This window comes from Hoplias malabaricus, chromosome 17 (assembly GCF_029633855.1).
Source record: "Hoplias malabaricus isolate fHopMal1 chromosome 17, fHopMal1.hap1, whole genome shotgun sequence".
Lineage (NCBI taxonomy): Eukaryota > Metazoa > Chordata > Actinopteri > Characiformes > Erythrinidae > Hoplias > Hoplias malabaricus.
Genome location: NC_089816.1, coordinates 26,837,145 through 27,125,502, shown reverse-complemented (window position 1 = coordinate 27,125,502; position 288,358 = coordinate 26,837,145). Strand labels below are relative to the sequence as shown.

The 288,358-nt window shown below is 40.9% G+C and overlaps 2 protein-coding genes across 4 annotated transcripts; one reads left to right on the top strand and one right to left on the bottom strand.

Moving 5' to 3' along the window:
- The first annotated feature begins 69,683 nt into the window (after window positions 1-69,683).
- On the top strand, window positions 69,684-259,046 carry nlgn3a (neuroligin 3a). Of its 3 annotated transcripts, XM_066648815.1 has the most exons (8): window positions 69,684-69,876; window positions 108,238-108,925; window positions 110,215-110,274; window positions 127,099-127,158; window positions 136,383-136,532; window positions 191,348-191,533; window positions 244,013-244,802; window positions 256,529-259,046. In XM_066648815.1, exons 2-8 carry the CDS (start codon window positions 108,445-108,447, stop codon window positions 257,385-257,387), a joined length of 2,586 nt encoding a protein of 861 aa, XP_066504912.1. In that variant the 5' UTR covers window positions 69,684-69,876; window positions 108,238-108,444; the 3' UTR covers window positions 257,388-259,046. The 3 variants fall into 3 exon arrangements, with proteins under 3 accessions (XP_066504912.1, XP_066504911.1, XP_066504910.1); XM_066648814.1 differs by lacking the exons at window positions 110,215-110,274; window positions 127,099-127,158 and adding an exon at window positions 70,397-70,506; XM_066648813.1 differs by lacking the exons at window positions 110,215-110,274; window positions 127,099-127,158.
- A 22,330-nt stretch (window positions 259,047-281,376) lies between these two features.
- Window positions 281,377-285,867, bottom strand: si:dkey-27i16.2 (regulator of cell cycle RGCC-like). Its single transcript, XM_066649574.1, has 5 exons — window positions 285,730-285,867; window positions 284,765-284,926; window positions 284,095-284,175; window positions 283,349-283,411; window positions 281,377-282,466 (listed from the first exon to the last, which is right to left on the bottom strand). Exons 1-5 carry the CDS (start codon window positions 285,749-285,751, stop codon window positions 282,459-282,461), a joined length of 336 nt encoding a protein of 111 aa, XP_066505671.1. The 5' UTR covers window positions 285,752-285,867; the 3' UTR covers window positions 281,377-282,458.
- Window positions 285,868-288,358: the final 2,491 nt, after the last annotated feature.

Here is a 288,358-nt window from a genome sequence, read left to right as displayed (position 1 = left end):
GTGATTGGTTAAACAAACCTCGCGATCTGATTGGTCCAGCTAAAACTTTCCTATTGGTCCATCAATTGGCTGTCATGACTTGGTAGAACAATGCATTAATGGTTTTGCTCAATGTGGACTTAATTATTACACATAAATATTGAATTACAGCAGCTACCCACAGTCCATCCCAGAGTCCACTGAGGGAGGTATGGCAGCAGCAGAGAGATAGTCTCCTATGACATCATCACAATGGGAAAAAAAAAAACCTCCCTATAATTGGATTTTTTAAAATATATTACAAGATGTCGTAACAGTGTTTATAATTATATTATAATTTATTAATTACATAATGTCAACTCTCTTACACAAATATATTTATTTAAATGTTTATTTATTTTTATTTATTAATTCATTTATTCATATTTTTTTTTGTTCTGTTTCCAGATTCAATTCGTGTAATGTACAAACACATCCTGAATGGGGCCCCAGCACATCAGAGGACATCACACACTCATCCAGTCAATCACTCACTCACTCACACTTCACATGGACAATTTTACACAGTTAAATTACCTACTAATATATATATATATAAATCTGTCTTTATGTCTGTCTGTCTGTCTGTCTGTCTGTCTATCTATCTATAGATAGATAGATAGATAGACAGATAGACAGATAGATAGATAGATAGATAGACAGACAGACAGACAGACAGACAGACAGATATTGTTTGTTCTTTTTTGCCTGTGGGATAGTGACCCAAAGCAGAGGTTGAAATCCCTTCTACCAGCAGTGCCACTGTGCCGCTCTGACATGGTGATGCTCTGAACAGATTTGGTTATGAGATCATATCTGACACATTTATGAGAAAAATGACCAGCAAATGACTTTTCCAATCCACCTCCCCACCCACCCCCACCCTCACAGACTTCAGTATGTAAACATGACTCTCCGGTTCTTTAGCAAACAACCCTTTCTTTTTTTTTTTGCACTGAAACGTGAAAGGACTCCTCATTTATTTCAATTCCAGGCTGAGATGTGAGCACTGCCAGGGTGGCATTGTTTTGATGTGCTCGCTGTCAGACGGATGAATGGAGTGCTTTTGGCATTTTTCCCAGATGTGCCCGGCCACCTGAGGATGACTGAGGTGAGCAATGAAGGGTGATTTATGGGCGCGATCTGTGCATGTATAACTCCAAACAGAGCCGGAGCCGAAGCAGCAACAGTGCAGGGTTCGCTCCGTGAGGTCATTTTCCAGCAATTAAGCACAGTCACATCCCGCTATTCAGCACTCCTCAAACCAGAGCTGAGCCTTGCCTTGACATGCACGCCCTCAGTGCTGAGAACCGACCCACTGGCTGCACCGATGCCTAATTTCAGGAGGACGGCTGCTCACCCGTTACGTGTCACTGACATCCAGGTAAACCCGACATGTGTCTTCAGGAAGGTGGCTCACAGGACAAGGTGAAGGTAAAAGCCCAGGTGAATATTAATAGATTGTATTATTCCAAGATGCTTTGGAGTGTTTGTATGGGTCTGTCTTTTGTGGGTTATTGTTCATTCATTCATAAATTCATTGTCAGCAACCGTTTATCCAGTTCAGGGTGGGTCCAGAGTATTAAGGTCCTAATTCTATAGTTGCTATGTAAAATGTGGCCTTTAGTTCAAATCCTGAGCGATGTAAGTCCATGTCTGTATCTCTCCATGTCTGTGAAAGTCTGCCCTGCTTCATCTCTGATGCATTCAACACCCAGTAACCATAAACACACTCAGAGCATCACTTACGGAACCCGTGGCTGGTTATGTTTTAATGAACGTGTTCATATTGATTTGCAGCGCTGCGTCTGTGACCGCTCTTCATACAGGAGTCCAGATGTTTCACACTAATGGAAATCAACAGAAAAACGTATCTGACCCCTCAACCCACCGCAAGCTGCTAATAACACACTTCCACGTTGCCTTGCCAACCCTCCCCGGCCCTTTTTTTTTTCTTTTTTTTTTTCTTTTACGCTGGGGTGGAGCTGCTTCTGATGGCTTTGGAAAAAGAAGGAGGGAGAGTTCAGCTCTTGTCTGTGTTCATCATTAGCAAGTGTAAGGCAGATAATTACACCCTGTCCTCCATTAACTCAAGTACAACAAGAGTTCTAGCATGGTCCGCCAACACCTTCCACACACACAGCTCCTGCTGTGGTCTCCACACATCTTCCCTGTAAGAAATGTCTGTAAATTTCATGGTGGGAAACTTTAAAACCATGACAGTAAATGACTGTAAACTTTAAAAAGGTTGAAGCAGTTTCTGTAACAGTGAAATACTGTAAATACTTTTATCAGCCAAAACACTAGTTTATACACCTTTTTACTGTAAAAAGTGCATTATTTCACTGTTAAACACACAAACCATTAGGGACAGTACAAGTGTAGGGACTGGGAGGAGCTGAGACTCATTAGGGAGCTCCCAGCATGCCTTGCAGCTCCATATCTTTTGTGATTTTTGGGAGTTTCCTTGTCTTTCTCTGTCTTTGTAACTTTTTAATTTTGGGTTGCATTGGGGTGGTTATTTTGTGTATTTCTCACTGTATTCCTCTCTCCTCAGAGTGTGGCACCCATATATCACACATTTCTTTGCTCCTTTCTGCAATACCTTCTTTTAAGGGCTGAATATAGGATGCAGTTTGGCTAAATCTCAGTCCCCATTCTCGCATTTGTCAATTTTATGGCAAAACAATGTTTCTTTGTGTTTTTATGTAAATACTATTGGGTTTTTTTACAATGTTTGTCTGTATTTTAACAGAAAGGTACTGTGAACAAAACAGTTCTTGAATGTAAAATCTACAAATGCCAAAAATAATACTTTAATGTCATATATTCTTTGGCGACATATTTTACTGTGAAATTTTGGCAACCACAGCTGCTGTTTTTATACAGTATGGATCTATCTTATGTGAGTTAGTTAAAGGTAAAAATATATAGACTTCTACACATTACAATGGCAACCAGTCTTATAAACATCAGTGAAGACTAGCCCTGGCGCTGGATCATTAGGATCCCAAACACCACTTATGCCACTGATCCCGAGCAACCTATAGTGCAGATGATTTCTCTGCCAGTCTACCCCACATTTATCACTGAGAGCCGAGAACTATAAGCTCATGTGTAGTTGCTCCAGAGCACCTGGTTCATATAATCTCTCGTGTCCATTGAGGACACATCACAGCTGAATTCACTAATTATAAGGTGTGTGGACAGCGCTAGGACATTAAGTGCATTTCAGAATAATACCCTTTAATGGAACTGGTAAAAGCAGACTGACTATGTTCAAAGGCAATTAATCAAAACTATTGAATACAATCTCCCTTCCCATCTCTCCACTGAAATGAGTTCATGCATCTTTTTTTCTGGGATCAATAATGTTTTTCTGAGGACTAAACAGGCAAATCGATACCGCGGACACGCTTCCATTTTGGTTCTGAAATGAAAGTATTTAAAACACAGCGGAGCACTTTTTTTTCCTAGAGGAGAAATAGCAGTGTTTTATTGAATATGTGAAGTCTACATTGGGAGACATTAGGAGTGTGAGTGCTGTTTCGCCCAGTCTGTTCTGAGGAGTCCAGCAACAACACAAAACATAAACGAAGTACCAGACTATGCTAATATATTAGGTGTAGAAATATGTCTTAAAGCATTTTGTGTTCATCTGTTTTAACATATAATTGTAATTCAAGATTCAAACATTCTCCTGTTTTTGTTGCATATATATATATATATATATATATATATATATATATATATATATATATATATATATACTCAGCATATAAATTCTCATAAAATGGGAATGGCTGGTGATATTAACTTCCTGTTTGTGGCACATTAGTATATGGGAGTGGGGACAATTTTCAAGATGGGTGATGACCATGGCGGCCATTTTGAAGTCTGTCATTTTGGATCCAACTTTTGTTTTTTCAATGGGTAGAGGGTCATGTGACACATCAAAGAGGGTCATGTGACAAAATGAGTTATTTACAAGTTTCTGACCTCTTATAAAATGTGTTCGAAGTGCTGCCCATTGTGTTGGCCACCATGGTCACCTGAAACTACGGATACTGGAAGCCTGTGCTAGCATTTCTCCTGCAGTGTTGCTATCAGTGGGTGAAGAGTGGGAGAAGAGGGTTGCATTGGCAATCCAACACAATGGGCAGCACTTTGAAGACATTTTATAAGTGGTCGGAAACTTGTAAATAACTCATGAAGGAATAAAGTTACATTAAAACCAAGCACCATTGTTTTTCTTGTGAAATTCCCAATAAGTTTGATGTGTCACATGACCCACTTCCCATTGAAAAAAATAAAAGTTGGATCCAAAATGGCCGACTTCAATTTGGCCACCATGGTCACCACCCATCTTCCCCCCCTCTTCCAAGGAAGAGCACTCCAAACACATGTGCATTTATTTGTTCTGTTTTTGGGAGTAATTTTGTATCCAAAAGGTTGGTTTAGACAATTAAATAATCACTCAAAGGAGGCGTTGCTTTATACATGTTTTCTGCTTTGAAGAACTGTCATAAAAGAGGTTTGTGTTTCTTAGCAGTCTGGCCCCTACATTACTTATACATATTTAAAGATTGTATAAAACATAAATGTTGCACTTCAGAGATGTAGCTGTTCATTTCTGGCATGTACCCAGCCTGTTAAAAACCATTGGATTTGTCCTTAACAATATTTCTAATGCTAAACCTGCCTTAACACTGGCCCTACTCCAAACCATAGCACGGTCACTAACCATGCGCTTAACTTTAACCGTAACATGAATAACACATTCTATATTGTACCTGCATTGACCTGAAACGTATATTTGATATTTAACCCTGTGAAGTTGATATGGTGTTTGTTACCAAAGGATGGTAGGATAAAATGCAAAGGCATATTTTCAGAGTCAACATAACACTCAGAGGCCAAACTTAGAACTTGGTAGAACTACAGAATTATGTGTGGGGTAGGATAGAGTCAGGAAGGAGCTGGAGCACCATTCTCTATGTGGAAGAGTCCAAGTTTAGGCTGCCAAGAATGTGTGATGACTTGTGGACTTAAAAATCATTTACTACCAAGGTCAACAGACATGCGCTTCAGCATCTTCCCATTCAACTCTACTATGAACGTACAGGCGTATCTACTCTAAGGAAAAGAACATCAAGTGTTTCAAACACTTTATACTTCAAACAGCTGTCACTATTAAAGCTTTATCATGATTGTTAAAAGCAGCAATGTGCTGGAGATTAACTCAACTACTGGGTACACTGCTTCCATTCAAATCACAAATATGATCAAGCCTTCTGTGCGCTCAGTGCACTTATTGTTCAGGTAATGCTGAGAAATTCAGAGGTTTAAATACCCACCATTGCATAGAAGGAATAATAAGCACAACACTGAACCTTATCCATAGCAACTGTAGAGTCTGAACTATGAATAGATCAGAGAAGGCTTCTTCAGCACTATGTTTCATGTTGGCCATCTGCTGCCTGAAAGCTACTGCTGCACAATGACCCAGGTCAAGCACTTACTGGAAAGAAATGAACAGGGCAATCTGCTAATGACTGATGGGCTCTAACCTGTGACTTTACATTCACATTCATACTCTCTCTCTCTCTCTCTCTCTCTCTCTCTCTCTCTCTCTCTCTCTCTCTCTCTTCTCTCTCTCTCTCTCTCTCTCTCTCTCTCTCTCTCTCTCTCTCTCTCTCTCTCTCTCTCTCTCTCTCTCTCTCTCTCTCTCTCTCCCCAAGTCTGAGAGAATTAAACAAAAGAAACAGAGACTTGCTCCCAAGCCTGATCTTTGCATCAGAATAAAAAAAAAAAAATAAATATCCATAAATACTCAAAATGTAACTGGTGAATTCACTGGAACTGTATTTTATAGATGGGCAGGGGAGTAGTTTGGTGTGGTCAATGTGCAGTTTCTGAGAGTCACACCCGGAAACTCATGTCCTCTGTAAAGGGAAAGAAGTTAGTTGAGTTAGTAGGTCTTCTCTCAGGTTGATCTTTCCCCAACTGGAGCTCTTCAGTCTTGGCCAGTCATCTGTGCTGTGTTGTGATGTGTATGTGATGTGCTGTATTATCGTATACAGTATTGTGTTGTGTTTCAGTTCCTGTTGGTAAAGAACCATGGAGAGCGTCACTGTTGGTACAGAACCATGGACAGTGTCTCTGTCTGTACAGAACCATGGACAGTGTCTCTGTCTGTACAGAACCATGGACAGCATCTCTGTCTGTACAGAACCATGGACAGTGTCTCTGTCTGTACAGAACCATGGACAGTGTCTCTGTCAGGTCAGTGCTACACTTTTAAATATAAAGATGCTGCAACAGGTTCTTTGAGCGATGCCTTTAATAAAGAACCATTTTTGCTAATACATTTAAACTGTACCCAAACACTGACTGATGGATTTTTGAATCTTTAAAAGTTTATTCACACTCACACATTTCTTAAACAAACATTGTTCTTCAATGGCATCGCCCAGAGAACACTTTGTAGCACCTTTACTTTTAAGAGTGTATGGACTATGTTAAAAACTACATACACACTATACCTTGAAATGTTTGTAGACTGAATTCAGCTTATTCTACATGTCCTCACTTTGGTCCCATACATTCATTTGTTCATGCCCAGTTTGTTTACTGTGCATAGAAATGCCCTGTGAATAGAATGGGATGCCAGAGCAGTTGAACATGCGTCAATACTCAGCTTGTCTGATTACTAACATCAGTTAGAAGGGTATTAATCTCCCTAAATGGTCTGTGGAGCAGTGGAACGGAGTTCAATTGAGTGACAGAGCTCCATGCAATATATCTGAGTTGGGTTATCATGCTAAGCTGAGATGAAATGATTATTCAAAGTCACTATGTGGCCTAAGTGATTTGTGGCTGTATGCAAACAAATCCTCACATTTCCAGTATCTGATATAAAGCCTTTTGAGAGGAGTAGAGGATGCAGCAAGAGGAGACACCACAAAATGGGTGATAAATGTATTATTATTTTCCTATAATGTAAAAGAAATAAGCAGGAGTCGCATGGTTGTTGATTTCAGATTTACATTCAAAACATAATAGCTCATACACTGCAAAGTGAACAAAGGTCTGACCTTTTCTAATAGTCTGGACTTGGCCACATATCATTGTTGCCTAATGGCTCAGTGACAGCACTTCAGATTCTTGAGAAAGGATGAACTTCTCAGGTGGAAAAAAAAGCCAAGAGCTGGGTTTTTCCATTAAGCACAAGCCTGCTGTAATGATTTATTAAGCAAACTTCAAACGTGTATTATTTTGATGGACTACATCTAAAAAGTACAAGCCACATACACAGCTCTGCTTTTATCTATTAATAATAGAAAGTCAATGGCAGCACTCAACACCTAGCAATTCCTGGGCTCAAAGGGTTGGTACAGATGGCTGATGAATGATGTTTCGCAGAGGCATCTTCCCTTTGAAAACTACTTTTATGGCCATTTTTAAAAATAGACTTCAGTGTTAATACAACGCCTGGTGCCCAGCACTGTGTTTGGTTTATTTTGATGCTGTTACATAGCTACAAGCTTCCACAGTGCACATTCTGTGAAGTCCTTTTATATCGTTATTTGTGTACTGAAGATATTATGGAATTTCCAGAATGGCAAATTTGAATGGTTGGTTTTCTTCAGTGGCAGTCTTCTACCATTCCCTGATAAAACACACAAGCAGAATCCACAGCACCAGACATACATAACATTTTTAAAGCATGCTGGTTTATCACAAACCATGATTTTGACACAACCCTTGTGTTTATTTGGCTCAGTTTTTGCAGCAATCCAGTAAAAGCTACCAGAATTATGTTGAGTTAGTGATATAACTGTGTAATAACACATTAACAACAAATGTAATAACATTGGATCAGACACAGCAATGCTGCTGAAGATTTTAAACCCTTCAATGTCAATACTGGACTAAGAACTGTCCATCAGACCACAATATCCAGCCATTAGCATCCTGTGGGCAGCGTCCAATGACCACTGATGAAGCACTTGAGGAAGACCAACACAAACTGTAGCAACAGATGAACTAATATCTCGTAGTTTGTATCTGCAAGGTGGACCAATACAGTGGGTGTGTCTATCAGAGTGGACAGTGAGTGGACATTGAGTGTTTATAAACTCCAACTTCACTTCTGTGTCTCATCCACTCATACTTGTATTATCTATCTTTTACTTTCACATTTACATGTATGTATTCCTTGAACAAAGCCCTTTCTCAAGGGAACAACTTTGGCGTAATGCTCCTGTGAAGGCCAGCGGAGCATACAATCTCTCCCTGAGGTGAATCTTCTATTAATAGGTTTATGGGACAACAGGCACCCTTCCCCCAACTCCCCCAGTGCTCTTCCACCAACTCTCCCCTCGTTGCTCTGCCTGGAAGGGTGCTGGAGCAATAAGGAATGCATGACAGCCTTCGCACAGGCCGTGTGGATCTCCTGTTTTATCACATGCTTCAGTTCACTGCATTATGGGCTGATTCCCCCTTCTCTTTTTTTCCACTTCTTCAGCCACTCTCGCTGGAGGAGCTCCACTCAGGACTTATTGTTCCTCCCAGTCGTCTTTGAATGTCCACTGGGTTTATTTTACCATTTTCCTAGACCATCTTTTTAATGTAAAGCCATGAGGAACACAGGAAAAGGACACTAGTGCTTTTGGAATCAAATTTACAGATTTTATACAGCAATAACCTAGCATCACCTTAGCAACCAGCTGGGATACCATACCAGCAACATAGCAATAAATAGCGACCACTTAGGATACAGCAACATTAGCCTTGCAGATCCAAAACAAGCATTCATTGCACTGTGTCTATGGCCAAGAAACACCCTAACAAACACCTGAGACGACATAAGAATCACATTGCAACTACTTAGCAATCACATGATATATAACAGCAAAAGGTTAGCAATATTTTTGCAACCACATACAAGCACAGTATAAAATAGCTTTGATCTTACACTTTAGTATCCACCTGGATATCATAGCAAACTTAGCATGGATATCAAGCTTAGCAATACCTTAGCAACCACTTAGTATACAAGTTCAAGACCAACCAACACCTCAGCAGAGTTCTAGGATATAATTGCCAAGACACACCTTAAGTAGCACTTGGGATGAATTAGCAATAACCTAGTAACTGCTTAGTAACCAGTTGAGATACTATATGAACAAACTAGAATTACCTTAGCAACCACGTAACACATCACAGCAAGTCCAAGCAATAACTTAGTAACTACTTAGGATACAATACCAACGACCAATAGCAATACTTTAGCAACCACTTGGGATATCATATGAACAGCTTAGCAGTCTTAGATACTATAGGAACAGCCTAGTAATACTTAAGCAACATCAATGGCCAAGCAATAACTTGCAATGTGGCATATTAGAAACCAACTGGGATACTATAGCTTACAATGGCTTATTAATATCTTAGAAACCACTTACATTACAGTAGCAACAATATCATAACAGCCTTTTCCTTGGTGAAGTCAACCTCAATTTTTTTTTGGGGGGGCCTCATTGGGAAATCCTGTGTGGACAGTAATGCAAGAGCAATACTGTATCATTTCCTGGCACGAAGGACTCATCTCAACCCAAAAATAATATCCCTTCTGTTCATCTCCCGTAGAATCTAATATCTTTTTATTAGACACAATAACAGCTTATTTGTAGAAGCCAAGGATCACAGCTTTATTTAGCAATGCTTCATATTAACTACTGCAGCTCCTTTCATTGCTCCCTAAACTGTAAGCAGGCACTGACACTGACGTCCTGTACTCCATGACGTTTGCTAATCACTTCAAAACACCCACTCTCTCTTCAATCGGCCTCAGTTTATGAGTCATGAACTGAGGCTGCCTGTTACAAAGAAGCCCTTATCTGACTTTTACTGTGGAGTTTATTTCAAATCCTGTCCCGTTTGTCCTCTGCCATAAACAAACAGCTGGGACAAACCGACCAGCTGAGCTGAGCATTCATCTATCAATATTGTTATAGCCAAAACTTTCTCAATGGCCATACCACCAAAAGATACAGTGTACGTAGTAAAAATTCTATTGCTTAACCTACCAACAATCCAGACCCCATGCTAACCCCAACTATATTTATAATTATAGAATAAATTTTGTAAAGTTTACAAATAAGTTATTTTAGAAAATAACTCACAAAAATACTTACAAATGTGATTGAAAATTCAAATATACTCACACACTTTTGTAAATCCTACACACATGGTAACTGTTGTGTAGAAATAAAAATGGAAACTAAAATTAAGTATTAATACATTAAAGTTCACAATCGCTAACATCTAAATCAACATAGTTTTATTATCTAAACAAAAAATAAATAAATAAATAAAATAAAATAAAATAAATTACTTTTGGAAAAAAACATTATCCCTAGTAACAGAACAAATGGAACTCATAAATGCAGTGATGAATAAATTAATAAATTCTTCTCACTTGCTATATTCACTTATATTTATTTATTATGTTATTTTTTTGCTGGAATAATAGAAAAAGACAATTGTAATGTTAATTTTAGCATCAGTCAAAGCAAAATGACAAAAAATCAGATTTTGGTATATTATTATATATTGCAAGAAAAAGAAATATATATATATAGTGGCGTTGAAGTGATTATTGAATTGTATATATATATATATATATATATATATATATATATATATATATATATATATATATATATCAGAGGCGATTGCTCTAAGACTGCAAGGGAAGTTCAGCTTCCCCTAAAATGTAAAAAAAATAAGTGATCAAATATATACTTTTGTGTGTACATGTCATTGAATAAATATGCACTACAGCGCGATTAACTTTTGTTTAAAATCAGCTTCTTATCACTGGTAAAGATGCGGGTTTCCTCTCAATCATTCCCGCAGCTTCACAGTGCTTTAAACAGTTTAGACGCTGAGCGTCCGCAGAGTTCAATAGCGAAGCAGCGAAGTGCAGTGAAACGACACGAGTCATTGGATAAATGCTGGGCTTTGTCCTGTCCATCGGACGCTCAGCGTCTCTGGGGGTCTATGGGGCAGTGGGCTGGCCTCGGCTGGCCCGGACGCTCAGCTTCTGCATGATGATTGGATGATCTGTCTGAGGCTGAATCCCTTTTTGATTGACAATGAAATTAGCAAATCAGTGATCCTCTGGTGTAAAGATCCGTGGGAGCACAGACGGACACACTTCACATGGGCCAAGGCCGTTTAAGCAGCCTAGCACTGCTGGCCACTGAGAGGACACTAGTCAAGTCCCTGGAAAAGACGCCTTGTTGGTACGACAGGGTCACAGATCATTTTCTTCAAAAGGAACGGAGGGTAGGATTTACGTATAAATAAACCGACACATTTTATGATGTAGAACGAAATTGAGCTTCCCCTCCTTGAACTGCCAACTGTCCGTTCTCATTAACACTGTATAATTCATGTATTAAATTATGAATTGTTATTCGGAATCGTTTAAAAGCACATAGAATAGCATATGTAACATATCAGTCCTTTATCATATTTGTATAGACATAATCAAAATTAAATCCCATGTAAAAGAACAGTGACGGCTGAAGGGCGATGGGCCCAGAGTGGGGTGCCTGAGACGGCAGGTCAGCTACAAGCAAAAGAACAAACAAATAGAGCATTTAATCACCCTCCTCAGGACTCCACTTCCCAGCTCCCACGTTTAGCTCAGCCATTCTTTTCTTGGCCGTCAGCCAATCCCCCAACAGAGCTCGCAGATAGCTGGCTCTCCCGAACTGGCATCAAGGTCAGGGTATGCAAACCAGCGCCAGGGTCTCAGCTGCGGAGGAGACTTATTAATATATTCATGGAGATATTTGTTTTACTTGACTTGGTGTGACACTGAGGGTTTATAAACCAAGTTAATTAAAGCAAAAGCATCAGAGACAGCCCTTTATCCAGTGAGAGACTACAGTGAGTGTCCATTAGGGCCCTGTGAGAGTCCGCCATGTCCAAAAATCTCATCCAGCATTTCTTCTGAAATCAAGGCTATCAAGTGTTGGACACTGGTCACATTAAGTGGTGTTAATAAGTGTGTAATTACATATAAATAAGAAAGTGGGGACCATTTTTGTTGTGGTTCCGTGTTCAACCAAAATCCAGATCCAAAGCTTTCTCAGGAGATGAGAGACAGCTGTGGATTTCCCTCCACAAGCGCCACAAACAATGTCACATGTGGTCTTGTAGCAAGGGCCATTTATCGAAGAAGCCATTCTTCTCACGGAAGTGTCTGCTGTGTTTTGTAGCTGAATGCTTTCATTAGGAGAATTGATCGCGTCTCGCCTGCACTTTCCCTAGACGTCCAGTTCGCCCTGGATGGCCAGGGATAGCAATTTATAGCCATTCCCCGTATGCCATGATCTTCATCTAGTCCATCTGTCAAAACCCAGATCAGACAATCTCATCAGTGTCCACCGCCTGCTGTCCACATACAACTGAACACCTGTTGCAATGGGAGCTAGAGTTTGTTGTAGAGAGTATAAAAGAATATAAACCATGTTAGACTGTAATTGGCCTGTCACTTGTTACACTTTGTTGTTTCTATCTACAAGATGTTTATTTAATATCATAATGTGTGTGTATGTGTTTGCCTTATTCTTCTTATTAATATTGAAGGATATGGATAATAGTTGAAAAAATAATAGCTGGAGTTCAGCTTATGGGAGCAACGAGGCATGAAAAGCAGAGGGGTATGCTTCCCGACGATGATATTTCACACCTTACAGGTGATGTTAAAGGCTCTCGGTCTGATATGCTCAGGTGTTTAGATGGTGGACAGATTTCCAAACTTCAAAAAACATGAAAAGATATGAGGATATGGTAAAACTGACTGACTTTACGTGGAAACTGCATGAAGCTAACTGCATGAAAGTAAACACAAACCTAATGCGCTACAAAACTAAACAACTCAAGTTACAAATGAGCTTCTTTCACTCCACAAACAGTGAATAAAAAATACAACTTTCCACCATCAAATATACCATTCCACCTTGTGAACATGAACAAATGAGAACAGCAGTTCTCCAGAATCATTATTGTTGCCTTTAAATATGGCAGTGGACAGTTTTCTCATATCATTTAAAACTGCAGGTCCCCCCCTTTATTTTAGAGTTCATGTATTTCAGAAATGTAGCGTACTGTGCATTATCATGTTCATCAGGCTACCATAACAAGACAAACGATTTTCAATCACGAATAGCAGATATCATTGTCATTAACCAAACCTAATCAGAGAGGCTGAGACTCAGGAACAGAGATTAAAGCTGGAAGGTCCATCGGTGCTTTTTAAAGATCACAGTGCTGAATGTTGTGGACTCCACAAGGAAATAAGCCAATCTGCATCACCCCTAACATCATCCCCAACTCACTCCGCTTTCCTTTATTTATCTGTGCCATTACCTTCATCCATCAGAACATATCAGAAACCATGTGATAACTAAAGGATGAACACCTGTTGCAAGGACGTTTCCTGCAATGAGTGTAAATAGGTTCTATTTATATGAGAAATAATACAAGGTTGTGATGAGAGCAGAAACACCAGCAGGATGTTTAGTGTACCTTGTTGCTATATACTACATATGTCACAAAGAGTATTAATATTATTAGCAGTAGCATCAACTCAAAGAGCATCACTGATATTTAAGTGTCAGTCAACAGCTATGCATTTATAGTAATATGTCGCATAAGCCACTTTTGCCCCCCCCCCCCCCAAAAAATCATGTCAATGTTCTAGAAGATTTGAAGGATTTTAATTGGTCATTTTAGTGAAATATTTACTATTATATTTATTTATAATACTTATATTATTATTACTTCATTCATTCTTTCATCGTCTGTAACCAATTCATTCTGATCAGAGTTGCAAGTGCTGTGAATCTGGACTTAGTACGTACAAAGCAAGAACACACCTAGGACCAGTACTCACTCACACCTGTGGACAGTTTCACAGACTCACTCAGAGTGGCTTGGATTGTGAAATAATTCCATTTAATGTCTCACTATCAAAAGAGGCCTGCTATTAAAAAATAAAGTAGATAATTAATATAAATAAAAAATAAAGTTAGTACAAAGACTAAAGAAAGTTTTTGGGGGATTTTAAAAGTTGTCATTGACCACTGCTTTAAAGCAAAGTGCTACTGTCAGGGATCACGGGACGGACTGACTGAGGCGGACGCACATGCTAAAGCACAGATAAACTATATTACAAAAAAGGAATAACGAAACAGACTGGGACTGGGAAACACACACAACAACACGACTAGACTTGGGGATCAAAACGAGTAAGAGAAAGAGTAAGAGAACGAGTACGAGAACAAGTACGAGAACAAATAACCGACAAAAGGAAGTGAAGGAAGGGGACTTAAATACAAAACACAGACGAGATGCACCTGAGACAGATAACGAGGGGGCAGGGTAACAAATGAGACAAACGAGGAGGCGGAACAAAAGCGGGACTAGAACAACAACAAAACAGAGCCATGTGCTCTCTCCAAGAAAACAGACATGACAAGACGAGGGCGTGACAGCTACTGCATTTTCTCAGACTGATATCAAGGTGAAAACTTACAAATTTTAATAATAATAGTAACATGTAATTCTCATAAATTGTGCAAAAATTAAATGTAATTATCTGGCAACTCAATGTGAAAAAACAAGCTTAAAACTTTCCCCAAGCCTAACCCTAACCCTAAAACCTTACCCAAAACCTAACCCTAAACCTAACCCTAAACCTAACAGCAGAGAAAGTGAGAAAGGTAATGGTTTGTCTTTGTGTAATGCTATCGCTAACAGAGTACTCTGCTGTTTTCTTAGCTTTATAACTCATAACAGAGTGTATGTAGTGGTAAAGCACCAGCAGCAGATGGGAGCTCACTACAAATTCTGATAAACCAGTGTCCTCAAGTTACAAATGACAATGTTTTAGTAGGTATGGCCTTTTCTTTACATAACCTGTGTACTTTTTAGAGGTGAGGCTACTTAGGCTTTTTCTAAGAAAAGTACATCCTAGCCAAGAAATGTTTAAACTTTTAAAACATGTATCTGTAGTGTTTAAAGTGTTTTAAAAGGGTAGTTTGTTGTGTATGCTGTAATGGCTCATGTCAGCTTTGTGTGACAGGAAAACAGGCTTTCCCCTGAAGAACGGCATAAATCGTTATCGTTAGCCAAACTTAACAAGAGCGACAGAGCCCCACGACGTGTGATTAAAGCCTCAAGGTCCACTCCCCCCTCTCTCGAAGGATCACAGAGCTGAACAGAGTGGACTCCACGAGCAATTAGGTCCCGTCCCCATTCGCCTCCACGTCCCCCTCAAGTCAGCGGTCCCTCTCCATCCATCTATTAAATCCTCTCGCCCTTGCTTCCGTCCTCTCCCAATTAAAGATGAGGGGAAAAGGCTTTGGAGCAACTGGCGTGGAAGCGGGCGAGGGCTCGGCTGCCTCGCTGACTGGCACTACTGACAGCTGTGTTGGGATAATGAGGAACACTCGGTTGCATGGCTCCAGCGCCAGGAGGGCCAGCTCCCTGCAGAGCACTAGCCCACTAGACCGTGTCATCATCGTTATCAATCACGTCCAATCTCTCTCAGGGCACATAGCCTCCATCATCCTGTTACTCTGATAACAGCATCCGTTGTCTACGTTTACCTGCGTCTGTCCACAGTGAACTCCCTCCTGAAGGCACAGCTGAAAGGGAGCTTTTATTACAGCCCTTGTGGCAAACCTAATATTGCAAACAATCAGCACTGCTGAGACACAAGCACAAACAAGCAAGACAGCCACTATGGTTAGTTTTAACTCAATGCATTCATTCGTCTTCTGTAACTGCTTCATCATGTTCAGGGTCTCAGCTTGTCTGGAACCTGGAACACACCGTGGATGGGGGACCGGTCATTCACACACTCATAACTGTGGACGATTTCACACGTTCACCCAGTCACTCACACTGTTGTCACTCATGGCGTTGTAGCCCAAGTTCAGTGAATTAAACAATCATTTTTGTTACAGATTTCTTTTTTATAGTGACAAATATACCCACGCTACTTACGACATTTCTAGTGTCGTCTTTCCTTTTAACACCAGCTTCACTGTGCTAAGCCCTTCGGATTGAAGTGTTTCTGCAATGAATCTTGGCCTTAGTTATTGTAACCATGCCCATAATGAGAGCAGTAGTGTCAATCGATTGTGATTAATCATGATTAATCACAAGTTAACATGCTAGTACTTCATAAATGTTAGGGAGAGAGAAGAAAAAAACATGTGGTATGTATGACAAACTGGCCAGAGGAAAACATTGTTGTTTTCTTTATTATAATATAGTTTTGAAGAAGTTTTGAATTAAAATCTCTTAATTTGCTGGGGATCTTTAGCATCCAACTCAATAAAGTTCAGACAAAAGTTATTACACAGAAAATTAGCACAACTCCAGTGCAACCCACAGCTCAAACAGTAAACACAACAGTAGCAGCGTTGTGTTTACATTGATATATGTCTCTAGTTTTGGTCAAATAAGTAAATTCCCAGAGAAAGCAGTGGTAAAGGTTAATTGCGTATTTTAACATGTTAAAGTTGACAGCTAAATGTGACTAATCTAAGACTTGAGACATGACATAAAGCCTCTTGTGTCTAGTCTGTGAGTGTTCACATGAAGAGACGTGAATGCCTCTTGTGTCAGATGACAGATTTGTCAGATGACCACTAGGCTACTGGACATCCCATTTTTACATTATTAGACCTGACCTCCAGCATTTCTAATACATTCATTTCAAACATATTAGACAGTACTGGAAGGCTGCTGATGCAATTCCTCTCAATCATTTTCCAGAGAAGAGAGAGGAGGCACCATAGTGATCCACAAGAGGCTGCCTTTACACCCAGGGCCCTGGAGAGGGCCTTGCATGTTCCAAGCCTGTGTGGATCTTGGCTTTCTTTATTTAGTGGCAGCATCATGATGCTCCCCGAACACCACAATAAAGATGTCGAACCTATTTACGAGTAAGAGAGAGAGAGAGAGAGAGAGAGAGAGAGAGAGAGAGAGAGAGAGACTGAGACTCCTGCAAGATCAATTAAAGCATCGGAAGGGGAGAGGCTCTCACTCTTTATAAGAGCTTCAATAGATTCTGTGTCAGCTCGGCCCATTCCATTGAGGCTTTAATGAGAACTCGCATGAGAATGTGAATTATTTACTTAAGGGGACTGTAGCTCTCCTCATCACAACACAATTAGCAGCACAAAAAAAAACTATCAAGTGCCATCAGACATAGGGTGGAAACAAAAAAAACAACAACAATAAAGAACAACAACAAATAAAGAAACAAGACCAGGCAAACAATTCTAGTTTTGCAGGAACACAATTGGCTGCATAGCCTTTGTCATTCTGGCATTTTAACAATGGGAAGGTGGGGTCACAATTGCATACCCTCCTTATAAGAGTTATGTAGAAATAGGGGAAAAAAATAAAGTATTGCAGTGTTATAGTTACAATGGTTTTGGATTTGGATGTGTTTGTTAGACCTGCATTATTTGTAGTATAAGTTTGTTCTTTGTCCCTTTAATGTAAAATAAATTATTCTAGAGGTTTTAAGACAGAGAAAAACAAGGTTCCATTGATTTAAATGATCACAATTATTTATTCAGTTAATCCTCTAAAGCCAAACATATCAAATACATGGTCTTTAGAGGTGGCTCTTTCATAATCTAATAAAGAGAAATACCGAAATAAACTTCCATTGTTTTGGGGAAAGTGTTCTGAGTTCTCTACTGAACTGTGAATGAAGTGGATGCATTTCCATGTATTTTCCAAACCATTGCCAAATTGTTGCTATCATCATGAAAACACAGGACCACATTTTGATTCTTAGTTAAAAGGACACATAATGTGTGATTTTAATAAAACACCTGTGTTATTGTATTATATTTCATGTATCAGGCTTTAAAGTTTGATTGAGGTGTGAATCAAAGCCATGTTTTTTAAAGGAACACTAGGTAGGATTTGGTTTTCTTGCGTCTGGGGCTAATAAATTCAAATTTACAGCACTGTATTGAAATTGGAGGAAGGAAGAGTGGTTTCCTACCCTCCTTCAGAAGTTACATAGTGCAGTTCCTGTGGTGCTGAGCCCAGATTACCAAGACAGTGACTCTATGCTCTGTATTACAGCACAGTGGAGCAACACAATTATTTTAAAGCTGTAATTTAGAGGTAAAAATATTACCTACTGTTCATTTAAGGTAGCTCCAGGCTAAAGGAACTATAAATAAATGATTAACTGTGGTGAACATTGGCTCAGTTCAACCAGATTCCCAATGTAAAGCAGTGCTATCGGCAAAACTACACCTCTAGACTTGCACAGCTGGTAATCCCATGAGGTTAGCCCACCCTTATGATTTAGATGCCCCTTCTCTTTTTATAACCCCGCTGTTTGAATCGCGGACCTAAGTCTGGATTACAGTCCTCCTTTTTTGTTCCTACAACTCGATCCCATAAAGGTCAACTCTTCTGGGCTGATCCAGCTGTCAGCATCGCACATTTAAAAGGGCAAGCCTCCTCTGAAGAGCCAGGCCCCACTATCTCATTCTCTCATCTCCACACTCCATTTCATTCACAGTGGGCTCGTGTCTTGCTCATGTACTCTGCTCCGCACTCGCAGCTCTCCTAGTGACAGCTGGCTCATCGCCAGAACACTCAACCGCGAATGTGGCTGCGAAATGATAGCCTCCACCATTCCAGCCACTTCGATCTGATCTATCTACTCTTTCTCTGGAAGATTATGCGCTACGCCTACCTTCCACCTTTAATAATAGCTCCTTTTATCTGCTGGCATAGCATGCGTTTTACCACTGATATGTCAATTGCATGGGGTTTCCATTATTCTGTCCACAGCATATACCATAATGTACAGACATTGTCCGGTTTTATCAGATCTGGTTTCTGATTCCACTCACATACTGCATTATGAGCTGCATCCACAGTACGCCATCCACTATTCATTGTATTATTTATTATGGGACTTATTAGTCTCATCATCCTCTAGATCTTCAGCAGTGGTCATTCTCAGACCACAGGGCTAGTATCAGCTGGATATATTTGATTGGCTGATCCAACAGTGACATGGAGGTGTTATAATCCCAGCTGTGAACTAGTCTTGACAATAGGATGAGAAAAGAATCTCAGGTGTCTCTGTCCCCCACACTTTAGCTCCTTCTAGTGGATCCCCAGTCATTCCAAGGTCAGCTGGGGGATATCTACCTCTAGGCCTCCTCCCAGCTGGGTGTGCCTAGTATATTTCTAGTGGGAGACATCCAGGGCACAACATTATAAGTTACCTGAACCACCAACTGGTCACATGCGTTGGCATTTTCTGTAATATTCATATGTAATTCATAAACAAGCATGAAAACCCAGCTAAAGAAGTCATTTGAGGATCTGAAGCTGTTGACAAGGACCCAAGTGTTGCTTCTGTGCGCTCTGCCTTCCACAGCTTGGAATTGGTTTCAAAGCATCACCCACCCAGTTTGATTCAATTCCGCAACGTTTCCCCCAGACAATGCCAGTTATGAGATCTCATCTGGCTTCACATTACTATAGCTCCTGAGTTCAATTCCTAGCGGTGCCACAGCCATCCACAACCAGAAGTTCAAGAGAGCTATAGTCAGTCAGAGCTCTCCTCCAAGCATGTTGAGCCTTCCATAATGTTGTTGCTATGGTGGCAGTCTAAAAATGTGCAGTAGTGAGCTTCATACTCAATACTTTGTCATTATACCTTTTGTACAATGTTATTTCATTTATTTATTATTAAAAATAAAGTCTGCATTTGTGAGTGGTGCGTCTTGAAGGGGACTTTTATTTTTTAGAGGTGTTATGTGAAGGTGAGCCCCTTTTTCTGCGCAAGCTCCCTAGTTGACTCTCTACCTTTGTTTCTAATTGGATATATCTGGGGTGTTGTTGTTTTTTTCTTCCTTTTTTAACCCTGATGAAGGCCTATGTGTCGAAACCCATTGGTAAATAATACATCTTCAATCTTTATTCAACAAGAGTTGCTGGTTCTCATTTCACCTTCCTGTAATGTTGCAGCCACAGCCACTACTGCTCTGAGGATGGCCCACCTCCTTAATAATAATAGTGGCATGTTTCCACTCTTTCTACTGGAATAGACAGCAACTGAACTGAACCAACATCACAGAACCATTCCAGAAAGTAACTGTACCCTCAAAGTCCAGCTATAGGGTGGTTGTATCTGATCAAATGACCAGTGCAGGAATATATTGCATATGGTATGTGTTAGTGACGACTCATCTCTGAAAGCTTACCATTCACAAATTCAAGGATGAAAAGCTTGGGTTTCATCACAGATTGGCTGCCGGCTCCCAGCGGACACCATGAAATGTGTTTTGTAGACAGTCTCTCTCTCTCTCTCTCTCTCTCACTGTGCCACTGTCAGCCTCTGAGCTACACATGCATTCCAGCATTGTCATTCAAGTGTGGCCGCAGCATCAAGGACATGGGCATTGTCGCGGGAATGAATTGCCTGCCAGCCTTTTGGCATCAGTGCCGCACAATCATACACTTCCCCAGCGCTATCTCCAGCTACTGCCCCTCCATCAGATCCCATGAGTTTTGGCATGTCACTGTTTATTCGGTGTCAGGCTAGCGTAAGTTCATCGCCTCAAATGACGTTTCATAATCATTATTAATATTTACTTTTTACATAATCAGGAAGGCAGCACTCACTATAGTGTATAGTATATGATGACATAGGTTTTACAAAATGGCTCAGCCAAGAAGTAGATACACACTTTAAGTTGTTGTTTACCACCAATAAAGTGCTCATGTTTGGATTTATTTGTTTATTTTGAATACAAGATGTTGCAAGATCACATTGTTTTGTTTAGTTTAGTCTACACAGAGTGGGTCCCTCACAGAGGTCAGCAATGGTTAAAATAGGTTTATGACAGAAGCTTTGATACATCCAGGCCTCTAGGTGTCAGCATAATGAAGAGAAATTATCAATTGTTCCTTATTGCTTAATAGATATAAAAAACACATAGCATCAATACATTTATTTATTTATTTATTTATTTATGATTGTATTCTGTTTTTATTTATGTTTTATACAACATTCTAACTTCATTGGAATTGGTGTTACTTTAACTGCATTTATACAGCAATATAAACACCACATACATGGACAGTGTACGCTCATTTTCTTTAAAGTCACATTATTTGATGATCCTGCTGTTTATAATAAACATATTTTTAAAATAAATATTCATTGGACAATAACACTATGATCCAGCGCTATATTTTCTGGCTATTTTGAACAGGAAAATATGACATGGCATGGGAGTGTGTTAAAGCTGTGTGTTCTTTGCAAGAGGAGGCATGACATAGCTTCCATTTTAGACAGGGTGAGGTGAGATTCAAGAAAAAACAGTGCCATCCAGTGGTGAGAGGCAGGCGCCTGATCGTCTGAAGCAGTGGAAGGAATGAATCTGAACTCGGTGTTACCTCTCATGATGACGTCAACCAATGAAGGCCATTCCGTGTCCAATAATGGTCATGAAAGCATGAGGCAGTGAGGGATTAAAACTGATGTCTTAACCATTTTTCCACACCTTCCAACAATGTACAGATCTGCTTTGTCTGCCTGTAGCAGTAGAAATAAGTTCAAAAGGTAAGGACAGACCTACCCCATCAGCAGCAGAGGTGGATAGTAAGGTAAAAAGTAAAAAGATGGTTCTTCAAGGGTGCTTAATTAAAGGCATCGGTTCTATACGGAACCAACAATACACCTAAAAGGGATTTTACAGGGAAATATGTTGTATATTGCTCTGAGCAGCACCCAAAAAAGTATTGTACTGTTAAAGCAATGCTAGATAGAATTTTTACCTTAACATTACAGTTTTAAAGTCTTTGTAATGCTTCACTGAGCTGTAATAGGGAGAATAGGGCCTCTGTCATTGCTATTGCGGGATCAGCACTAGAGAAAATGCACTATGTAACTTTTGGAGGAAATCCCTGGATTTCAGGACAGTGCTGTAAAAGTCAATTACATCCTGCAAAATTACACCCTGCATACCCAGTAGCAAAACTACAAATTTAACACAGTGTTCCTTTAAAACCTGGGCATTTTAACATATTTACACACACACACACACACACACACACCAATCAAACATAACATTATGACCACCTCCTTTCTTCTGCACTCACTGTCCATTCTGCCAGCTCCACTGACCAGGAGCATGTGGTTATATAACTGCAGATTGTAGTCCAGCTGTTGCTCTGCATACTTTTTTCCCATTTTCGCCCTGCATTCAGCGATGGGGTGGACAGTGAGTGGCTCATTCTCATTTAAAGGAACAGCCACTAAAACCGGACATTCTGAACAAGACTGTTTAAACAGGGGAGAACTCTGCGGTTGTGTTTAATCCTTGTGGTATTTTAACAAATTGACATCATTAGCGTTTCTTTAAAACCCCATAACTGTGTTCATTTGCAGAAAAAGGGATCAAATGCGGCCCCTTTAAGGAGTCATACATGCAGTTGCTCACATATTTGGGCTTGAAACTTCTTATTCCAAGGGAAAATACGTTGTGTGGAGTCAGCCTTCTCCGAAGGAACTCAGTAGAAACAAAACAAATAAAGCAGCGCCACTGTTTCCTCAGCTCCACCACAGGTGCTTGTGTATTTACTCATGGCATAATGCAGGCTCTGAATGACTGTAATGATCCCGGAGTAGTTGGTTTTGTGGAGGAAGCAAACACCTAATGTAAATGAGGCTGATCCCTTCCCCAATATTTGTGAAGTTGAAAAATAAATTTGTTTACATCAGTCACAGCTCTTTGCACACCTCTAACATATGATAATTAGGTCGCTGCCTAATGGATCGCTACCATCTGAGCTGTGCTAATTACCGTTACCTGTTATTCTTTCTGAGTGCAGGATTTATCGGAGTAATTAACAAACGAGTGTCTGATAAAGTGTGAAATGAATACCGCTGGCATGTTAGACGAAGGCCCTGGTCCCAAACTATCTGATAGAACTTTGTCTTCCCTCAACACTCCAACAGGCTTTGTATCAATACAATAGAACGGGCCAGGCGTAATTTCCTTGTGCACTGGAAAGAAACCTTAAAGCCACACTTCGGTCATTGATTAACCCCCTGTGTTCATGGGAATTACGTATTTAGTAGATATCCAGGGAACTCCAGCATATTAACAACACCACACTCACTCGAAGGCGTCTAAAAACAATGAGTGTAAGCAGTATAATGAATGTCGTTGTGCTTAATTTAATTGGAAACCTCTGCCAAATCAGAGACGACTACAAAGAATCGGTTTTGTGATTAAAAGCCATATTTGTGCATATAATTAAGTCACAACTACTAATTACAACATCAGGCTCTTTGATGTTCCGCCTGGCCACCACCTGCCCTTATCACTCCCCAAAGCTAGCCGTTTATTGTTCTTTGTGAAACTGTCAGACACGGGTGAGTGAGTGTGTGAGTGACTGGGAGAGTGTGTGTTGCCCTGTGATGGCCTGCTGCCCATCCAATATGTATTTTTCCCTTGGGCACTGTGTGACCTGGTATGGTGTCCTCAGACTAAAGGGTAAGGCCACGCCACCTAGGTTTGTGACTATAGCTGGGCCAATTATAGATAAATCACAAAAAAAATAGGGGGATTTATCAGTCTCGTGGTAGGAAGAAAGCCCATCACATTTTGGGAGATTCTACTCATCCTCTGTTCAATTTTACCTGCTCCAATCAGGAAGGTATTATATGTACTTTGTGTAATAAAAAACATTTTAAGAATGAATTCATTACTTAAAGTATATATTCCTTAAAGTATATGTGGAATTGAATGGAATGGTGGTCTACTTTCATGGTGCTGTGATCCCTCCAATGACTGATGTATTCAAAGCATGTGTGTGGTTTTGAATGTTTCTGCGTATGTTGTGTTTATCTTTTGTTATTTATTAATGCAACCTGCTGAAACAAATCAAACACAAATTTCCAGAAATTGACATAAATTATTATTATTATTATTAATTATCCTTTCATTCATTATCTGTAACCCTTATCCAGTTCAGGGTCGCGGTGGGTCCAGAGCCTACCTGGAATCATTGGGTGCAAGGCGGGAATACACCCTGGAGGGGGCGCCAGTCCTTCACAGGGCGACACACACACACACATTCACTCACCTACCAACATGTTTTTGGACTGTGGGAGGAGACCGGAGCACCCGGAGGAAACCCACGCAGACACAGGGAGAACACACCAACTCCTCACAGACAGTCACCCGGAGCGGGAATCGAACCCACAACCTCAAGGCCCCTGGAGCTGTGTGACTGTGACACTACCTGCTGCACCACCGTGCCACCCTTATTATTATTATTATTATTATTATTATTATTATTATTATTATTATTATTATAATATTCTGGACCCACCATTAAGCTAAACAGAAAGAATTGGTTACAGAAAATTACAGAAGGAAGAAAGGAACAAATGAACGATTGCGCAAACAAACAAATGAATTATTTTCTGGGCACTACACATAAACCCAGTATGCTGAGTTGTCCTCTCACATTAGAAGCATGACATTTTTCACAATACTGCTTGTGAAGTGTCCGTAGGTGAGAGTGTGTGTGTGTGTGTGTGTGTGTGTGTGTCACCCTACGAAGGAGCATCCTCTCCAGGGTGTGTTCTCGCCTTGTGCCCAGTGATTCCGGGTAGGCTCTGGACCCACTGAACTGGATAAGCGCTTACAGACAATGAATGAATGAATGAATGAATGAATGAATGAATGAATGAATGAATGAATATGTGAATAACAGCAATCCTGCGGTCTAATATCGAGCAGTTAGTAGTAACTGAATTTTGCATGACCACAGACACTTATAAGGTCTATAAGGTAGCTGGAGCTCAGAAAGTGGACAGTGGGAAGTGTATGTAATAAATGGAACTGTTAGTGTATTTGGCTTGAGGCTGCATCATAAATGATTCAGGTCAAGCTTACACCAAGGTCACTGTAAGATTTGGCTTTACATGCTGGAATATGGGAATCAAAGAAGGACAAAAAGGCATTATATTAAATATTAAAGTATTTTGATTAAATGATCAGCAAAGATTACTTAATACTCTTTTGTGGTAAACACAATCCTCTATGACTCTATTATAGAAAATAGATCATATATCACTATGAGCCTTGAAGTCATTTCACTGTGTACACCTTATTGGAGGCGGACCTGGCCTTAAAGCAACACTAGGTAGTGTTTTCACCTTCGAATTACAGCTTCAAAATCATTGCCTTTGCTACTCTGGACTCAGCACTGCAGACAATGCAAGAGCTTTTGAAGGAGGGCAGGGAAGGGTTGGTTGGTTCTGGATCACTCCACTCCAACTCAAACCAGATACGGTATACTCCTCTGTGCTCCATGACTGCCGGAAAACACAGTCTCACTGCTACAGGGCTACAGGGCTGGAGGGCTTTGTGCCCCTCTAGCCGACACATGTATTCAGGCAGGATGACCTTAGGCTTGTATGCTGCTGCTCCTGAGTGTCTCATTTTATTAGCAATGCTCCTAAGTGGAGATTACACTGTGTGTCAGCATTAAGCACATTTTGAAGCAGTTGAATTTCCTAAATAAAAGGGATTTTTGATATAAAGTGTATAAGGGTATATTTCAAGAAACTGCTGTCAGAAAGCAGCTTGGTCTCAGCGTGGATTTGTACATATTTATATATAATTAGGCTATTTAGGCAATTCCAAAGATTTATACAATGTGCACTAATATAGTTCGCCCTTTGTGGATATACATATTATATACGGTGACTCTAAGACTAATCCTAAAAGTATACAGCACACTTTCTGTATGTCCTTTTCAGGTACACGAGAAACAGTTGCATGGATTAGTGTTTTATTCTTAAAACGAATGTGCTATAAAGGATTCGTTGAGTGAGGCGTAATAAGACCTTTTTTTCCATTCCATTTCTGTTAAAGAGAATGTGCTATAAATTGTTAGCACATATAGATAGCACTTTTGTGAAAGCATTCTGGCACCAAAAACTCTTCCTCAATTTTAACAATTGTCTAAGAAATGAAGGCTTTCAGAGTGCAAAAAAAGATCTTTAATACGGCAAATGGATTTTTATTAGTGTTATAAAACCATTTCCTTTGTCAAAGAACCCTTGAAGGACCATCATTTTTAATAGAGTAGCACCTTTATTTTAAGAGTGACAAAACTACACCTTTCTACTTTTTCAGGACCTGGTCCCTGGTATCTTTTCTACTACCGCAGCCTCCCGAGATGTAGCCAGTGAAGTCACAAAACATTGACTCAAATGGGAACCGTGGGCTTTGGAAACCACAGCCACAGCAGCAGTCAAATGAACTGTTGTTTACTCCTTATGCATTTGCATGGTAGTGGTGTTGCGAACAGAACACAGCTCTGCACATAAGCTCAGTTCAGTTCAGACAAATTGGTGTAGTTTGTTTCATTCCTTGTTGCACCATCCAGCTCTCAATGGAATCTTTCATCATCTGTCCATCAATCCAAAAAGCGTTTGAAACTTTTCAGAAGACAACAGTGTAATTTAATGAGCTGCTATTGTGAATCATTCATTCATTCATTCATTGTCTGTAACCCTTATCCAGTCGCGGTGGGTCCAGAGCCAACCTGGAATCATTGGGCGCAAGGCAGGAATACACCCTGGAGGGGGCGCCATTCCTTCACAGAGCGACACTTTTGAGTCGCCAATCCACCTACCAACGTGTGTTTTTGGACTGTGGGAGGAAACCAGAGCACCCAGAGGAAACCCACACAGACACGGGGAGAACACACCAACTCCTCACAGACAGTCACCCGGAGCGGGAATCGAACCCACAACCTGCAGGTCCCTGGAGCTGTGTGACTGCCCACTTACCTGCTGCACCACCGTGCAGTTAACAGTAATATTGTTATTTATGTTCTCCAGAGGATGAGGGAGTAAACTGATGGGTTTTGACTTCCATATTCATACTTATACATAAAACTTAGTCCATATTAATATTGAGATGTAATGTAATGACCCTGGAATGATCTGTGAGGTGTATCGTTCACATATGTCCAACTTGGAGGAACTATTACAAAACAAACAGGAAATCCTAATAATGATAGAAAGCAGCATAAACAGTCTTTGATGAATGTTCTGTTTTCTGTGCCCCCCCCCCTTTTGCTCAGTCATTTTCGGGCCTAAATGAAGCAATTTGTTTCTCTGTGTGCAATCTGCTGGAGCTGATTACCCAAGATGGCGGCGTTGGCCGGCACTAAATATAGAAAACACATGAAGATTCTCCAGTCGTCTGCCACAAAGACTTTTTTGTTTCCCAGAATGTCTTGAAATGACACAAAAGTGAGACTTTGGCCAAAGGAAATGAGACAGCAGAGTTCTAATTACCATAATGCATCTCCTCGCAGAGACGCTGAGCATCTGGCATTTATCTGTTTCCAAATGGAAAGACTGTGGTCTCCATCACTGCAGTGGCCATCCATCATCTCAGAACAATTCACTGCATTCTGGGACAGAGCATGAGGGATGGTGACAGATGATGATGATGGTGATGATGATGATGGTGATGATGATGATGATGATGATGATGATAGCAATAATATCAGCCTGGAGTAAAATAGTAGCTGCTTGAAAAGGATCATAATGTTGCATTATTCCGTTGCATGTGAAATCCTCACTATTCTTATTGTGACGGATGTTAATGAAGTGATTCTGGATGACCCCCTTTAAGGGCCTTGGGTTAAATGCAGCCAAACTCATCTCTGTCCCTCTCCCTGCCTCTGAAGCAGCCCAGAAAAGGAAAATACTGAGAAGGAGAGAAACACTCAGAGGATGCAAACAGCTCCCCGGGCCAGCTTCCCATGTTTAGCATGAAGCTAATAAGTGTGATGGCTAATATTAACAGTACTACGTTCACTTTGCTGTGTCACTGTCATGGCCCCACCCTCATATTGTGGGTTTACAGGGTTGACCAAGGGTGGAATAACATGAAATCCAAACTTTGTATCTCCATTTCCAATGTATAGCCATTGGTGCAGTAGCCTCTATTGTGTTGGGTGAGGAACTCCTCAGTGTGCCCTCTAGCAGTGGCCTCTTGCCTTTCAGTGGTGCAGAGGTATAGTGCAGGTCTGCCATTACTTACCTCACAGGTTCAAGTCCCACTTTGGGTGATTACTTAACACCAGAAGTTAGGAGTATTTGATAGTATTTAGCCACAAAAGCATTAGTAAAATCAGGAATTGATGTTTTGGATGGTGCACCATCACTATAGAGAACATAGCTATATTGCCCCGACTCAATTCTTACCCCATCTCTGGTTAACAAAACATTGGTCATGGTGACCAAGGGTGTAGTGTCACCAAGAGGTGCACTTTAAACAAGTAATATCCACAAGTTGACATATTTATGGAAAGAGGTGTCCATAAATAATACAACTTATGATGCATGTCTTTATCCAAAATGCTGATTCACAGCTTGGGAAAGAAACTAAGTGAGGAAGAAAGTGCTAGAGAGCATCCAGGCAAAATATCAATAGATTCACCGAGGTTAAGACGAGGTTAGCCTTTAAAGGCATCGCTAAATATTTGATTTGGAGTCAGCTGGACAACCTTCAAAGCTCAGAGCGCCCTCATTGAAATTCAGCTTGACTTTATGCACAGATGCAGGGGAACAAAAAAGCTGCGGTCAGCAAGACAAAGGGGAAAAGGGAGGATTAGTTTAGTTTAGGACAAGGCATTGAAAAATACATTGCGGAGGCTCTTGCACTAGGCCAGAATGTGGATGAAAATACTATGTGAGAGCTTTCATGATGAGCTAGTATGTCTTTTGACAGCAGAAGCCAAATAAAAATACAATTTGCTTTCATAATTACACTGAGGCCTGGCAAAATTGGAAGCCCATTTCTTAAGTTATGACAGCCTGACTGCATGCCCCTCCCTCAAGGGGGACCACTGGTCCCAGATCTAGAACCCTGACAAGGGGAATCTCCAATCTGAAGCAACAGGTTGGTCTTGCCCTTAAGCGAGGGGATGCCTTGCACCCCGCAGTGTCGAAATGTATAACTGATGTCAAGTACAGATAGTGGATGACTAGTGCTGGATCACAAATGCCACTACATCTCATCCGAACAATGTTGGATGGTGCTCTATCTTTGCAGGGCAAGTGCCCACACTTGGCATTGAGCATAGTAACCTTAGGCTTGTGTGCATCTGCTACAGAGTTTAGGTCAGCAAGATGAAAGTATTGGGGTTTCTGCATGGTGCAGTGGTCTAAGCTTTGGCATCAGGAGATCAACGGGTTCAGTCCTGTTCAGATATTTACATTTAATTCCCAGGTGGGTGGAATGCCCCCCTTTCCCTTCCCATTCATAGCATTGTGACAGCCAGCATAGGCACCTGTCTGGTGTGTCAAACTTGTCCACTCCACGCTCTCCTCCGGCACTTTTGCTGTCCAGGGCCATTGCATTAACACTACGGTGAAAAGGAGATGGTTGCCATCACATATCTAGAGGAGCCATATGCTTGTCCCCCTCCCTTTCCCAGTGTTGTGACAGTGTGAAGAATGGCTTATTTTAAGACACGGCACTGCTGAAGTGAAAACAAACCGCGAGAGCCTACGTGACCAGCGAGCATGTCTTGTGATTATATAGAATCCCAAAATACACTTTTTTTTTTTTCATAATAACACGGTACGCTTCGGAGCGCTCGCTGAGGTCTGGGAAACATTTCGCATCATTAACCTCAAATCAAATCTCTTACACTGCATAACACAGTCTGGCTGCCTCGCAATCTGCCTCGGAAACACAGGATAACTGCAGGGCTGAGTTAAGTGGGATGCTCAGCTACATTTAGCTAGCTGGCGTTTGGGAATGGGGGAGGATTGGGGGTTTTATGGTTGTAGGTTTCACTGAAAGCACTTAACACACTCAGCGGTGGTGCTGATCTGTAGCAGCTGTGGCCCAGAGCAGTGACTGGGGCTTTCCCCGCACTCACCTGGGAGTTGAGACATGCCTTCAGTCAGCATTTCACTGTCAGCCCTGAGGCCCCTCTTTGCTGCAGTAAGAGCCTCTACTCTTCTGGGAAGGTTTGCCTTGAACATTGGAATACAGAGGTAAAGATTTGATTGCATTCAGCCACATAAATACTAGTAAGATCGTCATCCCATATACATACTGAGATTGTCTTATGTTGGATTAATAGGTCTGGATCACTTTTTTAAAAATGGGTTGGGGCTCCACAAATTCAGGGATCAGTTTTATGGCCAGTGGATTTCATAACCCACTACCCGCCACTTGCCAGTGGGCACAGTGACCTTAGGCTCATTTTTGGCTGCTAGTGTCCCATTGCATTGCCAGTGTTTTTTTCTGTGGAGAATATAAGTAACTGAAAAATCAGTCACCTTGTGTCTTTAAAGCAGTAGTAAATTAAGGCCCCTGCAGATGGTGTTGCACAAGAATGATTGGGCTATAAATACATACAGCATTCATATTAGGATTCATAGATTGGAAGAGGTGGTAGAGTACAGTGAATGTTTCATTTGAAGTGTGTAAAATGGGTCACAAAGGATATGTTAATGATTGTCAATAAGGAGTGATTGCTTTTACACATGCCAAAGGCCATAGTTTGAAGGAAGTAGCTGGATTTGCAGGAGTATCAAAGCATATGTTCGTACTGGTTTGACGCAGTATACAGGATGGAATTGTAGCTTAAACCAGACAGACAGGGGCTGCTGGTGTGTTTCATGGATTGTGAATAAAAGTGACTTCACTTCCAGGCAATAATTGCTTCTAGAAGTCAACACAGGTCCTTCATAACCAATTTCTGAAAGAACACTGAACCGTAAACACTGAACCGTAAACAGCATACCATAAACATATGAAGTTTGCATGAAAGATGCCTTTGCTCGCTTCTGCTCACAGTGCTGCCCAGTTACAGTGAAGCAAACAGACACAAAAACTGAAATGTTTATAACTGGTCTGGTCAGATGAATATGTTTCTGCCTGTATGCGAATGATGGTAGGCATGGTTTTCATCGTAGGCCTCAGAAAGCTGTGAGTAAGCTGTGGTTCAAGCTGAAGGAGGCTCTGTGATTTTGGGGGTGTATTAATTACTTGGAATTAGTTGCTTTGGTGGAGGTGAGAATTGAACCACAGTGACGCTGAGCTGCTTGAAAACCAGGTTTTGCCTTTTGCTCATGATGAACACATGTGGACAGGTCTGCAAAATCCCTGACATATAGAATGCTAAGGTAGACTTCCTTGAAATGTGGCCATACTGTGCTATTTTTTGATGCAAAAGTGGATTAACATTGATGTCGCTTATATCCAGAATAGTGTCCAGTCTATGCCAAATCAAATCACAGCTTATTCATGCTTATGAAGTTTAGGTCACACTTTTAGGTCTGTTTCAGTCACACGTGACTAATGTTTTGTCCAGTGAGCTTATAGCCACTTGCTTCATAGCCACAAGTTTATGGACAGTGAATTCAGTGAACTTTAAGGTGCATCCTTTGCTGGGACTGGTGTACAGGACATATACATGTTGTTGACTTTAATGAAAAATATTTACAATCTCCATAAATCGTCTGTGTAAATGATGTTTGGAAGACACTGGTGTTCATATATGCAGAAAAACTGACAACTGCCTGGGCTCCTGCGGAGGTCCTAACAGTGAACCATGACCACTGCAATCACTTTCCCATTATCCCCCTGGTCCACCATTAAGTGTCAGCTATAGCACACACACACACACATCTAAGGTAACCGTAACCATTTGTGTCATCCATTTCAAATCTGAGATGATGGTTTAATCAGGGACTGGGTTTGGCCCGCTGCTCAGCCTCCGTCTCTTTGGTGTGATCTTCACGCCACGCTGATTTTCCAATTTAACACAATAAGCCTGGAGGGGGGTTAGGTTGGTGGGGGAGTTTGGGGGAGGATGAGGAGTGTAATAAGACATTAAGTCTCCCTCTGTCCTTTGAATTCCAGGTTTAATGCTAAACCAAAGAGCAGCACTCAGGTGAGAGAGGGAGCCATTGATGTTCCACTGTGATTCTGATGAGCACTGCTGGAGGACGGCATTATTGATTTGATGAATTGGAGCTTTTGTGAAGCATCCAGGGACCAGGCTTAAATATATATATATATATATATAAGGAAAAGATTTCAAGGTCAAGCGGTATCCGTGGAGAGAGAGCTACAGGACAGCAGGCTTTGGCAGTGAAGCAAAGAAGACTGCCAAAATACACGATAAGCCTTAAATACCGCAACCAAATGGCAACGCACAAGAAGATGGATAAATGCTCTCAGAGGGAAACCCAGGCAAACTGGCAGCCACACTGTTTCACACTCATACAGCCTTATTTCCAATAGCAGAAACACACCCATCAGCCATAATGTTTAAATAAACGGATTGTCTCTACACTCACTGTCTGTGTTTCAGCTCCAACAACTATACAGGAGCAAGTTGTAGGTCTACAATTCCAGAATGTAGTACATATCATGCTCTGCATGCTTTGTTAGCCCCCTTTCACTCTTAGACACACCTACATTGGTCCACCTTGCAGATGCAGTAGCTCTTCTGTAGCTGCACAGATAACAGTTAATCCGGTCAGTTAATGTTCTCCTACAAGCATGCTGAGATGTCCAATGGCGTTATGTGAGCTGCTGATTGATTGAGTAAAATCAACAAATATCATGAAAAATGCACATATGTGGTTTATGTTTATATTACTTACACAATTTACACAATTTACAGGGTGTGTTCCTGGGTAGGCTCCGGACCCACCAGGACCCTGAATTGGAAAAGCGGTTATAGATAATGAATGAATGAATGAATTTACCACACTTTTTATGAACCTTACATGTAAATCCACTGTTATTATAATGAATTACCATAGCTATGGTCTTGGTACAAGTTTATGAGGCCCTGTTGTTTTGGATTTGTACACGTCATTGTCAGTGCTAGTTAAAGGGTAGTTCACCAGTCAATAGTATCCATGCATATACAACTCTGTGGTCATATATTGACCAATCATGAAAAGCTGGGGGTAACTAAGTCAAAGTGTGCATTAACAGCTGTGCATATGTAGTCTGGTCAAACACCTGCTCTGAGGGAAGTGGATTTTTAATTTAACCAGGACTTGATTTGTGATAAACCAATGTACTGTATGTAATGAATGAAGTGTCAAGAGCACAGGACACATGCTCTGTTATCGTTCCCTGTGGCACCACCCACTCACCTCCTACCACTTATTACCTGCATGCGTTCTGTATCATCCTAAGCTCTGAGACTAAAAAGGACTGACAGTAAATGGCCAAAACACTGGTGGATATTTTCCTCCACAACATTTCTTCAGTAATGCAAGTTATTGTTCTAAACTTTGCTGCAGTGGAATGATTAGCAATGTGTCATTAATGCCACTTCATTTTTTCACAATCTTTATTACGTTCAAAAGTGTTTTTTATTTATTTATTTATTTTTTGGTAATGTATTATTTACATCTATGTAAACATTTATTCTCCAGCACTTTTGACATTTTATGGTAACTGTTGTATATTATTTAAATAACAATTGTCCAAAAAAGATAAGTTTGAATTAATACGACTTAATAAATAAATTAAGTATTAATTTGCACTATGCACTATGTTCACAATCGCTAATACTGAAATCATCATTCTTAGATTATATAAACCAAAACTCACACAAACAGTACCTTTTGGAGGCACTATTTTCCAATATTATAGAATGAGGTCCCACTGTCCCCACAGGCCAACATTAAGGGGCTTTATGTCCTTTTTACTAACATTTTATCCTCATATGCACCTAGTCTAGAGAACCCCATGTCATGCTTTGCTTTTCTTTGGCGATTATACAGTTTTTGTATCCACAACTGATTATCTGTGTCCACTGTGGGTACACGTTAAAGTATTAGGTCATTTTTCAGGTATGTAAACGTTGGGGAATACAGTGTAATCAGCCAAACACACTCTGATTTCCAAATCTTTTGGGCAATTTGGAATTGCTGGGCATCTTGGGAAGGTATTTCTACCTTATACTTCCACTCACTGACCTTTCAACTTAAATAATAGCTCCATTAATACCAAGTTCTTATATGAAACTGAGGTGAGGGCAGATGTTGGATGTTTAATTCTAAACCCCAATTTGGAATTCTGCGATCCATCCCTCCAGAGATCACTGTCCCATGGCTCCACAGCCCAATGCATGACGAACGCAAGCTCATGTGCAACTATTGGTAATGCTTTTGTAAAGAGATTTTTAAAAACGGATTATGTCTTATTTAACGATCATTACGTATGTATTTATATCAGTGCTTAATTACATGATTGCTTTCTCTGGTACTTTTGTAGCTAAAAATCATTTCATTATTGGTTGATTTTTGATTACAGTTCTGCACTGCTTTAAGTTTTTGTTACTATTCTTTAACAGATTAAAGAATAACAGATTGGAGCCAACTCTGAGACCAACCTCTGCCTTTAAAAGCTGCTTTTAAAGCTTTGGCATTTGATAAAATCTAAAATGGTGCTGGTAACAGCAGCTAATTAGTCTGTTATGCAATAGGCTTTAAATAATCTAATACGCTTGTTAAAAACGAGCTTGGTCACTATTGCCGAACAGCTTTTGGTGGAGTAATAGAACATATATCAACAGAATTTCTCCAATAGCCCACTGGATCCTAGACCATTTTCAATAAACCTTAATAAAGGAGAGTAAGAGCAATTTTCAATTAGGCATAACTGTACCTTTGGGTGGGGGTTATTATGCAGAAATGAAAAATAGAGACGCAGAGGAAATAAGCAGACTACTTCATCTACTCTATGTGTGGCAAATAGGTCATGAATATGAATTTTAATACTTCGACTACCGTGTGAAGTCAATGGCCCATGCAGCCTTTAAGTGCCCACGACGTCGCTGTGTCCTCTGGTCACTGTTTTTTGAGATTGTGTGTAATCCCTGTGTCTGGGTGGGTGTGATGCTATCAGCCAACAATGTTTGATACTGGTAGATGGACGCTCTGTGTAAAAATGTGTAAAAGTGTGGGAGTAACTTTTTGAAGGTGCGATATCTTGTAATGGACTATCCTTAAAATCCACGCCAATATATAGAGATAAGTTAACACAGCTGTAATGAATAGTAACAAATAATTATTGCATTATAACACCTAAAAACATTTATCCCAACACTACAACTAGTTACAAAAAAAATAATTTAGGCTGTTGTTTACCTTAAATCATTCCATCAAATAAATGCAGACTAATGGCAACACAAAATATCTGAACACATGCTTCTATTGTACACTTCAAAAGAAATACTGCACTGGGTTATGGATTTTATACCAAATACTACATAATATTTTTATTAAAAGTAAACATAACTATATTAGTGTTGCATTATTACACAATTCTTACAAAAAAGAGCATCCTGTATAACAATTCACTGAATAGATTTGAGATAGAAACAGGAAAATTGAAATGAAATTGAAAAGGATTCATTTTCCATTGACCTATTTATGAAAAGTAAGCTTTAAATTTGAAAACAAGTTACAATAAGAACACAGTGATTATAGGGAAGCACTGGATGGTTTTATAAAACTTCTCTCTGGCAGCTTTCAGGTGAGCTTCCCTAGGTCTTAATGCAGAAAGAAAGCTCCATTTGGCAGAAACATCAAACACGAGGCTGCATTTGGAGGCTACAACTCAATGCTTGAGAGATTCCTTCAGTGCTCTTTCATTTCTCTTGAAAGAGGGGCACATTGACTTCACTTGGCTTCTCTTCCAAACCTGATAGTTGGACAAGACTCAGTTTTTTATAAGGCTTTCGGATTCGATGGATTAGGACACTGGGCTTTGTTAGGCGTGGAATACTAATCTCCTCATCATAACTGGAGCCTTCGCTTAGTCTCAGTTGCTTCACATCTCGTAATTCAACAGTTCTCCAGTCTCATGACACCTTTTCTTTATTAAGAATATTTTGCTTTTGGGTCGGGGGCTTTGGAGCAGATTGAGGTGACAGCTGAGTTGTATTCTTTATAGCAGGAAAACACCGTGGCTGCTCTTCCTTTTGTACAAGTATATGAGTGTACATTGTAGAAACAGGCTTTCAGTTGTGCACACTGTGTTTGCAATATGTCTGTGGAAATTCATTGCACAAAATGGGACACTCTGGAGCAGCTGCATATGAATCAGTGGTTACCAAGTGTCAGCTAGAGGGATTTGGCTGGAGGTACCCAATTTCACTTTATATTCACTTAAGATTGAATGAGGGCAGTCAGAAAATTGTGCAATGTTTGGTCAACCATACAACAACAGCTATGAAACAATGCATCAGTGGGTGGAGGATGGATGAGTCGATTTGACCTAAAAACTCCAAGATAGTTGGGACTTGTGTGGGGGTCTGCAAAGGTTCTTAGTGAATTACAAAAGTCATCAGAAATACAAAGTCATTCCAAAGCCATTTTTCCAATCAAAGCTTCCTCAAAATCCCTTTCCTTGAGGAAAGTTATTGCATTCATGGTTCTGACAGTGAAGCAGAAACCCATCTCACCTGAGAGAGTTGTCATCTGGAGAGAGAGCGATCGCTCCACCTGACTGAGTGACAAGTTGCCGTGACAACAGCCTGTTTGGATCAAGCGGCTCCTGAGGCCGGGTCGGATTTTCAATCAATTCCTCCTTCACTGATGCCTGGATCGCTGGGAGATTCAAAACTGCTAGCACCAAACAAGAATCAACAAAAGAGCAATGACTTCTTTATGAATGACACAGTGCATGTACATGGTCAGTTTTGGGCTGAAAGCTTTTTTTTTTTTAACTGCTTCAGTGAAAAAGCTTCCTTCTCAACAACAAGAGCTTCAAACATAAGTGGGAATATGACTGAAAACAGCATTCCAGACTCCCAAATATTTCTACATTTGGATTCATTATAATTCAGTATTTATTAGTAGTAATTTTACATTCACTACTTGATACCTCATCCTGTGGTGGCACTGTTTCACTGAATACACTCAAGCTATTTGTTATACACCTGAAATAAAGAGCTACAGAAATAGTGCTGTAATCTATTAGAGAATGTGTTACACAAACACAAAGCACTGCCATTCATAATGTTTTGGAGTTTAGGGTAAGGTTTATGTATTAGTGATGGTATTAAATAAGCACAAATATTGTTGTTTTTAAACCATTTGAAGATTACAATTACATTAAAAGTATACTTTAGCATTTTGTTTAGTGTTAGCAATAGCATTCAAATTAGTGTTAGGTTTAAAGTGTAGTGTTAGAATTAGGGCTAGGTTTAGAGGTTAGGGTTAGGTTTAGGTTTGCATTCAGGGGACGTTATAAGATTGTGTTTTTAATGCTGAATTGCCAGATATTTACAAATAATTTGTAAAAAAAAAAAATGTAATCCCAAGACAAACATAATATAGTCTAATATTTTCCCCTAATCCCTGAAATTAAACCTAACTTTAAACTTAACCCTAGCCCTAAATGTGACACTATTTCTCCAGAAGACTGGGAATGGCAGCTTTTGTGCTGTTTAATGCTATCGTTAATGTTTAACTCTAATCCTATCTACCTGTAAACTCCAAAAGGTTAGAAATGTATTTTTTTTATACTGGTGTAACACTGTCACTAATAGAAAACTGGCCTGTGAAACAGCACCACCAGTGGACTGGAGCTTGCATAGCCAACCCAGTGGCCATGTTGGGACCAGTTTACCATTTTTGGCAAAGTCACATTATGTAGAAGCATTATCTTAAACAAATGATGTCAAATGAACATCAGGCATCTAACTCCCAACAGCTCCCTGGGACACATTTGTTTGTACATTGTACAATGACAAATAAATGCAGGTTAAACATATTCCAAAATAAATAAATAAATGCCATTCCTCTTACTTACATCATCTTGTAGCGAGGTGCTACTATAACATCCCAACTTTAAATTGCTTTTTCAGAAACTTCTCTCTTTTCAGGGCTCTTGATGGACTTGCTGTTTGATTCTTTGAGGGCATAGCACTACATAACCTGACCCTTCATTTCACAGAAGGATGTGAAGCCCCTTTGGTCTTTAATAAGCTTTAATATTTCAGTATGAGACGTTGAAAAGGGCGTCTCTCTGAAACAACCTCTGAAACAAAAAGCAAAGAAGAAAACGAAAAGACAAGACAAGACTTTAAAGAGGACACAGGAAGCAATACAAGGGCATGTAAAGAGGTAAAGACAGGACATAGATGTTCAAATAAAGGCAATGCGGAACGAAATCGCACACACAAGAAGGAAACTAAATGAAGGAAATTGAAAGAAGGAAATCAATTTAGAGCATGCCCCCCTTTGCTGCAATAACTGCCTCAAATTATCTGTTAAACCTTTGCTAAATGTTGGGACATTCATTCAATCATTCAGTCATTCATTGATGTCTTGGAAACTGGAATCACTGGGCACAAGGGGTCACATCAGGGTATCACACCCTCACCCAGTCATTCATACACTTACAACTCTGGTCACTTACACACACACCTCTAAATCTGTCACATTTACATTATGTAATAAAGATGTGAATTAATATGTGTTGTCCCTGTTAATTTGATCAAATCTGAGTCAATATTTTTAACGGGCATGTGTGCTCACTGCCCCCTAGTGTTCACTAGTGTGTGTAAATGTATGACTCACTGCAGGGATTGGGTTAAATGCGGAGAACTATTTCCTCTGTTCAATAAAGCTACCTCTGTGTTGTGCAACAATTTGTTTCACCATTGTTTCAGCAGCGTTTTCTTTTTGATTCCTCAAAAATTAAAGTGTATCTTTATACCAGATATGTTTTATTATATCAGATAAGTTCACTGCAATTAGGACGTCAAAAACCAGTGTTTGCCTGCTTCTTCTGAAGAGCCTCTCAGGTTTATTGTAGAACCACTGGTGATGGGCTGTTTGTAACATCAGTGCCGTCGAGGTGCTTGATCTGCCTCATACTGGCGTCGACGAGCAAAGTAAACAAATAGGTTGGGAGACTCATTAGAGTGATTTCCGCAGGAGCAGAGCTGGATGAAGTAGCTTGGTTAATGATGTGTGGTTCATGGGCTAATTAATCAGATAAGGAGCAGATTCAACAAGCCCGAGGATAACAAATGAATAATATGAGCCACTGGCTGAGGAGCCAGAGATCCCTCCTTGTTCCGTGGGGTGAACACTGGCAGGTCGATAGATGAACAAGTGGGTCACAGTTCACTGGGGAGCGAGTCTTTCCGGCTTTGGCTGATGAAAGTTGAGCGGAGATCTCAAAGATCTTCAATCACAGATACGGCAAAGACTTGACTAACATTCAGATCCTGGCTGGAGGGGGTTTTATCAATTAAGTTCGCAGCAGTGCAGGGATCATCCTCGTAATAGGAAGACGCTAATCCATATAATGCAGATAAGTCGAATTAGGGGATTATAACCTGAAACCTCTGTAATTGGCTCCTTTGGGCCAACGATGGGCAAACCATAAGGAAAATAAGGAAGAGGACCAAGAGGAGGGGACACAATCCGCCGGCTTTGAGTGATGACTACGACAAGGACGGTTTCATTTTGCCGCACGTCTTGAGCTAATGAACAAGAGCAAATTTCGCTTTCCCTACCATCAATCTGCTAACTCCGCTCCTGCTTGTCATATTTCATCTGACGAGGCCTTCTGATCATAAATCATGAATTACAGCTTCTGTGGAATTGGTTCTTACTTGAACCTGTGCGCCTCGTCCAAGATAGCGCTCCTTGTGCCAGGGTTTGGCCTGAACTTCTTCATCCTGGTCTCACTGGCATCCAGCCTCTGCAGCCGCTTGAGCCAGATCAAGAGGAACGTGGCCGCCTTCATCCTGGGCAGCACCTTATGTAACCTGGTCAACTTGGCCCTATGGCCACTCACTATCCACTGGAAGACTCATGGAAGGTGGCTTCTTGGTGAGGAGCTTTGCGAGGCCATGGTCAAGACAAAGCATTTCACAGGATCTGCCTCTTTCCACTATGTGTCCTTCATCTCCTTCTCTGTTTACTTGACGGTAGTCTGGGGACGGGGCAAGCTAGTGGATAGTGGGGCTTTCTTGGCCTCGCAGCTTCTCCTGCCCTTTGTACCTGTTGTGATCAAGGAGATCTGCCAGTGGGTCATAGAAGGTCGTGTTGAGCACCTAGACCATGTGGAACTCACCTGTTTCTCCTACATCAACGACCAGGCCATTCGGATCCTCCTGCTCTTGAAACTGGCCGTCTTCATTCCCCTCAACCTTTACTTCTACGCCCACATTTTGTTCACCATCTTCAAGAGCGCAAAGCAGATGCAGAGAAGCCAGGCTGTCAACAAGAGGTTGGCCAAGATCTTCAGTGTCATATCGCTAATAACTCTCATGGCACATCTTCCAGGTGGGTAGAGGTAGGATGGCATTGGGTGTACTGTGGGTAAATCAGTACTTGACAAGTCAGGGGGCAACTTTGGTTTATTTGACTTCCAAACAAAATGGACATGCAGGACAAATAGCTTTATGCAGTCCTTCATATAAATCTGAAGTTCAACTGAGAGTATCAGATAACCAGTACTTTCATCTGTACTTACTTTATCTGTGCCATAAAACTTTGAGAGACAACATTAATACATATACTTATATATTTGATTAAAATATCAATCCAAGGATTCATACAATGTGTGCAAGATATAGTTCCAGCTTTGTGGATGTACGCATGATTTTCTAATGCATACCTAGTGTAAAACTTCGGCCTTAGCCCTGCTCCAACCCTAAAATTAACCTAAACCTATCCATAACCATAAAATGAACAATAACCTTGAACCTAACCTCAGCTACAAAATCACAAAAGGTTAGAAGTGACAGGATGTTATAATTATAAGTAGTAGTAGTAGCCATCAGTGGACAGGCCATAATATATCTTAAAGAAATGTTACATATCTAGAATTATCTACCTGTTAAAATATCTATTTTACTAATTTTCATTGTATTCATACTACTTTCTGGAGATCTACTGGAAAGATATTTCAATTGTATGTCTAAAAAAATGTAGGTCTGTTACCTGGGATCATGAGAAGCAGTCTATATATATATATATATATATATATATATATATATATATATATATATATATATATATTAAAAAAAACACAAGCAATGCCCACTATAATAACGGCAAATGGCAGAAACACTAACTACTGTGAGGAAAATAAAAAATCATATTGTATTTACTTGGTGAGCCTCACTGGACTCTTTGGTGATCAAACGCATGAAGGATACATTACAGATATGGTTAGTTGCTTTTAGCTTCCTCTGAACAGTTATAAGGAGGTGTTCTTGTAACTAACCCTAGAAGTGCTGGAGTGGGTTCAAGTGTTCCTTTAAAAGAGTGTCACTTCTGACTCATCTGATCAAGCAAAGTGTGCCATGTACCAAAATCTGACAACATCACACTTGCTTTCACCAGTGAAGATTGCCAACTACCCACAAATAGGTTTCACATCATAATTGGCTGCTTGTCCATCCTTTTTCTGACCAGGTTCACCAAAATGAAGCTGTAATTAGTGACAGCAGTGTCATTTCAATCCAAATGAATGCAAAGATTTAACAATGCTTTTAAGACTCACAAAGTAATGAAAAGGAACTTGGAAAGGCACATGGGAGACAATGTTTACAAGATGTCATCCGTCAGAGTGTTGTCTGAAACAAGATCTCAAGGTGAATACATATATTACCTAAAAGAGTACTCGAGATATTTGTAAATTATGATTTATTAGAATTAATATCTGCCCATCCACTGGTGGCACTGTTTTACTAAATCCACTCAAACTCCAAGTTGTATACTTATTTATTTTCATTCTTTCACGGTCTCTAACTGCTTTTCCAGTTTAACGAGCCTACCTGGAATCACTGGGCGCAAGGCAGGAATACGCCCTGGAGGGGGTGGCAATCCTTCAGAGGGTGACACACACACACACATACAAACACTTTGGAGTCACCAATCCACCAATGTGTGTTTTTAGAGAGGAAACCAGAGCACCCGGAGGAAACCCACAGGAACACGGGGAGAACACACCAAACTAGAACCCACAACTTCCAGGTTCCTGGAGCTGTGTGACTGTGACACTACCTGCTGCACCACCGGGCAGTTTTCTGTTAGGGTTAGGTTTAGGGCTAAGTTTAGGGTTAGGTGTTAGCAATAGCATTAAACAAGCACAAATCCTTTTGGAAATTAGTGTTAGGTATATGGTTAAGTTAAGGGTAAATTTAGGATTAGGTATTTCAATGCTGCTGTTTCATTCTGGATTACCAGAAATTCATGTGAAACTCCACAAACAAATTTAGTAAATTTTTTTTGCAAAGGCCAGTCATATTTATCACACATTGTGGAAATCCTGGGAATTAATTTTAAGTAAAATATTTACAAATTCACTTTGAGATCAGCCTAGTTTTTTGATCTATGTAATCTATGTTTGTTATGTTTTGTTGTCAGGTGAGGGGTGCAATCAGGGGAGGGGTGCAACCTTTTTCCATAAATTGAAATGTAGAGATGGTGGTAATGTTTACTGTCAGTCTTTCTCAGTCCTGATCTTCTGGGGTAGATCAGATATGCTGGAATACCTAGATTTTATTCCACCTCATCACAAACTTTTCAGTGTCTGTTTATTTTGTGAGTATCATTCTATTTCATATGATACAAACATGAAAATCATTACAAGCACTACAAACTAGAACTCAATTTCCTCTGTGAGCAAATTTAATCTGGAGCAGGTTTATCTGTAAGCATCCTGTATGATAACAATCAACACACTGTAGTTTTGTGGTTTGGGGGGTGGGAAATATAACTTTATTACTACTCCAAATATATGTATTGCCTGTCCGTTCTCATACTGAAAAGGGGGGATTATGTGTGGTAGCCACTTTAATCAGCGACAATGTTTTCCAGTCCACAAGGACCCTCCTGATTATTGGGAATATTTTGGGATATTTTGGTAATACTTCACACCTGTTCAAATGTACGGTGGCGCGGTGGCAGGTGGTGTCGCTGTCACAAAGCTCCAGGCTCCTAGGGCTGGGGTTGTGGGTTCGAGTCCCACACCGGGTGACTGTCTGTGATGAGATTGATGTGTTCTCACTGTGTCTGCCTGGATTTCCATCGGGTGCTCCAGCTTCCTCCCACGGTGCAAAAACACAGATTGGTAGGTGGACTGGCGATTCAAAGGTGTGAGTGTGTTTCGCCCTGTGAAGGACTGGCGCCCCCTCCAGGGTGTGTCCCCACCTTGCGCCCAATGATTCCAGGTAGGCTCTGGACTCACTGAAACCCTGGAATGGATAAGAGCTTACAGACAATGAATGAATGTTCAAATGTATGATGTATTTCAATAAAATTGTACATCATTGCCATTTTGATAAATGTAAACATGACATTGTTGACATGACAACAATGTTATGATGGATATATGTTATGATTCAATAATATAATGTATTTTTATGATCACTATGTCCACTGTTACCCTGTGGAGAACTGGCGCCCCCTCCAGGGTGTATTCCCGCCTTGCGCCCAATGATTCCAGGTAGGCTCTGGACCCACCGCGACCCTGAACTGGATAAGGGTTACAGATAATGAATGAATGAATGAATGTCCACTGTTTCACAAAATTCTGTGCTGTAAACTGTTGTGTGAGAATGTTAAACTGGAGGCAATCCTAACCTCTTTTGAACTAGCATTTTGGCTTATGGTTAGGGTAAGAGGCAGGGTTAAGGCTGATTTTTCATACTGGCTAGCTTTGGGAAACTGACATGTACATCCACAAAGGGGAAGCTGTAGTTTGTACACATTGTAGGAATTCTGGGAATGACCATTTTTATCAAATATGTATGAATTCACATTGAGACCAGGCTGAGCCCTGTCTTCGTTAGCAGAACCAGAGAATGACTGGCAGGGACAAAAATAAAGGAATATATTAATTAATAAATAAATATATAAATAAAAGTAACTTTCCTTTTGGCAGCAGGTAGCATCGCAGTCACACAGCTCCAGGAACCTGGAGGTTGTGGGTTTGATTCCCGCTCCGGGTGACTGTCTGTGAGGAGTTGGTGTGTTCTCCCTGTGTCTGCGTGGGTTTCCTCCGGGTGCTCCGGTTTCCTCCCACAGTCCAAAAACACACGTTGGTGGATTGGCGACTCAAAAGTGTCCGTAGGTGTGAGTGTGTGAGTGAATGTGTGTGTGTCTGTGTTGCCCTGTGAAGGACTGGCGCCCCCTCCAGGGTGTATTCCCGCCTTGCGCCCAATGATTCCAGGTAGGCTCTGGACCCACCGCGACCCTGAACTATATAAGCGCTTACAGATAATGAATGAATGAACTAACTGTCCTTTTGTTATTCTGTGAAGGTGGGGTTCTTTCTCTTGTGGAGGAGCACAGCGTTTGTCAAGAGACAGCCAAAGAGTTCCTGATGGACCTGCCTGTTCTGTCCAGCCCCATTGTGCTGCTGTGCACCAATAAGGAACTTCGCACCCTCTGCCTGACTCTTCTGAAGCACAAGACATCCATCTACTACAAGTCCAGATGTTCCACGAGTAGGACCCAGAGTGGGAAATCCCTGGACAGTGACCAAGAGGACACCTACCAGTCCCAAACTTCACCAACAGTGGTTAAACCTCCACAAGTCCACATACTTGAGAGTGTCGAGAAGCATCCCACAGTTCAGAAGCATTTGACAGGAAGACTGCCACATTGTAATGTACATCATCCCTCTGTTGCCATGGAGATGAGACATGTTAATGGTCATCTGCCAGCAGAGCTCCATTTAATTCCTTCTAGAGTGAGCTCAATGTACAAAACAGCAGATAGGTAACTTGGCACAGCATTAGACCAGTTATTTATGTGTAATTACATGGTTATTAGTGTATAATTAATATGCCATTTGTGCATTTATATTGTACAGAATCTAAATTCATGTTGGTGAAATATGGTATTATTTTTTAGCAGCTTTTAGATGGTATTTCCATATTAATGTTGAAAAAGAAATTGATTTTACATCTTCTTAATGTTCAATCCTGTATTTACAGTATGTTGTGGATGATGCCATAAATTCTAACACAATTTGAAAAAAATAACTGAAATAACCTTATGATTAAATATGTATATTTATTTTTACGCCACATATTAGAGCATTGCTGTAAGGAATTGATGGCATAACTGAAGAGCACAACTGAACACTGAAGTTTGTCGACAATAGATGGTGACACTGAATTCACTTATTAGGAGTTTCTGAATACTTTTAACATGATGTGTCTTGGCAAGATACGCATTAATTTTGCTAGAAGTTTCTCCAGACTCTTTTGACTAAGTCCTCCATGAACTCATTATTGTGGAGAAATTGGAATTAATAAAATATCATGTTATTGTTATTATATGTATTAATAATATATTAGCAAACATTTTCCAAAACAACATCAAAAGAACTGCAGCCTGGCACTCAGGTACACTTGGCAAGCTACTGCTTTTGAGTGTACCGAGTCCAGTGAAAATTACAGCATCTGAAAAGTAGTTCTGGTCTGACATCTAGTGGTTCTAATTTCTTACAACCTCTACTCTATACGGCCAAAGGTTTATGGATAAATATATGTGAGCAAACATGCTTCTAGGAAAACTGTACATTAGAGTTTGGTACATTAGTAGTACATCAGTACCCTGCTATGAAGATGTGATTTTAAAATCACTTTTTAAAGTCAGATACTGATGACTTTGGATCATTATCCACACTCCCATGTATTCGGTGGGTATTAAATGGAGCTTTGACACTGCAAAGGATGCTAGTCCACTGTTCCACAGCTCTCCTGCCTTCACTTGATGTTGAGCTTGGTGATCGTATGCTCATGTGCAGCTGCTTCAAAATTTCCATTTGCACTTTGCTTATTTTAAATCGACTATACTCAGAACAGTTGATAGGTACATTTATGTTTAGATTAATATTTAAAGCATAAAGCCAATGCTGTTATCCAGAGGGTTAAACAATTGTTACCAAGCTACAGATGTAAGCATCTATAGTGTTTGGAGGCTTGCCCATGGACTATTATTGGAGTAGTTTAAGGGTTATCAACCTAATTGGACATGGGACCCCCACAGTGTGCCTGCTCAGCGCCCCCCTCCCCAGACAGTATCAATAGGTTTTTAGTTTGTATTTAAAATTAAAATACTGTAGACAGTTGTATACTTTGTTTGTATTTTAAACTAAATTTTAAAATATTAAATGTTAAGTAAATGCCATTGTTTTTATGTCCTCTTCCATGTTTACACAATAAAATAAATTAAAAAACGGAAAAATCTACTGGAGTTTCTATCCCATTTACAAATCTCTGGGCATCAAAGTCCAGCTCGTGTGGTTAGCCAGCCACTGATACTGCTGTCAAAGTACAAGTGTCATGCGGGACTATGAAGCTGTCTCAAGCCACAGGCACGGTGGCACAGCAGGTGTCGCAGCCACACAGCATCAGGGTCCTGGAGAAGTCCTGCTCTGGGTGACTGTCTGTGAGGAGTTTGGTGTGTTCTCTCCGGATGCTCCAGTTTCCTCCCGCGGCCCAAAAACCAACCTAATGTTGGTAGGTAGCTTGTCAACTCAAGAATGTCCATAGGTGTGAGTGAATGTGTGTGTGTTGCCCTGTGAAGGACTGGCGCCCCCTCCAGGGTGTATTCCCGCTTTGCGCCCAATGATTCCAGGTAGGCTCCGGACCCTGGATAAGCGGTTACAGATAATGAATGAATGAATGATATTTATGCCTCATAAATATCTTTTCTAAATCCATTTCTTTGAACATTCTGATGGTAATCCAGACCTTGAACTCAATTTGCAAAACTTATTTTTTAAGCTTAACACCCTGTGGAGAATTTTTTTCATCCATTCTTACAATCATCCATCTTCTGTAAATGCTTAATAATGATAATAGTCACAGTGGGTGTGAGGCAGGAACACACCCTGAACAGGCAACAGTCCATCACAGGGTTTCACACACTCACCCTGTCACACACACACTCCAAGTTGTGGACTAAATTACATCCTCATCCAGTCATGTGCACACTTACAGATGTGGGCAATTTCATGACTATTTTGGATATGTGGTACGCTGTGGTACAAATAACAAACATGTTTGCTGTGAGGTGAAGTATAGATAAACCTGTATGAGTTTTCATGTAAATAAATTAGACATTTCTATCGTCCTGGCTCTATCAGGCGGGCAACAGTGCATAAGCATGTTGCTTAATTAGCCTGGCAATTTCCCACAGACGATACGTGCACAGCAGGTGAACTCAGTGCTGAAAGTACCCAGCTGTGCTAATTTAGCTTAAGAAGCATGAGAGGTGACTTCAGCAGAGACAGTAGTTACCGTCTGATCACAGTTCCCAGACCTGTAATAACTACCTATACACTTAGTATTATTATTATTATTAATATTATTATTTATATTTATATATTAGATTAATGTTAATTAATATGAGAAATGTGGACTTCTGTGGCCTCCCAATATATGCCTCAAAACTGTTGCCAATTTAGCTTTACCAGTGTTGCTGGATTGTTATTTAATTCAGTACAGTGCTGTGTGCATAAAAAAAGAGAGAGAAATTTATCAGCAGGCCATTCTCCATATTGCCACACAGTGGAATAAGGGATATTTCAGTACTGCTTCTTTATCACACTTCCCCAGCCTTGACAGTTCCTTTGGTGTTATTGTTTATCCACCCTTCATGATAACACAGTTTAGTATAATTCTTTAAGCCTTTAGGAAGAGCTTGCTCTGTCTAGATTTGAAAAGACCTAAAAGCACAATGATTGCAAAACAATTTCCCCTGTTCTTTAAATTAGCCTAAACTATGTAGATTAGCATAGCTTAGAATAATCAGTGGTGGTCTTTAGGAACAGCTACCTCAGTTTTAAGTAGAAACCCACACCCAAAAAAAAAAGCCTTCTGACAGCTTATGATTTTGAATTTGAGTACTCAGTTATCTATAGTAAGCTCAGAATATGTTGGTGACATTAGCTTTGTGTAGTCAGTATGTTAGCATGTGAAATCAGTGTTTTGTAGCTAAGCGTAGCATAATCCATAGATATTTCTAGGAAAATCTAGTTCTGTCCAGAGTAGAAAAACACCAAAACAGAGATTAGCACAAACTAAAGAATTAGAAGAAAATATCGTGTTTGCTCAATATAAGCCTAAACCATGTAGATAAACCTAGCTTAGCACAATCAGTAGACAATTTTAGAAATAGCTACCTTAGTTCAGAATAGAAACATTCTCAGAACCAAAGGGTTAACAAAACTGAACACTTTTACTTAAATTATGTCAAAACACTGTTGCTTAGTTAATTTAGCATAATTAGCAAAAGTGGTTAAGACAACTAGCCACAACAACAGATATTTCAAGAACTCAATAACTGGAAAAGATATTCCCTATTATATACAATAAACCTAAATTATGTGACTATGCTATTTAGCCTAGCTTAGGAACAGCAAACTTAGCTCACAGTTGTAAGTATTGCTCAAAACAATTCAAAACTATGTTTATAACTATGTTTTAACTAACATTATCAGTAATTGAAAACAATGTTTAGCTTAGCATAGTCTTTGAACATCTTTAGTAACCCATAGACAAGCCACGAGTAGAAAACCACCACAGTAGACCTTCTTACTGTCCAAGCTATAGAAAACAAGTTCTCTTTTTCCTGAAAATAGACACAACAGTAAAGTTTTTCTTTCAGTATCAATTTCCAATGCTGCTAGTACTGATTTCAAATTCTCTTTGTTGATTTAGCTCATCATGTTAGTAAGCCAACATCTCTCTACCATGTGTAGTGTCTTCTATTGAGCCAAACGCTGGCCTGCAACATTTTGCAATGTTTTGCAACAGATACTCAGACATGTTTGCCCCCATATGTTGGACATCTGTGATGTCACTAAAGGCAGGTTATATTTAGTCAGGCCCAGAATAATCAGAGCCCTTGAAAATAAAATGAAAAATAAAATCTAACATCACTGTATACATGAAACATACAGCATTTTATCCAAACTATAATAATTCTTCAGTGCATTATTGCTATGTTTGGAGAAAACAACAGAATTTACTTTCATATTTTATGTAGAGTATGCTTATATATTTTGGTATCAGTTTACATTTAACCCTTTAAATGCCCAGGACTCATAAGAAATAAATTAACTATTTTACATGTATTTAATAAATAAACCTTAGTGAGTAGTAAATCTAGAATTCAAGGGGTTAACACAAGGAACCTTCCATTTAAATCAAAAGCCAATAGAGAGACTAGAGTGGTAGGAGCTTAACTTATATTTTGCTAAATCCAAGAAGGCTTGATTGACAAATCAACATCAGATATCAGATAGTTATACCCCCTCAACTATGTTACTGAAGCAAAATATTCTCCAGCTCAGGCCTAGTAAACTGTCCTCGGTTCAAGCCAAATTAGTTCCACTACCACATCTTTAGCTCAAGCCTAGGCAACTCCACTACTGCAGTGAACAGCTCCCCAGGTCAATCCAAGTCTCCAGACCAGTTTTCAGTGAGCAATGGAAGAAGTCAGTAGGTGAGCAAGTCATAATTTAGTTGATTTTGAGAAGCATTTGGCTTCATATTCATGTTAATACTAGAAGCACCACGCCTGTTGACCTACTTATACATAGAAGTGCCGGATACACATTTAAAAAGTTAATTCACTGCACTGAATGCAACTCCAGAGCTCTCCTTTCATGACATTTCCTAGAAATTTCCTTTCCATTTCTTTCCTTTAATAACATAGGATCTTTACATTTTTTATAGAAGTTATGTGGCTGATTCAGACCAAGTCTGCTCTAACCTGTGGAGAAATGACGTTAGCCACCCTCTCCACAGATATTTCAAGGCTGCAACTTCTCTTTTCTATCAGCAGTCATCACCAAGTTGCACTTGTGAAGTTATTCAGACACAGAAATAAGATTCATATTTATTGCAGGAAAACGTGTATATTAATATAAATACATATACATGCATATATCACACATACATAGCCTCTATACGTAGCATATATTTGTAACCTGACAACCTGCCCAGGTGTGTTAAACTGGTGTATAAAGCATATTTGTCTTATTAACACTTGTTGTTATTGCTTTTAAGACTAGTTTATTCAAATTAAATATTTAAAATACACGATTTACACTTACAATCTATTTATTGTCCTTAATAATCAACTATCTCTTAAAGTATGACTCCATCCCGAATGTGCATTAAACATATGTTAATATTCAACACACTCTTATTAACAGGATGTGATTAACTGTTGCTATGACAATGCACATCATATCAAGCTGTAGCTGCAAAGCTGTCTGCTATTTTTGTTCCAAGGCTGAAACTCAAATATCTCCCTCCACACCGCGTAATGCTTGGTGTAGACCACATAATAGTGTATTTTATTGTGTATAATAAATATATTCATGTTCAATATAAGCTTCATGTGTCTCTGTGTAACATTTAGTGCAGTCTGTGTAGTGGTATTAGTTTTATAATCTGTGAGGTGCACTACATAGGGAGTAGGACACTGTTTGGAACAGAGACAAAATTTTCCAGATATGAAAAGCTCCTCCCTTTCCATTTCCCATTGAATTGTGGTGCAGTATCCATCATTACCACCATCAAAAATCAACTGGTTCTGAGCCTGTGGATGTTTTAGTACTAAATCTTCACACTTTTAATGATACTACACACTACATTCTCAAACACTGGTTAGAGTTAGCTTTGAGTATGTAATTAAGACGCAGCTTAACTTTACACTTCCCACACCCACGCCAGAATGCCACGGATTTGTGTCACATTCCCATGCCTTTCAGTTTGAATCAAGTTTACATTCACTTACAATCTACAAACATCCACCTTAAACTAGAATACCTCAGATTTCTGATGATACGCCGAGTGTGTTCTATTTCTCTGCAAAATCCTGTACACATCTGTACTGTATCTGCAGAGAGTGGATTGTCTGTCCAATATATCACAGCAGATAGGTCGACAGTCAGTGACCATATTTTAGTTGCAAAGGTATGACAGGCAATCCATCTTAAAATATTTATAACAGTCTTAGAACCAGAGGCATCACATAAGCTCCAACGCACTTCACCACCACACTTCACAGTGGATGTATTGGCCATAAAATTTCATTCTTTACTCTGCAAAATTGACTTTAGCCATCCAGTCAGAGCCATTTAACAAATTTCAGTTCTTTCAAATCACATGTTCAAGCCTGAAGAGTAGCTCTGTTGAGCTCATGTCTGTGATTAAAGTGTGGACACACAGTGTATTTCTTTTAAAACCATGGCAGGCTTATAATCCTGAAGTCTAAAATGGTTTATCTGAGACCTATTCTAGATTTCACCCCTAAAAACAACCTATAGGGAATTCTGAGGAATACCTAAAAAGAAGCAATAATACAATGCCAAGGTGTGTCAAAATGAAACACATAAACATGAATTTAGTTTTTATTTTTACCCATGATAAAGCTTCTATAATTACTGTTCACTAAAGCCTTTGCAGGCTGGTAATGTGGGTTTCACCGGGGATTGAGGAGGACAGTGTCAAAATTATAAAAACCAAGGACTATCTTGAGGTTTTTCATTTGAACACACGAATAAATAACAATTACTTTAGCTTCCAATGAGACACATTTATGAATGGAAATATATGTATATATATCCTGTGAAAAAGTTTTAGGCACCAGAGATTATGAGATTTAAAAAGCAATTTATCTTAAACAAACGAACAAACTACAAATAACACCAACATTAGAATAACACCAAATTACATTATTCCAGTGTGAAACTGTGTGTTGGTTTAACTTTTTCCAAATCTCTCCTCGTGGAGTTCGTATTATTTGAGGTTATCATCCAACACCTAGTTTTAGTGGTTAATAAATAATGATTTTAAATAATGTGTGCTGTTGATTTAGCAAATCAATCAAGGAGAATCTGAACAAAAAAGTTCTTCAAACTCACTCACACACACATATATATAACACTTTGATTATATATAACTTTATACAAGCACCACGCTTAGTGAGAAGGCATATATATATATATATATATATATATATATACTAACTATCTTCAGTGCCTAAGAGCTCTGCACAGCACTGTATATAAACACAGAGATGGTTGAATACTGTGAATACTTCTTGAATTAGTTTTAGTTCATTGTTACTCTGGGTGTAAAAGGGTCTCTCACTGTAAACCCAGTGCTTGCCCAGGGGTGTTCAGTATTCATTAGATAGAACACTGGGACAAGGGACTGTACATTTGAGCATAGAGAGAAAGTGAGGATATCCGTGAGTATGAACTACGCAAATGTATACAGAATGTGTATTTAAGAAACAGCACCCTGACCCTGCACCTTGAGTGTCAACTGCTTGGGTGTTGTACTCATTTGTATTGAACCACACATTAAAGGGAATGTCTAAGATTGAGGGGAACGGCAGTTCTCTCTGGTTTGTTTACATTCAGAAGCTCTGTATGTTTTGTATTCACTATTTGAATTACCACAGAAACTCATTTATAATGTGAGTTGTTTAGTTCTTTGGAACATCAGCAGCATCGAATGCAAAACCAGATCTCCAGCCTGGTCGTGTTTTGGGTTTGATTAAAGCTAAATCGCATTAAAGTACCCCTATCCCTGCTGGTGCATTGCCATAATCAGATCAAAGTTGGCGAATTCCTTTTGTTGTGGAATAATTAACACAATCTACATGACAAAGGGAAAAGGAGATCATTCGCATGCTCGGGGCCCGGCGGATGAAAAGCCGAAGAAGAGGATCAATACTCATCTCCAGGCCTCAAACTCAAAGGCGCATTGCCTGCGAGTGATAAGTCACCGCGCATCTCTTTCAGAAATATCAAAGACAGCAGGCGGCAGCAAAGGCTGCATCTTTTCAAAGGCTTTCTCTACGCCTCTTCCTTTATGTCAGGTTATGTTCATATCAGCCGAGATCCTCTTATCTCTCTCACAGACGAGCAAGGCCCACCTTTTTTTTAAAATTTATTTACCTTTTACAGCTGGGGCGACTGTGTTAAAAGGGTTGACGGAGTGAGACAGAATCCAGAGATGAAAAGTGTCTGGGAAGAGACTCGGCTTCAGAATTCGATATGAGACCATCGCTCCACCAAGCCATTAGCTTCCAGCAGACACCAGAGGGTGGTGTTGACTTATTTATGCCTGCACTTTGATTCCAGACATCATCTTTAATTCACAATGCAAAAGAGAAAAAGGAAAAAAAGAAAGCCCTGGAATTGAGATTAAAACCAGAAATAAGACTATGCTTTTCAAGATTATGCAAATTGTTGCAGATGAAAGCGGCTACGGATTTTGAACTGAGCTTAAGCTGCACTCAAGCAGTGAAAATGGCTCTACAGAGTGCGAAAAGGGGTTGTCTGTTTTCTAGGTGCTGTACAGGGGTATTAATATTAATATCATACACTTAACTTATCGATCGCTGGGTTAGAAACACATACCTTGAATCTACACACATTGTCTATTTTATCAGCTCCACTGACCACACAGGAGCACTTTGTAGTTCTACAATTACAGACTGTAGTCCATCAGTTCAGAGAATGACCCACCACCCAAATGGGGTCCTGACCCCTAAAGAGCAGGGTGAAATATGGTTAAGAAAGTATGCAGAGCATTTTTTTTTCAGGTGAACTATTGACTCATATATTATATTAGTGGAACACTTCATATTTATTATTCACCAATCAGCCATAGTATTATGACCACCTATTTGTTTCTTTACTCGCTGTCCATTCTCTCATCTCCTTTGACCAGACAAGGCATTTTGTAGCTTTACAATTATAGACTGTTGTCTAGATGTTGCTTTTAAGTGCCACATTTCACCCTGTTATTCAATGGTCAGGACCACTGATGTGGTGGTGTGTTAGTGTGTGTTGACCTGGTACGAATGGATCAGACACAGCAGTGCTGCCGGAGATTTTAAACCCCTCAATGTTGACCAAATCTATCCACTACCCAAATAATACCTGCTCTGCCTGGTGGTACTACGGGGGTCCTGACCATTGAAGAACAGGGGGTGGAGCAACAAATAGACTGCCATCTATGACTGTAGAATTACAGTCAGTGGGCAGTGAATGTAGAAACATGGAGGTGGTAGTAATGTTATGGCTTTTATACATTGAAATTGATGTTCCAGGTTCTGTATACAGCTGATGTCTCGACTACAGAACCATTGGAGAACCGCATTTAAGCAGTGAGCTAAGCTTAAACCTTTCTGACAAGCTTTTGCAGCAACATCCAAGTTTAGATTTTTTTTTTCCAGAGACTGCAAGAGAAACAAGGTGTTAATGCTGATAGAGCCTCCAGGCTGGAGCACCTGATCGCAATGTGCTCAGACAGGTAGCTCCAGCAACCTCAGGCTTGACCTGCTTCTTAAAGGAACCATGCGTGATGAATCAGATGCAAGATGCCTAACATCCACACCTGTACCAGGGGTCTCAGAGTACTGGCCCCTGGGCCACATCTGGCCCATGAAAGCTACACAAGGCCCATCACATCTGTATTTACAATTTATCCTTAAATCCAGCACGCAAGCCCCTTTTTTCTAGCTTCCTGTGGTGAAATATTTACATCTGACCGGCAGATTTGCTTCAGTCACTAGATACTGGCTGGGTACCTAACATAAGCTCTAGAAAATCAGCTTAGCCTAATGCTTTTGGTATTGAAAGGAAAAAATATAGCGCTGCATGAAAGAGGAACCATTGAATGGATGCTTCCTACTGACCAGGCGTGACTGTCCTTTAGTTACAGCTAAATTCATTTATGATCCAGCAGAAGATAGAATTAAAGGAACACTCGGTAAAATTTTGTTTCTTTGCTCCAGGGCTCCCCCTACAGTGGCAGAGTGTATTTCATTTTCACAGCACTGTCCTAAAATCAAGGAGGAGTGGAGGAAAGGCAGGGGGTACTTTCCTACTCCTTTCTCAAAGTTACATAGTGCCGTTTCTACAGTGCTGAGCACAGACTAGCAATGGCCAAAGCCCTATTTTCCATATTACAGGTAAATGGAAGATCACGATGATTTTGAAGCTGTAATTTTAAGGTAAAAATAATACCTAGTGTCTCTTTCTGATGAAATATCAAATATCTAACCTATGACCAGTGCTGCGTTTCAATTCCAATGTCCACGTGTCCACGCATAGTGCCACAGACCATTTGGTAGTGCGTAGCACCTATATCACCCAAGTGGCCACTCACAGTACAACAGGAAGAGGGGTAAGGGATTGGTAGTGTCGCAATCACACAGCTCCTGGAGGTTGTGGGTTCAAGTCCTACTTCCGGTGAGGAGTTCGGATTGTTCTCCCTGTGTCTGCATGGGTTTCCTCCAGATGCTCCAGTCCAAAAACACACGTTGGTAGGTGAGTTTGTAACTCAAAAGTGTCCGTGGGTGTGAGTGTGTGTTGCCTTCAGAGGGACTGGCGCGCCCTCTATTGTGTGTTCCTGCCTTGCACCCAGCTATTCCAGGTAGGCTCCAAACCCTACCCAAAAACACTAGTAAAACATACATTTTGTAAAAATATACTACAGGCTTTTGATGATTTTTACGATTGTACCTAATGGTTTGGTTTCCACTTATACTTTCCAACATTGTTTTCACTGTTGCTATGGAAATCGCATCATGTTGCAATGCACTCTGGGCAAGTTCTGTTTCTGAAGTGTACATCAGTGTTGACTTGCTCCTTCACCCCTCTGAGGGCTCATTTAACACACTTTTTTCAGTTCATAAAGGATTGGAACTGCCCTTAAAATGGCATCAGGTTAACCCCAAAGGGAAGTGGTGAGGCGAAGTGGGCGAGGGCAAGTTAAAAGTAAATTAAAATGCAGGGCAGCACTTGACTAGTAATAATTTCACTCACTGTCAGTAGAAATGCCAGTGCTATAATAAAAGTCCCACTTAGTTCTACAAGTACACATTTACTTGATTGACTTGATCGCCAACATCACTCATTTACTAATATTAATAATGTAACACCAAACCAAAACCTTTGCAGATATCTGCACACTAATATTTCCTCTGATCTTTGGACCATTGCTATGAGCATTTGATTGGATTCAGCCCCAAAAATATTTGTACACAAAGCTTTTGTACTGTTGGAGGATTAGTTCTAGATCATAAACTCTCCAGCTCATCTCAGTGGTATTGGATCGAGGTCCATCACTCTAGAAAATGCAGTTTCACTGCTGCATAGTTAAATGCTTGAGGCGGCTTTATACTCCTCTAGTTGATGCATGCTATTAGGCACCGGGAACTTAAAGAATGCTCCAGCGTGGCCCCTTGTATTGGTCAGTGCTTTTCTATGGAGATTATACAAGCTGTGCACAACTGAAGACCATTGTCAGCAATGCGTGCACCTTAAAGTAGATTCTATGTCGCTTTTAGCCGCAAGAGCAGTGTTAGATAACATGTTTCAGTGTGAACTTACAAATAACCTACTGGGTAAATTAGCAATTCACATCATTTCTTAACCTCTCCAGAGAAAACAATGCAGCTACTGAGCCGCTGTGCTGACTGGGAAATATATACCTGCGCTATATGCACCATTCTGTATTCACCAACACTTGCACTGACCTTTGAATGAAACATTGGTTTTGTTTATTTTTTTTCCTCTTGTACGCATGTGGAATTCTGCTCATGGAGAGTGGTATGAGCAATTCAATTACCTGTGCAATGTGAGAGAGGTAATAGAATACGCTGCATACAAACAAACAAACAAAAAAAAATACCCTTCCCCTGTGTCAGTGAAAGAGAAAGAAATGGGGGAAAAAAAGAAGAAATCCAATATTTAATTTGCAATTTCTTAATTTCAAACATGTTAATTTCCTCCCTTTGCTTTCATTATGCTCTGAGTAAAAATCTTTCCTCGAATCAAAGAATAATTTCAGGTCTTCTGCAGTAAGTGTCTTCAGTTGCCTAGCAACACCGGCCCTAGTAAGGACTAACTTTGTGATGCTGTCTGGGTTTGTGAAGGTAATTCGTGGGGCAAGCTGATTTTAAAATAAGCTTCACGTGGGCGGGGCCCTGAACTTTATAGCAGCATTGAGATGGGGCAGTACTCCAGGGTTGGGTCAGTTTGTTGCAAATGCCGGTAGCAGCATTAACCCCTTAAAATAAGGGTTTGCCCCTGAGGTCATTACTGGGCTCACTGGGTCCTGCTGAGTGGAGACGAGGGGGCTTCCGACAGCAGAGGTACTGTTATGGAGTTATTTGTTTTTAAAAATGCTATAATGCTTAAATCAGTTAATAATAGTTAAAACAGCCTTTGGGGATTTGTTCAAGAAAAAGTGGGAAGAGTGAATGGAATTCCTTCTGTTTCCTAATGACAGTGCTATCACAGGGCCCACATACTGTAATCCTACTGTTAAGTGTTGGTTGCTACGACTAATTCTGCTACTACATCAGCACTGTTCTAGTTTGGTTTGCTGCCAAAGCCAATAGCAGTATTAACCCCTAAAGTATCTGTTTGCCCAAGCGGTCATTACTGTGCTGGCTGGGTCCCGCTGAGAGGAAGGAGGGGGCTCCAGGCCGCAGGGACTCTGTAATGAATTTAATTGAGAGGATATTAATTCTTAATTACTCCTACAGTAGAAAATGATGCTATGTGCTTGGCGCTGAATGGGGTCTGGGCCTGTCATCACTGTTGACAGCCATAAAATTGGGGACCTTTTTATTGGATCAGATTGGGAGCTTCCAGCCAATCACTTTGGACAGAGGTGACATCATCTCTTGTAAATGAAAAAAAATACAGAGAGTCATTGGTGGTGGAGGTTATTTTGACCTCACTGTTACGAGTCACTCACTGTTTACCAACCGCTGCACGTGTGGGCTGCTGCTCTATGGTCTCAGAGAGAAGAATTCAAAGGTTTATCGCTTACGAGCGAACATTGTGTATCTTTTTATATAAAGCAACTGTATATATTTAACACAAAGGTTTGTTTTTTCTGTTTTAAAAGCTGTAGTTTAGGAGCACATCATTTATTTGAGCTCATTGTAAAGATATTTGGAGCTGTATTGCTCCAGAGGACACAGTTTCACTGTTCCACAGAACTGCAGGGCTTTACAAAGCTTTTGACAGGGCTTGGCAAATATATATATATATATATATATATATATATATATATATAAAACCATAATTATAATGATATTTGGTCTTTACTGTGTTTTATATTTTTATAGCTTTATATTTTTTGTTTAGTTTTACATAGAAACAGCTTTCTTTAAGGAATCCAGTTGTCTTTTAATATATGAGACACTCTGTCTTGTCTTTAAAGAGGCTATAAATCATTTTTCACTATGAAAAATCTACCAGACAATACTTATTACATGTTTTATTTATTATTTTCCTCAAATCAAATTGCTCTTTAGTTTCTGAATGAAAATGTTTGCGCTCCACAGACTGGGTCCCTCCCATCGGTGTGGCCTTGTTTAACATGGGTTTTGTAAAGATTATCTGAAACACACAGTAGCCGAGCAATTAGGTGTCTGCATACGGGCTGTTCCATGAATAAGAATCATAAAAATGATAAAATGACTAAATGCTTTATTAAATCCACTCAGGTGGTCTCTAAATTGCTTCTTATCTCTGAGCAGCCCCACTCGTTTCACTGCATCAGCTGTTAACTGCTAGCTATTGATAGATATGTATAATGTTACATCTGTGTAGTACTTTTTGACTATTGCCTGGAGGATGGTATTCCCTAAGGGGGTGTACCATTATTTATTGTGCCAGTTTCTATTGTAAATGTGCCAGATATCCATTGCAGCTATATTCCTGTCTTGACTCAAGCTCTATTTTTTAAATGGATATTGTTCATTGTTATGAAAAGGTACAAATATACCCCTTTTCCCGAGGGAAGGTGAACGTAGGACCTTTGTAGTAGCTTTGAGGGCACAATTACACTCTTTGTACCTTTGGGGAACAGTAATCTACTTCAACAGTACCATGTTTCTGTCAGCGCTGATGAAGAAGTGTATAAATAAAATGGTATCTCATGGGCTAAGGGACTTGGGCCCAATCAAACACACTTGCAGGACAATATTAAGCAACCCATAGATGTCCAACAACCACAAGCCAAGCCACAGACTATGTGAGAAATTTGAAGAAATATTTTAAGAAAAAACAAAAGAAAAAGAAATGAATGGTGATAATAATTATTTTTCTTAATTTGTTGTAGTATAAAATAACAAAAGCGTGACAATGACAGTAATAGATTGGTTAAACATACAGATTAAATACAGATTATTATAATTTATTATTATTATTAGTAGTAGTAGTAATAGTATTAACAACATGATCAAAACTGTTACTTTTATTACCACTACTGGTAATAATAATAATTCATTCATTCATTATCTGTAACCCTTATCCAGTTCAGGGTCGCGGTGGGTCCAGAGCCTACCTGGAATCATTGGGCGCAAGGAGGGAATACACCCTGGAGGGGGCACCAGTCCTTCACAGGGCAACACAGACACACACACACACACATTCACACCTACGGACACTTTCGAGTCGCCAAGCCACCTACCAACGTGTGTTTTTGGACCCGGAGGAAACCCACGCAAACACAGGGAGAACACACCAACTCCTCACAGACAGTCACCCGGAGCGGGAATCGAACCCACAACCTTCAGGCCCCTGGAGCTGTGTGAATGCAACACCTACCTGCTGCGCCACCGTGCCACCATATAATAATAATAATAATAATAATAATAATAATAATAATATATTTTTAAATATCATTATATGTTGTTTAAATTAGCGCTATTAGTTTTATTATTATTATTATTATTAGATCATTTTTCTTTTGCTTGTGGCATTTTCGGTTCAAAACTAAAGCAATGCACACGTAAAGGGCAGCACTCCTCCATTGCTAAAATGAGGAGAGAAGTGGGGTGTATTTTGCATGATCCTTTGCATGAAAATGCAGTGCCTCCATTAATACTGAGGCTGTAATCCCATGGCCCCTGGCTGTTGTTGTTGCTGCTTTTTTTCCCAGATATTCCTCCCGGCTGAGAGGGCCTGTGCTCTCTTAAAACAATTCCACAGTGCCTCCAGCAAAGCACCTATCCTTTCATGCTGCTCTCCATCCCCGCCTTCATTAAACTTTCAGGGCTGATTTTTTACTTTGATAGCATATGCATATTGTATGGGCGGCCGGTGGAGGCAGGTTGTGTCACGTGGCTGACCGCCCCGCGCCCCTCGCCTCGCCGCTGTAGCTTTCTATCTTGTCCCTTGTCTGTCTTTGACATAATTCGATATGCCGCCCTGTTGGTTCTCTTTACGCTTTGAGGCATTATAATCATTTCCTAAGCTTGAAAGTGCTCCCCTGACTATTGAAACACAATAATTTAGAGCCTCCTAAAAATGTGTTCCAAGACGTTTATGCGTGCCGCACTCGCTCATAAACAACACGTAATCAGTTCAGTGTTTACATTATTTTTTTGCACTGAAAGACCATCCCATGTCATATTCCCATGGTTAAAAAACACAAAAAATGTCCCATTACTTAACAACATGATGGTCTCTGCTGGTCTCTACTGGTCTGATACTACCTGAGCACTGTTATATGGGGTGACCATCACAGTACATGCTTGTTATGGGCAATTTCACACACTCACTCAAACAATAGTCACCCCGAGAATTGACCTACCAAAGTGTGCTTTTAGACTGTTGGAGGAGCTTAGAGCACCCAGAGGAAACCCATGAAGACATGGGGAGAGCCCCTGAGACCTTGAAGCTATGTAGCAGAGACTGCCCCAACCAACAACACTGAGTCAGTTGTCCGGGCACTACAGTGTTATCTAATCCTTTGTAAAACATGCACAATACATCTTTATTGCTGGATGAACAGATCAGAATGGCAGAGATAGCCACAGATTGTTCTCAGTCAAGTATCTTAGCCACTACCTGACACAGTTGCGACGGCCATTTTCGCTTACCATTATAAAATAAACTATTTTCTGAGTGTTTCTACACAGCAACATGGTTTTAATAACAAAGGGCCGAGTCAAGGCTGGGGAATTTAGGATGGCAAATGCCGCTAGACAAGACTATTATTAAAAAATCCATCACTGTCTGGGATCTGGACCTTTGCATTAGACCAGGGATAACAGAGTAGGACGGCCTTCAGCCAGGACGCGTCCAGCTCTTGGAATGTTTCATTCAGGTGGAGGTCTGCCGGGCCACCGTGATCCCGGTGGAGAAGCGTTTGATATGATAGATCAGTGTGACAGGTCTGTGGGTTGGGGGAGTGTGCCATGCCTGTACAGCCGTGTGTCAATCTCAGCCTGAGAGAAGCCCTTCTTTTTGCAGTGGAGCGGTGCCACTCCCCAGTGCATTTGCGGTGCTCTCCTTTATGCCTCTTAAAATCACTTTGTCACATAGTGATGCATCATTTCACATTGTGAATTTTTAAAAAGTGGGCCTGGAAATCCTTTTCCGAGCATGCAATATCCATTAGAGAGGAGAGGGTAAAATTATTCATGTGAGTCCTGTGCATTATTTATCAGATGATGAAAGAAAAAATATGTCCTCCTGACTTTATCACCATTGTTGCCACTCGGTGGCGTATATCTCTCAGAAGACGGCAGCAGGGCGAGAAGTGATTGGGGATTAAATGCTGATAGGGCCCCAGCGTCACCAGCACCCGTTAAAATAAGGAGGGCGTGATTGTATGAGGATTGCACGTCCTCTAGCCTGGTAGCCTGCACGGCTTTCTCATTTCAAACGTGAGAGATTACTTCCTCGTCCCAACAGCGATGATTGTAACTCCATCACTTTCGTATCTGAATGATGCCGGCACTGAAAAGGAGGCGCAAGTGGAGGCAGGTTGATCTCAGTTGCAGTGGAGGTGTTTGAAGAAGGTGAGAACAGCAACAGGAAGACAGCCGTGCACCTCTCTCGCCGCAGCACTAGTTTAAACAACGAGAGTGCTTCGCAAATAAAAGGATTCTCTGTGTTAATGCCAGCATAAACAATGTGAACCCTCAACAATATGTCAACAGCTGTATGCGGTAAACGCAGATCTCTGCTATAGGCCTAGACTTGGTACTGCAGGAAACATTCCAAGGTGATATGAAAAACCCAGAGTTCATCTTTGGTGCCCTTTCCTTCTCCTCTGTCCTTTCACATTTCACAGAGAACCGCTCGGCTGTGGAGACTTTCTCTAAATCCATCCCACCAATGTATGACACTGAAAGCATAATGGGATACAGCAGCATTTTGGTCATGCAACAGAAATGGACTTGATCTGATTAAGGTCACAAGATGGGATCTATGGGGCTTCCAAGAAGCCTTTTAGAAACAAGCACTCTGGAAAAAAAAAAAAAAAAAGCCAGGCACTCTCACAAAAATAGGTAGTAAAAATGGAGTGATGCCATAGTGCCGTATTTGGTTCCCCAAAGAACCATTCAGTTGTTGGTTCTGCAAAGGGGCAATTTTTGGAAATGAAATGTACATTGTGTCAAACATTTTAAAAGTACTAGAACATCGAAAAAAAATGTTAAAATGCTACACCAAACACTCTTGCATCTACCAATAGGAGCCTTAAAAATAATAATAAACACATTTTTAAAAAATCCTATCACATTTGAAGGAACACTAGGTAATATTTTTACATTAAAATTCCAACTTAAATATTATTGTGATGTTTCACTGAGCTCAGAACTGCAGAAACAGCACTATGTAAGTTTTTTTTTTCAAAAAACAAAACCAAAAACAAAAGAAAATCTATAAAAATCTGCTCTCTTTTTACTTGTAAAGTTTTCAAAGAGAGATTGCTCATATATTTTTACTGGAATCTTCTGAACACAGCCTTAAACAGATACACGTATTTAACACAACGCAGCAGGCCTGTGGTAACGTAGATGTACACAAAGTTGCATGCCAGTGTGCAGGAAAATGGTTATGTGCTGCTTGGCAACAATCCAATCCCTGTCCAGTCACAGAACTAAATGTGTCGATGGAGCCAAAAAAAAAAAGTATTAAAGACACAAACAACCCTTAATCGTCTGTCACATTTTACTGTTAATAAATGGCACTTGTGGAACAGTTGTATATAAGCAGTCACATGCAATGTTTTGTAGTTATATGGAATATCAGCATGTCTCATGCATATAACCAAAACACATTTGTCATATTCAGTATAACAGCATCTCAAGTGTGATACAATGGCACTGGACAGACATTTACATTTGTCTGAAACTCCAAATTGACATTTGAAGTCATGTTTATGCTTTTGTAACCCTACAGATCTATGCTAATCAAGGTAGGTTTAGTTCATTCATTATCTGTAACCCTTATCCAGTTCAGGGTCGCGGTGGGTCCAGAGCCTACCTGGAATCATTGGGCATAAGGCGGGAATACACCCTGGAGGGGGCGCCAGTCCTTCACAGGGCAACACACACACACTCACACCTACGGACACTTTGAGTCGCCAATCCACCTATCAACATGTGTTTTTTGGACTGTGGGAGGAAACCGGAGCACCCGGAGGAAACCCACGCAGACACAGGGAGAACACACCAACTCCTCACACACAGTCACCCGGAGCGGGAATCGAACCCACAACCTCCAGGTCCCTGGAGCTGTGTGACTGTTGTTTAGTTGTAATATCTATATTATCTAAAAATGTCAGATTGGTGCTGGCACTAAATTCCTGTATCAGTGCCTTACTGCTTAGAAACAAAGAATCCTATAAAAGCATTCATTTTTAACAGTGTTGGCATAATATCATGCTTTGTTGTAAATTGGTATGCAATCTACTAGCAGAGGACCTTCGTTATGCCATGACTGCTTAGTAAAAAGTGCAGCCGGACACCACGGGCTGTCGCATGGATCCTGACAGCGGGGCTTGCCAGTATTGTATTAGTGCTGCTTGGCTCTCTCTCTCTCCGCCATGACAAAGGGAGCAGATGGAGTCTTTGCAGGTGGGAGAAGCTCGAGCTTCTGTTCCTGGGGAAGCAGGGAGAAATTAAAGGCGCGAGTCTCTTTTCCTAACATCCCTCTCCTCGGTGGGGACCGTGGCATCCGCACTCGATGGTGATAAATGGATATGTGCACACGCTAATCAAGCGCACACTCAGATGGAGCAAGGGGATAGGGTCCGATGAAAGCTCTGGATATAAGCTCATCTCAATGTTCTCCTAATGAGGAAACAGGTCAAGAAAAGGTCATGTGTGGGGGTATAGCATAGACCCTTCAGTGTTGTCTTTAATTACAGTATGTTATGCCTCTGTATGTGTATATATATATATATATATATATATATATATATAAATATATAAACACACACTTTGTTGTGTCTACAATTTGACGGGCTGTTGCTGATGCTTTTGCAAGGATTACTCTTTCCTTTTTTCCTTTTTCCCGTATTCCTGGGACTCACCTTTGTTTGCTAGTCTCTCACTCTCGAAATTCTCTTTTAGCGCACCTTAGTTAATAATTGATTTGGGCTCCTCCTTTGATATTTTCCTCCGCTAGCTGCCTTCTCTCTTCACCCACCACTTAAAATCCAGCTCTGTGATGTTCATCATGTACCAGCCATTTGCCCTATATACGAATGACCGGCTCTCAAGCCACATATAGGAAGGAGATAATGACATAAATTACTGCCTCTTGCCGTTATTGTTGTGTATGATTTGATCTGAGATGAGTCATGTTACCTGTGCTAACAGACAGTATCTTTGTTATGCATATTCTGACATGTCTTACGAATGTAAAGCAACAGCACACCAAACCAAGTGTAACAGATGCCTTTCTTGTGTTTTATAACTGTCTGGAAAATATGTCTTGTTTAGTCTAAATACACACACTCTCTCTCTCTCTCTCTCTCTCTCTCTCTCTCTCTCTCTCTCTCTCTCTCTCTCTGAAGCTTGTGTGGGTTATTAAGCTGCCTGGAATAGTCCCAGTTCAGCAAAAGGAAGTTTGGCTTTACTTATTTTTATGCTGAGTACGGGGAATCTAACCCTTACTTTTATCTGCACTTTACAATGAGAGACCATTGCCTGGCCTCCCTGGCTAATCACCTTACAGATCACTGCCATCCTTGCCAAGGGATTTATGAATCGAGTTTTTCTTTTTTTAAACATAGCTATAAGCATGAACCGCCAGCATCAGAGGAAAATAAAGACTTTGTGCCACAAAGGAATTCTCCCCATTTCCTACTTTTCCAATTCTATTAGCAGTTATGTCTCTGCATTTATGGCGCAGTGCAGTCCATGTGGGTTTTCCTGTTTCTTGACACTGGAAGATAGTCAGGGTTAGAAATAGTCTGGAACGAATTGGAACACCATTCTGATGTAGATCTCAGTTGTTTTGGGGGTTTTTTTCTGTGCAAATCTGCGTGTATTTATTTTTCTAAGTGTTTAAGCGAATACATGAACCGTAGTGATGTTGGACAACACCTATGCCAGTACAACGTGCTTTGAGTCAATGGAAAATCAGTGTGGCAGCATTTGCCCTGCCTGTTCTCATGCACATTATGTGGTTTGTCTGTGCGTTCGACTACCTAATTAAAGTTGTTCATTACTATTTAGTTTAATACGCTAAATAGTCACACTATTAGTAAAATATTTTCAACGATACATGATCTAGTAAGGGGCGGCACTGTGGTGCAGCAGGTAGCGTCGCAGTCACACAGCTCCAGGAACCTGGAGGTTGTGGGTTCGATTCCCGCTCCAGGTGACTGTCTGTGAGGAGTGTGGTGTGTTCTCCCTGTGTCCACGTGGGTTTCCTCCGGATGACTGTCTGTGAGGAGTGTGGTGTGTTCTCCCTGTGTCTGCGTGGGTTTCCTCCGGATGACTATCTGTGAGGAGTGTGGTGTGTTCTCCCTGTGTCTGCGTGGGTTTCCTCCGGATGACTGTCTGTGAGGAGTGTGGTGTGTTCTCCCTGTGTCCACGTGGGTTTCCTCCGGATGACTGTCTGTGAGGAGTGTGGTGTGTTCTCCCTGTGTCTGCGTGGGTTTCCTCCGGATGACTGTCTGTGAGGAGTGTGGTGTGTTCTCCCTGTGTCTGCGTGGGTTTCCTCCGGGTGACTGTCTGTGAGGAGTGTGGTGTGTTCTCCCTGTGTCTGCGTGGGTTTCCTCCGGGTGACTGTCTGTGAGGAGTGTGGTGTGTTCTCCCTGTGTCTGCGTGGGTTTCCTCCGGGTGCTCTGGTTTCCTCCCACAGTCCAAAAACACACGTTGGTAGATGGATTGGCGACTCCAAAGTGTCTGTAGGTGTGAATGTGTGTGTATCTGTGTTGCCCTCTGAAGGACTGGCGCCCCCTCCAGGGTGTATTCCCGCCTTGCACCCAATGATTCCAGGTAGGCTCTGGACCCACCACAACCCTGACTTGGATAAGCGGTTACAGATAATGAATGAATGAATAAATGAATGATCTAGTAAGTGAGATCTTTTTAAAATGACAATGCATTTGCACATAAGCCAGCGTGATCCAAACGTTTGAGTAATAATCAGCTAAATATCCTTTAAATGTGGGCAATTTATAGTGTGTTAGATAAATAAATAAATGAGCATTTAATTCAGTGGGATGTTGGGTAGAGCTTATCGTGTAGTTTATTAGGATTTTTGTCAAAAATTGTTGGCTCAAGCATTTGACATTTGATTCAGCCTTGATGAGTCTGGTTTTGTAATTGCAATGAAAATTCCAATAACTTTTACACAGTATTTATTTCTTAGTTTATAAATGAATAATGTTCCATTTTTCATGTTCTTAAAAAGGCCCTCTTCATTTTCCTCCTCTGCAGGAGAAAAATAAATACATTTAAGGACTGAAGTTTAAGGTGCTATTAAACTGATTTATTTGCAGCTACAATTACTGGTGTTGGCGACATGCAGAGAAAGTGTTTTTGCGATTTAAGCTCCAGTAAAATATCAGAGGCCCTGAGGTAAAACAAAAAAAAAGTCCAACTTTTAAGAATGAATAATCAAGTGAATTTAACACTGGATTCATCTACACTGCTTCTCCTTAACACACACGGATCCCAGTAAATGTTGTCTATTTTCAGTCCCAGACAATGTTTTCCAGTGGTCTGTAAAAACATGAGAAATGTGCTACACAAACAGCAAGCACTGTGTCCCCTCGCTGGACAATTTCTGTATTCAGCTACAGTGTCTTATTACTTATTACCTTTGCGTATTCGGTTGTGCTGCAGCAAATGTGCCTTGCTCTCTCTCCCGTACCCTGTGTGTACTATAACCTTCAGTATGTCGCAACTGACTTTGTGAAGTTGAATGTCAATCTACTTTCTGCCGCTGCATTTATTGCATTGAAACGTCTTTCAAAGACAGGACGTGGACCGGCTGGTCAGGAGCTGGCTTGGCAATGAGAGCGATGTCTAATCAATGCATGTCCCAGTCATATCAGTGACATTGTGCTTTGAAACCAGTTCTAACACCTGCACTGATAAACATGCTCTGCCTGATACTGAGCTTCGTTAAAGAGAGTGAAGAGCGGTGCTCAAGAGTGCTACCAAATGAGAGGCCTGTGCACTCCTAATGACCACAAAGCAATTACCAACAATCAAGATAGCACCACGGCACTTAAGTTCAGCAGGGTAAAAAACAGAGAGAGCTGGAGTTGGCTTCTGGCGGGGGGCTGTGAGGCAGGCCATTTAGAAGCAGCCCTGGGCATGGTACAGTCCTTGTGGCGACTCCACCTGTAAAGCCCTGCTTGCTGACTTTGGCGGCCTGCATTCTGGGAATCCATCTGGTGGCACCACTGACATGAGGAAACCTGCTAATTAGCTCTCTCTGCAAAGGGGCTGGGTCGAGCGCAATCCCCAGCTGTCATTAAACACACTCTGAGAGAGAGGGGGAGAGGGAAGAAGAAGAGAGGCAGAAACACTGGGGATACGACGCTCTAATTCCTATTTTTCAGAGGAGGGGGAGACACTTCGAATCCGTTTATGCGTGTTATGCAGGGTGGAAGAGGAGCCCCTCCCTAAGAAATGTGCAATGTGAAATGCCATTACGTTTATGTGTGGGGTAACAACATGGCTCTGTTGTGGATGCCCATGCCTGTTCAGTATGGGGAAAATACCTTGGTGTAGCCTCGTTCTAAGCCTGACAAAATCTTCAGATTCACATGAGGTACCCAATCAGGAAATGGTAGACCACCTGCTGAGAGCAACACAAGTAGAGCACAAGTTTAGTTCCGACCTCCAACCCCACGTAAGCACAGCCAGTAGACCCCTGCCAGAAAGCTACAGCTTCCAACTGGCATTTAAGTCAGGAAGCACGCAAGTTGTCGCCTCAGTCCAACAAGCAATAACCACTCTATCTCCCCTCCCTCAAAACAGGCAACGCAACTGCTCACAAATCATTGACTCCGGGTTAAGCAATGGTGACACGTCCTCTAAAAGAGGGTGTAATTAGGCTTGATGCATTCTTTTGGGAAGCATAAAGGGTGGAAAGCCCCACTTAGTCGATCAAAGCTTGCTCACTGAGAATTGTCAGTCTTGCTCTCCCTTGGGCAAAGCTGTTTACATGCAGGGCCCACGAGGGCATTCTCATTCAGCGATTAAATTAAATTTTCTATCCGCCAAAGAGCATAGCAGCCGTTTGGATCCAAATGACTTCAGTCTCGGCTCTTTGCGCAGTATCGCCCAGCCACCGGCGCCTCTGCATCTGCCTCTCTGGGATTCACGGCGGGCGGTCGCAGGGCCCGTCCCAGCCAATCAAATGCCACAGGGGCTGGCAAATGGTGAGATCCACCCTTGCGCACAAGCCAAACTAAGCAATTAGCATTCTAGCGAATTCCCACCAGGATCCACAACAATAAACATGTAAATCAAAACAAAGCGACTGAGCTTTTGTTGTGTCTTTCTTGCATTTGTGCCGCATTAGTCAAGCATCTCTTCTGCAGAGAGCTCAGGAAAGCAAACACACTTGAATGTGGGTTTGTTTTTGTTGTGAGTAATTAGGCAAACACACTCTTCTTTTTCTGAGTTATTCATTTTTATTTTCCTATATAGAAAATGATTATGCCTTGAGACCAGCTGTTAGTGCTGATTAATATTTTGTGTGCTCCCGGGCATCTCAGAGTTGAGCTGTGAGGCCACACAAGGGGAGATGTGTAAACTCATAGGAGCCTAGAAAAAGTGAAGGAATTTTGTTATTAAAACGTATTAGCAAAGCAGTGCTAGCTTGATTTGAGAGAAGGAGAAAGAGAGAGAGAGAGAGAGAGAGAGAGAGAGAAAGAGAGAGAGAGAGAGTTGTGTCTGTATTAAAACCTCTTTAACAGTCAAACTATAGCGTTTTAAGCTGTTTTCCTCAGCAGGCGCCTCAAATCCATACAACAGTCCCCCTCTCATCCGGGGACGTTTTCATGCGCGTGCCCTTGGTCTCCTAGCAACTTGCGCTTGCGTTGGCGGCCAAAAAAAAAAAAAAAAAAAAAAAAAAATTCAGCCGTGCACGCGCAGCGCGCCACCGCGAGCACTGTGAGCGCGAGCATGAAGCGCGAGGGGACGACACGAACGCGCGGTGAAGAAACGCGGAGGAAAAAAGACGCCGGGAATGTGACCGGGGCAGAGGATGTTTAAGGCGACATTTTAAAGACAAAAACTGTGTAGGATTACAATTATTAGAGCGAAAGCCGCTTTTTTTCTTTGTTTTTGGGGAAAGAATATCAGGAATGGAGGATTTTGATAGTTTGCCTCAGCAGGTGAGTCATTTGGGGAGAAGAAATAGAACAATAACAGAGAAAACTCAGATTGTGCAGCGTTTTCTATCCTGTAGCCCTTTGTGTATATGTGTTTTATTATTTATTTATGTGTTTATATTTCATTTACATTCGGTTTAAGCGGTGGCAAGGACCGTCGATAACTGAGGTAAACTGTGGTAACGGTTGGAGTACGGACCGGTTTGGTTCGGTTCTTCTGGCGCGTACTCGCTCTCTCGGGGCTGCAGTGTGTTTTTTGGGGTCAGTAGACGTTACGTTTCTTCTGGAAAAGGTGGAAATTGGAATCACTCGACGGGTAACTGCAGTGGGTCTCTCAAAGTTGGGGGAACGTTGGGGAAAGCGCTCCGTTTCTTGCCCGAAGTCCGGTATTTCGCCTAAAACCGGGTTAAAAACGGCGGCACTGACTGCACCTGGATAGTCACTTGTTACATTCAGTGTATGTTGCTTCTGTTCTGTGGAGATATATTAATAATGCTCATCTCTCTGACTGTTGCTGTTGTAGCACCAGAAAGACTGTCCTTGTGACAAGGAATTGAACACTCGTCCATGGTGTGCATGTCATCTCTGCAGATCTTGAAGGGGACTCATGATAGAGTCCGTTTTAATGATAAGGTAATATAATCAGCCATTACCATCCTCCTCCTCCATCTTCTTCTATTTTTGGAGGGGGGTAGGGAGCAGTTGAGGGGCTGGGTTGGAGAACTGAAGAGCGTTAAGGAAATGCAAGGACCTGTAGACCCTGTTTCAGGGTTCAGAGATGTATGCTGTAGTACATTAAAAAAACAAGTTTTAAGGTAGACTCTAGGGAGCTTCGCAGCCACTGAGGCATCATTAATGTGTATGTGAAATGTGAGGGGGGTGGTGGGGGGTAGTTTGATCTAATCGCAATATTTAAAGATATCCCAAACTCTGCATGCAACCATTTTTAGTTGCTCTTCACTTGTTAATTATTTCAACGCCTGCAGTTTGTCAATTAAAGAACAATAAGGGAAAATACATCACAATAACAATGAACCAACATCATATATCCCACCTCAGTGAGGAAGAATGTTAACAAACAACACACACACACACACAGTTTGCTTATATGAAGGGACAGATCCTGAAAGTCACCCAGTAATCATTAGTTTATCCTGCACTAATATTTCCTCAAAGGCAACCTCATTTGTCCTGCAAGGGACGCAGCTGTCTTGCAGCCACATTGTCATCAGAGAAGATTGTGCCGAAAGCACAGGATTGCGAAAGAGAGCTAGGGAGAGAAGAGAAACAGCAAAAAAAAAAAAATGGTGTGCCTCCAAGTTGTCATGGTGATTTTGTGAATAAGCAATTGTTGGCCGTAAAGCCAAAGCATAAAATGGTTTCTTACTTCTGTTGCGTGTCCATCTGAACCCCTAGTTCAGCGCTCGCTGACAGAATGATGCACCCACTCTTAAATACAGAGGCCATATTCATACAGCTTCTTACTGTTTAATAGCAAGGCTGAGCTGTGCTTGTCCTTTCAAGCATGTTAACTCTTTCTACACGCCATATGCACTGTATTTATTGTTGTCTTAAAACTAGAATCCATTTATTTGTTGCTTGTGTTTAGCATCTTGTGAAGGATTATCCACGGTCCTGCTTTTGAGTTTCATCTCTGGCTTTATTCGTATTCCGGCCTTGCAGCACAGACTTCTTCAAGTCCCCCACTGATTTAAATCCATTTTCTCATCTCAGGGATACACCCCCCAATTCCTGTTGCTTTTCCTCCTTACCCGCCCCCTGTCTCGCAGCCTTTAAGTTGGATTGAAATTGGATTTTGGCTAAATGAAGTATACTTACATTTTAAAAATGTATATACATTTCATGAAGCCACACATGGCACTGACTTGTAGGTGTTTTACAAAAGATCCACAATCTTCAGGCTCTGCTTGGGATGTGGTGTTGGGGAGAGCCTTTTTATCTGGTGTTGCCCCAGACGTAGTCCTAATTCTGGATGGTTTCACTTGGTGCTGAAGCTTAAATATGGAATGCCTTGCATTCTAGTAACTGATGTATTATTCAAGGGTATATTAGCAGTACAGTACACTGTCAGAATTATTGGAGCATTAAACTCAACACGGTTATCGCTTTCAGAGCTCTACGTTTTCTTGCAAAAAACATATTAGATGGAGAGTTTTGGTTACTCCAAGTAACTGAATTCAATAACGATGCATGATATTCTCATATAAATATATCAGTAGATATCTGCACAAATAATTTAAGCATTGGACAAATCTAAAAGACATCTATTGACACTAGCAGGTCATTCAGTAAAAACAAAAACCAGATAAATGCATCAGCGCACCATTCCCCTTTGGTTCTGCTTTTTAAATGATCAGGCACTAAGCTTAACTCTGGAGAACCATTAAATGAAGGCCAGCACAGTTCGATGTCTGTGCACTTACCTACAGAACCCACAGGCTCATCAAGAACCCTTTAAGAACTTTTTTAAAAGTGTGTTAACTGCAAAGATGGGCCGGAGAGACCTAATTTTCTCAGCCCATTATCACCACTCTATTATTGCAACAAATGCTCTTTCGCTAATGGCACAACATGCCCTCATGATTACCGCTATGAAACCTATAGGACAGCTCACAGCATCCTTGGCTAACATTATAGAACCAGGAGGAAATAGAAAAGTCACATGAACAGCAGCAGTAAACCTTCATTTGTGTGTGTGTGTGTGTGTGTGCTGCTTGGTGAAAATGATACCGTCACTGTTTAATCAATGTATTGATGTGTTTTGAATCATGGCTCTGTTGCAGGCATGTTCATGGTGGTCTTTCACAGCGTTACATCAAATCAGCCAACTCTCTTCCTCTGTCACCTTTATTGACCTCTTTGACAGAAACACATTGAATATATGCCATCTCGCACCTCAAGGCCATTTGGAAGATGGCGGAGCGTTTACCTCAGTGGTTTGGTTGAAAAATCTGACATGATGTGAGCAACTCGCAGCTGTGTGGGGAACATCTTAAAATAGCTTTAATACTGATTCGAATATATTCAAGAAGTTAAGACACTTAGTGGGTTTGTGTGTAGGTGCTATGTGTATGAATCAGTGAGTGTTATTAGTGACTAGTGAGGCCGTTGAGATCTTTTAGCATATTTGACTGTGATGACAGTTGTTAGATTCCTCATGTTTTCGTTTGAGGCTTATACAAATGATCACATTATAAGTGTTTGCTAAGAATTTATCTGTGCACAGTGCTAACTATTATCTGCAGCTAAATACTGTGAACACACATCTAGCCACACGCATGCTTTGACGACAGGTAGAGCAGGGAGCTGCATGCAAAATGTTGGATAAAAGCTGTTGCTTATTGTTTGTTTCTTAACATTGGCCCCTATCAGACTCCTCTGAGACTTGCTGTCAATTGGAAAGGTCAACAGGGCTGAGGCTGGACTTAACTAGGATATACTCGCTTGTGTTCATGGCAAAAATGTTGTCCAGGAGCTTTAGATATTTGTCTGAGATAAAAAAAGAAAAGTAAGTAAGTAAATAAATATATAAATAAAGGGAAGTACTAGCCCATACAGCAAACGCGTGTCAACAGCATTACTCAGGGACTGAAGATGAAAGATAACATGGATAAGCCCAACTTATTCACTTCATCCTGTTCTCGTGCCAGATATCACAGGAGTGCAACAGCAATGGAATCTAAATGTTCCGCGACAGCGTTTCCCCGACCTTGTCTCAAAAGATCTCTTATACTCACGCGAAAGTGGCCCTAAGCCCCACCGCTTCCCAAAAGGACAAGGCTGCCTTTATCCATGCGCCCCATTTGTGCTCCATTCACTGGCAGCAGGGGAAAAGAGAAAAAAAAACAGCCTCAGTGTCTGCTATTTAGTCATATTATGCAAATTAAACTCTTCCACTTTTCATTTGTGCCGTGAATATAAGAGGATTGCCAGCACCTTGATAGCTGACAGACCTATCACCACGTTGGAGATGTAGTGGAGTGTGGGCAAAAAAAAGAGAAGAGAATATATGTGGGGAATTTAACTGCTTGCAAAGAAATCGAAGCCGTCTTCTTTGAGCCATCATTCATATGCACATGCATAGTCTGGGCAAGGAGGGGATCATTAGTGGGAATTCGGTCCTTAACTTGTCGCCACTTAAAATGTAAATGATCTCAAAGACCTCTGGATGTTTCATTGGCCCACACAATGGTCTAGCACAGCGGTTCCAGGAGCTGACATAGCAAAAACACAGTCAAAGCCTTTAAACCCCAGACAAATTAGAGCACATCAGTAGATGCAAAAAAAAAAAAAAAAAAAAACAGAGGATGCCTATAAGCCTGTCATCTTTGGCAGTGGATGGAGCGTGATGAATGAAGCAACAAAACATCACCACTCATCTGCTCTGAAAGAGGTCTTTGGGTTTACAGCAAGCCGCATCTCTTCAAATGTCAAAACCAGATTTATTTTGATGCGAGGACCACCAGCATTCGTAGCTTAGCTTTTCAAAGAGAATCACCTGAAGTGCAAGTAATTCATAAGTGTTTTCGTTTTTCCAAATAGGGATTGGGAAAGAAACAGAGAGTGAATGAAACTCTATTTCCAGTATCTCCAGTCTGATATTGTATCTAAAGGAACTGGAGTAAATATTGTTGACATGTTTGTCATATCTCAAATGTCAGAATACTAGAGAATATAAATAACACATTATATGGAGCCATATTGTTTCACTGAGGCCCAGCATTCATTTTGGCTGTGACAGAAAATATTGCCCAGATATAGTTACGTTATTATTCCACATAAAAGTCAAACCATGGTCGTTGACTGGAATTTAAATAAAGGAAAGACTGTGACATGGAAGAGCATAGACACGCTATTTTTGATTGGTTTATACATGAGAGATGAAGACTAAAATAAATAGATACATTACATTTCACAGCCTAAAACGAGATATAAATAGACGCAGGCAGAGAAAAAGCCTATTTGCCTGAAACTGCAATTTAAAGATATTGTCCAACATGTGTTCACAGCTAAAAGGGTAGTTCTCTGAATTGTCAATTTAAACATTTTTATCCAACCATCATGCAGAGAAATTACAATAACCCAGAAGTAGTTGTATTTTGAGTTTCCCCGGACACCTGGAATATTGGTTACTCCTTAACACCAGGTTCTTCCATTCGCATGCATTATCTATTGATTTAGCTGGTTTGGTACATAGCTATAAGACCCTATGCTAAGAAAACTGCTCCTTATCTAAGGCACGGACTGGAGAATTGGAGGGCGAGTATGCCATGGTCATTGTGCTGTGCAGTCCTTGGGAGAAATTAGCGAAGATAAGGCCTGGAGAGAGTGCTCCCAGAGGCTATCATTGATCCTTAAGGGCAGGCTTTTAAGGAGCTTAGTAAAAGCTGGTAGCTAGAAGACACGCAGTGGACCACTGCAAATGGGCTGCATTGGAGAGCCCTTCCATCAACCTGTATATGGGTCACAATCATCAAGAGTCTAATCCATTCATGGTATTCCTCCCTTTGTTAATTCGAGGGGCTCCAAATGGGTCCCAGTGGAGCGTACATTTCATTAATACAGCGGAAGAATCGTTGAACAGAGAAGGAGATAATCTGAGAATGGTGGGGATTTTAAAATGAAGATAAAATATCGTTCCAGGATATTTGTAGTAGCCCGCTGACCTCTGGCTATGTGTTGCATATCAATAATACAACTGTGGATTTATTCTAAGGAAAGGTTTTTGTCTGTGAGTTCAGTTTGGGAATTCAGTGCACACACAGCACAGGGGAGACAATTAGTAGCTGACTGGTTCCAGACTCCATGTGCTTCCTCGCCTTGCTCTTCCTTGGCTGTCAGATCAGTACTCCAGAGTCCAGTTGTATTTACAGGTCCATGCTATTGCTGAAAAATTAACGGTCAAAAAGGCTGTCAAGGTTTGTCCGTCAAGAGCCTAAAAAATTGGGTCAAGACCTGACAATACATGTAGGGTGATGAACCCAGTCTGGCTGTATTATGTCTACAGGTGAACCTCAAATGTATAGAGTCTATGAGGGTGCTTTTCCATTGCATGAAATCTGCTTGACTCGACTCAGCTCGGCTCTTAGATGGTCGCTTTTCCACGGAATGAAGCCGGTGACATGACGAAAACCCCATCTCTATTGGGAACCGCATGCTTTGAAAACCACAACAAATGGTGGGGGTAACGTTAGGCGCTGTTTACTTGTTGGTTGTTCACGCGTTGTTTTTGTTTTTTGGACTGAACACTGGAGATTTTTATTGGCCACTGTTTCAAGGAGCGTTTTAACCTCATCAAAACACCTTGGGGGGTAATGTTACAAGCTGGCGTCAGACAAAAACAAACGTGAAAGCTACTGTAACTTCTGAGATTATACATGAGGCTAGTTAGTGCTGGAACTTGTGGCATTTTGTGGTGACTGACAGGTCTCTCTGTCCAATGATTTAGTACCTACTCGGGTGGGTAAGCGAGCAGTGACTAAAAAAGTGGTACCAGGTTTGCCCAGTGGAAAAGCATCTTTTCATTTCAAGTGGATAAATGGCTAAAAAGGAATGGACACTAGTAAAGGCCAGTTAGCGTGGTCATGTGCTTATTCTCACAGGCTTTCCTTCAGTGGTGCTTGTCTTAGCATTCCTGCTCTAGCTCTTTCTGGGAGGTTGTGTATTAATGAAGTCTCCAGATCCAATCAGCATCACCGACTCGGAATTGGGGCTGCTGGGAAACAGAGAGCAAGGACCCCTTGCTTATAGACTTCGGAATCCTTCTAATACGTGGTGACAGCATGTTTAACTTTCCCTCATTCAAGTAGGACGTAGGAGGGAAAGAAGGCTGTGTTCGGCCAACAGTGGGAAAACCTTTCAATCTTCCTTCAATAGGTTAACGAGATACCCAGAGGCATCATTATGGTATGGCAGTTGAGGAGTGCGATGAATCAGCAGAATGAAGGGAAGATGGAGAGGCAAAGTCTTCCAGTGCTTGTGCAGAAGTGGAAGAGATGTGGGTTAGAGAATATAAAATGAAACATTAATTGAGGTGGTTATTGTGATAGTGATGGTGTTTTGGGGTACAGTTCTCATTGAACATCCTTCTCTTTCTTGTGTATTGCCTTTTTGCCCTACTCTAGATGTTGTGGAAATGTCCCTACTGTGAAATACCCTGTGGCATTATGTGGACTTGGACAGTCCTGTCGAGCTGGAGCATTGTGTGTTTTGTTTTTTCATCTGGATAGCTAACGGGTATCTTGGGCTTTTTCTAGACAGGCTGTCCTGTCGTGTTTTCTTTTCTCATGACCAGTACTTACCCTGTTTTTTCTGTGGTGTAAACGCAGTATGATCATGAGTAAACCCGATCCCTTCAGTCTTCATAGGGACCATATTCTTACATGTAACACATGTCTGCCTATTAATAGGTTGTTAGTCTTGTGTTCTACAGTAATATCTCTTTCTTTTCAAGGTTTCAAACTTGTTGGACCATATATTTGTAAGGGCCGGATGGCAGGAGATCATCAGTGATGCTAATAATGGTCAGACTGATGGTACTGTTATTGAAGTTGTGGATCTCAAATGGCACTCATTGATCCCAGAGAAGGATCACTAAACAGAAAGGAAAACTATAATTTGTCAAGTTCTTATTGAAATCCTCCCTCAGTCTACATCATATCATCCCAATGTGGGGAAATATGACAAGACATGATTAGATATTCTTTCATGCTTGTGTATGTTTACATGAATAAGCAGGTCTTCCAATGGCTTTGTTATGAAACGTTATTGGGCAGTGCATGAGGTACTCAGATTATTGCCTGTAACTCTGAGAAGTTGGAGTTTAAAGATGCTGTTTTGTGTCTGGTAGCATCCATCCTCCACTGAGGTCTATTTATAACTCAGGCCAGGTTGGCAATGCTTCACTTTTGCCTTTGAAGAGACTGCTATTACTTCATAAAGCTTAAAGCCCATCTGTGCTCACAATCTTTCTTAAAATGAACCAACCTTTACAATTAGAGTATCCCCTAGTGGCGAAGTTATCTTGCCAGTGTAAAGTGCACATTCTCCAAAAGTACAGGTTCCAGGAAATTAATGAGATTTTAATCTGTCAAATTGGATGGAGCGGAAATGAAAGTGTGGGTATTTTTTTTTCCTCCTTCATTTTGCACTTCTTGATTTGATTTTTAAACAGTCCCTCGAGAATAAAATAAGGAGTTGTCATTAAGGTGGCCATGATAAGATTCTGTCTTGATACTGAAGAGGAACTATCCATCTTAAAATGGCAACAAAATGGAAGTAGATTGTTCATCTATTTCAGATCTTCAGATCTCAAAATGAATTCATCTTATGTCATTAATATAAATGCTTGTTCCTATTGTCATAATGGTTTTCCCGGCTATTATTAGTCAGATACGAGTGTGCTGATTGAATTTGTAGATTTTAAAGGCAGGCGAAAAATAAATGATGGCATTAGTGAGGGGGGAAACTTGGGCACAAATGCGCTAGTGGTGTGTAATGTGATGTTACTGATGGATCTAGATTAAACGGGGAATGTTTTCTTGTCAGTGCTTAGGCATAGCTGCACAAACAAAATTAATTTCTAGCAAATATTGTTTCTTACAGATTTCTAGCAGCACTAGAACAACCATAGTGACCTAATACCATGCAAGATCTGGTAGATTCCCCAAGAAACAGACCCCAGCACATAAGCTGCTTTCATCTTTGGGAGTCAAGAGAGAATCAGGCTCTATACCCTTGATTTAGATCTGAAGATTCACCAGTGTGAATGGATGCAGACAAGTGAAGAAGAGTATCTTATACATTCAAACAAAGAAACTCCAGGCCTCAACATCATTGAACATATTTGGGATTTATTGGGAATGCGAAGGAGAAAATTCAAACAAATTCCATGATTAAACTTAATAGATATGTCTTAAAAACTAAAAGCTAGTTTTTGAAAAATGGAAGCTGTAACAAAGTTAAAGAACTGATATTGAAAAATGTATATTTGCTGAATGCCTTGTGCTTAATGGCGAGTTTGAAAGGAAATTCAATAAAGGAAGTGTGGGCTTTTGCACAGCACTCTATGCTGCCTACATTTGCCGCAGGAAATCTTACAGTAACCAATATTGGTAGATGCAGCTTTACCTCAGAATTGGGGTCATTGCAAAAATAGAAGCCTGGCGTCAGTCCCTAAGATGTGTGCAGTGATGAATTAGTAGTTCTGGGTCAGTGTCACACTGGTCTGGGTGAAGGAGAGAAGGAAATGGAATCATTATAGGAAAGTCCCAAGCCTCCGTCTGTCTGGCATGGAAATTGTGTGTGTACGTGTGTGAGTGTCTCAGAAAGTATGTGTACATTTAGATTATGCTTGATAAGTCATGTGAAGAGCAGCTTGAATACGCTACAGCACATCCCATAATCCCCTCGCAGAAAGCTGGCACAATCAATAAACTCTTAATCTTTACTTTTCTTAGAGAAACTTATACTGTCTGTTTGTACATACTCCTTCTGGAGAGTGGTCTCAGCTGCCTAGAGTTCCTCTCATTGCTGCCATGTTTAGATTGCGCACATGCGGAGTGTATACTCTCTGTAGAAAAGCCCTGACCCTGAAATTCTCTAATTCTTCATTGATACTCTGGATTTCTGAAGAAAAGAATGAACAGGAGTCTACAGACTTTTGCACTCGTTGTGTTTGATTTAAAATGCCTGGCCACAAAAGGATGGGATATGTAATTGTCCAAAGGACGGAAACAGTTACGGTCGAGGATATATCATAAGCGCACATCTCATTTAGCGTTTGTGGCCACATTGACAAAGCACACAACTTTAACGAGAGGATCTATATCCCACAAAAACAGCGGCAGAATATTAATTTGCGCCCAACTGGACTGTGACGGCTACGGGGGACTATTAAGTCATTTCCTTCTAATATTTCTTTCCCACTTCTGCCTCCTCGGCTAACAGAGGGACTCCTTAAAGCCACCTGTGAAAATTTGAGGGTGCCTAAGTAGAGGTGTTTTCAAAGCTGTAATGGTAGTGGGCAGCTCGCTTCTGAAGAGTGAAATAGCAGGCTCGAGACAGCACTCGGTAGTGAGCGAGGAGGACGAGAGGCGGAGAAGCACGAGGAGGAGATCGAAAAAGGGACATGTGCGAAAAGGGGCCAGGCAGAAGACAGCTAAGCTAGGATTAGCCTCCTGACATGTGCAAGCAGGTGATAAAGTGGCACAGACGGGCACGGACGCCTGGAGTTCTCCCGCCAAAATCTGCCAGTCTTTTGGTATTAATCAAGCTAAATCAAATGTGTCGGTACTGACGCGTTATTGATATCAGTGTCTAAATCCAGATCCCTGTGACTCTTAACAGATGCTAGCCAGCATAATCTAGCACACACACAACTGCACCTGTACACAGACACTGAAGAAAGGTCATGTTTCTTAAAATATCCACCTCACCAGTGATGTATTTGTCTGAGAAAGATTACCCCAGCAAGATAATGAGTCTGAGTAATTAGGCATAATTTGAGGGAGTTGTGTAATACCCATCTTTCAGTAGAAAGCCTGAGCCATAACCAACCACTCTCCATTTCTTGACATCCTCATTGGCTATTCTCTTTGGTCCACATGGGTCTCATGGCAATTACACTTGACATATATAGCAGATTTTAAAAAAATCAACAGAAATTCTTGATCTGGGAGAAGACTGACAGCCAGCAGATATGTAGTTGGTTTAGATTTGCCTCAAATTCACACTTAGCTTTTCTGTTTATGTATTTTCCATGGCTGCTAGATCAATCCATATTGATTTATTGACTGCTTTGAAGTTTATAATTAGGTGGTAACCCATTACTTACTGAAGTATTCAGATTCTGTGTCCTTTGACTTTTGACTCGTCCTGTGCTTTGAATGGATTCTGTGTACACTTTTCATTAAAATGCATCTTGAGCCTGACCAGATGAGATAGGTTTAACGTAAAAAACATATCGACACAAGCCTTTTTTTAACTTCCTCTAACTGGCTGTAAACATGGTTCCTCACATGACTTACCAGTGTATTGTATACATCTCATCCTCAAACATCAGGAATTAACCTTTAAAATCAGTGAATCATCTGCAGCGGTGCAGCAAAAGGCTGTGACTTATGCAGCGGTCAGTGCCATGACATGTCAAGTCAAGATAGGTGGGGGAGAATTGTGTCCATAAACCTGGACCCATTCAAGTTCAATCTGTAAAAAGGTCTGGCCACTGATATTTTCTCAAAATGGTGGCACTGTGGTGCAGCAGGTAGTGTCGCAGTCACACAGCTCCAGGGACCTGGAGGTTGTGGGTTTGATTCCCGCTCCGGGTGACTGTCTGTGAGGAGTTGGTGTGTTCTCCCTGTGTCTGCGTGGGTTTCCTCCGGGTGACTGTCTGTGAGGAGTTGGTGTGTTCTCCCTGTGTCTGTGTGGGTTTCCTCCGGGTGACTGTCTGTGAGGAGTTGGTGTGTTCTCCCCGTGTCTGCGTGGGTTTCCCCCGTGTGCTCCGGTTTCCTCCCACAGTCCAAAAACACACGTTGGTAGGTGGATTGGCGACTCAAAAGTTTCCGTAGGTGTTAGTGTGTGTGTGTCTGTGTTGCCCTGTGAAGGACTGGCGCCCCCCTCCAGGGTGTATTCCTGCCTTGCGCCCAATGATTCCAGGTAGACTCTGGACCCACTGCGACCCTGAACTGTATAAGCGCTTACAGATAATGAATGAATGATATTGGTAAGTCTTGAAATGATTATAAATGATAAATCACTGAAAGAATGTTTGTCTTCTGAACACCATTCAATGCAGCAGTGTAAATATGCTCCCTGGTTTAACCTCTAGATCATTGATCTTTACTCAGAATAGGTTCACTTTGATTCCCAATAGAAGAACTCTATGTACAAAATTGTGTGCAGATACATTACACTTTTACAAGATCAACTCTCTTAGAGTCATATGGGTTAGGCCTGCTTCACTTTGATGTTGACACTGTATTATAATACACTGCCAAATGCAGCCTGACCCTAACACGATCTGGAGTCTGGCACTAGATATAGTCTCTATTATCTTGTGCAGACCTGCTGTTAGATGTGTTTTGATATATAAAGGCTGCAATGCTGGATCTAGTGAAACCCAGCACCTCTGCCCAGCGCTACAGTCAAAGGATAGAATTATGTGGTGTTCAGTTATTCCAAAGTTCAAAGATTTTACTCATTTCCCATTGAGGCTTGATGCCCCACAGTTAGGGTCATTCTTGCAGACAGAAAGATGTGATTGGATCAAAATGCATGAGGTATACTGACCATTAGACTATATATATATATATATATATATATATATATATATATTTTGTCATGACTCATGTAGGCAATACATCTATTAAGCTTGCGTATTTACGTTTATTTATTGTATATTTCATGCTTGATTATCCAGGGTAATGGCATCACTAATTAACGACCTAATATTTAAAGAAACATCACCTCACTCATTAATCAGTTGAATGATCGTCCAATCAGACGGCAGGTAAAGGCATAAACAAGGAAGTGAGAGTATGGGGAGTTGGTCAGAACTTTGTAAGTTTTTATTACTTTTGTGTGTGCACACCATTTCTATCTGTTATTCTTTTGGTACCAGAACCTCCATGAGTTAAAACAAACTCAAAATCAGGGTTTCCAAGGCTTTCAGCTTTTCAAAGCGTACAGTGGTGAGTGAAGGTGGTTTCTTAGATGATGAGGCCGCCGTGTCTCTTCTGTGGCTACTGCTCAGGACACTTTCCCCTCTCTCTCCATCCACACAGACTTGTTTTTATGAACATTTTAGAGACTCATTATTGAGTGAAATAACGTTCTGAGCCTGCACTTTGGCACTCGCTCTCTCACACTACCTCTTACTCACACACACACACAATGCAGACTTTGTTGCACTTTGAATAGAGGCAGCAGACTCTCTGTTGTTATATCTGTGTGTTTATTAGGGTAAAGGTGTCTTTATTTTGTAGGTATTTGTAAAGTCTTTATGGTGGAAGCCATGCTGTACATAAACACTACTATTATTTATTCAAAATCTACTACTGTTTATGCAGATATGCTCTTGTTAAAGCTAGACAATTATATAAGTTACATCACCATGTCCTTAGGTATTTTGTTATCAGTATCATGGTTAATTAATGGTTAAATAAAAAAATAAAGTGTATTTATTTAATTAACTGTAGTTTATTCGCTTACACACTTATATATTTGCTCAGTGAAATAAACAGCAGTCGCTGGCACTTCTGCTAAACTGCACTTCAAGCAGCTCTGAGATATTGCAATTTTATTACAGCATGGGTTCTATCCAGCATTTCCTGTTGATATCAGCTTGATAAATATCTTGGTGTTTGATCAGTGCAATCTCTAGTAGTAAAGGCATGCTATGACTGTATGTGCGTAAACAGGTCAATAGAAATAGGTGAGGTCTTGGTTGTGAGGATGGCAGTTAAGAAAAGGGAACTTAGATTGTTAGCAGATTGATTTTAACATCATGAGACTTCAGTAGCTCAACATGGAGCATGTATAGATATGTATTTTTAATATTATTAGAGTTTATATATTGACTTTCCTGGTGACCTTGAGCTGAAATGTGATCTAAATAAACTGGATGAGCCATCGCCATTCTCTCTGCCGAGTGGGTTTTGAGGAGTTTTCTTTTTTGATGGAGGGAGTATTGCTTAGAAATGTTTGCTGTGCTGTGGTTCTCTGTCAAAATGTAAATAGTATTTGAGCATAATGTATGTTTATGTCATTACAAATGAATAGAATCGCAAAACCCTTCGCATAAAACGAAGCTAGAAAGCCACCTACTCCTTCATTGCCTGTGTTGTTTTGTGAAACCGAAGACAAAAGGCGAGCATCTTAAGTGTTAAGGCGAGGGATGTGGAATATGTATCTTGTCTCCTAGGGGAGTTTGCTGGGCTTTGTCTCTTTCTGGCCCATTTTCTTCCCGACTGTGCTGTGGTACTCAACGAGAGAAAAGCCAAAGCACGAGACAGGGACCTGCGGGTGCGTGTCTGTGAAAGCCGCCTCCATCCACCCACCAGCCATCCACCGCCCCCACCCCAGCAGCTTTAATCAATTCAGTGACCCGAGGTTCGGCAGACATATTTCAAGACTGTAAAGCAGTGTTAGAGGTGTTTTGCCCTCAGCATCTTTGAGAGTCCTGATGGGCATAAATTCCACAGCTAAAAAACACTGCAAATGGTTGGTGGGGTGAAGCAGTTGGAAACAGACGTGTGCCGCTACAGCTGGAGAGATCATTTACTTTCAGGCTTAACTCTGCACACAGTTGCCCTTGGCCAAATGACAATATTTTGTTGAAGTAGGAAATAAAGAAACATCCTCAACAGAGAATGCGCACTTTTTAAAACGTGTTTTGTTTGTTTTTTATAGTTTTACTTAAATAAATACAATACAGGGAAAGCAAGCAGAAAAATCTGCTGAAAACCTAGTACAGTTGCATTTGTTATTCATAGAGTTTTATCTTCAAAATGACAGCAAATTGCTGCTTAGTGCAAAGAAAAAACTAATTAATTAAACAAAAAAGGACATATGTTTTAGGGGTATATCAATATGTGAAACATGTTTATCTGTAATCTTCACTCATAAAAACAGATGTTCTTAAATAGTTTAGACACTCAGACTATTAGACTATTAAAGTTATTAGCCAACACTTACATCTTTTGGTACAATTTGCAAATTAGATGTTATAATTACGTATCTTTTAAACAATTAACAATGACGGCCTTTCTCTACAGGTATTTTCGTTGCAAAGCAAAAATATTAACATGTACAATGTTCTGCGCCAAGGCTAGCTCGCTTTCATGGACGCCATGTTGCTTGCTGTGGAGAAGAGGTGTTCAGATGGTGTTTAAAGTCCATGGATATATACGTAGGACCTGGCTATACACATCCAGACTCATAGAAACGACTCTTTTAGAGTAGACTCCCCGTAACATTCATTTGCCAGACAAGTGAGACAAGCCATTAGTGTGAATAAGCACCGCAATTTATAACCGAGACAAGATTTGATCATCTCTAGCGATTTAAAAAAAAAAAGTCCAGAAACTTACAGGCTGTGTCTTTTTCTGTAGACTCTGCTAATTGGAGCCATTTTCAGTGTAGAGTGTTAGCCCTCTGATTTTAAAACAACAGCTCGTTTAAAAGTTGAGAGAGAAGCATTAGGAGCACAGACTTTTGAATGTTAGCACTACTCTGATTGGTGGAGAGTGCTTTATATGTGTTTGTTTTAAATACAAGTCTTTTGAAACTGGATGTAAATAGCATTAAACAGTTCTCCTATTGTTATGGTCTCCAGCTTGTAACAGTAGAAGCTTTCATTATCGTGCTGTGTTTTCAAAGCGGTTTTAAATGAACCCATATCCAACCCATTCGCCATCAGTCTGCACTGCCATTGGACAACTCCATTTTCGTAGAGGAACACACAGACCGGAGGAGAGAAGCCATGCCACCTACACAGAGAGGGGAAAAAACAGTTGTAATCTTTTAGGACTCCCCAACTCGGATGGCTGAGGCATCACCTTGGAATGAACTGGCAGTCTCCCAAAGATAGGTCCAACACTAAGATCACTGTGCCACTCGGGAGCCCTAGAACTACCTTTATAGAGAGTGGAGACAGCCTGTATTAAGAAAAGAAGTCATCTGGAGTTGAAGCATATGTTACTTATTTTACTCTGTCAGTACATTATGGCTTATTTTCACATGGTGTCGCTGTCCTAAGAAAACTTGACTGCGCCAATAGAAAATCAACAGAACATGTCATTTGACCAGTGGTGTCCAAACGTGTGTCTAAACAGCAGATCCAGCACCAAGGACAGCTGCACATTGCCCTCCAGTATTCCAGCTGGACACTGGAAGGGAAAACAAGCAATACAGCAATAAAATAAAACCCATTCTATTTACCTGGCAACCCAAACCATCTCTGCTCCGGATTTATTGCCTCGGATGCTCACGTGTACCAAATACTCTGCCCACATTTGCCAGGGATATTGATAGGGGAGTCTGGGAGGGGCAATACACTGGATGCTAATTCGCAGGTATACTCACCACAACACATTATTCGTCCAAAATACGCCACATATACACCGTGAATTCTAAATCGCTGGGTTTTGTAAAGCGTTCAATAATTGAAGGCGTTTTTCATGTTCAGTTTAAGTGTTTGCATCTCTGGATTGTTCTACTAATGCAGCTCTTTGATGCATTAGCCTCAAGAGAGAAACAAACAGGGAATAAGAGAGAGAGACAGTGAAGTAGAGAGAGAGGGAGCAGCTGTAATTAATGTCCCAGGATTATGGGGTTGCTTTACTTTTTCTTTCACTTAGGTGCTCAGGTTTACGCCAGTGTGTTGTGTAATACGCTTCTGAGAGCATATTTATTCTTCACCTTCCATTAATTCATTAAACCCTGTATCAGACGAAAACTTGGCCACACAGATAAGCAGTCGTATTGTTTCATATCGGCAGTTAGCAGAGATGGGCTCTAATGGGTTGCATGTACTCCATTACAGTTATTGAAGGTAAGGTTTTGAATATATTTCATCATACAGACCTCTAAGTGTTAATCAGGTAACTGTGTGGTACTCCGAGGTATGAACCCATCCACAAAGGTCTATGTTCAATACCTGGCAGCCCAAAGGAGCTTAGCTTAGAGAAGGAGGGTGGGTGTGATCAAATTTAACATTGCCACTGTCACGCAGAGATCCAGGTTCCTGGGCTTGGAGAGTCAGTCACTGTCTGTGATTAGTTTGGTGTGTTCTCCCTGTGTCTGCATGGGTTTCCTCCTAGAGTGTCTGATGGACTGGCCGCTTTCTAGGGTGTGTGTGTCTTATGACTGATGTCAGGTATATAAAGTTAATGACCCCCGTGTTTCCACTGTATAGCTGCTCTGACTGTAATATATATATTTATATAGTTATTTAGTAAGTCATACTAATGGAAAGCTTCTGGTTATGACTTAATATCTCATAATTAAGACTTACAATCTGTCTAATCTATCTAATAATAATAATAATAATAATAGTATTCAGGAGATAACAGTGCTCCAATACCTATGCAGATCCCCTCACTGCGTTCTTCCGCGGTTCAGTCCTTGTTACACGAGGAAGCGTTCGAGCCGGGGATGTGTATTAACGAAATGCTATTTGCTTTGTGTTTACCTATATTCCTTTGTATTTCTGAGGCTTGAGAGAATGTGACCCGAGGCTGAATATGTTGTTAGTCTTTTGGATCTGGCCTACTTTCTTGAAGCTGCTGGTTTTTCAATGCAACTTACTTTGATGTTTTTAATAAAGGGAAGGCACTACGATCCACTTTGAGCCTCCTGCATCCCTGTACTCTGCCGCCTCTGTAAACACAGTGTGGAAAGTAGAGGCCAACTCAATTCTGTTTTACACACACACACACACACACACACACACACACACACACACACACACATTTGCAGCAGAAGTTCGATCTATGCTGATTCTTGCAGCAAGAAAGTAGCACTTGACCTTGAAGCACCTTGGACAGAATTTCACGTCAGTTAAGATACAGATCACCGGGAAGAGCACACTCTGAGTGATTGTTAAACAGGAAGAAGTGGGGTCTAAGTGAGGGTGGAAAGTCCAGCCCTGTAGGCTCAGTCCACCTGTTTCTCTGCATACTTTCTCATCCTCATTTCACCCTGCTCTTCACCATTCAGGATCTCCACCACAGAGCAGATACTGTCTCTGATGTTACATCCACAGGGTGGACCAACGTGGTAGGTGTGTCTTACAGAGTGGACAGTGAGTGGACATGGCTGATCCAAACGTACCAGCTCAACACACACTAACCCACAACCACCACCACATCATACCTTCTCTGTGGTGGTCCTATGGGGGTAAGGATGTATGCAGAGAAACAGGTGGACTACAGTCTGTAATTGTAGAACTAAAGTACCCCTGTGTGGTCAGTGGAGCTGTGAGTGTAGATACAAGGTGGGTGTTCCCAATCCAGCGATCGTTAAGTGTACACTAGCTTCGGGACATGTAGACTTTGTCCTCTACAGCCCAAGAGGGACTAACTAAAAGTTGGCAAATGTTAAAAATGTGTAAAATGGTCCTACTTTTAAGTCAAAGTCAGCCCTAAAAAGAGAACTGATCTGGCTCATGATACTGTATGAATACCCTGTTTTTTTTTTCCATTTTCCAAATTTGTAACAACCCCATGCATGAAATCATCTGAATTTCCTCCTGCGGCAATCTCGGCTTTTTTTTTCACCCCAGCCGGTGCTTTTCAATAAAGCTGGATGTATACCTAATTGAAAAGCATTTAGACTCTTAAATCACCATTGTCCTAAACCATTTTGCGGTGAATATATGATGTTTTATGCTTAATTAGTATGCTGCCTTCATTTTTAGACTCATGGCTTACGCGGCTGATAAAGAAATAATTCCAGGTCAATTAAACGAAGGGATTGAAATGCGTTTGGGGTCACGCAGGAGCACGGCAGGCAGCTTTCACTCAACACTAATAGCGAAGAGGATTATTCCGTGCCTACCTTTCTGCTGCTTCCTGTTTTTTGGACGCCTCTAGAGGAATTTAATCACATATATCGTCGCAGTGACTGTCAGTTCCATTGTCACTTCTCGTTTTCTGTCCCGTTGCGAAATGTCCTTGGGTGCTGTAAATATAGAACAACGGCTCCATCCGCAAACCTGTCTGTAGACTGGAGAGGAATCAGGTTTGACATCTCACCTGCGGTGCAACAATGGTAATTTATAATTAAAGGTGCTCTCCGTTCTTCTCACATTCTCTGCGGGATTTGGGCTCATGTGTAAACAGCATAGCAGAAGTGAGAGCAACATAGAGTAACATAAACCCATACTCATATATAGAGCTTTAAACACCTGGTCGTCAAAAACGAATGGTAATAATATGTGGTTTTGTCCGATAGTTCTTCTAGGTCGCTACGAGCCCTGTCTGATAAGGTGTGGTGTACATTCGGATGGGACTGGACACAGAGCTGACTGATTGTATGGCGCCGGTCACTCTGACCTTGGATGACCACGGCTGGCTGCTGTGTCTGAGTGCCTTATGGGTGTCTGACTCTGCTCGTGATCATTACAGAGTCATCTGTGTGTGTGTGTGTGTGTGAATAATGACCTGCAGCAGACAGTCCTAAGAGCTGTAGCCAGGACTCCAGACTCAGCAGTAATAACTGCACCGCTCCCTCAGTTTGGCTGCAGTTATATGTTTTTTTTGTAGCACAACAACCGTTTCTTACCTTAATATACGATCAGCTCCACCACATCCTTTAACGTCTCATTCCCCTTTGGCTGGCTTGTGTACTGTTCGAGTGGATCCTACAGTGGGGTCTCAGAAATTGGGACTACATTTGACTCAGAGTGTCATTCCGGGATTGATACTAATATGATCACAGCAGGTTAACAAGGTTTATCTACATACACTGTGTAATATAATACTATGCAAAATATAGGTACCAGACACCAGGCTTGTTTTGCGTACTGTCCTCGGGAAATAACATGTCCAATCCCTGTTGTAACAACCCCCTCAGACAAAAAAAAAAAAAAAAGTAAAACAGAGCAATGACAAGGGATGCATTACCTAATAGATTTGGCAGAGGTACAGAGTTCAAGGCAGTCTGATAAAGCTGGGTTACAGTACTTTAATCAATCACACCAGTCTCAAGCCAATTTTGGAAGAAGACCCACATCCGAGACAGGCTTTCAGACAGGATTAGAAAAGCCAAATGGAGAGGGAACGCTTCTATGGTTTCTCTGCTTTCGTCCCATTGTGGAGCACTGTTGTCATCTTCTGTGACACTGACGCTGCCTGCTCATCTTTGAGATGGAGACAAACCTTGTTTACCAGCAAACTACATTTCCCATCATTCAGCTGGGTGTCCACACCAAGTCCGAGTCTGTTATTTTTAATGGGGTGATTTTACCGGTGTCATACCAGGCGGAATCATTACTGGATGTTGTCTGAGCTGGAGCTGAAGCTCAGAAGAAAGGCCTCGTAGGCCAAAACACACCAACGACAGCCCTTTCCTTCGACAGCTGAAGTGGAGTGTAGGAGGAGTGTAAGGCAGGCGCAAAGGAGCTCTCAAATCCCACCGTTGGCACACTTGCCCACTCCGCACACCCAGCCCAGCCCAGCCTTTATGAAACACCGCTATTGCAGGGGACGTATTAATTTCAGATTAACCTTTTCGAGAGCTCCAGGGGCAGCTGCGAAATCCAACTGCGGCATTGGAAGCCTGGAAGCCTGGCTGCGTTCAAACTAGTGTGCAGCCAATGCATCTGATATGTCTAAATAAGGTGTTGGTTCAGCTGGGATGATTGATATCAGGCCAGTAATCCCCTTCCATCTTCGCTAAATCCACTGGCTAACATCCCTGATGGAGGCTTTACCCCCCGACGAGGGCGTTTTTTTTTTTTTTTTTTTTTTTTTAATTCACAGCGTTATTTACCTTTTCCCGGGATTATGTGCTACACTTTTTCACTTTTACCCCACTTTTCCATTTTTCCCCAGCAGCCATTTGACGTCGCTCAAAAGCAAGCTCTGGGTTGTGATGATAAAAGCTTGTCAAGGTTATTTTTTCCCTGCGAAAGATTGATTCTCCCAACGTGCACCTCCTCACAAAGTGCGAGCCCTGTTTGGATAGGAACGCCGCTACTCGGAGCGTTACTGTGCCGAGATGCATATTAGCCTCTGATGCTGAAATGAAATGCTCCTAATAAATAAAATCGCCAGCACCTTGTGGAAGGAAATGAGAAGCCGGGGAGCTACATTTGTATGCGGCTCACGGGGTTCGGTGGCTTTGTACGATTCAGATGCAGACATCTGTACTGACGGATCAAATGAAATAAGGACGAATCAGAACGATGCAGGAAACATGTATGCGCTCCACAGGGAGGCACGTAGACAAATTACAGTCGTTGCGTCTGTGAAAAACTACCGATCGGCAGCAATTCACAATAGATAATATCACTTATAACAGGAGTCTCATTGTGTGTTCAGCCGAATCCTTTAAATTATTATTGGAGCTGGTTCATCCAGTGAAAAATATCCATTACTTCATTTGCCATAACGAACCTCTTCTGTTCTGTTCTGAATTGAAGTCTGTTTTCTGCTTCGTGTATATGGAGTTAATTATACTCACATTAACTCATGACAGCAGTTTTTTTTTCCCCTCTTCCCTCTAGACCCAGGATCATCAGATATTAGCTCATGAGCCAGTTCCTGTCCAAGGGAGAGATTTCTCAGGCCTTAATTCATTGTCCAAACTCATTTTAAAAGCGTATGTAAATCATTGTAATGTAATGTATAAGCACACATGGGTTAGTCCAGAGCAACAGGAGTCAGGTTAAAATATATTTAGTAATCTTTTTTAAATGGGTTCATTCATTCATTCATTCTTTATCTGTAACTGCTTATCCAGTTCAGGGTCGCGGTGGGTCCAGAGTCTACCTGGAATCATTGGGCGCAAGGTGGGCATACACCCTGGAGGGGGCGCCAGTCCTTCACAGGGCAACACAGACACATTCACTCACACACTCACACCTACGGACACTTGGAGTCACCAATCCACCTACCAACGTGTGTTTTTGGACTGTGGGAGGAAACAGGAGCACCCGGAGGAAACCCACGCAGACACAGGGAGAACACACCAAACTCCTCACAGACAGTCACCCGGAGCGGGAATCGAACCCACAACCTCCAGGTCCCTGGAGCTGTGTGACTGCGACACTATTAATATGGATTCATTTATTATTATTATTATTATATTTTTAATCAGTGCCTTGTTCCTCGTTTTTGGGCCACTGCTAATTTTTGCTTGTGGCTCTGTGGATTTGCATAGATATTTATGCTAATTCGAGGTCTACACTGTGTCCATGGGTTTAAACCTACTTCTGGAAATTGTAGCTCAAGCATGAACATTTGAAGCTGGTGCTAGACAAAGAAATCTGTTCTTTTTTTGAGAGTATGGCAAAGGTCTGGCCCAAGAAGTATTTGCTTTTTGTGAATTTGGTCCCAGATCTAATTTATTAAATGACCCCTTTTCTAGACCTCACCCCATGTATTCGGTTTTTTTTTTGTGACTGCATGCTCACTACTTCCTGAATCCCCTTCATTCTATGAAGATAGAATGCTACCCCCCCCACCAACAGCAGACACAGACTGACATATTTTCATCATGCTGATGAGTTATGGGTTGAAGATCTGAGCCTGTTACAGAATACATATTGACTCTGCAAATTTCCTTTCAATCTCTCCCCGTCTTCCTGCAACTGTAAGTCATTTGCATGTAAATGGCCACGTTATCCTGCTCTGCTCTTGGCCCTTTTTTGATGTTTGCTGTGCATCAAAGCAAAAACGTTATTCTCTTTGAGTGCATACAGCGCTGTTTTGATTCCTGTAATCTATTGTAAAGTGGATACATCTCCATGTGAAACTCAATTTCTGCCATGTTAATAGCTAGTGCCTCCTGGTGTATATAGTGCCCATACCAGAATCCTGGTAGCTGACCCAAAATCGAGGGACATTTATGATATGGCACTGTCACTCAGAGAAACTTTGCCTGCAGAACTTTCCAGAACAAATGAATTCCACTCCATCAAGTCGAGTGGATGAATTACATCAAGTCCAAGCAGCGGTGAAGACCTCAGGATGATCTAGATTCACATACTAACTCACATACCTGGGGGCCACTAGCCAGGTGGTCTTCTCCAAGAGGGAATGGAAGAAACTGCAGAAAAATTTGTCCTGAATTTTATATAAGGTAAAGCGGGGTGGGGGTGTAAAATGGATGCCAAAATTGTCGTTTCATTTCTGAGTAAGGCTAATACAGGTAGTCATTATTTCAAAATTGTATAAATGTATCTGGATAGGCTTTGGCAAATGTGTACCGAAGCATGATTACAGTATATTGCTGTAATCCGTGTTTTTTTTTTTTGTTTGTTTTTTTCCCCTCAATATACCATTAGATCCAAATATTAAGGTAAAGTATGTATGGCTGAAATATTATAAATATAGGGGCGGCACGGTGGTGCAGCAGGTAGTGTCACACAGCTCCAGAGACCTGGAGGTTGTGGGTTCGATTCCTGCTCCGGGTGACTGTCTGTGAGGAGTGTGGTGTGTTCTCCCTGTGTCTCCATGGGTTTCCTCCGGGTGCTCCGGTTTCCTCCCACAGTCCAAAAACACACGTTGGTAGGTTGATTGGTGACTCAAAAGTGAGTGTGTCTGTGTTGCCCTGTGAAGGACTGGCGCCCCCTCCAGGGTGTATTCCTGCCTTGCGCCCAATGATTCCAGGTACGTTGTGGACCCACTACGACCCTGAACTGGATAAGCACTTACAGATAATGAATGAATGAATGAATTGTAAATATATAAACTGTAAGCCCCTTGTTGTAAACGAACTGTATTTTTCACTGCAGTATATTTCAGAGCTTTTAAAATGGATAGATAATAAGAAAACATACACAGGAGATATTCCCCTCTTGCCTATGTGTGTTCGGTTTGTGAGTGTTCCTGTGTTCCTTCTGTCCACTCTGCTGAACATCAGACAGCAGACAGAATTAACACGCGCTCGGCCCTGCGTGTGCCATATTTTTCTGTCAGCATGTTAATGTGGTCATGCTAGGTCGACTGCAAATGCCAAGACACGTCACGCTATTAATAGCGCACTAATTTTACAGTTAACATCTGGGTCATTTTATTATTTTTTTTTTCCAAGGGCAATTATTTAGATATGAACCAGTCGTTTTTTTTGTACTCTTTACTTCAAAAGGTCAATCAGTGAATTTTAGGAAATGAATTTCAGTAGCTGTCTTTGAGTCTGTGTGTATTCCTGGCACCAGGCTGCTGAAAAAAATAAGGCTTATGTTTCAGAATAATAATGCAGCCAGAGCAAACAAAGCCATACTGAGGTGGAGATACAAAAAGCAAACAAACAATTTAATTTGAAATGGAGCCCAAAGATCAGCCATCTGCGTGAGTATAAGGCACCGCTAAGCTTACTAGGTTGAAAGCAGAGTAAATTATTGGTAATTCAGCCCAATGAATCCCAGTGGGGGGGGGGGGGGGTGAGCATGAAAGCTATTTTATCCTCAAAGTTATCATACCTTCAAAGCACCCAGGTTGTGAATTACTACAGAAATGACCCTGTAACTAGGTTCTTTGCCCCTAGCGTCACAGAACACATTGCCTGCGATGGCAATGACTGTAAAACTCAAGTAGCATTTGACCGTAAAAACATAAAAACAGAATCAAAGCAGAACGTTGTGTATTAGTGACTGTAAAGGAAGTCATTGTGTGCAGTATGAATGCATGATTGCTGCTAACACACATTTCATAAGATTTCTTTTTATAAGGCCCAGTATTATTGAAGGAGCCTGTTAGCTATTCCCCGAGCTGATTAAATCACATTCATAGACCAGAAAAAAGTGTTTTAGATTGACATGAATCACATCTTCAAATTTTACCCATGAATAAAAGTGTTGCACCAACTCAGTTGTTATGACTTGCCATCTATTTTCTTTCTACTGGCAAAAACTGGTAATACATCACGTTTCATTCACATGCAACCATCTCACATGTCTAAAAAATATAAATTCATAGCATTGATTCAAAGTATAAGCAGCAAAATTCCTACATATGTTAATAGTAACTTCACTTTTATTGCTTTTTATACTGAGGTCACTAAAATACTGAGATATATTTGATACATGGGGTGGCACGGTGGCGCAGCAGGTAGGTGTCGCAGTCACACAGCTCCAGGGACCTGGAGGTTGTGGGTTTGATTCCCGCTCCGGGTGACTGTCTGTGAGGAGTTGGTGTGTTCTCCCTGTGTCTGCGTGGGTTTCCTCTGGGTGCTCTGGTTTCCTCCGGGTGCTCTGGTTTCCTCCCACAGTCCAAAAACACACGTTGGTAGGTGGATTGGTGACTCAAAAGTGAGTGTGTCTGTGTTGCCCTGTGTAGGATTGGCGCCCCCTCCAGGGTGTATTCCCGCCTTGCACCCAGTGATTCCAGGTAGGCTCTGGACCCACCGCGACCCTGAACTGGATAAGCGCTTACAGATAATGAATGAATGAATGAATGTATTAGTAGTGCATGTGGTATTTTTAGTGAAAATTTAAAAGAATATTTCTGCGCATTTACCCATGTTAGGTCTGCCCTAGTACACTAGGACTAGACATTTTGTTGCCACATGTTACACATTAATTCATTATCTGTAACCCTTATCCAGTTCAGGGTCGCGGTGGGTCCAGAGCCTTCCTGGAATCATTGGGTGCAAGGTGGGAATACACCCTGGAGGGGGCGCCAGTCCTACACAGGGCGACACACACTGACACCTATGGACACTTTTGAGTCACACTGGAGTCGCAAGGTTGTATTTATACCGCGAGAGCTACAATACAAGAATATTTTAGTTAGTAATTGCTATATAACAAACCTTAAACTTGAATCCAAACTCAAAATTTGAAGAGTTGGCAAGTTTCCTATAGCAATAACAGACCATCATTTTTGGGTTTTTTTAAAGCAACATATACCAAACCAGAATGACTTGTGATATACCATCCATCCATCCATTATCTGTAACCGCTTATCCAATTTAGGGTCGCGGGGGTCCAGAGCCTACCTGGAATCATCGGGCGCAAGGCGGGAATACACCCTGGAGGGGACGCCAGTCCTTCACAGGGCAGCACAGACACACACACATTCACTCACACCTACGGCCACTTTCGAGTCACCAATCCACCTGCTGTGATATACCATATAGCCCAAATTAGCAAGGTTTATATAGCAACACACTGTGACCCTGAAATGGAGAAGCAGAAAAGAAAATGATGATGATGATGATGATGATATAGCAACATCTACCAAGTTGGCAATCTAACAGTTGGCAATAAAGTTGGGCTGTATAACTGTAATACCATATATTGCAGTATGTAAAAATATGGTAGAGATATGGTTGTCTCAAAATGATGACAGTGTTTAAAAATGAGAAAGTTCTTTTCTGTGTCTGACTTAAGCTGCTTTCACACTGAACGTGGAACATTCAGATGTTCATCTTTTAAACTTAGCTCAGTGTGCATTGTCTGAGTCACAGCACGGCCAATAGGAGAGCAGTGATTGTATCGGATAGTTCCCCTTCAACACTGATGAAAGAGTTACAGGAAGAGCTGTATAATACAAGTCTGAAAACCTTTCAAGTGACCTATCAAGAAAATGTTTAGCATGGAGGGCTAATATTAGCGCTTTCTTATGTTGTGGAGCCAAATACATGTCTAATTTATTATGCCACACTCTTCCTCACTACAGAGGGACCCTCCCACTTTTGCACCCAAATGGCAAGAGCTGCACTTTTGATAGCAACTTGTGTGGACGTGAGCAATACTGTGTTTAGTGTGAAAGCAGTTTATGTACAAGACGAAAAAAAGAGAGGTCATGTGCATTTAAGAGAGCCACAGGGTGGGGGCACTGTCTGATCTCACCACTGTCACGCTCTGAATACAAGTGAAGAAAAACAAAAACAACACAAGTCCAGTAGCACCCAGTGGTAAATTCAGCTTAAAACAGAGAGGAAGGAAGTTGAAAACAAAACTGCCCCAAACTGACCCTTCAGTTGACTTTGTGCTGATAGATATGAGGCTTAATCCTCTAAATGTGTGATTTGAGCCTCAGTTTACTGGAACACGGTCTGTGCCATGGTGTTATAATATTTTGTACATACATAGCGCTTTTCAGGAACCCAAAGATGCTTATAATTTGGAAAACTGGAATTGGGAAAACAGTTAACAAGAACACCATGATACACTTAGACAGAACGCGATATACCAGGACAGGACATCTGTGGAAGAACAGATTAGGCTTGAGGCAGATTATATGTGTGAAAAGATATGACTTAAGATTAGATCTGAGTATGGAGGGAGAGAATGAGATTGTTTAACCAGTGAGTCTAGGTGCAAATCTAGACAAAGCTCAGGCACCAAAGCCTTGCCTGTGGAATGGAGGAGTGGTGAGTAGCCCCTCAGTACAAGACCTGAGGGTGTGGGAAGGTTTATAGGGAAGAAGAAGATCAGACAGATATGAAGGAGCAAGATTTATGCCTACGCTATGCCTTGTTGGCCAGTTGTGCTCCTGAATGGTCTTATTTTGCTTGTTTTCTCTTCCTTTTCTCTTTCTCAGACAGAGGTTTTTACAGTCAACATGTGTCCAAGTGCGCAGCTCAGCACAAACAGTCCAAAAACCCTTACCCTCACTTTGTACTGACAGATATGAGGCTCGACGAAGCCCGACAGTGCATGCCCCAATTGTTATACCATTCATTCATTCATTCATTATCTGTAACCCTTATCCAGTTCAGGGTTGCGGTGGGTCCAGAGCCTACCTGGAATCATTGGGCGCAAGGTGGGAATACACCCTGGAGGGGGCGCCAGTCCTTCACAGGGCAACACACACACACTCACGGACACTTTTGAGTCGCCAGTCCACCTACCAACGTGTGTTTTTGGACTGTGGGAGGAAACCGGAGCACCCAGAGGAAACCCACACAGACACAGGGAGAACACACCAATTCCTCATAGACAGTCACCCGTAGCGGGAATCGAACCCACAACCTCCAGGTCCCTGGAGCTGTGCCGTGCCGCCCTATCACACAAAAATGTAAGAGAGATTCCAAGTGTTAGCTAGTACATCCCAACCCGAGTCTCACCACTTAATGAGGCCTACTACTGCAGGAAGCTAAATTTGACTGAAAGGAATATTCCGGAGTGTTCCGTAAATCAGAATTTGTTCATGATGTGATGCTTGAACCACTTATCATTTCATTATAAAATTTCTAGCGACCATTTGTCACTAGGGTGCCTGTTAACTTTGCTCCTCAGTGGGATATCAGATGTATACCTGGCATGTTGTCTGCTGTAAGTCCAGCCTGAAACAGTCATAATTAAAGAGAATGAGGCAGAAAAACAGTGAAGTGACAGCCTATTGCAACATTCAATGCAAACTACATTCAGATATTATACCATACATCAGGCCAGACCTTTCTGTATCAACACATATAGGAGAAAGGGACTTCAGACTGTTTTCCTGCATGGGTTTCAAATGAGTGGCACACAATTCAGCAACCTACATTTGATCTCCTGCTGCATGGAGCTGTCAAAGCTGTCAGACTGAGGGGGGCTTCATTATGAAACGTGGCCTTTATGGCATCTCTCCAAAACATACTTAATTAGCTGCGAGATATTCCATAGCGTGACATCTAATGAATGTCCCCCTTTGAGCTTATTTGCCAGAGAATATTGTGCTTATTTAGGCCAAGGGTATATGTATGTCCCAAAGGGCTTCCGACGTAATATTCAGCAGATAGTAGTTTCTCTATCTGTTGTAGAGCAAGGACGGGAGATGGTGGCCTCATTAATTACGAGGGAGAATCAGGGAATGCTGTGAAACCAGGCAGCGGACTCGTATTTTGTTACATCATCCCAACATGTAACCTAATTCTGCATCACATGACTGCACTTCTAGTTACGGCCATGGCATAGATCAAATAAATGGATAAAAATTCAAGCTTAATGGAGTACATTTCTGTTTTAAGCATGTAGCGAACAAATCTGCGATAACATCTTTGCACCGCAGACTGCATTACATGCTGCGTTTGTCTAATCCAGTTTATTTAAATTACTACATGTTAAAGGGGATTTAGAAGTCACTATATGGAACCAAAGCAATGCAAAGAATGCTTAAGTCTTTCATTGTAGTTCAGAAAATTTTTCATTAGTGCTGCCTGATCCACTCCTACCATCACAACACACACTCCATAATACACCACCTCCACGAACGAAAATCATACATTGCTATGTGGTTGTCCTGACACAGTATGCAGAGCAACCGATTGATAACAGCCTTTAATTTTAGATTTGCTCCTGTGTGGTCAGTGGAGCTGAGACCATTGACCTTGAGTTTAGAAAAAAGGGCTGATGTTTCTCGTAGTTCTACGATTACAAACCATAGTGCGTAAATTTGCTCAGCGCTCTGTTTATCTAGTAGAGTGGCTAGTGAATGGGTACAGTGTTTAAAAACTCCAGCAGCACTACTGTGTCTGATCCACATGTACCAGAACAATAAAACCATGCAAGAGAAAGATCAAAAGAATATTGAGATATCAAAGTGAAATCAAACATTAGAATAATACACAAACAAAGGGAAAGAGAAATGAAAACAGGCAGAAATTAACATTTGCAATTAACACTGCGACCCTGACTTGGATAAGCGGTTACAGATAATGAATGAATGATGCCAACTTCATGGCAAAAATTGAAGCTGTAATAAGGGCAAAGGATGAGTACGGGTACATTCAGAATTTCTAATCGACATAGTCTCATCTATATTGGTTATTGTCCCCACTGTGTGTTCATGTACTGTCCCTTTAAAACCACGCAGTAGTCCCTGTAGTCACGTGATTCTGCCCCCTATCTGCCACATGGAAGCAACCTAAATGTTGCTCGAGCAGCTCGTACCAAATAAAGCATCTGTGGTTTGGACGTGTTGTATTTTGACGATAATTAAGACACCGAACAAATAGAAGTCAAATGTAAACGCGACTAAAGCACAATCACACACCAAATATATACAGCGCTCAAAAAACAAGAGGAACAAGCTCCCAGCAACATTAGTAATAATATCCCAGCTTTAATACTGGAGCAAGCCTCATCACTGAACTATGAGGGTCAAACATACAAAAACATATCGTTAATAATCGTTCATTTATCGTAATCGTGGTAAAATGTGAAATTAATCGTGATATTGATTTGTGCTCACATCGCCCAGCACTAGGTACATAGTGAAACTGCATGTTATATTTAATCTAGAGTTTTGTTATATTTTTAATGAACTTAAAGAATGTACCTAGTGTTTAAAAAATAAAAAAATAAAAAAAAAACTCAAGAATGGTTCTGTAACAGTATTAAGTCCAACAAGCTTCGGTTGTTACTATAAATAACCCTTTGTGCTTAGAGAATAAATTATTAGGGAAAAATATAAATAGAGAATTGAACATGTTCATTTTGTGCACAAACCATAAATAATACTCAGCAATACACTTAGTGATTAAATTTAACACAAAATGCTCTTAATTATGTGAGCGTGCCATTTGTCTCACTTAGACATATTTACATAGTGGAGGATCATGTGGAAATGTTGGAAAATGACCCCTGTGGTTTTTTAAAAGGGTCCCCCGAGTAGTGGTGACTTATTAGCAGCTTTTAATGTCCTACCCAGGGACTGTTGCATAGGGGATGGTTCACTTTGAGACGGTTTGAGAATTAATATAGTGATGAGCGAGAGAATTTATTTAATTTGTTCAATTTTAGTCCCCCGATCAAGTTTTTTAAACCTGACTCTAATTAAGTTTCTGTTTCATTTTGTGAACTGCTCATTGATTTGTAAATGATCTGTAAATGATTTGCCCTTGAAATACACAGTTCTGTAATTGTCTGCTCTAAGTGTCGTTCCATGGCTGTGAAAGCGTTTGGCCTTTTAATTTTATTATAAAATGTTTCTGCATGTGTTGTGATATTCCAGATGGTTGTGTTTGATTTTGTGGTACGGTTCCAGACCAAAGTCGAAACCAAATGCTGCACTGCAGTTTTATTTTGAATACACAAGCCTGGAGGTTGTGGGTTCGATTCCCGCTCCGGGTGAATGTCTGTGAGGAGTTGGTGTGTTCTCCCCGTGTCCGCGTGGGTTTTCTCTGGGTGCTCTGGTTTCCTCCCACAGTCCAAAAACACACGTTGGTAGGTGGATTGGTATGTGTGTGTGCGTGTTGCCCTGAGAAGGACTGGCGCCCCCTCCAGGGTGTATTCCCGCTTTGCGCCCAATGATTCCAGGTAGGCTCTGGACCCACCGCGACCCTGAACTGGATAAGCGCTTACAGATAAACTAATTCATAACCATTGAAAACCTTTGGTGTTCTATGAAATGACAAATACTGTAACAAAGACCTGAACGGTTGAACAGCGTAGTGCTATATCAAGGAAAAATGGGAAACCATTTCACTTTCAAAACTACAACATTGGGTCCTCTCAGGTAAGAGCTTGCTGTTCTTAATATCGTACACTTAAGGCATAAACAAAAGGCAGAAGCTCTGTTAAACCAGAGTACAGTGTGAGTTACAGGGTTTAGTAGGTGTCCAATGAGTGGCGAGTCTTTATCCATATGATACTGTTTTACATGCTTTGTTTTGATGTCTAATATATGACTGTGTACATTAAGTGAGCCTGCACTAAAATGCTACAGTGGATCTTTGTGTGTGTGTGTGTTCCATTCCAAAGGAACTGAATGTACAAAAGCATAAAAAAACATGTTAAATAGGAGAGAAAAGGTTAAATGATATGTATATGGTATTCAAAGCACGTTAATGAAATTCAGTGAGGAGAAACGGTTCCCCTCTGGAGCACAGGAAGTCAACACCTCATTTTTTTTATATTTATTTAGTTTGACTTTGAAACAAGATTTGAATTATCATTTCTGGGGCTACATTAAGCATCACCCCTGAAAAATAATATCCCTGTTCTTTCCTGATTGTAGTGTGTTAAATTATGCGAGCAACAAAAGGGTGCTTGACGGGATTAGGCAAAAAGCATAAATGCATAAACGAGCACTTTAAGTACCATGTTTCTGGTGAATAAAACGACGTCCTGGCCCCAAGCCAACTTTATATTTGCATCCATTTTTATTTATTTTTTAAGTGTGTGACTACATTATGCTTTGTGTAGCAGCACTAGCCCCATTCTCACAGTGTTCAGAAAATCAATGCTGACATTAAAATGAAAACACTACTGTGCTGCTGTTGTCCGTTTCACGTCTGTGTGCGTGTTGTGGTGGATTAATTTGGCGAAACAAGACTTGAAATCTCTTTATTCATTCCTGGTTTTCTCCACAAACCGAATTCACCACGTTAGCGGTCAGCTCCTCGTTTTCCTCCACACTATCCCGGCTTAAACCAAAAAGCCGGTGCGGTGATCACAGCTCTGCGGGGCTGCACTGATTTGTCCTTGATATCGTGCCAAGGCCCGAGCAATGCAATAATGACTGCATCGGCTGTTTTCTGCGGCCCAGTCTCCCCTGCCAGGATTATTTGGAATGGACGACTGTATTTTGACATTTCCCAAATGCTTATTCTTTGTGCAACATGCCAATCTCTTTGATTAAATATGGTGCAGTGGCGTTCGTCATGCCTCGCCGCTTTCTCTGAAGCTGAGGTAGAGGGAACACTGGCGTTATGAGCACAGGAGTCGCTGTTTCATTGCTGATACCATGCATGTGGAGGACGTCATGAAGTGTAAGAAATGTTAAGAAAGCGCTGGCACCCAGTGTGGATTCTTCACAGAGAATTATACTCTAAGACTCCTTCACGCTCACTCACTGCTTCCCTTAATTTCCTGTTCTCTAACAAACTGTATGTTGCACCATTTTGCTGCCAGCTGGAACCTAAGTTATGATTAATAGGTGTTACTGAAGTGCTCACAGCAATGTTCAACCCAGTTTTTTTTTTTTTTCCTATGGTCCTTAATTACTTTTTAACATAAAAAAAAAGGGTCCTTAGGCAAAAGTGAACCACTACTGTATGCGGAGGGCTATATGTTCTATAAACGCTACATGACCATTAGCATTGAGCGCTGAATACATTATTTCAAAAAATCATTAGGAAAACACTACAGGAAGTAAACCGTAGTCTAAAGGCTTTGGAATATGTTTAATTACCTCTCTCTCTCTCTGTGTGTGTGTGTGTGTGTGTGTGTGTGTGTGTGTGTGTATAAATCATAGCAGCTTTCTTTAGACATATCACTAGTTCAATTCCCCTTTGCAAAGCACTTCCTTTGATACAGGAAAGTACAGAACTTTTGGAATGTTTTAAATTGGCTCCTTAAATATACATCAGCCGGTGGTGTAACTACACACGTACGCTAGAGATTTAACGCTGGCTATTTTTCTCAGAGTGCATGCCCTTCAAATTAAAGTGCTCTGCAATAGACATATAAGTGCAGAAAGCGATGGGTACTAGCTGTTATTGTTGGCCTTGGCTAAATCTCATTGGGAGCAGCTTTAATGCTTGAGAGCTATGTTACAGGAGCAATCACTGATGCCCGTAATGGCACTCTCTTCTCAGTGGTCAGGGTGCTAAGCTTTTAACCATTGTGTCCAGGTTTTAGATGGTGCTGACCACTGTGAGTCAGGTGTAGCATGGCGTTCCGATCTGTGTGGTAGCGCTCAGCATGGTACTGTGTGACAGTCGTATTGTAGAGCTTCTGAAGAATGGCCTGAGATGTGTACAGTGTTTGTTCACATTTGGAGACACCCCTTAGTGAGCTCAACTGCTTTAAAATGCACAAAGTGTCGACAGATGTGTGCAGTTTACACACCCATTTTGGATAGTCTCTATAGAAAAACACTGACCTGTAGAATGGCACACTCTCCGTCTGTAGAAAAGTATTTAATACACCTTTAAGGAACACAAATGGACTCTAAATGGGGCCTGGAGGTTGTGGGTTCGAGTCCTGCTCCGGGTGACTGTCTGTGAGGAGTTGGTGTGTTCTCCCCGTGTCCGCGTAGGTTTCCTCCGGGTGTCCCGGTTTCCTCACACAGTCCAAAAACACACGTTGGTAGGTGGATTGGCGACTCAAAATTGGCCGTAGGTGTGAGTGAATGTGCGTGTGTGTGTGTGTTGCCCTGTGAAGGACAGGCGCCCCCTCCAGGGTGTATTCCCACCTTGAGCCCAATGATTCCAGGTAGGCTCTGGAACCACCATGACCCTGAACTGGATAAGGGTTACAGATAATGAATGAAAATGTGTATAATAAAAATAAAATTGTCATTGAAATATTAATATTGAGATTGAATAATTGTCCAGCCTTAGCTCATTCCCTATTGTAGATAACAAGCAGAGGAGATGCTGTGGGTATGACGTACTTTGAAATAGGGTTTGAGGAATAGGAGAAGGAGGAGAAGGGCACCTAATGACATGTACATACAAGAGTGCTGCTCTCTAATAACCCCTCTCAGCCTGTGTGGCGTGCCCCTGCCCTTTATTTATGAGCAGCCACAAGGCCAAGCCGGTGAGACGATCAATACTTCCCTGGGCTCGATGAGAGCTGAGTGAAGACAACTCCTCTTTCTTTGCCCCAGCTGGGAATTGAGCAGGCGCTCGGCACCTGAGCATCTGAGTGTGACCGCGGTCAAACTGCCGCCAGTCACATGACATCAGCCCTGTCGCCGCACAGGTGCCCCGAACCATCTGCTGTCGACTGTGAGAAACGGCAACTGTAGATTTCGCTGCCGTCCCATATTTATTGCATGAGGGCTGCTCTCCTGCAGATTAATGCTGGGCGCAACACCCAGAGGTTGAATCGCACTCCAATTCAATTGCGTAATTCATCTTAGTAAATACAGCACAGCTGTGAGGCCATTAACATGGCCAATAATATTTTGCAGTGATTAGCCGGGCCAACGGTAAGTACAGCCTTTAATGTGCTTTTTCGTGCCATTGACTCCTGATATGAGTGAGAAATAAAGTAATGTTTTTTGACATAAGCTGCCGTTTGACATGCCGTTGCTCATCGCAGACATCATTTCCAAATGTCAGCAGTTAACGCACTAAATTAAGTGGAAGCTTAGTCAGAATGACTGCGCTGTTTGTGCTGTTCGCTTCGATCACTCAAATCAGTTCCCAGTCAACAAATTATCGTGAGTTTTTCCGTCCAAACAGACAATCGATACTCTGTATCAAACAAGATATGCCCTGGATTTTATGGGAGAAGCAACACGTTCACAGACTCTTTAGTATGCATTGGATATAGCGACAGAGCCGTGTTCCCAGTGCTCTCTCTGGGACACCTTGCTCTCCATGAGCACCCTGTACTCCCTCCCAGGCTGTTTGCTGTGGGAGATAAGTTAGCGCAGATGATGAGTGCCACATGTATGAGGCTGGATGAATACAGCGGCAGGCATTGAGCAAGGGGGAGACGTGCGGTGCCGTGATAAGTGCACCTCTAGGAACGTTCATATTGCTTCTCCCAGGTGGTTAGCAGTCTTCTGACAGGGCGCTGATACATTATAAATCATTTACAGTCATTTTAGGAGCCAATATCCAGACTCGAAACTCCAGCTCTCCTCCTCCATTGTGGTTGCAGACCCTCTGAGAGGCAGCCCAGGGCTGAGGGGTCTTAAGCTTTAAGAACTGAAAATTGATCAGCGCTGCGTGGAGAAGGGTTCCACTCCACCAGGGACTCCCTTTGCTCCACCACTGATTAGCATTTACAGTGCTGGGCGCCTGGCGCCCATGTAGAATTTGCAAATGTGATCTTTCCAGAAGGGCCCAGAGAGCCTCAGCTGGAAATGTTATTTCGCACGTCTCCGTCTATAAGGTTCAGCGTCTGGGAAAGGGAGGGAAGGTTAATATATTTGCTTGATGGAAGTCTTTTATTTGTTCCTTTTGACTGCCAGGTAGCAGAGACCCCCTACATCTTTTTGTAGATCACTACGTCTCCTACATGCATCACTCGGCCTGTCTCTTGCTGCAGTTCTATATGGATGAAATGGAAATCTGGAGTCAGCCATTCATGTGCATTCTCAGAGTAAAATAGGTAACCCTGGTATTTGGATGAATAGGATGCTCCAGTACCTTTAGTTAGGAATCATGCAGTATTCCCTTGCTGTAGTATTTTATAAGTTACATTGACTCCATTAACACTGTTTTGTTATGTGCTTCGTCTTATTCAGTGTATTATTTTTTTATATGACATAAAAACAAACGGATTGTAAACTGAATTATTGCCATTTGACCCACTCAGAAATCTAATATATGGCCATATATGCACATAAATCATAAATATACTGTGTATTGTGTACATATACAGGGGTTGGACAATGAAACTGAAACACCTGTCATTTTAGTGTGGGAGGATTCATGGCTAAACTGGAGCAGCCTGGTGGCCAATCTTCATTAATTACACATTGCACCAGTAAGAGCAGAGTGTGAAGGGTTAATTAGCAGAGGGTAAGAGCACAGTTTTGCTCAAAATATTGCAATATACACAACATTATGGGTGACATACCAGATTTCAAAAGAAGACAAACTGTTGGTGCACGTCTTACTGGCGCATCTGTGACCAAGAGAGCAAGTCTTTGTGATGTATCAAGAGCCACGGTATCCAGGGTAATGTCAGCAAACCACCAAGAAGGACGAAACATATACAACGGGATTGACTGTGGACCCAAGAGGAAGCTGTCTGAAAGGGATGTTCGGGTGCTAACCCAGATTGTATCCAAAAAAACATAAAACCCCGCCTCAACTCTCCTGTTTCCACCAGAACTGTCCGTCGGGAGCTCCACAGGGTCAATATACACGGCCAGGCTGCTCTAGCCAAACCTTTGGTCGCTCATGCCAATGTCAAATGTCGGTTTCAATGGTGCAAGGAGCGCAAATCTTGGGCTGTGGACAATGTGAAACATGTATTGTTCTCTGATGAGTCCACCTTTACTGTTTTCCCCACATCCGGGAGAGTTACGGTGTGGAGATGCCCCAAAGAAGCGTACCACCCAGACTGATGCATGCCCAGAGTGAAGCATGGGGGTGGATCAGTGATGGTTTGGGCTGCTGTATCATGGCATTCCCTTGGCCTAATACTTGTTCTCGATGGGCGCGTCACTGCCAAGGAGTACTGAACCATTCTGGAGGACCATGTGCATCCAATGGTTCAAACATTGTGTCCTGAAGGCGGTGCCGTGTATCAGGACGACAATGCACCAATACACACAGCAAAACTGGTGAAGGATTGGTTTGATGAACATGAAAGTGAAGTTGAACATCTCCCATGGCCTGCACAGTCACCAGATCTAAATATTATTGAGCCACTTTGGGGTGATTTGGAGGAGCGAGTCAGGAAACGTTTTCCTCCACCAGCATCACGTAGTGACCTGGCCACTATCCTGCAAGAAAAATGGCTTCAAATCCCTCTGACCACTGTGCAGGACTTGTATATGTCAGTCCCAAGACGAACTGAGGCTCTATTGGCCGCAAAAGGAGGTCCTACACCATACTAATAAATTATTGTGGTCTAAAACCAGGTGTTTCAGATTCACTGTCCAACCCCTGTATATATCATATATTGGACATGTGCCTAATATTCGGTTTGCACATATATTATTAATTAGGCAGTAAATACATATTTGTGTAAACATATAAGTAAATATCAGAGTATATGTATATGCAAACATATATAAGATACAGGGATGAATATTATTATTATTAATATTATTATTATTATTATTATTATTATTTAATACTGGATGTATTGTACCTGGAGGTTGTGGGTTTGAGTCACGATCCGGGTGACTGTCTGTGAAGAGTTTGGTGTGTTCTCCCTGTGTCTGCATGGGTTTCCTCCGGGTGACTGTCTGTGAGGAGTTTGTGTGTTCTCCCTGTGTCTGCGTGGGTTTCCTCCGGGTGATCCGGTTTCCTCCCACAGTCCAAAAACACACGTTGGTAGGTGGATTGGCGACTCAAAAGTGTCCGTGAGTGTGTGTGTGTTGCCCTGTGAAGGACTGGCGCCCCCTCCAGGGTGTATTCCCACCTTGCGCCCAATGATTCCAGGTAGGCTCTGGACCCACTGCGACCCTGAACTGGATAAGGGTTACAGATAATGAATGAATGAATAATGACTGTATTGTCCCTGAAACATGGCTACACACTCTTGAGGTCCTTGGATTTGATCCCCCATTAAAGCTAGTGTCTGTGAGGAGATGTGTTTGTGTGGACTGGTTTATGAACCAATTTGCAGAAATTCACACATTTGAAATGTATATGTGCTCTGCTTGAAACCTCTGTTTAACTAAATCTGTTGGAGCATGATTAAAAGGTATGAGTTGATATATGTACAGCATGTTCATGTTGGTCAACCCTTTTCTGAATAACGAGCGCCGGGAAAATCAATCGGACACGATTGGATCTTAAGAACATCCTTGAACCGCTGTCCATGTCCAATGTACTTTAAAGAACACAAATGTGCCTGTGTGGCACCTTTTTATCTGTGGACAGGCCTTTATTCTCATGTAGGTCTGCTCTTGATTGCGCTGATTGATGGCTGCATTAGGCCCACTGTCATATTTATGTGTGCTGGTTTACAGTGGCACAGAAAAGCACTCCCTAAGTCAATAAAAGCGAGTGAGTAAAGAAAGGGTAAAAAACGAGAAAGGAGCCTGTGGTCTGGGAATCGTCATTAATTTTCCTGTCCTCTTTTTTTTTTCTTTCATGCAGGAGAGCAGATCTGACAAGAGGAGTGGACAGTGAATGAGGACTCATCTGAACAAAAGTGGAATAGAGCTTGTGCAAGTGTGGGTCTTTCTTCTTCTTCTTCATCTTCTTCTTTTTCTCTTTGCATACCCTCGCCGACGTGGCTGATGACGAAAACGATAGTTGAAGACCCAAAGGACGGATACGTGTGCTGAGTCCAGAGTGTTTTTCATGTTTTCACGGATCATGTGGCCTACGGCAAAGAGGAACCGGATGTTCCCGGGCCACGGCGCTTTCTGCGGAGGCCAGGGTGCGTCTCTGTGGATATGGATGTTTTTTTGCTGGGGTTTGACACCAGTCAGTGGACAGAGCTATTACCCCACAGTGAACACACACTATGGGAAGCTGCGGGGGGTGCGGGTCCCATTGCCCAGTGAGATCCTGGGACCCGTGGACCAGTACTTGGGCGTGCCCTACGCCGCCCCACCCACTGGCGAGAAGCGCTTCCTTCCCCCCGAGCCGCCCTCGTCTTGGTCGGGGATCAAGAACGCCACCCATTTTGCGCCTGTGTGCCCACAAAACATCCATAACGCGGTGCCCGAGATCATGATGCCTATCTGGTTCACATTTAACCTGGATATAGTTGCCACATACATACAGGATCAAAACGAGGATTGTTTGTATCTGAACATCTATGTCCCTACCGAGGATGGTGAGTGTGTGTCCGGGTATACAGGAAACGCAATCCAAATAAGTCTTCTACCTATCTTCCATTTAAATTTCTTCTGTCACCCTCTGTATTGTGTTTGGAGCATGATTTGTCTGGTGCATGCTGTGTCTGTGTCCACCATCTCAATTCCTCATCTTGACTTGATACTCCATGACGTCTTTCTATTAGCTCTTCCCTTCCATGCCACTGTTATGGGTTCCTCTTTTGTGTCATTCAAGAGAAAGCCAAAGTAAACAAAGTTTTAAAAAAAAAACAGTCTCTTAACATGAGAGCTCAGATTATAATCTGACATGAAGATTGGATGTAATGATCTTGGTGCACCTCCCTTTCCTCACTGTCTTGACTGTTCTGGGGGTTTAGAGCTTAGCGATTAGCCTGCTTGGTGTGAGAACGATCCTTTTTGTAGGCTTGGCGAAAGATTCTGGGACACGAGAGGCCTGTGGCATCAGTCTTAGCCACGTAAGACCCGTTACAGTCCTGTTTCCTTCTCCTCCTGGAGCCCAAACCGAGATTGGTGAGCTTCTTTTACATTCGCACGAAGAAAGACACCTGGGTGCCATTGTTCAAGTCAATAAACGATTGACAAAAATGTGCCCAAAGGCAGTGGCAGGTTCCAATTTCAAACGAGAGGATGAGAACCTGAGTACGTTTCTTAAATTGAGGAAATTGTCACTTTGGAGGCTAAAGGGTTGTGAATATTCAGGTTGTTGTGAAAGCTTTCACAGCGGGGACAGAAATGGACTTTATAAACACATGGCACCCCTCAAAGAGCACTTTGGCTCGAATCTCCTCAAATCAATTCAAACAGCAAGACCGTTTGAGCAAAAGACTCATTATCATTATTATTATTAAGCATTGCAAAGCAAACGTCATGCATTTCTTGCACTAAAACTCTTTCGATGCATGGCGCCGGCAGAGAAGTTTGCTCACTCTCCTTGTAACGGGCCTTATTTAGAAGTGCATGCGAGAATGGGCTTCCTGTGTCCCAGGGTACAGCAAATCAGTTCCAGCATTTTGGAATTTTTATTGCTTACCAAGATAAGAAACCTAAACCAAAAAGAAAGCAAAGATACACCCCAGTGAACTTTCTTGACAGGTATTTTTTTTCTTCTGTTGTTTCTCGTTGTTCTTGATTGATAAAAGGGAAAGGGGATGGGGAAAGAGGGTGGGCGGGCGGGTGGGTGGCTCAAACAAACTGTTGCATGTTCTCCTCCCACTTTTCTTCCGGAGCCTTCTGTTATTTTGGAGTTTTTTTTCCATTCATTTTACAGTCAAAAGAATATCCAAGGAATGTGCCAGAAAACCCAACAAGAAAATATGTAGAAAAGGAGGTATGTAAAGCAAGCCAACATTGGAGCCCAAAACAGAAGAGAGCGACTGGTACGTCCTCTCTAGAGTCAGCGCCGTAGCTCCGTCGCCCTCGGAGTCAGAGCCCTAATTGGAACGGGCCACGTGGATATTGCAGTGCGGATGAATTATGTGTGTATGTTTATGATGTGATGTATGAATGAGCTCTGAGTTGTTTCCAAACCGGGAGAGAGCACAGGAGTATATTTTGTAACCTCATTAGCAGGTCTTGATTTACACATGGTTGCAGTAAATAACTGAAAGTGATTTAAATCCTACTTGCTCAGGGGCCAGTGATAATATTTTAACCGTTTTACACTCCTGAGATTATGGCAATATTTTATTTGATGCCTGAATCATTGAATTGTACTTTCCAATTGTGCTTATGCTAATTTCGGTTTGTATGTTTATTATTTATAAGAGCTCACAAAATACAATACTCATCATAGTCTGATGTCATTCATGGTTCCTCATGTACAGTTCTTACCAAGGGACTTGACAGTGAAAGATCATACACCGTGTCCAAATGCACACTCGGCTTGTATCACATCGATCTAAAAAAAAGAGTAAAAATGCCAATAGATCAATGCCAAGTATCAGCCTGCGGGGCATAAAGCATACACGGTGTAGTTGTGTTCTGTGGAGTAGTGCAGCACCATCCAATACCATTGGGAAGAGTTGGACTGGACTTCATATCCAACATCACTACCCTACTTCACACATATATACATGGCTGAATGCAACCTGATTCTCACAGCAGTGTTCTGATAGCTAACGTAAAGTCATCCCAGAAGAGTCAAGGCATTCGTTGCTGGAAAGATGGAAGCATATCCTTATAGTTTTCCATGATTTCGGAAGAAACGGGTGTCCTTTGTCAACACGTCCTCCCTCATAGAAGGTTTCAAATGATGCACCAGTATTTTCCACTGAGAAATGCCAATCTTCGTCTCACTCTGCACAGAGTCACGCTGTGGGCGACCTCCTAACACCCAGTCGAACGCCAGTATAGATAATGACTGTAACATAGGCTCGAAGCATTCCGAATGCAGCTTATTAAAGGGATTTGTCTACAACTGACTGTGTGTGTGTGTGTGGCAAAAGAGTTGATTCATTCACACATTAAGTGGATGACTGCAGCCCTCTCAATCAGCCGTCTGATGGAGAAATAATCGGAAGGGAGTGATCTGTTCCATGCCGTATTTTCCCGCTATACCGTCAATATTTTAAATGCTGTTGTTTACCTAAACTAATTCCAACACTGACAGGCCTTGGGGGGCTTCTCTGAAGCCTGCAAATCACTCTCCGCCCCAGAAAGGGAAGTTCGTTTATCCATTCAGAGTAATTATCCATATTATGAATCAGTGCTGACTTTTGATGTATTTGCGTAATATAATCTTACATGGCAACCCCGGGGTGCCACGCCATGGGCTTCAAATGATTTGTAAATAGGTTCCTTTGAGGAAAAAAATGACACGAAAAGCTGATCATTTGGGTGAAAAGGAGCGTGATTACATTTGCCGGTAACGTACGCTCCATTCCTGGTGCCTGACGTGAACAAACATACAAACTCAGTCTAGTGAGGCGAAAATTAATTACATTGTTTTAATTAAATAAAACCATGCACGCTCTGAATGACTCTTCCAGAAAGGAGGCATGCAGAGCTCCTAAATGGCACTCTTCTCCCTCCCCTTTCGAAATATCTAATCTCAATACTCTTGTTGATCACGGAAATGAAATCAGGCTTCATTAATATCAGGAGTTAAGATCGCCATGTGTCAATGTGTAAAAGTGCTAATGAAGGGATATTGATAAACCGTGCAGCTCTGTGGTGGACCGATACTGGTGTCAGCCGAATGAGCAAGGCACTGAATGTAGGAGCCGTAGAGTAGAAGCCCTGGAGGAGTTCTCTCCTACATGCTTGATGTGAGGCGTGCAGAGGAGCAGCTTGCATTTTCTCTCCCAGTGATTTAATGTGTGCTCTTTTATAAAATGTTATTTAAGGTTACTCTCTGCCAAAAACCTCTTTCTCTAAAATCTTTAAAATCCAACATTCTGATAAATCTCCATTAGCAAAGCAGTGGCCGAAAACTGGAACTCAGAAGATAGATAGTGATAAAGTATATCTGGAGGATATGAATAAAGTAATAAAATAAGCGAAAACATTTTAACGTTAATTCCTACCATTCACTCATTATCTGTAACCGCTTATCCAACTCAGGGTCGCGGTGGGTCCAGAGTCTACCTGGAATCATTGGGCGCAAGGCGGGGAACACACCCTGGAGGGGGCGCCAGTCCTTCACAGGGCAACACACACACTCACACCTATGGACACTTTTGAGTCACCAATCCACCTACCAACGTGTGTTTTTGGATTGTGGGAGGAAACCGGAGCACCCGGAGGAAACCCATGCGGACACAGGGAGAACACACCAACTCCTCACAGTAATTCCTACCAGACCAACCACAATATAATTAATACATCATATATACATATACTGTGAGGTGATCGTTTTTGCTAATGTTTTTTTTTTCTACTAAAAATAGCATTATTAACATAATGTATATATTTGGATGTCACCAGATGAGAATTTTAAATCTCCAAAATTGTTTATTTTCAGTTTTTTTGTGTGGGAAAGAAATCCCAGATCCCAGAAGGTGGTCTCAGATGTTTGGATCTCACTCTATCAACTTTTCAAGCTTTGTTGTTATCACTGGCCATGTGTGGGCTTAGAGACAATGCATTTAAAGGCCTAATTAAATAATATCGTGTATAGGGACTGCGTTTAGTGCAGTCGAAAAGCCCTGTCAGGACTTGGGATGATACAGGGAATTACGAGAGGAACGTATAACTAATAATTTATAAATTAGAGTAAATGATGATAATAATAGAGTAAGTGAATTATACGATTTATATCAAGGCAGAGAGATGAAAGGAGCGACAGATTTGTGACAGGGCCGCAATCATCCACAGTGGCATCATTGTCTTTACCTTGTAGCTTTATCTTTTTGATCAACGGAAAGAAAGGCTCCATTAGTTTCGGTGCAGTAACCTGTAATCTCATGTAAATTCTGACAAATTAGCATGATATAAAACCTGCGCTAACTGTTGCTAAGCAACAATAACTCATCAGCTAGCCGTAGCCCGTTGATCATCCTTTTTAAAAAAAATCTACCTTGGTCTATTTCAATATAATTGGCCCTCGGGGCTCGCAAAGAAAGCACGGTGATGAAATACAATGTTGAAACAAAGAAAAGAAACACAGCAACTGTGTACAAGGAGACAGCCATTAAAATGGTCTCATCAAGTTTATGTGGATGTGAATTTAGTGCTTTATTTGGGACTCGGTAACAATGCTAGAAAATTTACAACAATATGCAAATTCTGTGCACCCAATCAAATCCTTTTATTTGTTATTTATTGTTATAACATTATCTTTTGTTTATTGCCATGTTTTTGCTGAATTCCAACTGTGATCGAGTCTCAAAAGACCATGCAGAGTGCCACAAACCTTAGAAGACTGGGGGTGAACTCATACTTCCTCCAAGGGCAAGCCACCTACTCTTTTCGAACTGTTTACTACAGTAATGTAACATTAGAGGAAACTCATATGAGGAGGGGTCATCCCAGAGATCAAGGCCAGTTGTGAGCTCTTGAACCTGGCAGCTGCAGATGAAACCCGTAGACCACAGCACCATTTGAAGAGATAATGAATTAGCACCGCTTCATATTTAACAGTTTTGCCCCATTTTAAATTACACTTACTGTTTATTTTATACATTAACACATTTAAAAGTTAAAATTAGACCCGTGACATTGTTTTGGCACATACCCACATACTGCTCTAAAACTGACAGACGAATGTCATATTTATAAATTCCCTGTGGAGGAGGTGTTAACTTATTTTCCCAGTAAATGAACAACAATCAATAAGTCATTTGTTGAAGTGTCTAGACTTTTGCACACAGCAGTGTTCATAATTTGGCACATTGAAAACACACTGATAAGTCGGCTGTAATAAATAGTAACCAGATTAAACAGTCTCCTTTTCCACAGCGAAACACGACAATAGACAAAAGTAGAGGTGGAGGAAAAGAAAGGAAAGGAAGGGTAGGATGGAAAAGAACAGGCCGCACTTTGCTTGAGCCCAATCACATCTGTAATGATACATCTCGCAGTGAGTAAACCGCTCTGAAGTTCATCTAATCGCTCCCTCGCCATAACATTGGACTCAGCACGCTGCGCTAGCTCCCGAGCTCCAGGGAGGCCTTTAGGGCCCGCCACTCGCAGTGGAATGATTTATGTGGAATCTTTAAAAAATGTATTGCTTGTATTTTGCTGCTGTTTTGCTTAAAACAACTGTGATAGAGACAGAACACGCAGAGTGACCTGGTCAGCTCAACATTTCTCTTGGTGGAGTAGTATTGTTGGCCAGGGAATGATGTATATGTCTGGACAGGGCATTTTTGGTGTTTGTAGTTGGTGGTTCGTAAAGCTACATGACACCAGCATAAGCCTTTCATGACCACTGACGTTCATCTACGTGAACATTCATAGAAGCTTATTCCAGTAAGCATAATTTGTCATGGGCGCAGCAGGTAGTGTCGCAGTCACACAGCTCCAGGGACCTGGAGGTTGTGGGTTCGATTCCCACTCCGGCTGACTGTCTGTGAGGAGTGTTGTGTGTTCTCTCTGTGTCCGCGTGGGTTTCCTCCAGGTGCTCTGGTTTCCACCCACAGTCCAAAAACACACATTTGTAGGTGGATTGGTGACTCCAAAGTGTCCGTAGGTGTGAATGTCTGTGTCGCCCTGTGAAGGACTGGCAACCCCTCTAGGGTGTGTTCCCACCTTGCGCCCAATGATTCCAGGTAGGCTCTGGACCCACCGTGACCCTGAACTGGATAAGCGCTTACAGATAATGAATAAAAAATGGGTTTAGAACTAGAAGTTGTTTTAAGTCTTAATATATACATGTAGTTTCTCATTAGTCTGCACCAAGGGCTACTCAATGATACTGGTACTATTTTAACACCCTCTCAGAACTGCACACAACCTTAGGACACAATAATACTTTTAATTTTCATATATTTTATGACTCATAGTTATTTATGATGTCCAATGACCCAGGTTTTTTTTTATTTAAACACCTCAAAAAGAGAGAAAACTGCATTAATTAGATTGGGAGCTGTTGTTAGCTGAATATTTTCATATATTAATAAATAATATTATATTCTAAAATAGATATACATTGTTCTGTAACTTCAAATAACCTGTTTTAACTTTTTGAATTTGAATTACACCCGAAAATCAATGGACAATATCAATATCAGCAAACACAAGCAGCCTACGTGTACGTATAATACAAATACAGGGATGGTCTTTATGTCCTGAGGCTACGCCCTAGATAAGCTCCCATGATTCCTGATTCCCCTTCAGGCGCTGCTGGGCTGTACAGTTCTCTTGTTATTTATTTATTTATTTATTAATGGGTTAAATTAATAGCGTCCTAAATAACACAAAGCGAAATTACTGCATTTGTTTTAATAGCATTTTTATTATTGCTATTCATTTGCCGCAAATACGCTACGTAAACATTCATATTAGAGAAGTCTCTTTGGGGAGATATTCCTCTCATGTTTCAAGTGGGTGCTGACACACTCGCAAACACACACACACACGCACACAAAGGCCTTATTAGCTCCGAAACCACAGTACAATTTGTGCTTCAGAATGTTTCTACAGAGTAATTGTTTGAGAGAGGGGAATTTGGTAGGATCAGAACAAAGATCTCATTTACATAGCGTTCAGTGTGCAGAGTACCAGACAAGCTCTTTTTCTGGAAAATGCTCGGAACATTGCAGGCTCAAAATTATGGATTTCCGACAGAGCAGAAACGTCGCCATCCCACAGCAGAGCACTTAGGATATTCATTTCTATGAAAATGCCAGAACCAAGTGGTACATGTGTTTAAGAGTCGATTCTATCATCAAGAAATGTCAAGACCCTGTTAATGCCATAGCCATTGTTAGGCAAGTGTATCCCCCAAACAGTCCCCCACATCCAAGTGTCCCATTACCTGCCTAAACAGAGCAGTGACAAATCTGACAGATATTTACTGTCCGCAGTCTGGTAGCGTTAATCCAGAGATGTCATTATCTCTATTGATTAGAAACCCACTATTACATTAAACAAATAAACCTCTTTCCAGCATGGCCATCCCCATATAGGGGCCCCACTCTGTGCAGCATAATCCAGTTCATTCCAGCACTGCACAGTGTGGTGGTAAAAATAATGAATGCTTCCTCTACGTGAAGTTTGTGGTGCGCACATCATGTCATGGAACTGCAGACGTGTTGCAGCGGTGGCAGGAAAAGGAAAAAGAAAATAAGAGGAGGGGGTGGATCTATCCGGATGTCCCCTCCGTTTGATATGAACAGCTCTGTTAAATGTGTCTCAGGCCCAGGCTTGGCGAAGCGCTTTGACTCTGCCACTAGTGCCTCATTCATTTTGACTTGAAATGCAAGACACAGCTTGGGCAGGAAGTTCCCATTCAGTTCTCCCCACTGCTCACTGGCCCAGTGTAACTCTCCACTAACGGCCTGATATCTTCCAAATAGCTTTTGTCCCTGGTCCCCATAGAAATGCCCAGCGATGCCTTCCAAGACAATTGAGAAAGATGGCAGTGCCTTGCTCCATTTCTTTCCTCAGACTTGTCTCCGTAGCATTTACTAATACACTCCACATGACTTAAAGAGGGCTTATCAAGGGATTATCAAGTGTTTGTTTGCATGTGAATTTCAGGGTGATGGCGGGGTCTCAGTACATTCACGCCAGGGCAATACAGGAGACGTACCTGTGCAAAATTGTGTGTTAATGTTCTTAGAGAAAATATATACCTCCTGCATATTTTAATTCACAGTCACACTTTTGGCCTTTTAAAGGTGACATTCACGATATTACAGTCATAAACTGTTCTCTATTTGCAGCTCTCCAGTCTGTTTGTGTGCTGGAAACCAGTCTAATGTGTTTTCGATGGCCCAGTGTCTGTAAATGGATAGAAATAATAAAAGGATCTCAGTCTAGTGAGCTAGGCATTCTCTCTCTGCTCAAAGCAGAAAAACGCCATTTTTGTCGGCAACAGACAGACCGTCGAACATTAAAAAGCATGAACCAATATGTGGACATTTGTCTATTGCTCCTCTAGAGGTGGGTAATGTTGACTTATTTTAGCTGTAGACGGAGCTGACTTTAAATTCAGGAGAATGCTAATTGCATGAAAGTAATCACAGACTGAAAGTGCTATAAAAAATAAAAAATAAATAAAATACGACGTTCTATTGTAATTTAAACAGGGAGTAGAATGTTAAACTTCAGCCAAGTACAAACAACAGTCATTATATTCCCTCAAACACACCATTTCACCTTAAAAGATGTAGAGCTTCTGAATGTAAATAAATGAGAGGACAGTGTTTCCCCACAATTGCATTCATTCATTCATTCATTCATTCTATGTAACCCTTATCCAATTCAGGGTCGCGGTGGGTCCAGAGTCTACCTGGAATCATTGGGCGCAAGGAGGGAATACACCCTGGAGGGGGCGCCAGTCCTGCACAGGGCAACACACACATACACTCACATACTCACACCTACGGACACTTTTGAGTCACCAATCCACCTGCAACGTGTGTTTTTGGACTGTGGGAGGAAACCGGAGCACCCGGAGGAAACCCATGCGGACACGGGGAGAACACACCAACTCCTCACAGACAGTCACCTGGAGGAAACCCACACAGACACAGGGAGAACACACCACACTCCTCACAGACAGTCACCGGGAGCAGGAATCGAACCCACAACCTCCAGGCCCCTGGAGCTGTGTGACTGCGACACTACCTGCTGCACCATGTATGGCCCCTTCAGTTTTAATGACGTTAACATGAATGACATCTGCAGTGAAATGCCATGTTAATGTTTGCTGTAGAGAACACATTGACGTCTCTCCCAGAACATCAACAATGCGTATCTCTTGACCAAGTCTTAGAATTCATAATTTATAAGCAAACACCTATGGATAATGATAAATGTGATGGTTATTTAGAATGAGTGTGAGTTTGTAATCATACAAATAATAACTACTGACTAGACAATTGCACGGCTTGTGTTGGGCATTGTGTTTGAAAATATCTTAGGAATAGACAATTACCATAAAACAATATCCAAGTGCAGCTATCAACAATCAAAAAGACAAAAACAACAGATAACACTCACCCCCAGCTCCTGACACAGCGAGAGGAGCTGCGGTCCCTTTATTTTCCAGGAGATCAAACTCACTTGCTGCTCCAGTGATTAATAGCACAATGTGGGTCTCTCAGTGCATCACATAATGCCAATCTGTTCAGCTCTGGTCCTCATAACAACCGCCATTCGTTTTATTTCTGAGCAGCTGAGCAGTGTTAGAAGAAGGCTGCTCTTCCTTAGATTCCCGTGCCCTGTATTTTTTTAAAAGGGTTTAGTCACAGTAAGTTTTTCAGAAATATCTTTGTAAGTTATATAGAGGTATATTTCAAAGTCTGCATGAGAAGCCCATAGGCAACGTTGATGGAGGTGTTATATTCAGTAGGGTGCACGTGTATTTGTTACCACTTTCTATGAATATTGTATACATAAAACTTCATAAATGCTAGTGACCACTTTACCATTCCTGGTATATACTTGTAAAGGCCGGCGTGGGGGTGCTGCATTTAGTGTCACTGTCAGAAACCTTGAGTGGGTTCAAGTCCTGCTCCTGGTGACTGTCTGTGAGGAGTGTGGTGTGTTCTCCCTGTGTCTGCGTGGGTTTCCTCCAGGTGACTGTCTGTGAGGAGTTTGGTGTGTTCTCCCTGTGTCTGTGTGGGTTTCCTCCAGGTGACTGTCTGTGAGGAGTTTGGTGTGTTCTCCCTGTGTCTGTGTGGGTTTCCTCCGGGTGAATGTCTGTGAGGAGTTTGGTGTGTTCTCCCTGTGTCTGTGTGGGTTTCCTCTGGGTGACTGTCTGTGAGGAGTGTGGTGTGTTCTCCCTGTGTCTGTGTGGGTTTCCTCTAGTTGCTCCGGTCTCCTCCCACAGTCCAAAAACACACACTGGTAGGTGGATTGGCTACTCAAGTGTCCATAGGTGATAATGTGTGAGTGTGTGTTGCCCTGCAATGGACTGGCACCGCCTCCGGAGTGTGTCCAGTGATTGAGAGTAAGCTCCAGACAACAGACAATGAATGAATGAATGAAAACCCTGTAAATTAATTCATGACGACTTACGAATAAATGATTAATGGGAAGTATTTTCTTTTGTGAGCACTTTTTGCACGAGTTGCGTTAAAAAAATGGAAGGAAAGCCCTAATTACCATCTGGTCTTAACTGTCTGGACTCATGGGTGGCTTGTTTTATTCTCATTAAACATGCATTTAATGAAGCAGCAAAGTTGCAGATCACCACCTCAACGCAATAATATTGTCGGTGCTCAGGACAAAACGCTAAAGCCGACTCTCCAATGTATTCCCGCCAAGCTGAGCCGGAGAACAGAGTTTCAAATTGATAGGAATTTATCAGAAAAGGCAGACGGCACCCGTGTGAAAGGGAAGAGGAAGGCGGGAGATGCCACCAGGGGCCTGGAGATGGAGTCTGTAAAGTGAATAAAGCTTGAATAAAGCTGAATTGTTGGAATGCAGCATTTTCACTCGGCAGAAAAAAAAAAGTCCCAGCGCGCTGCTTGACCTTTCGGATATTTAACCAGGCGCCCGATCTTTTGTCGCCCTGACCCTTCGTATTCTCCACTACTCTCTCCACTCCTTCACAATGGAGTCCACTCTGGCATTCAATGAGATGCTTGCTCTACTGGTATCGAGCGCGCTGTCGATGCAGTGTGCTGGAAGTTGCGAGGGGGAGGTGAGAGAGCTGATCTTGTGCACTCCCCACAGACCCGGACGAGCTGCTGTTCGCCGAGGTTAATATCAGAGTGGATTTGGAGGGCGGCTCACTGGCACCGTGTCCTAGGGCAATCCGTCTCTCTGATCAGTGAAATGGATCTCACCCAGTTCACTCCCCCACTACTTCCAGCCCTACTTCACTGCACTTCACTGCAGTGGTGACATACATACCAACACAGCGCTGGGGGATGTTTGATTAGATTCAGTTTCACAGCGTTATTCTTATTTTCTGAATATATCACTGTATCAGATGAGATTTTATAAGAATAAGGAGCACCTCCTACTCATGTTGTACACTGTTAAAATTCTATTTTATAAAAGCTATCTAACATAGCTTGTTATATTACGTTTTTCTTTTGTTTAAGTGACGCCATACGAGCAGTTTTACACACATCTGCTTCCTCAGCCTACAGCAGTTTAGCCTGCTGAATTACACTTAGGTTATTTACACTGAGACATGTAGGACATTAACATTCATCTTGAGTGATCTGAGCACAAGTGGCTACTCAGCCTTGGAATGCATCTCCAGTGACCGTTTAAGGCTTTAAATTTATGACTAGACCCTCATCAGTTTCACTACATGATATATGTTTTAAAACATTATAATAAAATAAGGGGCGGCACGGGGGCGCAGCAGGTAGTGTCACAGTCACACAGCTCCAGGGACGTGGAGGTTGTGGGTTCGAGTCCCGCTCCGGGTGACTGTCTGTGAGGAGTTGGTGTGTTCTCCCTGTGTCTGTGTGGGTTTCCTCCGGGTGACTGTCTGTGTGGAGTGTGGTGTGTTCTCCCTCTGTCTGCGTCGGTTTCCTCCGGGTGACTGTCTGTGAGGAGTGTGGTGTGTTCTCCCTGTGTCTGCTTGGGTTTCCTCCGGGTGACTGTCTGTGAGGAGTGTGGTGTGTTCTCCCTGTGTCTGTGTGGGTTTCCTCCGGGTGACTGTCTGTGAGGAGTGTGGTGTGTTCTCCCTGTGTCTGCGTGGGTTTCCTCCAGGTGACTGTCTGTGAGGAGTGTGGTGTGTTCTCCCTGTGTCCGCGTGGGTTTCCTCCGGGTGACTGTCTGTGAGGAGTGTGGTGTGTTCTCCCTGTGTCTGCGTGGGTTTCCTCCGGGTGACTGTCGGTGTGGAGTTGGTGTGTTCTCCCTGTGTCCGCGTGGGTTTCCTCCAGGTGCTCGGTTTCCTCCAGGTGCTCCGGTTTCCTCCCACATTCATAAAACACACGTTAGTAGGTGGATTGGTGACTCCAAAGTGTCCGTAGGTGTGAGTGTGTGTGTGTTGCCCTGTGAAGGACTGGCGCCCCCTCCAGGGTGTGTTTCTGCCTTGCGCCCAATGATTCCAGGTAGACTCTAGACCCACTGTGACCCTGAACTGGATAAGCGCTTACAGATAATGAATGAATAATAAACATAAAAAAATAATAAAGGGACTCTGAGGCAGGCAGGATTTCGGTGCCATTCGGTGTACTTTCGTTATTTGGTTTTTCGTTTCTGATCCTGCAATACAAAAACGGAGCATGACCCATATTCCAGTGTTATACCTTTCGTTATCTTGTTTTCCTTTTCTAATCTCGCAATAGAAGAATGGAGAATGAGCCATTTCCCCATTTCAGTGATATAATGAAAGGTACGGTTTTATCCCTGTAAATGACTCTCTGACTAACGCTGTGGCCAAAATGGCTCCCTATTGACTAACACCTATATTCCTCACTATACAGTGCACTATTACAGGGAACTAAATTCAGGAGGGTAGTAAACAATTTTGGACAATACCTCATCCAGGTTTTTACCAAACAATGAGGTGGATTATGAGTATCCCCTATCCACTAGTTTTGTTGGTTGCAAACCCAGACATCCCAAGTCTCCCGGAAGATCCGGGAGTCTCCCGCTTATTACATGTGGCTCCCTGATGCCTGCAAGTCCCCAATTTTTTTCCCAATTGTGTGGGGAAAGAGAGGAAGAGGGAGAGAAAGGCCTTATTAGCTGTGGTAGCCTACCTTGTGCTAACTGAGAAGGCCTGTTCTCTGCGAAGATCCTGTCAGTCAGCCAATCGGTTTTTAGTGTGGGCAGTCGGGTGAGTGAGAGTAAAAGGTTGTTATGCACAGTCTTGTATCAAAAAGTAAACTGTTATCACTCATACCCTGAAATCCATTCCCCTACACACTCTCACCGCAATGTTCTCAATACACAGTTCTACCAGGTGGAGGCTGGCTTAACTCCAGGTGTCCTCTGGTGTGTGTGAGAAGTGTCGAGTGTACCTCCCTGAAATGAATTTTTGCAACTTGGGCTGTCTGCACACCTGTTTGAGTGCACTGACCATTGTCCACTATGTTTTTTTTTTGGCAAAATAGTGCGCTCTGTAATAAATAGGGCACAGATGACTACCTCTGAGGTGTATTAGACTCTATATACACCTGTACACAATGCTGTCCACCTATGGTCAGATCTGCTAATATGTGTCTTAATGCCAAGTCCCAAATATTCTAGGATTTAGAGGACCTGAGACTGTCTGAGGCAGCCAAAAATTACACTGATGTAAAACTGGAGAGAACCCAAAATAGAAACAAGCTTCTTGGCAACAGGAATGCTGTAATTTTATGGAGCACCATGTTATCATAGATATAATGCTTTTCTGTCAATATCACATAAACTGAAAAACATTATTGTTTAGACTCCAGCATACTGCAATAGGTGCAATAACAGTTTGTACGCGTAGAAGGAGACAAATTATCCCTCTTTTCCACAAGGAAACACAGTTCTGGGGTCATAATAAAACATCTGTGAAAGCAGTGTTATCTCTGTCTAAACACCTCCTGTTCCTTTAAATTAAAAATGAGCAGTTTTAACCAAGCCACTGTTCACTTTGACTCTGAATGCACAGCAGTGAGTTGTGAGGAATTATAATCATACACAAGATAAGATTTAAAATATCCTATGCCAATCCATCAGTGTCACATAGGGCCTACCACACTCTTCCTACCTGCAGCCACAAAAACACTAAGGTTGCAACCAGCTATCCTTAACAACTACAGATACTTATTGAGCCTGGCCCATGAGTACCCAAACCACCCACTGTATCATTAACTCTTCACAGGGGCCATCAGGTAGGCACATCCAGAAGGCATCTCCAGAAGGCTCAACAGTGAAGTCTGGCATCCCAGACCCACCCCCCTCCAAGCCAGTTATACAGTCCTAACTTACCCTTGCTTACCTCCCTGCTAACTAAGGCTGTGCCTAGCCCCACTGGCACCGTTAATGCATGCTCAGTGCCACCACTTCCATATGAACTTTTATGTGGTACATTACCATCACTATAGCATCTCTACAGTGCATTTCCCCAAATAATCTGTGCTCTCCTTATACACAACCGCAGACTAGACCTTTCAGCTGTTCCTGATAACTCCTACACAGCTGCCCTTTGTTTACGGCCTCTGATGCTGAACTGCACAAGTAGGGATGTGGCCGACTTGGCTACCAATCCCCTAACACCTATCTCCACCGGTCTAACATGTGTCTGCAACCCGCATTTCCTCTCCTCAGCGGCCTAGTCCTATTTTATCACTACAGCCACTCATTAATGAATTAACCTCTAGCTGTTTGCAGTCCAACAAACATGCTGAAACTCTTAGCACCCGATTATGTCTCCATGTATACCGACCCTGTGACACACTAACTTTACAAGCTGAATATGCTTCAGCGTGCCAACCACTTTTCAAAACCCACAGCTAGGGTCTTCACCTACACACTGTCCACGATTCTGTGGTGTTGAGGAGCAGAATCTGTTTTATAGCCATTCTCGCTTCTCTTTTTATTTTTTATATGCAGTTGTCCTGCTCCTCCACCCAGTGCTGCGAGGGTCATACCAATCGTGCCAGCTCTTAGCATTGTGCATGGTGCTTGTATGGTCTTTTCAGAACGCCCCATTCTATTGTCATTGCTTTGCAATGCAGATTACACAACTGGGATGTCCGTGTCAGCAATGGCTGCACCTTATAGTGGCAGAAAGCACTCATTAAAAGAAGCATCTTCAAACCTTGGGATGTATACTGTGTATCACCCAACTATTCTACACAAACACACACACGTTTACAGTCACTTGAGCAGCTGCAGACACACAAACAGATTTACAGGGCATCATCTCGCTTTTCTCACTGACAGAAAAAAACAAAGCGCTGACAGCAGAAATGCAGTGGAGAATAGCAGGGATGAAGTTGGGAAGTGCCAGAATCCGAAAGAAAAAGAGCGCATTAGCAGTTTGGAGCTCAGCCATCCTCTGTTTGGCTTATTCACAATGTAAACATAAACATAAAAGGCCTTTTGCCGCTACCTCGTACTTTTCAAGTGCATTATTAAATCCCATTAAAGTTTATTCAGTGTAGTTGAGAAAGGTCTGCAATGTGGAGTTCCAAAAAATGACAGAATGAATGAGACTCATTAGCATTTTCTGCAACAATATTAGTTAACATATTCAACTATCCACTCCAAACATTTGTAAACAGCACAAATGATTAGTACATACAGCTACTTTATGGTGCAAACATCATGAACACAGATTTAAATTATACACAGGCAATGTGTGTATTCTCTGTAGAAACTAATGAAATGCTCTGTGTTGTGTTGTGGAGCATGGGAAATGCACTTTGTGGAGTACTTATGGGATGAGTGTCATTGGTGATCTAAACTAATCATCCAACATACTGGCCTCGCTAATGTTCTCTTGGTTGAATTACATTGAGTCCTCACAGTAATATTTCCGCATCTGTAAGGCCTTTGAGAACAGTAGAAGCTACTACAGCAATAGAGGGCTATAATATGAGTGCAGAGTTTGACTACGTTAGCATTCTTCTTTCAGCAGATAATTAAACACTATGTTAAATAGACACTGTACAAATGCAGATGTGGTAAATTATATCAGATGAAATACACTACAGTTACTATTCATATCAATTTGTTATGAGGGACTTTGATTCTAAACAGACTATGATGAGTATTTATGAATGAGGACGGGCAGAAAACCAAATATGGTAAAGTCACACTCTGTGATTTTTTTATTTTTTATCTACACATAGTTTGACTACCTGTAATTTATTTATTTATTTATTTATTTTGTGAGCCACAAATATTTCTTGTTCCTTTTCATTTTTGTTCATGGTTTTAAAAATCAAGTAAATCATATATAATATTGCTTTGAAATGAAATGAAATTAGATGCAATTCATTAATTGATTGTTTGAGTGTTAACACAAAAAAAATTCAACATTATTTTATAAAATCACATTTTTATTATTACTTTTTAAAGCACTTACAAAAAAAATAAAAAAAGATTCCACATGTATACAATTCTACTCAGTACTGTTGAGCATGTACATTCATGCTGAATTTTATTTATTTATTTATTTAATTTGTTTATTTATTGTTATGTACAGGTAGTGTGTGTGTGTGTGTGTGTGTGTGTGTGTGTGTGTGTGTGTTTGTGTGTGTGTGTACAGGCAATTTTATTACAATCGAAAAACCAAGGGAGTTTTTCATTGGATGTTTTACTGAATATGTTGAATATGAACTATACTCATCTATTTTATTCAGTTTACAGCTATTCTAGCAGGAGTTATGCTTTGAAAATACAAATTCCCAACCACTGAATAGTGACTTTAGTCTTTTGAGTGTCTGTATATGGCATTATTTTTCTAACTCTCTTTTCTAAAAGTGTTACTTTTGTTACCCAATGACAAATGTGAAATAAATGTCAGATGTAAATGTGGTAAAGCAAACATTTGAATGTATGATGTATATGTGCAGAAAGTGTGCGATTTGGACACACTTTATCTGGATTGCCCCAAAAAATATAATCTACCACTTTTGAAATGACATACAACTGTTTTTGTTGGTCTTAGACTCGGAGTCAGGGGCTAAAATCTGATTTAAGGGGTGAGGGAAAACTGAGATAAATATTTATATTTATTTTAGAGTTTAATCCTATTGCAGATGTAGGTTAATGCAGTGTTAGAACTCCAAGTTAGTTTCAGCCTGAGGGATGAGCCTCGGGTCAGGCAAGTGGAGGCCAGCAGTTTTATCCATTAACCTGTTGAATCTGTGAAATACAAGATGAAATTCTACAAACTCTTTACAATGGGCGGTCCAAATAAAGTGATTTGACAAAATTCTGACAAATTATTGACAAAGATTTGACAATTTACCAATATTATGAAAATAGGGAAAAGTGTATTTTTTTTTTAAAAATCAGACAAACCTCATTATGTTGAATTCACTATGTCAGGGTATGGGTTGATGTAGTAAGAAGGCTACGTGGTACCAAATATTTACAGTGCTGTTTAATTTTTCATATTATTGCTGTTAGAACTAAAACATGTATACCCATTTTTGTTTATTTTTTGAATTTTTTACATAAATTAAAAGCATTAGTGGTTGTTTATACAGTCTTCATAAGTAGTTACAATTGGCCCAAAAGAACTGGTCTCAAAATCACTTAGAACAGATTCCCATTCTGTTTACTTACATTGAAATTGAATTTCCTGTGAAGTTGCTATCTTGGAGATGTCCAGCAGCTAAAATCTTAAATCTATATAAATCTAAGTGGTTAATTGTGATTAACAATAAATAACAACTGAAGCTTTTTAACCAACTTATTAGGGTTTATTTTTTTTCTTATAACAATGTGATGATTTGAGTGATGGATCTGAATTGTATGTAAAATCCTCGTGTTATAATTATGAAATGGAATGTAAGACAGTCGATATAATCACATCTAAAGCTTGTGGGAGCTTTGAGTCTCCAGGTCTGTGTTTGATGGTCATACGTTTTTGAATTGTCTTGTGCCTCTTTGTGTTTTTTTCCTGCTTCGTTTATAGGGTCCCATGCCAAAAAACAGGGTGAGGATTTAGCAGATAACGACGGCGATGAAGACGAAGGTATTCTCTTTGGTGATGAAGGCGGCTGCATGTCCTTGAGTTCATTTCCTTTATTTATTTTTTTTCTTTTGAATGCAACCCTTTGTATTTCTTTTACCCAATATCCCTAAGAGTCATCACAGCCCCTTGAGCGACTGAGGGTGAATGTGAATGTGTTTTTATTTTTTTTAATAGGTTTGATTTGGCTTTTGTTTAAGCTCTCTTGCTTTTTTTTTACAAACGTATTGGGCCTGTATCACATGCCAGAGGTGTCTGATTCAGTTCTTTAGATGTACACCAAGTGCCCAAATATTTGTATGCCCCCTTACACCTCACACAAAGATGCACTCATTGTGGACATAGATCAGCCGCAAAATGACCTCAATTTTATCAGCTTTACTTACCATACAGGTTTAAAATGTACTTATATAATACACAGTGTAGTTTATCTGTTGCTCAGGTCCCTTTCATCATTTGAGTTTGAGTGCGGGAATTATCATTCTCAGCACTGTGATGTGGTGGTAGCATGTTAGTGTGTGATAGCATTTTATGGCTCCTGACCACTGAAGTGGGTCCTGTTTATTGGCAAACAAAGTATGAGGAGCAACAGATGGACTATAGTCTGTAATTGCAGAACTTCAAAGTACAACTAACGCTCTGATAAAATGGACAGCGCATGTAGAAACCAGGAGACTATTTTAATGCTATGGTTAGGACACTGCACATCAGCCTAAGATTGCCATGCTCAGTAACAAGCACTGGCAGGAATGGTAAAAATCCCTCCAAGTTTGAAGGAGAACTACTCCTCCAATGTCAATACCTGACCTCACTTATGCTCTTATGGTTTAATGCAATGAAATCTTAACAGCAGTGGTTCTACATCAAGTGTAAAGCCTTCCAGATCAAATTAGAAACTGTTACTGCAGCAAATGGGGTGCTGGATGTGCAGATGGATGTTCACCATTTGGCCAGCCAAGATGCAGTCATATTGAATCTGTGTTCAAGTGTGTTTAAGAATTATCATTCTGAGTTAACTGACATCTGTTGCACACCACAGAAGAATAAACACATCTGAAATGTTAGGATTTAAAAAATTCCACCCTGGATTCTCGTTGTTTTACTTGTAAATACAACTGGGAGCTATGAGATGTGGTCTATTCTGGACCCAGGGGCAGTGTACATGCAGAAATACTTTTTTTTTAATGTTACAGAAACATGAAACAGGAGTTTCTCTGTTGTCAGAACAAATCAAATATTAATGAACATGTTTGTACTTAATTTCTGTTGCAGCAGCATTTAAAGAGATCTGCAGTAACTTCCAATTAGTGGAGATCAGATTTCCCTCAGAATCAGTCCAGCTCTACTAATGTTAAACAGTGCCGCAGAGGATACACAGAGGCTGAGCATTATGCCCAAGAAGTAAAGCCAATACTGTGCTCAACCTTGACCTAAAATAAAGTATATAAACTTATAATATAAAGCCAAAACATTGTGTAGATCCTTTCATGCTACTTTGTGTTTGTTTTGTTTGGTTTTGTTTTTTAGATTCGATTTTTGAACATTTCAGCCTCAAAAACATTAGTGGGGTTAAGTACTGATTTTGAATGATTAGCTTTGATATATAAATGCCAATTCAGCTCATCCCTAAGCCTTTTCACCTCTAGACAACACGTGGTGTTGAGCATGGCGACAGGTGCAGCTGCTCCATTGTGTCCCTTTATATTTCATAAATCTCTACAGATTAGACAAAGTGTGTGTAAAGTAGCTCGATTCACTAGGGCAGTGTGCAAGCTTTAGATTACGTAGTGTAGTGTATCATGTAATAATACAAATGTAATTTTTACATCATGCATTCCATGGTCTGATCCATCACTGGTACTGTTTCAATAATTCATTCAGGATTCTAGTTTAGGAGAAATGAAATTCAGTTTCTACTTATGTCCAAATGGTAATGAATCTCTCAATATTTTACTTGGTAAGAACTTGCTGCCTAGAAACTGGGTCATAAAGGGCTACCAGCTGCATGACTGATAACCAGTCGTAATTATAAATGGGTCAAACTAGCTACATAATCTCTAGTGTAATTATTCTTCAGATAGGAAAGGGTCACAGGGATCATACGGCATGTAAGCAGAAATAGCAGTTGGCCGTAATTACAGCTTGATGTATAATCGGTCGATTGTCAAGTCAGCGTCCCTCTGGAAGCACTATTTACAAACCACTGTTTAGCGTGAATCTTCATGAATGTTTCTACTGGAGACACGAATATATATCATGAGTTAGTTCATTCAGGGGTAGGAAGATGTAAATATAAATGTGGAATTATTAGTGAATTAAGGCCTCCTATGCTATATCAGTTAGTTATAATGAACAATTTCATGAATGCTTGGAATTTATATTTCAGCTAAGGGCTGTTAGCTGGATGCCATGTTGAACACAAAATGCACATGAAAGAATATATTTGTATTTTGTATTATTTTACATTTATTGGAATGGCTTTTCAATGGTAGTAACATTTACACGTAAAGATGCTTTACATTTTTTTGCTTTTCCAGTCCATTCAGCCTTGTTCAGATCTGTTTATAAAACATAAAGCCGTTAGCTATATACTGCATATGTTAATGCGAATATATCAAACATGAAAGAAAACAAAAAAACCTTTGTCACACTACTTGTCTTATAAGTTAAAACCATGATTTGGTGCAATTATCTGTGCTGCACTAAATGTTTGCGATGTGAAGGCAACCGCAGGATATCATAGCTGGCTTTTGAAACAGGGAAGCGAATGGATTTAGATGAAGAGTGGAAGGCTCATGAGTTGTGGTGAGAGGATTAGCAGTAGAGAGGGGAGCAAAAAAAGAGAAAAGTTGCCGCTCAGCAATAGCATTGTTCACTTTCAGTATTTATCTTGGGATATTCTGGGCTCAGTGTGGATATCTAGCGAGATTAGAATGGAGGAAGTATTCTTTCCATTCTACAGCAAAAGGCTTATAAGCTCGGATCTATATCAAAACCCCACTGTTCCTATTTCCTCGCTTGTCCGCCCCTTTGCGGATTGTTCAGGTGGGGGATATGCTAGGCACTGAGCTAATACGTTAGACATGGTCTGCTTGTGCCTGGTCTAGGCTCTCCTGCTGTGGCTTTGTTGATTCTGGAAGTATATGCTCAGGTCAGCCGAAGCCCAGTTAGGCAGTCTCAGCCTCATGCTTTATCTTATGTCGGTTGAAAGGCTTCCTTTTGAAGTGCTCATGTGAAGGCTGAAAAGGAAAACTTGAAGCAGCTAAGTTGGAGGGTATTAACACTCATGTTAATCGATATCAACAAGGCTTGAATCTCTCACATCAGCAAAGGTAAATGCCTCATACTGCAGCATGTCTCAGCTTTCTTCATCATGGGAGGTTGCAGGTCCCCCAGGAGGATTCAGGCCTCTTTGTCCAAAGTGGTTACATTACCTTTGCAATTGGCTGGACCAGACAATCCAATTGCTGCCTAGTGCAAACATGCAGTGCCCGGGGCGTCTCTCCATGAAAAATCCACTTGGCCAAGGACGTATAGTGGTATGCCCAAACGACTGGGTGTCCTGCCAGATGCTTTGCTGCCCAGCCTGGAGGTCGACTCTGCTGCCAGACCAGCCAGCTATGGAATTGAGGCATGGATGCGGGGCTAAGTTTGAGATCCGACGGTGTAGGTGAGCTCGTTGTACCCTGAGGCAAGTATTTTTGCATGACAAGCCAATTGCCCCGGATCCATGGCCCAGCTTGCCATGTTGTCTTTTTAAAAATCGCCTGGGGAGAGAACACCAGGGGCAACAGCATTTGCAAACAAGGCTGCTGATGAACTTTACAAGCTGAAAACAAAATACAAAAGACATGTGCGCAAAGCCATGTGGAGTGGATTTTAATGTTTTCTGAGCGATTATTAGCCTTGTTTATTTTGTTTCATATTTTATTGTCATCTACTCTTAAGTAATTGAACACAGAAGTCAGAAGTGCTGCTTTTTTTTGAATTGAGAAGCTGCAGATCCATATTGACGCTTCGCACTTGCACTAAAATGATTCCTTTCTTGGGCTGGCTTTATCCTTTCCTCTTGGAAATGAATGGTGCCCTGAATATGGAGGAGGTTTAAAAGCTTTTAAAGTTTCCACAGTTCATCCACCAGCACAAGTGTGTCGATCACTTAAACTTCCGACCTTTGTCATATGGAGGAGGCAGCCATGAATGAAAGGTCGTCCTGCTGCAGCGGTTCATCCTGCCGGTACGCTGTCTCTGAGTCTGTCTGTTGGATGGCGAGATCTGCAGGAATATAATAAATCCGCTGTACAAACACAGAGAGCATATTTACATACCCTTCAGTCGCCATGCTTCTTTCTGTTCAATATCATCTACTTCTATGGAGCACTCTGTTCAAGCCATCTTCCCACGCGCCCACCATCTTGCAATCTACTTAGTGAGCCGTTGTCATCCCGGCTCGGCAGGCGGTCCGTCTTCTGCTCGTTTGGCAAGCTGCAGAACCCGTTTCGGGTGGCCCCTCATCCACTTAGGATTGCCACAGAGCTCCTATGCCTGAAATCCACTGTGGCCATGGAAAGAGTAATTCCGGAAGGACCCTGCTGAAATCGGGTTAGAGTGAAGATACACTGCCTCATCTCTGTCACGTTCAGGGCATACTTAGGGACAGAGGGGATTCTAAATCACAAGGATGGAATGAGGCACTGAAAGTGATGTATGGTGGTCCTGTCAAGTGGAGGAGGACACCTTAGCTTTGTCCCGTCTTCCGCCCTGGCCTTTCATATTATGGAGGAAACGGATCTGCATGGTAACTGCCTGGCTCACCGAGCCATGCGGCCTAATGATGGTGAAGAACACCCAGCCGACTCTCTCTCTCTCTCTCTCTCTGCTATTTCAGTGGCCAGTTTGCTGCACCTGTTTGGCTGAAAGGATTGATTCTGTGCTCTTTCTGCTGTCACTCAAAAGGGTTTAAACAGACAGCATGCCAATCCTTGGCCACAGTTATGATAACCCTTGTGGCTCATATATATATGGAAGTGACTGGACATGGATCTTTCCTCCTGGAGGTAGCTGGGTTGCAAGCAGCAGCTGTTGATCATGAGGTACAGATCTTGCAGATACAATCTGCCATCTGTGACTTGCCTAATGCAGAATCTCAATCAAGTGTTCACCAATGCAGAAGGTGCACTGCTTTTATTGCTGTCCCCATTACAAAGGTCCTTAGGCAGAGAGGATTCAGAACCATTTGATGCTTCAGAGTTTCACCAAAATGATTCTCTTTTTGAGCCAGAGGTATCAGCAGTGAGATCAAAGCTCATCTATTACCCTTTTGGCTCACATGTATTAGTTGGATGTTGAGGCTCGGAAGAAAGATCTTCCTCCTGCAGGTAAACAGGATGCAACCAGCAGTTGTTTGCTGTTAGGTGTTATTTCGGCACTACACTACAAATGTGAGTAGTGTGCAGACCTTGACTAGCGGAATCTGCATGAAGGTGTGGTGGGTCTCTGAACTGCACCTGAGGGATGCTGTGCATCCTGCCTGCTCCTAGTTTCTCCCTCCACTCTTCTGTGCTTTCCCTCCCTTCCCTCCCTCCATCCCTCCATCCCTCTTTCTCTATCTCTCTCCTCCTCTCTCTAGCTCCCCTCACACTGCCAGAGGCCAGGCTTCAAAGAGCACATCAAACCACCTGTCTCTGCGCTTAGCAACATCATATTTCATGCACAAACGCCATGGCCCCGGCTTGAAGAAGCCATCTTCTTCAAAGGTCATTTTCCCCATCTGGTTTGGGGGCCAAGGTGTCGAAATCAAAGACAAATACACAAATTGCAAGACATACACACACATCCTCGGCCCCAATTGCACGCACACACATATCACGGCATGGGTGAGTGGAGGAGGGTGTGTTTTACACTGAATTAAAACCTCTGTGCAAATTATTTTCCAATATCTGCACCCTTTGAGAGCTTTACAGCAATATTACAATTGCACGGCTCATCACACCTTAGCACTAAAATTCCAAAACTGCCATTGGATCTCTTATTTTAATAGAAATGATTTTGTTACAGGCTCATGGCCAAGACGGCGTGCGCAAGTGGTGCATGGCGCTCCTGTCTCGAGAGTGCAATCTGTCTGCATTTGTTCTTATTGATCGAGCAACCCAAAATACCTCACGCAGACCTAATCACCAGCCCGTCACGTATTAATAATTCATGTCACGTGTGAGAAAATTGGTGGTGACGGCAGCCGCACATGTTAAGTCAAAATGCGCCCTCGTCAACATGGGCACCCTCGCACCAGAACAACCCTTGTCAGCTACGCTCATCTCTCACTCTACCCTGTCCCGTGCTGCCGGAGTGACAGCACTGACACCATGCAAAGTGTCCCGGTGAGATTTATGAGCATGCTGGAGAAGAGCCAAACTGACAGGTCTCCAGCCCCACTTCTGAGTTATACCCCTCACAGATGCTCCAATCACCAGATGGCGGTGGAGGGGCAGGAGCTTCATGTATGTTGAAGAATGTTCAGTATTGACATCTACAGGTATTAGCTTCACCCTTTTGTTTACATGAGCCTGACATGCCCAGTACCACACCCAATATAGAAAGCTGCTTCTTTAAATCTGCTACCACAGAAGTTATGGCATGTGCATATCCTTGTCGTCAACAAGAAAATTGTTAGATCAGATTCCGCCTGACCTGGAACTATGTAAAATATGCACAAGGCTTCATTCCTTGTGGGTTGCACCTTGTGTTTTTGGTGTATATTGACTCAATCTGAACTCTGTTTAGTATTTATCTGTTTAATACACAAACACACACACCAGCCTCGTTAATCCAGATTGTGGATGTACAATCAGAGACAGTATCTCATATGTTACTGCACAGTCATCCTCTAGTCCTTCATCAGTGGACACAGGAGGCTGCTGGCTGGATAGTTTTGTTGATGAGCTATGCTCAGTCCAGCAGTGACACCAGGGGCTTTAAACACTCTGCTGTGTCTTATCCACCCATACAAGCACAACACACACTAACATGATCCACCACCCAAATCATGCCAGGTGGTCCTGCAAGGGGCCTAACCATTGAAGAGCAGGGTGAAATGTGGATAAGAAAGTATGCAGAGAAATAGGTGGACTACAGTAATTACTCTGTAACTGTAGAACGACAAAGTTCTCCTGTATGGTCAGTGTTGACAAAATGGACAGTGAATGTTTATATAAAGTAAGTGTTTTTAATCCAGTGGTCGTTCAGTGTAACTGGAAAGAAAAATCAAGAAATTATATTTTTAATAGTCATTAATAAATACGTTAGGATAACAGTGTCAGAAATAGACTATTTTGTGTTATGGCGTATTACAGAACCGAGAGAGATTCCTGATTGGTTCAGCACATTATTTGCAGAGATTGTCTGTATTCATAAGGTATATATGCATTTTGATCTTTTAACTTCAGAATTTTGGTGTGTCCTCTATGTATCTGTACTGTATGTGGCAGAGTGAGAGTGTATTATGGTGAGCCACCCCCTACACCCCCATCCCCACATTCATACGAGTCATTATTGCACATTTGTTAAGCTGATGTCCATTCAAGGTCACCTGCATCAAGCTATTTTTTTTTATTATTATTTTTTTCTTATATGATGTGTTCATGAAATTGAAATGTGTTCACAGTGTATTTTAATTAACATTACAGTGTCTTTCTTTCTTCCTTTCTCAGCTCAATCTTCTTACAAATGCTGTGAAATGTCTTGTTTTAATTACACTTGCCTATTGGAAAATAAGAGACACCCTCATAGGCTTTTTCTATGGTAGAGCTGGGAAAAAATGGTGAATACTGTCTTTCTACTTCTGTATTAATCAGTTCAGAAGATCACAACAGCCACCTGGAGGAGCAGTCTGGGGTTTTTTCTTATATAGGTGCAGGGTTTTTTGTCAAAGTAACTTGGTCCGAATCAACAAAAGAGGTTACTGATAACACTGACATGACTAATCACTCTTTTTAGTCCTCCCAGTTCTATTTTCTTTCTGTCTCTCTCTCTCTCTCTCTCTCTCTCTCTCTCTCTCTCTCTCTCTCTCTCTCTCTCTCTCTCTCTCCCATCTGTTTTAGTGTCCTGTGCTTCCCCGGTACAGGAAAATCTTTCATTCTCTTTCTCCTCATCTTCTTTTTCCACTCCATGCATCGTCTCTCTTGTGTAAGATAAGTGTCAAGCCAGAATTGTCAGTTTTAAAGCCGTGTCTTATCACAGCTCTCTCAGATACCAGATAAATAACACAAGCCCTAAACGAGCATATGCGGAAGACGCCGCAGACCCATCCAGATCCACCGCACACAGAAGAGAGGACACACAGACTGCTTGTCACGCCATCCAGAAACGAAAAAGACGACATGTCACACGAAGAACGTTCCATTCATCCCGGGTTAATTTGCATACATGTAAATAGGCATGCATGTAATACGAAGGGCAGGCTGGTCTGCGGAAGGAAGCGGCCTCGCCAGCCAGAATGTGGCTTTCTGATTAGCCGTTTCTTGAGGATTTTGGAATTTCAGTCTTCGGTAGCCATGGCAACCCTGAATACAATATAAGGGTTTGAATGCGAGCCCAGTCGCTCTCTTTTTCTCTCTCCTCGCACTCTGAGCCAAACAAGTGCCATGCTTGAGAGAGAGCGAGAAGAGGGAGATTCATGTCTGTCAAAACAGGGCCCTTCAAGCTCTTTTCGGTCTTTCCGGCTAAAAAACAGAGCAGTCTTTTTAGAGTATTATGAGTTCCGCCTGTTGGTGTAGGCAAACAGATGCATAAATAATTACTGAATCCGCAGACAAAGAGGTGAATGGGAATGAAGGGTTTAAATGAACGTTGCGAAAAACCTAATCACATCTCATTCCCTGATTGGGAAAATCTCTTTGCTTCCTGATGAGTCCTACTTCTGTGTTCCTTCTTATCCCTGTTATATGTTCCAGAGTGTCCATTAAATTTGAACGACATTTCATCACAGATGCACACAAATTGAGCCTGGCTGGAGCAAGCCCATGATTGTCAGTTAGATTCTGACATCATCCATTCAAATCTATTCGTGAACCCCCTCGTACTATTCATATATATAGAGAGAGGCATTTGGAGGCAGGCTCAGACGCCCTGTGGCTGGTATCTGGGAGGGCCTCGTGCCGGTTGTGTTAAGCTTTGTTTTGCTGGGGGTGCGGGGGGAGAGAGAGAAGGTTTAATGGTGGCCACTCTTACAGACATACGAGACACCGGCGCCAAACCAGTGATGGTGTACATTCATGGAGGCTCGTACATGGAAGGAACCGGGAACATGATCGACGGCAGCGTCTTAGCCAGCTACGGCAATGTCATTGTCATCACACTCAACTTCCGGGTCGGCGTTTTAGGTAAGAAACACCTGCATGACTCTTACGCTGTGTCTCCCTGCCTAGTGATAGCTGATATTTTAGCATTTCTGAGTGAGATATAAATTACACAGTATTTTAGCCTAAGACTATAGAAAACATGGACCGGACAATGTCTCTCTAAATGAAGCCAGCACAGGTCTAGTGCCTCTGCTGGCTTGTGGCAGTACTGTCTTTCCATCTCCAGTATCTTTCCAGCAGTGAGTTTACCCTGTGCTAATTCTGGCCCTTTGTTTTCCACCTGAAAATCAATTCTTTAAAGGTTATTCTGCTATATTTTAGAAGGTAGTTTTACACTTAGAAATAAAATGATTGATAGTTTTGGCTGTTCTGAGACCATCTGCAGAACATACCCCCCACCTCAGACCTTTCTGTTTATTACATGGAGTAGCTTAGTTGTAGTGAGGCTGAAATAATTTTTTTGGTGCCAGTAGAATTACCCATTCCACCTTAAGTGGTGCAAGAGTAGTTTTCCATTTCCTGCAGAACTTATTTTAATTCCACCTTAAATGGAATGGAAATTAAAATGTGGCCCCTACAGAATGAGCCCTTTCGCCTTAAATGCTGCCTGTAGAAAATTTGCTCTGCTCCTGCATTATCATCGTGGTGGTTTGAGACATTCTGAGATCTGCGAGTAGAGGGCAGGTCTACTCAAATGAGGAGGTGTGTCTGACCTTTATTTTACAGACTCTGGTAGCAAATTTGACAACATGGCAGACCATTTTGACTTAATTCCTGTAAAATAAAAGGGAGAGAGGCATGTTGTCCATCTTTTGTACAGTCATCAAGTCAGCAGGAGGTGGGGATAATGCTGATTTAATTACTGTCATACTATAATGACTCAGTAATTTGATTTATAAGATTTGAAATTGGTTATAATGTTGTCTATACACAAATGTCTATGTAGGCATTAGGGTGCAAGGAGGCTCACTAGGTATTGAGACACAGGGTATAGGGAGGCTGGAAGTTATGTCGTATGTACAATAATCATCTGGGAACAACTTACCACACTTATAGACTGTGAAGAAACATTCCTCCAACAAGGGTACGCTCCTCTACAATCAATGTTTTTAATGCCATTGATGCCACAATCAATAACACAAGTAAAGCAAGCTAGCTAGCTCTTCCCCCACACTTTATGCTTATTGGATTTTCTCGGAGGTCTCCTCAGCAATTCTAATTCTCCCTTAGTGGGTGAACAACACGCTTGTTTTGTATTGAGCAATGCTGATGAGCCCACATATAAAAATGTTACACTCAATTGTTCCCACCCTCTTTTAGCCCAGAGTATTACTTAGTCATCAAATTATGAGATCACATCTGTGCCCAGAGAATAACGTTTCAAACCTGTTTTCAAAATATCTTTGCTTATTATTTCTATACATTTAAGAAATGCATGGTGAAACTGGTGAAAGTGTCTTATGTGTAGTCACTTATTTTGAGGTTTTGGATTAACATGATTTAACTGGCCAGGCATAATTCAGTGTTATATTGGTACATTGCTGGATTTATGATCTAACTTTTATTAGATGAACTCTAATCATCTAACCTCCCGATCGAATCATTTCAATGCCAACAGTTACTTGTGAACTTACCTTTGTTGATTTTTCTACAGAACTGAACAATTGCAGCCCTCATTCTTTCTGATTCATTTTTAATTAAGTCTTTGAGAATGTAAGTTAGGAATTTGTTGGTGGGTGGACAAAATTGTAAATTTGATTTTCTGTTTGGAGATGAAAACAGGAACATGAATGCCATTAGTGATGCATTCAGAAGAATCTGTGTTTTTTTATGAATAGCTGCTGTTTAAAGTTTGCTTTGCAGAGGTTTAGACCAATGCCACAGCCTCAGTAAGTCTTTCTTTCTTCAAATTATTTTTGTCTTTTGTCTTTCGCCAGTGTGTTGTTGATAGCGTGTTGAAAAGTGCCTCTGTAAAACATGTCCAGGCAGCCTGTTTTTCAGAAACGTGAAAAACAAGCCCAGCTGTAGAAAATCTTTCACTGCAAGCCTGTGATGGAGACAGAAAAAAAAGACATATTCTTAAAATGGGAATTTACTGAAGTGAGCGTCCAGCTGTTCTGTTTTCTACTGAAGTGGAAATAGTCATGGAATGTACCTATTGTTTTTCATGCTCAATTCAAATTCTTTGAGGTGTTGCTGAACACATGCATGTTGGGTTTGAGTAAAATGGCCCTCCCTCACCCCATCAGCAGGAGAGTTAGGTGTTCTCCTCTAATAGTTCAAAAAGAAATTGTGGTTGGTTTCACAAATCTTCCCTTTACACTTCCAGACCTACAGAACATATGGACTTCATTCATTCACCCAGTCACTCGTACATTCACACCTGTGGACAATTTTCAACAATCACCCAGTCACTCACACACTCACATCATGTGTTTTTGCACCAGGAGAAAACCCATACAGACAAAAGGTAGAAAAACCTCTTCACTGACAGTGACCCAATATGGGGATTTAACCCAGAGCCCCAGAACCGTGGAACTGTGTGTAGCAACATTACCTGTTGCTCTTGTAGCTTTTTAACTTTCAATGAAAGTGAATGTAAAAAGATTTTATTCCTAGTCATTTTGGAGCATTTCTATCAGTCCACTTACCATGAAATCTTCACACAACTTAATGGATAACTGCTGTGTTCAGATGAGGTACTAAAGTAAAACTGGCAAAAAAATGTAGATATATGTTTTTCTTTGTACATCAATATTTAAATGATTATATTCCAAGTGATTATAGGTTCATTTCAAAATTTCACACAGTGTGAAGGATAACTGTTTGTTGTTATTTCACTGTTTTACAGCAGTGTTATGTTATGCTTTATTTGACATTTACACATTTTACAACAATCAGCAGGACTCTTAAACTGTTGATTAAAAATCCCCATGTTAATGCTTTCAAATTTTATTAGCATTTACATATCAAATGATGACATATGAGTACAAAAAGAACTGCACATTAAAACATTATTGTAATTGACCAGAAACACAAAACTGACATGAAATTAGCCTTGGTTCCATTGAGTTAATGGTATAGTTCACACTGAATATGAAAATAAAAACAGCATAAACGATAAGGAATTAGGATCAGAGAGGCTCAGCATTTTCATCACTTAAAGAAAAGTACAGGACCCACCCCCCCCACCCCACTTCATTTCCATACCAAGAGCAGCAGCAGGATGTAATTGAAATTCGAGGCAGAACGAACCATTTCGAGGTGAGTAAATAAATAAATAAAGCAATATTAATACAAAATGAGCAGTCTTTTAATTAGGCAGCTTAAAGGGATGAGCGAGGAATAATTGAGGCTCAGAGAGTTGGACAATATAATGAAGTTGAAAAAATAAAAATACGCCAAACCTTAACGACAGCGACACAAACACAGGTTTCTCTTTTCCCTGGGCAGCATTATCCAAGCACTAATAACAGAGTGAAAAAATGTGGCATTTTAAAAGAATACATACATATCTCAAGCATCTCAAGAAGTTAAATATCTACAAAAACGTATGTTATATCGGAAAATAACATTTTTTAGGGAAAATTAAATATACTTTCCAACACTGATAATTATGCACAACTTAAATGACCATTCTACAACAGGTATGCTAACATATCAGCAATCAGTGCCACAGTAAATGGCTGGATTTTACTGGAAATGAATAAATTCAGCTGATGTTTTAAATTCTGAATCCCTGCTTACTGCATTATAATTATAAATTATAATTTCTCAGCATTTCTTTGTAAAATTGACATTTTATTTATATTACAACAAAAAATTCAGACATTTAATATAACAGCAGAATCCAAATTTCATCACTGTCCAAAAAAAAACATTTTTATCCCAAAAAAACCCCTAAATTTATAGAAGGAAGAAAACATTCTTACTCTGAAAGGAAGTCAATGTAAAAAGATTTTACTTCAAATAATTTTGGAGCACTTTTATTGGTCCATTCATCATTAAATTTTCACACAAAATGAAGGATTTCAAATGGTGCAGTATACAATTTGCAGATGGATATTAATTCTATGGAGGCTTCTGTTTGCTTCTATGGATATATCTGTGCTATTGTGGTACAATTATTTTAGTCATTAACAGTCAGTACAAACTGTTTTTATCCAATAACTCAGCTTCAGGTTACATTCACATACACTTTAAATTAAAACAAAGATAACAACTCCTTAAAGCTATCAACAACCCATGTGTAGTTTAGTAAAATATTCCTTAGGCTTTAAGACGTCTTCATTTTTTTCAATTATATATTTTAAAATAGCATTTCCAAGTCCCTGTCCTTTGACATCGTGTCATGGAATCCTCAGCGCTGCTGGAAACAACACATTTCAGAGGATTCTCATCTCTAGCTGCAGCACCAAATTAAAACCTGTCAGCACATGTACAGTTTGACTGAGCATCATTTGTAATGGATCCTCACATATGCTTCCTCATACAGTCAACATCTGCTCTTAATGGCCCAGAACACTATCGATATGAGTTAATATCAAGAGCAACATTTTTGAAAGGCTTTGGTTTCGGTTAATGATTTTCCTTTGGAGCAGAATGTGTTGCTTAGTGTTTTATCATCAGTGTTTTTACGTGGATGAATTCCATAAACAGAGCACCTTTTAGCATTTTATATTAATGTCGCGTAATGTTCTTTTTCACGTAAAGCAGTAGTTTTATCACATCATATACCCCTTTTTATCTAAAACATGGAACTCTGATGATATCGATGTAGTCCCTGAATAAACCAGAATGTGCTTCATAGAGTGGGCTTCCAAAATAAGGGTGATCATGTTTGAGATAGGTTTAGGACAGATCTCTGACACGTCCAGGCCATTAGGTAGCAGTGTACTAGCTGTTTAGTAATGTAAAAGAGAATCATTGGAGAAAACATATACTTGTACTTGTCAGAGTGGTGGTGATGTGTTATATTTTGTTGGCTCATGCTGCTGTTATGCTGGGGAGATTGTGTAAATTATAGTATCATTCAATCCTGCAGTAGGCTACTGTTAGAAGCTTTCTTTACTGTTGTGGGTGGTACATTTATTGGTATTTACATCATACAACTTTGGCCTTAACATCTGGAGATTGCAGGTTTATACCAAGTAATACCCCAGCCAGTGGAAGCCTAGGGTTGAAAGCACAGCATATGTAGGGGTAGGTAGGATGGCCTTCCCTCACTGCTCCTAACCCAGCAGAATACTAGGCAGATACCTGACGTGTGGGCATCTAACAGTGCACTTGTTGAGCTGTGTACTCATGTCTCAGAGGAAGCATATGCTTCTAGTCTCTTCCCTTCCAGTTTGGGAGTATCCCCCCACCCCCCACCCAAAATAAAAATCCCTCAGCAGATCATGATAATATCATCTATCCGTCAAAGACTAGCTGTAGTGTTATGACACTGGGCCACCTTAGTAAAGCCCACAGGTAACATTTTTCTCAGAAAACGGATCCTGTATTATTAATGCTCCCTGTTACTTCACTTCTGGCAGCTCATACATACCGTATGCCTCCAACTGAGGAAACCTCAAATTCAACTGCTTTGTAGTTTCCGTCTTTGAGTTTTGAAGGATGTCTGCATCCAGCAGTTACACAGTGAAATTGACTGAAATGAATTTGAATAGTGGCGTGACTGCTGCAATAGGACTTTCAGCCCTGCTTCCTCACAATTTTGTGCTTATCTCAGAAACAGGACAGAGACACCATGTCCAAACAGCGCTGGCATCTTTACATCAAGGCCAATGTCGCTGGAGATTACATTACACACTGTGCAGTTGTGGGCATCCGCTCATACAACCCTTCGTCTGAAACTGAGGGTGTTAACAGGTAGTTTGAATTAGTAGTGACTGCCTCTACGTTTTAGAGAAGGCTTTACTTTAGATGTTGGAAATTTTCTGTTGGGATTTGATGGAATTCCACCCTGAAAACCTGAGGTTGGTCGTTTTTTTGATTAGTTTTGGTGTGTCATCTCTCCAGAAAATGCAGATCCATTGCTTCATAGCCCCATGCTGAGGGCTTTAAACTTCACTAACCACTGCTTGGCATAGAGTTATGGGTGGTGAAGTGAAATTTTGGACATACACTTTCATTAACACTGTCAGTATGGTGGTACCATTTGCTCTAAGGAACACACCAGGATTTTAAAACTATTGTACCTATTAAAGGTATACTTTCATTGTTTCTGCCTTTGGTTAACAATAACATACCTGTTTATTACAGAGTATGACACACTTCAGCACCAGCAGTGGTGGTCACTGAATATCACTTGAGATTAAATTAGTGACTTGGTTACAGTAAATGTAGGATCCCAATTAAAGAGGACTGCTTAATTTCTCCTTCTGGAATTGTGTCGTCGTACTCCAGTTTTCTGCGATCCGATAGAAGCAGTAATTAATGCTTCAAAGGGTGGACCCTCTCTCTCCTGGGGCTCTGTTTGGAAAGCTTTACATCCAAAGCCTTCTCCCTTTAGATGAATGAGAATTCGTTACAGGTTTAATGTTTAATTACAAATGCTGGGACACTGGTGAGATCCCCCTGCTAAGATGCTGCATGTGGAGGTTTGGATGCTTATAAATGATAGGTCAGGGAACTGAGAAGGATCGTCTATTTACAGAACTGTTTCCTTGTTTGCAACCAGGTCATCGATTGGGGGTATGTACATATATATGTGTGCATGTGTGTGTGTGTGTGTGTGTGTGTGTGTGTGTGTGCTTGTCTGAGAACTGAGAATAGGCCTGGGTTGCAGTGTCTCTGTAATGATGTGTAATGAGCCCCAGTCAGAAGGGAGTATCTTGTATCACTGCTCTTCACAAATATAATTACTCACTGGTTCTCCAGAGCATGTCAATTTCCAGCTCCTATGGGGAAGACTTAATTACTGTTTCCATACACATTAAAAATTAACAATGGCTGCCTCTGTTTTCCAACTCCAAGGTGAGGGTGTTTTAGTTTTGCCTTCTGCAGACTGGCCATTCACATCAGCAGTAACTTACGCCTTATCTACTGACTCCCTAGTTGCCTCTTCATCAACAAAATGTGTTTACTAATGTGTTTTCTTTTTTAACTAGTATAGTTAATATGACGTATTATTATGTGTACAAAATAATATATATATATATATACTATACTGTTATAAAGTATTAAAAATGACAATGACAAAAAAAATAGAATTAAATAGTTTGAAAATGGCAAGAATGAAGAATTTATTTATCACCGCAAAATATGTTCATTGATTTGTTCCGTTCTTGGGGACAACATTTTTTCAAAAATTAAATGTGATTGGTAATTATATATATATATAATTGTGTTGCTGCCTTGCACTCAATGTTTCCACCAAATGTAGGCTTCTGAAGCACCACAGCTTTGATCAGGAAGAAGTGCTTATGGAAGAAGATTTTAGTTTTTTGTAGATATTGCACAATTTACTATATCTCCTCATTGTTACCGAATGTTACTGAACACTGCTATTTGTAGCCAGTCTCATAATGTGTTAGACAGTGGAGAAATATTAATTCATTAATTAAATATGGTATTCAGGATTAGGCACTCATCTTGCTATGTGGGGGTCATAGAAGACTAATGCTATGACTGCTGACACACTCATGGATCTCTAGGCTCTGATGAAGTCAAGGTCCTTATTAGCAGAGCAGGGATGCAGTTGCCAAGGCCGCTCATTCCAACCAACGCTCGCTGCTGGTTTTTATTTCAATGTGTTGAACCGCTGCCTGTGACTCTCAGCCATTTGTGTTTTTGTTTTTTTCTTTTTGGGACATGGTGAAGAAATCAACATTATCGAGTGCATTTATGTTAAATGGCCATGAAGTGGCTCTCCCTAGGGTTGCGCTGCCAATGTCTGGAAAGGAAGCCGTTAGCAATTTTCCACGCGGGAAACAAAGTTAAAGATTTACTGCCGTTCATTGACGTTCCGATGAATTCATTCATTCTACGCGGAGATGAGAGAGCGTATATTTCACCCTCGTTAATGTCAAGGAGTAAAGGTTCAGGGCAGTGGTTTTCAAGCATCTAACCATTGCATTCATATACTGCAGACCAGTTTGAACAAACAATCTCCACCTTTGATGTGTTCAAATGAAATTAAACTATTTGCCATATTAGATCTGCTGCAATACACAAACATAATTTACTGCCATTTTGCACCCAGCATTTCTTCTGAAATCACATAATAAAGTACAAGAAAGACAATGTCAAGTGTATAAACCTAAACGGCAAAGCATACTGTGAGAGTGGACGTTCAATATTATGTTTCTGAACCGTGGCCAAAAGTGGAGACTTGCTTATCCAGCTTTTTCTTCTGTAGACATTTAACAACTTTTTCTGTGGTAACATCCTCTACTCTTTTGCAAAGGCTTTAGACTGTATTTGTAGCACATTTCTATGGGGATTTGATGGCCACAACCGTATTAGTGAAATCAGATACTGATCCTCAATAATATGGAGTGACTCACAAATGCCTCTCCAGCATAAACCAATGAAAAACACGTCTCCAAAATAGTTGACAGGAGAAGAAAAGTTCTTCTTAACTTTCAATCTAAAAGGACTTTATTTGAAATAGTTTTGGACATTTCTGTTGGTTCATTGATTATTGATCATTTTTACTGGTTCATTGCTCAGTGGCGATATATTTTTTAAATGGAACATCATCAATCCCGAGAAAGCAGTTCCACAGCTCCACTTCCAAATGTAGGATGGGATTTAAACCCCTCTTGCTAGTGCTTGGTGCTGCGCTGGGGGCACTTATGGTGCTTTTCCACTGCATGGTACACATTCTTCTCAGCTACAGAAATGTAGCAGGAGACTTCACAAAACATTGTCTCAAACACGAACCACAGGCTTTGGAGAATGGTGGTATTAACCTAAAGCATTGTTTACTCAGTGTGTATTTGTGTGTGGTGTTTGTGTTTTGGGACTGTACACGGTGCAAGTTCAGACAAATTAGTGGAGATTAGTAATTACTTGTTGCTTCGTCCAGTTCTTGCTAGAGTTTTACATCATCCACCAGTCTATGAAGCATTTACACAGCTTTAAAAGGCCACGGCATAATTTTAAGAGCTGCCATTGTGAGTCGGATAAAAACAATCGAAATCTGTACTGTAGACTGAAGGCTATTTCGTGTGGGATATCTGCATTTTATCGTGATTGACAAGGCTCTTTACACAATCAGCACTCTGCAAGATTCACATTTAGTCCCTAGATTGCTTGCTTGGAACCATGAGTGAGCGGGTGCTAAAATAATATGGGGTTCCAGGTACCAGGTAGGTTACCGAATTTGCAGAGTATCTGCCATGCAGTGGTAAAGTGCCATTACATTTATGTGCATCTACGTCACAGCATCCTGTTCATTTCATGCTCATCTATGGAGATTTAACAAGCTGTGTTGGCACAACGGAACGTCTGTGTCCTCTGTGGGTCCAGAGCCTAGCTGAAATCTCTAGATGCAAGGCTAGATCATATTCTGAACAGTACAGCAGTCCATATAGTGAATATTTCTATGTTTTTTCTACGACAGCTTTAGCAATGTGTTTACCAATAAGACACAGCATAGAATGTGATATACGGATTGTTTAACATTGAAGGGCTGTATTTTAATCGCAGGAGGTTTCCAGTCGCTGGTGAAGACTGTGTATCATTTGAGCCAATTATGCTGCATCGCACTTAATTACATCTCTAAATGGCACTTTATTCCTTTTGTTTTAATTGTGTTTCTGATCCTATCATATTGTTTTTAAAGAGTGAAAACTGTTTAAGATTCATTCAGCTTGCCGTTTTGTGGTTGTGTCTGTCCTTCTATCAGGAGCCAGTTTTGTAATTCCCTTTCTAATGTTTGAAGAGACAAGCCTAGAAATTAGCATCCACGTGCATTGTCTTTGCGTCTCATGGTGAAAACATAATCATTTCCTTTGTATACAAGGTCAAGAACACGGTTTGAAGCGAAACATCAAAGTCCCCATGCAACCAGTATCTTTCATCTGGGTCAAGAGCTGCAGATGCATTGCATGTGAAGTAGAATACTTAAGCAGAGGTGGCAGTTGTGTTTGAAAGCACTTGAATGTTGCCACGCGTTCATAAAATATACAGTCAAAGGGGCTCTTCTTTTTCTTTCAGTTCTTTCCCCCAAGTAAATAGTCTTTGTTGTCAGTGACTTGCCCTATTCTTAAAACTAGACCACTCTTTGTTGGTTTGATGTTTTCTTTTGGCTTTTACGTCTTTTTGAAGTGACTGTAGATGGGTTTCTCCCAAGTTCGACCATTTTTAATTTCAAAAGCAAGAACGGAAAATAGAGGAGGGTTGTTCTCCACAGTATTCTCCATGTTTAGTCACGCATATGAAAACTAAGAGAATATGGAAACACCCAAAAATTAAAAAGAGAACAAAGACCTTTACCAAAATGAGCACAAATGAATGAGCATTCCACAAAATCTATTAAACCCACTCAAGACTCCAAGCACTGTTTGTAGACCCCCACCCCGTCCAATGTTTGTTTGTTTTTTCCCCTCCAGATTTAAGGGTATTAATAGGGGGATTGTGTCTGATTAGCTACAGTAACAGCTTCTACTTCACTAAGAGGTACTTAATATATGATCATTGCAGTGAATGTTTGATGGTTTTCAGCCTTGAGATCATCAAGGAGGTTTGGGAATGGTGCATTTGCCCCACTGCCCCACCGAGTACAGACATCAACACTGTTTCTCCAGAAACATATAGAGTGCCTATAAATGCCATATTTATAAGTTGTCATTGTGGGCTTTATGCCCCTTTAACAGACACTTGGCACTGAGCATGGTGATCTTAGGATGTTGTGTGGCTACTCCAGATTGTCACATTCAATTTGCAGTGATTTTCTTTGTAGTTTATTACAAACTGTCTGTGCACAGATGAAGGTTCCTCTCAAAGATGCATGTGTTGCAGTCATTGCAAGAGTCAACAACACATTTATTGTCTACAGTTTCCCAGTTTATTGGCTAAATCTGCATGCATAACCGGGCAGGGCTGCATAGCCTAAGAGTTTAAGTTGACACCAACATACACACACACACACACACACACACACACACACACTGTGGGGTCATGAAACACACATGAAAATCACTTCAATTTAAAATATAATGATTTACGTCCCCATATAGAAGAGAAGTCTCCACAATGTATATCTATTTACAGGCTTTGGATCTGGATATTATGATATATTCTTGGTATATGCATGCACACTCACACACTCAAACACACACACACACACACACACACACACACACTCACATATACCTGTTTAATATTCTAAGTATAGCCTACCAGTGTCTAGGCAATTTACCCTGAACATATTATTTTGGAATTACCTTTGTTGCAGTAAACCTTACCACTGTAATTTGTTTTTTTTTTCTTTTTTTTTTCTTTTCAAGAAGTATTAAGTCTTGTAGGAATAGTTTTCTTGCATTGTAATATTTCTTAAAGATGTTTGAACTGCTGAATCGAATCACAGAATCAAATCACAATGGAGTGCTTTTTTTTAATTTATTTATTTTTAGAAAAATGCGACTTCATGCCTTGTGTATGTGTGGTTTAAAACCTATACAACCTGTTGTTGTTTGTTTTTGTTTGTGTGTGTGTGTGTGTGTGTGTGTGTGTGTGTGTGTGTGTGTGTGTTTATACTACATGGATGTGCTGAACATTAGCATTTTGGTGCCTGTATATTTTGGTGGTCGTTAATATCAGGTAGTATTTTATGGATAAATGTGAAATAATATCATGGCATCTGGTATCTATTCATAAATGTAATGTCAGGTTAATACAAAAGTTACAATAGTTGTGTAATGTCAGAGTCTTTACCTTAAACACAGTGCTGTAGTTTGCTTCTGACCAGTTATGTCTGTAAATGGTCAGGTGCAGTTGTGCTGTACAGACAGAATTATTGCATCAAACACCAGCTGATTTCATCAGTTCTTAATCGTTGGTGCTGTACCTGAGCAGGGATTAGAACCTTTACTGTTCTGTGTCTTACTTGATTTTTTATTTAACAGCTGTAATACAGTATATTATCACTGTAATTTCAGCCTGTCACTGCCTTAACATTACACCATATTTTAAAGACAGGTCAGAAACAAGTGAAGTGTGTATTTTTTTCCAGTTTTGGTAGCACTATGTGTACTTTATTTAATGTATTTATTTCACACTAGTTGAATTTGACTATTATATTAACCACAACAAAATGGAAGGATATTTTTATAGAAAGTGTTCTAAAATAACATGCAATCACTATAGTAAACAATTATGCTAATATTTAATTATAATATAATTATAAACAATTCAAAATTGTAGGTCCCTCTGAACAAATGAAGCATGAAAATGAGTGCAAATCCTCTTCAGAGAGCACTTCAGATCTTTTTTTTAGTGAAGCATTGCTGTTTACTTGCTGTTTTTTTATCGTTTTGTATTTGAAAAGTAGCTTCTGCAATATATATGCCCATTTCATGCTGTTTTATTTAATTTCAGGATGCTACACTCATTAAATCAGCAGACAGTGTGTCTCTTAGAAAATTACAACAAAACATGCACTTTGACCAGGAGCTCCTCCAGTTAAGCATGTAAAACCATTTGCAAGCTAGAAAAGGATAAAATTGAGGGTGTTCCTGTGGTAAAAATATAATACAGACCACTGATCTACATAATTACAAATGCATTAGGACCGGTAAATACTGAGAACTGAGAAACGACAGGAGATATTAGGTATAGTAGCTATTTTAGGGACAACGACAGCATATGTCTCTCTACCGCTGCCATTGCTGTGGTCTCTTAAACCAGAAGTGACCTTTCTCTTGCGTGAGTGAACCGCGGTATGATGGCCGTTGTCATAGCAGCTTCTCGTCCAATGTCCGTGTCCTAGTTTTGGTCTGTCAGATGTTTCAGGTACACAGATGGTACCACAGTAAGTCTACAATACTCCTTACATGGTTAATATTTCACAGAGATGGAAGATGTCTTAATGGGGATGTATCACACTCTTTTTTGAAAAGTTAACACAGTTCTGGGGTCTTAATGAAACGTCTGTGATATGCTTTGGTCAAAATATCACAAAGTTTTTGCCAGTAATACATGCTTCTCATCCTACTCCACTTATGGTTGGGTGTGCAGTATAATTCTAATTTGCTTGCACTCTACATAAGAAGCAATACATGATCAGAACAACTATCGCTATAACAACACATGCCATACTTCAGCGCTGCCCGCCATTTTTTTTTCCAAAGCTTGAAACCCAATTATCTTCCTCCACACTCTGTAGTGCACAGTGTAACTCATATAATAACAGTTTTCTGCACTAAAATTGTTAATTGTATGTGTATGTCCAATGATAAACTCCCTCTCTCCAATAATATGCCTCCCTCTGTCCAACATTTAGTACATGTTCTATGTGTGGGAGTGTTAGTTTTATAGTCTGTGAATTGCACTATGTAGCGAGTAGGGCACTATTTGGGATTGTGGGACAATAGTGTTCATCATTACTGTACTCAAACATCAACTGGTTCTAAGTCTGCACAGTGGATTGAGCATATATAACTTTGACACTTGTGATTATACTACACACTACATCCTCAAACACGAGTTAGAATTAGTATTAAATGTGCAATCAGGATGCAGCTAATGTTTTTAGTGTGTTATCTACTTAGGCCCCACGTGGCCCCGTTGAATGGTGTTATACTCCGGTATATTTTAGGTGTGTTTGGTTTAGGTTTGGTCCTTTTATACTGGTTCAGGCTATTGTTTCAAAAAGCCATCTTATATAGCTACATTTCTAGTTTGTGTTTTGTTCCCGGGCAGCATTAGCAGGAGGTTGGAATATTTGTTGATCAAATCATTGTCAAAATAGAGTGTCATTGACACTTTGTTTTATAAGCTTTGCTATTATTCAAAATTCTCATAACCCATTCAGATACCTGTGTAGGCAATAGGGAGGAAGACAGCTCATTAGGTATTAAGACACAACCAATATCAAGACGTAATGCATGGTTAGCATCCTCATTACACTTCATTTGGAAGGCGGTGGTGCGGACAGTGTTTACTTGTTGGTTCATCTGTCAGTGAGAGAGATGACACGAGATTCTCAAATTCTTCTGAACAGCATGGGCTAGTTTGTGCCTCATTTTTTTAGCAGAATGGTCTCTATGGGTTTGCCCATCATTTTTCTTTCTTTCTTTCTTTATTTTTTGTTGTTGTGATGAAGTGCCTTCTTCCTTTACCCCCAGAGAGTTCATTATGGGCTTAAGTGAAAACTTCATGTTCTCAGAATGGTGTTCACTTTAACTTCAGCTCATCCCTCCGTGGCTCTGAGTGTCCTGCCTTCTGGTTGACCTTTCCGTCAGCCTGCTATGGAACTCAACATTTCTGTACGCTCTCGGAGGCTGGGGATTCTCTTTGTATATTTAAAAGAACACATATCCTAGAAATGGCTTTGCTGCTAATGAGGAATCTTTAAAAAGCCTGCTGGACCCACTGCGCTGTATGTTCAAAATAATCATCCCTTATATAAAGTGAATTCAGCTCCTTTATGGGGCACCAGTTGTGGACACAGATGTTCAGTTAGATACACACAGTAGAAAAGCAAAAAAGAAGTGGGCCACTCTGGAGTACTGTACGTGAGTTAGAAGGGGACATATAATGAAATATATCTTATTAAGTACTATTTCAGTAAACACAGGATAAAATAATTTGCTCTGACTTGGTGCTACGTCCTACACAGGACCCAGGCATATTAGAATTATGCTGTTTTCACAACCATGTCAAATCACACCATTTGGATTCACGAGCATAGAGACATTAACAGCAGAAACATGAGAAAACAGAGGCAAAACAAGAGCGGACATTTAAGAGAACTGAGCAAAACTAGCAAAAACATATAGGAGAAGCATGGGAGCCATTTAAAACGAACAATAAAAAGAGCTCGGAAGAAAGGCAGTCAATTAAAACTGAGCTTCTGTGTGCCTCATTTGACACAGCTGCTTTACACCATGTTGTGAACTCTGGGTGAACCGAGTGTGGCTCAATATCACTTAAAGGAACAGGCCCTAAAACTGGCTGTTCCGAACAGGGCTGTTAACACAGGGGGAGAACTCTGATGTGGTGCTTGATTTGGTATTAAGATCAAGAGTGTCAAGGATATGTTATGTGCAGTGGGCCTGTTTAAGGGTATGAAGCCCTCAACACTGTGGAGCAGTGGAACTATGTTCTCTAGAGTAATGGGGAACCATCCCAGTGATGATTTCTTTTATTTTTTGTTTGTTTGTTTGTCTCTATAGCTGATCTTCCAACATCAGAACCTGACCTCACTAATGCTCTCATGTTCTCACGTCACCAGATTCTCACATATGTGTCAACATCTGGTGTAAAGCCTTCCTAGATCCATAGAGGTGTTACTTCAGCAACAGGATGGCTTATAGGTTTATAGGGTTACTGGTATTTGTTTTCAACTTTGTATTGTTGCCTCCATTCGGATAAATGTTTTGCCTGTGATGAGTGGAGGCCTGTTGTATAGAATGGTGTTGCATTGTTGGCTGGGTTTAAATTAAGCCTGTGTACTTGTTGATGTGTACAGAGTGTTGCTATTGATTTGTTGTGCTGAAACAGGTAATACCTGCAGTGCTGTCAGAGAAAGCCTGTTAGCTATAGCCTTGTGTTAAGACGTACTGGGACATGTCACATTTGGGAAATATATCAAATGTATTGCTATTGTGAAATGAAAAATAGTTTGCCTTCCCTGCGTAGAATGTCCAACAAATCCAGTACTAGGAAAGTTAGAGGGAGACTGGTCAGACCAGTGCATCCATCTGTTCACCCAGTCATCCTTTCATTTTCAATAAATGCTTCTTCTAGATCAAGGTCGCAGTGGGTCAAGAGCCTACCTGGACTTATTGGGCACAAGGAGGTATACACCCCTATAGAACCAGTCACCCAGTCACTAACTCCCTCACAACCGTGGACAGCTAATTCATCTAGCAACCTGTGTGTTTTGGACTATGGGAGGAAACCTATACAGACACTGGTAGAACACCCGGCTGTATGCATAATAATATTCCAAATGATAATAACTAAAAAACTGGCATCTAATCCCAAACACAGTCAGTGACGTGCAGTTTGCTTTTATATTCTGACCAAACAGCCCTGCTCACAGTCACCAATTTCAGTGTCTCTACCATTAAATAAGAATGAGCCACAGCTCAGTTCAGCACCAAGAGCCCAGGAGTGAGGAGCGAGGAGCAGAAACTCAGGTTTTTAGTTATTTGTACTCTGTGTACTTTCTTCACCGTACTCGCTTTCTCCATATTTAATTACTACACTTATTCCTCCAGACGTAGGTGTGTGTGTGTGTTTTGCTCAGTTTAACTTAGTCTTGGCACTCTCACATAAACACAGGTTTAGCTCTGTGACTGGAGAGTCTCGGACAAGGAGGTGGGATCATTTTAAATCATTTTTAAACAAACCATATTGTATTGTTTCACAGTTTGTGGGTTGCCTGGCTCCAGATCCCCAATCTGTTGTACACAGAATGTCTCCTTTAAAGTTCTCTTTATAGGAGATGATGTAAACAAAGTGTGGTCAGAGTGTGAATAGTGCTATAAATTACGGGGAAGAACACGTTGCAGTCTGTAGAAGTGGAGAAGTCACCTTTGGAGAAAGAGTTATCAAAAGGTTTGGAAAGTTAAAGTAAATCTAATTGAAAAGGAACTAGATCATTACAGATGACTGCTTGAGAATAATGTTTGGAGCTGGGGCTCAGTTGTTGTAGCCAGAGGCAAATATTTGTATTTTTTTAAGGTCCTTAAAACTTGATTTCATTCTCGGGGGTATCAGGCTTCTTGTTTATAGTCTGGTAGTGCTATCTCTGGGTGATTCATTGCCTTCCTTTTATTTATATTTACATCCTGACTGTAGCAGTTCAGTGGGCCTGAGCGTGGTGTTCCTTTTCGCTGCTTCTGGGGAATATTTTTTTTTTATTTCCTCTTCGTCCGTCCTAGAGGACCCTTTCTCTTGGAACACAAGTGCACTGGCGCTGAATCTCTCCTTGAGGCAGAAGCAGAGGCTGTTAGATGGATTTTCATCTAACAAAACACAGTGTTCGTGTGAGCGTGTTGTTGTAGATGATTCAGCGGTTGTGGGGGGGGTCCTGGGATTGATATTCCAACCCATTATTTTTCCCAGCACCCGATTCATTTGTCTCCGTGTAGGAGGAGGGGAGCATTTGTCCATCATCAGGTGTGTTTTGGGTCGAGAATGATTCGGCCTGAGGAGAATTATATGGGCTCGCGCTACTCGTCTTGTCGAGAGATTAATCACGCCTCGGCCTCAGCGAGGAGCCAAGGTCAGCAGTCCGCACATGTGTGTGGGAGTCAAGATTGGCCACATTGTGCGGAAGGAGGTGGGAGTGGGAGATTGGCAAAAAGGGGCTTGAAGGTGGGAACCACTAGTGTGGAGGTGGGCGTGAGATCCACTCAGCCACTCCAAATGACTCGGCAACAGAAATAGAGGGAGAGATAGAGATTTAGAAAAAAAATCACAATGCGCGGAAGACGCTGAGTAGGTGTTGCAATTATTCAAATGGAGGCAAGTGGTGGACATTATGGCTCTTGTTAGCGAAATCTCTGAGCTGGAATGGGATGATGGAAAAACGAGTGATGTTTTTTTTCTTCTTTCTTTCTCTCTTAGGATCTGTCTGCTGAAAAAGCAGGACTTATGCATATCTGAACTTGCCGTGAACTTAGCCGTTTCATCCACGCATTTCATGCAGCATTACGTTATATGTGCCAGACGAGGCTTTCTCCCCTCTATAGGCTCTTCCTACTATAGTGGTGTTTCCCGAATTAGCATCGGGGATTCTTCTGAAGTATACAAGGGATTGACAGGAGGGGGTCCTCAGCGAGAGATTTGCATGTTGATGTAATTTGGCTCACATTACAGCCTCGATTTCCTTAAACTGCTGTAAACAATCAAATCCTAAACGATCACCCAGAGCGATCCTGCTGGAACCTGGAGTTTTAGAACTTTGCCACCATTAGTTTTGCATAATTCATAAGGAGAGTGGAAAAAATGCCTCAGAGGCTAGCACATAGTTGTAGGGTCCTCAGACAAGAACAGACTGATGAAAGGGTTTGATGTTCAGCTTCATAGAATTCACAGAATGTCCAAATTTGTAACTGGACATTAGTAAATACATTTTTGTAATGACTTAAAGGCACCACCTAAAGGTTCCACCTACATTTTATGGGGGGTATGTGGTTCCCTCCCCTTATCCAAAAGCTACACTGTGCAGAAACGACAGAGACACTGTTCTCCCTACTGTGCACACAGAGTTTGTATATAATCTCCACAGATAAGCACTGACCAATACAATGCTCTGGAGCAGCTGCAAATGTTAAGCTTCTCACAGTAGCCATTTTCATGATTGATACATTGTCCTAGAAATAATTGCAAAAAAATGCTATTGTTCTCATTGTAAGAACATTTTATGCCAGTGATTTGAATGTATTATAAAGAAATAATAGTACAATTACACACATTTATTGAACATGGACTGTTTAGCTAAAAGTTAGTTAGTTATTTAGAATAATGTTTAATTTTACTAAATTAATAAAAAACAAATCTACTTTTTTTATTTATTTATTTACTTTTTTTTAGGTAAATCCACATAAGAGCTCCAGATTAAAGAGACCAGAGGAAAACAGAGAACAGAAAAGAGCAAATAGCTAAAATATTTAAGCTATGCTTGTGTAAACAGGTATGCCGGTAAATGCAATGGACAATACTGAGGTCATCAAAAATGACTGAGTTTATGTCTGTATATTTTACAGTAAGTAAATGTGCTGTGTCTTAATGTCACCATTTCCAATGCCAAGCGTCAGCCAGACAAGCCTTCCCAACAATTCTAAAAGATGCATTGGCTGGCTTCATGTCAGTCATGGCTTTGTAGAGGATTTACTATTGATTATGCATGTAATTTAATTCATACATGCTACATATCCCTCGCTTCGATATCCTGGTAGCCGCAGGCGGCAATAATTTCCCTGTTTACAGTTGTTAAGAGTGTGTTTGCGGTCTGTGCTGCATTCCTTTATCTGCAGATCAGACATTTGTGGCTCTGATCACCAGAGGAGTCTGTGGAGAGCATCCCTGATGGCAGCGGGTGGGGTGGGGGGTGGGGGGGGGGGGGGGGTTGACGCTAACTTTAGTAAATAGCTCCATGTACTGGGCCCGGCCCAAAGCACAGATGAGAGCCGTTTGCTCATGAATAGTTATAAGAGGCTAGTGTGCTGACGGATTTGAATGCTTTGTTTGACTGAGGTGGCCCTAGGTGTTCTTTTACATTCTGACTGTAGAAGTGCCTGTCAAACCCATATCCCCCCAGAGGTCCGGGGCGATTAGTCTCATTTGAATAGTGCACCACGTCCACGGGGATGTCTTAGTAGCTACAAAGCTCTGGTGTTTGTTTAGGCAGCGGAGGTATCTATGGCCTGTGCATAATCAAACGCACTGCCTCCCTCCAACATACCTGAAGCTTTGAACATTGTGTTTTTCAAATCCTGGCCGTGACGATATTAAAGGCATGCGGAGGCTATTTTTGCTGCCTGCTTGTTCACAAGGGATCTTCCCATAAAGTGAAATGGGCTTGCATTTTTATAATGAGTAATTGCATGTCATATTAGCTACACCTGCATAGCTCCGTCACGGTGGTTTTACTCGTGGGCGGCTACTTACAGACATTGTTATTCTGTTCAGACATCCGACAAGCAAAAACAAGTATTACAGAGGTCGTATTCTACATCTGTCTTGTGCTGTAAATCGCCTTCCTAAGGTCTACAGACATTTTATTTACCTGAATTATTCCATAATTATTGCGGCTTGCAGATTGATCTAGGTATGAGGTGTGTAAATAATTAAAAAATAATTATAATTGTGTGTTTGTAACATATAAGTGTTACTTTATGGTAACTGTTGCATAGTAAAAAAAGAAAAAGAAAAATTGCTTCAAAAGCATGTGCATCAATTTGATCTGTTCTTGGGGATAATATTTTGTTCAAAAGTACATTTTAGAGATCATTGTATTAATTAGTGCTGTCCATCGATTTGAAAAAAAATGAATTGTGCAGTTTGCTGAACTGAATCATGATGAATCGGCTCTTAACCCTGAAGCATTAATAATGGACATTTAAATGTAAATACTGATTTAAAAGTGTAATCACAACAATAAAGTTCAAATGCTAGCAATTCCTTGTATTTTTGCAAAGGAGGTAAATGTGTAGTGTGTTATGCAACCTTCTTTTTTTATTATTAATATCTCAGTGTTGTTTTGATGATTGTTGTTGCTGAGTAAAATTTCAGGGCTAACTTTAGCATCGGAGACAGAAGCTTTAATCGAGAAAATCGATGCTACAGCACAGCTCGTGACTCAACCCTGGAGGATTTGAAACAGGAGTAGATGAAACAGGAGTTAGTGTGTGGGGGGGGTGTGCGGGCACCTGAAGATACTTCAGCTTAAATAAAAGGTGTTCTATCTTCTGAACTGAACAGTAGCGATGCTATGTTTACGTAATACCACTAATACGCCACAAGGATCTGTAAAATGTGTGAATGATGGGAGGAAGCTCTGGTCCAAATTGGTTTATATAGTTTTTATAGTGCTTCATTCAGAATGAACATCATAGTGTAGATGCTCTTTAGTATTACCTGGAGTTCACATCATGTTCCACCAAATATTAAGTCACATGAGACTATGGGATAGCGTGACTGTGGTTTGCATGAAGTTAATGAATAAATTAATGTACACTGCTGACATTCTAAGACAGTCTAAGACATGGGCCCTTCAAAAACACCAGTCAACATTACAACTACCTCCTCAATCATGCTAATGTGAGGAACAGAGAATGATGGGACATTGCTCCTGTATTGGCTTAATGCCATGTGATCCATGACCACATGCCACTTGTCCTTTACTCGGCACGGCCGCACGCTGCTGCCGTGACCTTCTAGATTAACCCTGCGGTGGGCCTGTCATTTGAAGTGTAAAGATTATTTCGCACTGCCATTGGAACGCTGTCAGTGGGATGTGTCTCCAGCTCGACCCCATCCTCCAGACTGTTAATGTCTGACCACATTTGGGTGGATGTATTTTATATATTTCCTCCTAGAATGGGAGGCGCCCCGGTCACTCGGTCGTGTGCATGCCTCTTGACATTTGACTGGCCAAACGGGCCTGAGCGTGTGGGCAATTCAATTAAAGCAACATTAGGCTAGAGATGCTGTGAAACATAATGGGAGTCAGCGGATGGGCAGCTGTTTGGGAAGGTAATGATGTTGCTTAAGCTCTGTGAGTGTGTGATAAGAGGCTTGTGGGCAGAGGGATTGGCACAGGGGACGTTTGTTTAAGAGCAGGGTCTCCGCTATGGCACGGAAGAAAAAGTGCACACGATGCTGTTGCAATTCACAGCCCAGCATGTGCCCTCTCTCAAGTGTTTTCCTGCATCTCTGGTTCTTACTGTTTATTAACCCTGAGTAACCTAATGTCTGCTTTCAGAGGCTTTAGCTTTGACTCTCATTAAAATCTGCCCACACTGTGGTCACATACATATCTGCGTTGGCCGTAGATCAGCCTGTGCAAGTGGTGCCTCTGTTGCTTCATAGTGGACAATTTCAGACTCTCACCCAGTCATTCACACACTCAAACCTGTGGCCATTTTCACACACTCACCCAGTCACATGGTACTTAATAATATATGGTTAATTCAGGCTTACTATTAATTTATTTTGTGAAAGGCTTCTGTAAAGAGAACTGCTGAGTATTTAAGGGTTAGCAGCATATCTATCTATCTATCATAGTCTATCTTTATATCTGCAATTTCATCCTCTTCTTTTACTCTCACTCTCTATTTATCTACTGTATATCTGCCTGTTGTTATCTTGGCAATTTTCATCCCTCCTCCTCACTTCTCTCTCTCTTTCTCGCTCTCTCTCGCTCTCGCTCTCTCTCTCGCTCTCTCTCTCTCTCTCTCTCTCTCTCTCTCTCTTCCACCCCCCCCCCATTCGATATGTCTTTATCACAGTTCGTCTCATTATCAGGCTGCTCCTCCACTGGGTCTGACCGGAGCTCGTTCTGCTGCATGCCAACTCAGCAGTCCCACACAACAGCTCTAATTCACTGGCTTTCCGATGCGCTCTGATATCCTCAACGCTAGCTTCTACCGATGGCCTTGTTCAGGGGGTGGAACCCATCTCTGATGTGACATCAGACATGCTGAATCAAGCCTGTAGACAACCCTCAAGTACTTGGCTAGCCATTCAATACAGAAAAATATACTACAATACGCTGCAATAGAGATCCAGCCATGCAGAACAAATGCATAGACATCTACAACCTCATCATAATCAGTTTGTTAGGATGTGCTTTGAAATGTTCAACAGTGCTTTCCACACCTGCAAAGCTCAGTCTTAGACTTGCCATTGTTCTCAGAGCACCAGCACCATTTTTGGCAATAGTCTGTACTTTGTTGTCCATTTCTCATTAACAGATTCTTAGAATGCCAGGGACTCTTCCACTCCTGAAGGGAGAACAAAGCTGCATGATTATTCAGAGACAAAAGCATTAAAGTCCAGTACACTGTTTTCTATAAAGATCAGAGAATGTGTTAGCTCTCTGTTCTGTTTGGAAAAAAGTTCTTGTGTTTATATGCATTTCTGGCTCTGTAAATGGGAAACAAACTAAGTGTCTTGGTCTGAACTGGCTCACTGCTGCACTGGCTCAACTACAGCCGAGATACGGAATATGAAGGGGTTTCAAGGGTGGGAATACCAAGTGATGAGTATGTTGCTCTATTCCTGCTCCAAATATTGGTAACATTGACTTATTGTTGCTGCTACAGAAGGAGGAACTGACTCCAAATTTGGGAGCCTGAAAGTGCATGTAAACAGACAAAAAGTGCTACAAAACTAAACAGCTTGAGTTTCTGTAATAATTCAAACTGAATAAAAAAATTAAAGATAATTTAAACTACAACCATGGGCAAGCTACATCTGGCTTCTTACTCAAACATAATGTCCCACCTTAAATGATGTGGAGTGTCTGAATAAACACAGATGGTGGAGGTTGTTTGTTTTGCTGTGAGAACAGTAGATCTTCAGAATCATCTGCATTCCCGTAAGTCAGTGTTTCCCAAAGTGGGGGTTGTTTCAGAGGGGCACAGCAAGGCAATTGAATAAGACATGTTTGAGCACTGCTAGCGCTGTGTGTTGGACTGAAGTGGCTAGAAAAGGCCCTCTTTTATAAAAGGGGGCCCTGCAGAACATTTTGGAAAGCACTGCTTGAAGTACTGAAGGTGACCTTTTTTTGGTGCTCTACCAGGTCTTTACACAAACACCTTCACTGACTGTACTCACATTCTAGGTTTAAAGGCAGTATAGGTGATCCCCCATCCCCTCAATCTGTGTTCACGTAGAATATCAGCATCTTGAGTGGACTGGAGTTTGAGTAAGAATCAGACTGTAGCTTGTTTGCACTTTCTGTATGCGTTTACTTTCATGTAGTTAGTTGTGTTACCCACCACCTATGGATAAGAAATAGAGCAACATCTAATCACTTTTCATGCTTTTCAAAGTCCGGGGGTCTCTCTACCATACAAACATCCGCAGATGCAGTTTTTCTGATGTGCCAGAGTGAGCAATAGAGGGAAAGAGCTCCTCAGCCTGTTTGGACCGAGACACTTTATTTGTATCCCTTTTACGGTAAACTGTTAGGAAACATTATCTATAAACATTTCTATTAAAATATATTGGATTAAAATAGTGAAGATTGCCCTTAAGAACTGGTTGTTTGCAGAGGACAATAATATAAAACAAGAAATGCCAAATAAACTGGTCTCATATTATATTGGGCTAGAAATGAATAGAAAAAAGCAAATAAATATATCTGAATACATTGCCTCATCACAGCTTCACTCACTATTGAGAACTGCTGAAAAATGGCCAATCTTGAGGTGCAAGCTTTTGTCAGCGTATGATACTATTGATTCCCGTATTTTTCTCAATTACAGAATGCTGCAGTGGTCTAACTGTGAATGGGAATGTTGGCAGGAAGGAAAATAACTAGTATTTGATCCTGATTGTGTCGCAATAAATTTGCCCAGCGGAGAGAAAGAAAGGCAGTGGCCTAATCAAAACTTAGAGGCGAGTTAGTGGAGGACACCAAGAAGCCCAGCAGCCTGTGAAGTGGCTCCTCATTAGAAGCAGAGCATCAGAACTGTCTGGGCTGTATAATTGCTATCATTTTTTTTTTTTTTTTTTTGGAGAGTTGGGTGAGATTTATAAGTTGTTGTTTTTTTATCTTTCTTTCATAAGTGGACCTTGTCTTAATCAACTGAACTAGCTGGCATGATTTTTTTTTCTGCAGTTATTACAGCAATATTATGACATGGGGAAGACAGGGCTCTTCACACGTCTGGCAGTGATGTGCTTGGAAGCTGTTTGTATTTGCTGCTGGTCCTTCGGGGCTTTCTTACAAGGGCGAATGGTTCAATAATTCAATTTTTAACAATTAGCCCCTGACACATCTCCATGAAAAGCCATGCATCACGCCTACTGTGCATGATATTTCATGGGAGAGGAGGAAATACAGAGTAAAAACAACAGGAGATTAGATGTTCAGCACCTCATTGCCTATATCCTCAGGTAAATAAGAGCTTTGCTGCCAACAAGCCTTGATTCTCAGCAAATGATTGAACACAGATGTTCTAGACTAGCAGCCCCGCAAAGTCTGAAGTGCTAATTCAGAGGATATAAATAGTCCGTTGCTTTATTGTGATCGGCAGCAACAAGTTTGTGTTAATAACAAGGTGCTTTCCTCCTATGCCTACGCCATAATGCTGCAAATCCCTGTTGGCACATAATTCCTACAAATTGAATCAGATAACAGGCACGTCAGTGTGCCAGGTCAATTATAGCTTGAGCACGGCTTCGCCCCCAGCAAAGACGTGAAAGAAAGGTTTTTGTTATTATTAAATTAGCTTTCTATGTTGTTTAGCGTTTTTGCTTTTGCTTTCATCGCTTATAATTAAGTGTCACATTCACTGCTGAATCCTGTGACAATGGCCAGTTATTCTTCCTTCATCATCAGGGAAATAAGTAGAAAACATGTATTTAGAAGATAATTGCACATATGCCTCAGCAACTGAAGATAAGTTCATATTTTTCAGTGTCTGTTTCCACATTTTTCCTCAGCTTCCTTTATTTCCTGGAGATTCGCTTTCAGGTTTTGAAAGAAATCCACAGGGATGCCTCCAAAGTTCAGTCTTAGAAGTAGGATCTTCCAATCCAACTGGTCCCAAGCACATTAGCTAATATTGAGCTCTAGATTTTGGAGCAGCCACTCTGTTGTTGAGAGCACAAGTGGCTTCTTTGTTTGTCAACTTCCTTATTTAGTCTTTTTTCTCTATTTCCTTTTGTTCTGTAATGGGCTCCTATTGGACTCATGCAGTCGAGTTAGTTGTCTTCTCACAGTGGAAGGACGGACTGAAACACCTGCTGATTTTCTCACAAAAGATGGAAGGTGTGCATGCTGTTTATCTGATGAAGACAGTTTTGGTAGTCTGTCAGGTCTCTGTCTCATTGTCTGTGGATCTTTTCTCTCTAACTGTTTTGGAAATACAGAATTTATGCTAATTTCTTTGGACTATCCCTTTGCAGACAGAATGTCTTCCATCTGATGTGCTCAGGAAGATCTTTAGCTTGTATTTAATTGCTGTTTCTCACTGGAAACGAAATAAACATGGGCTGGTCTGTGACTTTTGCACGGTACTCTACCTACCGCCATTTCTCTGCTGTGGGACTTCAAGGCTTGGCCACAGCGGACACGAAACCTGCAAGTCTAAACATGACCTTGAGCCAGGACTAACCTTGCTGCAACCGAGGAGTTGGATGTTATTAGATTGCCTTGCCGCTGCTTTAAGGGGGTGAAAAAAAAAAAAGAAAGTGAAAAAGCCAGTCAGTCCGCTCTGTTTCCGATATATCCAAGTGGGCACATTGAGTTCGGAAAACAAATGGGCCTGTCTAGATGTGTTTGGCTTTGTGTATGTATGGTCGACTGTGGCTAGGAACACTGTGCTGGTGAAAGAACCTTCGGGAAGACTTTTCCCCAGCTTTGGAAAATAGGGGCGATCCTCAGGGTATCATCAGAAAAATGAAATGAAAGAGAAACAAAATGAAAGACATTCCTAAGGCCAATTCGGACAATTAAAAAGAAGTGTTTCTGGGTCAGATGAACATCTCTCTGTGTGAAAGCACAGCACAGCGAGTTGTTTTCATACTGTATTTATTCTACCTGATGGAAAATGATGCTCTACATAAGAGCTAAGTTGCCGACGGCAAAAGCAACCGCTTTAAAAGTTGTATGCGGGGCTAGGCTGTGTTACATGTTTTCCAAATGCACAGCCTTAACTTTTGTGATGAAGGGGATAATATATATATAACTTCCCAATGTAGGTCAGGCTCTTGCGTAACTTTCCCTGTTCTCACAGTCTAAGAGAGCGCAGCTGACCCTTCTGTGGATTGGATTTCATACTATAGGCATCTTATTACTGTGGAAGTTACAGTGTGCCACTAAAGCAAGCATGTTTTATTTAAGTTGTCCACTCTGTTATATTAAAGGTGCCCATGTCTTTATTCCAGCATCTATTTTCGCCATGGCCATGCTTTTGCACACCTCTAAAATTCTGTCTGAAATGTTTGTTGCATTCTCTGCTTCTCAGAATCTGAGTAATCAGTAGGGTTTTTCTTCAGTAGAGTTCTGGCAGTTCATTGGTTTCTGGAGTAGGCAGTCATTTCACTTCAGGCTAGTCAGTCCATGGAGGTTCTGAAGTGGTCTGTCCATTAGTTTCCGGGGTGGTCATTCTATTGTTGCGTGTGCAGCCTTAACTTTTGTGACAATGGGGGATACAAAAAATTATATAGGTCATATGTGGGTCCAGCTCTCTCACAATCTGAGCGAATGCACTTGAGCATTGTGTGAATGATGGATTGTGCTGTAGTATGTTATTGTGACACTGGTGGAAGGTACAGTACAACACTAACGCATACTACTGCTGTTTCTCCTAATCACATAGCGATTCTGTAAAGTTTTTATATTCTTAGCAGTGTGTTAGCAGCAAGGTAGTGTGGCACAGAGCGCCCCAGGCATGGATATAAAAATGCTAATTTGCTCTTCTTACCCATTTGCTTCATTTGTTGTGTACTCTTATGGTTATGTATAGCACTCATGTTATTTTTACCAGTGTGTTATGAGGTAGGACAGAGACAAGCTCAGAGATATATGGAATTTCTAGGTATATATATATTTTTTTTTTATTTTTACCTTGTGGCCGATCATGAAATTATGTAAAATGCTTTTAGTTTTCTTCTAAAACACATATGCTGGTACCTTCAGTCCTAGAATTTGGCTGCATTTTATGCTTCTCACAATCCAAATAATCTCAATCACATTCAGTATTTTTTTTTTTTTTTAGCCAGTCTATTGGGTTTGAAAATATATAGATCTTCCAAACATAGGAGGACTCCTGCACTAGTTTCACAACCCACACAGACTGTCTGAATGTTGTTGACCCTTGTGTGAATCATGGATTGGACTATAGGTACTATAGCATGTTATTATAACACCTGAGGAAGGTACAGAGCACCACAAGTTCCTGCTGCTGTTGTGCCTCCTAATCACTTAGCGATTCAGATAAGTGTTGCCCATATGAACCCCCCACGCTTTATAATCTTAGCAACCTGTTAGAAGCCAGCCAGTATGGCACAGAACACCCTGGCAATACTCAGCACCATTTTTCACACGGAATTATGAATTCGGCCCGAGCTGCTTTAACTGCATGAATTTGCATTTTGATGCAAAATCTTATTTGCATTTCCTAATGTGACTGTGGTTGAAATCATAATGGTAATTTTAGAGAACAGTTCAAATAAACAGCAAATAAACCCTGCATGCTCTTGAGGGAAGATCAGAATTGAAGGTTGTTTTTTTTTAATTGCTTTCAGGGTAGTACAGTCCTTGATGGATATATTGACCTTTAATAAGGAACTCCTTGTCTGAAATGGCTGCAGGCAGAGCATGTGGAGAGAGTGGAGTCGCTCGTACTGTGGTAATCTGAGCCACAGAGATATGCAGGTGGGCTCAACCTCAGGGATTCGCAACACATGCTGTAAATCTTCTGAAGATGTGCTCCAAAGCTCCTACTGCGTTCTCTGCTGCATCGTCATAGTCTAAGAATAAATGTTTGTCGACACATTGTGACAGCAATTATCACAGGACTTCTCTTCAGGCGGCTTGTTCAGCCTCGGTTCTAATGAAAACATTATATCTTGGCAAGTGAAATCATCTTGAGTTTAGTTGATATTTGAGAGAGCAAAAGTTTAGAAACTTCTGGTTCTGTGGTGTAGTTCATTGAATTGTAAGTGAAAATAAATGCAAACCTCTACAGAGACCAAATTGGACATGGTATTGTTCTCCAAATTTTAGTGCACAACTTATATTTAAGTCCATGTTCTTATTTCTGTTATTTCTGCATTATAACTCTTTTTCCATAAGTGAACAGTTCTGGGGTGTTAATGAAACATCCGTGAAATGCTTTGGTCAAAAAACCATAAGGATCCAATAACACAGGACATTTCTTACCCTATCTAAACAGCTCTGTCCAGAACGATCTTATTCACTGCCTGATGAGAATAAGTCTCTATTTACTTCAGATTGGAGGCACCCAGCAGTGAGCCATGAGGAGCAGAAATGTTGATTTTAAAAAATTGTGCCCAAAAAATTGTGTTTATTTTGCTCTGTTTAACCTCGTATTTGCGTTTTCACATAAACACAGGTCTAGAGCTGTGACTGGAGAGAACAGGAGGAGGGACAATTTTGAAATGTGCACGTCTCATGTCTACATAGGATGCAGAACAAAATCCGAATCAGGTTTTCAGATCACAAAAAACTGAATGGGAGGTTTTATTTAATACATTTGAGGTAGGCCAGATCCCCAAATAAATGGACTTGACCTCAAAACCTGATTTTGTTTTTCATACGCCTACTTTATTTACCACAACATTTGGTTCACATTCTGCATATACATCATAAACGGAGAAGGAAATCAGATACAAGAGAAGTACATGCTATTGGCTTTTAATGTAATCTGTTCTGAAGCATTATATTATCTGCTGTTCAGCTATGTTTTTCTCTAAATAACAGCTTAGAAATAGATTGGATAAAGCTTTAAAATCCTTACAACAGTCTCAGAATGACAAGTATGAAATATATTGGTTTGATTTAAGGTGATTTCACTTGTCAAATTTAATTTTTTCATAGATGAAAAGCAGGATATGAGTTAAACACGGCGGCGAGAGTTGTTTGCCTGATTAACTGCTGTGTCAATCCCCTCTGTATTCAATAAACATCCGACACTCTTCTAGAAACCATTTAGTATATAACTCTTCCATCATTTCTCACTACAGAATTCAGTGTAATGGCTGAATGTTGCCGGAAAGTTGATATTTCTTTATGAATGCATTTGCATGAGCTTGTGCAAACAGTCCCAGCTTAAACTGCAGCATACACCTCTGCTTATTTCGAGTTCACACAGCATCTGCAGCTGACGGACCGTGGTCTTTATAGTCCATTCATGTCCATTTGTGACTGGAGGCGTTGGAGCACATCGAGAATTTCAAAATCAGCCCAGCAAACCTGCACTCTACACTAACATCTTTCTGGGCAGGGAGAGCCGCCTCATTAAATGAAATAATGAATGAATGGCCCGTAATTATGAAACTGCTCACAACCGAGGCTAATTCTACTCATGGTTTAATTAGTGCAGACGCCTGCCACTCAAAAGCCCAATTCCACTTCTGCGGCATGTCAGCCATAGATACTCAGAGAACTCGAAGATAACGCTCCAAGGTGGAATCAAGCCAAGTTCTACCTCAGTGCCCTCCTCCTAGCCCAGAATATTAGCCAATTTGCAAAGTTGAATTAATATTTATCTAAATTAGCATGGCCAGAGTCCAGACGGCCAAACAGGAGCAGCCAGGGTTGCACCTGCTCTCTGGAACTGTTTGTGATTTGACATAAATAGGTGATATTTAAATATCCCCAGACATATAAACAGATCTGTTACTCTCCAGCTCAAATATTTCCAGTTCTTGAAAAGGTGCTAAATCCAATCATATGCTTACAGCAGTGTTCTAACATTTAGTTTAAACCCTTCCCAGAACAATAGAAGATTCTGCTGGGAGGAATGAGGGACAGACTACCCGTGTTTATAGACAGAAATGTTTGATCACATTCAGAAACACATTTCGGAGATTGAATTTAATACAGGGTTATGCATTCCTACCCTCCTGTGTTAATCATTCATTCATTTGTCTTCTGTAGAGGCTTAAACCTGATTAGATTCATGATAGGTCAGAAACCTACCAATACAGTATATATCTTAAAGTTTAGCTTGACCTCTTAGTAATTTCTAATTTAAAATCTTGTCCAGAACGATGAGTTTAGTGGAGCATGATGACTGCACCAGCACTGAGACATCGTCTGCGTCATGGCAACCTCAGCTTCCCACCTCCCCTACTGCTCTGTGAAAATTGTTGTGGGCTGTCTCTCAGTTTAACAGGTTGGGAAGCCCTACTTTAGCTCTTTCTTTGAGCCAGGGCAGAGTGGGTGTCAGACACCAAGAGGCATAATGTATGCGCAAACCAAACAGCCACAAGGTCACACCACAATATCATCAAAGGCCGTCAGTGGCCAGACATGGAGCACTCTGCATAATAAGCTCACTTCCTTTCAGGGAGCTTCCCCCTGATCTTTGCTTTGACACCGAGAGGCTGGAATACTGTCAGACTAACCCAACCTTTAGCTCAGTCTAGAGGAGGAATAAATGAGATGGCATCTACATGACAGAGCAAGAGGGGGGAAGACTTTCATGGAAAAACTACCGTCTTTATTCAAAGAGCTTCCGATATCTACGTCCAAACACATCACTTGCTTTACTTCACCACAAATTAAGATACTGTTATAAGAGAAATCATCTTATTCCCTACGGTGTAGCCACTCGTTTGTATAGACTCTTTGTAACCCAACATTTCTTCTGATATCTGGATATTACTGTGGACCCCATTAATATGGGTAAGGATGGATAAGTTGTTCTGCAACATTAAGGCCACTCCAGTTCATCTGAAATGTATTGGGTGGTGCAACATCACTGCACAAAGTAGTACTTGGTGTCTTTATACCACGCTGGCTAAGACTTGGCATTGAGCGTGGAGACTTTAAGCTAAAATGCAGTTGCTCCAGATCCTTCTGATCTGTCATTTTACTTTTTCCAATGGGAAATGAAGATATAATTTCATAAGGAGGGAAGGATGGCCCCGATGGGATAACTGACAGATCTACTAATCCTGGCTGTAGTGCCTATCATCTAATAAAAGCCATGCCCTTGGAAGCTTTTTCTAAAAAAAATATATATCAAACTACTTTATCACTCGGCTCTTTGGAGACTCCATTAACTGTCGTTCCTGGGCTGTGGGTCATGTAAGAGCATGGTGACAATCTCTGCTTGACAATAGCCCATCTCTTTCTGCTTCTTCAGCACAGTCTTAAAGCACAATTGTTGAACTTAATGGTGTTACCTACAGGGCCAGGCTCCTTTCACTCCTTTATTGGATGGGGGATGGAGATGCCGGGACTGCCTCTTATAGACAGAGTATGTTTGTACTCCCCGAAACAGGGATACAGCGAAGTTGCATTAACTCGGGATGACAGCGGCGAACGCCCCGGTCATCCTGCAGTAGAGGAGCCAGTCGACTCTTCCTTCTGGCATCATTACAGGAGCTGTGATGGGAATGATCTTTGGCATGGAAGCAGGGATTTGACTGCTATTGAGAGAAAGAGGGCTGTGTACTGAGCCTTTTGCAACAGCACAACGTAGCATGCTCAAGTATCATGTCTGTGTTTGGACTGTGTGCATAGGAAAAATGCAATATGCACTTCTCTTGGCTATAGGCATTTGAGGGGGGAAATTGTGGGGGGCGGTTTGTATCAGATTTCAGTGCCCTATAACTCTAGAGAATGTAGCACCACTATTCTACAGCCTGATGCTTGGGGTCTTTATGCCTCTGTAGCTAAGGTTTGGCATTGAGCATGGTGATCTAAAGGTGACATATAAGAAAAAAAAGTTTCTTCACCATTAGCTGCTCTTCAGTCTGTCTCAATCTGGTATACTAGGCTTAATCTCTCTGCTCACTGCATTAAAACAACAATTTGGAGGTTTTTAGACAGCAAACAGACCTCCAAATGTTGAAAAGCATTAACCGAGAAGAGGATATTACTCTATAGGTGGGTAATTGCCTTTTTTTTTTGCTGTAGATGGAACTGACTCTAAATATGGGAGACTGCTAATTGCATAATAGTAAACACAGGCATGCTTACTATCGAAGATACTACAAACCTAAGCAACTTGATTTACAAATGCATTTCAGTTAAAATTAAGCCACATACATACAAAAAATAAATATTTCCCCTTCAAAAATCTATTCCGCCTCAAAACACACTGAGCTTCTGGACGTAAACAAACCAGAGAATAGAGTGTCCTCACAATTGTAGATGTTCCCTTTAAAGCTCATACATAGATAAAGGCATGTCAGCAATGGATGCTACTTAACATGGCTGAATTTAGTCATTTTAAGGGTTGTCTACAACTTTTAAACCCAAAAATGCAGAAAGAGAGAACAAGAGAGAGACAGAGGGAAGCAGACGGCCATCACTGGTGCAATGGAGTGTGCTTGGATTGGAGAATCCTCTCATACTTCTTCATACATTTAAGCACAAACAACTCGACACAATCTGTGATCCATAAAAGAGGGCGAATTAGTGGATGCCTAATGAAGTACAGTGTGGACTCGAGGCTAAAAACCCTTTCAGAAATCTTAAAAACCACATTTACAGTGTTTTGCGCACACACATACTTTTCTTTGAAATGCAGTTTGGCCTCTGTGGGTATCATTTGCTGTCTTGAATGTCCCTTTTATAAGGAAATAGAGTGTTATTTATGCAAAGGGCTTCTCTTCTGAAGCATTAAAGCAAGTTGATTGCTTTTGGTGGCCAGCCTGTGGAGAACTTTCATCCTGCTAAACACGAGTGAGTGAGAGAGAGATATGCAAGTCAATTCCATAGTGAGTTTTGCATCTAACTACTGTAATATTGAGGTGTCAGTTTGCTGATGTTCGTTGCTGACTCTATTTATTTCAGGCTTTTGGTACTTATGGGGCAGCTGTGACCTAATGGTTAGAGATGTGGGATTTTTGGATTGGAAGGTCCCAGTTCCACCTGTAGTATATTTGGGGGTCGACGAGTGAAGGAACAGCACCGTCTCCTCCCTTAACATTCACAGCTGAAGTGCCCTTGAGAAAGGCACTAAACCCCCAGCTGTTCCTTGGACACTGGGGATGAGAGCCCATTGATCAGGGTATGTTTGAATTCACTGCCCATAGTGCATTAATGTGTGTGTTCACTACCCCATATGTGCTGAATGCAGAGGCCCAATTTCACTGTACATTGTGCAGTGACAGTAAAAGCACGCTTCTGTGTATAACGTTATGACTAGAAGTGAAAGCAGTGGCTGTGCTGACCTGGCTAGCACAAAGTGGCTTGTATTCAAAGTGGACGACAGGTCTTTCAGGTGCGGCGTGTCGACGATAGGCAGGTGAAGACAAAAGCGGCAGTGATATTGTGTCTGACGGCGAGTCCTGCGGGGGGACAGAGCCACTGCCCAACTGTCAGGAAGATTTCTAGGAGATGAAGAGAGGGGAAGAAAGGCAAACAAACAGCGGCGCTGGCACAGTCTCCCGACGTCAGGCGAAAGGAGCCGAGCACAGAGCGTCCTGTGGGATTATGGGCAGCAAAGGATGAAACGGAAAGGGAGATCTGACCTTTTTTCTCCCCTGCCAGAACAGAGCCCCTAGATTAAAAAGGAACAGGCGAGTGGAAACGGGAACAGAAAAAAAAAAGACTGAAACAAAGGGGAATCACCTCAACAGAAATTCTCTATGGAAATGGGACTACAATCCCAATCAAGCTTCAGAGCAATCACACTTTCACTGGATGTTCTTTACAGCTGCACACTTGTCTGGAGACTCTAGTATGGAAGGTGTGATGCCATAGTCTGCAATCGTTCAGTTCATCAGAGCCAGGCAGTCAGTTCTACTTCTGTTCAGAAGATTTCAGTTGACGTATGGGCTCTTCCATTAGACGGCAAAGTAAAACTCACTGTCATCCTTCATGCATTTCATGCATAGCTTTATTAGAAGCCGTTGAAAACAATCTCACTTTGATCTCGAGCCATTGCCAAGCTTAGAAGACTGAATTACGCATGCTGTATACATTGATTGGACAATAAATACGAGTAAAGACATCTGTGATTAACTTCATGTTTCAGTCTGAACCTGTGACGAGGGAAAAGAAGTGGTCAGACACGTTCAATACAGTTGATATTTATTATACTTCTAATGTATATATTGACCTCAGACTTAAAGGAACACTACATAAAATCTGGTATTTTAGCTCATGGGTTCCCTATACAGTTGCAGAGTGTAATACACTTTTACAACACTGCCCTAAAATCAAAGGGTGTAGGGAGAGGTGGTTTTCTTACCCTCCTTCCAAAAGTTACAGAGTGCAGATTCTGCAGTACTGAGTCCGGAGAGGCCCTATCCTCCCTATTACCTGTAAGGGAAGCATCACAATTACTCTGAAGCTGTAATTTGAAGGTAAAAATACTACCTACACCTCATTCCATTTGAATTTGTGCAGAGAAATACAACCAACAGTAGTGTGAGAGAACATCTGTTCATCAAGAAATGCATAAGTAGTGGTTCCCCTTTTCTGCGATACCACCGCCTACTCCTCTGAACAATACTTTTCTCTTGATGTTGGAACACAGCTGGGAGGATTTGATGGGATTCCAGCGTAAGACCATGACTGAGGTTAGGTTAGCTTTGGATCACAAACACCACTCCATCTCATCTCAGGAGCATTTAGGATAGGGCTCCATCAGTTGAGACATGACAGTTCCTCTGCTCCACAGCCCAATACTGGGGGATGTTATGCCCCACTACCTATTGCTTGGCACTGAGCATAGCGAACTTAGGTTCATGTGTTATTAAGTTATTGCAAAAGAGATATACACTTGTTTCATCTGACCAGAGAACGTGGTTCTAAAAATAGCTTTGCTTCATCTTAATGTCTGTGTTCAGATTCTAGACGCGCTGCTGCTTACAGTTGTAAAATGCAAATGTATCAACATGACCATGGTGCATTAACTTAACACGAACTACAGTGTTTGGCATGTGGATTAAACTACAGACAAATACAAGGCATTGTGATGTATCTGAAGTGCATGTGATGCAAGAAACCCCAACGCCACAGTGGTAAATGTAGCATCACAATGCTGCTCTGCTCCTCCCTCTGGACATCCTTAAACTCATCCGCCTTATTTAGCCGGATTAAAAGCTAGGCAGACTGGCCCCCAGCTATATGTTAAGCTCAAGTTCAGGCCCTGGGAAGCGGCGTTCAAATCCCCAGCTCAATGGCACAAGCCGAGCCTCTTGAACAGCTCCGGTGGGTTTAGTGGGAAGGCACTTTCATGTTGAGCGCTGAGAATATAACGCATACAACATAGATCCACTCCAAAGCCATCGGGGTCAGTCTACAAAGACAAGTGCTCTGTTTGCATTGCTATCAGTGGCTTACAGGGGCTCTGTTCATTATAATGGGCGCCTCTCATAAGTTTGTTGTATTTTCTGCGTTTTGGACAAATGCTGGACTGACGTTAGTTAGCCACATGTGCTCAGTGTTATAAATGGTCACTATTGGAGGAGAAAACATCTACATTTTGGGCGTTTCAAAGATTTTAAGTACAACAAATCTGTATCAATGTGCATTACCTTGCTTTGTTTCTCCCTACTGCTGTTTCTGTTACTCCACCCTCGCTCCTCCCTTTCCTGCACAAATTATTTGTTGCACCTGGGAGTTGATCAGTAACCATGGGAGGAACAGAGCAGGTGCAAGGTAATAATAACAGAACAGAAACAAATCTAAATCACAAGGAGTTGGGAAAAAACAAGGTAAGGCAGGGCAAGCTGTTACACCATTTCCTCCAATTTTATCTTAAAACAAGCCAAAAAACATGGTCCAAAATTGCTTATAAAAATCTTCATTAACATTTTAGTAAATCATTTCATCTACTTTGTGGACACAAAACGTTTGTTTCTGACATCTTGTGTTTCCACCTCACCGTGATGAAGGTTGTGGGAGGACCAGGGCATACACTAATTGTGCGCAACCCTGGATCAGGCTTCATTCTGACAGTGCTACTATGTAATAGTGTGAGGTGGCAAACATTGCAATAGAGTGGTTTTATATAATGGTGTATGGTGTAATATCAGTCAGAACATCATATCTATGGATATTCTGACTCTGTAGTGAATAAGAACCTTACCTTGAAAGGCCATATGACTCCGTACACCACCATCTACTCATCTGTAACCTGTTTCACTTAGTTCTCACTTTGGTTATATCTGCATCAGTGGTGTCATGAACTAGGACTGTGGTATAGTTAGATGTCTCTTAAAGGTGACATTCATGATTTTTAACAAAAAACAGGATGTTCAGAGGTTTTTCCCACCATTTGCTAGTTCTCCAGTCTGTCTTACATGATTAAAGCCAGTCTAATGTGTTTACAAAGTTACACTGTCAGTAAATGTCTAAAAAAATTGCCTCCGTTCAGTGTGCTAGACTTTCTCTGTTTCTCTGTTTCTCTCTGCTCAAAATGTTGAAAAGTATGAACCGCTATAAGGACATTGCTCTATTCCTGCTGCATAGGTGGGTAATATTGACTTATTTTTGCTGATTTAGCTTAATTAAGGTGGAAATGTCTGTATTTGGGGGATGTGTAACTGCATGAAAGTAAACACACACCATAACTGCTACAAAACAACTTGACTTACAGTTGAGTTTTTGTAGTAAGTCAAACAGTGAATGAAAATTTACAAGTTAAACTTCAGCCACGTACAAACAACAGTTGAGAACAGCATTTACAAACAATTCTAGATGTTATCAAGCGAAGTATTAGTAGTATTACCAGTATTATTATTATAAATGTTAATAATTTACCCTGTGTGCCTTGTTTTTTTGAATCTGAACTTTTTTTGAAGTGTTTCTACTTTTATTTTTAATATTAAAGTGCTAGATTTTACAGTTTCAGTAGGTATTGTTTGTAAAATGCTAATATTATGACAGCTCTATTGTGGAGCACAAAAAAAAAAATGTTTGTGTGTGTTTCTACCTCACTGGCCTCATACATATCAGACTTATGATTAGATGTGGCCTAATAACAAGAGGCTGATTGAAACCTTAGTTAGTACAGAGGGTGTCAACTCCTGAGTGACAGTCCTTGTGTGATATGCAGTGTATAATGAGATGAGATTGAGAGAAGGCAGTGAACTGCTGTGTCATTAACAGAGAAGTCTCAATTTGTTAAGCACTGCTTATGGACCATTTCACTCTTTTAGAAAGCACCACTAGACCACTCAACTAGAGATTTCTGCTACTTTAAGGTGCACCCGTTGTGATTAGTGTCTGAGTGCACACAGGGTTTATACAATCTCCCAAATTAAGTGTTGACCATTAGAATGGGTTGCACACATGCTCAAAGCTAAATGTTGGTTAGGGGGTGGTATGACGCCTCCTAGCATTTGACTGTGGAGCAGTGGAACTGTGTTCTCTGGAGTGATGGAGCACCAACCTGGGATGAGATTAGAGGCTTCACTGCAGCAAAGAGGGGACAAACTATCTATTAATACCCTTGACTTAAGAAGAAATATTGGGCGAGCCGGTGTCTATAAATACAGAATATGTTTGGTGCTCCTCCTGAGGACAAAGAGGGAGGAGGTTTGTGTGAGTGAGTGACTCTGTACGTGTTTTCTAAACTGTGCTAGAGGTGAGAGTCAGTAGTAGTGCTTGGGAACTAATTGAAATGAGAGGCGATGTGCAAGTCTCCACCAACATCGCCGAGCCATTCGTCAGGGTGACATCACTGCACTCACACCCCATCCATCTCCTAGAGCTGGCCCGAGCCTGCACTCGTCCCCATGATTAATATCCATACTTCCCCACCGCACGCTACCACTCCCTGAGCATTCAAAAACACACACGCCGCGCTGGGAGGCAGCTGGCAACTTCTGCTCTAATCTACTCCACAGGAGTATGGTCGACTTGCAGGCTGTACTCCTGCAGCAAAACACCGGTTGGCTTACAGGGAAGTGTAGGGGTGGAGAGTAGCAGCATAGGACCCCGTCTATGTGTTCCCAACACTATACTGCAGGTAAAGTGTCAAACAAAAGGAAGGTTCTTTGAAAGAAAATCAGTGACAAACCCTTTGCATCCTTAAAGGATATTTCAGTAGAAGAACTTTAGCTGAGATCTGTCACAGTTATTATGAAACCACCTGAATGCAGTGATTACGTTTGTGTGTTTATACTGCAGCAAGGAGGATTTATTTTTCATCCATCAAGTTTTATCTGTTATCAGTTAGGAGCTACTATGGGTGAATCTGATTACTTAATCTTACCTCTCTGCCTTGTTTTTTTTTTGTGCAATCTTTTCCCTTGGAGTTGAGTTACAAGTTGTAGTAGTTAAAAATGTTACCCTATGAAATGGAACAAATTTTCAAGAGCCAGAAAAGTTCCAATGGACTTTAACGTAGTTAAAATATAGGGCATAATATAGCTTCAAAGGTGTTCAACAATATGATGCTCAATGCTCTTTTTTTAAGAGCCACCTTAAATGTTGCAGGTGCTTTACCAGTTCCATAAGGTGGAACTGGTCATTTACTAGCTAACTACCAAGATATTGACATACTGCTAGAGATGTTCTATGCGTATTATGAAGCTAAAGGACATAATGCATTGAAGCTTCAATAAACTTAACATAATAGTTATTATAGTTTTTAAAGGAGAAAATACTGGCAGGTTTCTGGATTTCTTTTGCCACTTGCTGGTGATTCACAAGGCATTTATTGCCCTTTAAAATGTGGCCCTGAAAAAAACTCTACAATTCAAGGGGCATATATGCCTAACCCTTGGCCCTATCCCTCTTTCCCAACAAGAATTGAGACACTGTAACCCTAGGCAAAAGAGAGGGCTAAGACTAAGTTGTAGGTCTAAGTGGTGAAATGGGATCCATCCTAAGTATTAAGTAAACAGAAGATACCATAATCAGAAAGTTTGGCCTGTTCCGTCTTGAATCTCTGCATTAGGTAAATGTACTGCAGGAATTAAAGGCTTTTCCCTGAACCACTCCCCAGGTATCAGACCTATCTGACACATTTGCCAACACAACTTATATCTGGCCCAAGGTAGGCTTGTGTCTGAGTTGAGGTAACAATACTCACCCTGAGTCAAGGCTGTCATTTAAAGCCAAATGTGGGTTATAAGAGAACTGCAGATATACCATATTTGGGCCAAATATTCATTGCTAACTGGGACATCCAAACAAGCCCATATCCTATTAGAAATATCTTAAGGAGTAGTACCTGAGCCAATAATATGGCTCAAGAAAGGCTGCAAGCATTCCAGTTCCAGATCCTTTCAATTCTGGGAGACATAGTAAGCAAAACGCTTAAATTGTTTAAATTGTCTCCAGGATTTCAGTCCAACTGCTTGGCTTCTCTAACTATCTCAAACGTAGATTTGTCAGGGCCATTGACCTCTGATTCCGTGGGGGGAAACAGTGGCTGCAGCTGCCAAAAATCGCCATCTTTCTTTTCCCACCACTGCATAGATTATCCAAACCCAGACCAAAAAAGTTTAAGGGAGAAAAGGAAAGAGAGGACTTTGAACAAAGCCACTTTCACCAATATGGAAGCAGAACACTGGCTTGTGCTATCACCATATCTGCAGCAGATTCAGAAGCTCATTACCAAGACATGAGATCAGAGCTGCCACCTGAGATCCAGGATGAGGCATACTTTGAAGATGCTTTAAATTACGACCTTGTGCACCAATTCCTCTCTCATGCTTTGCTTTGATAATGCCTTGGCTCTGATCTGCGCAATGTTCTGCCCTTACCACTTGAGTTGAGCTTTCGTTCCATGTGAGATGAAGCCCCTACTCACAGTAAAAGCATTTCACTGTCAATGAAAGCTGGCCTAAGTCTCCTGAACACAGTAAAACCCCCGCCACCACCCCCTCTCACTTTCCACCAAACCACTTAGCATTGTGTGTGATTGATTGGGATGTATTGAATTAGAAAAGGGGGGAGCATTCCATGCACACTGCTTCTTTGTATTTGGCTCCAGCAGTTTGCCGAGGCAGGCGAAGTCTCAGGCCGCCGAAAGAGACCGGGTCGTGTAATCAGATTAAGAGCTAATGTCACAGGCGGGAAGGGCCAGCAGCTGCGCCCCGTCCCTGACACCCACCCACCCTGATATTACTCCACTGCTCACCACGTGCTTCCCTAGTAGGTGATCTGTTTTATCAGCCACAAGTTTCCGGCTGTGTTTATCTCCTTCTATTGATGATAAGCCCACTGCCCTGTGACAGTGGTTTGCTGACTGGTCTGCCTCCATGTTGCTAAGTAGGTTGCAGTAGCTATTCAGCATACATGTTGTGTACATGTTGTCGATTGTAGTTTGCTTCATTTGCAGTTTGCGGAGTGTGATTCAAATTATTGAGCACGGGCCAAGTTCCTGGACTGGAGCTGAACAGCTTAGCTTCAGTGAGTTTAAAGAGGGTCTCGAAAGACTGTCCTATTGGACCCCATTCAAAACCAATTAAGATGTGCCTCCTGGCACGAGATTACACACATATGATTTGCAGTCATATAATGTGTTATCTCATGCCAGTCACCATATATAGGCTTCCCTGTGCATTGACGGCTTATGCTTTCTATTGAAAGTGGATTTTCAAGGCTGAAGCCTGCAGGCAGATGGTTATGAAGCTGTATTCAGCTGATGGCATGTGCAGTTTTAAAACTTCAAACAAACATGATTGAAATGCCACATACGTAAGGCATCCCAGGCACTGGATGAACAAACACACGATGAATATTTTTGTTGTACTACAAAATAAGAGCTGTAAATATAGCATTTTATTTATTTATTTAAAACTTTATTGAAAAGTATCACAACAACATTAAATAAGAGAAATAAGTCAACACTAAATTAATGACAAACTATAACATTACATAAATAAATAAATAAATCTGAATAAAAATAAAAGGACAGTCCCATACACTATTACAGTTCCACTTCAGCACCACAACGCATCTTTAATGATAGGTTTGATATAACACAGAAATATTACCCAAATTTGATTAAAAAAATCTTATTATAATCTAGATAAGCTAATCTTTCGAGGGGGAGCACAATGTATATTGTTTTGTACCACCGAGTTACACTAGGTTGTATAGAAGTCCAGTTGACCATAATGCACTTTCTCGCAACAGCGAGAAGCCAATTAGAAATAGATCCTGATCAAAAGAGAGCCGCCCAACAGATGCTTCCAAAACTAGAACTAAGGGGTCAAGTGATATTGATATTTGCAGTGAGCACTTAATTTTTCCAAATTTTTGATATATGGTCAGGTCCATAGGCAATGCAGAAATGTGCCCCCCCTCTTAGTTTGATGTTTAATACCTAGATCTGACTTAGATGAGTCCATCTAAAAACAGCTTGATGCAGCTTGAATATGTGTGTTTAATCAGTGCTTTATTTAACAAGTAAGCTAACTTCGCAGTTAAAGAACACTAGGTAAAATTTGGTCAGGTTGATTTCCTGCCTTTCTCCAGAAGTTACATAGGTCAGTCTCTGCATTGCTGAGCCCAGAGTAGTAAAGAAACAGGCTCTGTTCTCCGTATTACATGTTAAGTCTTGGATACACTGCACAACTTTTAAAGTCAGGGCAGATTAATTTTACGAAAGGCTTGTCATGCACACATTACAAGACCAGGGATAATAAAGTACACGACCCAAAACTCCCGAGCTAAACACGACTCCCGTTTCCTGGATGTACATGGATGTACAACTTGCTGAGGTTGTTTGTACAGCTATTTGTGTAGATCCAAGAAGGAAAAAAAATGTAAAAATATGTTTGGGTCATGGATGGGAAAACAGGCAGCTCTATATCTACACACTGCAGAGGCAGCTTGAGATTAGAAATACGTAAGGCTATATTCCATCTTAAATAGTTAAATAGAAGAAGTAGAGTACTCCAGTGCTGCATCATTTTAAGGTGGAATGGAAAATTTGAATGAAGTTGGAATAAACTGTTGTTTCTGTTACAAGTAATACAGGTTATTTGGGGACGTGTGCATCTAGCACTATGTAATGTCTTTTCATTGTTTTACTGTTTGATGCGTCCTCCACTGGAGAGCTCAACTTCATGTACCTGTGTTTATATTCTGTTCTCTGTTCTCATTGGCTGTTACTGGGACTTGTTCGTACTTGAGATGGTAAAGAGTTTACACTACGCGATTACATCCATAATCTGATTCTATCGTTATATAGCGCCTTTCTAGATACCCAAGAACGCTTTACAAACCACACTGCTCAGAACACTCCATCCACACAGACACTGGCGAAAAGCGACAGCCAAATGGCGCACAGCGTACTCTCGACCAGGAACGACTGTCCACTAGGATTTCACCCAGGATAGAGTGCCAATCCATATCTGGGCATACACACATTCACACTCATTCACCAGGACATTTTATTAAAGAAGTCAATTCACCTACCCTCCATGTTTTTAGACTGTGGAAGGAAACCCACACAGACAAGGGGAGAACATGGAAACTCCACCTAGATGGGACTTGAACCCAAGATCCCAGTACTGGGAGGCAAATGTGCTAACCACTAAGCCACCATGCCGCCCAAGAAAAAATTGAAAAAATCCATCATGTTTGATCCATCTGGTTTGAAACGCAAATTGGAGTCAGAGCCCCTCACACACTACATGATTTTCCCTCCGACTGACAGCTGCGAATACAGTCTGCAGAATATAGCAAACTAGCACAGACTCTGGGATAAAATCAGGCTAGAAGCTGTGTAGTGTAAAAAATACTACCTAGAGTTGGGAATGGGTTTGTGAATTATGGCTAAGTTTAGAGGCCCAGGGCTAGGCTCCTGAAACTGCTTTCTCCTCTATCTCTGTGACATGATTAAAATTGTAAGAGTTTGCTGTGAATGTGAGGTTTTATTCATGTACTGCATTGTAGCTGGCAGACAAAATGGAATCAGTCATAATTTCAAGTCAAGTCTCAAGCCATTTCAAGCTGAGGCTGAGGCAGTCACCATGCGATTCCAGTTCAAGTCTCTGACCTGAGACGTGTCCTTTTTCTTATACAGAAAATCATATCTATGACAATCCTAGTGTGTCTCAACTTGGCTTTCTTGTTTTCCAAATTTACAACTATGGCCTATTGAGGTTTTTTTTCTTGCCACTAGACACAGAGAAAGAGCAGGATGTGAATAGGGTTCAGTGTTCAAGGAGCCACAAAAAATGTGTGCTCCCTTCCTCAACTCGTCAATGTTATTGAGCAGCCAGAGAGAGAGAGAGAGAGTGTGTGTGAGAGAGTGACTGAGGAACTGTACTGTGATATAAATGGCAGTCCCCTCCTTTCACTGCCATGCTTCTCCTCCTCTACACATCCCCTTTTCTTTTCCAGACTCATATTTTTTGAAATGCTGCATTTTTCTGACAGTGACTGTGAGTTTACAGGGGGTTTGTTTGGTGGGCTGGTTTGTGGGAATAGTGAAAAGCTCCCTCGGGGTGGGGAGAGCATGGGCTGTGGGGGGTACCCATGAGGGAAGCTGACACACTGCGTTCTTTATGTGGAAGGATTGGAGGGTGGCCTTCTACCTCCTCCCTCCACATCCACACCCCAAAATCCTCCTTTTAGACAGCAGGACGAAGGCTTCAGATAGGTTGTGGGGTGGTGGGGCGGGGGTGGTGTAGTTGGAGCTCCTTTGTTGGATATTTTATTTATTTATTTATTTTTTTGTGAGAGTGTCAAGGCCGTGATTGTGTGGCCCTTTTTTCTCTCTGGCTGAGACTTTGTGGAGGGGTGGGGTGGGGTGGTAAGTTGGGACACACAGACAGCCTTGTTAGCTGGCATCCACAGTGCTGAGGGTGAAGGGAGAGAGAAAAGAGAGAAAGAAGAAAGAAAAAAGAGAAATGGTGGGCGGGGGGGACTCAGGGAAGGGAACAAGGGAAGATGTTGTCGGTGGGGAGGGGGGGCTCCTTCATTGCATCATCATCCACAGCCTCCTCCTCTTCTTTCAATCCTCTGTACTTGCTTAAGACACTATTCATCTTCCTGAGTGAGCCCAATGATAATAGCCCCCCACCACACTCTTCAACTTTATTACACAACCATGCCAAGACTGAAAGAAAGAGACAGTTCATTTGGGGCAGAGAGAGAGAGCGAGAGAGAGAGAGCAAGAGAGATGTTAGACTGACCATTATCGACAGCTCACCCTGCTGCAATTTCAGCTATGGCTCTGTGTATGAGACACAGATGTTTCAGTAATGATCAATATCACAGTGGGGCTAATGTTCTTTTTTTCTAGATGCAAACACCCTGCTATCCTGGCTGCCAGTTTTAACCTCATTCTCTCCATTAGCACGGAATCTTGAACTCCGTCAAGTCTTCTTGAATGTGGAAACGTTCTGTTAGATCCTGCATGCCTAATTTGCAGCATACTTTGGGCTAAGCCTTTTTTCAGATGCAAATTGGACATGTTCTGACCTCGTACAAAACTGACAGAGGAGTCCAAACATGCAGTTGGAAATGAAAAAAAAAATATCCATTTCTTCCTCATGCATATCGTCGCTGTCCAATCAAATACATGTATCTTCAAAATAGAAACTTTTCAGGAAAAGGAAAAAACCTTCCTATATTTCAGTAGAAGTCAGTGTAAAACAATGTATTCCAAGTCATTTTGCTCATTGGTCCATTCATCATTAGATTTGTACACAGTGTGAAGGACGGCTGTTGTGTTTTGACAAAAATGGAGATACATGTTTTTGATTGGATGGGCATGAGCACAAGCTGAGTAAATGACATACATTGTTTAGAAATGCATGGGTATACAATAGCAGATTGAGTGTTAAATTCAGGTCCACCTTGGACACGCATTGCATTTGTATCTAAGCACATTGTGGGCTGCACCTGCACCTACGTCTGGCTCTGTGATTGTAAAACCCCAGATGAACGAAATGTTTTGCAATGGTCCTTCTTTTTCGGATGCCAAGTACACAGGACCTCTGCTAGGGGTGTTTCACAAAGGCTGCGTTTATTGATCGATAGGGCAGCAGAATAAAACCCAAGATGAGTCACCAGGCTGAAACAGAGCAGCCTGCTCACTTGGAAAACGCTGGCACTCAGCAGAAGCAGATCCAGATGTTACTGTTTGTACATTCAGCTGTGCAGGAAAAGATGTTCATACTGGTTATCAAGGCTAGGTGCATAAGAATTCCCTACTGACAGTTCACTTCGGTTCAGTTCACACGTATGCTGTAAGTGCTGATGTTTAAGGAGCAAGATGCGTAGACCTGATTAGCTTTGAGAAGCTTGTATACCAGTGGTGTACCAGTAAGTGCATTCAGGCATTTCCCACGGACCTAACCATGAGTATATTTTGTAATTTGGATCAGATTTAGATATGCAGTTAAAAGAGGAAAAAAAAGAACTATAGAACTCAATATCATAACAATGTAGCACATTGATTGGAAGTAAGGTAATAATCTTGAGACTGAAGCTACCTATAGTACCACCTCAATTCACAGCTGATTGTTCAAAGCAGCATTAGGTAAATTAGAAAAAAATAATAGCTATCAGTGTAGGCTTATGAATTTTATAAGTCTTATAAAACAATATTCATCTATCAGAGCAGCCTGACATGAACCATGGATTACATTCTTAATGGCAAGCGTTGGCTATAGGCGTATAAATCCCCCCAGGATTGGGTGAGGGGTTCACTGCATGGAGCAGTGAAAATGCAATCTCTGCTGTGACAGAGCACCATTCAATACCACTGGAATGAGAGGGAGTGGTCTTTAAGATCGTGAGCTCAATGTGCAACATTAGGACCTGACCTCCCTAATATCTGTGTGGCTGAAATCCATGAAATCTTCACAAATATGTTCCAATACCTGCTGTAAACCATTCCCATCTGATTTGAGGTGAGTATTGCATTAAAGAGAGAACAAATTGCAAGTAGATATCCTTGATCTATATTTTGGATGAGCGAAGGTCCAGATGTTTTCTGTATACGGTAAATAGAGTGCAGTTCTCTTGTTTACTGTTTTACTGTTTATTTATAAGTAATTCAAGAGTAATGCAAAGTCTTTAGACCTCAGGTTGATAGATAAATCAATATATCAGTTGATCACTTTATTAATCCCTAAAGGAAAGTTATATGTTGCAGCACTAACAAATCATGCAAAATTAGAAAACACTAGAAGCAAATCAGACAACTAATATACCTAGATAGTAAACATGGAGATATAAAGTAAACCAAATAAACACTTTGTATAAATGTAGTACATAAAATAAACATAATGATGTAATAACAGACTAAGTAGGTACTTAAAAAAGTAATATAGGTAATAAACAACATCTCCAGTGCTGGAATCTGCTGCAAATTGCTTCCACTATCAAAACACCTTGGAACATCAATTAGATTGCTAGGTTAGATTAGGGTACTTTAATATAAGAATGCTTTGGATAACATTTAAGCATTCAGTAATCTGGACATGCCTAAGCTATGCCTTGCTCACTATTTTCCAATGCATTTCAGAGAGGTTGCATAAAAAGCTCTTTCCAAGCAGCCAAACAAATAAGAAAGTAATTCTAGGATACACAATGTGAAGGATATCTTGTGTTTATCTAACTGCTGTCATCTTGAAATTGAAGTCTGTTGCATATGAAGCTCTGTCTCCATTGTACATATAAACTGTAGAGGCGACTGGTTGACAGTTGCTGGCCTTAACACATAATCACTGCATGTCTAATCATAATCATTACATTTGGAAGTGAGGAGTCACTGTTTGGTAATGCACGAAATGCACAAGCATGCATCTGTTTTCATATAGTGTATATGAGCAGCCAGAGAGCGAGGCTGTCCAGGGGACAGCGTGGCTCATCCTTGGACCGGGTCCGGGATGGACAGTCCATGCATTGACCCAAAGAGTGAAGGAAGGTGAGGAAGTCTCCAGCGGGTTTCCAGTGTATTTAATGCAGCCTTTTCCCTGTGTCAGCGAAGAGTGGGGTGCCTGTGACCCACTCAATGTCACACTGCCAATGATGCGCTAGATCAGTTTCCTGGCCAAAGGAAATGTGTTTAAGATGGGGAGGGGTTGGTGGGTGCATGGGGGGGCAGCAATAGCAGCAGAGGCCGTAATGTTGGAATAATCTCAGGGAAGAGAAGGCGTCTCCTTGTTCCCCTCTCGGGAGTCATCTCTGTTGATCTACGGCAGGAGCAATTCTGGAAGATGGATTTCATACTTTACACATTTTTGAACATGGTGCATTGAGTAGAAGCCTATTGCAGTGGCTTGCATGCACTTCAGTTTAAAGCAGTGGTCTTTACTGTATTTTTATAGTGGGCATGACCTCAGCCTCATCTCTTCTCTGGCAGTTTTTGATATTAGCTTTAAAAGTTTAGAATCTGTTTGGATATTTCTGGAGTAGCCAAGTATTTTTCAGGTTTTTATTTCTTCAAATGTTTGTGAGCTTCCATTGTTTACTATTATTTTTTTGTCTTACTTCTCTGTTTAATTACCACATGATGAAATGAAAGAATGAATGAACTCTTAGTTAAGGTTGTCTAAGAGGAAGTAACTTAGAAAGCTAGGTTTATGGTTAGAAGGCTAAAAGGTTGCTATCTAGACTCAACCTTCAGCCTACAGCATACAGTATGTAAACATGTCCTTTGATGTTCTGATGTCCAAAATATTTAATATGATTTAATATGGCCCCTATTTTCCTTTCTGCTGTTGATATGTTACGTGTTATCAGGTTATCTAGAGCACTTGGCTCCCTTTATGGCTGTGAAAGAATGGGATTGTATTGAGCTGCTAGGGAGCAGTAAAGGGCCTCCAAAACAACAATGGTATTGTCAAGGCATGGTATTAAATGGTTACCAAAAATGTACATTGTGTATCACACTCTCTTTGGTAGTATTTCATTAAGTTGTTATTTAGAATGGTCTATGACCACATGAGTTGTTAAATAAGAAAAGAATGAAGGGATGGATGGATTTAAAAAGTGATCACTGATCACAGTACATACGATGTATGCTATAGCAATGTAAAGAGCTGAAGCAGCTCATAACTGTGAGCATAAGCCTTCAGTTCTTTGTAAATTCTGTGGTAGCTTTGCACACAAACAATCACAGCACTATCTTAATTGCTTTCTCAGCGCCACCTTCGCAATTAAAACACGTCCACTAGCTATGCAGCATATATTTATAAATGTAGCTTGTGGGCGGTTTTATGTTTTCTGTGCTCTGTGGTGTAAATGAAGCTTGCTTTTTGAAGTATTTTTAATATCCTGCGTTTAGAGAAAAGCCTATTCGAATCTGAAAAGTGAGGAGATCAGCTAAGCATCCAGGCTGAACCTGTTTTTGGAGACAAAGACATCACCTTTGTTGCCTGTGAGTTATCTTTGGTTATGGATTATTAAAACTGTCCAGAAAATATTATAAGAAGGTAATTATAAAATAAAGTAAAAATAAAAATAAAATTAGTTATTAAACAAAGAAGCCATCTATAATCTTGTCACTATATACAAAGGGTCAGATTGTGTCGGTGCAACACAGATCCAAGGTCCTGGATCCCTTGGGTCACTGTCTGATAGCATAAAATGTATTTGATGTGAAGCACTGAATAGCAACCACTTGTGGAGCCATTCCTAAACATGAGTGAGTGACATTGCAAGCCATTTCCATGAGGTGTTTCACTCCTAAAAGTAAGAGCCCTTGTACCTGTGGGTTTTCACACATTGTTTTGTGAATCATTCCACCTTAAATCTGTGTACGGCCGTGGGTAAGTCAACCTCACTCCCAGGCAGGAGCAGGGGGTTTGGCCTGGAGAAGCACAATAAGTGTATGTGGAAGCGTTTCGGCATGTTATGAAGATGTATGGGCTTTTCTGAAGCCCTGCACAATCCTGTACAGATAAATCCCTCCATACTTCTGTGTAGTGCTCACGGCTGAATGACGCTCGGGCCATAAGCCAAGCTTTATGCTCGCCATAAGTATGACGGAATCACAGAATAAGGGTATCTGCTGCCTGTGTCGCCAAGAGAATTGCCATGTGGAGGCTTACTCTTGCAAAAACATGAGGCATTCTGAGAACATTGCGTTCATTTGTAGCCGCACGTACGTGTGTGTTAGCGCCCATGTAGTTTAGTCCCATGTAACCTCCAGAAACGGATTTTTCAGCTGCCCGCTAGCACGCCGAAGCTTATTTTATTCCTCGCTGGCTTGCTCGGGAGCAGCCTTTGACCATCCTAGCTTCCTCGGGGAGCTCTGAAGGAGACCATCTGTTGATTTGTCCGCCTTCTGCCCTGCTTTCCCTCAGCAGCAGTGCCCTTTTTTATCTTTTTTTTTTGTATTATTTAATTTTTTTTTACCCAATATATTTGTGCCAATTCCCACCCACTAACTAGGTCTCCCCATCATAAGATGTTCCCGACCTGAGAGAGCAAGGCACGTGCCTCCTCTAAGGTATGTGAAGACAGCCACTTCTTCTTGTTGGATTGCTGGTCACTGGAGAGCTGAACATACTTGGAGGAGAGCACTACTTATGCTGTTTTGGTTTGTGAGCTAACTGTTGACAACAATTGGATTACACTGCTTTGCAAAATAGACAGAGAGTAAAGAGAGGGAGCAAGGCACATTATGCTCCCTTGGACTCTCAGTCAATGAATGGTACACTCTACTCAGTGCATAGCGAGAGTACAGCTGCTTTCTAATGTCTTTCCACATTTTAAAAAAATCATTCATTCATTCATTCATTATCTGTAAGCGCTTATCCAGTTCAGGGTCGCGGTGGGTCCAGAGCCTACCTGGAATCATTGGGCGCAAGGCGGGAATACACCTTGGAGGGGGCGCCAGTCCTTCACAGGGCAACACAGACCCAACCTACGGACACTTTTGAGTCACCAATCCACCAATTGTGTTTTTGGACTGTGGGAGGAAACCGGAGCACCCGGAGGAAACCCACGCGAACACGGGGAGAACACACCAACTCCTCACAGACAGTCACCCGGAGCGGGAATCGAACCCACAACCTCCAGGTCCTTGGAGCTGTGTGACACTACCTGCTGCACCACAGTGCCGCCCCATTTTAAAAAAGTCTTAAAGAAATCTTTCCACCATCCAGCTTGGTATCTTTGTGTATTTAACGCAGGGTTCCACACTAACTTTTAGCTCTTTTATCCCAAACAGCTGGTAATATTATGGTAGTATAAAAATATACAAATAAATATAACAGTATATATCTATATATGTACTATATACTATTCTATAAGTTTTTTATATATTTATGACTAGTTAAGGACAGGCATTGGTAAGAAAATCATTAACTATTTTTAATTGTAAAGAGTTTTAGGGTCACCGAATTAAAAAATAAAATATTATATATAATATTGTATATATATCTTGTATATATAATACACAAGAATTAAGTCGTAATATTTGGAGATTAAAGTTGTAATTATTTCAGTTGTAAAAATGCATAAAATATATTATATAAATATATAAATAATATTCAGAGAATAAAGTCAGAATTCTCCATGCCGTGGCTCTAAGACTCTGCTGTAGAAACCAATGCAGTGTGGTTTTACAAGTAACAATCTGATTTCAATTTTTAATAATGTGAAAACTATGGATTGTCACAATATTACTGGCTTTTCTATTCTTAATAACATCCCTAACACTTTTTTTTCGCCCAGTTGGGTGTTTGTTTTTTGTAAAAAATGTTTTCTTGTGGTGGGGGTGGGTGGGAGGGGTTGTGATTCAAATTCAGTAAATAATGTCTACATTTGTTTTAGATTCAGTCCTTTGGAAATCCAATACCTGCGCCTTTTGGTGAGAAGTAGGTTCCTGCGGCCCACACGCTTCACCGTGAAATGTAGCATTCACACGCAAGTGGAATGAGATGCTCTGGGGTGCTCTAGTGCCTTTACATTCTTTAAATGTTACGACTTTAAGGTTTTAGGGCCCTAAAACCCTTTCGTATTTAGGCGAGTGGTGACGGTGTAGCGTTAAGCCAGTAGTCCACTGACTGACACAAAGATACTTCAACCACAGAAAAGTCTTGTACAGACACAGAGTTTTACCACACACATCACCGTCATCCTGAAAGCCTCCCAAGAGCTTTTGTCTCATCCTGTGTGCTATTTTTATTGGCCCTGGGACGACCTTGGACGCCGTTAGTCTGGAGCCCTGTGAAGGAGTCCTAGCTAATGAGTGCCACAGGTAATAACTAAATTGGGGAGAAGGTTAGATAAAAATAATGAATACACAAGGAAATATCCCAACGGAGTCTGGTGTGAAGGCTACTTTTGAGTAGTCGGGACCCTTTTAGCCTGGCACGCCCCACCGCCAGCAGAATCTATAGCAGCAGTTTTCCTATCTTTACCAACCACCATTATTGATCAGTGGTTGAATTCATTATATTCCAGTCTGCACGCATCTTTCCATATGACCTTATTCGGTTGATCTTCGACTCCTGGTGTGTCTAACAAGCTCCCAAGAGATTTGGGGGGAAGGTGGGAGGGGTAAGAGCAGGGGGGCTGAGATTAAAGATTCGTGCTCTGCTGTGCGTGGCATTAAATATGGGAGGAAAGGAGTGGCGTTTTGCACAAATATTGAGGGGAAAATATATTTCAAGCCAGGCAGAAAAGCAGCATGGAAAATCCACAACAGTAAAAAAAGTGACATTATGAAATGCAAAAAGCCTGACAATGCCCTTGAGAAGGAAGGGAAGGATTTTTTTTCTTTGCTTTTTTTCATAAACGTTAGCATGTCCCCACCGTGCTGGAAGAATGGTTTAAGAAAAGAGAGAAGCTGTATTTGATATGCTAATAAATTGCATGCTGTTTAATTGATTTGCTCCTGATAAAAGCTCTGAAAATGAATCCTGGAGAAGAGGATGTTGAGCCCCCCACTCCTCCCCCTGCCTTTCTCTCCCCAGGGAAAGAGCAGAATTCCTCTCTGTTTTGGTACTCTGCCGTACCTCCTTGGTCTGAACGTCCCAGGCTTTTCCTAGCTGTCAATTCCACGCATTGTACTGTGTGCTTTGACAGACATTGAGCCCGCAGTGGGGAATGGTGTGCATTTGAACTGCGAATCACACTCATATTACTCATCATTCATGCGTCCCTGGCCTGTGGAACACACACACACACACACTCCATCTCTTCAAGACATGTTAACACCAGCCCTACAATTTCAAGCCTTTCCCAGGAGACACTTCCCTGTCAAAGCTAACCATCCAGTGTCAGAATGCTGAAAGCAGCAATTCAGATAAAACAGCTGACCAGCTGCATTAAGAAAGCAAATTTCATCATCAGTTGTATTAATAAGGACTCTCCAGGGACGTGAAATGCAGATCAATTGTTTTCTATAAGATCCATCCAACTTAAAGAGGCTGCCTTGCCCTTGTTGACAAGCATTGAACTCAATAAACATCCACCTGAACTATATTTAACCCTTAACCAACACCTGCATTGTATTTTTCCCTACATGTAACATATTGTACTCCTTTTTCCACAACTTAACACTGCCTGGTGGTGTCTTAGTGAATTGCCTGTGTCCTTTCGTCAAAATATCACAAGGATCAAACACCACAGCAGTTCTCTGGAGGAGGAGCCGTCCCTCACACATTCACTCACACACTCCTATGGATACTTTTGAATCGCCAATCCACCGCCCAGTGTGTGTTTTTGGACCGTGGGAGGAACAGACATGGGGAGAACATACCAAACTCAGTCACCCAGAGCTCAGGAAGTTGACACAAAATCAGAACAACTCAGCATTATTATCCCATGGTTTCTGACCACTGAAAGACTGGCTGGGTCGTTTTGTTGCAGACTTTGTTGGTTGGCATGCTGCAGATCCCCGTCTGAATGTACACATGCTCCAAAAAATGGTTTATCCCATTTAACTATTTAAATTCTGCTCTGGCAGTGTATAGTTGCTGTTCTTATATTGTTGCTGTCCAATTAAAAACATGTATCTCCATTTTTATGGATTTTTAATTTACTACATCACTTGCACACAGCAGCTGTTGAACTGTGCTTAGACAATTAGGCTGTACTTGTACAACTGTGCTTAGACAATTTACCTAGAGAAACATATAATTAAAAAGGAAACACTTGCCCATACATCGGCTACAGGGGTGTTTTAATAAAAATCCAGCCTTTTTAATTTCCAAACTCATCTTTTAATAAGCTGTTTTTTAGTAACTGTGCTGATTTAGAACGGACTGTATCAGTTACCACGTGTTCACTGTAAGTACATACCTGCAGAGTCTTCTCCCCTTGTCAGGCTGATGTCCAGTAAAAAGTCCAGCGATATTGAACCTGGTATCTGCAGACAGTGAGTGATCTACTGCTGTGATATACTGCTGTGTCTCAATGGAAATAGATGGGTAGGCACTCTTTGATCTTGTTAGAGGCTTTGGCTGGCAGATGGTTTGAGGAGTGGTGTGAAAATGGCCTTCCTGAATCATTCAAGCAGAGATGTATGTTAATCTTATTCCTGTGTGTCAATATCTCTAAATAAATGGATTACCTAGTTTGGTTTGGTATTATTTTCCTATAATCCTTTAGCCGTTGTAGAGCATTCAAGTGCTTGCCATTTTATTCTGCAGCAGCTTTAGGACAGATGTTTGGTGCACTGACTATTCGCATGCTCTTCAATTACGTCCTGCTGTATCTGTCTGTTATAAGCTACACTGCGTCCTATATCAAAGCCTATGTGAAACTGTCTGCTGTGATTATAGACATAGACTGGATATATATTTTCGCTGTTATTTTCTTTTGCATGGTTAGGTGGCCTAGATATGTAGTTCACGGTCATGCTAAATGCTTGATATGCACTGAAATGTTTTTTTTTAGCAAGGAACCCTCAGGCATTTTAAGGCTTAAATAATTAATTTATTATTATTATTAATTTAATTTCTATGTTTGTACTTAAGCACTGTATTTATGCTCATACCACATTGCTAATTTATGGTTGGAAACAAAAGGGTCTAATTATTGAAACAGAAAATTATTCAATACAGTAACTGGTGTCTTTACGAATTTAACCAAACAAGCTCTCTCAGAATTTCAAACAGATCAACCCCTACATATGAACTGACCTGAAGACTGACAGTTATTTCAGCTTTTTTTTTAATTGGAAGTCAATGAGAGCAACTGCCAGGGCTGTTTACTGAAAGAGTCACTGTAGATTTGATGCAATATTAAATTGTACAGAGAATAACACAATATCCTAACACTTCACTGTGTAACATATTTTTAAATATATAGGTTGCTCTGAAAAAAGGAAGCTCCCAAGAATACACACGAATACCCAGTCCAAAAACACCAAACATTGTCCCTGTAGGTTCTTTACCTCTTGAGTGAGGATCTCTTGTTTTTGTTGTTGTTGCAGGATTCCTGAGCACCGGTGACCAGGCGGCTAAAGGGAATTACGGACTGCTGGATCAAATCCAGGCTTTACGTTGGATCAGCGAGAACATTGGCTACTTTGGTGGCGACTCCAACCGCATCACAGTGTTTGGATCAGGCATCGGAGCATCCTGTGTGAGCCTACTCACACTGTCCCACCATTCTGAAGGTAGGAGAACATTCCATCACTCTCAAAAAGAAGCCTTAATCAATGGTCTACAAGCCAACATCTTTTTCCTTATTGCTACAAAGGCGCATTTTGAAAATTTGACATGGGATCATTTTGACAAAACCAAGATATGTCACAGTGTAATGAAGGCAGAATATGTATCAATTACATCAGACGGCGTCCTCACAATTTCGCGTGACACTTAATATACAAAACAGCATGACAGTACACTGCTGGACAATAAGGGCATTATGTGTTCATATGTAAAGCCCCATATCTGGTGCGTATTTTAGTGCTGATGGCTGAGTCTCCTCTGAGAAAGGTGAGAAACATCACTGTTTATGTTCTGCAGCACTTTTCAATGCTTCTTGACATTTTCTTACATCGTGAAGTTGATCAGATTCCATATATTTATACGGAATGATATGGCATTATGATAAAATACCATACTACCAAAATTTAACTGCTAAACACATGGAAATGAATAGATGATAAATTATAATCAGGAATCTAGACTGAAATTTGTCATAGGACATATCTAATGCCATACATTTTGTAATAATTTATGGATTATTAAGTGTAAAATAAGTGTTATTTTTTCCTAAGCACATCAAATTTGAATGCCCTTCTTTGAACTCAATTTTCACCAATGATTCTTCTTCACATTACGAACAACCAGTGTAGACCTGGGGGTGTCAGAGATTCTTCAGTATTTCCAACATTGGCACCGTTTGTTGGGGCACCCACTCTATGGATTTTTAACCACTTAATTCACTGACTACAAAGCAGTTAGATTTTTCATCTCAGGTGAGTTGCTTTATGCAGAAAACAGTTTAAAAACCAATATAAAATCACTTTCTAAAATATTGTTTGCCACTTTGTGACAGTAAAAATGACTCACTGCACTTTTAAGAGAGACTGTTTGCTGTTGCTCTGTGTGCTGTTTATTGGAGCTGTTTACAGGGTGTGTAGTAAATTGGTAATGGACGACATTAATAACATGCATGTTCAGATGTGCTGTTTTTCAACATGCCAACAGCTGCCTGTTTGCGACTCAGTATAAAAATGCTGCCAAAGTGCTTTTAACCCATTCCAGCTATGATGGACCTTCTGGTGGCAGCCAATGGCAAGAAGACTGTGAAAATTAACACACGCTGCTATGTATTTATGCGTCCATAAAGTGGTGGCAGTTTTTCACTGACCTCACCAAGGTTGTATACATCATTATGGCAGTCAAAGCACTTCTTTCTGTCTAATGTAAATCTAAAGGTTGTGCCTTTGAAGGTTTAACTGGGTGTAATCTAAATGATGGAAAACTTTACATATCAAGGGCTTCCTAGGCTGATGATTTGTTTTGGAGAAACTTCCTTATTGTAAGGTGTCGCGGTTTGAAGGCCGCTGTTTGAGTGACATGTTAAATTCAACAAATCATTTGTGCATCAAGAAGATGTTCCTTCTCCTTCAAAGGTATGGAAAGCTATTTCCAAATAGATAATTAACAACGCATTATCATTTGACATGGGGCACAATCAAGCGGATTATGCATACACTGTGTTCCAATAGTTTGAGCTAGAAGGGTATAACACTTCCAGTATTGTCATGTGGAGCAGTGGAACTATCTTCTGAGCTTCATGTGATTCTTTTGGGTTGAGTGGGTGTAGTGTTTGATCTGATCCAGAACTAATCCCCCAACAGAGCAGAAGCTGCTACTGCAGCAAAGGGGAACAAACAACTGTAATACCACTGAATTCAGAAGAAACATGGAACGAGAAGGTGTTTAAATACTTTGGGATATTTAGAATATGTGATTTAGCATGTTTTAGATTTGTATGAGTACTAGCTCTAATACCAGGGCTTACACCTTAAGAATAAAACAAACTAAATGTGCACAATGGAAAATGCATAAAAAAACAGAAATTACATAGCAGCAAGCTTCAATACAAAGTGTTTTAAAAGAGGCCTTGTTGTTTTTCTATTGTACATGTTTAGATAACAAGCACTTGACCTTGTATGGAGTGCTCTGCCGATGGCTATTGTATAGGCGACTCAAGTCATTCGCATGCTCTTTGTGTGCATTGTAATATTGCGTCTGGACATTCTCTTGACACGAGACGAGGTCATTTTGTCTTTTTCTTTTATTTGCTACCACAAAATGAGAGTTTTTGTGTATTCCCACCCTTCTCCAATTTGCATCAAAGTCTTACTAATTGCCTTGATTTTTTTAGATGACTGATGACTGCTTGTGGATTGATTTTTTTTTTTCACTTCTTTTATTCATACTCCATAATGCCACGCTCCATGTAGCATGTTATTATACCGCCACATCAACCAGCTCTCACCCTCCTCAGTAAATTGGATATTACTGATGCTGATATTTCCCCTGAATAGAAATGTATGCCCTACTTGGTTTGATGAGATAAAAAAAGAAGGGCCTTATAAACTTGCGCGGAAATTGAAACAGGAAGCCTTCTATCGTGAAAAGGGCTCTCATAGCGAGTGCCACCAATATCAATCAGCACATCTCCACAATCATCCTCAAAGCTGCGATTTTAGTCATCCAACCAAGGACGGATGGTGAGTGAAGTGGTCTGCCAAAACCTTGCTGGAGCAGCTGAGGGGAATACCGAGCAAGGGAGAGCTGGGGAGTGGACAAGAAGCCATTCCCAAACCTCACTGAGGCTGGGCCGATTTTCATCTCCAAAATGATGACTTTACCACAGAACAAAATGTTTTGTTTTGATTGTTTATTTTTCTTTATCTTGAACCCTTTCTGTTGGTCCTTTCACTGTCTTAAAATATGATGGTTCTTCAAGGGTTCTTATAGACAATGGTTCTATATAGAACCTCAAACACTCAAAGAATCATTTTAATGCCTAGAGTATTGTGGAATATTTCCTGTATATATATCTAAGCCAGATCTTTCTGAAAATGTTTCTTTTCCCTTGGTGCTACATAGAACATATTTTAAAAATACCATGTACAACACAATTCTCACCAATCTGAAAAGCCCTATTGTCATACAAAGTAGCCTTTAAGCATCCATTAAACAATTTGCTCTACTGAAGAACACTTGCAGGACCATCCATTTTAAGAAAATCAGTTTAGAAACTCTAAAAATCGGTTCAAAAAATCGGTGTGCCATTAGAACCAAGTATAATAATAGTAACCATAGTAACATATAGTAAAATAATAGTAACAATATGACCAAAATTTTAATCATAATATATTTCTTAATTTCGGTTAATACGATATAATTCTGATATTGATATGAACAATAAAAAAGCCACAGAATAACTGCCTAGAACTAATAACAACATAACATTATGTTAACATTACAACAACAAAAACCTCTTGGGTTTGTCATGATTAATATTTTTAAATTAACTTAAAAATACAAATGTTGTAAATAATATTGAAATGTTGAAAACGTGTATAAAAAGCATATAATTGCTATTGAAACATTTTATATGGTGATGCAAACTGATAATGAATTATTGCCCAGCCCTTGTAACAGTAGCATTTTTATATTTTACACTTTATAAGATATTTAATTATTTCATTGTCAGGAACTCATTTCATTAAATGGATGAATGATTGATCAAATGAACAAGTGAATCAATGATATTTACATGTATGTAGCACTTTTCTCAACAGCACTTTTTTTAGAACACTAGGGAGTTGCTTCAGCCTCCATCAATGTGCTGCAGCCCACTTGATGATGCTACTGCAGCCAGTCCACACCAGTTCACTCCCCACACATCGGCTATTTGGTAAAGAGGATATGAGAAAGAATGATTGGCAGATTTAGAAGCACATCAGGGTAACTCCCCTACTCCTCTCAAGGAAATGCCCAGGGGTCTTTTATGACCTCAGAGAGTCAGGACCTCGGTTTTATGTCTGATCTGAAGGACGGTGCCATTTATTCAGTAGAGTATTCCCGTCACTTCACTTGGGCACTGGGATCCAGGGAGATCACAACCTCCAGCAGTTCAACCAAGCTTTCCTAGGAGATCCCCTTCAAGCACTGGCCAGGCACAATCCTGCTTAGCTTTAGTGCATAGTGTTCAGGTGCTGTGGAATGAGAGTTGACATTAGATAAAGACAAAAGACAACCATCAATTTTCACCTTCATCAATTTTATGATAATGGGCAGTGTATCAAAATCAAATCTGCTGAGTGGGAAACACCTGCTTATGATGTCAGCGGTGTCACATTTGATTCCCAAAGAACTGCAGCTTAAATGAAACATCAAGCACAGTGCTAGGTGCGCCTACTAGAACAGGATGAAGGTTCGGTGATATGATGTAGAAAAAAGCTGTTATACAAGAGCCACACTGAGGTTCGTGCACAAAATAACAAACCAATGTCACTGTTTATGTTACATCACTATAGTTTGTAGATATTCACTTAACAGATTATAGCCATTAACCCTTTAAAATTAGGTTTTTGGTCCAAGTTGGCATGGTGTGCACATTCTACTGATTATATTGGATTCTACTGAGGGGTAGAGATGTAATTTAGTGTCGGCAGTATCACAGTCAAAGACTACAGCAGCTTAAGTGTAAAATCATGAACATGGCAAGATGAGCTTACTTGAGGATGGAAGATGGGTGATTTCATGTGGGAGAACGTTGTTATACAAGAGATTAAATGAAACGATTACTCAAAACCCAGAACCTTTATTGCTCTATTTATATTAGGTCACTGTTTACATTAGGTTAGTGCAGTGTATACATAGTCAGTTAACAAATAATAGCAATTAAGGCTTGAGGATTACTAGACTGTGGTTCTATTGATTCTGCTAGATTCTGTTGAGTGGTATTGCACTGAATTTCTTTGGGAGGAGATTCCAATTACATTAGATCACTGTTTACATTAGATTACTAATCTTACCAGCTATAGCAATTAATCTTTCAAAATTGAATACCGAATTAGCATGGAATTGTATTGATTATACCGAGTGGTAAAAAAGATCATATCCTTTACTGATAGTTTTAAAACAAACAGCAAGTATTGAATAGGTTAAATGCCATATGCCAAAAGCCTTGATGACCTATAGTCATTACTGCTCAAGACTAACCTGTGTTCCTGTGAGCCGTAACATGCTGTAGTCGGCCCAACAAACTATCTAAGCTCCACAATACACACAAAGAATAAAACAGCTTGCTAAAGGCATCAAAATCACCCACAGAGCAAGAGCCATCCACATTTACTTTTGCCCCGATCCACTGGAAGGCGGTATTACTTGAATCCCATCAGCCCAAATACCACAGGTCAGATGGGAAAGCACAGCCCCAGGTCCAGTCCTGCAGAGTGGTGTGTGTGTGTGTGTGTGTTGTGTGTCTGAGATTGAGTGTGCTGCTAGCTTTGCACTGTGTGTGTGTGTATGTGTGTGTGTGTGGGAGGGTGTTAATGAGGCCACTGTGACCTGCCTCCTCCCCGCAGCCTGGCTCTTCTGCACAGGTTTCCTGCTGTTTCCACCCACCCAGATCAGCCCCATCTAGGCATGTATAAAGGTCTGCACAGGCTTCAAATTGAATTCCGATCCCGAGTCACACAGATGACTTTGAGGGTGTTTGTGCTTGTAGTTTGATTTCCCCTCCTCTGACCATAGCAGAAAATGATCCATTGTCTGTTGAATTACTGGTTCAAAATGATATTTGACAGCATGGAAATAAAAGCCATATGAGCAAAAAATGGAGAGATTTTCTGATGTACATTTGGGGGCAATACATTCAATATTATCCCCCAAACCTCCTGAGCCATTCTGCAGTCTGCTCTGAGCTTGTGAGTTTTATAAATGTCTTGTTGATATGTCTTATGATTTTCTACAGCAACAAGCCTCAAGAGGACATGCATTATATTGACTTTCCTATGATGCAAAGCATACTGAAATCTGTTTACCACACAGTCAAGCTTTTATTACTGCTTGTATAAAACCCTAAGACCTGATTCAGTCAGGCCCACTAAGTTTGATACCTGAATCAATCCAGAGTCCACAGAGATGGATTCATAGGTACAGTTTTAGATGCTGGGCTTTATTAATATGCACTGGAGTGGGATAAACTGGAAATTGTACATTTATAAATAGCATATATTATAATGCACTAATAGTCCTGCTGTGCAAAGGATCCTCACGCTACTGCTCCTACTGTTGACACAAAATGCAAAACTAACCATTGCAACACGTCTAAACTTAACAAACATCCTGGGGAGGCTGAAGCAACTTCTTGACTCATGTGAATGAGCTCTACGAGTGAAAAACTCTGTATAAGTAGGTTCAGGTTTATTCTGAATTATGCACTTTACAAAAAGAGTCGACACAAAGTTCTTTCTCTCTCTCTCTCTCGCGCTCTCTCTCTCTCTCTCTCTCTCTCTCTCTCTCTCTCTCTCTCTCTCTCTCTCTCTCTCTCTCTCTCTCTCTCTCCCAGGAGCGAATTAAAAGTTGCATTGTTCCTGATACAACACACAATACATTAAGAAAACTGTGCTGCTCAGAGGACAAAGCTCCCCACTGACTGATTAATGCTAATTTTCAATTTTTTTTTAAATTTCAGCATTGAACTGAAGTGACAGTACATCGAAATATGAGGAACACAGATTCAATTTTAAAGGCAGCATAGCAGCTCTATGGTTTGTATGTTAATGAAATGGGTTTAAACGTGTCATCTATATGAGTATTAGAAATTAAACAATCACCTATGCAGCATTAATGTCTATGACAGTGCTGCCGCTCCTTTATGCACGATATAAATTATGATGCCAAATATATAACTACCACTAATGAATAACATACTTTGGCACAAGTAGAGAAACACAAAATATGTGTTATATTTTTGTGATGTGTACAGTGTTCTAAATAAATAACATAATGATCTAATGAAGTTTGGCATTTTTTACAACTGAAATAATGTCACTTGTTATTGCAGAGATAGTAAAGTAGCCAAAAAAGAAATTTAAAAAAATGCTGGATATCGGAAAACAAATTCCAGGTACTGGTATTGGTACTAGTTCAAATGTGAACAGTATCCAGCCCTAGTAGTGGGTCAGGAACTGGGTGACCACACACATACACACTGTCATATGCAGTATATTGGGCACACTTGGTTCAAATGACATGTTGTACTCAGTATATGGTCTAGGTGGACATTAACACACATCACTGTATTGTTAGAAATACTGTTATTGGACCAGAGGTGGCCAAACTATTGCAGACAACTGAATATAACCCCAACCTACCACCACCACCACCACCACAACATCCAGCACAAACTGCTCATCCACCTCACTCCCTGCTGTGTGAAGGACAGCACATGCAGTTCACTGTCCATCCTCCACCAAATCGAATCTCAGGGCAGTTATCTGGCTCAGTTCATTGATGTGTGTGAAGACATGGAGAGTGAGGCAACTAAGAGACAGAGGGAAAGCAAAGGCCCTGGTTCGATCTCTGCTTTCCCCTGCATGCTCACAGGGATGTTCACAGCCCAGGCAAAAGGGAATTGGTGGAGAAAAACTGTCATTAGAGCTGGAAACCTAGTCCCAGGGTAGCTGGGATTGCATGTGACCTACTGCTTTAATGGGATTCAACAGTTGCATCTTTGCCGAGGAGATTTTGTCTCCTTACTTTCTGGGTTTTTTTTTTTCACCTTTCAAACATCAGTGGGGAAAGAGGGAGAGAGAGAGAGAGAAAAAAGAGAGATGCAGACAGACAGAAAAGAGAGAGAGAGAGTTCTAAAGGACATTAGCCAATCTCATGTGTTACTATCTATTTGGCATCGGCGCCTGCTCTAATTGAACATGGAGATTCAGCTTTTTCTTCCTCTCTCCTAATAATAATTATGATGTCGAATGAGAGATGGCTCTGCCGCACGCATCTGGAATATTAAGCAGCCAGAGGTTCAGATGTATGTGCAGCACAGGGCACGGGGGAGGGGTGGACTGCCAGCAGTGCCGGTGAAGGTCGTTGCTGTGTTTTTTCTTTCTATTCCTGTAACTAATCAGCCTAAAAGCTCGGCTTGTGAGGAAGTGTTCCCCTTTTAATGGAATGCCTCATACATTAAAGACGGAGGGCCTACGCCGGAGGAGTCCACATGACCATGTCAGCTTTCATTTTTATTAAGACTTGGGTTATTGAGGACCATAAACGTGCCTCCTAAAATCAGGCCAGTTTTATGAGGAGGATGCAACGAGCGCAGAAAGCATTGTGCCTCGAAGCCCTTGAATCTGATGGACCAAATGAGCTTCTTGTTAAAGCCCTGCCAATGTAAAGATGGACCTCGACTGTACAGCGGAAAACAGGATTATAATGAAAGGGAAAAGCGCTAGGGAGGACATTTTGATCTAGCGTATCAGCGGTGCTCCTCGCAGGACCAGCCAGACAGCATCGGAATGCTTTCCTTGGGATTACCTGGTGCCGGGAAGTCCTGATCAAAATTAAATTGGAGCAACTGTTTGGGTAACAATAAGTAGTTTTGCCCATCATCAGAAGAATCGCACACAGATTGGCCAAAGTGGGAGCTCTAGAAACAAATTCATCCCCGGCTTTATAGCCTTAATATCACAGGCATCAGGCCTAAGTGAGCCCATTTGCTTTTAGTGTTTTGAAACCACTTAGCACTCTTCTGCGAACAACTGGGCATCATTCCGCCACTCTTCTCTATCGCATATCATATAACCATGACATTTTTATTCTTCTCCCCTTCACAGTAACCGTCTCCTGCTCATCTGCTCCTTCTGAGCTGGAGCGGAGGCTTTGGCTTTTCAAATCATTACAGCATCATTATCTTTCAGGCTGCCATGTTGATTTTCATAATTGCTTCTCATGTTATTAGGGCAGTCAGGAGCATCATGGTGCACTTAATTAAGGATTTGGAATACATTTTATTTCTGTTTTTATATTACGGTTTCATTGTAAATGGCACGAAAACCAATTCACATTACAAGCTCGCAAGTTGTTGACTCTCACTTTATAATATTAGCTCTTAATGCGTTTAATAATCCTATTTACTCACCACAGCTCTCTCAAGCTGACGGCATTTAGATGCATCTGTAGTTGACTTTCATCTGGCTAAAGTCTTGTGCAGGAGGGGATTATGGAAAGCCTTAACAAAACAACGTGCTCTTCCATCAGTGGTATTTTTACACCCGGTAGTCAGCGTGTCTCTTGTGTGCACGTAACTCTTCCTAAAAGACTAGTTTGAAATGCCAACACTGTTGCTGTTGAGACTGAGTCAGTCTCATAAGCATGTTCAGGGACCGTTTCCACATGGTATTGCTTGAGTGACTGCTTTAATATTCAGGATGAGGACTGTATGGCAACATAAACACAGACATTTCTGAATTTTATGATCACCTCATTGCCATTCACTCAACTCAACTGACCGTCCTGGTGTACAGTGTATATTTGTACAGTTACTTTGATTTCTCCTTTTTCCCCTTGTTCATCAAAGATCTTGATCCCCAGAGGACCAGGTATGATTTGAGTGATGCTGACACATGGTGGTGTGCTGCTGGAGTTTTCTCTATTAAACACAGCTACCTCATTGGTCCACCTTGTAAATGTAAAGGCAGGGACAGGAGGTCATCTGTTGCTGCCCATTTCGTTTTGTTGTCTTCTAGTTCTTCATCATTGGACAATGTCCACAAGACATATGGCTGGATATAATGTGTTTGTGAACTGTTCTCAGTCCAGGAGTAACAATGAGTGTTGAAAAACTTCAGCAGCACTGCTGTGGCTGATCCACTTGTACCAGCACAACACACACTAACACCACCACCACCACGTCACTATCAGTGAGGCACTGAGTTTAATCTACCACACAAATCATACCTGCTGTATTGTGGTCTTTTTGGGCACCTGACTATTGAAGAACATGGTGACAAAGGGCAAACAAAGTATGCAGAGCAATAGACGGACTACTGTCTATAACTGTAGAACTACTGGAGAGTGTGGACATATTGGTTTGTGTTTTCTATATTGCTTCAGTTGTGGAATGCCACTCTTGCACTTGTCCTTGTTGAGTGTCTCATTTCAGAGCCATCTGTGGTAATAGTAAGTTGGCCAAAATTTGTTTTTATGACCCATCTTTTGGGTAGGATTTCCACTAGATTTTTGTACATGATTGTGTATATTAACTTCCGTTCTGCCACATAGGTGCATTACTGGAGTTAGTCACTGGCAATAAAGCCAGGCAGGCTGTTACAGTTCATGCCAAAAAGTTTGTAAAGAGACTATGATCAGGGCTCTGTGCAAGTCAGTCAGATTCCCTCTACAAGCTCTTCTTTGTAGGCCTCATCTTGCACATGGGGCCACTATCTTTCTGAAACAGGAAAGGCTTTACCCAGCCTGTCGTCACACAGTTGGAAGCACAAAATTTTCCATTCATTGCATGTTGTCACATTAAGATTTCCCCTGCATAGCAACTCGCGAGCCCAAGCCAAAACATGAAAGACCATTATTTCACACCATTATTCCTCCTCCACCAAACTTTACAGCTGGCACTGTACATTCAGGCAGGTAAAATTTCTCTTGGAATTCACCAAACATGGACTGGCCTTTAAACTGCCAGATGGAGAAGTGTGATTCATCACACCAGAAAACATGTTTTCTCTGCTCAGAGTCCAACAGAGGTGTGCTTTGCACTGCTCCAGCTGATGCTTGGCATTGCAGGGGATGATCCTTGGCCTGTGTATGGTTGCTGAACCTTGGAAACCCTAATCATAAAGCTCCCAACAAACATTTCTTGTGCTATTGTTGCTTGCACAGGCAGTTTGGAACTCTGTGGTGAGTGATGCAACCAAGGACTGTTTACTTTTATGAGCTATACACTTCAGTGCTCAGCACTGTTTTGTGACCCTCTGTGGCCTACTGCTTCATGGCTGAGCTGATATTGCTCCTAGATATTTCCACTTCACTGTAACAGCACTTACAGTTGACCAGGGCAACTCTAACAGGGCAGAACACAAAGTGACTGGTGGGAAAGTGTTTAACAGCTATGTTCTGAAAGTCAGCTTTGCAGTGTAACTAAATACACCGCAATTATATTACATTTATCTATAGAGATGGCTTACACACCTGTTGTGGCTAGTTGTGGCTAGAGTAACACCATATACTGCAATATTTAAAAATAAGAACATGTCTGGTGTGTCAAATTTCTGTTCTGTTTTGTGTCTGACTAGTCAGTACATTGCCCAATATGTTGATCGTGCATTTAAGCCACAAGGAGGGGCACTGTGAGAGCTCATTGGCTGGTGATGTCAAACTCTGAAAACAGGTGGGGGGAAAAAAGCCCACTGGAGTTGTGATTTTAGTGCTGAGTTTGGTTTAAAAGAGAAAGGAAGGAAGCTGAAAACACACAAAATATTCCAAAGATCCCTCGGCCACTTCTGTGCTTAGATATGAGGCTTTATACTGTGTGTTTGATTTGAGCCTCAGTTCGCTGGATCACCGTCTGTGTGTGCTAAACCACAAGTACCTGTTTAACTTGCTTAACGAAGCCTAGCTGGCCAGCTACACATCTAAATAGTACATAGCCTGTCTTCTTTTGCATATTTTCAAACATTTTGTTGTTCCTTGTATGTATGCACTGTCAGGCTCCGACACTCTGATAACCCTTGAACCAACTTTATGATGACAGATATGGGGCTCAACACAGACCCAACATTACACCACCTCCACCTCTGACGCTATGGTAATCCCATATACCACTGTGATATTTTTAGAAGTATGAAAACAATGGCTACAGCCCATCTCTAGTTGTGGCTAAAATTGACAAACTAAATAACAAATCTGGCCACATAATTCTTACCACAAAATACGAACTAGAAATGCACTGCACATAACATTCTCCTCAATTGCAATCTCATTTTATGATTTCTTAAAGGATATTGGCCTCTAGTAGCATTTTACAGGAACTGAGGGAAGTAAATCTTGGCAAAAAGTAAGTAATAAAATTGGTAGGCTCAGTGCACAGTGTGATCTGTCCTACTCCTACTTTCTTTACTGCTAAATGCCCAACCTACAGAATGTTTGGGGAATTGAGGCTTCATCCAGCTAGTAGTATGAATGATCAGGTGTGCAACAAAGTGTGTAAACACACACCTACACCAGTACACACTGCTTACCTGTATGGCTAGAATATTCTCCAAGGCTAAAGCCCTGTTGTTGTTGTTGTTGTTGTTGTTGTTGTTTTCTTGATGCCACTGACTGACCCCATTAAAACGAAGTATACAAGCAACCACACATACCCAACCACAAAAGGCAAAGCCAAAATGCATCAGGACAGGGTCGTTGTCTGTATTTGACCTATGGAAATTCTAAAGTCTGGCAGCTTCTTTTCTGTCGCACTTGCTTTTTCTGAAATGAAACTCAAAGGACTGGAGCCGCGGCCCATTTCCTGATGGCCGGAGCCAGAGTAAACGCGTGGAGTTCATACTTTAGTGTGCAGGCTTTGTAACTGCCTCCTATGACTACAGCATAGCCGCAGGTAAATGTCAGCTGATATCACGGTTAAAGGGAAATGTGAATTGAGCACTTCCAATACAGCCACTGATTATTGTATTGAGTAGAAGCAAAAGCCATTGTTGTGGAAATATCGTTTTCTCTGGCAGCAGCCAAGAGACAAATCTATAGCTGAATAGCCCCATTTCGGAAGTGTCAGACTTATTCAGAGGTGTGTTGCTGTAAACTTATCTTTTGTGGCTGGTTGCCGTGTGTACCTCCTGGCTTTTTTTCACTCTCTTTTCTCTCTTGTTTTTTCTTTTCATCTGATGTTCATTTCTGAGCATTTTGGCATTTTGATTCCGATCGCGGCGGGGCCAGAAAAGAGAGAGAAACCGAAGAGATGCACTTCTTGGCGCTATGTTGTGGTGCCCTTGCCTTGATTGACAACCCAAATAATTAAGACAGGTGGAACATCTCCAGGCAGAATATGAGGAAGTCTTTTTGTGTGTGCGTGTGTGGCCGGTTTTTATGTGTACCTGTTCCTGCTGGCTGGTTGATAGGCCAAGGCATGGCTTCTCGATTCCCTGCTTGTCAGGCTGCCTCAAACTGTAGGAAGTCCTCTGCCTTGCTTTTAACAGTCACTGGAAACACCAAGCCTGAATCAGATGGTTTAAGATAATGGGTCATCAGAAACTGTGATAACGGACCATCCATTTCGCAGTCTTTGGATGTGGGATGACATGAGTGAGTGATCAATAGGATGCTTGCTGTTGCTGCATGTAGATGCTCTGGGCGTGCTGCTCACCACAGGCCAGGCCGAGAGGGGGCCGCAATAATGGATGGAGAAGCGGAGAGTGAGGTACGAGAAACGACCATCCATCCTTAGACGGCGCATGGCTCGGGGACCTGCTTCTAGAGAAATGAAGAAGTGACGGATTGCCAAACCGCGAGAGTGTAGTTCATTCCGAGACTATAGCCATCATTCTGATGCCCACTTGCTGCGGCCAGTTGAGCCTATAAAGCATAATACCTGGTGATTTTGGGGAGTGGCAGATGGAGAGAAGGCAAAGAGGGGAAATATAAAACCCTGACAGAGAGAGTAAGTCTCAACAGGTAGACCTTGTCCCTTTATATCAGCATTTTCCAGTGCTGGTACCCCTGCATGTTTTACTGCTCTCCCTGTTTTCACACACTTGATTCATCCCATTAGCCTTCAGGCCATTTGTGAGCTGAAGCAGGGTTTTTTTAGAACGCCAAACTGTAGCTGTACTCCAGGGGGGTAATTGCACAGAAGAGGATTTTCTCAGTTAGTCAGATAAGCCAAAAGTCAACTCAGTCCAATAGACTTTTTTCCCCACACAGAGCTGTGCTTCCTTCCAGCGTTAGTGGTATATAATCACTGTCACTCCAAACAACAATAGCATTTGTCATAGCAAACCATAGTCCACTGTATATAGAAAAGCAGCTCTATACACTGCACTATACCAACAACTGCCCTTCATACAGCAGACAACTTTTGATTCCCTACTCTGAAAAGACCACCACTGGTCTACGTCTCTTACATAATTTAAAGACAAGGTTGATTATTCTGTTCTCACAGCAAAACAAACCCTGCTGTTTGTGTTCATTCAGAAGCTCCACATCTTTTAAGGTGGAACTGTATATTTGAATAAGAAAGCAACTATAGCTTGTTTGTGGCTGTAGTTTAACTTGTGTGTATATTTTAGTTTTCACTGTTTGAATTACCACACAAGCTCATTTGTAACTCAAGCTGTTTAGTTTTGTAGCACTTGCAGTATGTGTTTTCTTTCCTGAAGTTAGAGGTGTCCCAGACTTCAGTTAAGTAATCTGTAACTGCAAACATAAGTCAATAGTTCCACCTATGGAGCAGAAACAGAGCAACACTCTCAACTTTTTTCATGCTTTTCAATGATTAGAGGTCTCTACTCTGTCCAAATGCCTCCAGATCAGTCATGGCTCAGCTGGAAATGCACAGAGAAAAATCTCTGAGCCATTTTGGACCAAATCACAGAGCTAGGGCTGTACACAATGGAAATATTCAGTGTGCAGAAAAAATGGAGAGCTAGAAAATAGTCAGGAAACCATGTATACTGATCTGGGAGAGGACCTAATGCATAAATATGATGATTCTTACTTATTTTTAATAAACCTGTCCCAGAATCCACTCTGTCTCAATGTTTGTGGAGTAATCTTTGTGTAGTTTTGTGTCTGTTCTCTATATAAATCTATGGTTAGCTATTTAATTTGAAACTGGATACTTTGATTTAAGGGCACTATGCCAGGAAGTTTGTGGACACTTGCTCATCCAGTGTTGCTTTTGGGTATTAGGGTAATCAGTAAGTAATGTGCCCCTCTTTGTTGCATTAACAGCATACAGCAGACATTTTGGACATCCAGTGTATACCAAAATGGCCAGGCGAGCCTAGTTTTCCCCAACTGCCATTAAATTTGCAGTTATTTATGTGGGTCCATGATATACATCTGTCTTTTCAGTAGTCCATGGGAGTAAGTTAGACATGTGGGTAATGTACTATGTTACAAAAAGTGACATCTACTGTTTCGTGCGTCATTTCTTATGACATTGCTTAATAGAGGACACAAGGCCAGCCAATCATTTGAAGAGGTTATTCGTAATATATTTTGTGTTCTGAGGTTAAACTGTGAAACACTCATTCATGTTTTATACATATCACTGAATATAAAACAGAAGACATATTTGGAAAAATGGACACTGAAAAGTTTCTTCAAAAAGTGATTTCATGCAAAGAATCTATTCAACAAACTGATTTGGTAATTTATCAATTATTAGTGTTCACAGCTTCCACACACACACCTATGGACACTTGAGTCACAAATCCACCTACCAACATGTGTTTTTGGACCATGGAAGGAAACCGGAGAACCTGGATGACCTCCAGGTTTCTGAAACTGTATTACTGCGTCACTACCTGCTTCTTAACAGTCAATGAGAATCCTACAGAAAATTGGTGTGGAGCTGTTAAGTAGCAGACAGACTGTTAAAACTCACTTAACAGAACTCACAAAACTCACAAAACATAAATTACCCCAATGTGATTATGTTAGCTATGCTCACTATGTGATCTAACCTTGGTCAATGAAATCTCATTGTTCCTGGTCTGCAAACTAACATGAAGCAATTAAAATGCTTTGCCCATACTGTGAACTATCCCAGGGTGATTAAAACTCACTATGCCTGCTCCACAAGCTAACACGGTGTGGTTAAATCTTGCTGTGCGCATTTCATGAGCTACACTGGGGTGATTAAAATTCTCACCTTGGTTTGTGAGCTAACCTTGGTGCGAATAAAATTCACTTGCTATACAAATTCCTAACACCACTCTCTACATAACCCCATCCCCACATTGGCCAGATTCCTTTTGTATGCACATTTGAACAGCACAACTCACTCAGGCAGTCAGGCTCAAATGGCAAAAGCCTCATCATGGCCAGCTAGACGATCTGGCAAATACGCATTGATTTTTGCCAGCAGTTCTGGGCAGTGTATTGGGTGTCCTGCACTCTCCCAAGGTTCCAGAGCAGTCACACTACTGCTGCTTTGGGAAAATGGAAATCTTTCTGCTGGCTTTGTGCTTGGCTGTGCAGACTTCAGGTCAGTGCTTTTTAACGGGACAGAGCAAAAGGCAGCGTGTCAGCTGAGTGTGCCGCAGATAATCTAACCTTGCAAAGACGAGACACAACAAGAGCAAAACAAACCGAAACCCTGCCTCAGCTCCATGCCTGCGGGTTATGAGAGGATTATGCCATGTGTCGCTTTCTCTTCCAGAATCCAGAAATAACAAATAAGAAGCAGAGATGAGGAGTGGGGGTTATTGCGAGAATTCATTAACTTTATTTATTGCTGTGATATTATGCCCCCATGCTTCTTCAGCTGAGATCATTACTTTTGCAGACCACTTTCTGGTTATGAAACACCCTGTTATGTACTAGTGTAGCGTTTTGGTTATGGTAGCTTCCTCGTTCATTTCGCAATGCTTATAACCTGCTTTCAGTATCCCTTTATCTCTGTCTTATTGCTTTTGAGGTACTATTTTTTCTCTTTTTTCTTAATTCAGAAGCCTTCTGCACTTTCTCCCCATGTAATAAGTGATTTCAGCTTGTATAATCTCCACAGAAAGGCAGTGTTGGGTTGGGTAGCACTGGAATCTCTCTCTAAAGTCACCACCAATGTATTAATTATATTATACACGGTTTATTATATAATAATAATGGATTTCTGTGAATTATGGGAAACATAAATTTCTATTTATTTTGTGGAGATTTCATTACCTTATTCATCAGTCACAAGCCTATCCTTAACCCAAATCCTATCCATAATCATCACCCTAAGCCTTGCCCTAACCCTAACCTTATTCTTATCCTGACCTTAAAACCTGTCTTCACCTTCTAATTTAATGATTGATGCTTTGGGGACAGGCATATTGTCCCCACAAGGAAGACAAATCCCTTGAGGATGAGCATGCAAACATGTTTTTGTCCCCAGAATGAGATATATTCCTCTTCCTAGTACACATATATATCACTTTGAAGAATTTTCCTTTTATTCCATGCATTTGCACATTTTTGCTTCATCCTTTTTGGGGCACTACCTATCTCTCTTCTCATGTGCTGCAGCCTCTTCCACTCTCCCTCTGATTTCTCTCTCTCTCTCTCTCTCACTCTCTCTCTCTCTCTCTCTCTCTCTCTCTCTCTCTCTCTCTCTCCTGTCCACTGTGAGAGTGAGAGTAAAAAGCATCCATTATGGCTGGATGCATGGTGGTCTGTGTTGGAGCGAGTGGGAGCTGGCACTCCTCAGTGTCCACCTGCACAGGAAGCTCAACACAAAGAGCGTGACAGCTGAGAACCCTGTCCCTCCACCCCCACCCCATCCCATCCGCGTCTCCTCTGCCTCAGACCACCAAGTCAACCGCCTCTTTGTGTCCACATCAGATAACATCACACGACACCTACATACATTTCTTTGCAGAAGTCTGCTCACCATCACTTGGCTTTGTTACTTGTCCTTTACACTTTTCAATTAACTTCCTGAAGTTAACGTCTAACATAGGATACAGCACACAACTGATGTCCCCCAGGCTTCCATAGGATATAGAATGCATCAGAATGTTTATGTTTGAAGTGGTTAGAATGATGCTGTGGGGCTTTCTTGTTCTTATATGGTTTCTGTCTACAGTCCAAAGCAATTTCAATTAGAATTTATTTAAAGGTGATGTTCATGATTTTAATAACAAAAAATGATTTTAATAAACTTCTGAGGATCACCATTTGCTGTTCTCCAGTCTGTTTGCATGCTCAAAACTGGTCTGATGTTTTTAAAAAGCCCCAGTGTCTTTAAATGAATAAAATACTTGCTAGGATTTCTCTCTGTGCTCATGGTAGAGCAAATGCATCTGGAGGTTTTAGACAACAGTGAGACCTTCAAATGTTGAAAAGCATGACCCTAGATGAGCATATTGCTTTTTTCCTGCTCGGTAGGTTGGTAATATTTACTTGTTTTTGCTGTTTCTGATTATTTAAAGTGGTAATGTTTCCAAATATGAGCCCCAGCTAACATTACGTACATTACGTAACATTACGGTAACACACGAGGTTTTGTGGTAATTCAGAAAAGTGGATGAAAACGTACAGACACGTTACATTACAGTCACGTACAAACAACAGCCATTTTTTCCCTCAAACATACCGTTCCAACTTAAAAGACACAGGACTTCTGAACGCAAACAAACCAGAGTGAACAGTGTTTCCCCACAATCAGAGACGCCCTCTTTAAATAATATTCATAGAAAAGCCTGTAGTGAAATGGGGTGATAGACATATTACAGAACACTTTGATCTCTTTGGCCAAGACAAAGGTGTATAAGAAGACTAGACTGTGGCTATCAGGTAAATACCCCATAATTAAAGAAACAATAGGAAAGGTTTGGTATTTTTGCTTTTGAACTCCCACTAGAGTTGCGGAGTGTAATTAATTCACTGTCACTGTCCTGTCCTGAAATCACGGGGTGGGAGAGAGTTGATTCCTATGCTGGTTCTACAGTGCCAAAATAGCAAAAAACAGATTCTCTACTCTCTGTATCATAGGGCAGTTAAACATCACAATGATTTTGAAGCTGTACTATTAATGTAAAAATACAACCTAGTGCTTTGTTAGCCTATAATGAAAGGTAATAGGAAGTATTTCAAGCATTTAAGATCATTTTTTATTGGTGAATTCATCATGCAACTTTGACAGACTGTAAAGAACAGATGCTGTTTTCAGAATATTCAAGCCAAATAATGACAAATGACATTTTAGTTGATTTTGGTCTGACAAATATGTGTTAGATAACTGCATGTGGATACAAACTCCTGGATGTCAAAGATTTATAACATACCCCTTTCTTTTTCTCTGGACAATATCACTGTGGAAGAACACAATGTGAACAAGCTTCAGTGGACAAATGCAGCCGGTATGGAAGAAAACAAGGGCTGAGAACAGGGAGAAGAGGGGAACCAGGTCAGGGTGACTGCAAAAACAACGGGGGAAAAAAAGAGACAGAGAGAGAGAGAGAGCAAGAAAGTGAGTGGGGGGGGGGGGGTATTTTGGACGTGTATATAGGGTTTTCTACTCTCCTCCAAAAGCTACATAATGCAGTTTCTGCAATGTAGATCCCAGAGTAGCAATTACAGTGGCTCTATTCTTTCTATTACACATTAGTGGAGCATCACAATGATTTTAAAGATGCAAATCTGAGGTAAAATTATTACATAGTGTTCATTGAAAACTACATTATTTCACTAAACATGAAATAAAACAACAAACATGTACAACATGAGGTCTGGATCCATAACACACTAAAATATGAGCTCATAAACATATTGTTATAGTGTATTATATTGTTTACAGTGTCTTTATTCATAGGAACTTTAAGGCATTATGAAATTAGACTTTTTATAAATGTCACATTAAGAAAACAAGCTGAAAGCATCTACAGGTTTACGTCGGACATTATATGACATTACATGAGTCATGTTACAGCAAGTATGAAGCATAATGAATACAGGATTCCTACATCCATCCATTATCTGTAACCGCTTATCCAATTTAGGGTCGCGGGGGGTCCAGAGCCTACCTGGAATCATCGAACGCAAGGTGGGAATACACCCTGGAGGGGACGCCAGTCCTTCACAGGGCAACACAGACACACACACATTCACACCTACGGACACTTTCGAGTCGCCAATCCACCTGCAACGTGTGTTTTTGGACTGTGGGAGGAAACCGAAGCACCCGGAGGAAACCCACGCAGACACAGGGAGAACACACCAACTCTTCACAGACAGTCACCCGGAGCGGGAATCGAACCCACAACCTCCAGGCCCCTGGAGCTGTGTGACTGCGACACTAGCTGCTGCACCACCGTGCCGCCCCAGGATTCCTACAGTATGTTGTTAAATATTTTATTGTAAGTTGTTATAAGGCATTATGTTTGAGATGCAACAATAGCCAGATGGAATAAGATTAATCTTTCTGCAATCTGATCCACTTTTGTTTCTGAGGCGTTTTTACAATAGGGAAAGATTTATCCTCGCTTTACCGCACCGAAACAATCCATATATTTAAATGTTAAGGTCTTATCTCCTCTCTAGTGTTAGAAATCCTCTGCGGCGCTGCAGGCTTGGGGGCTAAAGATTTACGCCTTTGTCACGCTGGCATAGCACTGGCTTTTGCTTTCTTCTGCCTCTGCTTTTTTGTGCATATTTTTCCCCATTCAGCATGTTTATGAAGGTTCCTTCCATTTGGGATTTAATTGTGCTCAGATATTAGTCCCCCAACAACTTCTTTCCAGCAATGAATAGAGCATTTTTGTTTGAGCTGAGTGATGTCCACGTGCCCAGTGCTGTGCTTTAGTGCTCCTCGGCCTCTAATGGTCCAGATGGTATACACTCCACAGGTCACAACACATCAGAGCTGCTCCCCATGACACAATTTAGTCTAGCATGTGCACCACAGAAACCCACAGCTCAAGAAATTGGCTTGTTTTTTTGGATTCAGGGCGTTTAAGGGAACAAAAACCCCAAAAGAAATCATTTTTCACCCCCTTCTTTACTTTAATTACATTCATCAGGCTCAGGAGATGGTCTTGGGAAAAAAAATAAGAGCAGCATCATTGTGTCAGTGAATATTTTGGAATCATAAGCAATGGGCAATAATGGCTAAGAAATAGCATCCCTTAGTGAGGTGAGAGGCCTGAGAGCACTCGAGTTAAAATAGGATGAGAAGAAAAAGGCAGGGGTAATTTCAGCAGCAGGGTCGTGAGCAGAGGGGAGAGCGTGCGAGAAGAAAAGAAAAGAGAGAAGGAAATGTGAAAGGAAAGCGAGGGCTCAAGGCAAGCCCACATTTCTAGGCTCCGCTGTGCTGAAATACAGTGGTGTAGTCAGGCGTATACACAGTACACTGACTGTTTTTAACATAAACAACATATAAAGAGTACACTGATTATTTCTTGACTTCTGAAAAGACACAATATACATATATGGGATAAGCACTTTACAGACTGGTTAAGTTTAATGATATCCTAATTGTTAAAAATACTATGATAACAAGTTGTATGTTCCCAACTAATTCTCAGTTTTCTAGTAGTCAAGCAGTTGTTTAAAACATGTATTCACGTTTCTGCTTTGTTTTTAACCCGTTATGTTACAGTGTGATTAAAAACTGCATCTGTCAATTGGTAATATCAGTTCTTACTGATCTCTGTTTTCCCCGAGCAGGGAATAGAACCCCATTTATCATTCATTCATTCATTCATTATCTGTAAGCGCTTATCCAGTTCAGGGTCGTGGTGGGTCCAGAGCCTACCTGGAATCATTGGGCGCAAGGTGGGAATACACCCTGGAGGGGGCGCCAGTCCTTCACAGGGCAACACAGACACACACACATTCACTCACACACTCACACCTACGGACACTTTTGAGTCACCAATCCACCTACCAACGTGTGTTTTTGGACTGTGGGAGGAAACCGGAGCACCCGGAGGAAACCCACGCGGACACGGAGAGAACACCCCCATTTATCAGTTCTCACTAAATTTTGCTTCACCCAAGCAGCACCGAGCTTTACCCACCACACCATAAACACTACAGAAGGCACTTTTTTCTGTTTTTTTTTTTTTTTTTGGAAGAGCTGTGATAATTACCTGCTGTTAGACACAGTAATTAAGATGAGAGGAAGTGAGTGTGTAATACCATTTATTTTCACTATAATTTTACCCCATTAACTGTCAGAACATCACAATGAAATTGACCATGTAAAGACAATACAGGTCTGAAAAAAGCGAATTAGTATTTTACATTAATACAACATAATTTCAGTAGAAATATTGCATTGTGTTTGGGGTAATAACCCTAATATTACCTTTGTATATATTTATTATATTACATTTATTATTGTTAACTTGTTATAAATGATTTATAATATACATTGCCTTAAAATGTCTGACATAACTGCTCTTAAATAGATTGACTTCCGTGCCTAAAATATAAGGAAACGTAAGGAGTGAGCATGAGCATATTCATTCATTGTCTGTAAGCACTTATCCAGTTCAGGGTCGTGGTGGGTCTGGAGCCTACACGGAATCACTGGGTGCAAGGCGGGAACACACCCTGTAGGCAGCACCAGTCCTTCACAGGGCGACACACACTCTCACATTCACGGTAGAAGGAAACCAGAGCACCCGGAGGAAACCCGCATGAAAACAGGAGAACAAACCAAACTCTTCACAGACATCCGGAGCGGGACTCGAACCCACAACCCCAGGACCCTGGAGCTGTGTGACTGCTGTGTGACACCACCGTGCCGGCCCACGTTAACATATTTAGTGTTCTTATCAGTAGAGGCTCTAACGTCTCATGAAACTGGACAGTGAGCATGGCCTTAATAGTCAATATGTTTGGCATGTATGTGCCATCTACCTCTGGCATATTCATATTTCAAATATAATCTATTCCTCGCACGTCCAGAAGGTATTACACAGGTGTTGAGGTGTGTACACAGCTCCACAGAAAAGCACCTGCAATAGAATGTGATGCATATGGACTTAAGGTCACCGTGCTCAATGTAAAGTGCTCTCCAGCTTTGGAGAGGTGAGCATTCTCCAGGACCAGCGCAAGAACTTTCTAAAGCTTTTGTGTGTGAATGCAATCAAAATCTCACAACAGTTTTGCAATATCTAGTGCAAAGCCTTGCCCGAAGGGAAGATCATATTTTATGGGCTTTTTTATTTATTTTCATATTTATTTTATTTATTTATTTATTTTCACATTATTAGCAACATTCAGAAATTACAAACGCTTTCCATACATTTGCAAAAAGCAGTTTATGGTAATGTGGAGCCAGTGGGCTATATTAAAAAGGTGACAGAATTGATCTGCATAGAAGCGATTCATTTAGACTGTTTTCCCTTTGGCTTATGCAGTTATTTTAACAATATTGTTTATGCTTTGATGCAGGAGTAATAAGTTATGATTGCCAAAATTCATTTTGAACGCCATTTTCCAATGTATTAAAGGGGATAGAATATACCCTTTTTTCCACAAGCTAACACAGTTCTAGGGTTTTAATGAAATGTCTGTGGTCTGCTTTGGTCAAAATACCACAAGGATCAAACACTACAGCAGTGTTTCCGTGGGGCCGGTTCCTTGATGCATGAGATGCTCAGTAGAGGGACAGAATAATTGTAATGTGTTTGCGCTCTACGTAAGAAGCCGCACAAAATCAGAATGGCTCTTATTATTCTTTTCTATTATTCTGATTAGGTAGCCCAAAAGACTGACTGGGTGGTCATGTTTCACACTTGGGTGGGTTGGGTCCCCAAATGAATGTGCACATGCACTGAACAAGTGATTTTTCAAAATATGTCCCCTTTAAGCTTGTGAAGCTTACTGTTTACTGCCAGGGTCACCCCTCTAGCTTTATTTTTTGAGGCCTCCAGTACAATGGAAGGTTTAACCTTAAGGGATTTACCCGGTTAAATAAAGGGTAAACAGAAAGAATGACCCAGAGGATATTGGGTGATAGCTTGGCTGGCAGCCTTGCCCTTACTCTCATTCATGGATGACATTTTCCAGCAAGGTTCATTTAAAAACATAACATGTCTATAATCACGTCAACAAATTCACCTCCAGTTGCCATTGCGTCTAATCTGATGGCTTGTTGCTTCTCTGGCTATCGATGTGCTGCACGTTTTTGTTCAGCCCTGAGCAATTTAACTTGGAGAGATGACAGCTTATCAAACCGCGTGTAGCCATAGACAGCTGTGTCATATCATCATTAATGTTAGCTTTTTCTCAAACAGCCTGCCTTGCTTGGGTTTATTAAGCCTAGGATAAATAATGTATATGGTTTTCTATATAAAACCATCAGGGCATACCCATTATATGTGGACACCACTTATACTCAGTGAATTCAGCAGCTGCACATGAAACTCAGTTCTAATGGTGAAAATGGCCACAAGCACTAGGCTGTGGAGCAGTGGCACTGGAGTGACAGCCAATACCTCTAGGATGAGTTGGGGTGGTGTTTGTGATCCAAAGCTATACATCCTAAATCAGTACATGACCTCACTAATGCTCTCGTTAGCATTTTCATTAGCCTTAAAATAATTCAAACTCTGCAGAACACTGAATGGGCAGAGATACATATCGGTCACAATAAACTGCAGACATCCAGCACAAACTAGCCATCTGTAAAATTGCCAAATTACATCAGACATCAATCACATTTGTTTTATCCAACTCACATTGGCACATGTTAAAATTATGCTGTGATCTTTTCAGTCTCAGATCTGTTCAGTCCCAAAAAAGCATAAACCAAACCAACCACATACCAGGTACCAAAAAGCAATTACAAGTAGAGTCAAGTAATGTTGGTGCAATGCAGTGGAAAAGCACCAGTGGTGGATTTCATGGGAAAACCACAAGTGCCATGTTTACCACATGCTCAGCTTTTGGTGCTTCTTTAATGATTGTCATATCATTACATTTGTAAGTTTCTGCTGTTCCCTTCATAATTTATAGCACTCCAGTTTTACAATATTTTGGTTTATAACCGAACAAAAATGGAGAAGCGCTGTAAACAACAAAGACTGTGGAGGGGAAGTAATGGCAACAATTTTCAAATAAATCTTAGGATATATAATCCAGCTGACAGGGTCTGGTCGGTAGGGATAGAGATATTTCATCAAATGAAAAAAAGACAAAATCAACAAATTTGCTTTCCCTGTGTGGACAAGTATATTTTACTCTTCATGTCACTCCCCATTTTACCAGAGAGTAGGTGTCATAACAAAACCTATCATCTACGGAAAAGGGAAAAAACATGCAATTTAATGTAACAAAACATGTTTTTTAAATCAGATCAGTTTATATTTGACTGTTTATCATGGTATTCGAACACAGATATTTTAAAATAAGAAATGTCAGTAATACAGTGTGGTACCTGGAGCAGGAGGCCGCTGGAAGCTGGAGCAGTCTGACCTTCTGGAAATGTATTAACACAGGTACATATAATATTATACATTGAACAAAAAATAACAGCTTTTCCGCTCAAGCCACACAAATTATATTCTGGTGTCTCTCATCCTCCTCCTCAGCTCTAACCAACCATTGCTAGGTGTTTGTTGCTGAGAGTGTGCCGACAGGTAATCAGGGCTAAATCAAGTGAAGAGAGTCATGTGGCACACAGCCCCACCTCAGTCAATACAGCCCAGGGACTGGCACTTAGCCCCACCCTCGGGGTTGAAGTGCCAGTGTCCTCCCTTGCTCATTGTCTCATGCCACATGAAGATACAAGTTTTTGTTCCGAAAGCAATAGTGAATCTTAGCAGTTTCTATGTTTCATTGGAATGTTTTCCAGCATTTTTTGCAAGACTGAAAATCTTTCCAACTGGCATTCAAAGTATGTTTGTGTGCAGTTAATTAGATGCTGATGTTCTGTTTGTAAAGCCTGTAATTAAGTGCAATCTTTTCCATTGTATATGTTTTTCAATTAACCATGGCTTAGAGTGATTATAGGGAACGGTTCAATAAGGGTTAAACAATGGGGAAGCAATTAAATGTATATGTGCTACATGAAGGAGAACAACAGAACAATAATTTGCATAATATCAGAACTTAATTTAGTTTAAATGAATTCAATTTTCAATTATCAACCAAGGTTTTATGACTACGTGTATGGCTTTGCTTAAATGAGACATGGCCCTGGGTTTATATTCAGCCACAGTTGCTTTCTAAGCAGGTAGTGCGAGAACCACCCAATGCAGAAACACAGTGTCATTACAGTCGGGCGTATACTTTCTCATTTGTTTATCAGACGCGTGCTGGGTCTCAGTCAGGCAGACGTACATAGGCGCTCCCCAGAGCGTCCCGGGACTCCTTCAAATTGGTAAAGGCTTCATTAGCTGCGACCAGCTCCAGCGCAGAAGGAACATCTGTTTGCTAACTGCTAGTATCGTTACCCTGCCTTCTCCGTCTGCCTTATTGCCGGCGTGGTCCCTTGTCTGTTAATAGAATCCTCATTAGACGGCTGCTTCTTGATGGGGAACACTGCAACTCTCCCACCGGTGTCTATTAAGGCGGCCAAGCAGAGATGTGCTGTTCCTCACAGGACACATCCAAAATAAGCTCACCTCGACCCTGTTTGTGTGTGTGGGGGGGAGGAGTGGGTGTGGAGGGTTGGGTATCCTTGACCCTTGTGCGGGGTCTTTAGTCAGCTTGGTGGTACATGTGAGTAACACTTAGCTATGTGTCCTGTTTTATAATAAATAATATCTGTTAATAAGAACATTGTAAACATGACATTGTAATACACTGCATATAACACTGTACTGGTATACTGAAATATGAAAATCTTATTGTACGTTTTTGTAATTATTAAGCTGTTCTGGGGCACATTTGTAAGGCACTACATGGCATATATCATCATTCATACAAAATATCTCACATTACTTCTCTTAAGTATTTAAACATGCATAACTCTACAGCGAGAGAATACGAAGAAGAGGCTATGGCTTTGTAATTTCAGTTTCCATGAAAAACATTGTAGATCAGTATCTTGTTGTTGTGTGTTTTACTGTTTACAGTATTCTTACTCTGTTATGACATATAAATCCTGACCTTATAATATCACACACACTCTTGTTTTATAAAGTGTCATGCATGTAATTATAACAATTATAAGCTGTTATACAAGTTTATTCTAGGCATTAGGTGTTACAGAGTCGTAGGAAGTATTACACAATATTCTTCAGCAGCCTGGTCTCAATAAGAAATCACACATATTTCACTAAAAGACCATTCTCAGGATTCATAAATATGTGTGAAATATATTTTGTCCTTTGCAGATATACATGTGAATTTCTGACAGCTGTCTAGTGTGAAAAAATGAGCCTTAAACCTGCACTTAACCCTAACATAGGCCTAAACATGACTTTAAGCTTAACCCTCAGTCTAATTCTGCACTCTACTAACTCTAGGTTAGAAACTGCACGGTTAAACATTTGCAGACCATTATATATTTGATGTATCATTATATGAATGCATTTACAGATCATTATGAATACATTCGTAGAAAGCATTAGCTATGGGTTCAGTGTCATTTCCTTTCTTGGTCTAGGCATCTCTGATCTAAAGATAATGGTCTCTGACCAGAAACACTTGCTCCTTCTCTGTAACTCCTCAGTGGGGGTTGGGTGGGGGGTATGGTGGAGGGTGAGGGGGGGGGGATGTCAGATGAGGGAAGGTCAGAGCTCTGGTAATTTTTGCAGTTTACTCCAGGTTCGCTCAAGCATTCCAGCTGCGGTGCCGTAATTTGATGAGGGGCCGAGCGAAAGTCCATTTCTCTTTGTCAAAACTGATAAAGCTCCAATGTAAATTGAGCAAAGGGGGCAAGCGAAAGAGGGCAGAATGTGTCATCACAGAGTTGCTGGATCACTGCTGGCTCACAGGGCTGTTTAGTTTGGTGGCTGTGCCAGAAAACAGAAAGAAAAAGTGTTTTTCGGCAGAAATAACAGGAAGTCTAGCAGGGCCCTGAAAGGCCGGTTGACTAAAAATTTAATGTACATTGACATTGTCCGGTATTTTTTAGGTGTACAGGTTTTCCTCTTCTGGGAAGGCTTTGAAGTTCATAGAGCATTTGGATGTTGCAGTGTTACGTGACAATGGTTTTCCAAAGACCTCCCTATCCCAACTGGCTACATTTATCTCAATAACATGACAGTTTCTCCTGCCATGCCATCTGAGGGCTCAAAGGCCATTCACTTCCACAGTGTTGCCCTACACAGACAGAAATTTCACTGGGTTACCTCAGTCTTTTTACAGTATTATGTACAGTAGATGGTGAAATATATTGAAATCTTGCACTGAACAGTTCAGATGTTTGACAGTGCTCTCACAGATTGTCACAAAATGGTGAGCCCAACCCTTGTTTGCTTGCAAAGAAAGAGATTTTGGTGGAAGTTCCTCTCGTGCCTGTCACCCATGCACCTGTTTAATATGGAATGTTTTTAGAAGCAAATGTAATTGATTTTCTCTACAAACCTTTTACCCTTATTTTGCCTCTGTTCCAACTGTTTTGGAGGTTGTTGCAAAATGTAAAAATACAATTAAATACAGTTATTCAAGAAAAATATTTAAAATCTTTTCCTAGCCCTTTTTAAAGTAAAAAAATAATAAGCTATTAACACATCATTCTTTTTTCTTAATGTCCCAACTGTTCTGAAATATGGTTTGTATTTTTATATTCACATTTTACAAAAATGAAAGGATTTCTTACAAAATGCTGAACATTACACAAAAGGAAGTGTTTTGAGCAGAAATATCAAGAGGTTGGAGAACTGAAAGGCTATTGAGGTTGATTATATAACGAGGGCGGCCATTAGCAGCTCTGCACACTTTCCGTGGATAATTGTTACAGCCAGGTGGGAGCAAGGTGGTGTTTTCATGCACTGTGGTCCTAATGGTGTGTGTCAGATGAGTGGATTATTGCAGAGAAAGCTCACCTGCCCCACACCTTTATCTACTCCAACCACAGATCTGTTAGACAGGGTGCATCTCCTCATCAATCTCTCTCTCTCTCTCTCTCTCTCTCTCTCTCTCTCTCTCTCTCTCTTTTTTTTTTTTTTTCCCTCTATTTTTGCCTCACACAATTTCAGTCTGTTTTTCCCCTACATATTTTATTTTTCTCTCTTTTACTTTCCATGCACTCTCATCAGTCTCTCTCTCTTTCTCTCTCTCTCATTTTCTGTCTCATTTCCTGTCACTCTTCATTTATTTCCCTACACTTTGTATCTCTCTCTCTCAATCTCTCTCTCTTTCTCTCTCTTTCTCTCTCTCTCTCTCTCTGTGTGGTGTGTCACTAGTTCAAACATGGGTGTGTTAAACATTGTTTGTCTCATCTCTCTATCTCTCTCTTTTTTTTTTCTCTATCTCTCTCTCTCTCTGTGTCTCTGGGCTGGAGTGAGTGAGTGAGTGAGTGTATATTCCCTGGGCAGCTCAGCTGTGCAGGCACTCCACCCTGTCTGTATGCAGACTCATGGGAAATCTATATGGCTACAGCTGTGTGCCCAGTAGCTGGCGTAAACGGAGAAGGATGGAGGAGGGAAAGATGGATGGGGCGGGGGTGGGGGGTGGGGGTGATGGGGAGGCTGCATGCTATTGGGAGAAGGGGGAAAGAAATCATTGTGAATCTCTGAAGCCTCACTGGGCTATAATCATGCATGCCACCCTCCTCCCACCCCCTCATTTTCTCCTGCCCTCGCTGCCTCCTGGACAATTCTGACCACATAAGGCTGGTAATCATTGTTGTGATCGGTGACCCAGAAAGGCAAGAGCTACTCCCTCACTGTGGACAAAACTCACCAATCCACAACACAAACATATTCCTCCTTCATTCTCTCATCAACACTGCTCTTTCAGTATCTTACCGAAGTCTAAAGACCAAAGGACATCAGATAACTGTGGACATCTGTGCATCCAGAATTTCTCCTAAAATGAAGGGCATTAAAAGGGATTTTGGCACAGTTTTGATGCAACAACAGCTTCTACTACATTGATACATCCTTACACTAGATATTAAAACATTTCTTTGAGGTTTTCATTGCTGTCAGCCTTAAAAAATATTACTTCATGTTGATTAGATCATGAACTGGTTAATTTTTTTTACCACAAATGTCACTCCATCTCACTTAAAAGATGAGTAGATTTATATTCCAATAGGAACATTAAAGCGGACATATTCTACCCCTTTCCCACAAGTTAACACACGTCAAAATAAAACGAGGACCATATGGCACCATTCTCCCCGTGTCTAAACAGCCCTGTTCAGAACGATCAGATTCAGCATCTGTTCCTTTAAATGAGAATGAGCTACAGCTCAGTTCAGCGTGAGAGCCCAGGTGCAAGGAGCAGTCATTTCTTAGTCATTTTCACTTGCTTCCCTTATTTCTCTGTTCACATTTTCTCCATTTATAATCAGTACTTTTATTTCTCCACGCTTATTGTGGAGAAATAACACTTTTACCTAAGCATGGGTCCAAAGCTGTGATTGGAGAGATTTAGACGAGGAGGCGGGACAATTCTAAAGTGTCAGAATGACAAAAATCACACCACCAAATAAGAACGGCTCGTTTTATCCAATGTTTTCAAACCTAGGAAGTGAACATGCACTGGGAAAGTTTTTTTTTTTTTTTTTTTTTCGTAATGCCCTTTTAAGCTCATGCGCAGCTGACCAAGTCTAAGCTATGAATGCCTGGCATTGTTAGAGCACATTCTTCACATGCCGTATTAAATGACAGGTTTTATTCCAAATTGCTGTTCATTTGTAACAGCTTTGAATGTATTTTTTCATAAAAAAAAGAGGAATAGGATAAAAGGCAAAGATAAGCCTCTTTTGCCTCTGTATTAAATGCTTTAGTCTCTGATAGCTTCATGTATTGTTTGCTCTGGTCTCACGGTCTGTTATCGAAGCCCTCGAGATGATGTGCAGCTCTTTGCTTTCTGTCTGTGCAGATTTGACACATGAAAGAGTCTAAGCAACATTGAGTAAATTCTCCGAATCGAGAGGGTGGTTTTGGGAGGAGTGTTTTGGCCCACTGTCCCCGCTTCAGCCTGGTGGCGTAGTCGTGACACTCAGGGGGTGAATAGCACTGGAAATATGACACAATATCCAGAGGTATCAACACTGTCAACATGCATTTTCTTTCTGATTTAAAACGCTAGCAACAAAAATAGGCGGTACGTGACCGCAGCCATGAATATTCATTAAACGTCCATCAGAGTGTCAATCTACTGCTGATTAACTGTGTGATTGAGACCCAAATTATAGACCATCAACTGTAATTCAACAGTCCACTCATCAAAATCTTGCCCAAATATGAATACTGCTCCCTAGAAGTGACAGTTCTTTAAAACGTTCAGAGTAACGTCTACATTCATTGGAACACAATATTGTTTTCCCTGTCACAAAGGCAACATTTGGATGGGCAGTCAGTGCCGTATTATTGCTCCCTAAAACCCATCCATCGCGTCTGATGCAAAAGCAGCACATCTCATATTTCTTGACAGACAGCTTAGTCAGTGGGAATTATCCTCATTGCACTGAGTGGGCTTTCAAGGAAATCAGATGAGCACTTGGCCAAAGGGATTTGCGCATGGTTTTATTGCCAATATCCATTATGTATATGTGAAAGGAGGGCTGCCCATGGCAGGGATGACCAATCCACTCCTGGACAGCCTTAGGTCAGCAGAGCCTGGTGATTTTCCTGCTGAAGCAAACCTACTAAACCCACTAACTAAATGCTGAGTTGAATCAGGTTGCCTTTCAGGATAGAAACCACTTCTCCAAATACTTTGGTGATGGTAATTTGCAGAGCTGTCAGGGAGGAGTCCTCAGGTTTTAAAGTGTGCATTTTGGGAGACATTGAGGCAGAGGGAAATTGTTATGAATCATACATAATCCATTATGACTCCATATGGATTACATGCATAATGTAGCTCAGTGGCAAGGTGTGTTAATAAATAAATGCATTTTACTTCACACCTGAATTTGCTCATGTTGATTAGGCAGTTCCACTGTGTGGGCTTAGCGCTAAAAGGCCAATTCATCCTTCAGTGTCGAATGCAAAACGTATGTCCGGCGTCTACCTCAACCCTATGCCATAGCCTGACACACAGCTCCACAGAAATATACCCACGAATCATGTCGACACAGACATCAACAACTGTGACTCGTCTGCAGATGTGGTTTAAGTTTGAACTGAGGAAATCCAGAAAGTCCTCTTCCTCACTGCAGAGACTGCAGACAGCAGCAAATTCACAGAGAGAGATTTCCTCAGACATTGGTTTGGACATCACAGGACGAATAAAAAGTGGAACAAAGGAAGAATATAGACACCTCTGGTAGTAAGTTACAGAAAAAAAACTGCAAGCTTGGTATTTGTTTCTTCCCTGACACTGCATGTAAACTATGCTCTGTTCCAATTAGCACTCTACTCCCTACAGTGTGCACTTTGCAGATTTATTAAACTATTAGTAGTACACCACTACATTGTGTGATTCACTACATTTGTTACATAGGGTTGATGGAGATATTTGTAATTCAGCCCTATTGTTTTGGTGGTGTAATTGCAGAGTATAAACAAGAATACAAGTATAAATCTCACAACAGTATAGTGCACTTGCACAGGCTATGGCATAGTCTGTTTTGAGTAAACGCAGAAGCATTAAGAATGCATAGTAGGACCCTTCAGACACCATATGACCCCTAGTTTGAGTTACTTGACCTCTGTTCTTAATGCTGTTTTCTCTGGTCAGAAAGGAGTGAATGTTCCCTGTAGCACATCTCACTTCCTTTAGGTGATGACATTTACAGTTACGTCATTTGGCAGCCACTCAAATCCAGTCAGAATTATAATTGAAATCATGATACAGATACAGATATCTTGGTCAGGAATCGAACCCCACTATGAAATACCACCCACTGACCAGTTTTTTATTGGAGTATATCCATTTATTTACAATCCATCAGATTACTAATGTGAAGGCTACATTTAGTGATTTAAGACATACCTAAAATGGCCTGCATGGGTAAAAATAGTTTTGGCATCTTTTATAGAGTGAACAGGAGCAGGCAGAGGGGCAAGGCTCAGTACATGGGACCTCCATTTGAGAGGATCCATCATTCATTTTGATTCCCCCAGGCAGGAAAAAAGACTTGTCCTCTGCCTGGATGTTCTCACAGGTCTATCTCAGCTGTCAGCAGCATGTCTGCCCAAAGCCCAGCATGATCTGAGCAGTGTTCCTTTGCTTGTAGATCAGTGAATCTTTACCAGAGTTTGTCATTGTGACCCTTCGCTGTGCAGGTTTTCCCTGAATAGGCTTTCTAATGCAGCCTCTGTAGCTTCTGAAGGCTCTGTAGCATGTCACGCTAAACTGTCCTATATCTGAAATACAAGAAGCTGATCCTACAGGCCAAGAATTCCAAAGTTAGAACATAAAGTGTGTCACCATATCATTCCTATAACTCATAGTGCTTAGATTAGATCATAAATCAAAGCGCTTATAGCTGCTGAGCATCAGCCGTTATTTTAATCATGTTAAAAATTGATACGGTGTATGTTGTGTTGGTGTTGGTTCTGGGGTTATCCAGTGGTCTGGTAGTAGTGAGAGTGCACAGAAGGTGTTTGATTAGAGCTCACAATTTATGCCCCTCACCTGCCCTGGCTGATGTAATCGTAGAAAGCCATTGTCTGGCACCAGCTCGCCTGCCTATGAAGACTGAAAATGTCAACGCTTGACATATCATCACTTCAGGGAGCACAAACTGAATTTTGGAGCTCTGCTGCTTCCTAATTCATCATTCTTTTTCCTCAAGAACCAGCAAGGTTTAACCACATCTGCGAAATATTCTGATAAATGGTAAAGCCACGACAAGCCAATTCGTGCACAAAATCTGGCAACCTGCACAGGAACAAGGTACAAAATTTTGAGGCTGCACATGAATGCATTTTATTTCCAGTGAAAAAATACAAGAGATTAAAAATCTACAGAGGTGTTTGTGCATGTGTATATATATATATATATATATATATATATATATATATATATATATATATATATATATACTTATACACAATAATTATTATACAAAATAATTTATCTGTAAAAGAATGAAGTGTAATAGATATGAAATATATCATATTTTTATTTTCTATGTAACACTTAACTTCTATACTTTGTTAAATTTAGCAATTCATCAGAATGCCGATTTCCACTGACAGCTTTCTTAAAATTTGGGAACAGGCAGTCCCACATCGCCAGGCCCTCTAAGGAGAGTCTGGTACCTGCCGCCACTTAAAATGGCCAAGAACAACTTACTATTGCAGGAAAAGGAATTTTACTGATACCCACAAGGACCAATCACAACTCTGCTATTTTGGCATTAGGTGTGGAGGCAGTCTTTCATGTAGGACCAGTAGCAGAGCCAGTGCAAAGCAATACTAAAGTGTGTATACATGGAGGTACAGACAGCCAATCAGAATGGAACTGATAGAATCCTGACAGTGAGTACAGCTTAATGCACTGAAGGAATCAGACACTCCATCTACTTGTGGGTGGAGCATTTGTGGCTGAGACTAGGGAACAGGTAAAAATAACTTGGGGCTAACTTCAGGCTGTAGAGTGGAGGAATAATATATTGCAATCCACAGTCACGCACAGTGTGATGCTTGTGTCACTCAGAATGGTTTATTTTTTGAAGCTGCTTCAACAATCAAGATAAGCTGATGTTTTCTTTATATGCCTTCAGAAAATGTTACTTCCTATAGCCATTATAAAATTGCCTACAATATACTGATACAGATAATGTACTGAACACCACTCGTACGTCTTGGTCTCTTTAGTAATGTGTCTTGAATCAATATCTTGTTCTAAATTTAATTTCTTCCTAATTGAATTATCGATAAATATTGAAAGTAGTTTATAGGTATCAATGGTCACAATGGCTTCAATCAAAAACAACTCATCAAATTAAATCCAGATATGTTTTACATCCCCAAACAGGCTGTGATCCTCCACCATGTTTCACTAATGGTTGTAAACATGGTAAATAGAGACGTTAAGATTCAAAATACAACTTTATTTAACTTTCCAAAGATCTCAGGTCCAGACCAATCAAGCCTTAAAGCCGTACTCCACTTGTCAGACGTCCAATTTCAGTGTTCTAGTCCAAACTTTTTTGTCTGTTTCCTTTTTTCAGTAATGGCTTCTTGACAGTTACACATCCTTTTAGTCCCATAGCGTTGAGTTGTCTTCTAACAGTGGAAAGACAGATAGATGCACTTGTGGACTATTTCAGACTTGAAACCAGAGTGGAGCTTGATTTTCTTCTGTCTGAAAGATGAAAGCCTTTATAAGGCATTTTTTATAAGATTTGGAAGGTTTTGGTCTCCACTCTGGCCTTGTATGGTTGTATAGTCTTGTATCTTAACTTCTAGATGCATCTTTTGTTGTATCATTTTTTCAGTTATTATTTTGAATGATAATTAATGACTGTGGGAGTGATAACTGGTTAATATAATTTTGTAATACTAGTGACACCATCAAAATGTTCTGATCGATATTAATCAATAAACCTCAGTCCAAACTGCAGTAAATTGGACTTTGGTCTTTAGAATCAAGTGAAAACTGTGTTTGGTACAATCAGGAGTGTGAAATAGCAAGGTAAACATGGATACTTTTTATTTAAAGTTATCTTTTAACATCACCATTGTACTGCATTGCACTATGCATACCAGAAATCAATCGTCCTTCTGTAAGAGAGTTTAATCTCATTTCCCGACATGGGCCAGATTGCCATCGCTTTTTTTTATTTTGTAATTATTTTTTTTTATACAATGCAACAGAGGCCAAGTTTCCACTGGCTGCAGGAATCACATGCCTCGTGTCAGGGGGTCAGTGTTTCTGTGAGGCTCTTCAGATTTGTCCAATGGTGCCGTGACCATATGCCATATGTCATGCCTAGAGACTACATATGGCTCTATTTGTGAGGAGTCTGCACAGGCCAATTAAACAGAACATGCCATTCTCCGTTATATGTTCTATTGCATGATTTTTCTATTTCGAAGTGAGAATGAACCTTTTCAGCTCCACCAGGAAAACGTTCCCCAGTGCCGCATTGCTGTGACCACTTGGCCTTGTTCAGCTGGGGCTTCACGTCAAGTAGCGCTTATAGATATGAATTCGAAAAAAAAAAAATTATTCTCTGTAGCATACACTAAGCGAGGAATGAGTGGAAAACAAGTTAGTGTGGCCCTGAATCCACTGCAATATCGTGACTCATTTCAAGATGTGTGTGTATGTGTGAAGGAAAGTGCATGATCAGTTTTGGCATTCAGAGATTTTTTTTTCTTTGTCGCTTTTTTCCTTATGCACACATGCCTTGGACTGTGACTGTGTCTGTGACGCCTGTCCTAGAGCAGCATGACTCTCCATGAGGAATAATAATGCGACAATCTCTTCCCTCTTTACGGAAACACACTTCCGCCAAATGCCGTCTTTATAGGGTAAAGGCATCGGCTGTGTTTTTAGCACTCTTGACGCTCTGATTGGTCCACTCTGGGCTTTTCTTCCCTGCGGCATGTGGCTCATTCCGCAAAACATGTAATTTAATTTGCAATCATGCTTGACGCATCGGAGTATTTATCGGATGTTGGCGGCAATTACAGCCTACAATAAAGCTGCGAATGGGAATCTGTTGTGGTGTAATTACCAAAGACAGAGGTGAAGGGATTATTGCCACACACTGTTTTGACATGTGTAATTAGGACATCGATATGACGTATCTGACCAACTGAATTAGAGCCAGACTGTATTTTCTGCTTTTTTTCCATTTCCTCAGCTCCCACACAGCTGAATGACTGACTAGCCGAGAGGAAGCAATGCTATGGAGGTATAGAGCGCTGACTTTTACCATATGACAGCTTGTCTCATTCTCCCACCACACTTACACACAATCACACACTCTCGCTAACACTCTTGGAGCACAGTGGGGACTAGATGCGAGCACTAGCATTAGCACTAGCGTAGTCCCCTTGCCAGCGTGCAGTTCACTTTCAATCTTTAATGCATCCGAATGAGCGAAGGCAGCCGGCTCCTATTTTAGGCTGCTGTTTACATAGCATGTCTGTTTGAATTAGCAAGAGCATGCGTGTTTTGTTTTCCCCTGTAGGGCTCGTTATCGCACGAGCCATGGTCTGCTAAGTGGCCTTGGTCTGAGCTGTCCCATGACCGCCTGCCCCCCAACTGACTGACAAGCAATCGCCACTGAGCCTTTTCTCGCAAGGAGAAAGCTGTTTGCCCAGGCTGGTCAAACATTTATCTGTTAATGCCTGTTTTCGAAAGAGTCAATATTGACACTCTGTTGCTAAATCGAGCATAAAAAGAAGCTCTTATTTCTTTTCTTTTCTTTTTTTTTACATTTCTAGGGTGGAGACACGAAGGCTGACAGATTTTTTTCGCACGATGTTCCAGGAGTTATTTTGAGCTTTGGCTGTTACTGCTGTCTGCTCACTCCTTTTTCTTTCCTGGAATAATGTGTTGCAGCACAGCTATTCGGAGCTGTGAAGGAGCAGGAGTGCTCTGCGCTGCATGCACTGCGTTTGGTGCCTAATGAGGAGAGTATGTGAGGAAGACAGAGAAAGAGAGAGTTAGAAAGAGAGAAAGTGAATATCACAGCAATGGCCCAAAGGTATTTCTCTGCGTCTTATAGTGCAAGAGTGGGAGTCGGTCTGCCTGAAGACATGTTTGCCATTTAATCTATGGCTGTGTGTCTTGATTCTTTTCTTTCTTCTTCTTCTTCCCAAGCTTCTGCATGCTGTGGGCTGCATCTCTAAATCCTAACGAGACAGAAATCTTTAAGAGCTCAGAGGCTGCACTCTTTAAAAACGTAGTATTGGATTGCTCTTAAACTATATGGGGCCTTTTTGCCAAGTGACCGATTTATCAGTTCAAGGCTGCTCACCTGACGCCGGCTCCAAAATTGGACCTGACTGACTGTTATAAAGTCTTTGAAAATGGGCGGATTTTATTATCCTCCCTCCTTACACACTCTTTTTCACGTTGTCTGGACCCACCCTGGTCCTTCACTCAATATTCTCTGTTCAGAGTGTGGGTCAGGTTCTGATATCTTGTCTGTCACAAATTTCCCAGTGCCCCTGGCCAAAGTATTTCACCTGATCCAGTTTTTCTATTTTTCAGATCAGATACCTCAGTAAGGCAGGATTTGTCACATCTGATGTTCATTCCTTATCTATATAATGCAGTTGCTTAGTGGCCCTATTTGCCAGTGCAGGTTTTCTATCAGTCAATCCTTGCACTAAGTGATAACTTGACTGTCATAGGATGACCCTCCTTGTCCACATGAGCATCTACTCTCTCGAATCCTCTGAGAGTAGAAGCCTTCCATCCTTCAACATTTCATGGCCGAACGACTGTATATTGTGCACAACTGTAAATTTTATCCTCGTGCAAGTAGTCAGATTACACTTTTGATTCATGCTTTTCAGAGCATGGCCTCGTTTCTGACTAGCACACTCCTCCTCCTTCTCCTCCTCCTCCTCCTCTCAGAGTCTCATTGCAGAATGTGCCCATGGTGGGGTTATTTTGAGGCTTGGACTGACTTGTCCAAAAATAGACGATGGACATGGCTGTCTAGTACGTACCCTTGGCTTCAGCCTCTCTCAGTGGTAGGTTGTTGGTTTTTTTTTGTGTTTTTTTTATTGCCCTCGAAATATCCTCTTTCTTTCTCTCTCTCTCTCTCTCTCTCTCTCTCTCTCTCTCTCTCTCTCTCTCTCTCTATCTCTGTGTTTCTCTCTCCTGCACGCTCTTGCTCTTGCATCCTCTCTCCCGAACATAATGCAAACCGAGGGAATCATTTATACCCGACACACTGGAGTGAACCCATTTGGCTGCAGTATGCAGGCGAGGAATCCAGCAAAAAAATAAATAAAAACACCACTTTAACGGGTGTTGAATCTAATGAGATTAGCGGAGAGGCTTACGCAGACAAGACATTGAGATAAACAGCGATAACCCAATAATAACTCATTATTCCTTCCATCTCAGAATGGGCACGAGTCACAGCTGAGTGGAGTCGTGTGTTTGGCGTACAGACTTGTCGTGCATGACTGTGTCCATGTTGTCTGCGTTATTATTTCTATTATTGTTATTGTTATTATTGCAGTGAAGAGATGGCGATGTTAGCGTTATTCCGATGTGAGCTGCTGGAGGGAGAATACACGCCTGGCCCCCGAATGCAGGCAGGGCATTGGGACATACCCAAGACACAACTGGAAGAAGGGAGGGGAGCAGGGAGGAAGACAGGGCATCATAAACGGGAGTAAAAAAGACAAGTATGATTCAGAGGAAGAAAGGAATGGGGAGGGGAGAGAGGGAGCTGGAATACACACAAAGGCAAGAGTGGGAAAAATGAGAGGCACAGAGGGAGGAGAGCGAGAAAAGGAAGGAGGGGTGAAGGAGGGAAGAGGCACACCAGGACAAGCTAAAAGGGAACGATGGTGGGAGGGAGAGATGCATGGAGAGAGTGGGGGGAGATGACAGATGTTGAGAGGCAGATTCTGAAATATGGAAAAAGCAAAAAGATCAGCAGTGTTGTACACCTCCTGAAATTGTTTTTGATGCAGATGTGACAGAAATTGATGCTATGGAGCAGCCACATATGAGCTTCTGTTCACCACACCCAATGGCGAATAGCAGGTTATAAAGCTCCCCACGCACTGAGCTGAGGAGGAGTAGATCTTTGTCCAATAGGCTGAGCATGAGCTGAAGTACCTAACCTGATTAATGCTCTCATTGCTGAATGCAATCAAATCCCCCAGCAATGGTCCAACCCCCAGTGTAAAGTCTTCTCAGAAGAGCTGTTAATGAAGCAAACACCCTACACCAGAAGTCATTAAATCGAGACCTTTATATCCAGGTTCCAGGCAAGGATTTTACAACAGCCAGCCAGTATGACACTTGACCTGTTCAGTCAGGTGCATTAACATTGAAAATACCACCCTAGAACCTGGATCCAAGGTCGGTATTTGATGACCACTGCCCTGCACTAAGCTCTAGGCACTACACTAGGAACACTAGACAAAAGTCAATGTATGCAGCCTGCATTAGTTTTTTGGAATGATTTTGGAGGCACCTTCCAATCCCACTCATGAACACAGTGCCACACTGTAATAAAATACAATAGTATGATCAATGCACACCCTCTGATAATGAGCAGAACATACATTTCTGAAAATAGGAAAATAGCTCATCATGGTGCAGTAAAAATATCCATGAGTAATTCAGTTTAGAGAAGACACAAAAATACACCTGTGTTCTACCTCCACCACCATGAACTAAGCTAAGAATTACATACATACAGTTTAGAATAAGAATTATTAAGGTTTGTAAATCGTTTACTAGTTATGTTATTAATACATTAATAGTCATTAATCATCAGTCATAACACATAGATAGAAAGGGCAACATTGACCTGTTGTTTGCGAAATAGTGAACCCACATCCATCTACACTGTTAAACCTCAGATCTTGCTCAAAACTGATCTTACTTTGTCTTCTCCATCAGTCAGCATGAAGACTGTCGGCTTCATCACATATTTGTTAATAAGTTTAACCCTTTACCACCAGCAGAGTGTATTTTCATACATCAGTGATAATGTGGTGTGCAATGTGAAATGACTAAATTCAAATTCTCAGGTCTGAGCTTAACCTTCCTCCAGATTTTTAGTAAGATTCTCTGACAGTTTCAATAAAGACAATAAGAGGTCTCTGTCGCCCTTCCTATCACTGTATTACAAATAATTATTAATGATTTTAAAGTGTTTACAACCTAATTTATACCCATGTAATAGACAGGTCTTTAAACCATTTATAATCCTTTATAGGTGCAGTCTTATTTTAAAGTGGTACTGAAAAACGTATGTTTCCATTTTAGTTCATTAAAATATTAAAGAAACATTAGACAAGGTTTGGTATTTTTCCTTCTGGGCTCCTACATTTGCAGAGAGAGAGAGAGAGAGAGAGAGAGAGAGAGAAAGGGAGGGAGGGAGGGGGTGTGGTTACCTGCCCACCTCACATTGCATTTTCTTCAGTGCTAACCCCAGAGTAAGAATGACAGAGAATGATTTCCACTGCATTCTCCATATTACAGGTTAGTAAATATCAAAATTATTTAGAAGCTGTATTTTTAAAGAAAAAAGAAAAAAGTGTTGCTTTAATTAGGGCCAGAATATAAAAATACAGCTGTTTCAAAATTAATAATTTACAGTGCATATAAACAACCATCAAAATGCTTGTGTTTTTAGGTCCTATAAACTTTGGTAAGAATTTGGTAAGGGATACCTGTCCTACAGGCTTTTAAGTGGTCTGTACATGCTAACATACATAATATGTATGTAAACAGATAGCTCTGAATCAGGGTTTTAAAAAAGGTTTATGTATTTATTATCTTTAATTTAGTTCAATAATATTTTTTTCTTCTAATTTAATCACACTCATTAAGGTAGCCACACATTTTCAGGCAATTTTACATTTCACCTTACATGAAAAAAAATTATATGAGTAAACTTAACTGAGTATAACCTCTGGGTATAGGCTCTGAACTCACTACGACGGCCCTGAACAGGATACTGTGGTTACAGAAAGTGAAAGAATAAATATTCTCTCTCCGCTTTGAACATGTAAAACTAGACAAATAGCATCTATTCTGTTTCTTTAGTTTTATTTCATAAACATAGCCTGGGTGTTAGCATTAGCACAAAAGCCACTAGCCCTTGCTTCTCTAATTGTCTAATTGTCTCCACAGCACATAGCAACAGCGAAATACAATAAGGAGAAAAGAATACAACATACATGCACAGAAACACATGCAGTGGTGGATGGTAAATCTTATTTATATACCTTTCAAAATAAGAATTAACATTTACTCACCTTTTTAAGAGTTTAGGGCTTAATCATTTTTCAAGAATCTGCCATGTTTTCTAACGTGAACACGGGGAAATGAGGGGAGTAATCTTCATTAGGGAGGGTCTGTTGAAATTAATGAGAGGAGGTCAGTGTAAACAAATACAGACAGTATGGATTATCTCAGAACACACTGGTGCTGATGCCATTGCTAAAATAGCTTTAATAAGCTATGACTTTCACATTTCACACTTAAAATGTAGTAGTTAAAAAATTACTTTAATCACTGCAACCTACTCTTCATGAAAACAGAAAATTGAGTGTTGTCTGTATATTCCATAATGTAATTATCACGTAAAGTGATACGTATACACAGGTATTCTAATTGATACGTAACTTGAGCGGTCTTATTTGGATCGACTGGGCTATTGATCTAAAACATCCTTAATAAATCTTGCACTGAAAAGGCGAGAGCCGTAGAGTGGTTGGAGTAATTGAAATGGAGGAAGACAAGTGTGGGAGAGCGGTGTTGTCAGAGCGGTTGATGGACACACCTAGAGTGCGGACTATCGACTGCCGGGCGTCTTGTGGTGATTAGCGGAAGATATCATGTTCGGCCCGTCCGAGAGTCCGAGAGTAGCATTGATCCAGAAGCCCCAGATGTTGTCGATTGGGTCACTTTTAACCCATCCCTGCTCTCTTCTGGCTGAAGGTCTGGACAGAGCTCTCTCTCTCTCTCTCTCTCTCTCTCTCTCTCTCTCAATGTAAAAAGTTTTTTTCCAAGTAATTTTGGAGCATTGCTATTGGTCCATTCATCATGAAATTTTCACAGTGTGGAAGGACAGCTGATGTGTTTAGTAATTTAAAAGAGACAAAATGAAGAAATGTGTTTTTCTGAAGACTTTTCTGAAGCTTGAATGAAGAAACAGGAGCAGCAGCTGTTTGTGCACCTGTGTGTGTGTCTGTGTGTCTGTGTGTCTGTGTGTCTGTGTGTCTGTGTGTGTGTGTGTGTGTGTGTGTGTGTGTGTGTATGTGTGTGACAAAAATATAGAGTGATAAAAGCACAAGTTAGTTATTAGATTTAATCCATTAATCCATATTTCAACGTAAATATAATGCAGTAATGCAATCTACAGTGCTATTCAATAGCTGTGTTATGATATGTATGTTATTATTTATCAAAGTTAATTTAACAATATATATACTGTGTATAAATATACAATATCTATGAGCGAGCTCTCTCTCTCTCTCTCTCTCTCAGCCCAGGGCTCCTACTCCACTTTCCCACTCTCAAAGGGTTGTCTCATTCAGACAACTCTGGCATTCTCTCCCACATGCTGCAAGACAGCGGAAGCAGCATCTAGACTCTCCAAATGGCCCTTAAATGCAGGAAGCCATTAGTACTGAGGTCTATTTTAGGTAAAGGTGGCAGGGGCTAATCTACTTACAGTGTATATTCTTCAGCTTGTCTAAATTATGGACGAGATTTCAGTTCCAGTGCATGTCTAATCTTAAATGAGATGACAGTTTCTGGACCAGAGATAGATCTAAGAGAGGAGATAAGTTGTTTTGTCATGAGTTCTGCATAATAATTGCTCATTTCTGCTAGAGCTCATACTGATTTCTTGGACTATATTATCACTAAGCCAACAGAAATTCAGAAGAACATTTTTGCTCATTTTACATTATAAATGGACACCTGAACCATTTAGAAGATGTTCTATCTTTTGGAGTTGACATTCATTTGGTTTTACCTTGTAGCAGTTTAACAATGAAAAGTTAAACTGTAAAGTTCTTAGCCACAAAGATGCCACAACTGTCTTCAGATTTGTGAGTGAGGTGTCTAGGACTCCTGAGAGGATCCTGAAATCCTTAGCAACGGTTAAGCAAATTTAGCTGTCCCGAATTTTTGGACACTTTTTCTAAGGTGCACCCATTCCTGACATAGGCCTTTCACTGTACAATCGCTATAGAAAAACACTAACCAATAGAATGAGGCACTCTAATGCAGCCACGTACATATAAGTGGTATATGACCTTATTGTTCAGTCTGTAGTGTGTAGTTCTGTACAAGATTATGTGGAACTGTTGACATTTCTGTAAATATATGAGGACAGCACTGTTTTATTTCAGGTTGACACAGTTAATGTTATGTGTAGCTGATATATAGCTAGTTCACACAAAAGGAAAATGTATCCTTTGCTTTACTTTGCATAGTCTGTGTAAACATAGACGTATCTGTGTGTGTGTGTGTGTGTGTGTGTGTGTGTGTGTGTGCGCCCCAGCGGTGTATTCCCAGGGCCTTTTAAAGAAGAGCTAATGATTTTTATGAAAAGAAAAAAACAAAAACGCTTTGCAATTTTCTATGAATATAATCACTGTGTGTTGCATTGATACTCTTATTTTATTTTAAATTTGTTAGAAAAAAAGGCTTAAATTTGTGTAGAGCCAACAGTAAATGATCTGCCTTAAGTAGTCCATGGTATTTAAGTGGATGTGGCTAAGCTAGGAGCCACTTGGACAATATTTCATCCAACAAGTCTTTTTTTTATATATATCTTTTGTAACTGCTTCATACTGTTCAGGGTGGCGGTGGGTCCGGACTCTACCCCAAAGATGTGGGAACAAGGCAGGAACACACCCAGTCATTACAGAGCAACACACGCTCACCCAGTCACTCACACTCTTACACATATGGACATTTTTGCACAGCCAATCCACCTACCAGCATGTGCATTTGGAACCTATGCAGACACTGGGAAAACACTCATGTTTTGAAAGCACATTAATAGATTTGTAGATTGTTAATAACTAATAGATATGCTTTAGCAAAAATCTAGAGGGTTAATGAGGCTATTACTCCACATCTTCCCAAGTGTATTGAATGGAGCTGTATCACTTCAGTGGGTTCTATTCCCACTCTGAGTGACTGTCTGTGAGGAGTTGATGTGTTCTCCCTGTGTCCGCGTGGGTTTCCTCCGGGTGCTCCGGTTTCCTCCCACAGTCCAAAAACACACGTTGGTAGGTGGATTGGTGACTCAAAAGTGTCTGGAGGTGTGAGTGAATGTGTGAGTGTGTGTCTGTGTTTCCCTGTGAAGGACTGGCGCCCCCTCCAGGGTGTGTTCCTGCCTTGCGCCCAATGATTCCAGGTAGGCTCTGGACCCACCGCGACCCTGAATTGGATAAAGGTTACAGATAATGAATGAATGAATGAATGTATCACTTCAGGAAGTTCAGTATCCTTGCTCCACGGCCCAAAGTTAGGGAGGCTTAAACTTGGCATCGGGCATGATGATTTTAGGAGATTATACAACCTTTTGGTGCATCCACATCTGAACACTGATTATTCTTCTCAATAGTTACATCTTAGTAGCTGAATTCACTTATCATAAGTCTGTCTATAAACGTTTGGATATAGAGCGCAGTTTGCCTAATGAGTTCTTAGATGACAAATAAAGAATCAGGTACAAAGTAGTAAGCAAAGTCCATTTAGACATGTGAAGCATAAGCACAGCGACCCAGTTGAGGCATCTGATGTCATGTTCCATTGTTTATAATCCAGCACGTTAACGGAGCGAAATAATCCCCCAGCTCATTTCACAGGCTGAATGCATCTGGAAGAGAACTCAACTAGAGTGTGATATTCTATAATTCTGTCATGTGGGGGGTGGGAGGGGTGAGGGTTGGCAATCTTTGGGGAGAGAACAGGAATGAGAAGTTGGGGGGGATCTATGCTACTTGCCCTTTGTGATTGCAAAGGAATCGATTTGAAGCCATCTTACAGACTAATCTGCAGTGTTTTGATATTGTGAGGGAAGCAAGGACATTGTGGTTTTGCTGAGATCCGTGCCTGGGCCCGGGAGACAATTTGCTGCATAATGGGAGCCTCTCTGCTGCTCCCTCAGAAAAAATGAACACAACACCCTGGCAGTTAGCTGCAAGACTGCACCTAGCGTGAGTCCTCGCTGTATATGTCGTAGCTATGGAGACAGCAGGATCTCAGTCACAGGAACGATTGGAGACGGAGAAGGATTAGCTGTGGTCGGCTGGGCTCCTTGCCCGTTGCTCCCTCACGTGGCTTCTTAGGCAACTGATAGAGGCATTATTGCATGAAGAGGAGGTAGAAAATATGTGTTACAGAGAACCCTAGCCAAATGGATAGAGTATCATAATTAAATTATTATTCTTTTTTGTTCTGAATGTGCTAGTGCATTGTCCAAACAAAAAATAACCAAGGTCTGCCTTAATTTTCCAAAACTTCATCACTGCTTACCCACCATTGCTGTTCATTATTGCTTCAAGCCTTCACTCCTTAGTCAGTGTTTGAATGTCAAAACATGTACCTAAGGAATTCTTAAAGGAGCAGTCTGTAATATATTTACTGTAGGCACATCCATAAAATGATCTGTGTGTGTCATCAGAGATTAAGGAAACTGTGACAGCTGTGCTACAGCCAGTATGATGTTCTTTGAGGAGAGTTCACTGAGAGCCCACCCTCTGTCAAATCCCAGTACAGTTCCATAGCCTGGGTTGCCAGGTACGACAGTGTAGCAAACACAAAACATGCCGCAGCCATTGAAACAAACACGAGAATGTTCTACATTCTCTACAAATTCTAAAAATTACAGATTGCACCTTTAAAAGTGAGGAATCCCATGCGGACAAGGGAAGAACCCAACAAATCCATCACAGACAGTGATCAGAAATGAGGATTAAACCCAAGACCCCAGGACTCTAGAGCTGTAGCCACGGTGCTGCACTCAAAAAGGCAAAATCTAATTTTAAAAACAGTCAAATTTGCAAATCAAATGAATTTTGGTGAAGATTTGATGCCATTCAGATGTGAGGACATCACTGAGGTTGTGTACTGATGTTGAAAATCAGTTCTCGAGTTCTAATGCCATTTAAACTCATGCCTAAGTCTCCATCAATCTAAAGCATTTCACTGATGTAGAGCCCAATGCTTGGGGTGATATACCTTACTAGCCAACACTTGGCATTTAACATGGTGCCTTTAGGCTCTGTGCAGCTGCTCCAAAGCATTCAATTTCATTAAAAACTGCAGCGTACGTGCAAAAGTGGGCTGACAAAAAAGGAGAAGAATCGGACTGACATGAAGAAGAGAGAAAAGCGTTAGTAATGACACTTTGGGCACAATGAGAGACGATCCAACTGTGGGATCCCTGCGCTACATGGCAGCCAGCAAGGCTTGAGGGATTTAGCGGCCATGCTGGGGAGATGGCTCGAGAGAATAAGCCCGGAGCACAGCTGGGCTAAAAAGCCATAATCAGCAGTGAGACTGCGTGAGTGTGTGAGTGTGTGAAGCAGCCAGCGGAGACTAGAGTAAAGCTTATGAAGCTGGGAGCTCCTGGAGCTCTCTGAGAATGACAGCTCTGCTCTAGCTCTACCAGTTTGCTGTCAAACTGCTGCCTTTTTTTCCCTTTTCTTTTATTTTTTATTTTTTTTAAAGCTGGCTACTCAGTTAATGCTCCTGCAGCTGCATTCATCTAGTCATGTGGGGATTACATTTATCTTGTGCTAGCCAATATGACGATATGGTATTTTGTTTTTTATAGTGTGATAAATTACATCAGGCTTTCTAGAAGGCATGGCAGGACTTGGCAGGATCGAACACAGAGCAGTGGCCAAATGGAAGCTTCATACGGAGAAAAACAAAATTTATACCAAACGTATAGAGCCTGTGAACAACAACCAGTGGTGTCACACTGTCAAATAGAAGCTTTATAGCAACAGAGCAGACTTGATGTTTTGGCTGATATTATTTATTTATTTGTTTTTATTTTATTGTATTTATGTGTTTGTTTGTTTATTAATTTTTTAAATGTTCCTTTGTTTTTTACCCATAAATGATACATATTATAATACACCTTTCCGTAAAAATACCACAGACATCAAACATCACAGCACCATTCTCCCGCTGTCTAAACAGCCCTGTTCAGAACGAAACAGCCCTGTTCAGAACGATTTCAGTGCCTGTTCCTTTAAATAAGAATGAGACACTGGTCACCCAAACACAGAGTACACAGGATAGAGAAGCATGGCGCAGAAGCTCTGATTTTAACCCATCTTTTCCTGTTTGTCATTCTTCTAAGTTCTGGTTTTTGCCTTTTTTTAACCAGATTAATCCCTCAGGAGTGATCAGATCTTGTGATTGGTTCAGAACTAAGTATATGAAAAAAAGCTACACTGAGCATTGACATAATGTTCTGTCACAAGTACAGGCTTTGTGGTCTGCATTTGTTTTGTTTTATAAGTATAGACAAATTAGAACCTGAGATATATTAATTTAAATGTGAACCAAAAAAATCATGTTCCCATGTGAATAAAAGTGGCACTACATTTACTTTAATATCCCCATCATTTTGGGAAAAATGGAATCCACTGACTATTTGCAACAAGCTAAATACAGTACAGGTGGGGAAGGGGTGAACTTGCTGGAAGAGAGAAGAGAGACGATGAGGGAGAGGGAAGATCAAGACCCTGCCTGCTAATGCACAGATTTACATTACATGCAGGTACATTGGCAGACACCTGCGTGAACATCTGCGCATTATGCCTGCACATGTTCACTGAAACACAGATGCAGAAATATAATTCAGACTTTTCCATAATAGCTTTCTTTAGAGGATTTTAGAGGCATTATGCTCCTTCAGGACAGGAGTGTTTCATTTCAAACCATTCTAAATGGCTTTGTTTTGTTTTAGCAGATGTGAAAATGACATAATTCCTCTTTAGTATATAAAATTATAGGGAATCAATGTGCAATCGCAAATTCCCATTGATGCCACAGCCATCCATTGCTGGGAGTGCAAGAGGTCAAATATGGCCTCACTTTTATGGTGGCTACAATGGCTGTCCCTCCCCTTTTACCACTCTAGCAAGTGTTAGCAAGTATGGGCATGTGATAGCTAACATGACAGACTAGGACCGTTACCATTCCCCATATATTGCCATTTGATAACACATTAATTAACGTTAATATATGCCAATCCGTGTCCACAATAAATGTAAAAAAAAATGTCCTCTAGTATGAATTGCTCTAATGAAGCCATTTTCTCTGTGTAAATGGCGTTGAATTTTCCACGCACTGTCCCTTTAAGAGGTGGGCAGTAATTATGTGGGAGTGTGTTGTTGTAATCAGAGTGCACTGAGCTCAGGGGCTATGATGTTGTAATGTGGTGCTCCCTATGGCACAAGGTCACTGGTTTATACCTGCAGTGAATTATCCCAGCCTTCAACCAATCAGAGCATCTGCTATGCAACCATTTAACTAGTGTCTTGAGAGGGGGCAGGCGGTCGAGGTCGACAAAGCCCGGCAAAGCAGCAGCATTTTAGCTGGGCCAAATGAGTGATTACCTCCCAGCTCCTGTCATAATTCACCATGACCTCAATCTGCCAGCAAAGCCGCTCACTGATGGATAGGCGCGTGGTTTAGGCGCTCGGCACCCGTGTCAAGCATAGTTTGATAGAGTCCCCTCTATCAGTCTCTTTTACACGGTGCAAACAAATTTGATGGCGGACGATAACAGTCTAGGTCAGGCAATCACCATTCAGATGCAATTACACATGGTAATAATCTGTTTGCAGGGGCCGAACATTTTCAGCCAGCCCCACTGCTGCTGTTCGAGCAAAGTGGCGAGTCTGAATGATGCAGTGGTGCCAACGAAAACCAGGAAAAAATAGAACGTTTTCTCATGAGGAGAGTGTTAGAAAAGATATGTGTGCACAATTAAAAGCATAATTTGCATTATTTTCCAGAGCTATTTCTCAATCAGCAAGTAATTCGCATCTGCCATACCCTGGCGGGGTGACCCTCACCTGAAATAATTACTTCAATCAATCAGTGAGTCACTGAGGCAGTGTGGCACCCCTCCATTCTCTATAGCTCTGCTGCAAAAGCCCTCTGTGCTCAGGGATCAGTGCAAGAGATGCTGTACCACAGCAGGTTCACTACCCCGGACACTACCCCAATGGCCCAGATCGAAGTGGAAACAATTGTCAATAATTGATTATGTTGCTATCCTGGACACACCATGTATCCAGTGTTTTCTTTTTTTTTTTGGGGGGGGGGGGGGGGGGGTGTTATGTTAAATACTTTTTTTTTGCTGCCTCTGGCCACCTGGTTGACCACAGTTACCAGAACACAGAAGGACAGTTTGTTTGTGAGAAAGTATACAGACACTAGATGCCTTTATATTAAAGAAGTCTATTCAACAGTGCTCTTGAATAAAAAAAAAAGTAAGTATGCTTTAAGTTTTGTTTTTACATACTTATCTGTGATTGCCTATTATACTTAAGTACATTTGGCTTATACTAAGTATACAGAAAATCTATTTAAAGGAATACTACATAATATTTTTACCTTATTATTGCAGCTTCAAACAAATTGTGATGCTCCACTGACATGTAATAAGAATAATAGAGCCTCTGTCAGTGCTAATCTGGCTCAGCACTGCAGAAACTGCACTATGTAACTTTTGGAGGAGGGTAGGAAATCACAGTTAGTGTTAGGCAAAGTTGTAAGGCTGCTTTTTACACTCAGAGATTAAAACCTCTTTCTCTACACATACGAATCCTGAGAGTGGTCTTTTAGTAAAATGTGTATGTTTTCCCCATGATGCCAGGTTGGGTTTTCAGAGTATTGCAGCATGCTTAATTCATGTTGTAATGCATTGTAATTAAAACAGAGGCAGAAATATATAACTAGTAACGTATACATATTGTAGTTTACTTTGTGTAGTTGCAGTAAAAAAAAAAACTTAGATGCAAACTTGTTGTGTACGTAATTTAGTCAAGAAAGAGTGCACTTACAAGTAACAGCTATTATGTGGATATTAGTATACTTACTACATAAAGTATACTTGGGAAATATACTTCAAATTTGCTTAAGTTTACATAATATAATATACTTTAGGTATACTTCTTTGATGAGGGTGTGATGAGTCGGGTGATTAGTTTTCATTGCTAAATAAAAGACTTTTGCGGTTTCAAAATAGGATACAATTTTGTGGATTATATATTAATCACAGCATGGTGCTGGGGCAAATAAGTGTATATAACCAGCATGGATAGCAGCAGTAGGATGACCTGTGTGCTGCTGCAGTCAGTCATAAAGCTTCAAGTATTCAGACACAAGAGAACACATTTGATATAGTTTAAGTCCTTTTTGAAATTGGATGTGACCATAGTTGGTCTGGAAATCTGGTGACTAAACACACTCCTAGTTGGTGTCATTAGCAAGGTAGCTAACTCTATAACTGTAAACAGTAAGGATAGAATGAACATGTGAATAAATCCTTGCAAAAGAACATACTGATCTGGTTAAAGGTTAGCGAGCTGGTTAACGTACCATAAAGGCAAGCATATGTGTAACTGGGCCTATGCTCAATGCTCAGCTTCTGCAGTGTTTTGCCACCAGTGTTGCTGCAGGCTCCCAGTGGGTGTGCATAAAGTGGAAGAAAGCTAGGCCGTTATAAAAAGACGGAGGGCAGGGACAGAGTTGCATCTTCCTGGGCCCCGGGGTGACCATCTTTCATCTCACAGCCACCCTGCTAATGCTTTGGAGAAGGAGCTGATATCCTTGACATCTGCTCAGCTCACCCCGGGAGCCTGGCCGCTGTCCTGCCTGGTCATGGAGCTGCTCCAAAGAGTGAAGCGCCCTGCAACTAACTCTGACTCTCTCTCTGTCTCCATCACTCTCACTCTAACACACACATATACACTCATGCAAAATCTAGTAGCTTTACGGCAACATGCAGATACTCACATGCATCATCTCTGATCCAACCTCCTTCAGGAGTATTAACAGCATACTGGTACTGAAGCTCATATTGTACACTGTCAGCCTGCTGCACAAACTAATTTTCACAGATCCCTGCAGTGCAGGAGGCTTGGAGTGAAAGCCAAAACCCAGATTATCCAAAAAAGCAAGGTTCCCTATGCCAGAGCTTGAAACCATGCACAGCATAAGCCCTGTGAATATTTGCACTAGTCCTTTCTTTACCATTTGGCCTTGTAAAAAGTTATCTTGGGGGAAATGAGGAGACCCTAAATGGTCTGTAAACTTTTTCTGTGTGCACTGGGGCAGTGCGTGGTATGCAGGGGCTGCTGATCAATTGTGCAATCAGGTGGGAGATTGCCCTGAGGAAGTTGAGCCAGTAAGCCTTTAAGAGACTAAACTGAAAAGAAAATAAAATCCCACTACGCTGCAGCAGCAAAAGTGCCCTACATATAGGAACCGATCCAATGCATGCAAGGCAGTTCTAAGGCATACATCGGCATTGTACAGTAGTGTTATAGCACACATGCCAGATCACCAGTGTATTTATAGCCTCCCAGTAGTATTGCAGAAGCCGGTTCTTGCTCCAATTGCGGCAGAGCAATTGCTGTGCAGGAGTGCTTGGTAGTAGTACAGATCCACCATTAAAGTGGGAGGGAGGTCTGACCCTCAGTCAGAACAGCCGAAACAGTACTCGCTGTAGGCATGTACGGACCGGAGCGCTGTTCTGTACCTACGCACAGGCCTCTTTATTGTAGGGAGGCTTAGACGGAGAGAGTGGGCGTCTTTGCTCTGATGTAAGAGTTAGATACAGATCCACTTAGCCAGTCATCAGAGGCTTTAAGTGATATTTGCAAACTACAAAATGGCATATCTCCACTGACATCGACATGAAACATAGGTGAGCCTAACATTTAAAGAGACACTCATAGACATACAATTATATGCTTGTGTGATTCATGGTAGTGAGTTAAAGTCTCTGCTCAAACAGTACCAGCTGTGGTCATCATCATGTGCTCTTTGTCTATCATGTGGGTATTCGCACTTTCAAAGTGATTAGTCACTGAAATGTCTTCACCTTGAATTTGGCAGTTTAACACTTGCCATAAATTAATCATTGCAGTGTTATCTCAAATGTCTTATTTCTTTTCTCTCTTCCATCACAGGCCTGTTCCATCGTGCCATCATCCAGAGTGGCTCAGCCCTGTCCAGTTGGGCCGTCAACTACCAGCCAGTGAAATACACCCGACTGCTGGCTGAGAAAGTGGGCTGTAATGTCCTGGATACCATGGACATGGTGCATTGTCTGCGTAAGAAGAACGCCCGTGAGCTGGTAGAGCAGGACATCCAGCCAGCTCGCTACCATGTGGCATTCGGCCCGGTTATTGATGGCGACGTGATCCCAGATGACCCTGAAATCTTGATGGAGCAGGGTGAGTTCCTCAACTACGACATCATGCTGGGTGTCAACCAAGGAGAGGGCCTGCGCTTTGTGGATAATGTGGTAGACTCTGAGGATGGCGTCTCAGGCAATGACTTTGACTTCTCTGTGTCGGATTTCGTGGACAGCCTGTATGGCTACCCAGAGGGGAAGGATACCTTGCGGGAGACAATTAAGTTCATGTATACAGATTGGGCTGACCGAGACAACCCTGAGACACGCCGCAAGACCCTGGTCGCACTCTTTACTGACCACCAGTGGGTGGAGCCTTCAGTGGTAACAGCAGACCTGCATGCCCGCTATGGGTCACCCACCTATTTCTACGCCTTCTATCACCACTGCCAGAGCCTGATGAAGCCTGCCTGGTCTGATGCAGCACATGGAGACGAGGTGCCCTATGTCTTTGGAATCCCCATGATTGGCCCCACCGACCTGTTCCCTTGCAACTTCTCCAAGAATGACATTATGCTGAGTGCCGTGGTCATGACCTACTGGACTAACTTTGCCAAGACAGGGTAAGTGCTGGGAATAATAATCTTGCAGAACCTAATACATGATTTGTGTCTGCCTGGGTACTTTCATTGTAGTTGATTGATGGAGAAGGACAGCAATCAAAAGGCAGAGGACATTAATCAATGTCTGTGTTTGCTGTATGTGTGAGAATACAGCCTCCATTAATGGGTGGAAATGTGTAGAGCATGAATGGGACAAGCAGTGAAAAGAGAAAGTTATCAGGGCAGCGTATCACATTCTGGCAGTATTGATCATCGCACCTCTCCACAGTCGATCACTGGCTCCCCAGCTGACTTGACTTTTTTCCTCCCTCTGTTTTTTTCCCCCTACTTCCTCAGCTCAATTTTGCCCAGAGCACAAAGCATTATGGATTTGTATGAGGGGAGCTTGTAATCAGGTCTAACAACACAAATCTAATTTGACGACCACTGTTACTAGCACAAAAAATTGATTGGTCATGCCTCTGCTTGTGTAAATTTTGCTGTTTTGCTATTCACAATGGAATGACACTGCCTGACATTTCTAAATCTTTCTCCAAGTGCTGAGAGCACACTAAAAAGCACAGGCAAAATAAGATAGAATAGAAATGCTAATGCTGAAGTATTAGAGCTTGACTTTCTGCCGGGTTTGCCAAAAATTTGGACTCATAAAAACCCTTCAGAAAAACGTTTGTCCGCACAAAATCTGAGAGCTTAGGGGCACTCTGCAGTTTGTACATTAATGTCTGATGCTGTCCATGAGGGTAGCATCTTGAGCAGCATATTTTCACAGCAGAGGACACAATGACTCCTCTATGGTTTTCTCCAAGGGCTTCTGAAATGCTTTCAAATAGCACAATGCTGCTTGTCCAGTCCAAATAATCCTCCACAACTTTACACTGCTGCTCCACCCTTGAACTTTTGACCTCCATACTCTAGTTACCCATTTGCTATGGTCCTTATTTGTGTCCTGCTGAGAGCTTGCCCATGCTGTATAAACAGCACTTTCCTTTAAAACCTCACTTATCTAATGACTGTCCTGAGTTGAGACTATGCCTGGCATTGGTGGCATGTGCTGGGAGCCGGCAGCTTTTGATAGCACTGGGCTGCAATGTCGCCCCATTGCAGTGGCATTATTGTGGACGAGGGGATTATATGTGGTCTAGCGACGGGCAGCCGAGCTCACAGAGCACCAAGGATTAGATGCTATGATAATGCAGAAGCCCAAGAGCTGTTCAAAGGGTAATTTAGCACAGCTGTGGGGAAAGACCCTACCACTGTAGATGCAAGGGGGAGGTTCAGGGTAAATCCTCATCGTAATATATATACAAACTCAATCCATGATGACCTCTATCTCAACTTTTCCTGCTCCCTGGCCAGGCTCAGCTTTGCAGCATAACCCCACTAGGGCAGCCCTTGTTTTCACCCACCTCCTTCAACCTACTTCCATACCTCAAGACCGTCACTATCGGTGGAGCTGTACGCTCTGCAGCTGTTTCATAATGAGATGACCCAGATCACACTTCCTGCCATCTCTCTAAATCAGATATGTGTAGTACATTATGTCTAGCCCGTTCCAGTGCATGTCAACAGCGTGTATCATTTCCCAAAGCTAAATTCCACTTTCTGCTTCATGCTCCTTACAAGCATCCATGTTGCTTGAATCATTGCAATAGCAAAAGAGCATGAAAATTCCCATTTGTGGCAGTAGATACCGCATTTGACAGATGACTAGGGTGGGCAAAGTAACAGATAGACCAAGCAGATGCTAGCCTCTTATCTTTATGGACCCTTGGTAGGAGAAAGAAATATGTTCAATTTATATACATGATGGAATCCTCTAATGGAAGCAAATAGGCTGTAGTCGTTTTTCTTCTGCTTATAACTCAGCCATGCAATGCTTGTACACGTTTTCACTCACAGTTACATCTTGTACACCAACCCCCCCCCCCCCCTCCTCCCTCTTCCAACCACACATTTAGCCTTGAGATGAAAACCTGTGCTCTCTTGTGTTCCTATAGAGCTGGTAGTGTTACCACTCTTTTGGCATCTGGCTGTTTCCTCAATTTTCTTTTATGCCTTAGTTCATTCCCTTTTTTTCGCCTGCAGTCAAACACTACCCATGCTGTGCTGAGCCAGGTTAGTTGGTAAGCACAACACTGTGGTGCTTGGCTTTCTTTTGCTTTTGTCGGTCTCTTTTCTCCCGATCCCTACTCATGTTTTTTCTAATCTAGTGCCTTTTTCTGAACACTGAGCCTTTGCCGAGGTGAATCCAAATAACACTTTCTGGAATTCACAGAGATGTGGATGTTCTTTAAGAAATAAGTTTGAGACCAAACTTGTGTGTTTTTTTTTATTTTATTTAATTTTTTTTTTTTGCCCTTTGGTTTAACTCTGAAGTGATCAACAATTTAAACGTGATTCAGTGGATGTGTAGCTCGACCCTAATCTTTCATCGATTTGACTCCAACATCTTTTAGTTATTCATTGATGGAATTAATCTCATAAAATAGGATTATCTTACTTGGGCCTTGCCGGAAATTCGATTACAGATACGTTCTTTTCAGAATGCACCTTTCTCTTCCTCTGTTGTAGCCTGTGTCAAAATTCTTTTTCACATGATGTAAGGTTTACTGCTGGTGTCTGGCCAGTGAAGAAATAAAGCAAAAGGCTTGAGACAACTCACTGCTGCATATTAATGAGTGTTTTTTCTCAACCCATTACACTCCAACAAAGAGCAGTACGCACTCCAACGTCAGTTGACCCCATTACACAAGGCCAACCAGTTCTTTCCCAGGATTGGAGCTAATTACATTCCTCATCCGCTGGCTTTGTCTCACCTGAGGCCACTGCCAGTCCCATTGCGAATTAAAAGGGGTTATGTATGGTTTGTGTAACAGTCCCTTCTCTCAGTACTCGCTACCCATTGAGTTACCAGCCATTGATAGAAGAGTTGCCACCAGTATGCTAATTGCTTTTAGAGAAAGTAAGAAAGTGGCATGCCTTGTTAAGGGCCTTTTGCACCATTGATTGCAAGGTCTTGCTGTAACCAGAATGCAGTAATGTAGAGGGAGGGGAGGGCAGTGGATCAGACCAGAAAGGGGGAGAGAGTGTTGAGGGCTCGGCGGGTGTGAAGGTACATGGGAGCCGTCATTCACCTAATTTCATCAATCAATAGAGGCCATAATGAAGAGCGGACAAGATCTAGCAGCTGTCCTCTGGCAGGCTCCCTCACCCCTCAACTTGGCTCAGCGTTGCTGTAAATAGACCAGCTACAAGCAGCAGCTAAGGGGATAGATCCGGGAAATATATCCGGACACAGGAATTTTCCACTTACTTTGAAAGCTTTCAGAGGGCTGTAAGAAGCTAAAGCTGCTTGCAGACTACGTATCAGAGCTCAGGTTCAACAAACAGAATACTGTAGTGTTGTCACTCCTCCTCTGACACACTGTTGCCATTGACATGAAAGCATTCAGATATCTGGAAGTCATGGTGACATTCCTTTCAAACAAGTAACATGCGACTCTATGAGCACAGCAAACACAAGGACTTTCTTTTGTGACAGCAGAGTTTAAACGCCAGCTCCGTCAGCTGCAAAGATCTTTCAAAGTTCCATCTCAAAGTCACACAGTGTGAGTCGAGTCTTGTTGCGTAGGCCCACGTCTTGTTCTGACCTTGTGAAAACAGAGAGAAGCTCACTTCAGTGGTGCTTCTTTCAAAAGCAAAGGCCTGACAGCGGTAGGGAAGGGCATCTCAGTCAAATATGATATTTCAATTTGTAAGGCACACTGTTAAGTAGATGGTTTTTCAAAGGTTCTTGATTAGAGTAAATGGATTTATGTAGAACCATGTGTTCTGTATAGAAATATGTGTATGCTTACATGCTTTTTTGATTAAATGGTTTTTCAGATTTATAAAAAATGTGTTGTACATGGATCTATGTAGAGCTTTTGAAAATGATACTATATAGCACAGAAAAGGTACTTCTATGCTTCCATGTTGGTTATTGTCACAATAAAAGGACCCTTTTGGGGCCACATAGAACCATTAACAACATGAACAACTTCGTCCTGCAAGGAACCGCTTAAGCAGACAAATCATTCTATATAGAACTCATGGCTCTAAACAGAAACATTGCCTTGGAAAACCATTTGTTTAAAGAGTGTAAAGCCACTGTTAAGCCACTGTAGGAACTGTTAAGAACTGTTGTCTATCAGCACCATATTAAACCTAGACTCACATCCTAGGCTCATGTTAGATGAAATTTGACTTGAATTTAGAGAAAGGTGTCAATCCAAAATCTTATAATGGAAAAGCACCTTTTTTTCATCTGTTTTCACCTGAGCTAACCCCATCATGTTTCACCTCACACCTTCAAGCTCAGAACACTTTGTGATGATTTAGATAGCTATTTCCAAATGTGAGCATTTTATTTCACTAAAGGTGTATGAGTAGAGTGTCTGTGTGCTATAGCTATACTGTCCAATGCCCAAAGTGTAACAGGGATCCTCTGCTTGTGTGGCTTCAGTAGGGATTACTGGATAAAAAAAAATCCCAAACATAAGACACAGTGTCTTTAAGCTCTTAAATGAGAAAATATTACTTTAATAACAAGCCAATTTTTCATCTTAAAAAAAAAATCCTAAATTATTATTAGTCCTTTGATTCATTCTCAGCCTGTAGACTTTCTGAAGTTTTTGTTTTTTTAAAAACAAAACTCTTTCTCTGAATATATTGTCGCAGTCCAAGTAAAACCAAGTATCTCAGTTTATCAATTTTTACATTACTGCATCATTTGGACACAGCAGCTCTCCTTCACATTGTGTGAAAAATTCATAATGAAATGGTTTTCTTTCCATGATTAGTTCAAGAGACCAATACTTAGCAGCTTTAATCTAGCGCACATTAAACCAGTTCTGGTTAACATCAGTGTTACTCAGTTGGTGAACAGCGACAGTTTTTAATTATGTGGCTAAACCTGGCCAAGGCATTCGAGGACCTCTCAGTGAAAGAGATTCTTGCATGATGCCTCTGGGTCTTTGAATGTGTCTTTTCAGATTTGGAGATGCTTGGCTCCATGGTCATTCAAGCAGCACAAAGTAGAGCAGGATGAATGCACAATGGGGCCACATCTAATTGTGTTTGACTCTCTCGCACCATCCCGCATTCATTTGATCTGGTCGACTGGTGCTGGCACTCATGACAGCCGGAAGAACTTCTTAGCCATTCACAGTCGTAATTTCAAACATGCCCTCTGCTTATTAGGATCCCGCAGTCCGTCATTCTGAGAGTAGCAGACTGTAGGATGACTCATTTTACACACACGTGTCTCCCCCCTAGTTAAGGTATCATGGCCGGCTTGTCAACGCTTCTCTGCTCGCCTTGTCACACGAGATGAGTTGTGTCAGTCTACAGGGACCTCCATATGGCTGTGTGAATGAGGCTCAGGTTTGACCGAGGACTCCTGGGGTCACCGTTTGCATATGACTAGGGCCAAAGTGAAGTGAAGCATGCGCAGATATCCGAGGATGCCATTAAATGGGCCGCATTTATGAGTTTAATAATCTCTTGCGCTACGGCCCTCTCAGCTGACTCCGATCCAGCTTAAGTGGGAGGTCTGACAGGATGCTATCAGCTAATGCAGCGCCTCGTTCCACACACACACACACAAATTCACATGCATGCTCACCCTCATGCACTCCCATGCCGCTACTCTGTGAGGGCCAAGGATGTGCTCGCTTCCAGCTTCAGCACAGTCACTACAAAGGGATCAAAAAAATATGAGTGCTTTATTATCGACGGTGCTGCAATTACCTGGCATGTGTGTGCACGTAATTAGATAAGCCGTGCACACTGTTTCCTAATGCCGCAAATCAAATTAGCCCAAGATGCCGCATCGATTCGATGGAGTGACTCTGAATTATTCATTTTCACCCGCAATGCTATCCACACGGCAAAGCCCACACGTGAAAAACTGGAGGAAAAAACCCCATGGAACTCCTACACTTAAACACTCCCTCTCTCTACATCTCACTGCAGACTTGCAGGCAGTTCCCTCCAAGCAACTGTCATGACAAGGACGTCACCATTGACCCCATATCGGCAGTCCCTTGTCTCCATGTGCATCGAAGTGCACCAGCAAGTACCGTCATGCAATCTCCCAGACTCATCGTTATGGGCAAGAATGCGCAAGGGTATATTGAGATGCCAGATTCTTCTATTAACCGAGATTGCCCTGGGTTCAGTGGCTGTGGCTCGGGCACACAGGCTCTGCTGGGAGAATTCATAAAGTCTCCGGCACCGCAGCCTCATTGATGTCCCGCTCTTTGGCATGTTGCTGTGCAGCGGAGGATCAATATGACCTTACCTCAGCCGCCTGCTCCTTTGAAACTTAATTACTGATATTCAGCTACAAAGTCATCATAGCCCGGCTGCCAATATTCATCGGGGATCATTACTAGCCTAATAAAATGGGTTATTTACGGGCTTCACCACTGACATCCTGCCTCACTAGAGGATTTCAGTTCAGCAGGCTTTATTTGCCTCTCCTCTCCCAGGAGCGCTGGCCTCAAAATGCAGAAAAAAAAATTGACAGCAAGAGAACTAGAAAAGAAAACGTGTTGTTTTCTTCTTTGACTTGGCTTTAGGGCTTTTCTCCACCTCTTTCGTTTGCGTTTGCCAGTAGCGAACAGGTGCTCAGTGCTCACAATGCTGAGGGAAGGGGTAAGAACTCTGTTCCCTTGAAACAAGCATCATTTTTTTTTCAACCAAGCTGATTGGATGCTCGCTCACAGATTCCATTAATTAAACTCCTAATGTGGTCATGAGGGAGCTGGGGATGAAATTGCGCATTCTGTCACAATTCAAGTCCTCTCAAAGTCCCCTCCACTCCTACTGACTACATGACCATGAGGAGACCTGCGGTAGTTCTGGAACGCCATATGTTAATTCACTCGCTAAATCAATAGAGCCATATAATGGGAACCGAGGGCCGCCTTGCACCCCGAGCTAAAGAAGTACTCCAGTGTGAATGGGGAAACACTGACCCCTGAAGGCAAGAAGGTGTTATGTCCATCAAGCTCATCTGCCTGAGCTCTCCCACCAGCACGCGACGTTTTAGTGTCTTGATTAATACGGTCCACTTTCTATCAGCGCACTCACTGTTAATGCACACCGTGCCGCTTCCCCAAAGCAATTAGCAGAGGGCCCGTGTTTTATCCAAAACAAGTCGCTTCCTGATGCGCATCTAAACACACTGATTTATTCATATGCATTTACTCTAAAAGCCTCTACCCTATTCTTTCTCTTTTTTATGGAGAGTTGGTGGAAATGCATCAAGCCCTGTTTCAAGCCAGCAGACAATAGAGACAGTTCATGGAGAGATCATTGCCTGGCAATGCTACTGAGACAGAGAAGAGGCAGGAAATGACTCCAGAGTCTAGAAATGCATTGGCTATATAGAGGGCTAGGCATTGCACTCATCTCTAAAATATGTGCTCAGTCCCTAATGGTGCACTCGTGGTCCTAGAGTCTGTATATGCACATCTCTATTATGGACCATAAGGCTTCAAAGGATGTCCTATTGTTCAGTCCAGCTGTGAGATGTGTCTTTGGTGCCCCAATACTATGGTTGCCACCCATCTGGTTTTCACCAGGACAGTTTGGTTTTTAGAATATCTGTCCAGGTGTCCTGTCTTGAATATCACTTGTCTGTTGTTGTTGTTTTAACATTCTCTCAAATTGTGTGTGTGTGTGTGTGTGTGTGTGTGTGTGTGTGTGTGTGTGTGTGTAAGTAATTATGTCAGTTTGTCATTTTACTACGTTACACAATAAATGCTTGTTTCTGTGAATACTGAAGCTAGATTCTGTCATTGTTTTTGGATCAGGCTAGCGAGATGGTTTGGTCAGGCCCACCACATGGGATGCCTCTCTTCACCATTCTAACCACTAAGATGTTGCCTAGGTGATACCACGAGGAGGTGGAGGCCCGCGATTTGATTTCACCATACACCTCAGGCCAGATTCCCACCCTGGCCCTTAAGAGTTCCATGGCCAAGAAAGTCACTACAGCCAGTGTCTCTCACTGTCGTTTATCCGCACTTCACTGAATTTTTTCTCTGCACTGGGCAGAAATCACATCGTGTCAACACTCATTTAGGGTTTTTTTTTGCTGTTGTATATCAGCTGTATTTTAACCAAACAGATATATTACCATGTCCTTATGTACACCTTACAATTTCCTTGTCCTAGGGTCAAATCCCACCCATTTTCGCCAACTAGTCAATCAGGTTACAGTGTGATTAATAGCCACTGGCTGACATACAAAATTGCCATGTCTCATGTATCATGTTTTGGTGCCTTGTGTAGAAGTAATCAAGGCAATAAAAACACACCACATGGACTTAAAACTGTTGTTCATGTATATTATAAGTATTGTATTTATATGTATTATAATTTAATTTAAGGGGGGGATTCTTATTTTGAATGTTTGACATCTAATGCATTGGTAATATGCATGTAATTCAAAGGCCTTGCTGAACCCCCTTCCCACCACCCTCCACCCAGTTCTCCTGCAATAGCTCAATGCAACCACCCCCACACCCCAGGTGGCCCACCCCCATATTGGGACCCACTGGTCTAATGAAAGGGGTATGTCCAATGAAATTTTGACTTGGCACAGGTGAGTCCGGTTTTACGCTTTACCCCTTTACTATGGTCTTTAGAGAGAACCAAACATGCTACATACTCAGAAGTATTAACTTCAGAAATGAATGTGAGAGCCAATCAGAACGGGTGCTATTGTTTAACGCTGATCCACATGGCAAAGAAGAAGATACTCAGATGTGAACATGAGTCTGCCCAACATGGCCTGATCCAAGCACCCTTGTGATCTCTTGCCTTCTCAGTCTGCATGTCATGACATCACTAAACTGCAGACTTTAATGAGACCACAGGGATTAGTGTGAAATTTAGGACTGGACTCTGGGTTTGTTACTATGCAGTGGAGGTGAATATTCAGGTCACTGCTTTATGGTGCTGGAGGCAGGTAGTGCACACAAACACCTGATGGGGAGAGGCAATAAAGAGCTATTCCAAATAAAAAATGCTGCTGAGAGGTGGTTGGTGTGGGTGAGAAAGAGCTTCCTGACTGTAGCTGCACTCTGCACTATTCTGCAGTGCACAGGGTGAGCGCCAGAGTTAAATGAACAGCTGGAAAACTGAGAAAACAAAATGTGCACTGGACATTGTTTTAACCTCTACAAATGCTGATTTATTGCTTGTGTATTTCCTGACTCAGTACCATACATCTTGTGCATGCCTACTTTATACCTGTCCCCAACTTCAGTACACATTATGTAAATGTAGATTAAATAAATTACACATCTACATCATTTAGTGCAATGTGTATCTCACATACAGTACTGTGAGAAGGTCAGAGACCAGTTCAGTACAAATGCCCATTAAGTACATATTACGTTTATGTTGTGATTAAAAGAAAGAAAGAAACAAACAAACAAACAAACAAACTCCTCAGGACTGTTTTCAGATCTGAAGCAGGAGTAGCCAGGTTTTCTCTAGACGTTCTAAGATTACAGCTTCACAGGAGACATATCATACCCTTTTAAAATTGTCAGGGCCTGTTTCTTTAAATCAGAATGAGCCACTTTTTCACACTTTTTTTTGACATTCCTTTTGACCCATTTAAGCTTTAAAGGAATGAAATGCAAGAATTGGCTTTTTGTCTCTTGAGCACCCCTTCCTGCTGCTGAGTGTAATTCACGTTTACATTACTGTCGTGAAATCCTGTCACACACATCTCTCTGTCCCTCGCTCGCTCGCTCACTTAAACATGACCAGCTCTTACACACCCTCCCTGTCTCTTTGACAAACATAAACACACCCCTATCATTCTCTCTCTCTTTTTTATTCACATAAGTAGCAAGGGCTCCAGCTGATTTTGAGCCAGGGGGAATGTGTGTAATCGAATAAAATAATGTTGACTACATGATAAAGCCCATTTATCACTCATAATACACACTGGACCAGGTTATTACAACCATAAAATGTAGCTTTGGTTGTACACTATCTGTTATTACCACAGCAACTGACAATAAAGCACTTATTACCAGATTAAAACCAAATTATAACACTGTCCTCAACAAACCTTGGGTTCCATCGACACAAAGTGTAACTTCAGTAATTTAATTCACATAGCAACTGGCGAAAAGCAATTATTTCCATAATCAATGTCTAATGCAAAAAGTGAGCTAATCCCGGCCAAAGTTAGCAGCTGCAAACCCTCGCTCACTGCTCAGTAACGCTCAAAAACTGATTAAAACACTTTCATCAACAAAACTATCACTAACAAGCACCGCAACACATGAAAAAGGGCAACAAATACTGCTCCAGTCCTTGTTTGTTTCAGCTCACTCTACTATGTAAATTCAGTCCAGTTTTAATTCTTGTACGGTCGCTCGTTTTCTCTCTCTCTCTCTCTCTCTCTCTCTCTCTCTCCCTCTCTCACTTTTTCACCTCCTTGCTCTCTCTGCCATAAAATGTCCGTACCGGGAATACCAAGTTAGATTCTTCTTGTAGCTAGGCAACCATCCACCTGTGAGCTATGTGCCGTTACTTAGTGCAGTAAACCAGAAGAGGACCTGGCCTAGCCGCAACAGAGGCTCTGTTCTCCCTATTACAGCTCCTTGGAACAATCATTTAGAAGCTGTAATTTTAAGATAGAAATACTACATAGTGTTCCTAGAAGTGCTGTTTATCTAACATTGACAACTTTGGTGGACTGCCAGGTCTTGAATTGTTTTCTCTGTCATTTGCTATTATTCAGTGCTCCAATTTAGAATATTTTTAAAATAATTTTTGATATATATATTTTTTATTCTCTGCTTTCTTGCACAAGAAGATTGTAATAAACTAAAAGATTAAATTAACTGTATTTTGTGATTGTTTTTCTTGAATGTACCATAAATGATACTCTCAGTTTTTATTTGAATGTATTTCTGATATACATTCAATGATTCTGATGTACATACAAAATACACTGATTTAATGGAATTAAAACAATGGATAAACTATAGTATCAGCTTGATTTGATACTATAATCTTCATTTGATCATGCATATAATTGACAGTATCCTGCACACTATACCTGTACAGTATTTATGCAACGTTATCTTATTCATCCTCTGTTTGATTCTTGAGAAATTTCACTGGCAAAAATACACTGCCCAATCATCTCTGGCCTTGTAACAAACAACAACAATGGCTTACTGTATTTGTTCCTCAGGGCCTGGTACATTCTGACAGAAATGCAAAGAAAAACAGACTTCAGGACATGACTTAATACACTTGCCTACAGCATATCCAAAAGTTGTTGACACCCCTTATAACCATTTCAATTTGGTTTAATGGCACCCTAATGTATTTGTGAAAGCAATTGTTATAAAGGTTCAACCGTGGCATGAGACAATAAAACCCATTGTATTTGTTTCTTTTTTTCCAGAATTGGAGGTACCCTATATTAGTGTTTGCATTTCCCTGTTACCAGCAAAAGGAGATCTTCATTACTTGAATTAGTTTTTTTTTTAATCGCTGAAAAAAACGTGGAATCAGGTGGCGAAATTCCAAAGAAAATTGCATTGCATCTGATGTGTGCCATCCTTGGCCTTCGTGGTCTTGTTCATTTCTGATTCATATGAATACCAAATGTGATTTTGTTTCTTTTTGTTTTACAGAGATCCAAACAAACCGGTGCCCCAGGACACCAAGTTCATCCACACGAAAGCCAACCGTTTCGAGGAGGTGGCCTGGTCCAAGTACAACCCTCAGGACCAGCTATACCTGCACATCGGTCTGAAACCACGAGTGCGTGACCACTACCGCGCCACAAAGGTGGCCTTCTGGAAGCACCTAGTGCCCCACCTGTACAACCTACATGATATGTTCCACTACACATCCACCACCACCAAAGTGCCGCCGCCAGAGACCACGCAGAACTCGCTGGCCACTAAACGTCCCAACGGCAAGGCTTGGCCCTTCAACACCAAACGGCCGCCCATGTCCCCGGCATACAATAGCGAGAGCGGCAAGGAGCAGTGGAACGGTGGTGAGGAGCCTGGTCCTCTGGTGGTGGAGAACCCTCGAGACTATTCCACCGAGCTGAGTGTCACCATTGCAGTGGGGGCCTCTCTACTCTTTCTCAATGTTCTTGCTTTCGCTGCCCTTTACTACCGCAAGGACAAGAGGCGGCAGGAGCAGCAGCCTCAGTCCAGTCCTCCCAGGGCCTCCAACCAGGCTTCGTCCAACGATTTGGGTCGGCACGCCCCTGAAGAAGAGATCATGTCGCTCCAGGTCAACCAGACGCACCATGAATGTGATGCAGGAGCCGGAGACACTCTGAGGTTAGCCTCGCTGCCAGATTATGCGCTAACCCTACGACGCTCACCAGACGACATCCCACTGATGACCCCCAACACCATCACCATGATCCCCAACTCGTTGGTGGGCATGCCCAACTTACACCCGTACAACACCTTCACTGCCGGCTTCAACTCCACCGGCCTTCCCCACTCGCACTCCACCACCAGGGTATAGCTTTAAGGAGGCCCGCCAAAGCCTTGAGCTGTGAGGAGGGGCACGTCTTTGGTCTTTACAGGAATATACACCCAGGGCGGATTACGGAGGTGTCTACAAACACAAAGGATTTGAATAGACCTGACCAGGAGGCTCGCTCTCTCTGGATGTTGAGTGGTCGTAGACCTGCCAAACCGTAAACTAACTCCATCTTCCCTCACAGAGGGGATGAGCATTTCAAGCAGTTTTTTCTAATAATCATTTTAAAACAACAGAGGGGTGGGCTGGTGGGAATCGCCTTTTTAAGAAGACTGGGGAGATATCGACACTTTTTTCTTGAATAATTAACAAAAACGAAGAAAGAAAAGTGCTTTTTATTTCCCATAGCAGTCTCTCATGGGAAACATTTTCAAACAATGGCCTCTGAGATGATGTTTTTGTGTAATATTTGTGTTGCTTTTTTTTTTTTTTCGATGCCTTATTGAGAGCTTCGGGTGATTTTATATATATTTTGTTTGTTTGTTTTTGTATTATTTGTTTCTCTTCTTTTCTTTGGTCATCCTGGTTTTTTATTCTTTCACTAAGGCTGAGCTTACGTGGAACGTGTTTGCCATAAATGACTAGGTTCTTGAAAAGACAAGAGACATATCTAGGGTAAAATGCATAGAGAATCGAAGCAATCCAAACTCATTTTCAGTTTGCATATCCTCTTACAACGGTTTGGTTTTTTATTTTCAGTGCTAATTATTTTTCTGATACAGACTCTGCCACGAGACGAGACTGGGGCTACAGACTTGACTGTGATTGTTTTGTTAAGAAAAAAGTGCATCTTTTTCAAACAAATTTATCTATCAGCTACTGGATTTTTCATGAAATGCACATGTTCACACAATGCTCAGAACACCTGTTTGTTGGTGTGTGTGTGTGTGTGTGTGTGCGCACGCAAGACCGTGTGTAATAAAATGAGTGTATGTTGGATGTGAGAGTGAGAGAGTGTGTGTGTGTGTGTGTGTGTGTATGTGTGCCTACATTTGCCGTGTTTATGTTGAACATTTTGTGTGCAGGTGGTGGGGAAGGTGGGGGGCTTTGCCATGTTTGTTTTTCACCACAGATAGTGTTTCGGCTGCGTCTCTGGTTGTCTGTCTTTGCGAAATAGCACTTTTTTTTGTTCTTTTAGGAAAAAAATATTATATATGTCTAATTTTGCTTAAGAATTACAAAAATAAATTTATTATTTTACATGTAAAGAAAAAATAGCTAAAGATTCAACTCAACTAACTGACATGATTCCATTGACTTTGTAAGGGTTTCCCCTGCAGGAGACGGTGGCCTGTTTACACTGAAAAATCTTAATTCAGTGTAGACCCGTGTTTCTTTAAATATATATATATAAATATATATATATAAATATTGGCATACATACATATATGTATAGGGCTTTTATGAAGATTATACTCCCATTTATCTGAGCATGTAAATGACTCATGTTAGATTTGAAAGCACCAGTGTCCAGAAGACGGAGCGATTAGTGTTTTGTCCTAGTCTATTTCTCAACACCATAAACTGAGGCCACACCAAGTGTCTTTTTAATAGCTCTATATGTATATTTATGTATAAATATATTTAATATTTATTTATGTATACCAGATGTATACAAGCTGATTGTGCCATGTGCCAAAATTAAACCATAAAACTGGAGAAGATATGTTGCAAAAAAAATATTATTTCTCACACAAGTTTCCTCCAATTTATTCTGATTGAAACTAGTGTTGGGTTTTGGACGAATCATCAAACACGATGTGTTTATGCCATTTCACGCTGTTCTTTTCATATTGCTCTGAGAGAAAAATAACTTGGCAGCTGTGCCAGTGAAGATCAGAGGCAAGCAAAGAAATTCAGATGTTCAAAGGTGGGAGTCATGCAGGATGTAAGACATGCACTTGTTTGGACCAATGGTTCTGCTCATATTTAACTTCTAGCTCTAACACCTTTATAAGGATACATGACACCTACATAAGCCCTTCATGACTAGTTCAGACCTTTGGGGATATTTACAAAGCTGTATTTCACTGGGCATCATTTGTCATAAAGAATTTGTCAACTGATGTCAAGTTGATGTAGGATTTATCTCAGGGGACACTGACATGTCATCTCATTGTCATGAGACTTTCTGGTGTAAAATGACACCAGCTTTGTGTAGCTCAGTGTGATGCTGATAGTATAACCACCACAGTTTGGTTAAACATTTGTGGCAATAAGCACCTGCCCATCTAAAATGATTGTATTCGTAGGTAGTTTGTTCCAATATTCAGCAGTACAGACTTCAGCTCTTCTGGGAAAGTTAGTGGAACACTGCTGTGAGTAGTTAATAGAATTTAGGTACAAGAGCGTTAATGAGAACAAGTGCTGATGATAGATGGTGAGTTCTGGATTGCCAGAACCATTCCAGCTCATCCCAAAGGTACTGCATGAAGCTCAGTCTTTCCAAACAAGTCTCACTGCTCCACAACGTAGTGCTCAGGTCGCTTTATACACATTTGGTATTGAGAGTTGTGAATTTAGGACATATGCAGCTGTTCCAGCATTCTATTTTATTGAATTTTCAAAGTGGTGTAGCTAAGTGATAAAAAAAGTATACCCAGCAGTAAAGTGTTTCCCTTTTTCTTGGTTGTCTTTTGTGGACATTTGTGTTAAAATCAGCATAAACTAGCAACAGCGAGTCTGCTTTGGCCAGAGTGTTCTCAGCCTGTGAGGCACTTGTCTTCATTGACCTTAATCAACCACCTCCCGATCTTCATCACAATAGCCCTTGAATACGATTTAACCCCCCACACCCCCAGTCCAGCAGAGCGACAAGGATATCCATGCTAAAGGTTAGCAGATAAATCTGGCCTCTGAATTACAGCAGCCGTATCTGCGGCCTCCACTGAAAAGCCTCCTTACATCAGTGTCTGGACACTCCCCACCCTGCGTTTAGAAGATCGCACTAGCCAGCTTTTCTTTCCTGTTTCAGCTAAAACTCAACACAGTTAAGCTGAAGTGACTCTTGATGACGCCGTTTAGGCCTAATGACTGAAATTCACATTTCCACATTAGCTCTGATTGGCCTGCGGTGGAAAATGAGTCCTCACATTTTAGAGTTGGAGAAGCAGCTTGAATTTAGCTCCAAACACTTGAAAGTCAAACCTTTGGGCCACAGCAGGAAATTTAAGAAACTCACTGACCTTGCCAAAATGTTTTGCATATGAAGTAGGTATGCAAGATATAGATTGTAAAATACTATAAACTCTTTGGATAAAATTGTGCTTTACAAATTATGCTAGATAAGAAGCAGGTTATGAACATAGTGAAACATCTCATATTAGCTAATTATTTGGAGTAACTGTCTGATAAATATGTCCAAAATAATACCAATCTTTACTGGAATGTCAAAAATAAAAGAGCCAGCATCATTTACAAGCAATAGAAAGTTTTTTAGACAGCAATTTTGAGACTGGTGACACTAATGCCGCAGTCACTGTGGGTTGTGGGTTCAAGTCCCACTCCGCGTCACTGTCTGTGAGGAGTTTGGTGTTTTCTCCCCCGTGTTCGCTTGAATTTCCTCTGGGTGCTCCAGTTTCCTCCCACAATGAATGAATGAATGACAGAGTGAATTTTCAGACTCCAGTGTAATTTTATTTTATTTTTATTACATTACAGAGGTGGATAGTTTATTTGCACAGTGCGGCTGAAAGTAGTGCTGCTGCCACACAGCTCCTGGGATCCATCCCTGTCTTAGGTCACCATCTGTGATGAGTTTGCTGTGTTCTCCCTGTGTCTGTGTGGGTTCCAAAAATGCATGGTTTCTGTATCAGCTTTATGAAACTATTCGGGTGAATCTATGGGTGAGTTGTGCTCTTTGATGGACTGGCACCCTCTCCAGTGTTTTCTCTAGACCCATGATTCTTAACAGGATGAAGTGGTTGCAGATGATGAATGGATGGATTCATGAATTAATTAATTATTTAATTAATTAATTAATTAATTAATTGGTGAATGAATGAATGAACTAACAAATGAAAGGTGGATAGATACAGAGTTAGGAATGTTGTCCAATGGCTGTTATTGTTATAAAGAGGGGTGTTGGTCTGGGTGAGGAATCAAATCCTAGTCTGTCACAATAAGGATTAATCCAAACTATCTAAAACAACAACTGGAGGTGTTTCCCATGTACGACACTGTGGAATAACCAAGAGTGACAAGCTATTCGATGTGATCCTTTGCAGAATTTGGTGTAGTGTAGAAGAAAATGTCATGGCATGTGGCGAAAGGGTTTGATTCCTTGTCTGATGTTTCTTTGTTTGCTTAATAACTTTTTCTCATTTTAATTTAGTAAATTTGGTCTTAGGATATTCCAGCATTTTACCCAAAATAATTTCCTGAACATCATGATTACCGGGTTAATATGTAACCTGGAGATGACCTAGATCTGAATTTTTATTGTTTTGAATATCTGCATTGCTTCAATGTCCGTCATCTGTAATTCTCCTGAGTGAGATATTTATATGAAGGCCACAAAATGAAGCATCTCTAGTCATGTGTTCTCTCCAGCTGAGACATGGTGGGTGGCCAATTAGAATGGAGCTCCGGGCTCCTCCTCTGTCTCCTCACTATATGGGGATTAGATGCTTCATCGAATTCTAATACCCTTTTTCGATCAAGTATTTAAGTAAGCAGCGGTTGGTCGCAGCTCAGAGGTCAAACCCCTCTACAGAGTCAATACAGTACTCTGCATGACCACGGCTCTGTCATAATTAATCCTTTCAGATTGCCAGTAATGGAGCCGTCTCAGCTTTTCCCAGCTGAACAGCACCTGTTATTTAAGTAGGAAAGTTGTCAGTGTTCTTGGTGTCTGGTTGTCTGTTCGTTTCTGTGGTCAGCTCAGCTCTTTAATTTTTCTTATCTGTATTTGCTTTACTGTAAATAATTACAGTAGTCATTCCTTGTTTATGGTGTGGATATTTTTAGTTCTATTCCACACATTCCAGACAAATCTCAGATGTCTCCCTCAGCTGCTAACAACCACGCTAAGCTTCGCTGGACACAAGGGCTGGCAATTCCTGCTGGCTGCCAACTTACAAAGGGCTATCTTCATCAAATACGCCCTCACTGCATTACACTGGCTCTGTTCCTTGTTTCCAATTCTTCCAGGTACAGGACATTTATTTATGGTCATTGTTGCTTTGATTGATATTAAACCTGTCTTTTCAACCCAGACCATTTAAAGTACAGATAAATGTAGTCATTAATGGTGGTTGGTGGGGGTTTTAAGTTTAGACTGGCAAGGATGTATTCCACTTAACAGTAATCATTAAATACATTAAAAAATACAATTTGTCAGTTCTGGATGCTCCTTAGTTATATATTTTATAGGAAATATCTAATTTCCACAGTTTTTAGCCAGAGATGTCGTGGTCATTTTATGGTGTAACACTATGTTGAATTTGAAACAAAAAATCAGGTTGTGGCTGAACTGTAGACTGTCCACTCAGACTTAATTCAAGTGGTTTTACAAAAACTTTGCATTGACTGTTTAGGAATTACAGTCATCTTTTACAGTCCCTCCAGATTCACAGGCTCACAAACAATTTTGAGCATGATAATGTAACCAAGGGTTATTTTCAATACTTGGATGCAAATCCCATACAGTCAATGACTGCCAGAAGTCTGGAACCCATGGACATCACCAAATGCTGAGTTTCTTCCCTTGAGATGCTTTGCCAGGCCTTTAGTGCCAGGTCTTTGAGTCGCCTTCAGTTGCAGCTTGTTTGTGGGTATTTTTGTCTTCAGTTTTGTTTTCAGCATGTGAAAATCATCCTCTGTTTTGCCGAAGTGTGGTAACATGGCCATGGAAGAAAAATCCATTTCTTTGACTTGCAGTAAATCAGTCTGTTCTATCAGTTTTGCAGCAGATGACTGAAGCTGAGGAAAATGTATAGCTCTATACACTTCAGAATTCATGCTGCTTCTTGTATCAGCAGTGACATCATCATTAAACATCAGTGACCCATTTACAGAGGCAGTTATCCATGCCCATACCATAACACTGCCTCCAACATGTTTGACAGATGTGGTCTGCTAGTTAATCTTGGTTTCATCTGCCCAAAAAGGATTGTTCCAGAACTGGACATTCGTTTCTATGTTTTTTTTCAACAAAGTCTAGTTTGGTTTTTATGTTCTTGAGTGTTAGCAGTGGTTGGCTTCTTTTGGCAAAACCCTTGCATTTAAATTCATAAAGACATTGACAAATATACATCTCTCATACAAGAGAGTGTCCTTGATATGGCAAGGTGCAGTGAAGGGGGTTTTCTTTACAAAGGAAATAGTTCTGCCTCATTCTACTGTAAGGCAAGGAAAGTTAATTTAAAAAGCAGTTTTCGTACACAATGGCAATTCAAAGTGTTTTACAAAACAGTACAGGGATATTAAAGCAGTAAAACAAATAAGACAGTAGTAGAACTGTAGCTCTCTTCCTTGGTCTTCAAGGCTTTGCTGAGATTGCCAGTACATTCTTTATTTTTCAGCACGTTGTTGATTTAGCCAGTGTTTAATTTCTGCTCTGTCTGGTAGGTTTGTTTAGATTTGTCAGTCTAATTACTGCCTACTTCACCGCATTGACACCTTTTTGGAACACATGAGAGTACCCACAAACAGCCACCAGCTGCAAATTCAGTGCTTGGAATCAACTCCAGAATTTATCTCCTTAATTTATAATTTAATTATATATTATCTCCTTAATTTATATATATATATATATAAATTAAGGAGATAAATTCTGGAGTTGATTCCAAGCACTGAATTTGCAGCTGGTGGCTGTTTGTGGGTACTCTCATGTGTTCCAAAAAGGTGTCAATGCGGTGAAGTAGGCAGTATTATATATATATATATATATATAATATATATATATATATATATATATATATATATATATATATATATATATATATATATATATATATATATATATATATATGGTTTCCTTAAATGTGTCATCAAGGATATGGTGTGTCCAGAGCCAACCCAGAATTATTGGGCATGCAAGAACACACAGTAGACAGGGCACCAAGTCACTCATGCATTCATGTCTGTGTTTGATATGTCACAACCAATCCACGTACCAATACATGTTTTTGAACTGTGGGAGGAAACCAAAGCAGGGACAAGGCAAAAACTCCTCAAAAACAGTGACCCGAGGACTGAACCCAGGGCCACGCTCCTGGAGCAGTGTGGCAGCAATGCCGCCTACAGCACCACTGCGCCACCCTTAAAGCTGATAGTGCACACTTCAAGCACATATTGATTGTTGTGATAGTTTGTTATCCATCATGGTGAGTTACAGAGGCTAAATTATCAAAATTGTGTTACAGTCCATATATTTCTGGATTCAACGGCAAATGTGTAATCTTCAAAAAACCAGGAGTAAACTGGACTGTCATATTAGCAGGTAATCAGACTAGTTGAGATTTATTTTATTGTGTATACACACCTTTTTCATTTTGGGGTATCTGCAGTTGTGATGTCTAGAGGTTTAAGATGTGTTAATTGTGATCACAGCAGAGGTCCTCAATCCTATTTAACACCTCATTGCTCGTTAGCAGCTCAATATGGTCACATTTCACACACTGAGAGCTAACAGTGTCCTGATTAAACTTATAAGAGCTAATAATGCCCTGATATATATATATATATATATATATATATATATATATATATATATATATATATATATTGTTTGTTATATAATTGTTTGGTATAATAATTTAAATGAATTCTGTTTCCCACCAATAAATTTGCCAGTTGATGTTAGAGCTGGGTGATATGGCCAATAATCACGATAAATGTTCTGAATTGAGCAATCTCGATATTTTTTAGTGATATAACATTTTATAATCTTGTTAGTTTTAAAAGAGCATCCTTCTGTAAAAATGCGGACAGAACACACCAAATGTTTATTACTATATAATATTTAAATTGTTATTATCAGAACATAATATACATGTGCATAGTATGAGAATTACTCAAATCCACAAGTAAGTAATTCATTGGAACAATATTAATCATTCTGATTACCCTCTCCAAATAAAGAAAAACTCACTTCTATCATAAATCTCTTACCAAGAAAAATGCAATCTGTTATCTGTGTCTTGAGTCATGAAAACAGATTTGGGGCATTAACACCTCAAGAATCTAAAGCAGTAGAAAGAGATTTAAGATTAATTAAGATGATAAATACATAAACACTCCCGATACAAAGTTCTGACGTTCTCATGAGAAGTACTGTAACAGTGAGGAAACTATAATGCCTGTTGCCAAAAAATAATAAAAATAAAGAAAGTTCAGGGTTCAGAGTTCAGGCAGCATATAGTGCTCCCACAAAAGCGTAAAATATTTTGGAAAAGCTACCTTGCATGAGGATATTTATTCATATGTATTTTTAATTCATACATTCAAGCATTTGAATATATTATAGTTTTGTTAATTTTTTCATGTTTGTACGCTCTCATAAATTCATGTACCATTGTAGAATGAGTATATGCCCCTGACAGTGTGCTGCGTGATCAGGCTACATTTGTTGGTGGTGGTAACAGGGAATAGAAAGAAACATTTGTTGAACTCTGTTGCACAAAGCTTATCATTGTTATCAAGCACAAATTTATTGTGAAACAAACCGAAATAGTTTTTATTGCCCGGCACTAGCAGATATCACAGACCTCACTTTAATCGCAGTTAATCGCAAGAGAAACTCCTCTTTGGCCCAGTGTATTACTGCAAACTTTCCAGAACTTGCTGACCCATAGATGTCCACTTCCACAAAACTCCACTATCTGGAGAAAACAAACTTAAGACACAGCTTCCCAGCACACGGGCTTGTGCTGAAAGTACATTATGAGAGAGCAGTGGTCAGGCAGCAGTTGATATGGACTCTGGAGAGGGCAGGACCTCCCAGCTCTGGGCAATGGCAGCTTTCCTGTAGGTTTGATGGAGAACGGTTTCAGCGAATTTGATGAAGCATCTAATCACCACATTGTGAGCTGTGGCTCAGTGTGGGACTCTGGAGAACTAAGGGAGAACTATGAAGCTGGATGTTTTTCTGCTGTGAAAGTTGTCAAAGCAATCGTGGCGGCCAGCTCTCCAACATCAAAACAATTTTTCTCTCTTCTTCTGCTGAACTCTTCTGTTGCACTGATGCTTTTCTGAACTTTGCAGCTCTTGCTTTCTGTTTCAGAATGTGCTCTCTTTATTTTCATTGCATTTACTTTGGTCCAAGTCATATGAATGGGGTGTTTTGGGCAATAGATTTGTCTTGGGATATCCGCACTCTGGTATTTGTTTGGAAAAATAACATATTTAGTGTTCCTCTATACTCTACTGAGCCTCAGGGCTTTTATTTTATGCTGGGGAATCTCCACACACTGTACAGTTGCATTCATGCATACATATTCAGATTCACATTGCTTTCTAACTCTCTTTTGTTCTGTGTTTTGTACTGATTACTTAATAGAACATTGAAAGCACCTCTCGTTTCTAGCTAATGGGGAGAGTGATGGCTGGCCGGTAAATGGCAAGTGATTTATGCCTCGCAGATCAGATGCTGATATAAGAAGGAGAAAAATGAGAATATGGAGCCAACTGGTGAGGTCTGGTGCACTCAGAAAAACATGTTGAACTGCTAAGTATTTTAACAGTGGACTAAAGCATAAACAAGGCTGATACCGCACAGATTCAGCAGTAATGTTCACTCCGTATGCCCAAAAAGTTTGTGTACATCTGTTCATTCAATATTTCTCCATAAATCATGGGTATTCATTGGCGGTTTCTCCTCCTTTGCTGCCAGAACACTCTCTGCGCTACTTAGAAGGCTTTGGACTGTACACTAAAATGTATCTCTGTGTGGATGTGATGGTCACAAGGTAATATATGAGGTCAGTTACAGTTATTGGACAATTATATTTGAATCGCAGTGTATCCCAAAAAGACTGCAGAATTACAGAGGTTGAAAATCAGGGATTTCTTGTAGTATTTGACAAGAAAGCCATCAAATGTTAATTATTACATATGTTAGAGATTCATTATTCATACTATACTTGAATCTACTCTATGAAATAAATAAATCAAAAGGGAAGATTCCAAAATACCCTTTCAAATCCACTGCTAAACCTTTGTTTAGCTTTCCAGTAAGATGTATCTTAGAGTAAAGGAATGAATCAGCATAGAGAGCTGATTTGGATTCCATACATTTTCTTTGCTTCTCCATCTCGACAGCCTGGCATTGTATATACGCTGTATTTTTATAAAGCAGAGCCGATAAGAAGGCTTTGTATCAAAAGCTGGATCTGCTGTAGACTGTATCCACAACCATGCATTTGAAATGAAATATCTATTCATCTCAGACTTTGCATCATGAGCCTCATGAGGAGGATAGAGTGAGGCTTCGATTTTGCATGATTCAGATGTCTTTCAGCACTAATCCCTTCTTTATGTCATCAGAATGTGTTAAAGCCTGGATGCTACTAGAAACTGTCTTTAAAAAAACTGGGCATTTGGCCTTTTGTGAAATTCAACTATCCAATTAAAATGTAGAAAATGAGAATTCAACTGACCAATCAGACTGGAGAACTGATTTGAACATGCCAATCAGAGTGCAAAGGGACAGTTGAGCTAACCAATAAGAATACATGGTAAAACTGGCCAATTATATTGCAAGACATAAAATTAAACTTCAGCATCAGGAATCCAATCAAAACCAGAGTACAGTACTAAAATTGAATTAGTCAATAGGAGTACTGAAAATCAATTTGAGTATACTTCTGAAAACAGAACTAGCCAATAAGAGTATAGTACTGGAATCTTAACTAGCTAATCAGAGTATACCAGTGAAAATGTAAATAGCAAATTGTAGTAGGAACATTTTATTAGCTAATAAGTGTAGTGCTGAAAATTCAACTTGCCAATCAGAGTGTTGTACTCAGAACTGAAGAAGCCAATTAGAGTGTAGCAATGAAAATGCAACTTGTCCGTTGGATATCACTATTGAACCTTCAACTAGGCAGTCAATGTACAGGGTGGGCCATTTATATGGATACACCTTAATAAAATGGGAATGGTTGGTGATATTAACTTCCTGTTTGTGGCACATTAGTATATGGGAGTGGGGAAACTTTTCAAGATGGGTGGTGACCATGGCGGCCATTTTGAAGTCAGTCATTTTGGATCCAACTTTTGTTTTTTCAGTGGGAAGAGGGTCATGTGACACATCAAACTTATTGGGAATTTCACAAGAAAAACAATTGGTTTCAATGTAATTTTATTATTTCATGAGTTATTTACAAGATTCTGACCACTTATAAAATGTCTTCAAAGTGCTGCCCATTGTGTTGGATTGTAAATGCAACACTCTTCTCCCACTCTTCACACACTGATAGCAACACTGCAGGACAAATGCTAGCACAGGCTTCCAGTATCCATAGTTTCAGGTGCAGCACATCTCAACAGCATAGACAATTGCCTTCAGATGACCCCAAAGATAAAAGTCTAAGGGGGTCAGATCGGGAGACATTAGGTCAGATCGGGAGACATTAGGGGCAATTCAAATGTCCCACGACAACCAATCCATTTTCCAGGAAACTGTTCATCTAGGAATACTCGGACCTGACACCCATAATGTGGTGATGCACCATCTTGCTGGAAAAACTCAGGGAACGTGCCAGCTTCAGTGCATAAAGAGGGAAACACATCATCATGTAGCAATTTCACATATCCAGTGGCCTTGAGGTTTCTATTGATGAAGAATGGCCCCACTATCTTTGTACCCCATATACCACACCATACCATCAAGATGTGCAGCACCTGAAACTACAGATACTGGAAGCCTGTGCTAGCATTTCTCCTGCGGTGTTGCTATCAGTGTGTGAAGAGTGGGAGAAGAGGGTTACATTGACAATCCAACACAATGGGCAGCACTTTGAACACATTTTATAAGTGGTCGGAAACTTGTAAATAACTCACGAAAGAATAAAGTTACATTAAAACCAAGCACACCATTGTTTATCTTGTGAAATTCCCAATAAGTTTGATGTGTCATATGACCCTCTTCCCATTGAAAAAACAAAAGTTGGATCCAAAATGGCCAACTTCAAAATGGCCACCATGGTCACCACCCCTCTTAAAATGTTTTCCCCTTCCCATATACTAATGTGCCACAAACAGGAAGTTAAAATCACCAACCATTCCCATTTTATTAAGGTATATCCAAATAAATGGCCCACCCTGTATAATCCTAAAAGCTGAGCTAGCCAATCAAAGTGTGCTATGTTGTATAATAATGGATGAATGTGTCAGTAAAATAATTTTATATATCTCGGTGATGTGTTGGATGTGTATGGTGATGAAAATAACTGAATATTAATGGCCTTGTATTTTCTGCCTGGTTTACAGAGACGTGTCCAGCCTGGGTGATGTGTGTGATGTTTATGAGGCCAGTGCACAGCTCTCATGCCGTGTGTGGAGCCCTGAGGGCAGTGAGCTGGAGGATATGTTGGCTATAATGAAGCTATGAAGGTAGCTTGTTTGGCCGCTGTGTCAGGAGGCAGCCGAGAGGCGGAGGCGATTACAAATGTAGAAGTTGGGCATTAATTGGCCGTTTTCTACATGGAGGAATAATAAGAACGCTGCTCTGAGCTGAGCTGAGCCGAGTGGAGCTGAGCAGCAGCACTCCTTCAGGGACAGCAGGCCCAGCTGCTGCATTGACTGGAAACAGTAATGATTCCGTCGAGGTGATGGATGGCCCGAGGAAGCTTACGGAGTGAGACAAACATCTAACAAGCCTGCAGACCCCCCCACCCCCCACCCCCACCCCACCTCTCTCTTTCTCTAGCCCTCTTCTTTTTGTCAACCCCTCTCTCTTTCTCTTACTTTTCTTTCTCTTCCCTCTCTATGGCCACTCTCTAACACTTCCTCATTCTCACTGCCACTCTCTCTCTTTCATCTCGTTTTACCACTCTTTCCCACTCTCCCTAATTCCCTCTGTCTCTCCATCTCTCTCACACATTCTTTATCCTTCTCTCCCTATTCCTCCTTACTCTTCTCTCATGCTTTCATTCTCAATCTCTCCACTCTTCCTCTTCCTCACCACTCTTTTCGTTCATTTTGCCTTACTTTCTCACTCTCCCTTCTTTTCTCTCTCTCACTCTCTCTCTCTTTTGCGCACTCACACTTATTTTCCTTCTCTCCTTGTCTTCTCTATCCTCTCTCCTGCAATTACTCTCTCTAACTGTCTATCTCTGTCTCTCTCTCTCTCTCTCTCTCTCTCTCTCTCTCTCTCAGCTCTCACTCAATTCTCCAGAGATCCCCCATCAACTTCCACTCCTTTTAAAGATAATTAGCTGTAGCTTTGCATTCACAAGGCCACGGTCCTCTTTTTGAATGAGCTATCAGACAGAAAGAAGGGGGATACGCTAATTGCATGCGCCTCATCGTACACATTAAAAAGGGCCATGGCTCACGTGCAGCAGAGTGCCATAAAGCGTCTCCAGCTAACGAACAGGCATTAACCTTACAGTGCCGTAAGTAATGACCCAGAGGCAGCCACAGCGCCATAAAGCAGCAATAAAGGCGTTCTTCAGCAACACTGCTTCTTACGCGGCTGAGGACAATAACTGTAAAAAGCAAACCCCTAATACGGAGAATAAGGTGATGAAACCACACACAGCCACTGAAGAAGATCCGCAGTAAGTGACATGTGCAAATGGGATGGGAGCTGTGCCAAAAATAGACACTACCATTGGGGAAGAACTTCCAGCTGTGTGTGCTTATGTGTGCTTATTCAGAAAGGTTAGGTGTCTCCTGAGAGCATGTTTAACCACTGAGAAAAAGGTTGTACAGTCTGGGACTGGCTGCCCTTAATTGAGAAAATAGAAAAAGAGCACAGAGTCAAGACCACCGACAGGATTAATTAGGCAAAAAGGGCAGAAGGAATTTCTGAGGGGTCTGTTTCAGGGGTTGGAACAGCTTGCCATGTGCAGAATAGGCTCATAAATTTAAATTGATCATTACCTGACATCTGTCCTTCTTTAACAACTGTCACAAATCCTTTAAGAAGGCAAGCAGCTAATCTGCACTCTTAAAAATACATGTACAGCAAAGGGCTCTTTGAACAATACCATTAACTCTTAAAAATGGTTGATTAAAGACAACAAACATTCTACTTTTATTAAGCTGCGCATCATAACATTCATTCATTTATTCATTGTTTGAAACTGATTATCTAGTTCAGGGTCACAGTGGGTCTTACCTGGAATCACTGGGCACAAGGCGGGAACATACCCAGGAAGAGGGAGAACAAATCAAAGACCTCACAGACAGTCAGCCAGAGCCAGACTTGAACCCACCACCTCCAGGTCCCTGCTATCTACCTGCTGCACCACATCATAACAATATTAGAAAAAAATTTGGTTCTATATAGAGCTGTTTACAGCCTGATACTTTAGTGAGCCATATACAACATATTCACTATGAAAAGAACCATTTAATTTTTTCTGTATAGAGCTCCTTGTTCAAAGTAGAAGTTTAATCAAGAAGCCATTTAAAAGTGTAGCAGAACCAGTGTTAGTGCCCTAAAAAGTTCCATACAAAATATAACATACAGTATAATAAAATATATCCAATACAAGCTACCAATATGTTGCCTTCTAGAACTATTAAATAGAGACAATGTTTTATCATGTGTTTTCTGACTTTGGCTTTGGCAGATTACGTTTTTTCTTGTGTCCCAAATCGTGGGCTGGTAGGCTCCAGATAAATGCCAAATAAAAGTGTGCATGCACTGAACCAGTTATTTATTTATTTATTTATTTATTTACATTAATTTATAATATTAGACAAATATTATAATATAAAATAGTCATTACCACTATATTCAGAGACAGAATTCAGATATTTCAACTCACAGAATTCGAAATACAACTACAAATACCTCTCTGAGCCAGAGGAGTTTCTGAACTTTTGGAAGCCCCAAGCAAGACACTCTCCACACTGGATTTACCCACAGTCTGAAAGGATTTCCAATGTGGATTGACAGCAGTTACATTTCCCAGTATGGAAGCTCACCCTGAGCATCTGTGAACAGGATAAGCTGCCAGTGTTTGTGAGGAGGCATAATAATTAGGATTCTGAGTCAGGTTGAAATATTCAACTAGCCAATCAGAGCAAAGTAAAGGAAAGGCTACTGAACTCCCTTTTAGCCAATCAAATTTATGGAGAGAAAATAAAGCTAGAGAGCAGCATGGTGGCACAGCAGTTAGTGTCGCAGTCACACAGCTCCTCCCATGGTCCAAAAACACACCTTTGTAGGTGGAATGGTGACTCAAAAGTGTCCATAGGTGTGAGTGTATAAATGAAAATGTGAGTGTGTGTCACACTGCAGAGGACTGGGGCCCCTCCTAGGGTGTGTTTCTGCCTTGTGCCCAATGATTCCGGGAAGGCTCCGGGCCCACCACGACCCTGAACTGGAAAAGTGGTTACAGACAATGAATGAATGAATGAAAATAAAGCTAGACAGATTTACAATTCAGTTGGCCTATTAGTTGGGGAATTACATGGGAATTTCTTTTTTATTTCATTCGAGAACTTACATTTATGTTTCGGCATAGCTGCTCGAGATGAGTGTGGGTACATGAGCTTTGCCTGACGTAAACAAGGACTACTGACGTGCAGACTGACCAATTACATGTTTACAGTGAAGGTTGTTGACCAATAACGGTAGCTCTACAGTCAGACCGTCCAATCAGAAGATTTTAGGCTACTTCACCACGCCCCCTTCTCACTCAAGCGAACCAATCGGAGTAGGGGAGGGCGGGACTAGTTTGTGATCGAAACACTTCTCAAAGTTCTATGTAAGCTCTAGAAAAACAAAATCCCGGATGTTTGTGAAATTCCACCCGGACATTTTTTTAAGTCTAAAAAAAGAGGACATGTCCGGGTAAAAGAGGACGTCTGGTCACCCTACTATTAGATTGCAGAACTAAAAGAACGACTAGCTAATGAGCACACAACTTTAACGAGATTTCTAAACAACTGTGGACTTCACAATCTCAAGTGCAAAACCTGGAACTGGACTACAGCTAACTGGACTGGAGACTAGGTTTGAAGGCCTTTAATACAGTATGCCTAAAAAAAACATTGGTGTTTTGCTGGAAACAAAAAATATTACATGATGTTTCTAGTCTGCCTGGCTCACAGTGTTGTGCCCAGTAATGCTGACAAAAGAGCTTAAATGCTTCCATTGTGCCCCAAAGCATTTGGCAGACTCGTACTGAGACGCTGCATCAGCAAGAACTGACCATCAGATGGCAGTCCACATATGTTGTGTAACCCTAGCAGACCAACTCAAAGCCATGTTTGGACCAGTTTTCTGTTGTAGCTTTCTGTGACTGTGGCAGAGGTAAAGAGTCTAGGAACATTTACATAGGAATTACCTGCACTTTATTTAAAATAAATGTAAGGGGATGTAATCTGGCTCAGTGACATTTTAACCATTCATATATAGATACCAATTCCTTATTTGGGTGTGTTGCTTTGGTGTGCTGCTCTATCGTTTGTCATTTTAGATTTTAGAATTTTTAGTACTTGATTTTAGTGTTTGATTTTAAACAAACAGCATCTGACACAAAAGAAGACTAAAGGTTGTGCTTAAATTGATGAAGTCTCATTGAAAGTCCATAAAGTTACGTAAGTAATTTTAAAGCTCTAACTTGGGTGCTTCTTTTCAAGCTGTTTTAAAAAAGGATCTTTAACTTTTATTTGAATTAGTTTTTCATCAAACCTGTTACTTGTGTAGGGATTTAGGACACTGCCCACCTCTAATCTTAAAGGTGGTGTCACTTAAGACTGCATGTGTCTCTGATCACACAACAGTAAGTACATTTCATTCCAGTGCCGTTTTCCATTAAGGAGTGTCCAGGGTTTGGTTGGAGACAAACACCAGAGATAAGCTGCTGATTCATAAGGCACAGCAGTGGATAAAGGGGCATTCCTTCCAGTTTCAATTCTCCAGAAAGTATTCCCCAAGCTTCCTGCCTTAGACAATGGTTTCTGGAATCTGAGGAAGTGAGGCCATAGCATCTAACCCTTATACTGTGACAAATCAGAGACTGAGTTCCTATATAAGGTATGCATTTCTGTAAGGAAGATGTATTTCTCTGTAGGATAATCCACCTGCAGTCTTGAAACTAAATGTGCTATAAATGGTTCTTTGAGTGATGCCATAGAAGATCCACTTTAAGTTCCATAAAGATCCATTTTGATAATAACGTTTAAATGAGCAAAGAAACTTAAGACCAAGTGATGGAAATTTTAAACTTTTAAAGTTTCTTCACACTCACAAATCTCTTAAACAAAAAGTTTTTTAAATGGAAATATAAGTGGTGCTTATATGGCATTGCTCAAAGAACCCTTTATGGTACCTTTATTTTTAAGAGTGTGCCTACATTGTGCACCCACCTTCTAAGACTAAACTCAGTAAAATACACTCACAGACCTATTTTTCAAAATTACAGCCCCCAAGAGCAGAATGGAAGCTGCAAGAAATGCAAAGCCTGGATACAGAATCTCTGAAGTAAATAAAATATGTTTCAGTGCATTTTCCTGACTCTAAAGAGATTCACACATTTCTTGCCTCCACCTCACCAATCAGATGGCAGTCTGTACTGGATTCCTACCATGTGTGATTTATATCAACCTTGACATCTAATAAAGATCACCTAACATTGACCGGATGTCAGCTGGATATCTCTAATACACATTCATAAATGCATTTCTGAATACTGATTATGCAAACATTTATAAATATATCTAGAGCAGACTCTGAGTGGGTGTGTTATTAGACATGCCTACATTGTGGGTAACACTGCTTAGTCAGTGCTGGCCACAGACAACGCATCTAAGTGGGTAAGCTTGAGCCTGAGGGTTTGACATCTGAGTAATTCAGGGGGTATATTTAGTTTTAATTTCCTGCTCCTGTAGATAACTCCTCTTATTTATCACAGACCAAATTTAGATGCACTGCAGCACATGCAATAGCTATGGGCATGTAATAAGGTTTGCGTGTGTATGTATGTATTAAAAAATCACAAAATATGATGATACCACATGCCTTGTTGTCATGACAGGTCACTAATTAAAGAGGTCACTGACACAGTTGTGGAGCAAGTCACTGATGACAAGCTGATGCCAGAGTGTCTGAAATGTAACTTAATACTGAATATAAAATAAATGGCTTAGCAGTAGGTTAATGTGGAAGCATAGGGTACTCAGTAAAAAGGCTTCTTTTAATTACATGATTTCACAAGAAAATGTGAATATTTATGTGAAAAAAATAATAATGTTTTTAAATAAATATATATTTTTAAAGCAATAATATAATTTAAATATAACAATGGCAGAAAACATATCTTGAACAGCTCATTACAGAAATCCCTCAAAACTAAAAGTAATATAAAATCTGTCAGTAATTAAGTAGTTATATTTACTCTTCAAAGAAACTCTAATATTCATAAAAGCCACTGCCCATACACACCTCAGCTTCCTTCCTGTATTTTAACCATGTACATCTAAAACACATAAAGGAGATATATCTGAGGAGATTAGGTATAAATCAACCCATTTCACGGGTTTCAAGTTAAAAGTAAATAACAGAAAAATATGTTCTTTCAATGTATTTTAATAGAAATAAGTATTGGTTTTAATGGAAGGTTTTAAGGACTGATGACTACATTTGTCATTAGGATCATTTACATACTGAGAAAAGGAAAATGTAGCTAACTTTAAAGATACAATTGGAAGGATTCATATTTTTTATTTGTTTGTTGACAGTTACAATTATGTAGCAACATTTCACACTTCTTTAAACAAAGGTCTCCTCTGTAATGTACAGACTGCATTAACCAGTGAATAATGATTCATCAGTGGTCAGCAATCAATGTAATTAATGGTATGTTACATCGTTTGAACTGCCCCCAATCTAATACCATGCTCTCTTTCGAGTTTAATGGTGCACTGAATCTGTTTTCTCTGAAGTGATGACATGACAAAGTGAATGATGTATTACTTATATTTATTACGTATAGTAATAAAGCATGTTTTTCCAACCTCAGGGACCACCACACACTATATATTTCTCTTATGTACTACTTCATTTGCAGCTGTTAATACACAAAATACCACAATTTTCTCTGTTCTGTTTCTACTGAACTGTGGTTAGGGGGGAGATAGTGTTTTTACAGACTGAAGAGAGCTGGTCAAATATATTTCCATTTAACTTCTGTATAAAAAAAACATTTTATAACAGTTCTGATTAGTAACTTAATAGTGTTGATGTTTTATATGTGTATTTTTATTTCTTTGGGGTTATTGTTTTTGGTTATGCATCCTTAAAAAGGGTAAATGTCAGCCATGCTATTCAACAAAATAGATAAGATATATTCAGTTATTGAAATATAGGTTATTAATACAGTGTCATATTTTAAATAGTACATAATAGTGTTGAGGAGTTTGTGTGTTCTCCCCATGTCCGCGTGGGTTTCCTCCGGGTGCTCCGGTTTCCTCCCACGGTCCAAAAACACACGTTGGTAGGTGGACTGGTGACTCAAAAGTGTTCGTAGGTGTGAGTGTGTGAGTGTGTGTGTTGCCCTGTGAAGGACTGGCACCCCCTCCAGGGTGTATTCCTGCCTAGCGCTCAATGATTCCAGGTAGACTCTGGACCCACCATGACCCTGAACTGGATAAGGGTTACAGATAATGAATGAATGAATAAATAATAGTGTTGTAGGTTAACAGTAATTCATCACACTTCCAGCCTGTCACAGCTATAGTTATGAATTAATACTGAAATCTACTCTTAGGAAATATGCTGACGTTCACTGCTGCGTAATATATGAAGTGTTTTACCAAATATATCACTTTGGTTAAAAGGAAAGCTGGGTGAAGCAGGTCAAAGCTATAGCAACAAAGGCACTGGTGTTTGGGTAAAATAACCACCCAAGTAAAAAGTAAAGTACTTATAGTACTTAAATAAGTAGCTCAAAATGATATTGAATATATAACTTCTAGGTCTAAAGTGAAAATTCTTAATATATATCAAGCATATATCATCAGGGAACCAGGAGATGTGCATGCCCTACTTTACAAACATTTCTTTGTAAATAGTATATTATGAATAGCGCAATATGGGTCTCTCAGTATGGCATTTTAAAACTTCTTCATATAGTTTTTAAAAATGTTTTTATCACCCTCTCTGGTCACTTATTTACTCTTGTTTTTATCTCTACAGCTGAGGTGGGTATTCACAGGGAGTATTCTTCCATTCTTGAGCAGGAGCTGTTCTTGGTGTATTTTGTTATTGTTGGCGTCATGTTGTGAGACGTCTTTGTTAAACTAATGACAGACCAAAGAATGAGAATTACAGACCTATTGAATATTCATCCTCTTATTTCTTTCTGCACCGCCCGTAGGCCTACAGTCTCTGTTTTATTATCCCTTCCAGAGATACACAAAGCTGTAAACAAACCATTTTTTTTCCTGCTTACATCTTAATTAAGCAATCAATTGAAATGTGCCCCATAGCACCTGTTGTGACTTATTGTACATGCAGTTTACATAAAGAAACCTACTGCCTGAGAGTGTATCTGCAATGCAAAAAGGAGTGGAGAGCAGACTGTATTTTCATATGAATGGCTATGAGGTCCCTCAAAGAAGCAGGCAGTCTATTCATGACCAAACTGACAACCACTCATCCTAAATATTCTTTTACGCTTAGTGCTGCCGTCATGCACAAAGAGTGGTCTGAGCAGTTGGGTCAAAAATAAACTGTGATAACTGACAAGCAACACGTTGTAATATTACATACATCCAATAGACAGAAAAATTACATACCCGCTGCACATTGAGAACATCTGGCTCTTAATTGAAAAACATTTTCAAGAATACAGCAGTTGGTGTCCTCAGTTCCCAAACAATTGTACAGTGGTAAACATTCCCCATTCACAATATTTTCTAAACATGTTTCTGTTTATGTTTGTTATGTTTCTGTTTCTGTTTATTTTGGACATGGTCCTAAATCTTTATGAAACAGGGTTAAAAAAATCCCAGAAAATGATGCTAGCATGAAGTAACATACATTTTAGTCAGTAACAATAAAACCAGAGCACCCACCTACGACTATTAGTTTTTTATTACATTAATATGAGATGGATGTGAACATGACTATGTAGACAGTGCCATTCAGTCTGAAATTTTGCTGTTAGACGACAAAACCACACAAACTGCAGATTCACAGTGAATTACGGAAAAAAAAAAAGCAACATTGCGCATAATTCCAAGGAAGACATTGTAATGAACAAAAAGCTTGAATATTCACTGCTCTTGTGTAAGCAAACCTTTACTTGGAATTCTGAAGGGGATTTTTTTTCTATTACTCTTTAATTGAATTAGCACATTCATTTGAGGATCTGAGGCGCCAACCCACACACTGAAATAAAATAACCCAGTCAGGGTAAAATTGCTATTGTTTTTTCCTTGCTGTATTTTGACCAAATAATTTCTCAGACAGTTTATTATGACCCCAGGGAACTGTGTTAACTTGCAGAAAAGTGGTAGAATACGTCCTCTTTATTTTTATGTGAGTTCAGAAAATGTAGCTACAAAGTCCTTTCCTCAATAAATAGGCAAATGGCTATAACTGCTCAAAGGTATTACTCACCCAACTGTTTCTTGCACTTCAGACCTTTAGAGAGCTCTACAGCAAGCCTCTGGATTCTTCCTAGTTTTCAGAGTTTGAGGCTATTATAGATCCCATTGAAATCGATTTTAGACCAGCTGATTTTATTCTAAATGTTGTGAATCATGACATATGATAGAAGACCAAGACTGGTGGAAAATGAATGTTAAAACGGTAATTTTAAAATAACTTAATTATAATAAGTCTTCCTATTAAGGAATGTAAAAAAAATGACTACAGCCACTGACAACATCCAGCATAATTTGTTTAAACATGAAAAAAATCAACTTGCCCTTTTATACAAATAGCAGTATTTACACAAAACACCACACACACCCATATTCAAGTTCACTGATTTACACAGAAAATAAATAGAAAAAACTTTATTTTTAGATGTAATTTAATACACAATGTTTCTCAAGCTGATGTTATCATTAATCCCAGTGGAGCTAATATCTACACTATGCTCTCAAAATATTTGTATCAAATTTTCAAAAACTGGGAGCTGAGGATACCATGAGCCAAAACATGCTAACATCAAAATACAAAAGAAAGCGCTGTCAACTCCTCATGACGTCACTGATTTTCTTTTTTCCAGTTTGTTTTCCAGTTTGTCATCTGACCATGTGAAAAAACTTGTCATTTGATTCTTAGCAAAAAAACAAAAAAAAAGGAACTGTGCTGTTTCAGTTGTCTTTTTTTTTTATTCCGTTAACAAGAAATGGTCAGTATGCTTTCGACAAAACTGTTGGTTTTTCCAGCTGAAGCATGAAGGCTGAGAAAGGGAAAGAGTCCAGCTGCAGCAATTCTCAACTGAAGTGCCTTTGCTGAACACAGAGTCCGCTTTAGAGGGGAATGCCCTGACCCCCAAAGGAGGTCAGCTGGAGAGAACACTCAGAACACAAAGTCTATAAACAAACAAGGGACCCTGAAGCATAAACACACTGAACTTTGGTGGCAATGATACTACATAGGCTTGTAACACAGCATAGGCTTGTAACCTCAGCAGTGCCTGTATAAGTGTCAAAGGAAACAATCCAAATGTAGATTGGCTGATTTGCTAGCTCCAAAAATGCCACGCTGCAGCTTTGCATATCTGCATCCGGCATGACTCCAAAACTGCTTATCGTTGAATTTGTAAGTCACGTAAGTTCTTCAAGAACTCTAAATATAGCCTACATCTTTGGATGATATAATGATCACGTTTTGCAAGTTCTTCATATAAATCACTGCAGAGATAATAAGTGATGATGTAAGTGTGGTTCTTCCTCCAAAAACCTCAGGGGGTTTTAGACACAGCTCTATATTCTCAGGCCTGCTCTTTCTACTTTGTCTGACAACATTTGTTTATGGTGCTGCCCAGTTTTCAGAGACCGTGAGAAATTTGAGCCTGGCTGCCTCTTATGTAACACCAAACATTTTTTCAGAATCAAATCTACTAAAATTAAAGAATATTTTGTTGTGTAATGAAACTATGAGCAGGTGAAATCCAAATGTTGTTCCACGTCCTCATTCTCATAAAGACATGACTTAAAACCTAAACATTAGTTTCATAGCAATTCTCAGTGCAGCCAAACAGCGCTGCAGCGATGGGGTGATTGACAGCAGCATTGAAGACACTGATGAAGGCAAGCCTTTTCTTCCACGTCATCTTTAAATTAAGTGCAAGGGAACACAACATAGTAGAAAATTAGAAAGTAGTTGATTACGAGTGCCTCTTTTACTTGGGGAGGAAGCTCTAAACATTGTCCAAGCTGAAATTAATGGTCCAAAGATATGATCCATTAATAATAATTCATAGTAGTTACTAAATAAGAAATGTTCAAGATTGATTAAAGAACTTATGGGTTCATTGTGTTACATTATATACAAGCCATTACATACAGAACTCAAGCCTAAATTCTTCATTTTCAAAGCATCTTCTCACATTCCTTACTGTCAAACTTTATGATGCACTACGGAAAAAGCTATTGTTTCAACATCTGTGCAGTTGACGCATTTCCTGTCTAGGTTGGTGATGGACCACAATTTCCTTGTTTATCTGCAGCTTGTTTTCTCTCAGAAACCGAAACTCTGAGAATACAGTTCTACTGTTCCTCAAAACATCAGCACCATCATGAATTCTAAAAAATGCCTTTCACAGCACAGCACTGAATACACTGGTAGGAAAAACATACAAAGCCTTCAATAGTCAATGTTCAGTTTCAAGATTTTATTGTTCCAATTCTTTACAAAGTTCAGAAACAATAAACTGGCAGTGAAAGCCCTCAGTTCATTCATTAACATGTCTTTAGTTTATGTCAGTATACAAAACATAGAAAAAAACTCTTTTAAAAATAACTCTGTACAGAAAAAGTACAAAAATATAGCTGCCACAAAAAATGTTGTGCAATATATGTACATGTAAAATTAAGACTCTTACATATTGATTATTTTCCATAAGTTACAACACAATCTCCAATGGCAGTAGCAATTGCAAAGATTGATAGTTTAAAAAAAAACGAATTTAACATGAAGCTCATTTTAAGAGATTGTCATATTTCTTAAGCAAAAGCAAAATAAAAAAGCCTCCAATTCAGCTTCAGTTTTAATAGTGTCACAGTCCAAACACATATTCCATGCAATCCATACTGGTACGTGTTACCAAGATTGTAAATGAATGAACGCTAGTACTGAATATTTATGAAACTATTATTAATCACTCTTAAAGTCAGCTCTTGCTGTCCTGGGTTTCATGGTATAATGGTCTGACCTTTTTGCTAATTAATGTGAAATTTGTGTCAATTTTGCAATTTGCAACCTGTAAGTGGCTGCCTTGTATTTGCAGGCACTCCATGTGGGCACGTTTTTATTTTTCCCAAATACAAACTAATACAGATAGCACAGTGGATAACCTGCTTAAGCTCAGTCAAGACTCTTTAGGATATAATCATCTAGGACAGAAACTTGCACTGGAGAAGGAGGTCTGTTAACTGATTTTGATTTGTTTTCATTATAATCAGTGTCACTTGCAAGACTTAAACTGTCTTGTAATCAGTTAATGGAATGAGTTAATGATGAATATTATTGTCCAGAAATTCCATATCAGTGAACCTGATTTTACACATTCCTGTTTTCCATTTTAGTACTGTATCTAACCTCCTGCCAAACAGAAGCATAATATAAGCTTATCCGAGGATCTCCAAGATGCCAATTCTCAGTAAGTTTCTTCAGTTCTTGTTGTGTGTATGTGTACATGCTGGTCGTCTTGGCTTCGGTTCTGCAGTCACGTGAGTTCTGTCTGCTCACATCTCTGTCAGGAAGATAAAGTTGTGACAGCTTAGAACGACAGGGGAGAAAGGCGGTGAGGATTAGCATGCTCAACCCGTGCACAGATGTCTGGGGAGTTATGATTCATGAGCTGCACTTATCCCTACAACCTACTGATAGAATGGGATGCTGGGAGCAGGCCTTGTAAAACCACTGGCCTTTTGTGGATAGGAAGCCACTGGGGTAATTTAGTGGTGGGCCCATTATCACTGCAAAGGATATTTCACTTGTATCTGTCAAGCATGATGTTGCAAAGATTGTTGATCACATACTACACTAGTACTAATAAAAACAAAATGGGTATGCCATATTTTTTATCCCTGAGTATATGTGATGATTTGTGAACTGATTTGAGGCAATATATAGATATATATATCAGATCCTTCTCTGATTCATGAAAATGTCTCAATTAAAATATCAAATTTACACCTGGGGTGGTGATAATTAAAATTATTAGTAGTCATTTAAAGGCTGAAATGTGATTAACAAAATGGAAACCTATATTAGAGATGATTGACGCTCTAATTAGAACAAACACTACAGAACAAACGTGAAATTACTTTTACATCTTACACTTACTGTTTTGGAAAAACACTAGACTGCGGGTCTCAAAGTTCAGTCCAGAAGGGCTGGAGTCCAGCATAATGTGGTCAATTTGATGTGTTCACTGTTTATAAAACTAGCTGCACATTTAAAGTTTGGAAAATTAATAATTGATCAATTTCCAGGGAAATATATATATATATATTTTTATTTTGCCCAGTAGCAACAAACAGTGATCCACTACAGAAATGTATGCGTATTACATCTGTCCATATCAAATATTATTTCAGAGATTTGCATCCAAGGTCATTCATTGCCTTACCTTCAAGCACTTTGTCCAGGTTCTCAATGAAGCTTTGTAGGTCTGTGGTGTCCCCGAGTTTGGCTGCAGGTAGAGAGAGAGAGAGAGAGGGAGAGAAATATGGGTGGGGGGGTGAGTGTACTGTAATGCTCTGGAATGTAGAGAAATGCTGCTAAGCGCAGAGGCATTTCCTGTGGAATATTCTACTGTATAGAAAACACGATCTGACAGCCAGAATTGCATAAGGGGATTGGGAAAAAAAAGGCAGAAATCAAATCCCACATCTCTCCCAGAGGACGCACATTTGCAGCAGCCTGTTCCACTGGCTTTGAACCTGGCTTGAAAATCTTATTGTAAACATCCCATAAAACGCAATGTCTATCACAGAGATTAGCTCAGTTAGCCTGAAACAGATCAGTTACTCGCCTCGGCTAAGAATATCTACAGTTTAAAGTGGAACAGTTCAGAGGCTTATTCTCATTTTTTTGTGGCACAGTCACAAAATGTGTTTCAGGCCCTTCAGTAATAACCATCACTATAATTCCATCGCCATCTCCTTTCTACAAGAGTCTAGTTGCTGAATTTAAAGGGTTTACCACTGTGGATGGACCTCTATCAGATGCCAAGAGATAGAATTTAATGTCAGAGAACATGCCCCTTTCATACACATGTACATAATGACGAGGACACACACTGACGTGTATACAAAACGGCACCAGTTCAGCTGGCTAAATGTGATGGCTATTATCTAAATGTAATGGTGATACCTTTCATTGTAGTCGTAGAGCCTGCGGTGCTCAGCTCCTCCACACTAGCATTCAAGCTGTTTCCCTGGGATGGTTCACTACCTGAGAGACAAATGAAGGACATCATAAAACTACACATCCACACTAAACTACACATCCAAAATTACCTAGACACCCTATTAATTAGTGAACTCAGCTGCTTTAAAATAACATGTTTAAAGGCACATATACAATGCCCAATGCCAGGCATTGACTAGACGGAGGTATATACACCCCCTAGAACTGAACTCTGTGACTGTGAATTCCACACATTTTTCAAAATATTCATGTGACTAACTGCACAGCAAATTCACCTGTGTAAAATCAACACTTTTACTGTTAAATTAACACTTTTAGTGTAATAATTTAACACTCTCTGTTACGTTAACGCTAATAGTGTTGATTTAACACTGGAGAATTTGATGTGTGTAATGTATTTTACTGTTTTTAGGGGTAAAGTGCATCATTCTACAGGAATCTGCCACTTAGCCTGTTTTGGATCATATCTTCGGACCATTAATTTCAGCTTGGACAATGTTTAGAGCTTCCTCCCCAAATAAAAGAGGCACTCTTAATCAACTACTTTCTAATTTTCTACAATGTTGTGTTCCCTTGCACTTAATTTAAAGATGACGTGGAGGAAAAGGCTTACCTTCATCAGTGTCTTCAATGCCGCTGTCATTCACCCCATCGCTGCAGCGCTGTTTGGCTGCACTGAGAACATGCTCATAGGCAGGAGCCGCTCGTAGTGATGGAATCTCCAGTTCCTCAGCCACAGCATTAAACTCCTCAAGAAGATCTCCAAGCTCCAGATCTGTAGGAATTCAGCATAGCCATTGAGACTTTGTTGAAATAACTATAACAGGATATAACAGAACTATAAAAGAATATATTTGAACTACTCCATATCTGAGTTTTGTCAATCTTTGTAACTCATTATTTAAACTTCTTAAAATGTTAAGAAAATAAGTAGATAGTTTGAGATATTAAGTATGGAGCCCTGCTGCTGCCATCCTTTTAAAACAATTAAAGGTTGGTCACTGACTTTATACTTACTGATAATTTGTGGGAATTAATTTATATTAAATATGAATTATATATGTAATGCATGGGAAAGTCTATAGGGGTAGAAAAAAAACCTAATAAGTTGAGAAAACAGGATATTTTGATATTTAAATATCTTATTCCAACATATTTTTACATGGCTCCAATTTTTGCCACACCTTAAATTGGTTTTGTTTGTTTGTTTGTTTGTTTGTTTGTTTAATTCAAATCAATATTTAGAGAAAATAAATTTAGTTTTTTTCGGTTTTAGTCTCAGAAACAACCCTGAGAGGACTCCCGCCCTGTCCAGGGTGTGCTCCTGCCATCCGCCCAATGATGAAGCAGTAGCAAAAGAAAAACGAAGGTCCCAGAATAAGAGAAACAGAACAGTAAATATTCTTCTCCTCTGTCTGGTGAGAAGCCTCCTTGGAAATAATTAGCTTCATCTTTCTGCCATATGGTAATTCAGTCTACCTGACGTGAAACCTGTTGCCATCGTTTGAGTTTCTTAGAATGACATTGTCTCTCCTTTTTTATGCTAAATATCTCAAGTGTAAATGAAAGGAAACTAACCTGAAATGTTGCTGGTAGACATCCTTGAACACTTCCGGGCGTTTCTTTCCCAAACGGTGCGTATAAAGTGTGAGGGCTCCTCTTTTGCGGTGAAATATATATCGGCTCTAACTCCTCGTGCAGCGGAACTTTGCTTCAGCCAATGAGGTGTTGCTTTTTCTCCTGCGGTTTCGGGTTCTTTTTCCGCCCTTTTTTGTACCCGCGACTGCTGTGCGCGCTCTGTGATTGGTCAGTTCTAACACATTCGGTCTCCCCCGCAGGGGTGTGACGTGGTTATGACCAGACCGTATAAGAGGTGTGCCTAGTCAATCATAGCAAAGGAGGCGGGGCTTCAAGGAAAACGGGTGGAAAGAGAAATAACGCTGTTGTCGGAAACGTGGTTGCGGGTTTGTGTAGTTTCCTTGATGTAAATGGTTACAGAAAAACGTACCCTCACCTCCCGCTTAGAAAATAAGATACACTCCTTGTGTTTAGATACAGTTATTGTGCTCAATGAAACAATACGGAAATATGTATCTTCTTAGAAATATTAATGTGAAGATTAGTGAATGGAGTAAGATTACTGTCAAAAATTTGCATGGTCATCTACATTCGTACATAAATATTTAATTTGTACACAAAAGTGTTTTGTGTGTGTTTTGTACGAACACGTCTTCAGAAATATACGATTATAAAGACTTACGCATACGACATGAATTATTACGAGTACAACTTCTTGATTACGAACGAATTGGAAAGTGAGAAAACACTGTCAAAAATACGTCACTGGATTCACAGGCAAAATGCAGACGGCCAATCGATTCTATATAGTGCGCATGCGTGGTCTGCTTCGTCTTAATTGTTTGGAACTTGTGGTGGCGGCAGGGCCCTTGTACATTTTATTAGTTTTATTCTTTGACTGAATGGAGAATGGGAGAAACGAGAAAAAATGCTCATTTATTAATTTTCAGTTTGAACACACGAAGACAGGAACGAGAATACAGTCTGCTTTGTATACGGTTCGATATTGAGCTTGGGAAGTGTGGGCGGGCTTAAAGCACACTTTACACTTCATTGGTCAGTCTGAGCGATCACCTGTTAGTGAATGATTTCGGGTTTTACAAATATAAAACACAAAAATACAAAGCAGAAATATGAAATAGATCTGTACAAAAATTAATTTCATCCAAATGTTATAAATCATTCATCAAATCAATGGGCTTGTTCTTGGCATTATGAACAGACTACGTATTATTCAGCCAAGTGTCCAGATTTCTATATATGATAGGAAATATTTTTAAGCCTTGATTTTGGGAAAAACAAATCACCTCTACTAAAATATATATGTGTTTATACAAGTTGTATGTATAAACCTGGCGTCACTGAATTTCCGAGACAATCCTGAAACTAACAAGCTCTCATCTGTCTGTCTACAACTTCCTTATCAAATATGATCCGTTATATAAAAAATATAAATGGGACTCTATTATGTAAATATACTTCAATCCAGGTAAAGAGCATATAATCGTAAATTAACTTATATCGACCACTACCCAGCCAGCAAGGGGACATAAGCTTTCATTTGACACCTCACCAACCAGTTCAAAGCAAGACGCAGCAGACCACGCATGCGCACTATGTAGAATCGATTTGCCGTCTGCATTTTGCCTGAGTCCTGTGACGTATTTTTGACAGTCTTTTCTCACTTTCCGATTCGTGTTCGTAATCTAGAAGTCGTACCCGTAATAAGTTATGTCGTATGCGTGGAATGAAATGAAATGAATGAAATGAAATGAAGTCGTATCCCAGTAAACAAGGAACGTCCCTGGACGCTCAAAATAGGTCTAAAAGTAATTTGTCCGTCAAGGACATATTTTAAACGTCAATGGACGTCCAAATTCCATCTTAATAAGTTAGTTAAGTTGTGACCAATCGATAACGTCAGTGGACGTCCAAAATGCGTTTTAAACAAGTAATTTATTTCGGGACCAATTAATAACGTCAATGGACGTCCAAAATACGTCTAATAGTCGTCTTTTCAATGTGTGTTTGGACGTCTTTTCAACTTTCATTTTCAACCTTAAGAGACCGTTGTTTAGACGGCAGTCAACGTTATTTCAACGTTGAATCAACGGCTAAATGTTTACTGGGATTGGTACCAATCACACAAAACAGACCTTTGTGTACAAATTAAATATTTATGTACGAATGTAGATGACCATGCACACATTTATTTTTGACAGTAATCTTACTCCATATAAGCTCTACTCAAAGAAAGGTTTGTAAATTTAGCCAGATAACATGAGCCCAAAGATCATATAGCGTAGATAATGAACTGAGGAACATTCTGGCTAACTGAGAAATACTGCTTTGTGAAATACCCCTCTGATATTCTAGCCACACGATGGCGACACAAGATTCAAATCAGAACAGAGTCAACACTTCCAGCACTAATTGAATTATAATGAATGAGTACAGATATTGTGTCATTACTTTTTATAGCACTCATATCTAGACTACGTTAGCCAAAAAAGGAGACAGCCAACAGAAAGGTCATATGTTACTGTTTAAAGGTATGCAATGTTTTTTTAGGCGTGTGTTTACAAGGTAAAAGCTCAGTAACTGCTGAAAAAAGGGCCCTAATGCTGAA

Bases quoted from the DNA above. Each gene is read 5' to 3' on its own strand.
- nlgn3a (XM_066648815.1), top strand. From the start codon at position 108,445: ATGTTTTCACGGATCATGTGGCCTACGGCAAAGAGGAACCGGATGTTC. The intron at 191,534-244,012 runs GTAGGAGAACAT...CTTCCATCACAG, and splicing joins ACTGTCCCACCATTCTGAAG to GCCTGTTCCATCGTGCCATC. The intron at 244,803-256,528 runs GTAAGTGCTGGG...TTTGTTTTACAG, and splicing joins ACTAACTTTGCCAAGACAGG to AGATCCAAACAAACCGGTGC.
- si:dkey-27i16.2 (XM_066649574.1), bottom strand. From the start codon at position 285,751: ATGTCTACCAGCAACATTTCAG. The intron at 284,176-284,764 runs GTAAGCCTTTTC...TTTGTCTCTCAG, and splicing joins CATTGAAGACACTGATGAAG to GTAGTGAACCATCCCAGGGA. The intron at 283,412-284,094 runs GTATCACCATTA...CTCTACCTGCAG, and splicing joins CTCTACGACTACAATGAAAG to CCAAACTCGGGGACACCACA.